General features: G+C 44.2%; 2 protein-coding genes and 1 non-coding gene across 7 annotated transcripts; 2 read left to right on the forward strand and 1 right to left on the reverse strand.

Moving 5' to 3' along the window:
* Positions 1-16,338: 16,338 nt before the first annotated feature.
* CEP55 (centrosomal protein 55) lies at positions 16,339-31,885 on the reverse strand. Its single transcript, XM_066355321.1, has 9 exons — positions 31,496-31,885; positions 30,544-30,713; positions 27,443-27,718; positions 24,916-24,984; positions 23,792-23,942; positions 22,179-22,492; positions 20,544-20,615; positions 19,027-19,152; positions 16,339-17,476 (listed from the first exon to the last, which is right to left on the reverse strand). The coding sequence occupies exons 2-9, from the start codon at positions 30,709-30,711 to the stop codon at positions 17,276-17,278; spliced, it is 1,377 nt and encodes a 458-aa protein (XP_066211418.1). The 5' UTR covers positions 30,712-30,713; positions 31,496-31,885; the 3' UTR covers positions 16,339-17,275.
* Positions 31,886-52,240: 20,355 nt separating this feature from the next.
* On the forward strand, positions 52,241-236,253 carry MYOF (myoferlin). 5 transcript variants are annotated; one of them, XM_066355315.1, is made up of 54 exons: positions 52,241-52,495; positions 73,594-73,649; positions 77,537-77,628; positions 96,692-96,800; positions 100,960-101,047; positions 116,080-116,246; positions 116,883-117,011; positions 120,030-120,092; positions 120,175-120,225; positions 121,627-121,657; positions 122,053-122,168; positions 122,814-122,940; positions 124,647-124,750; positions 127,237-127,305; positions 127,405-127,448; positions 130,302-130,384; positions 134,106-134,144; positions 136,426-136,550; positions 138,064-138,180; positions 144,970-145,147; positions 146,474-146,598; positions 151,127-151,233; positions 156,219-156,411; positions 158,891-159,046; positions 162,045-162,176; positions 166,628-166,791; positions 169,135-169,249; positions 177,339-177,444; positions 181,105-181,250; positions 184,586-184,759; positions 186,084-186,192; positions 187,904-187,981; positions 190,300-190,481; positions 190,576-190,734; positions 190,856-190,954; positions 192,664-192,825; positions 194,970-195,135; positions 198,430-198,506; positions 200,918-200,974; positions 204,226-204,324; positions 206,228-206,353; positions 208,917-209,072; positions 209,541-209,632; positions 214,720-214,890; positions 215,601-215,749; positions 217,859-217,998; positions 220,598-220,686; positions 220,776-220,871; positions 225,226-225,367; positions 227,944-228,043; positions 230,759-230,949; positions 233,088-233,197; positions 233,587-233,734; positions 235,477-236,253. In XM_066355315.1, the coding sequence occupies exons 1-54, from the start codon at positions 52,408-52,410 to the stop codon at positions 235,513-235,515; spliced, it is 6,231 nt and encodes a 2,076-aa protein (XP_066211412.1). In that variant the 5' UTR covers positions 52,241-52,407; the 3' UTR covers positions 235,516-236,253. The 5 variants fall into 5 exon arrangements, with proteins under 5 accessions (XP_066211412.1, XP_066211415.1, XP_066211416.1 ...); XM_066355318.1 differs by lacking the exon at positions 200,918-200,974 and adding an exon at positions 202,921-202,932; XM_066355319.1 differs by lacking the exon at positions 200,918-200,974.
* Positions 236,254-264,069: 27,816 nt separating this feature from the next.
* Positions 264,070-264,145, forward strand: TRNAI-GAU (transfer RNA isoleucine (anticodon GAU)). Its single transcript has one exon. It is a non-coding gene; the product is annotated as a tRNA-Ile (tRNA).
* The last annotated feature ends 24,213 nt before the right edge of the window (positions 264,146-288,358 follow it).

Consider the following 288,358-nt stretch of genomic DNA (forward strand, 5'->3'; position numbering starts at 1 on the left):
ATTTCTTCTTCTTGTCTGATTGCTGTGGCTAGTACTTCCAGGACTATGTTGAATAAGAGTGGTGAAAGGGGGCACCCCTGCCTTGTTCCTGATCTTAAGGGGATTGATTTTAATTTTTGCCCATTGAGTATGATGTTGGCTGTGGATTTCTCATAGATGGCTTTTATCATGTTGAGGTATGTTCTCTGTATTCCCACTTTGCTGAGAGTTTTGATCATAAATAGGTGCAGGATTTTATCAAATGCTTTTTCTGCATCTATTGAAATTATCATGTGGTTTTTCTCCTTCCTTTTGTTTATGTGATGAATCACATTGATTGATTTACAAATATTGTACCATCCTTGCCTCCCCAGAATAAATCCCACTTGATCATGATGTATGATTTTTTCCATGTATTGCTGGATCTGGTTTGCTAATATTTTGATGAGGATTTTAGCATCTAAATTCATCAGGAATATTGGCCTATAATTTTCTTTTTTGTGTGTTGTCTTTGCCTGGTTTTGGAATCAGAATTATGCTCGCCTCATAAAAGGAGCTTGGGAGTCTTTCTTCCCCTTGAATTTTTTGAAATAGCTTGAGAAGGATAGGAGTTAGTTCTTCTTTGAATATTTGGTAGAATTCACCAGTGAAGCCATCTGGCCCAGAGCTTTTGTTTGTTGGGAGGTTTTTGATAACTGTTTCGATCTCATTTGGTGTTATCGGTCTGTTTAGGTTTTCTGATTCTTCCAGATTGATTTTTGAAAGATTATGTTTCAAGGAATTTGTCCATTTCACCTAGGTTGTCTAATTTTTGGCATGCAGTTCCTAATAGTATTTTCTTACAATATTTTGTATTTCTGTTGTGTCAGTTGTTATTTCTCCACTCTCATTTCTAATTTTATTTATTTGAGTCCTCTCTCTTTTTTTTTTGGTGAGTCTGGTTAAAGGTTCATCGATCTTGTTTACCCTTTCAAAGAACCAGCTCTTAGTTTCATTGATCCTCTGTATTGTTTCTTTAGCTTCTATGTCATTTATTTCCACTCTGATCTTTATTATTTCCTTCCTTCTACTACCTCTGGGCTTTATTGCTATTCTTTTTCTAGTTCTTTTAGATGCAGGGTTAAGTTGTTTATTTGAGCTTTTTCTATCTTCTTAAGGTATGCCTGTAATGCTATGAACTTCCCTCTCAGTAGTGCTTTTGCTGTGTCCCATAAATTTTGAGTTGTTGTATACTCATTATCATTCATTTCTAGGAATTTTATTTCGTCTTTGATCTCATTGTTAACCCATTCACTATTTAATAACATGCTATTTAGTTTCCATGTGTTTGAGTATTTTTCAGTTTTTCTGTTGTGGTTGATTTCTAGTTTCATGCCATTGTGATCAGAGAAAATGCTTGATATGATTTCAATCTTTTTAAATTTGTTGAGACTGCTTTTGTGCCCAACATATGGTCTATCCTAGAGAATGTACCATGAGCACTTGAAAAGAATGTATATTCTGCTGCTTTAGGGCAAAAGGTTCTGAAGATATCTATTAAATCCAGTTGATCTAATGTGTCCTTTAAGTCTGTTGTTTCTTTATTAATTTTCTTTCTTGAGGATCTATCTAGTGATGTTAGTGGGGTATTGAAATTCCCTACTATTATAGTATTGCAGTTGATCTCACCCTTTATATCCAACAAAGTCTGCTTTATTTATTTAGGTGCTCCTATATTAGTTGTGTAGATATTTATAATGGTTATAACTTCCTGTTGGATTGCTCCCTTTATCATTATGTATTGACCTTCTTTATCCCTTACTATAGCCTTTGTTTTAAAGTTCATTTTGTCTGATATAAGTATTGCTATCCAAGCTTTTTTTTTTCATTTCCATTTGCATGAAATATATTTTCCATCCTTTTACCTTCAGTCTATGTGTATCTTTTGTTTTGAGGTGTGTCTCTTGTACACAGCATATGTATGGGTCTTGTTTTCTTATCCATGCAGCTACCCTATGTCTTTTAATTGGATCATTTAATCCATTTACATTTAAGGTTATTATTGATATGTAGTTGTTTATTGCCATTTTATTCTTAAAGCTGTATTCCTCTTTTGCAGGGGTCAGGAAACTTTTGGCTGAGAGAGCCATTAATGCCACATATTCTAAAATGTAATTCCATGAGAGCCATACAATATGTTTAACACTAAATACAAGTAAATGTGTGCATTTTATGTAAGACCAACACTTTTAAAGTACAATAAGTCTCTGAATTCTTTTTAATAATGTTGTTATGCTGTTGCTAACCAATGATGAATAAAGTACTTCTTACCATTAATGCGACTTTTGGTGCTGCATGGTTTTGCTGATGGCTTTGTAGTCTAGTTGATACATGGTGAGATTAAGCTTCATGCAGGTGTTGAGACTTCCATCTGTTAAACGTGATCGTAGGTTGGTCTTAATGTTCGTTAGATGTGAGAAAGACTGCTCACATGCATATGTAGAGCCAAACATTGTCAGTACAGCAATACTCACATGATGCAGTGTGTGGTATGTGATGGGAAGCATGTCCCAAGTTTCAACAATCAGCTGGTCCGCGGGTTGAAGTTTTTTCATTTCTCCCCACTTGTGTTTGCTTGCCAACTATGCTTGCTGTCGTGCAAGTCTTTCCAAATCTTCATTCAGTGACTTGAACTTATTCACCCACATGTCTGAGGCCTTCAGGTCAGCAACTTATAGCTCAAAATGTCTGACAGAGACACCAGGGATGTAACACAGGTCGGCGCCGTCCACTGCACACTCGTGTGTATGGGTGATGAACTTAAAAAGATGAGTGTACTCATAAAATTCTCTAAAGCACGCTTTGAATGACTGCAGGAGATTAGATATGAAGCCCGCTAGCTTCTGGAGATCAAGATGTTGAGCAGGGTCACTTGCTGTGCATGCGTCTCCAGTCTTTCAAAGTGTAGTAAATGACCTGTTTCAATGTCAGTGATGAAGAGTTCCAGCTTGTTTTGAAATGCAAACACTACTTTGTTAAAAGTATAAAACTGTATTTCCAACACCTTGCATTTTCACATTGAGCTGGTTCAGATGTTCAGTCATGTCCATGAGATAGTAGTGTTAGCTAACTCAGGATGCTCGACGTTTTTCATTTCAAGAAAAGTCTAGATTTCGCTCAGACAAGCCACGAAATGGCTGAGTACCTTCCCTCTTGACAACCAATGCACATTGCTGTGCAGAAGCAGACCAGGATAATTATTCCCAACTTCATCCAGCAGTGTTTTAAACTGGCAATCATTTAAAGCTCGGGCAACAATAAATTTGACCACCTGAATGACCAGCGACATCACCTCACCAAGGTGCTCACCACACATCTGAGCACAAAGTGCCTCCTGATGTAGGATGCAGTGGAAACAGGATGGGTCTCTTTCATGTTCACGAAGAAGCACTACAAATCCTCTGTTTTTCCCCACCATGCATGGAGCACCATCAGTACACACCAAAGTAAGTTTATCCATCGGTAGATATTTTTTCTTTAGCGAACTCAGTGAAAGACTTGAATAAATCCTTCCCTCTTGTTGTCTCTTTCATAGACAAAACAGCAAGACTTTCCTCATGTAGTGTGTCACGGACAGCATATCTTGCAATCACGCTGAACTGGGATAAATGGCTTACGTCTGTTTACTCATCCAAAGCGAGAGAAAAGAATGGTGCTGGATTTATGTCCTTCACTTGTGTTGCTTCAATTTGATTTGCCGTCATGATGGTACAATCATGAACAGTTCTTGCTGACAGAGGCATGTCTTTTATTCGTTTGATTATCTTGTCTTTATCCGAAAAGTCGTCAAAAAATTCATTGGCAACATCAAGCATGAATGTTTTGGCATACTCCCCATCTGTGAACTGGCTTTCCGTTTCTCACAATTGCTAAAGCACCAGCAAAGATAGCCGAATTCCAGTCACCTTGTTGGGTCCAAACACGGAGTTGCTGCTGACTAGCTTGCACCCTGCACAGTAGCTCTTGACATACTCTCTTCCTGCTGTCCCCCGCTGGATATTTTGATGCAAATGTAGTATGGCGTATGTTGAAGTACTACTGCTTTATATTTGACTGTTTCATCGATACAATTTTATCATTGCATATTAGACACACTGCAGAACCTACTCTCTCCACAAAGGCGAATTCCTCTGCTCATTCCTGGTGAAAAGTATGATACTCCTCATCTTTTTTTCTTTTAGCCATCTTCTTCATCAAAAGGGTTTCTGCAATTAGCTAGCTGACTACTTGATTAAAAGGAGGAAAATTTACTTCCTGACCTCACAATGACCCGTGTACGTTTTGCATTATCCAATAAAAAGTTGGTGTTGTCCAAGAGGACAGCTGTGATTGGCTCCAGCCACCCGCAACCATGAACATGAGTGGTAGGAAATGAATGGATTGTAATACATGAGAATATTTTATATATATATATATATATATATATATATATTTTTTTTTTTTTTTTTTTTTTTTTTTTTGCATTTTTCCGAAGCTGGAAATGGGGAGGCAGTCAGACAGACTCCCGCATGTGCCCGACCGAGATCCACCCGGCACGCCCACCAGGGGGAGATGCTCTGCCCCTCTAGGGCGTCACTCTGTTGAATCCAGAGCCATCCTAGTGCCTGAGGCAAAGGCCACACAGCCATCCTCAGTGTGTGGGCCATCTTTGCTCCAATGGAGCCTTGGCTGCGGGAGGGGAAGAGAGAGACAGAGAGGAAGGAGAGGGGGAGGGATGGAGAAGCAGATGGATGCTTCTCCTGTGTTCCCTGGCCGGGAATCAAACCCGGGACTCCTGCACGCCAGGCCGACACTTTACCACTGAGCCAACCAGCCAGGGCCTTGTTTTATATTTTTAATGATATTATTTTTTTATTAAAGATTTGTCTGCGAGCCAGATGCAGCCATCAAAAGAGCCACATCTGGCTTGTGAGCCATAGGTTCCCGACCCCTGCTCTTTTGCTATATTCTTTTCCCTTTTTGTTCTGTTTACAACAGGCCCCTTAACATTTCTTGCAGCATTGGTTTGGTTGTGATGAATTCCTTGAGCTTTTTTCTGTCTGAGAAGCTTTTCATTTCTTTTTCAATTTTGAATGACAGCCTTGCTGGATATAGAAGTCTTGGTTGTAGGCTCTTGTTCTGCATTACTTTGAATATTTCTTGGCATTCCCTTCTGGCGTCAAGTGTTTCTGTTGAGAAGTTGGATGTCATCTTTATGGGGGCTCCTTTGTAGGTGATAGCCTTTTTTTCTCTAGAAGCTTTTAATATTTTCTCTTTATCTCTTAGCTTTGGTATTTTAATTATGATGTGTCTTCATGTAGATTTCTTTGGGTTTCTCTTTAATGAAGTTCTCTGTACTTTTTTAACTTGTGTGACTTTTTTCTACATCAATTTAGGGAAGTTTTCAGCTATGAATTCATTCAACAGGGTCTCTATCCCTTGTTCTTTCTCTTCTTCTTCAGGAACCCCTATGATGTGGATGTTGTATCTCTCCATGTTGTCACAGAGCTCTCTGAGAGTTTCCTCAGATTTTTTCAGCCTCTTTTCTTTTTGCTGCTCTGCTTCCCTGTTTTTGTTTATCTTGTCTTCTAAATCGCTGATTCAATCCTCTGCTTTATCCAGCCTACTTTTAATTGCTTCTAGTGTAGTTTTCATTTCTGATATTGTATTTGTCATTTCTGACTGGTTTTTCTTTATTATTTCAATGTCCTTTTTTATGTTTGTTATCTCTTTATTTATGTGTTCATTGTGTCCATCCATTGTTGTTCTAAGATCTTTCAGCATTCTAATAATCATTATTTTAAACTCTGCATCCAGTAGTTTGCTTATTTCCATCTCACTCAGTTCATTTTCTGGAGGTTTCTCTTGTTGGTTCATTTGGATTGCATTTCTCTGTCTTCCCATTTTGTTTCTGTATACCCTCCTCATTTGGGTGTGTTGTTTGTAGAGCTGGCTAAGTCGACAGTTGGTGTTGTCTGCCTCCAATTTTCAGTTGTGTTATTTCTAGATCTTCTTGGTTTGGCATCAGCTGTTGTTTGTTCAGCAAATTCTTTTCTAACACTTTGAGCAGAATTTCCAAGGATAGTTCTCATTGGTTGGGTTGGGGTCACATGCCCATCCCTACAATCGGCACTGAGACTGAAGGAGGGCAGATCCTATGGAGAAAAGTCCGAGTGTGACATCCAAGATGGGGAAGTGATTCTGGGTTGGCTGAAACAATGAGGGTGAGGGAGGGAGGTGTCAGGGACTGTGGGCGGGGTCTACTACAGAGGATTAAACAACATAGAAGTGGATGCACCAATACAAAGCCAGGTGTGACTTCAACATCTGCTATAACTTCATCTGAGGTCCATGAATGACCCAGAAGATCTGGACTCTAGTTCTGGTTGTCACTAACTAGATGGTTTGACTTCACTGACTTAATCACTTAGAGCCTCACTTCTCTATTTGAAAAATAGAAATAATACTTGTCTTATCTCCCTTACTGAGCTGTAGAGATCAAATTAGACCTTGAATTACAAGTATGCCAAAGAGTCAAATATAAAGTATTATGTTATTTCTATGTATACCTTCCATTTGATTTGTTGAAATTAGCTTAAAACTCCATATATTTCTAATTCTTGTATTATTTTCATTTAAAAAAACTCATTATAAAAGTAATACATGCTATAAGAAAATTTAAAATATAGTGAAGAATAAAATACTTTTAAAAAAATAAAATTATTTAAAATGACCTATAATCCCAACCATCCCTATATAACTACTATTGCTATTTGATATCATTTCTTTCTTGTCTCTTTTTCTGTGTGCATGAACACATGCATGGTTTTAAAAATAAAAATGAAATATTACCATATTCTTTAAACCTGCTTTTTCCCATAAATAATGTTGCAAACATTTTATATGGCATTAAATATTTCTCTACAACATCTATTTAATGGCAAAATGGTCTTCCATTGTTTAACATAACCTTTTTTGCTAGACATTTGGATTGTTTCCAATTTTTCCCTATTAACAAAAATACTCCCATCTTACTAACTAAATATTTGTCCATTCTCATGACTTTCCTTAGAAGAATTTCTAGATATGGAACTTCTGGGTCAAAAATTTTGCAAAATTCTAAGGCTTTGGTATCTATTATATATCCAGAAAGTCTACACCAAATTACTATATTACCATGAGCAGTAGATATATGTCTGTTGCCGCATCATAGATACTATCTTGCTTTAAAATTCTTATAACTTTGATATCTTTTTTTTCTTTTTAAATTTATATCCATGATTGCTTCCCCTTGATTACTTTGTGGTGGTGGCACCCTTGTCCCCTTCCTACTTCAAAGCGCCAAAGAGTTCTAAGCCATGGCAGCTTGGGAAAACCTATAAAACATGCAGACCTAGGAACAAGAAGGCCAACTTTCATACCTCACTGCTACACTTGGAAGTTGTATGGCTTTTGTAAAGTCAGTTAATTTCACTGAACACCTATAATGACAGTGTTCATGTCAGTAAAATAGAGATTTAGTCCTGACCCTGGTCTGCCTGCCTGACAGGCTACAAGAGACCAAATCAGAAACAGATGTGAAGGTCCTTCTAAGAAAAAAGCCCTTGTACACACACCATGGATGCTTCTCAGTTGTTCACTTAACCGGTCTCCTGAATGGCCCCAAGGAAAGACGCTTCCTGGTAGTTATTTCCTTGTGGCAGTCCTCTCCCCTTGAATCGAGGCTGGTCCTTTTCCCTATTTTTGAGTAGCAGAGTGCAGTGGAAGTGACACTGTGTGACTTCTGAAGCTGAGCTGCAAGACTCCAACTGAGACAGTACAAAAGACTCCACGGGAGAACCACGTAGGCTGTGTCCATCACAAAACCATGAGAGGTAGTAACAAATATTTTGTTTTAAGCCACTGGGTTTTGAGCTGTGTTGTTGTTACACAGTAACGGATGAGTGAAAACACTGGCCAAATTTTCATCTAGCACCTTGAATCCGGAAGCAAGTTAAATCTTAATACTGTAGTTAAAAGTTGTCTTTGAAACAAGACAACCTGGTTCTCTTAACAACTACCTGATCTTGGGTAAATATTAATCTCTCTGAGCCATTCTATGCCAATCAGTATAATGAGCATAATAGCATATGCCCCATGGCCCTGGCTGGTTGGCTCGGTGGTGGAGCGTCGGTCTGGCGTGTGGGGGACCCGGGTTCGATTCCCGGCCAGGGCACATAGGAGAAGCGTCCATTTGCTTCTCCATCCGCCCTCTCCTTTCGCTCTGTCTCTCTCTTCCCCTCCCGCAGCCAAGGCTCCATTGGAGCAAAGATGGCCCGGGCGCTGGGGATGGCTCCTTGGCCTCTGCCCCAGGCGCTGGGGTGGCTCTGGTCGCGGCAGAGCAACGCCCCAGAGGGGCAGAGCATCGCTGCCTGGTGGGCAGAGCGTCGCCCCTGGTGGGCGCGCCGGGTGGATCTCGGTCGGGCGCATGCAGGAGTCTGTCTGACTGTCTTTCCCCGTTTCCAGCTTCAGAAGAAAAAAAAAATACAAAAAAAAAAAAAAAAGCATATGCCCCATGACAGTGTTGAGAGGATCAAGTTAGATAATGCATGTAAAGTCCTCAGCACAATATCTGTCATATGGTCCTCAATACATTTCAACTAACAATGGCGATAATCCCTGCTGATAAAGTGCCTCACATATTTGGCCTCCTTAATGAAATTTCTTACAGAGTATATATCAAAAACTACCTTATATTTTTTACCCCCTGCCTTAGCCACCATCACTCTGATGCCTTCTCTGGGTATGCAAGCGACTCTCAATGCTGCCAGTCTTGGAGAGGTTAAGGTCCTAAATGGTTCAAGTCCTAAAGCCAGACCGAAAGTATTCTAAGTGGGTTTCCAGATGCCAGTTTCCTTAGAGAAATGTTTTACACATGTTGAGGTCACTGACCAAATGTTTACTTAATTTATGGTCACATTCTTAAAGTCTGCTGTGTAGCCTCTTTGGCAACCATGTTTGTTCAAAGGTTGAATCATATTCCTTGTTCCTCAATGATTCTACTGCAAATTCTAAAGATAAGAACCAGGTATTTTTTAAAGATAATCAAATGGTTGAAATCATTGTTTCTAAAAGGCCCTCATTTACTTGCTTTAAAAATATGTATTGAGCACCTTCTACATGCCAGACCCCAGTCTAAGGATGACCGGTGGGAAGAGAAGACAAGCTCTGACCTAAACAAGCTTACCGTTGGTTGGGGGAGGAGTGGATGGTTGGGGGAGAGAGTGACAGGCAAGTGAAAAGTTACTAGAAAGCTGAGAAAAAAGGGCTGTGGAAGAGGGGGGTGTAAGAATCATAAAAACCCAAAGTAGAACATTTCCTGCTGCACCTTCAACCAGGCTTCCAGGACTGGTGAGACAGCAGGTGGACACGGAATGGAGTGGCAGACTCCCACCCAGCAGCCATTCCTAATTCCCTGCTTCTCTGACATCCGGGGTTGGCCATGAGTGGCACGCAATGCTACGTAAGTGTTCCTTACGCTGTTTCCTTTGCTGGGCAGATGGTCCTTCCCATCCACCTTGCAGGAAGTGGGGCCGGGAGAAGAGTGTGTCACTTCCGGTCTGTGCAGTTAAGAGCTTCTGCGGCGGTCGTCACCTCTCCTTCCCCACTGCGGAGACCTTGGCGGCCGCACCTTCTGGGTGGTGTAGCTACAGGATGAAGGAGGTCCACCAGCTCACAACAACCAGCAGGTGAGCAAGATATAAACCTATATTGTGTTAAGCCAGCAATGTTCAACCTTTTGCACCTCACGACGCACATAATTACTGAAATTCTGCAGCACACCAATATATATATATATTTAATTTTTATTTTTTGCTGATCTGACAAAAAATAAAAGGTATAATTTTGATTCATTCACCCCAGATGGCTATTGCTGTGTTGGCTGTTGTCACTTTTTTATTTGACAATCTAAGGGAAAAGAGGTCAATGCCCCGGCTAAATACCCAGGTGTTGCCTATTTAAAAAATTCTTGCCGCACACCGGTTGAAAATCACTGTGTTAGGTAATGGAGATTTCAGGGTTGGTTTGTTACTGGAGCCTAGCCCGGCTCGTCCCAATACACTGTGTCATCCAGATCTAGTCAATGAGATGTAAGGAAAGGGTACTGCGGATTTTGTGGGTGGATATTTACACTTGCAATAAACCTCCTTTTATTGGATAAATGGCAAAAGGCATTAAGGAGTGCTCATTCATTACCTTGGCTAGCTGTCTGCCTCTTGGTTTTGAAAAAAGGTCTCATTAGCTTGTGATGTTTGGCACTGCAGCATTCTTTTTCTTTTTCTTTTTCTTTGTTTTTTGTATTTTTCTGAAGTTGGAAATGGGGAGGCAGTCAGACAGACTCCCACATGCGCCCGACCAGGATCCACCTGGCATGCCCACCAGGGGGCGATGCTCTGCCCATCTAGGGCGTTGCTCTGTTGCAACCAGAGCCATTCTAGCGCCTGAGGCAGAGGCCACAGAGCCATCCTCAGCGCCTGGGCCAACTTTTGCTCCAATGGAGCCTTGGCTGCGGGAGGGGAAGAGAGAGAGAGGAAGGAGAGGGGGAGAGGTGGAGAAGCAGATGGGCGCCTCTCCTGTGTGCCCTGGCCGGGAATCAAACCCAGGACTCCTGCACACCAGGCCGACCACTGAGCCAACCGGCCAGGGCCACTGCAGCATTCTTAATGTGAGCGTGAGTAGGGGAGCAAGAGAATTATGGAGATGACAGCCTAGTACCTAAACATTGTGAAACTGTTCATCCAAACTGCGGTTATCTGATTCCAGATAGCCCTCTTTAAATAAACAATTAATGACCCCATAGAGTCAGCCTTTTCTGTTATTTGCATCTGAATGCTTCTGCACTGTCCTAGTTGCAGACGAGGACGAGGAGTGTGGCTCTAATGGATGAGTAAAATGAATGGAAGTTCTTAGAAATAGGTAATGTCACTCTTGTATGTTCTCTTCATCCCCACCCACACTATAATCATTGCTGAAAAATAAAAATATTGGACAGTATGTCCCACCTGCATTGCACTTTCATATACATCTTCTGGCTTTACAATAGAAAAACACAAAGTAAGGGCTAACAGCTTAGTTTCTAGAAGCAGACACACTTGGATTCCAATACTGGCTCTGCCACTCTCTCTGCTGTGTGACCTTGGACAAAGGACTTAAGCTTTCTAAACCACAGCTTCCTCATCTGTATAATGGAACCATTATGGAAACTCCCATGTAATGTTATTGCATGGATAAAATGACATGATACTTATGAAGTATTTAGCATATTAGTTGGTATACTAATAATACTAAATATGCAAGAGCTCCTAAATAAATTAGAAGGCCTGACCTGTGGTGGCACAGTAGATAAAGCATTGACCTGGAACGCTGAGGTCACCGGTTCAAAACCCTGCACTTGTCTGATCAAGGCACATATGGGAGTGGATACTTCCTGCTCCTCCCCCCTTTCTCTCTCTCTCTCTCTCTCTCTCCTCTCTAAAATGAATAAATATTTCTCTCTCTTCTTTCTAAAATGAATAAATAAATATTTTTTTAAAAGAAAGAAAAAAATTTTAAATAAATTGGATTCTTGTTTTCCTGACATCCTGGGAAGATAGCTGGGAAAGGCATTAGTATTCCTATTTGAGAGGTGAGGAAGCTGAGGCTTAGGGGTTAGTGACTTGCTCAAAGTCAGAAGCAGAATTTCAATTGGGGTCTGGTGGTTCCCATTTTAGGGCTCTTTCCACAGTAACATGCTCCCCTGAAATTGCCAAAGAAATAAAACAAATAAAATTTGAATTTTGAGATGCTTCCTTTTTGATCTCCAATAAACAATCATTTCATGAAGTTCACTCCACAAGAAGGGTGTTATTACTGTAGCATATGAGCAAATATGAGAGATTGTTAAATGTATCTCTTAATCCTCTAGTATTAGCCCTTCACCCACTTACCTCCACCTTATAAAAATCAAGAGAACATCAAACCGATGCAAGATGGCCTGGGTGCCATTCTGCAAAATCTGTGAATCAAACAGCAAAGCTGCCTTTATTCGAAGTCTTTTTCTTCTCCCTCTTTAAACCTTAGTTAATTATCTCCTCTGATATTTTAGCATTCAAATTTAGATACAGTTTGCTTTCTGTTTCTTTGTAGCTACGTGACTCTCAGCATCATTAACGGGATGTGAAGGAACGCCTTTCACTGTATTACAATGTGATCTGCCCTTGATACACTCATCCTTTTTCATCAGAGTGACCAGTACTATTCAGGCCATGTTTCTCCTTAAGTTCAGCTTAATGATTCACTTTCAATGTAAGTCTAAGAACAAACACTATTAAAACATGAATATTATTTGCTTTCTTCAACCTAGCTCAGTCATTGCCTGCTTCGGGAAGCCTCTCCCTTCTCAATTGTGGGGTGACGTCTAATGAGGCATACTTATGTCTCTGTGCGGTCATTGATCTGCACTGGTCTACCTTCCCTTAGCTCTGCTAAAGGCGGACTCTGCCGTACTCTTCTCTTCACCACTAGTGCCTTGTTTAGCACCTTGCCTGTTGCACATGAGCTACCTGTGCCCTGAATCAAGTAGTGTCAGTGCTTGGTACAACCCCTGGAAATGGGTGAGATTCCTTCAGGATGGTTACCTGTTGTACCTGTGGAAACAGTTGGTGGGAAGAGTACTTTTGCTGGAATCATGGCACACAAGCCAAAGTGTAGGGGTTTTCACAACCACTACCATTGGGAGTCGGAGCCTCCCTCATCTCCTACAAACCCACTAGGTGACCTTGGATAAGACCCTGCTCTCACCCGACCAGGCGGTGGCGCAGTGGATAGAGCGTCAGACTGGGATGCGGAAGGCCCAGGTTCGAGACCCTGAGGTCGCCAGCTTGAGCACGGGCTCATCTGGTTTGAGCAAAAATTCACCAGCTTGGACCCAAGGTCGCTGGCTCGAGCAAGGGGTTACTTGGTCTGCTGAAGGCCCACGGTCAGGGCGCATATGAGAAAGCAATCAATGAACAACTAAGGTGTCGAAATGCAGTGAAAAACTAATGATTGATGCTTCTCATCTCTCCGTTCCTGTCTGTCTGTCCCTGTCTGTCCCTCACTTTGACTCTCTTTCTGTCTCTGTAAAAAAATAAAATAAAAAAAATTTTAAAAAAATTTTAAAAAGACCCGCTCTCTCTGGAACTGTCGCATCAGGAAGTCAAGGTTGGACTAGTTCAGTGGGTCTCAGTTCAGTAAAACACCAGAGTGCCCTGGAGAGCTTAATAATTCATATTCATGCTTCCCACCCCCAGACATTCTGATTTACGACATCTGGTGGAGGCCAAAAATTTAATATTTTCAACATGCTCCAAAGGTGAGGCGGACTTCCTGGACCAAAAACACCAGATGACCTCCTAGTTCCCTTCCAGCTCTGACATTCCCTCAGTTGTGGGGTTCGGGGAGCAGAGGGTAGTGAGGAAATGCTAGCAGCCAGCCAGTTGTTTGGGAAGTGTAGCCAAGAAAGCCAGATGGCAGGTGGAAAGGTCAGAAAGGGTCATATGCACCGTGTCCTTTAGACAGGTGTGTTTGAACTGGAATTGAGACCTCAGTGCTGAGAGAGCAGGAGCCTGTCTCTGCTTCCGGCCTGTCTCAGGCTGAACTAGCCGCTCCTTTTGCCCCATTCAGATGCTCTGAACAGAGGTTATGAAGTGGACATGTGTTTGGTCTTCACGGGGATAATTTCCCCAACATTTAAAGTTGGGATAGTTCCCTTTTTTTTTTTTTTCTTTCTTTCTTTCTTTTTTTTTTTTTTCTTTTCTGAAGCTGGAAACGGGGAGAGACAGTCAGACAGACTCCCGCATGCGCCCCACCGGGATCCACCCGGCACGCCCACTAGGGGCAACGCTCTGCCCACCAGGGGGCGATGCTCTGCCCCTCCGGGGCGTCGCTCTGCTGCGACCAGAGCCACTCTAGCGCCTGGAGCAGAGGCCAAGGAGCCATCCCCAGCGCCCGGGCCATCTTTGCTCCAATGGAGCCTCGGCTGCGGGAGGGGAAGAGAGAGACAGAGAGGAAGGGGGGACGGGGGTGGAGAAGCAAATGGGCGCTTCTCCTATGTGCCCTGGCCGGGAATCGAACCCGGGTCCCCCGCACGCCGGGCCGACGCTCTACCGCTGAGCCAACCGGCCAGGGCGGGATAGTTCACTTTTAAAACTTCTAGATTTCTCTTGGAAAATCTAAAAGATCGGCCACACTGGAATCATTCGCATACATCAGCTGGTGCGCCCCCTTTGGTCGAAGGCAGGCATTTTCGTCTCCACAGTCCAGCCAGCTGGCTGACAGGAGCTTTTGAGTTGGCTCCTATCTCTAAAATTTGCTCTCGGGTAACAGCAGAGAGCTATGTATTGAGAGAGTATAGAATCGCCTGCACTTGAGTATCATGGACATGATTCTGCAATGACATTTTCCACCTACGACTAAGAACGTTAAGAAAGCAGAGTGGCCCTGGCCGGTTGGCTCAGTGGTAGAGCGTTGGCCTGGTTTGCGGAAGTCCCAGGTTCGATTCCAGGCCAGGGCACACAGGAGAAGCGCCCATCTGCTTCTCCACCCCTCCCCCTCTCCTTCCTCTCTGTCTCTCTCTTCCCCTCCCGCAGCCGAGGCTCCATTGGAGCAAAAAGATGGCCCGGGCGCTGGGGATGTCTCCTTGGTCTCTGCCCCAGGCGCTAGAATGGCTCTGGTTGCAACAGAGTAACACCCCAGATGGGCAGAGCATCGCCCCCTGGTGGGCGTGCCGGGTGGATCCCGGTCGGGCACATGCAGGAGTCTGACTGCCTCCCCATTTCCAGCTTCAGAAAAATACAAAAAAAAAAGAAAGAAAAGAAAGCAGAGAGGAACTCCCTGCTGTGTGGATCAGATTGTTGCTGAGGCTACGGATCTTTACATTACATGGTTCCTCCATGAAGGAAGGCACACTGGAGTGTCTCTTAGTCTCAGGATCTCAGTCTCAATCTATAGTACCAGGATCAGTAGAGTGGCTTTTCTCTCTGTTGAAGATCAGCTGTATTCACCAGTCATGTAAATGGTGCACAGGACTGTTTCTCTGTGCTGACATCCACAAAGCTCAGTGCCAAAATCAGGGCTTTCCTGTCAGGACTCCATGGTCTGCCTTGCAGCTATCCTTATGAGTGGCTCCATTTTACTTCCTAGTCTTGTTTTCCTACTTTTTTATTTATTTATTTATTTATTTATTTATTTTGTATTTTTCTGAAGCTGGGAACGGGGAGAGACAGTCAGACAGACTCCCGCATGCGCCCAACCGGGATCCACCCGGCACTCCCACCAGGGGCGACGCTCTGCCCCTCCGGGGCGTCGCTCTACCGCGACCAGAGCCACTCTAGTGCCTGGGGCAGAGGCCAAGGAGCCATCCCCAGCGCCCGGGCCATCTTTGCTCCAATGGAGCCTTGGCTGCGGGAGGGAAAGAGAGAAACAGAGAGGAGGGGGGGGTGGAGAAGCAAATGGGCGCTTCTCCTATGTGCCCTGGCCGGGAATCAAACCCGGGTCCCCCGCATGCCAGGCCGACGCTCTACCGCTGAGCCAACTGGCCAGGGCCACTTCTTTTTTATTTTATTTTAGCATGGTATAATATTTGTATCTTTGAAGTGTCAGATCTTCAATCTATGTTAGAATAAGGCAAGGTTTAAATAAACTCTTCTACCCTATATACAACTTCATTATAGCACTTCCTACAATGTATTATACTTATCAGTTTAGAGTTTGATCTCTTCTACTAGACTATTTTATTATCACTGTCACTAATACCTAACCTAGAGCCTTGCACACAGTTGGCATTTAATAAATGTTCAGAGTTGAAATTAAGATGCTAGAGAACTGGCAGAGCAGGGATCCATGGGACAGGTGGAGGAATCTAAAAAGGCAGTATAGTACTTCCGAAAGCAGAGAGATGGAGACCAGGTACAATGTTCTGCCATTTTTCTAACTCAAAAGAAATCCCATGACCCCAGTTATGACACTGCTTGAGTATACTGAGTTTGGAGACTTCATATGGCCTTCTGGCATGGTTTGGAAAAGTTGGGCATCGAAGTTGACTGGAGTTTGAAAGCCAAGGATGTGTTTTCTTTTGTTTTAATGATTGTGGGGATTTTGCTTAACTTCTGAACTTTATGTAGTTTTTGGTTCCAATATAGCCTGAACTACCTTATTTTACACTGTGCGTTAATCTAGAACTTTCTGGCATTCTTCTCAGGGTAGGAATCTCTGAATACCTATCTAGATACATACATGCTAGACATATTAAAACTTATTAAATAATTTTATTCTTTTCTCCTTTATATTAATAACAGTAGCCCAGTGTTAAGCATTTTAGAAAACCTGAAGAAAAAAAACTTTTTGGCTTACACACATATGTATAAAAATATATATTCAGATAAGCAAACATCTGCTTATTACATTGCTCAGTTTTAAGAGTGCCAAAAATAAGCAAATAAAATACCTGCAAATTAAAATGAGAGGGCTAGATGGTTTTGTTAAAATTCATTTTAACAATTTTACCTGACCAACATATGCTAGTGAAATTCAACTTAAAGTTAGAGCCAGATAACATGACAGGAAACGTGTGTGTGTGGCTGCTTAGAAGTAGTTCTTCCAACGTCACCCCCCACCCCAGAAATTCAATTTTTTAAAAAAGAAGTATTTCTTAAGCAGAATCTACTTTGTGCTTAGAACGTAGCTAGGTTTACAGTTTCAACAGTAAGCAGCAATCAAGATCAACAGAATCACCAACTTGTCTAATAACCAACTCTATAATAGCAAGGACAATAATGAAAGAAAGGATCACCATTTTAACAATGGACTCCATTATAAGTATACCAAGTGCTTAGATAAAAAGTGCTAAGACAATAAGATACTTGGTTACCTTCTATTTTTAAAAACCCACAAAACACAAAATATTTGCTTGTCTATATATAGATTTAATTCACAAACAATAACCTGAACTATCTTTTCTCCATCAAGTACCTTAACAGTGCAAAATGTCAGTCATCTTGGCATACAGTGAGGCCTGAATACGAACCATCTCAGGGAGGTCTCACTGCCAAGGAAAATGCAAAGCAGCCCAGAAAAAAACAGTGATTCACTTCTATGTCAGTTTCAAAGGTAGATAGGCAGTTTTTTTATATAAGAGGTGAAATGAAGAATTCAGAACGTTCCTTCACTAATGTAAGATACAGTATTAAATCCTGTGACAAAAAAAAGAATAATTATATTGCTACTTCGAACAGTATTCAACATGGACGAGTAGATCTCGATGTTCGGTGGCTGGATACTGGATGCTGCACTTGGGACATTCCACTAGGCTTTCGTTCAGGGCAGCGGTGGGGCTTTTTGGTGAGGCAACTTTTACTCTGTTTTCAGTTTCTCTTTGGAAAGTGGCTAATGGCTCTGTGGAGGCAAATTCAGGAAGCTGCTTCTGAAAAATAAATGTCAAATGAACACCATTTGTATATAAGTTGTAACTGCTCCATAGATGGTCCAGCTGCTCCAACCATGCTAACAGATTTTCTTTTGAATCTCTGCTCATCGTATTGTGGTGCTAACATAGGTGGGTATAAACTATGGGGTTGGGTGTTTGTGTGGCTAGGTTGTATTGAAGTGCTCAGAGCCGGACGTAAAGGTCAGCCTGGTGCAGGGCTGGTAAGATTTGCTAGTCTTGTACAAGAGGAGCACTTCAGCCAGCTGCATGGAGTAAGAGCAGCACGGAATTTTAGCAGATCAAACAAGTTGTACACAGAAGTGACTAATTGTATACTATCTTTGAGACTTTCCTTTTTCATGTTTTCTGAGGAACTTAGAATAGTCAGTAAAGCTTAAAATTGACATTTTGCAGCATCCTATGAAGATAATAGATAGCATGGACACAAAGAAAGTACAGGATAATTAAGAATTCTTTGATATATCCTCTGGCTTCCTATCCTTTGAAAAAGTCATTAATAGAAATGAATGACAAATTTCAATTCCAAATATTCTAAATGGTAAAAATCAGTAACATACTAAAGGACAGAGCCAAAAATATATTTCTGTCTTTTATTCAAAAAGAAGTTACAAGTGATTTTCTTCTCTTTTGAAAACTGAGGAATATTATTTGTAACATTTCACCATCTGCAGATACTCTGCTACACTAGGAGGAGCTATAAAATATGGGCTGTGAACCATACAAACACAGGCCCCAACAGGCTTGGTCCAAGTGCTTATTAGTGACATGAAAATAAGTAAGTCAAAAACCATTTTCTCATAGAACCAGTGTTATTTACAAGGTTTTTGTTGTCAAAGATAATGTGTTCCCAGACAAGAGTATGGTGACTACCAGAGGGAGAGGGGGTGGAGGGAGGTAAAAGAGAATATAGGGAGATAAATGTGATGGAAAGAGACTTAACTTGGCGTACTGAACACACAATACAATATACAAATATACTATAAAACTGTACACCTGAGACCTATATAACTTTAATGTCACACCAATAAATTCAATTTAAAAATAAAAAAAAATTATGCGTTCCAAAAAAATATGATTATGTGTTCAGGGTAATCCATAAAATGTGCATAATTCAATATGCTTAAAACCATGTATTAACAGTAATAGTCCATTATCCCTAAAAACAGCATTTCTTTCTTTTTAAATAGAAAAACATAATTCCCTCCCCTCCCCCGCCCCCCTCCCCCCCTCCCGGCCAGGCACTTTTTAGTGCCTCTAGAGCCACAGCCCAGAGTGGGCGGGGATAATCCGAGGCGCTGGTAATGTACTGATTACCAAGAGGCACAGTGTCCCTCTTTCTAGTGCTCTGAACTGATGCTCAAAGGGCAACTGCTTCAAATGAGGCAGAGGCTCTGCCTATTGACTTGAGAAACAGCCGTTCTTTAAGTGGTACCTTCCTGTTTGGGAACTGGTTTGATATAGAAATGGAAAGGTGGCAGAAAGAGAAAGAAGAAAAGAAGTTTTAAGTATAGTCATTCCAGACTCACCAAGGATTCCAGTTGTGTTATTTGACTTTTTGCTCTTCGAAGATCCTTAAGAATCACCTGCAACTGATGCTGCATGTTTTGACGGTCAAGTTTTTCATTTTCGAAGTCTAAAGTGCATGCCTGAATCTGAAGAAATGCCCGGGACGAGACAGTTACAGCGAGAATAAACTATCCAATTCTCTTGACTGGATATTTGTATTTTTCAATTAGTACAAGAAGCACACATTTGTTGTACCATCAGATCAAGAATTCAACTGAGCACAGCGAGATAATCGATAAATACGATCTCACTTATATGTAGAATCTAATCAACAAGGTAATTTAACAAACAAAATAGAAACAGAAGCATAGATACATAGAACAGAATGACAGCTGTCAGAGGGGAGGGGAGCTGGGGGCTGGGTGAGAAGGGTGACAGAATTAATATATATATATTAATACACACACAAATATATATATATGACACGGACAAGAGTATGCTGATAGCTGAGGGAAAGGGGGGGCGGAAGTGGGCAAAGGGGGGAAAACGGGGACAGAAAGAGACTGCATGGTGAGCACACGACACAGTACTCAGATGTTTTATTGAGTTGTACATTTGAAACCTGTATCGTTTTATTAACCTGTGTCACCCCAATAAATTCAATAAACAAATAAAAAGTTTATGGTTGAGGACCTGGTCGATCCCAGGAGCAGAGCAGTGCTTGCAGTATGGGAATCTCCCCCACCACTTTTTTTTTATTAAGTGAGAGGCGGGGAGGCAGAGAGACAGACTTCTGCATGCACCCCGACCAGGGTCCACCCGGCAAGCCCACTCCCAGGGCAATGTTCTGCCCATCTGGGGCTGCTGCTCTGTTGCTCAGCAACTGAGCTATTTTAGCACCTGAAGCAAGGCCATGGAGCCATTCTCAGCACCTGGGGCCAACTTTGCTTGAACCATTCGAGCCATGGCTGCCAAAGGGAAAGAAGAGAAAGAGAAAAGGGGGAGGGGTGGAGAAGCAGATGGGTGCTTCTCCTGTGTGCCCTGATGGAATCGAACCCGGGACTTCTACACACCAGGCCGACACTCTACTGCTGAGCAAACCAGCCAGGGCCTCCTCCACCATTTATTAGGTGGAATGGGGAGAAGGGGAACATGGCTGCTCCTTGGTTTGGACCGTACTAAAAATCTCTAGTCTACAGTCTGAGAATAGATGGTGTGTCTCTCTGAGTTCTGCTTGCAGTTATAAGGGAGTCCTATTAGGGAGATCCCATCAAGCTAGAGTAGGAATTACAGAAGCTGTCTAGGGAGGAATAAAATCTGCCAAGGTGAACATCTGCCCATCAGGAAAATTGCCACCTCACCTCTGAAAATCTGTTTTAGTTAACAGTAACAGGAATATGGGGGTAGCATAGATAAAGTTTTTAAAAAACCCATTTTCACAACTTTCAAAAGGTCCTTCACAGAATGGTGTAAACATGAGGAAGAAGTCCATTTTCTAGTGGGTTAAATTGAACTTAGAAGCAACCCCGGTGAGTACCTGTTGTTCCAACAGAGCTATCTTTGTTTGTTCCTCTTGTTGCTTTAACAGAGATGTGTAAAGAAACTGGACCTGCGGGGTGTAAATGGACAGTGTTGTCACATCCAACCACTGTATTGCTTGACCTGGATGCGTGAGCAGCTCACAGGTCTCACATCTCCAGCCAGAACACCACCTGCTAGTGTGGGTGAGTCACTCCAGCTGGTGGCTTGATGGCCATCTCCCCAGCAGCTGAGCATATCACCCCGGCCAGAGCTCCCAGGCACAGACTGAAAGCCGATCAACAGCACAGAACTCTGCAGTGGCCACGCCCACTTCCTCAGGAGGTTTTGACATCTAATCTGCCAATATTTCTGAATAGGATAATAGCTGGCCATGCCTTGCCAATTTGGCCAGAGTTGGAGCAAAATTCTCAATCATTTATGTGTAATCTTTCACAAATATCACTGCTTGCACCTACAGGCAAGTGTAAAGACTAAGAAGGCAAATATTACAGATTATCCCCCCCCTTCAATTTTTGGAAGATTTTAAAAATTAATATCTAATAGTAGCAATCATTAAACTGTCCCTTTAATTTAGAAAGTTCTTTTACATTCTCTCAATTGACCCTCACAAAAGCCCTATAAGGCAAGAAGAAACTATTATTATTAATTTGACACATGAGTAACCTGCAAATCACAGACGTTAGGTGATCTGCCTAAGGCCACACACATGCTGGACTAGAGACCAGATACATACCATGTTTCCCTATGTATAAGACACACCTTTTTTCAAAAAATTTGGGGTCTAAAAACTGGGTGTGTCTCATACAGTGGTTGTGGCATTCCAAATGTCACAGATGGAACTGAGGACAAGGCAATATATGTGATTCATCATCAGACACAGATGAGGACAAACTAATGGATGGGAGTTTTGACACTGATGAGGAGTTGTATAAATTTTATGAATAAACTTGAGTTCAGTAACTTTATGTAATACATTTATTTTTCAAATCTCAGGCCCCAAATTAAGGTGCGTCTTATACATGGGGAAACATGGTACTCAAATCCTGTCTTTCCATTATTTCATGCTGCTAAGCAAAGTCTAACTTAATGAGTTTCTGTCAAAGCAGTGTTCAATTCTAATAATCCAAACTCAGTAACTTCAACGTACTGGCATAAAGCTGGCAGTATAAGAACATGGGAGGTGCCACATGAATTAACCTGAGCACGGTATCACGGTCAAAGCCTAGGAATCAGCCTTGATTCCCACTTTAGTTCCTATCTTTTGGCCTCTCACACCTACTTCCTCCTTCTCTCTCAGCCTTTCAGACCTCTGTGGTCTCCTCGGGCGGAGAGAATTCCCGTAGTCCCTCACCATGCTGGTTCCTTCTGGTCATCAGGTCTTTGGCAAATACCATCACCTTTGTGAGGCCTCCACTGGCCCAATTTCTCCTTCTCATATTACCTGTTTTATTTTCTTTAGTTTACTTGTTTATGGTCTATTTGCATTCTAAATATAAATACCCACAAAGTGGATAGGAACTTATTTTGCTCCTTGCTGGTCCCCTAGCGGTTAACACAGGCCCTGACACTTAGTAAGTAAAAAGAACAATTTGAATCATGACTCATGGTAAACTACACTGGTTAGGCTCACCTGAGACAAGAGCTCTTCCGATCTCTTCTTCTCTTCCTCGAGTTTTCCCCTAGCAGCATCACTCTCCTCCTCGAGCCTTTGTATTTTCTCTGTTTTATGCCTGTCATCTTCCAGGTGTTGTATATCTGCCTTTCTTTGCGAACACAACAGTTTATTTAACTCTTGAACTTCCTTTTGGCTTTCTTCATATTTTATTTGAAATTCACTAAGTTCAAAATTCAACTGAGTTATGGTTTGTCGTTTCATCTCAAGATCTTTTTGTGCGCTTGCCAAGAGATGGGAGTAATGATTTTGCTTTTCTTCTTGAAGATAACCTGTGACAAACACAGCAAAACATAACTCACTTTATAAAATTTGTAATATTGCTGAAAAGATAAAGATAAACCTGCTTTCTATAAACAAGATCACATTATTTCCTCACCTTAGAAAAAACAGAGTCAAAAGATAGGGCTGATATTTAACGAAATAAAAACACAAGTTCAGGTACGCCATTTGAAATTACAATGCTAATAACTAAGCAATAATGTAATTATTCTATAGGGAGGGAGTCACTAATGTCTAAAAAAAATAAGTCAACAAATAGGGATATAAGCTCATTATTTATAGGTGAGACAATTACCAAAATTAAAAATCAGAAATGTTAACAGCAGCTGCCCTGACAGAAGGAAATAGATGAGGATGAGATGGGAAAGGGGGAGCAGGACCCTTCTGTACTATTAAATATTTCAGCAAACAGTTATTACTTTGATAACACACACACACACACACACACACACACACACACACACTCTCTCTCTACCAAAGAAGTAGATTAGACTTAGCCCATTAAAAAAAATCCTCCTTTCATGTGTAGTAACCTTGTGCTTATAAAGACATTACAGTAGTAACTTTGTCCCCTTAGGGATAAACAGCTTTGAATCCTTCCAGAGACATTCCTTTTATATTTTCTTTTTAGCATTAGCTTCATTTTAAATATTCAAATGTGGAGCTCCAAGACTATGAGCCTTGCTGTCCTTTCTTTAGCCTTCTCTGTGCATAATTCAAGGCCTCTGTCCAGTTAGGGCTCTCGTTCATTTAATGAGTGGTCTGCATGGGGTTTCTCTTCTGTCCCTATCTTGTCAACTGTAAAACAAGAGCAATGACCCTCTGCTCCACCTCTTAGGGTTCTTGTGAAACTCAATTAAGAGCAATGTTAGGGAAACTGTAGAGCACTAGGCAGAAAGACAGAATCATCATAAGAAACTCCATCTCAAGTCTATGGAGAGATGTAAATGATTGAAGTGTCACCTATAAAATGAAGTGATACGATCACTGGTGACAAGGCCAGCCCTGGGAGGAATAAAGCTGGAGACGGTCTGACGGAGGGGCGGACAGGCAAAGCAGAGGAAACGCACTGTGCCCTCGGAGCTGCCAGACATCCCTCTGGCCCTGTGCCTTATGCCTTTTTCAGAAAACAATGGGAAATAAGACAGACTGGTCAAAAGGCTATTTTAATAAGACTTGCTCTTGTTTTCTTTTCTAATATGTACCTATAAAAGTCTAAATTTGAGCAATCTCTCCTTTTGGAAAATGTCAGGCAGGCCTATCCCAAAAGAATGCATTTATACCAGTACCTTCTGATTCGGTCCTTTTTATTTGCTGTGGGAGCGAATGAGCAGCTGTTTCCAATTTCTGTTCCAACTCACAAATCTTTGCTAAAAGTCCTTTTACGTAGACCTCTCGCTGCTGGTCATACACGAGCCACTGCTGGTTTTTCTCTAGAGCCTCAATGTGAAAATGTACAAAAATCAGTAATAAACATTATAATGCTACTACTAATAATAAAAGAAGCAAAATCTTAAAATGGGGAAGGGAACCCAAGTGATGTAGGCTTTTCCAGCACATGAACATTCTTATGGCTCACAGAATAATTCCCTCATTAGTTCCAAATGTAGAAAAAGAACTGCAAAACTGTCCTTTGCCAAATATTTGAAATCTTGCTTCCTGGCATGGCGACATTTTGGCTCAAATAAACTCTTATAAAAATTCTCTACAGGTTTGGATGCTTCTTACATCAACAAACCCATTATAATAAAACGATCATAGCTATTTCTATAATCTTACAATTCTTAACATGTGCCCCTATGTTACACTTCTTCCCAGACCTGTTATAATTTATTGCTCTCAGTGGTGGAAGAGCAGCCAGGATGAGTCACTTCAGATCCTTCAGGGCTGCCAGAAAGAAATGGTGCAGACACAGAGTTCTTAACCAGAGTTGTATGGGGTAACTTCACTGAAGTAGAACATACATAGTGGAATATATTTTCCAAAGTGTTCAGTTCTTTCTGAATGGCCCCACCTTTGCTGAAGGTGTACTGCAAAAGGAAGGGCCCCCTTCCTCCACTAGCTGGCAGCTCACTCTACAGGGGTGAGATGGGATAAGCTGTAACAAACATACTGGAAGTTTATGGTTGTATATCAGGGTATCTTCTTTCAACTCATAGCATCTATGCTGTCGAATTTCATGAAATTTAAGAATAAGTGAGTTAGCCCTGGCCGGACAGCTCAGTTGGTTAGAGCATCATCCGGAAGAGCAGAGATTATGGTTCGATCCCAGTCAGGGCACATACAGGAACAGACTGATGTTCCTGTCTCTCTCTTTCTCCCCCCTTCTCCTCTCTCTAAAATCAATAAAATAAACATTAAAAAATTAATTAGTCCTCTTAGCCACAACTTAATAAAAGGAAACGAAACTTACATCTTTCAGCTGTATTTCTATTTCATGAATATTATTATTCATTGATGAGTTTAAGTTTGCAGTCGCAGTCTGTAAATAAACCAATATTAGTTAACATCATACACTTTACTAATAGAAGGTTATACTTCACAAGGGTATCGCAAAACCCACATCTTATACATGCTGGTGAACTTCATGCCAGGTGAAGGGGCCGGAGGACAACTGAGACCTTCTGGAAGTGTCCCAAGCGGACTGCAAATCTTGAGATTTCATAGAGAATTTGACTTCTGGGGTCCTCTGGACCCCAGGATCACCAGAACAGCAATCAGTGCATATGAGTAGCCCAGTGCTTTTAACCAAAAGGAGACAAAACAAAACTGGGCTATTTAAACGAAATCTGGAAAACAGCAAATTGTCAAACAAAAGATAAAAGTTGTTTTTTAGAATTATGTTTATATTAACAACAGTATTATTATTAGTTCATATAGATCACATGGAACTCAAAACATAACTTCTTTCTTTTCTTCATTTTCTAGCCCACAAAACTCATACAAAGATGTGTGAACACTGGCAAGGAAGCTCAAGATACTTTTGTTTCTCCAAAGGTGTTCTAGACACTCCCCCTAATATGTAGTCCTTTCTCCCTCTTAATTTAGTTCTCTAGGTAGAAACTAAGACATAGAAAGGTCACAAAATCCCTTTCCTTTTTTCCTGGGCACACTGTAAAAGTCATTTCCCAGTCTTCTCTGTGGTTAGTGAGGCCACGAGACTGAATTCTGTCCAGTGGAATGTGGACAAAAGTCATATACGACAATATGGCTGGCCCCAGACCCTCCCCAGTTCTCCACAGACTCTCTGGCTCACAGCTGTATAAAGAGGATCTGGTGGAAGACTCCACCATGAAGAATAGGAGGGGTAGGAAAGGAGAAGGAACCTGGATCTCTGAATGACTCTGTGGAGCAAAGCCTCCTCTACTCCAACCCGCACTAGACTGTGACATGAGGGAAAAATAAACATTTGTTGTAGAGACTGAGATTTGGACGTGGTTTGTTATAGCAACTAGACATGCTGACTAATATAAAAATTAATAGTGGATAGCCCACACAATTATAAGGATACGTTTTTAAAATTATCACTTCTACCAAGGTTTGCACTTCCATCTTCAAAAGTGGAGAAACAAATTCTTGAGCTTTAATTAAGGAAAGGTTTTATCACCCACTTTGGATCTGATTGTAATGCTTCATGAGTTTGAGCTCCGTGGAAATTCTTTAAAAAACTTAACCTCTTTGAACTCAGCTGTAGAAATACTCAGTTGCCCATCTATGAGAGTACACATAAATGTACAGGTCTGAGAAATGATTGCTCTAAAGGGGATATCAAGTAGAGTCCTTAACAACATTGAAATATTGTATCTGAAAGGTACAGATTTTCTTCTATAGGTGGTATAAATAGCTATAGTATTAGTATTATTCAAATGTCCAAACTTCTAAAACAATTGAAGGCCTGACCAGTAAGAAACCATTTATTAAGTACTTACTATACCAGGCATTATCCAATTTATATATATTATCACATTTAATCTCCAGTATTCTTATCCTGATTTTACTAATGTAAAAATTGAGGTTTAGAAGAGAGGTCTGGTGAATGCTAACATTGTCTCTAAGACTTGACAGAGGTTATGGAATTTGTTCATAGTCACACAGATAACCAGTAGCAGAACCAAGATCTGAACTCAGATTTGCCTACCTATAAATCCTTGCTCTTTCTGCTACACTAGTGACTCTAAAACAAAAGAAGGGAAGGAAAGGCAAATGTAGTTAAGAAAAGCATACTTGATATTATAACTTTATATCTCAAATACGAAAAATAAAACAACAACAAAAAAATAAAGCCTACTGTCGTCATGATACAAACTACAGGAAAAAGAGCGACAAAATTTTCTTGACTGTCTCACATAGTGGATTCTGTATTCTGAATATTCCCCTAGCAGAACAATGGTATGGGACATGGAAGGAGCTATAAAATACTGTATATATTTTGCTTATAGAAAGGGTTTTGGGGACACACACACACATACACACACACAGTAGCCTGTTAGCATACTCTACTGCAGGGGTCCCCAAACTATGGCCCGCGGGCCACATGCGGCCCCCTGAGGCCATTTATCCGGCCCCCACCGCACTTCTGGAAGGGGCACCTCTTTCATTGGTAGTCAGTGAGAGGAGCATAGTTCCCATTGAAATATTGGTCAGTTTGTTGATTTAAATTTACTTGTTCTTTATTTTAAATATTGTATTTGTTCCCGTTTTGTTTTTTTACTTTAAAATAAGATATGTGCAGTGTGCATAGGAATTTGTTCATAGTTTTTTTTATAGTCCGGCCCTCCAATGGTCTGAGAGACAGTGAACTGGCCCCCTGTGTAAAAAGTTTGGGGACCCCTGCTCTACTGTTTCATCATTTGACAAGCATGTTTTAACAAACTCTTTCTTCATATGAATTACCAATTGTGTCAGAAAAAAAAGTCTGGGCTTAAAGAAATAATTAGTACCTGCAATAAATGAAATGTACTGGCTTTGGTTTCAAGTTCAGCAATTCTTGCAGTTGTAGCAGACAACTGTTTTTTCAATATATCTGTCTCTTCAGACAAGGATTTGGACAGTTGTTCCCTCCTTTCACCTTCCTTTGTTTTCTGTTCCAGCTGTTCCAGCAATACATTCGTACTGTATTTGACTTTCAGCTGGTCTCTGAGTTGCTGTATTTCTTTGTCCTTCTCTTTGAGTTGATCAGCATTCTTCTCCCTCTCAGCTTCAAGGACTTGAATTTTCTAGACATAAACTGAGAGGAATCTTAGAGCAAAGCCAAGTCAATCATGAAAGTAAATGATATACTACAACAAACATTTATAAAGTTTTATTACATATCAAGTCAGCATTGTACTAGATACCAGGGCCAAAAGGAAGATGAAGCCAAGGTCTTATGCTCAGAGAGCTCAGAGAGGTAAGCCAACACAGTAATGCAAATTGGTAAGTGCTGTAGGTAAGATATATTTATAATACATGGAATATGAACACAGAAAGGAGAAACCGAAGTTGTCAAGAGTGGTAAGAGAAAGCTAAAGAAAAGCTGGCTCTCACATGCATATCTGATAATCATCCCTCATCATACTAGTTCCAATAATCTTAAAGGCTAAAAGTTAGTCAGTCATGCAAGACGTGCGCACTGATGAACTTGAAGAAACAGAACTTAAAAATTACAGAACATTTACACCTGGATAAAAATGCATTCATTAACTTGCTTTTTGTTAAAAAATGATTTGGTGCCCAATCTAAAAGCTATCTTTAAAGAGCGTTCAACATTTTCAAGGACTTGAAAGATAAAGAAAGCATGCTTGTTATACCGCTGCTGGCATAGGGAGAAAGCACAATAGAGATGATAGAAAAAATTAACAGAGGACTTTACAGGCTAACAAGGTATAAACATCATAAAATTAAAAACGTGCATTTTGCGGGGGTTTGGGGGAGAAACAACTGTTCAAATATAACATGAGGAAAACTGAGTTGGATAGCTGTGTGAAAATGATGAGGGATTTTAGTTAGTTACAAGCTTAAGATAAGGCAGTAACTCACTCCAGTTACAAAAAAGGCCAATGCACTTTTAGGTTTCCATGGAGGATGGCATCCAGATCAGTGGAAATACCAATACCATTTGAGGCTGTGTTTGCACTGTGTACAGTACTGGGTGTAGAATTCAGAAGGAAAATGAACATTCCACTAAGTGTTCAGGAAAGCGACCAGGATGGTAAGAAGCCAGAAAAGCCTAAGAATATGGAGTTGGTCTACAGAAAACTAAGAGGAAGCTAGATTTTCTTAACTATCTGAAAAGCTGTCATCTGGATTAACAACAGACTTTTTCTGTGTAGCTTTAACCCTTGGAGTAGTACGAATGTTCATGGATGTCCTCGTGCCTACTGACCATCCAGAGTACGATCGTACATGTGTACGGTAACATTAAAAAAGGGCAAATGTATGTTCTTCTTGTTTCCATAAACTGGTTATCAAACAAACATGATTTTAAGTTAATAAAACTGTGAATGGATATAATTGAATTTTTTTTTTTTTTTTTTTTGTATTTTTCTGAAGCTGGAAACAGGGAGAGACAGTCAGACAGACTCCCGCATGCGCCCGACCGGGATCCACCCGGCACGCCCACCAGGGGGCGATGCTCTGCCCCTCCGGGGCGTCGCTCTGTTGCGACCAGAGTCACTCTAGCACCTGGGGCAGAGGCCAAGGAGCCATCCCCAGCGCCCGGGCCATCTTTGCTCCAATGGAGCCTCGGCTGCGGGAGGGGAAGAGAGAGACAGAGAGGAAGGAGAGGGGGAGGGGTGGAGAAGCAGATGGGTGCTTCTCCTGTGTGCCCTGGCCAGGAATCGAACCCGGGACTTCTGCACGCCAGGCCGACGCTCTACCACTGAGCCAACCAGCCAGGGCCTATAATTTCATTTTTCGGAAGAAAAAATCACTCCCGGGGGTCTGCAAGCATGAAAAAAACTCACTACTCAAAAGGGTTAATGGGCACAGTTAGAACAGACAAGTAAAAGAAAATAAAACAAAACAGGAAAATCATTTTTAAAAAGAACAAATGGGTAGACGTTACAGGAAGTTTTGTTTCAATTGACTATAAAGGAACAGAGATTTGACAACAGGTGCTTATCAAAAGTGGAATGAACTGGAAAGAAATCTCTTAAGGATCCTGTCAGATTTCTTCACCAGATTGCAAAATAATCTTTATATCTAAGACCTGGTGATAGATCATTTTTCAGTGCTTAAGTATCTCAATATGTGTTGTTAAAAATAATAAATCAGCCTGACCAAGTGGTAGCGCAGTGGATAGAGCGTCAGACTGGGATGTGGAGGACCCAAGTTTGAGACCCCGAGGTCGCCGGCTTGAGCGCGGGCTCATCTGGTTTGAGCAAAAGCTCACTAGCTTGGACCCAAGGTCGCTGGCTCCAGCAAGGGGTTACTTGGTCTGCTGAAGACCCGCGGTCAAGGCACATATGAGAAAGCAATCAATGAACAACTAAGGTGTCACAACAAAAAACTAATGATTGATACTTTTCATCTCTCTCCGTTCCTGTCTGTCTGTCCCTGTCTATCCCTCTCTCTGACTCTCTCTCTGTCTCTGTAAAAAAAAAAAAAAAAATCATTTGGTTTTATGATGTGCCTATAAAATAGAATTTAAAGAAATCCAATGATACTATTTAATACAGGTCATTTATTTTCTAACTTTAAGAATAAAAATACTATTGTATTAGAAAATAAAATCAATTTAATAATTAAAATTTTAAATCTTCTAATAAATTCCCAACTGTTTTACTGACTACGCCTGAAAATTAGGGAACCTGCCAATAATGTAATGATTATATCTCAAAGGAACCTGAAAACAAAGATTATTTGGAAAGCAGCCAATATATACAATAAGATAGGTTTTTAAACTTTCATATTAAAATCTGAACTCCATTTCACATTTTGAAATGACTTTTTACATTTAGTAAACTAACAGGAAAGCTAGCTTATATCATTATTGGAAAAATACTTTCTCCTCTCCTACCATAAGCTTACTACAATAGAAAGCGGTTTTAAAGCCATTTACCTCCAGAAGTCTATATCTCTCTTTATCAGTCAGCCTTCCTCTTCCGCTTGTGATTTCATCCACTGATGTATTTCCCCTAAATTTTTCTAATGCAGTTTCTGATTTGGAAGCACTAGATTTGGATCCCCATTTACTTTTAATTAGATCTTTGGGACTTCTGGAAGACATCTCTAAAATTGTAAACATAAAAACACAATTATATTTCATAAGTCTAAGTTTAAAAGGATATTATCATCTCAGGTTAGAAACGGTCTAATAGCCTGTTTGCTAACTTAGAATAACCTTTTTATCCAGACAAAGTGATAATGGCCACACCACTAGGGTATGGGAGAGGAACCCAGGACTGAACCTCGAATTATTTTTGTCGCCCGCGGGCCACAGGCGGCCCCCTGAGGCCATTTATCCGGCCCCCGCTGCACTTCTGGAAGGGGCACCTCATTCATTGGTGGTCAATTAAAGGAACACATTGACCATCTCATTAGCCAAAAGCAGGCCCATAGTTCCCATTGAAATACTGGTCAGTTTCTTGATTTAAATTTACTTGTTTTTTATTTTAAATATTGTATTTGTTCCCGTTTTGTTTTTTTACTTTAAAATAAGATATGTGCAGTGTGCATAGGGATTTGTTCATAGTTTTTTTTATAGTCTGGCCCTCCAACGGTCTGAGGGACAGTGAACTGGCCCCCTGTGTAAAAAATTTGGGGACCTCTGGCCTGTGGGCTACGTCATCTACCAGTGGAGGCAAGTCTTACAAAACCCTCGCGGAGACATCTCATGGGGAGGCAGACAGGCCAAATAAAACTGCGCACAGAGGCGCTTGCCTTCTCTCTAAAGACGCTTGCAGAATAGACATGAAAGTGCTCGCTAGTCGGCAAAATGCTGAACTAAGGAAGGGCCTGTTCGAGTCACTTGGCCTCTCCACGCCCGTCTGTCAGGGGATGGTAATACCCACCGCAAAGCTGAAAGGAGGGATGGAAACCACAACGGCGCCAGGCACGGAGTAGGCTCCAGGAGAAGGGGGCTGCAATCTGGCGGGCAGAGATGGAGTCCAAGCGGACGGACGTGATCTCCTCACTCACTGACCCCGCCTGCCTCGCGGTCCGGCCCTGCCCCGGGGCTGGGGGACCTGGACGCCCCACACCAACCTCTGCGGTCCACTCACAGCAGCCTGCCAGCACCGGAGGCGAAAAACGGAGCTGACGCCCGCCAGTCACACCTCCGGTGCCAACGCCGCTTCCGGGAGTTTGAATCCCGCGGCTGCAGGGCGGGGCACGTCACTGCCGGCAGGGACGTGACCAGCAGGAAGAAGGGGCAGCGCGCCCGGTAGAATCACGGCTCTCCGATTGGCTCCGGCTTTAGAGGGGCGGGGCCTTGGACCTGAGGCTAAAAGAAGAATGGGGCGGGGTTGAGGGCGGGGTCTATGATGGGAACGCCTTCTCCCCCATGGCCGTCACCGTATTCGGGGGCTTTCTCTGAGCTTTTTTGAGGGTTCGGACCTTAAACTCGGTGTTTCTTTCAAAGAAGATGATTTGTGTTTATCCGCTATAGAAATGGAGCAAATTTCTATGCTTCCAGTGAGATAAACTCAGTATTTGAAGTGGAACTAACTCAATCTACGTCCTTGAGCATAATTCGCCCTTCTAAGTACCAGTTTTGCAGTGGATTCCAGAAAGGAATCCAGCCTTCCTGTCCTCTCCTTGGACTGAGCCTTCATCCTGACAAGAGTCAGGGGTGGAGCAATAAGAAGTGCAGCAGGTGAGGGAACTGAGAGGCACCTCCAGGAAGAAAACAGATTATGATCCCTGGAGGAAGCGAGTCAGGCATTTGCTTCAGATTGCTGCCCTCTGGCTTGAGATGTTGGTCAAGTCTGGACCATGGTTAGCATTTTTGAGAACTTTATTGCTAAAACGAAGAAGCACAGGAAGTATTTGGCCAGACCTTCCTTTCAGACCAGGCATAAACACAGCAGAGATTTAACACAAAGATGGAACAGTGGCAAAACATCCTCGGAAAGCAATGTGGCACATTGGTTAAATTCTAGATTAGGACTGAATTTAGCTTCTGACTGTCTCTAATTATCTATGTAATCTTGGATAGGTAGTTTAACCTTTCTGATCCTCAGTTTTCTAATCTGTAAAATGATGCAAATAAAAATGTCAACCTCATAGGGTGGTCATGAAAATTAAATGAGAAAATCCATGTAAAGTTCTTGGCATTTAGTGAATGCTCAATTGACACGAATCATTATTACACAAAAAGCAAGAAACTCCCATGTTACTAACTAGAATAGATGAGAAACTATGCAGAGATTTTTAAAGAATTTTAAAAATATATAACATAAGAAGATGAAGTTTGGTCCCTGCTTCCAAGAAGTCCACATTTCTGATGAAAATGTGAAAAGAACTGGGCTCCCTCATGTCTGTGGTGTAGATGTATTAGATAAGATTGGAGTGGGAGGAAGTCAGGGTAAAAAGTAAGTGAGGGCCTGACCAGATGGTGGCGCAGTGGATAGAGCGTCGGACTGGGATGCGGAAGGACCCAGGTTCGAGACCCCGAGGTTGCCAGATTGAGCGCGGGCTCATCTGGCTTGAGCAAAAAGCTCACCAGCTTGGACCCAAGGTCGCTCGCTCCAGCAAGGGGTTACTCAGTCTGCTGAAGGCCTGCGGTCAAGGCACATATGAGAAAGCAATCAATGAACAACTAAGAAGTCGCCAACGTGCAACGAAAAACTAATGATTGATGCTTCTCATCTCTCTCCGTTCCTGTCTGTCCCTGTCTATCTCTGCCTATGTAAAACAAACAAACAAACAAAAAGTAAGTGAGGGTGTGAATGTCATTCATTGCCCAGAGTTGAGAACAAGAACAAAATTACTTTCCAGAGAAATTTGCAGAGATTTTTTGAAAGACACATAGAGAGAGAGAGAGAAATCTCCCTGCTCAGCTTTGAGCCAAATGAGGAGTAAAGGAAAGTGGGAAAGGGATGGACTGTGTACATAGGGATGGCACCTGGCATCTGGGACCTGGTGCCTTGGCCAGCTGGGCCAGAAACCCCAATTCTGCATCTGCTCCCCAAGTGCCTCTGATCTGGAGGAACAAGGGACTAAAGTAAATCTGATAAATCCAGATTTAAATCTGATGAAGTAACCTCACAGGGTAATCTGATCATAAATTTATAATTGCTCAGGTCATGGTGGATAGTCACACCCCAAACGTAACTTCTTTCATAAGATTTATGTTTGCCTTAAGCAAGCCCTGTGCGTTGTTCTTGTGCGTCTAGTTGTTAACCATAAGCCCTGCATAAGTCGTAACCACCCTCAAGAGAGCAAAAATCTGAACTATTCTGTACCTTGCTTTCTCCCACCTTCATGTAATCTTCCTTATGTTCCCTCTTTAGTTCTAAATGTACAAAAGAATCTGAAAAACTATCATTCTCCAGAGCACTTGAGATTTTGCTTCCCAGCAATGTCATCAGTTGCCCCAGTACACTCTTATAAAAATTCTCTACAGATTTGAAAGTTTCTTCCCATTAATGCATGTATGTGACTGGGGACCCATGAGGGAGAGCTGTAAGCAGGAGGCTCATTGGCCTGGTAGCTTGTTTAGTTTTGTAATTGTCGCTGTTAAACCTGAAAAGCAATGTTTGCTCATTGTAGAGAGGGGCTGCCAGGCATGAATTGTGAGGAGGGGTCGTTTGCACAAGACCTCACAAGGTGATAATATTTTGATATTGAAAGTTCACTCCGAGGAATCCTAAGACAAAAATTTACAATTCATCTTTATTCATTTACAGAGAGAAATGTAACAGCCAATTATATTGGGTATTTCCTCTTGCTGACTTATATGGGAGAATTTTTATTAGCTAGTTGGTTAGTGATACTTCCTGACTTGGTTCCTGATTCAGGGTGCATTCTATTTTAAAAGGGTGGCTTTCTGGACACTGACTGCTCTGCCTGTTTTAGCTCCTTTTAAAATTTGATTTTAAGTCTGTGGGGTTATTACAATTGTCAAAATAAGAACATTCAAACCTCGGGAGAATTATCAGAGTTTATTTGAGTTAAACAGAGGACATGTCTGAAAGCAAGATCTCAATAGACTGAGAAAAGTATTTCCCAGAATGACAGTGTGTAGTTTTTTTTATACATTTGGAATTAAGAGAGATTCGAAAGCAAGGCAGGGAAATCTCTTTGGATTACAGGATAGTTAAGATTATGTGCTCTGTTGAGGGTGGTTCAGCTTCTGAGGGGGTCTGAAAAAGAGGCAATTTGGAGGTGCTTTAACCTAGGTGCACAAAAATGGTGAACAGTGTTTGTTTAAGGCAAAGATAACCTACTAGGGAAGTTCAAGGCTTATGTCATGACTACCACTACCATGACCTGCCCAGACAGGAATTTATAATTAGATCACTTTTGAGGTTACTTTTGCTTAGATTTAATACAGAGCCCCCTTTTCATCCACAGGTTGTTTTATTTGTATTCAGAGTATTGGTATACAATTCAATCATTTTGCTATCCTGCTGAAAAATACATCTCTAATAAGTACCCACTGCCAGTGAGGCATGGCATATGGAGTTAAGAGCATGGACTCTAGAACAGTGTTTTTTGTTTTTTTGTTTGTTTTTTTGTTGTTGTTGTTGTTTGTATTTTTCTGAAGCTGGAAATGGGGAGAGACAGTCAGACAGACTCCCGCATGCGCCCGACCGGGATCCACCCAGCACGCCCACCAGGGGCGACGCTCTGCCCACCAGGGGGCGATGCTCTGCCCCTCTGGGGCATCTCTCTGCCGCGACCAGAGCCACTCTAGCGCCTGGGGCAGAGGCCAAGGAGCCATCCCCAGCGCCCGGGCCATCTTTGCTCCAATGGAGCCTTGGCTGCGGGAGGGGAAGAGAGAGACAAAGAGGAAGGAGGGGGGGGGTGGAGAAGCAAATGGGTGCTTCTCCTATGTGCCCTGGCCGGGAATCGAACCCGGGTCCCCCACACGCCAGACCGACGCTCTACCGCTGAGCCAAGCGGCCAGGGCCTAGAACAGTGTTTTTTAACCATCAGTCCAGGGACCGATCCACCAGAACTTTCAAGCTGGTCTGGAAAGAGTTAACCACTCTGATGTTGTATGAAAATTATAGACCCAACAATTGTAGTCAAATTTGCTTGTGCTCAGAGTGATTTCTGCCTTAATGGTCCCCGACATAATTCTTCTATTTTCACTGGTCCCCAAGTGTAAAAATGTGGAAAACCACTGCTCAAGAAGAAAACTGCCTGTGTTCAGATCGTGGCTTCACTTCCTGTGAGAACTTGGGCAAACTGCTTGACTAAACTATGCCCTCTAGTTTTTTCGACTGTAATATGAGGAAGAAAAAAATAGGACTTACTTTATAGAATAAGGCAGTGGAAAATTAAATGAGACAGAATAAAATGCTGAGGATATCATCTTGCATGTAATGAGCACTCAGTAAATATTAGTTGTTAAGGTCTCTGGGCTAGTACCTGCCTGCCTACCTAGGCTCACTGATTGACTGTCTCACCTCACACATGATAGCCTACCAAAATCAAATGTCTTAAGATTCTCCATGATCACCATATGTTTTTGTTTAACTCTGTTTCAGATCACAAACAAACAACAGACACACATGTACACATCAATCTAACCATTCACACTCAGTCTAGCTGTCACCTCCTCCAGGATCCTACCCTGCTGGCCCATGCCTGCTCTGTCATCTTCGTCTTCTTCCGCAATTACACTCCCTTCATTGTGCTGTCACTGTCTGCGAGCTTCTTGCAGAGAGGAAATGTATCTTATTCATCTTCGCATACCATGTTTCCCTGCAAATAAGACAGCGTCTTATATTAATTTTTGCTCCTAAGACGCGCTAGGTCTGGCCTGACCTGTGGTGGCACAGTGGATAAAGCATCGACCTGGAAATGCTGAGGTCGCCGGTTCGAAACCCTGGGCTTGCCTGGTCAGGGCACTTATGGGAGTTGATGCTTCCTGCTCCTCCCCCTTCTCTCTCTCTGTCTCTCTCTCCTCTCCCTCTCTCTCTCCTTTCTAAAATGAATAAATTAAAAATAAAAATTTTAAAAAAAGTAAAGAAAGCCCTGGCCGGCTGGCTCAGTGGTAGAGCGTCGGCCTGGCGTGCAGAAGTCCTGGGTTCGATTCCCGGCCAGGGCACACAGGAGAAGCGCCCATCTGCTTCTCCACCCCTCCCCCTCTCCTTCCTCTCTGTCTCTCTCTTCCCCTCCCACAGCCGAGGCTCCATTGGAGCAAAGATGGCCCGGGCGCTGGGGATGGCTCCTTGGCCTCTGCCCCAGGCGCTAGAGTGGCTCTGGTCGCAATAGAGCGACACCCCGGAGGGGCAGAGCATCGCCCCCTGGTGGGCAGAGCGTCGCCCCCTGGTGGGCGTGCCGGGTGGATCCTGGTTGGGCGCGTGCGGGAGTCTGTCTGACTGTCTCTCCCTGTTTCCAGCTTCAGAAAAATTAAAAAACAAAACAAAACAAAAAAAAAAAAAAAAGAAAAGAAAAAAAAGTAAAGAAAAAATAAAAAGACGCGCTAGGTCTTATTTTCAGGGGATGTCTTATTTTTCCATGAACAAGAATTCACATTTATTGTTGAACAAAAAAATCAACATTTATTAATATACTGTAGTCATGTCATCACAAACATCAGCATAACCAGCCAAACTCTGAATTCCATCAAGAATCTCTTGTGACTCTATTTCCATGTACAACAATCTACCATTTCCCCCAAAATAAGACTGTTTTATATTAAAATTTGCTCCTAAAGACATGCTAGGTCTTAATTCAGGGAGGCCTTATATTTCTAAGCTTGAAATAAATTGCACTAGGTCTTATTTTCAGGGGATGTCTTCTTTTCGGGGAAACGGTAGCATTGAGCCTAGAACCAACTGGACTTTCAATAATCATTTGCTGAAGAACTGCATGTGTGCATGAATGAATGAAGACCCTTACATCTAGCAGACATTTTGATGAGGAATTTAATGTGAATAACAAGGCTTAACATGATTCTACTTTTTCCTGTTTCATTTTTCTAGCTTTATTTTAGAAAAAATATATATATATTTTTTGTATTTTTCTGAAGCTGGAAACGGGGAGAGACAGTCAGACAGACTCCCGCATGCGCCCGACCGGGATCCACCCGGCACGCCCACCAGGGGGCGACGCTCTGCCCACCAGGGGGCGATGCTCTGCCCCTCTGGGGCGTTGCTCTGCCACGACCAGAGCCACTCTAGCGCCTGGGGCAGAGGCCAAGGAGCCATCCCCAGCACCCGGGCCATCTTTGCTCCAATGGAGCCTTGGCTGCGGGAGGGGAAGAGAGAGACAGAGAGGAAGGAGGGGGGGGGAGGTGGAGAAGCAAATGTGTGCTTCTCCTATGTGCCCTGGCCGGGAATCGAACCCGGGTCCCCTGCACACCAGGCCGACGCTCTACCGCTGAGCCAACCGGCCAGGGCTTAGAAAATATTTAATACTGTACTGAACTTGGAGAAGGTCTGATTCATTCCTGTCTTATATTGCTCTTTCAGTTGCTTTGAATAATGAAAATATAATGGTGCCAAATATACAAGATACTTTATCTCTCCTACCCCCCATGTAGATTTAGTCACTGCCAGGCACTTTTTTAAAGGATGAAATTTAAGTATATTATATATTATTTCGAAACAGCATCTACTGCTATGCAACACCCTATAATTAAGCTAGTAAAAATAGTTTTTTAGCTCTAAAAAGCATTTTATTCTCAACCAGAATAATTCCTAAGAAGTATTTCAACAAATAGATGTTAACAATGAACCCTCTGTGTGTGCCAGTTTAAAATTGCTGTTAACTAATGCCTAAGATTCTGTGAAACTGGAATTGGAATAAGATATCATGAATCTATTTTCATTTCTCTTCTGTTAAATTCTCTGCTACTGGGATTACTTTGCTCCTCATGTCTAGATTTTTTGCCGTGCTTCTCCTCTCCCCTAAATATTCCTTTTCCTCTGTCCCTTTTGTCTCAATGCTCCAAGACAAGTCTAAGGTCACTTACCTATATATATATTTTTTATAAATAAATTTTTATTTTAATGGGGTGACATCAATAAATCAGGGTACATATATTCAAAGAAAACATTTCCAGGTTATCTTGTCATTCAGTTCTGCTGCATACCCATCACCAAAAGAGAGATCGTCCTCCATCACCCTCTATCCAGTTTTTTTTTGTACCCCTCCCCCTCCCCTTCTCCCACTCCCTCCTTCCCTCCCCCCACCCCCCGTAACCACCACACTCCTGTCCATGTCTCTTAGTCTCGCTTTTATGTCTCACCAATGTATGGAATCCTGCAGTTCTTGTTTTTTTCTGATTCGCTTATTTCACTCCACATAATGTTATCAAGATTCCACCATTCTGCTGTATCACTTACCTATATTAATGCACAAGTTTACTTAACAAAAAAGGTGAAGTATAATGAAACAGCAAAATACGAGATCCCCACTGAGATGAAGTTGGAAAGGGAGTAGGGCTCCAAAGACAGTGGGTTTGAATCCGTGGTGGGATTCAGCTGGTTCACACCGGGTAGGCAGGACCGATACCTAATTTTTGGTTGAGTTTGGTCAACTTGTTGTTAAAAATGGCACTTGTAATCAGGGTTCTCTCTAAAGTGGGTGCCTGGGCAGCTGCCCAATGTGAAAATCACAAATTTACATTTCTTACTCTTTTTTAACGTTCATCTGAAGAACAGTGTAGTCTAAGTGCCTGTAGTCATGCTCATTCCATCCATAGGTGAAAAAAATCTCAAGTGAGGACCCCAATCAAGAAGCAATATGGAAATATCTTTAACAGCTTTATTGTTTTTTGTCAGGTGTTATTTAATATTTTTTATTAATATTTTAATTTTTATTTTATTTATTCATTTTTTAGAGAGGAGAGAGAGGGAGAGAGAGAGACAGAGAGAGAGAGAGAAGAGAGAGAGAGAGGAGAGAGAGACGGGGGAGGAGCTGGAAGCATCAACTCCCATATGTGCCTTGACCAGGCAAGCCCAGGGTTTCGAACTGGCGACCTCAGCATTTCCAGGTCGGCGCTTTATCCACTGCGCCACCACAGGTCAGGCTATTTTTATTAATATTTTAAAACTCATAACATAATCTAGTTCTCTATACCTCTTTCACTGTTCTTTTTTTGTTTGTTTTAACTGAGAGGAGGGGAGATAAAGAGACTTCTACATGCACCCTGATTGGGATCCACTCAGCAACACAGCCTTGTCTGGGGCCAATGCTCTGCCCATCTGGGGCCATGCTTGCAACCAATTATTTTTAGAGCCTGAGGTGGAGGCTCCATGGAGCCATCCTCAGCACCCTGGGCCAATGCACTCAAACCAATTGAGCCATGGATGCAGGAAAAGAGAGAGAGAGAAGGGGGAGGAGGAGAGGTGGAGAAACAGATGGGTGCTTTTCCTGTGTGCCCTAACCGGGAATTGAACCTGGGACTTCCACACACTGGGTTGACACTCTATCACTGAGCCAACTGACCAGGGCTATTGTTCTTATTTAAGTATTAAATGCATGAAATAATAAACTACCTTTCGATATATTGTTTTTTTCACACTTAAAATGGTCATTAGGATAGAGAACTGGTTGTTAAATTATTTTAATCCCACCACTAGTTTAAATCCTGGCTCACGTTTTCAACTCTTTTGATCCTCCACTTCATCAGCCGGAAAGATAAACCCAGGAGTCCTAGCTCTTGGAATTGTTGAAAGCAGTGAATGGTAGACATGTGAGACCTGGCCTGTGGTCTTCACAAGCCGGGAAGTTCTACCAGGTCAGAACTTCGGCTTACTCTTTGCTAAAGCCCCAGCACCCAACACATGGTACTTGCAGACTCTCAAGTAGTTGTTGGACAAACATATCAGTGATGAATAAATGACTGATCACTGTGTTAATATACTGTTATCTCTAACTCTTACTCTTCTATGATTTTCCCAAAAGTCTATTTCTTACCGTGTTTGCTGGAATCTTATAGATTTACATGTAAAGTGGAAGTCCCGGGTTTGATTCCTGGACAGGGCACACAGGAGAGGCGCCCATCTGCTTCTCCACTCTTTCCCCTCTCCTATCTCTCTCTCTCTCCCCCTCCCGCAGCCAAGGCTCCATTGGAGCAAAGTAGGCCCGGGCGCTGAGGATGGCTCCATGGCCTCTGCCTCAGGTGCTAGAATGGCTCTGGCCACAACAGAGCAACACCCCAGATGGGCAGAGTGTTGCCCCCTGGTGGACATGCCGGGTGGATCTCGGTCAGGTGCATGCAGGAGTCTGTCTGTCTGCCTCCCCCTGCTTCTCACTTCGGAAAAATAAAAAAAAAAAAAAAAAGATTTACATGTAAAACCTGCCTGTGTTGGTAAATGGTGTGGTTTCCAGGCGTCTGCAGGACAGAGTCATCCGGTGGGTTTCCTGGTCTTACATAGTATATCCATTCTATCATGCCCACATTGGGGGCTTTTTAACCCCTACTTTCCTCTGTCAGTCAGAGCAATCTGGTATGTCTCCCATACTTTTTCCATGCTTCTAGGAGCCATCATAGCAGTGTGTCCATACTATTTCCAGAGGCCTTGTAGCTTGCAAAACCCAATATCCTGGGAGACTGCATTGTATTAATAAACTCTCTTTTATCCAAAATAATGTCCTGCACTGCCCCTTGGTCCTGCACCCTTAGTGTCTAGTCCCATGCATACTTTCTCATCCCCTGCCAGGACACAGTGGCTGTGCCTGTAGTTTATTCGGGGTGTGGTGACTTTCTATCTTCAGCAGGCCTAGCACACCCTCTGCACAATTACGTTGGGATTTAGTCCTGGAAACTGATCTAGTGGCCCGGAGCGGAGATGAAGACAGATCCTGAGGGGAGAATAAATTGTCCTGCTGTGAGAAGTCTCTGTGTCACCTCCAGGCCAAGTGGCAGGGTGCTTGTCCTTCATAAGGAGAAGCATGCTACTCCTGCAGGTTCAGAAGATTCAGGGGAATCTGGGGATTCAAGATTTTCAAGAGCATCAACCCAGACATTCCCAGCCCATATACCAGGGTCCCATTCTTTCCCAAGCATGGCCTTGACCTTGTCATAGGAAACCTGTCTTGGTTAGGAGTTCAATCTTTGGAGGTTGGCTTCTTTTGAGAGTAAGTCCTAGTCCCGATCCTGAGCTTTCTACACCCCTCTGCTGCAGGGGAGGAGGGCATCTGACTTTAATTCTTAACTTTTTATTACTGATTAACACTCTCAACTCTTTGTTACCCTATTCCAAAGTGTCAGTTGTGTTAGGGACCGAAAGCCAACAGGGTCTTTGCAGTTTGGGTTTTGGGGGGACAGAGGTGTGGGGAACTGGCAGTAAGCTGACAGTCTGCCCAACGCCCCCCCCACTTGTTCTGTGAAGTTGCTAAAGGCTATTCTGCTATGGTGCTGGATTGTTTATACTCATCCTGCCCCCCATGTCCCCTGGAAAGAAATCTCAGCATAATCAACCTGAACTGCCAGTTACAGCAGCTATTGGAATTTGAGAATGAATAGGAGACTTGGGTGTTAGGAAAGTTACAGCTTTTCCTATTATTGTCTGATTTTCTTTAATGTTTTAGTTACAATCCTCTGAACTATCATTTTGTTTCTTTCCTATTCTTTGCCTAGAAATTTGGACAGGGGACCCAAGGTAGATCTGTCTACAAATTTTTTTATGGCCGCCGAGATTTTTCTTGAAAAAGTTTTGATTAGTCTGATCCATCTTTATTCCCTCTCAAAAAATGCCCTGACTGGCCCTGGCTGGTTGGCTCAGTGGTAGAGCATTGGCCTAGCGTGCAGGAGTCCTGGGTTCAATTCCCGGCCAGGGCACAAAGGAGAAGCACCAATCTGCTTCTCCATCCCTCCCCCTCTCTTTCCTCTCTGTCTCTCTCTTCCCCTCCCACAGCCAAGGCTCCATTGGAGCAAAGTTGGCCTGGGCACTGAGGATGGCTCTGTGGCCTCTGCCTCAGGCGCTAGAATGGCTCTGGTTGCAACAGAGCAATGCCCCAGATGGGCGGAGCATCACCCCCTGGTGGGCATGCCGGGTGGATCCCGGTTGGGCGCATGCTGGAGTCTGTCTGACTGCCTCCCCATTTCCAACTTCAGAAAAATGCAAAAAAAAAAAAATTAAAAAATTAAAAAAAATATGCCCTGACTAAGATCAGGCAGGCATCTTTCTAATCTGGTTGTGCTCTGAAATCCTGGGTTCCTCTCTGGTTTGTCTGGTTCGTCTGATTCTTGTTTCTGTTTAGTCTTTATTTAATGTTATCTAAAAATGTGTCTGTTTTCAGGCCTGAATTAAGTTCTTACATGCAAAAATTGCAAATGCCAGTTCTAATATTGAAAAATAAAATGGTTTCATCCCTACTTTTTTTTTTAAAATTGGAACTTGTAAGGCATGATCACTTAAATTTAAATAGAATGAAATATGGATCCTAAAAACTTGCTAATTTGGTTGAGCTGATGCATCTGTTATTGCTAAGCAACAGTGGGTTTTATTTTTGTGTTTTTTTTTCTCTTGACTCATTCATGAAGCAGTCACTGCACTGTGAGGCTTGGGGCAGTGTGGATTTCCCTAACAAAAGTGTAAGTTTGTTTTTTTTTATAATAGAAAGATAATGAAGGTCATACTAAATTTTTTCAGCCTTATGTGCTCTCTAGATTGCCTGTTAATTAATAGAATAGAAATGTTTTTAAAAGTATGGGAGTGTTACTTAGAAAAGCATTTACTATATTTTGTCAGACTTTTGGAATTAACATGAGGACAGGTATTTCCTTACAAGCCTCAGGGTCAAAGCATTATAAAGCATGCCCAGCAAATGCTTAAAGATCAATTATAAAAAATAAAAAAGGGGTAGCATATCCTGGAACTTCTGCAAATCTTCTTCTTCTTTTTTTTTTCTTTTTTTTGCAAATCTTCTTTATCACACTTTTTACTTAAAAAATTTTTGGAATATTGATGTACAGGGCCATTCAGCAGCTTAGGGACTCTGGAATCCTACAAGGAAAGCCTTCCTGGAAGTGCAGTGGAGGGACCCGTTCACAGGAATCTGGCAAAGGCCAGACTCTGTTCTCCTATGGGGCCCGAGGATAAGTGTGTGTTCTTCCTAGATCTTCTGAGGCTCCTTGGTGGGTTCCTGAACGTTTGGTAGACACCATAAGCCAGGATGAGAGACTCACTTCACAAGACCAACTGTATAAGGCTTATTTCACTAACTTTCATCTCTTTCTCTGTCAAACCTGTTCCATCTATCAAATCCTCTTAGCACACTCCAAACCTCTTTCTCCTGCAAATTCCGACCTTCCTTCATTTGATCTAATTGATAATGCTGTCCTTCTGCCTTTTTCCAATCAGCTCCAGATATACATTAAAAAGTTTATATAGGCAGAAGAGGATCCTCAAACCCCTCAATGAAATCTTCTGAGCATGGCTTTTAAGGTCTATAATGACCAAGAGGAATAAGAAAAGGCAGACAGAGCCCAAAAAGATCAGGCAAAATACCAGCTCTTGTCATATGCTCTTAAAGGCTCCAACGCCCCTAAGGGGCCTATAAGACCCCATCAGGGCCCTGCTTCAAGTGTGGAAAGGAAGGTAATTGGACTAAAGCCTACCTGGCTTCTTGGCCCCCATGAGGGCCATGCCCTTGCTGGGGAAAAAAGAGACACTGGAAAGTAGGCTTCCCCCTCACTCCTCCAAGGGAGGGTTCAGTCTTTTCCGGCCCTACCCCAGCCACCTCTGACCTAACCTTGCCCAGCCTGCTTGGACTTGCCACTGAAAACCAAAGGTGCCCAGGGCTGTCAGCTCCATCTCACGTCACCATGGACAAGCCTCGGGTAATCATCCAAGTAGCAAGTAAGTCAATCTCATTTCTTATAGACACGGGGGCCACTTACTCTGCCTTGCCTGAATATTTGGGTTCTGCTCACACCTTGAAGATCTCTGTTGTGGGTGTTGATAGTTTTATTTTTCTCCTTGCTTTCCATGGATCCACTGCCTTCTTTAATACATAGTGTCTCTTTTACACACTCTTTTCTCCTCCTGTCTCAATGCCCCATGCCTATTTTAGGCTGGGACCTACTCTCCAAATTCAGAGCCCCCCCCCATCCTTTTTGCCCACTTCTGTTACGAATTTACTTCTATCACCCAGCATAGTGAATTCCAAGGTTCTCCACCCAAATGGCTGCAAAACTCCAAGGAAAGGCCCCATAGGTTCATCTCTCCAGGTTAAAGAAAACAGAAGCTCCATCTCCATACATGCTGCAATTGGCCCTTTCAGTCTACCCGAATCATTGCCAGAAATCCAGTATTGACATTAAGCTTGAGACAAAAGCTTAATGTGCTAAAAGCAGTGGTCATTGGGACTTTGGTGCTAGTTGCAGTTCCAGGGCCATGCAGACTTTTCCTGAATGTGTGTGACTCCTGCTCCTTCGGAGAGTTCTCAGACTGAAGTGGGGTTGGGTTGCATTTACAGATAATGTGGAGCAGTGATGGTGTCAACATGGACTTGGTGAAATTACATTAACATATTAAAGACATTCAAAACTGCCAAAATTCTATTTTAGATCCTGCTGTATTCACTAAGAATTTGCTTGATAATCTAAAGGCTTTAATCCTTTTATTGTATTAAGATACTTGTTTTGCATTGATACGTAAAGACACATGCAGTCCAATGTTCATTGCAGCATTGTTCACAGTGGCCAGGACATGGAAACAACCAAAAAGCCCGTCAATGGATGACTGGATAAAGAAGATGTGGCACATATGCACTATGGCAGGCGTCCCCAAACTACGGCCAGCAGGCCGCATGTGGCCACCTGAGGCCATTTATCTGGCCCCCCACCACACTCCCAGAAGGGGCACCTCTTTCATTGGTGGTCAGTGAGAGGAGCACTACTGTATGTGGCGGCCCTCCAACGGTCTGAGGGACAGTGAACTGGCCCCCTGTGTAAAAAGTTTGGGGACCTCTGCATGGAATACTACCCAGCCATAAGAAATGATGACTTCGGATCATTTACAGCAAAATGGTGGGATCTTGATAACATTATACGAAGTGAAATAAGTAAATCAGAAAAAACCAGGAACTGCATTATTCCATACGTAGGTGGGACTTAAAAGTGAAACTAAGAGACATTGATAAGAGTGTGGTGGTTATGGGGGGAGGGGGGAGAGGGAGAGGGAAAGGGGAGGGGGAGGGGCACAAAGAAAACTAGATAGAAGGTGACAGAAGACAACCTGACTTTGGGTAATGGGTATGCAACATAAGTGAACGACAAGATAACCTGGAGTTGTTATCTTTGAATATATGTATCCTGATTTATTGATGTCACCCCATTAAAAATAAAATTATTAAAAAAAAAAGATACTTGTTTTGGTATCTGTTAGCATTGGCTATTTTAATATTGTTTATTTTATATTTTTCCAGTTTGCCTCCAAATCGGAACATGGGAAATCAGATGAGTACGAATCACAGCACATGAATTGAAGTTAAAAAATAGAAAAGGGGGATATGTTGGGGACCAAAAGCCAACAGGGTCTTTGCAGTTTAGATTTTTGGGGGACAGAGGTGTGGGGAACTGGCAGTAAGCTGACAGTCTGCCCCCTATACACACACCTCACTTGTTCTGTGAAGTTGCTAAAGGCTATTTTGCTATGGTGCTGGATTGTTTATATCATCCTGCCCCTGATGTCCCCCAGAAAGACTGGAGGCAAGTTTCTTTTACCTTTTGTCTTGTGAAGTTAAGATGTTATGTATGGTAGAGGTTTTCTGCACTAGGTAAAATTCTTGGGTTGCCTTGGAAATGTGATCAGAGATCTCTTTGATTTGCTAATGGCCTTACTTTGCCCTATAAATAAAGCAGGAAGCAGGTGTTGAACACACTCTGTTCTTGCCATCAGCATTGCAGAGGCCTCCCAAGCCCATCCTTTTACTCTAAGCCTATTTTCTTAATTCCGTGCTGTTCCCACTCAGGACCTGGAATTACTAGCCGCACTGGTTCACGGCAAGTTGAGTTTAGCAATAGCCACCCAAATCCAAGTCCTTAGAGTTACTATTGTCTCCATGTAATTCCATGACAGCCATACAACGACCCATGAACATTACGCATTATCCACTAAAAATTTGGTGTTCTCCTGGAGGACAACTGTGATTGGCTCCAGCCACCTGCAACCATGAACATGAGCAGTAGGAAATGAATGGATTGTAATACTTGAGAATGTTTTATATTTTTAACATTATTATTTTTTTTATTAAAGATTTGTCTGTGAGCCAGATGCAGCCATCAAAAGAGCCACATCTGGCTTGCAAGCCATAGGTTCCTGATCCCTGAACTAATGCATTCACTTTCATTCATATACCAGCCCAGTTCACCATTGGTGATGTGGTAAGATACCAAAGAATGGTAAAACCAATATTAATATTTTAGGAGAGGAAAGAGGGAGTTTTTCTGGCTTGCAGAGTCATACTGTGTAAAAAAAAAAAACACCTTTTTACTAGGAAGCTTAAAAGGCAATTTATAGGCCTGACCTGTGGTGGCGCAGTGGATAAAGCATCGACCTGGAATGCTGAGGTTGCCGGTTCAAAACCCTGGGCTTGCCTGGTCAAGGCACATATGGGAGTTGATGCTTCCTGCTCCTCCCCCTGTTCTCTCTCTCTCTCTCTCCCTCTCTCTCTAATAAAAATGAATAAATAAAATCTAAAAAAAAAGGAAATAAAAGGCAGTTTATAATTTGGGCTAAGCATACAGAGAGATTTTGTAAATATGATTTTTATACTTGTGTGTGATTTGCACCAACTCAGGATAGACAACAACATTGTATTTTAAAGAGATTTTGTGCTGGGGAGACTTAGATTCCCCCTCCCCCACCTCTGTGAGAAACAGGGTAAACACCTAGCCAGGTGTGGGGAGGAGCAGGAGAGATTAAGCAAATCTTTTCCTCTCCTCTTTTTCTTTCTTTAATGGGCCATTCATGGACACTTAACCCCTGGTGCCATGTAGATTCCCCATCCCCTCTCCTGAAAACGTGTAATCAATGTATATACCTCTAGACAAAAGAATGGCAAATGAATCCTAGAAAATTTAGGAATATCTTTTTATATGTAGAACAACATTTTCCGCTATTGTATTACCTTGTAAGTTTTAATGTGTAGAAATATTTTTATAAATCTTATAGATGAATATTATAGACTTGCTAATAAATTGTGTCATCTCTCCCTCTCCTCCTTTTCTCATCAAAGGTATATAACCCACCTCAGGGCTGTGCTGATTTGGGTCAGCTATGCCCCGTGTTGGCCATATGTGGCCGGCATATTATTAAATCTCCTCCTTTTAATAAAACTTCTTAAAAATTCATTTGGACTTGGTGTCTCTATGTAAACCCGGCAGAACGTTACTTTACAACAGTGACACTTTACAATTGCATTGTGCCAGCAGCCCTCAGTGTTCCACTCACTACCAATGGTGGGATCCTTATAACTACCGGCCAGGTGATAAATGATTGAACCCCAAATCCCATCTTAGCCTCTGCTTTCTTGGACCACTTTTGACAGCAACTGTGACAGGTTGGATTCTCCAGGAAAAAAAATCATGAGATGGACATTAAGAGTGAAGGTCAATTCTTAGGAAGTATTCTTGAGTCTAACACTATAGTAGGAAGGAAAAAGAAGCAGGATTTTCAGTGATGCAGACCCAACACCAGCCTCAGCTGATGCCATGGGGAGCCCAGGAGCTGGGATGGCCCTGTAGATTATCACTACTTGGGACAAAGGAGCCAGGAGTTTATACTCCTGCATTGATCCATCATCAGAGGTAGGGCTCTTGAAAGGAAACATGACTTTGGACAAGGCAGTTTTCTTCAGTATGGGTAATCCCCAAAGTGGGTTAACAGTGGGGGACTTTTCTGTTAGCTCTTCCAGCAGCTGTGGGTATAAATTGTTTTTTCCTGGAGGGGGCTCTGGGTGGTGTATTGCAGCACACCCCACACTCTTACGTTCCACTAAAGCCAGTTCCATGACCACATCTGCCATTAATGGTGTGGGGTAGAACATACTTTTCATAGAAAAGCACTGCCAGTCACCCGGCAACATACTCTCCCAAATGAGGGGGTGCTTTGTGGGAAGCCAGAAGACTACAGAACATTACTTTTATGAGAGAAAATGCTTTAACTTGGAACTCTGTATTAACCAAACTGTCAATTCAAGATCATGGTAAAATTGGATGTGAGGGCGATCTGGCTGCAACATCTGTCACCCCATTGATCTCCAGGGTTGATTCGGTTGATCTGGCTGGCTAGGCGGGTGTCCCCTTCCTCCCTCGCCGCTCCATGTGCGTCCCTCCCAAGGCTGCGCGCTCTGTCGAAGAGGACGACCTTCCCCGCTAGAGGAGAGGACCGTTCTTCGGTCAAGGGTATACAAATAGCTGCGCTCCCCTGCTAGAACCTCCAAACAAGTCTCAAGATCATGGTAAAATAAAACCATTCAGAGAAGGAAAGTATATGCTCCATCTATATGAGAAAGTAAACCAAGAAAGAGGAGGTCATGGAGCCTCTAATAAGAGAGATGCAGAGGGAAAGGCGATAGGAAGGGAAGCCCCGGAGCAGCAGCCATGCAGTTGCTCTCCAACAAAATCATAGAAGATCAGAGCTGTGCAGAAGTCTCTGGAACAGGTTTCTTCAAGAAGATGAAGTTGAGCCTGACCAGGCAGTGAGTGGAGCAGTGGATAGAGTCAGTCTGGAATGCTGAGGACCCAGGTTCGAAAACCTGAGATTGCCAACTTGAGGGCAGGCTTAGCAGCTTGAGTGCAGGGTCACTGGCTTGAGCATGAGATCGTAGACATGACCCCATGGTCACTGGCTTGAGCCCAAAGGTTGCTGGCTTGAAGCTCAAATTTGCTGGCTTAAGCAAGGAGTCACTGGCTCGGCTGGAGTACCCCCTCTCCACTGGCCACGGACCATGAAGGCACATATGAGAAAGTAATCAATAAACAACTAGGGTGCTGCAACTATGAGTTGATGCTTCTCATCTCTTCCCTTCTGTCTGTCCCTGTCTGTCCCGCACCTCACACACACACACAAAAGATTAAGTTGATATAATACCTAATATGTTTGAACATTTTGAGAGATTTACACAATTTTTTTTAAGTGAGAGGTGGGTAGACAGACTCCTGCATGCACCCCATTGACCCCTGTCTGGGGCTGATGCTCAAGTACTGAGCTATTTTTAGCACCTGAGACTGATGCTCAGACCAACTGAGCTATCCTCAGTGCCTGGGCTATGCTCGAACCAACTGAGCCACTGGCTGCAGGAGGGGAAGAGGGAAAGAAGAGGGGCGGGGCAGGGAAGGAAGCAGATGATCCCTTCTCCTGTGTACCCTGACTGGGAATCAAATCCGAGGATGTCCATTCTCCTGTGTACCCTGACTGAGAATCAAATCCGAGGATGTCCATACACTGGGCCGACACTCTAGCCACTGAGCCAGCGCCAAGATTTACACAATTTGATGAGAGTTTAAAGTAAAAAAAGCAACCATGAGATATATTAACTCACACACAAAAAAGAAAGAAAAATAAAAATGTTGTATGAAGCACATCATAATATGCATTATGGCTCAGTTGTAAGTTGTGTTCATATAGTCACAATAATGCAACCATTTGGCCTAACAACTTTATGATATTACATGTACCTCCATTTTACAGATGAGATAACTGCAGAAATGGGAGGGGGTTTTAAGAAATCTGAGTATTCACATAGCTCAGAAGTGGTGAAGCAGAGACCCACACCCAGGTTGGCTGACTACTGACCCTGGGTTTTGTCCAGTGATCTTAATCACACTGCCTCACAGGCTCCCCAGATGACAAAGATTCTCTGCATGACTAAACTTGAACCAGACTCCTGAACCTTCTCCTAGTCCCATACATGCACTTCCTTGTAAAATTTAGTTTTTAGCAAGAACTCTACTATAAGTCACCTACTAAGTTCACCAGACACTCCCATGCCCACACATACACCCTCCACATCTGATCACCTTGCTATCTGATGGCATTTCTCATCTGCTATCATCCCCTAATTTCTGGTCACCTTGACCTGCCTGTATTCAGCAAGACTCCTGTTAGGTCTGTTTAGCTAGAATCCCCTTTCTCCCTGATATTTCTTTTGTGTGTGTGTGTGTGTGTGTATTTTTCTGAAGCTGGAAACGGGGAGAGACAGTCAGACAGACTCCCGCATGCGCCCGACCGGGATCCACCCGGCACGCCCACCAGGGGCGCCGCTCTGCCCACCAGGGGGCGATGCTCTGCCCACCAGGGGGCGATGCTCTGCCCCTCCGGGACGTCGCTTTGCCGAGACCAGAGCCACTCTAGCGCCTGGGGCAGAGGCCAAGGAGCCATCCCCAGCGCCCGGGCCATCTTTGCTCCAATGGAGCCTTGGCTGCGGGAGGGGAAGAGAGAGACAGAGAGGAAGGGGGGGGGTGGAGAAGCAAATGGGCGCTTCTCCTATGTGCCCTGGCCGGGAATCGAACCCGGGTCCCCTGCACGCCAGGCCGACGCTCTACCGCTGAGCCAACCGGCCAGGGCGATATTTCTTCCTAGTAATTTTCTATCCACTGACCCTCACCCTGCTTCTTGGCCATCAATCCCCACTTGCTCATGCTCTGTTTGGAGTTGAGCCCCACCTCTCCCCGCCACTGCAGAATTCCATCACGGTGGTCATTATGCCTATCTCAGTAGGCCCCCGCCCCTTAAATAAAGTCTTCCTTGCCTTTCTTTAACAAGTATCTTTGACTACAGATTTTTTTTTCTTTAACAAAGGAAGGGAAGACACTTCTCAGGTTTAGTTCCTGAAAGAGTAGAGAGCAGCTTTTCCATTTTAATTGGAGATTGTTAAGCAGCATTTGATGAATACCAGGAAAACTTAGGTGCCCAGCTCTCATCTACTAAGGATTTTTAAAGAAATATTATGGTAAGGCCTGACCTGTGGTGGCGCAGTGAATAAAGCGTCAACCTGGAAATGCTGAGGTCGCTGGTTCGAAACCCTGGGCTTGCCTGGTCAAGGCACATATGGGAGTTGATGCTTCCAGCTCCTCCTCCCTTCTCTCTCTCTCTGTCTCTCTCTCCTCTCTCTCTCTCTCTGTCTCTCTCTCTCCCTCTTTCTCTCCTCTCTAAAAATGAATAAATAAAAAAAGAAATATTATGGTAAATCTTTTTGAAAAAGCAAAGAATCAGCTCCCAATGCACTAATTTTGTAAAGCCATTATACATATTATTATTATTGCCTCCAAATTGGGTTCGCTTGAAATAAACTCAGTTGTTCCTCTGCCGTACAGTAGAGGGCACCCTTTAACAAATTAAAAAATTTTTTTTCTATAAGTGGTTGCTTAGTGGGTGTGTTCAAAAGCATGAGAAAAGAAACAGCAAAAGTAAAACTTTTGAAAAACGACGAAGTAAAGTTTTAAAACCCCAAAACCAATTAATTCGGTTTCACGAATTGAAACTAAAAGGCAGTAGCGTCTTAGTGGGCTGCTGATCTGCCCATGTTCATTCGCTCCAAATCCGTGTCAGTTGGATTTGTTACACGTAATTATTTTTAGTTGAGGTTTGGTGTTTTTCACTTCCACATTTCCCGAATTCATAAGTGAAGGTGCCTGTGGCACTGCGGAGACTGCGGGAGTTTGAGTATCAGTTTACACTAGCCTTCAGTAAATAACCCGTCAGAGATCCACCCATCGCCTTTCCCTTTTTCCTCCTCTCCGAAGTCCTCCAGCCTCCTCTCCGGGGCGGTGCTACCCAGAGCTCCAGCGTCTGTGTCTCCAAACTTCGTTTGCTGGAACCTGCTTTTCCCCCCATTCAGAGCCATGCTTCGTGTGATTGTGGAATCTGCCAGCAATATCCCTAAGACGAAATTTGGGAAACCGGATCCTATTGTTTCTGTTATTTTTAAGGGTAAGGAACAATTTCTTCTTTTTGTCAAGTCCTGTCTTAGAATGGTCCTTTTCTGGAGTCACGTTCTTTCAAAGTCTGCGTTTAGGTGACTGATAAAGCTAAATCTCTCTGGCTTTAGCTGGAGTTGGTTACTTGTGCAGGACAGGGAAGAGGACCGATTTTTGTGGAAGGCATTTAATTTTCCCCAGGGCTTTGAGATTCACTGAGTGATCTGTTATTTTAACTCTAATATAGTGATTTCTGTAATCCCTTGGAGGGAAAAAACGTATTTGTTAATAATCCTCAAATTCCAGGTATCAAAAAGGTCTGTGTTCGTTCAAAGTAAGAGTAACATGCATATTTTAATTGTGTGGGTCAGTGAGAAATGAGCAAAAGAGGAAAAACTGCGATTCAATCGTTCGAGGTACCATTACTCCATAAAACAGTCCTGCGGCAGCTTTTATTGCCACTGGCCTTCTGAGAGGTGGAGTGAAGTTAGTATTTTGGATTAGTTTGTTTTCCTGTTATTTTTGTGCCTCTTTGTAATTATTCATCTTTTCATGATGGGCTTTTTTTTTTTTTTTTTTTGTATGTTTAGTAGCTGTGAAATTGCTCATAGAGAAAAGAGCTATGATCAAAGCAAGGCTGCAGTTTGGTGATCTACTTGTAGTTTGGTCTCACTGAATGACCTTGGGCAAGGGACCTCATTTCTCTGGATGTCAGTTTTCTTTCTGCAGAATGAGTGTGGAGGTTTTAGACTAGATCGCGTGTCAGAGGCCCGTTGTAGTTCCAAAACATATTCTTCTGTGGCATTTAATTGCAGTGGAGGAGGCAGGCGCGGTTGACGTGTTGGCATTCTCCTAGGCCAGGGGTCCCCAAACTACGGCCCCCTGAGGCCATTTATTCAGCCCCCACCGCACTTCTGGAAGGGGCACCTCTTTCATTGGTGGTCAGTGAGAGGAGTACATTGACCATCTCATTAGCCAAAAGCACGCACATAGTTCCCATTGAAATACTGGTCAGTTTGTTGATTTAAATTCACTTGTTCTTTATTTTAAATATTGTATTTGTTCCTGTTTCATTTTTTTGCTTTAAAATAAGATATGTGCAGTGTGCATAGGGATTTGTTCATAGTTCTTTTTATAATCCGGCCCTCCAATGGTCTGAGGGACAGTGAACTGGCCCTCTGTGTAAAAAGTTTGAAGACCCCTGTCCTAGGCATTGTAAAATGGATTCCAGTTTTAGCTGGACTGATGTGTCTAAATCTGAGTTTAGGAGCTTTATCACTTCCCATTTGTCCAAGATCATTGATTGGTAAGAGCTCACTTCTTGGCAAAAGGGGTGAGTGGGAGAGAGGAGGGCAGAAAGAGCAGGAGCCTTGACCAGCCGGGTTTCCTGACCACGCCTCGGCGCATTTCTCTCTTCCTCCAGGAGCCTGACTACTACTTCTCCCTTCCAGTTTCTGGGTAATCTATGCCTTTCTCTTTTTCTGTTGTCTATTTTATGTCCCCATGTCTCTTCTTAAATCTCTTATGTGAAGATGAGCAAGAAAATACAAGAAATGAAACTCAAAGCTGCCAAATGGTTGTTTAGTTAAAGAAGTTTTTTGGAAGGTGAAAGTTAGACTCTTAGAGGACAGTGTGTTTTGGGAATCTGGCTAGTAAATATCATGTAGCTGTGTTATATCAGAGTTCATTGACATGTATTAGGTTAAAAAAATTTTTCCTTGAAGCTATTACATATTAGGGATATAACATAAAAAGTTAGTATCCTTTACCATTGACATATTGGGTTCAACCAGGTGATCTCATTATTTGAGGCATGTTATATATAGATCTAAACAAGGAATTAGAGTTTAACAGTATACTAAAATTTGACTTGTTATTTGTCTGGCATATCTATTGCATTGGTTAAAAATTTTAAACAACTAAATACATGTCTAAGGCTATAAATATTCAATTGAAAATAGAAAACTGGGCAAATACAGTCTCTCTATATTATTTACTACATTTTTTAACTCTAGTCTCTTTTCCAGTCTCCTTTTGTTGTACAAACCGAGTGGTAGTCATTCATTCATTCATCTGACAAGCCACCTGATAGAAGAAGCAACTGTGAACTCAGAGTAGGAACTCATAGTTTATATGGCTGATATAAACTAAATATCTGGGCCCTGGCCGGTTTCTCAGTGGATAGAGCATCAGCCCGGCATATGGATGGTTTGGGTTTGATTCCTGGTCAGGGCACACAGGAGAAACGACCATCTGCTTCCCCCTTCCCTCTCCCTCTTCCCTCCCTCTTCCCCTCTCACAGCCAGTGGCTCCATTGGTTCGAGTGTGACCCTGGGCACTGAGGATAGCTTGGTTGGATGGAGCACATCAGCCTCAGGTGCTGATAGGTACTGGAGCTCAGCCCCAGATCAGGTCACTGGGTGGAACTTGGTCGGGGTGCATGTGGGAGTCTGCCTCACTATCTTCCCTCTTCTCACCTAAAACATGCAAACAAACAAACAAACAAAAACTAAATATCTGATGACCTATTAAAACTTTTTTTTTTAATTTATTGATTTTAGAGACAGAGAGAAAGGGGTAGAAATAGAAACATCAACCTGTTGCTCCACCCATCCATGCATTTATTGGTTGATTGAGGCATGTGCCCCAGTCTGAGGCTGGAACTCACAACCTTGGCATATTTGGTTGATGCTCTAACCCAGTGGTCCCCAACCCCCGGGCCATTTGGTACTGGTCCGCAGAGTAAGAATAAATAACTTACATTATTTCCGTTTTATTTATATTTAAGTCTGAATGATGTTTTATTTTTAAAAAATGACCAGATTCCCTCTGTTACATCCGTCTAAGACTCACTCTTGACGCTTGTCTCGGTCACGTGATACTTTTATCCGTCCCACCCTAATGGCCGGTCCATGAAAATATTTTCTGACATTAAACCGGTCCATGGCCCAAAAAAGGTTGGGGACCACTGGATTATACGACAAAAAAGTGAAAATTCTTATCACCTATCCTTATTCTTTTTCTCTCTTAGTGTTTACTACTAAAAGGTTCGAACCACCCCTAACAGTTTGATTTGAATTGTTCCTGACTTTTTGTTGTAGATATGTAAGTTGTTCAAACAATGAACTGTTATCAACAATGCTGAAATGGACGACATCCTTATAGTACATACATACCCTTGTGAATCTTTCTGAAGTCAAGATTCCTTGGTCTTTTTGTGGTTTGTTTTTGTTTGTTTGTTTTTCTTGTCTTTTGTTTTAAAGATGGATTTGCCTAATATATCCATTGAGTTCCATTTTCCTTTTGCTCATCTCTTGCTTCTGTGTGGAATCTCTTGAAAAGATTGAAAGGAAATTTTCTTGCACATGTTTATAAGGTGGTTTTACAATGTGGCAACATTGCATTCATATGAAACATTAGACTCCTAGGGAGCAGGATGTTGCAACTCTAGCGATTTTCTCCTTCTATTCTTATGATATGGTCTATTCAACCAGCTAGAATTTTCTGTCACTTCTGGTCTTGTGCTAATCTTTGCCTCCAGGAATGGCTACTGCTGTTGTCTAGATGATCATCAAATAATTGTCATGTTATTACTAAACTTTCCAGATACATCTTATTTTATTTGGACATGTTTCTGGAGTGAAACCCTAGATATTTCTAGAATACCACCCTTCATCCCTGGAATGAGTTTATCAACTTTGTAATCTTGAGCAAATCACTTGACCCTTGAGAATATCTTATTTTTCTTCTTTTAAAAAATAAGACTATGATGGCTTATCTTTGTGGGGTCCAGGACGATTCACCCCAAGATGTGCCTTAGTAGTATGATTACTTTGAGCTTAAGGCAACTTTAGCCACAGGCTCAAGAGAAACTTTTGTCCTTCCTGTGACCAAGTCAAAAGTGCACCATGACTTTACGGACACACTGTATAACATCGTTTGGCTTTCTAGACTGAAAAAACCAACTGGTTAGAACATAAGAATGAAATACAAACCAGAATAGATATACCCAAACTTTTTTCAATATGTACAGTTGGCCTTTTGTACCTCATCCATGGATTCAGTCAATCCACTGAACAAACACAGTATTTTCACCCCAACTACCTAGAAGTATTTGAATTAGGGGCCTTGCCCATAATAAGCTATTATCAGAGATAACTTCTTTGGGTCTATGTGGTAGGTCAAGCTTCTTTTTACTAAAGGTCTGCTCTTATTATCATCCTGCATTGACCCTTTCAAGCCCCCCGCCCAAGGTGCATGCTTCATCCCGAACTCGGAGTGCCTTATACAACTCGATCCCCTTTTCTGTCTCTGAACTTCTGCCTGTGGGGTTTCTGATTCTCTCACGTATGCGGGGTTCTCATACATATATATCATATTAAATTTGATTATTTTCTCTCGCTAATCTGTCTTTTGTCTGTTCGATTATTATAGACCAGCCAGAAGAACGTTGGGAGTAAAGGAAATTTTGTTCCTCCCCCCACATCTGAAAGGGAATATATCTGTAGAGACCCCCAAAGGCTGTAATTTATGCAATGGAAACTTTTCTGACTATTCTTAGCATAATCCACTTTGCTATTTGAAAATATACAATTGAATTTTTTAAAAAGCAGATGTCTTTAAATAAGCAGAAAATCTATGAGATTCTATTTAAGAATGATGAAGTATTATGGAAGAAAGGTCCAGTGGGTCTCGTTCCCCTTCATCTATGAAGGTACCTCGGGAGTGTCTCGGGCACCTAAATTACCAAGGTGCACCATAGGGCTAGACAAGAAGATTCCCACTGGCTCAAATGGACACTCAACGCCATTTTGGTACTTTCATAGAATCACTGTATTGTACGGGCATCTCTCATTTTACTGTGCTTTGCTTTATTATGCTTTATAGATTTTGCTTTTTTTTTTCTTTACAAATTAAAGGCAGGACTCTTTGCCAGCAAAAAATATTATGGCTTGCTTTCTTATGATATTCTTTTTATTGTGGTAGTCTGGAACCAAACCAAATACATGAGATATGTGTGTATTTACAAAACGCTCCAGAAGGCAGAAATGTTTAATCTACTGAGTCATTCCCATCGCTTCCGGGAGAACAGCGCCTAGAGACTCAGCACCTGAGTAAGGAAAGTGGCCCCACCCTATTGAAGCATGGGAACACTCAAAAGTACATTTCTCAAAGGCATATTTTACAGGCTTTCAATCCTTTATAAAGCCACAACCACCTTTCAAAAATCAATCACTGTGGCTTGTTTGTCTTCCCCTCCTCCATGACATATCTTCTGTGCACACCCTCAAGACTAGTCCAGAGGCGCTGGTACTTGTCTGGTTTGGGTTTACTGGTGAGTTACTCCATCCCTGTGGGATTTGGCCCTGCCAAAGAGTATATAGGATTTTTATCAATATATTCTCTGCAACGCCTAGCACATCACTGATGTTAAATACACGTTCAATTTAAATTTAGTTTATTTTTGTTGTCAAGGTAACATTTGTTTATAACATTATGTAACTTTCAGGTGTACAACATTATAATTTGAGATCTGTAAATATTACATCATACTCACCACCAAAAGGCTAGTTTCCATCCATTGCAATTGTTGAACACACATTTTAAATGTTGACTGTGGAAGAAACAAGCTGGCAGGAGATCTGAGACATCTTAGAACAATGAAGTCACTAATTCTTGGTCTTGAAAGGGACCATCAGAAATCAGTGAATCTCCTTTGTGTGTGTGTGTGTGTGAGAGAGAGAGAGAGAGAGAGAGAGAGAGAGAGATGAGAAGCATCAACTCGAGTTGAGGCACCTTAGTTGTTCATCGACTGCTTTCTCATATGTGCCTTGACTGGGGCGGGGAGCTCCAGCCGAGCCAGTGACCCCTTGGTAAAGCCAGCGAGCGACCTTTGGGCTTAAGCCAGCAACCAAGGGGCCATGTCTATGATCCCATGCTTAAGCTGGCTTCCACACTTAAGCTGATGAGGCTGTGCTCAAGCTGGCAACCTCGGGGTTTGGAACTTGGGTCCTCAGCTTCCCAGGCTGATGCTCTATCCACTGTGCCACCACCTGGTCAGGCCAATCTCCTTCTTTCAGGAAAATTACACTTAATATTCTCTCAGGTGCTTTGTGGAACAGGTCTGGCAGAGGACTGCTTCACCCATTCCTGAACACCGAATGTAACAAATTTCTAGTACGTGCTACCCAGCAGCAAATCTCTGTCATAGAACTTTTTGCATTCTTGATCCTTGCAAGAAAGCTGCCAGTTTTTTTATGTTGACAGTTCATACATGAAACATTCAGTGGTCTATAATTACATGACGTGATGAAGCAATGGTTACCTTACCCACTGTGTAATAATTTCTGTTGAACAACTGTTTTGTTGAGCAGGTTGTGCTTTGAGTGGGTCTGAGCAGTTTTCACTCAGAAATAACTGCTTGGCCATATGGCACCTTATGCCTTATCAGCTGACTTGGCATTAAGCATGAAGGTGCAAAATCTATTAGGTGCTGTATTAAGGTGCAAAGGCCCCGGGCCTGGGAGCCAGGGGGCCTGAATGAGAAATGAATTACAACCTTCAGCCTCAGTGTTCTTAATACCACTTATTTTGTGGGGGTCATTTGGGGATTAAATGAATACACATGTAATATTGCACATGGAAATCCTGAAGTTTCCTTCCCTTTTTGATCATGTTTACTTTTATGGAGCCCCATAATGCACCAGACAGTATGTGAAGAATCAAGCCTAAAAAGATATACAGTGTGTCCGTAAAATCATGGTGCACTTTTGACCGGTCACAGGAAAGCAACAAAAGATGATAGAAATGTGCCTGACCAGGCGGTGGCGCAGTGGATAGAGCGTCGGACTGGAATGCGGAAGACCCAGGTTCGAGACCCCGAGGTCACCAGCTTGAGCACGGGCTCATCTGGTTTGAGCAAGAACCCACCAGCTTGAACCCAAGGTCGCTGGCTCCAGCAAGGGGTTACTCGGTCTGCTGAAGGCCCGCGGTCAAGGCACATATGAGAAAGCAATCAATGAACAACTAAGGTGTTGCACCGTGCAATGAAAAACTAATGATTGATGCTTCTCATCTCTCTCTGTTCCTGTCTGTCTGTCCCTGTCTATCCCTCTCTCTGACTCACTCTCTGTCTCTGTAAAAAATTAATTAATTAATTAATTAAATTTAAAAAAATTAAAAAAAAAAAGATGATAGAAATTTGAAATCTGCACCAAATAAAAGGAAAACCCTCCCAGTTTCTGTAGGATGATGTGGCAGCATGTACGCATGTGCAGTTGATGATGTAACACAATGTATACAGTGGAGCAGCCCACGGCCATGCCAGTTGAGATGTGGATGGTACAGAGGAAAGTTCAGTGTGTTCTGTGGCTCACTAAATTCGAATCCGTGACCAAAGTGCAATGTGAATATCGGCGTGTTTATAATGAAGCGCCACCACATAGGAATAACATTACTCGGTGGGATAAGCAGTTGAAGGAAACCGGCAGTTTGGTGGAGAAACCGCGTTCTGGTAGGCCATCAGTCAGTGACGAGTCTGTAGAGGCTCTGCGGGATAGCTACCTAAGGAGCCCTAAAAAAATCTGTGCATGAGCCCACATCGAACTGCACTGAATAGGTATGAAACTGGGAGAGTTTTCCTTTTATTTGGTGCAGATTTCACATTTCTGTGGTCTTTGTTGCTTTCCTGTGACCAGTCAAAAGTGCACCATGACTTTACGGACACACTGTATAACATCGTTTGGCTTTCTAGGCTAAGAAAACCAACTGGTTAGAACATAAGAATGAGATACAAACCAGAATAGACATACCCAAACTTTTTTCAATATGTACAGTTGGCCTTTTGTACCTCATCCATGGATTCAGTCAATCCACTGAACAAACACAGTATTTTCACATTCCCAACTACGGATTCCCAACCACTGATCAAAAAAAACTTTTGAAACTTCAGATGTGAAGGGCTGACTATACTTAAGTTTCGGGGAAACAAAGTTACAGGTGGATTTTCGAATGCGTCGGGTTGGTGCCTCTACCCTCACGTTGTTCAAGAACCACCTATGCCATTCAGGGAGAGGAATTAGAGGGTTTGTTGGTTGAGGCAATGCTTTTCAGGGCAGAGGGAACTCATTCCAGCACAAGAATCAAACTAATAGGAAAGATACCAAGGAAACAGCCGGATTGAATGAAATTAATAAGGAAAGAGCACTGGGGAGGCTACTTGTGCAATACTTCCTCACACCCGTCTGTGAATGGGGTGTCTGCCTTTCTCCCGGCCAGAGGCCAGAGTGTTCCCCCTGTGGGTACACAGCCTGGTGCATGGCTCTGCAAGGGGCCAGTGACAGGCAGTAGTTACTTGAGACTAGAGGGAGGGAGGCCACTAAGAGATAGAGGAAATTCATAGAAATAGAAAGGATTGTGAGCCTCGGCGGGGGAGCTCAGTTGGTTATATTGTGGGTTTGATCCCTGGTCAGGGCACATACAACAATCAACCAATGAATGTATAAATAAATGGAACAACAAATCGATATTTCTGTCTCTCTCCCCCTTACTCTCTAAAACTCAATCAATTAATAAAAACTTATTTTTAAAAAGTGATATGAAAGACAAGGATGCTGTTTTCCCAAAGGTCAGAAGTGGGCATTTCCTCAACCAGGCTGTGGTTCCTTCTCATATGGTCTTTCTCTTCCTACCCAGTCGCCCCACCTGGAGGGTAAGATGTCATGGTCAGGAATTGTGCAATTGCAAGGAGCACATACCCACTCGAGCTTGCTCAAGTGAAATGTGGGTTTCTTACTTTATCTTTTTCCTTCTTAAAGCTAAAGAGAAATTTCCGAGAACCTGAGTCATGAGCATCACAGGAGCGAGAATCGTGTCTGGCAATTAGATGCCCACAGTCTCTCCTCCAGGGACAGTGTGGCCTCATGTGTCTGCTCCTCCCTGCACTGGCATCCACCTCCTGCCGGCACAGGGACTGCCTTGCCGGCACCTCCCACTCCTGCTCCCCTGCTCTTGGCAGCTTGCATGGGGCTTTGGGTTACCACGGAGGTGACTCGGTCTTTTTTTTTTTTTTTTTTTTTTTTGTATTTTTCTGAAGCTGGAAACGGGGAGAGACAGTCAGACAGACTCCCGCATGCGCCCGACCGGGATCCACCCGGCACGCCCACCAGGGGAGACGCTCTGCCCACCAGGGGGCGATGCTCTGCCCCTCCGGGGCATCGCTCTGCCGCGACCAGAGCCACTCTAGCGCCTGGGGCAGAGGCCAAGGAGCCATCCCCAGCGCCCGGGCCATCTTTGCTCCAATGGAGCCTTGGCTGCGGGAGGGGAAGAGAGAGACAGAGAGGAAGGGGGGGTGGAGAAGCAAATGGGCGCTTCTCCTATGTGCCCTGGCCGGGAATCGAACCCGGGTCCCCCTCACACCAGGCCGACGCTCTACCGCTGAGCCAACCTGCCAGGGCTGACTTGGTCTTAACTCTATATCAGCTACTGCCTTAGTGTTTCCAATTGAGGAATTGGATTACGTACATAGTTTAACTTTAGTGAATTTAAATGGGCATACCCAAATGTGTATTGGAAAGCACAGACAGCCGGAGAACAGCCACAGTGGTTAAGAGTCCAGGACTTCTGGCCCTGGCCAGGTGGCTCAGTGGATAAAATGTCGTCCTTGCACACAGAGGTCGACCCCCTGGTCAGGGCATGTAGGGGAAGCAATCAGTGAGTGCACAACTAAGTGGAACAACAAATCGATGCCTCTCTTTCTCTCTCTCTCAAATCAATAGGAAAATTGAAAAAAAAAAGAAAGAAAAGAAAGAGCCCAGGACTTCCACTTACTCACTGTTGCCCAGCATCTCAGCATCTCTATAGCTCAGTTGTCTCATCTGCAAAATGGAGAGAATAATAGTCCCAAGATGAGTGTGAGTAAAAAGAAAGCAGGAAAAAGTGCTTTAAGTGTTCATAGCAACTTAGGTCTTCCGGCGACTCTGGCGGGGACAGTCAGCCTGAGTGACAACCTCTTACTGCATGCCAGCACCGCATTTATCAAATTCTTACACTATGCCCCCACCTGTGTGTATGAGCTTCTTTAAACCTCACATTATTGTTAGGAAGGTAGGTATTGTTATCATTTTTATTTTACCCATAGGGAAACTGAGGCAGAAACAGGTCAGGATTCAACTCAGGACTGTCTCACTCCAATCTCTGCGGATTCCCTGAGATATTAACCTGAGCCTAAAACAGCTAAGTCAAATTATGAATGCTTTCTCCCCACTCTGAATGGATTGAGTTGTTCAGTGGGTTAGGGTCATTTCCAGTTTAAAACAGGAAGAATGTGTACCAAGGACAAAAGGATTTAAAAAAAAAAGTAAAAGAAAGAAAAAGAACACCCAGCGCTCCTGGGTAAGTTTCCACAGGGCAGGGAAAGCCTTTTATGACATGCTGTGACTCAGAAACTGGGAGCTGACATCGCTGGGCAGTGAATCAGTTCCTCTGATAACCAAGGCGGAGCCATTTTATTAGTGGTCACTAAAACTCTACCTTATTACTGCTAATGTAAAGTATTAAAAATTTAATAATAGCCTGGCAGGGTGAATCTTTACCTCATCTCACCTCAGTTCTCTGATTTAGAACCATTATCACTTTTTATATTCTGATAGTACAGCATATAAAATTTTAAAAATCCTTTCTCTTCTCTCTCTTTCATTATTAAAAAAATTTTAAAATTTCCCTTTGCTTACCTCTCCTTAATGTGGGGACTTACTGCCTATACAGTCCCTTTCCTTCTCCCTGCTCTCTTTAGCTGCTGTTACTTTCTTTTTTTTTTTTTTTTTTTTTCTGAAGCTGGAAACGGGAAGAGACAGTCAGACTCCCGCATGCGCCCAACCAGGATCCACCCGGCATGCCCACCAGGGGGCGACGCTCTGCCCACCAGGGGGCGACGCTCTGCCCACCAGGGGGCAATGCTCTGCCCCTCCGGGGCGTCGCTCTGCCGACCAGAGCCACTCCAGCGCCTGGGGCAGAGGCCAAGGAGCCATCCCCAGCACCCGGGCCATCTTTGCTCCAATGGAGCCTTGGCTGCGGGAGGGGAAGAGAGAGACAGAGAGGAAGGGGGGGGGTGGAGAAGCAAATGGGCGCTTCTCCTATGTGCCCTGGCCGGGAATCGAACCCGGGTCCCCCGCACACCAGGCCGACGCTCTACCGCTGAGCCAACCGGCCAGGGCCTGCTGTTACTTTCTACTGCGTCTCTCAAACATAAATTCATTGAACAGATATTGAGCGAGGGCGCGCTCCGCCAGACTGTGTGCTCAGCACTGCAAATCAGGTGAGGGGCACTGGACTTGGCTCCTGGCAGCATGCAGCTCATGATCGATTAGCTGTAAATTCAGGTTCTGAGCCAACTCCTGGAGGCATTACCATTATCTGCAGGTTATATTGTTGATGGGAGCCTACTAGCTGTTAAACACTGCTCTGAGTACTTCACAAACATTTATTCATTTAATTTTCACCAAAAAACGAAGTTTGTTCTTTTACCGCTGAGGAGAACAAGTTTGGGGGAGGGTAGGTCGTCATGTTCAAGGTGACAGTGCAGGTTCCAGATGGAGCTGGGACCCACTGTCCACCCCGAGGCTGGAACATCCCCAGGTCTCTGCCCCGGGGTCTCGGCTGCATCTACTTTGAGCCGCACTGGGGTGATAATGTACCTGTGAAAAAAACAAAAAGAAAATGCACAGGTGCTCAGGGTTCAGATGCCCATGGCTGACCCCAGGCTCTCTGCTACCCCTGTATTTCCTTGTCCCAACTCAGCCCTGGGGGCATGTAGTCAGACCAGTGCCAGGGCCTGGGGCATTGGTTTGGCCCAGACACCTCTAGCCTCAGAGGCCTTATCTGGGGCTCTAAATGCCGTCTGTTTTTTCTCATGTGCTGGACATATTATGATGGCTTCCCCATGAGCGACATGGCTTGAGGAAGGGTCCTCATCCCAGGATATTTACAGTGTAGCCAGCTCTCTCCTGGGCTTCATTACATGTGTCCTCACAACCCTTGCAGGTGCCCAGGGCACTGAACCTCTTGGTCCTGCACACTTTGACCCTGCGGTGTGCGCGTCCGGCTTTCTCTGTGCTCGGCGTCTCCCTTGGTTCAGTCTACCCTCCACTCCCACCCGTCTAATGGGCAGCAAGCCACAAACACTCCTGACTTAAACCTGCCTTAAACCTGCTGCAACTGACCAGCTTAGCTCGCCAAGAAGCCCAGAGGTCAAAGCCATGCACAACCTGCCATGGCAAAAATCTCGTCCAAAAAGCTTATTAATTATGGGACCTGGGGGATCTAAGGCTTGAGCCTAACTCAGCTAGAAGTTTGTTGACCAGGAGGGATAGGCTCAAATAATCAAGATTTTGACTCAGTGTTTCGTGCTTATTTTCAAAGTTCTTTTCTGTGAGTACTTTATTTTCTCTTAATACTTGGGTCAGGGAAGGCAGAGGACCTGGATCCTCTTCACGCTGTCTGGTGGAAGCAGTTTATGATTCTGTCCAACACATAGGAGTGTCCTGTGCCCGGGGCAGTTTCACACTTTCTCATTTGATATTCAACCCAGTGGTGTGAGGTGGGCTTTTTATCCCCTTTTATAGGACACTCAGGCCTTGATTGGCCCCTTTGAAACTCTAGAACTCTCCATCTCTTTAGCTGGGTTTGAGGGGAATTTGCAGAATACCAACCTTCATGCTCTAGCAAACTATGTCTTAGAAATGTACCAGCAAGAGGCAAGAGAGGTTAAGAAGCATAGGAGCCAGACACCTACATTCAAGTTCTGGCTTTGTTTCTTACTAGCAGGAGACCCTATACAAGCTACTTAATTTTACTGTGCCTCAAAATAAGGATAATAATACTAACAAGTAACATATTCAAAGCCCTTAGAAAAGTACCTGGTATATTATGAGCCCTATATATGGTAACCGTTATTCCTGGGCATTAGGTACTAATATTTATTAATGAAGAAATTTAGCTACAAGAGGGTTGGAGTGGCCCAGAATCGCTCCGCTATAAGTGCTGTAATGTGGCAGGTCGCCTGGCACCCTCAGCTCACGGAAGTGGTGAAGAGCACGTGTTTGGAAATGAAACTGACTTGGGGCTGTAGCTCAGCTCTGTCATTTACTGGCTCCAGGGTCTTGGGCAACTCAGTTCACATCATGGAATCTCAGTTTCCTCATCTGTCAAATGGGGATTTCTAAAACTTCCCTTGCAAGGATTAGATCTGAATGTATTTAATATGCCCCACATACAGTGAATGCAAAATAAAGGAGCAAATGAAAAAGGCACATGATTCAGTTCTCCATCGAGGCAGCCAATCCAAGTGTTGGCAAAGCTGGAACATGACCACTCCTTGGGGTCAGCTTTTAGGAAGAAGATTCTCTATGGGTCGTTGAGATCCACTGGGCTTGATCGCACTTCCCTTGGAGGATTTGGTGGAGTTTTTTGTTTTTGGGGTTTTTGTTTTTGTTTTACAGAGACAGAGAGAGAGTCAGAGAGAGGGATAGATAGAGACAGACAGGAACACAGAGAGATGAGAAGCATCAATCATTAGTTCTTCGTTGGGACACTTTAGTTGTTCATTGACTGCTTTCTCATATGTGCCTTGACCGCGGGCCTTCAGCAGACCGAGTAACCCCTTGCTCGAGCCAGTGACCTTGGGTCCAAGCTGGTGAGCTTTTTTTTTCCCCTTCCTCAAACCAGATGAGCTCGTGCTCAAGCTGGCGACCTCGGGGTCTCGAACCTGGCTCCTCCGCATCCCAGTCTGATGCTCTATCCACTGCGCCACCGCCTGGTCAGGCGGATTTGGTTTCGATTCAAGAGCTTGCATGTCTGAAAGGGCATTTCCAGAGGCCAGAGGGGTGAGGAAAACGGAGCAGGGACCCTGCCTGCCTTTCTGTCCAGCGTGCCCGTTTACCAGCTGTAGCAGTGACTGCTTCAGAAATGGACAAAAACAATCTTGCTTTGTATGACAGCTGCCTTTGGGCCAAAATGCCTTTCCCCTAGAACCCGTTTGGCAACATCTCCTGGAGCAGTAGGGCAGCCAGGTTTGGGAAACAAAAAGTCAGAGATACTGCTTCAGCCAGCTTGACCTGGATAGGCCACACGTCTCTGAGCTCCCCTGGGTCCCTCTGAGTCCTGCGGACAGAAGACTCTCCTACTGGCCTTCCCAGAGCCTTCCTGGTTCTGGTGGAAATTCTCCCAGCTGCTGGTGGCTGCCCGGCTGAGGGCCAGGGAGAAGCAGTCCCGGCCCACACGCCAGCCGCCCCGGGGCGGGCCTCAGAGGTCTGGAACGGAGCCACGTGAGAGAATTGCTCCACCGGGGCTGTACCCAGTGCCACTGTGCACTTCCTCTGGGGCCCTGCCCTCCAGGAAGGGCTCCAAAGCCTGGGAAACCCCCTGGGGCCCACAAGGGGTGCTGCCCAGGTACTGGAATGAGAAATCATAGCTCTTGTTGGTTTTGAGCTTGCGGGGCCCTGTGCTGAGCACTTCATATTCATCCTCTCACTTAATCATTACAGCAACTCCAGTAATAATACTTACATGAGCTTACGAAGCCAGTTCGCTCAACCCACGGAGGAATTTCTATGTAGTAAGCACCTTGGGGAGGATAACGATATTAATAAAATACAGCTTTAGCCTTCAAGGAGCCACTATCTAGTCTTAACCTTCCAGCTTTGGAGACTGTGCTGTGTCTCTGTCTGCCAGAGTATGGATTCCAGCTCTACCACTTACTAGCTGTGTGACTTCTGATAAATTGCTTAACCTCTCTGTTTCTTCCTTTGTAACTGGGGATGGTCATAATAAAATTTGCCTCTTAGGGTTATTGTAAAGATTAAATGAGACCTGGCACCTTATTGTTCATTGATTGTTTTCTCATATGTGCCTTGACCAGGGGCAGGGGGGTGGGGGGGGCTACAGCAGAGCGAGTGACCCTTTGCTCAAACCAGATGAACTTGCGCTGAAGCTGGTAACCTCAGGATCTTGAACCTGGGTCCTCTACATCCCAGTCCGACACTCTATCCACTGTGCCACCGCCTGGTCAGGTTGTGTTACAGTCTTGAAGCAGAATTCTTTCTTCAGGAAACCTCAGTTTTTGCTCTTAAGTCCTTCAGCTATTTGGATGAGACCCACCCACATTATGGACAGTAATCTGCTTTATTTAAAGGCAATTGATTTTAAATATAATCACATCTATAAAATGCCTTCAAAGCAACATCTAGACTAGGGTTTGACCAAACAACTGGCATCACAGCTTAGCCAAGTTGAAATTAACATGAAATTAACCATCACAGCAGTCCTCTCAGCAATCCAGTCCTGGGAGCCAGGCTGTATCTCAAGCCTCTTCAGTGAGTCTCGCATACTGTCTAGTAGGTGACCAGCAAAGGAAATGGTTCCGTGCAAGAGTGCTTGTGCTGGCCTGCCGAAGGGTGCTTGTTCAGTTCTCAGGGAAATGTTATTCAGAAGTTGGCATGCCGGTTAATTACTGCAATGCTGACCTTCACAGAACTAAGTGCAAAGCAGGCGTAGCTAATCAGAAAACAGGAAATGTCCCAAAGAATGCCCTGAGTCCTGGTCTAGGGTGTATTTAAATACATTGGAATCAGTTGTTATGTTCTGGGTTAAAAGTACTTAATTCTTTTCCATAGAAAGAAACAGGCATCTTAATAAAATTAGAGTGGCAATGGAGAGCAGTGGAGAAGTGGAGAAGTGAAGTTTGCCATAATTTAATCCAATGTGTAGTGCCTGCAAGTTCGACCTTTTAAGAAAAATATGTGAAAAACAATGAAAAAGAGGTGACATTGAATAATATAAACATGTGATTCTAATAAGTAAGAAATTTGTCTCCTATTTTTAAAAAGAAATTTGTCTACTGTTTTGGGGGGGATTTTTTGGCTGACATGTTTATATGTGAGAATAGACTTTCAACAAACTGAAATGTACACACATTTTGATGAAAATCAAAGTTTCCTTGGAAAGGATTGTCGGAGGAAGAACTGGGCTTTTTTTTCCAGGAGGAGGGGAGTTAATGCCAGCAACTTAATCTTCCCCTATTAGCTGGGGAGAGAGAGGTGTAGGGGTTAAATATGTGGGGTCTAGCTAGAGTCAGACTAGCTCTGAGCTAGACCATTTTGTCTGTTTAAAAAATGAATTCAACTGGGTCAATTTGAATATATAATAATAGGCTTTATTGAGTGATTCAGGGATTGAGCAACATATCCGGTAACTACAATAGAAGGGATTGTACAAAGTGGGAAGTTTTATTATAGAAAGAAGTATGGGGCAAGGGAACTATTAAAAAACACAAAGAGGCCCTGGCCAGTTTGCTCAGTGGGTAGAGCGTCTCCTGGTGTGTAGACGTCCCGGTTTGATCCCCAGTCAGGGCACACTTGAGAAGTGACCCCCTGCTTCTCTCCTCCTCCCTCTCCCTCTTTTCTCTCTCTCTTACCCTCTTGCACCCAGTGGCTTGATTGGCTCAAGCGTTGCCCTGGGAGCTGAGGATAGCTCTATTGATTTTAGCATCCTCCCAGACTTGGGTTGCTAAGTGGGTCCCAGTTGGGATGTATGCGGGAATCTGCCTTTCTCTCTCCCCTCTGGTAGATTTGCAGAGAGAAATCTCCTGATGCTTGAGGGAGGTAAAACAATGAACTTTATTAGAACATCTGGGTGCAAATGGGCTGAGGCCAAAAAAGGCATCAGCCTCTATAGAAGGGAGTCTGGGAAATATATAGGGTTGGAAGGTTCCTGCTGACGTGTGTTGCTAGGAAACTGGTGAAGCAACTTTGTCTGCTTCTTGGAATTTAGGAGGGTTGGCCTGTGATCAGTCAGTACCAGGATCACCAGAAAGGTGTTGACAGCCTTTGGGTCTCTCAAGCATGTTCATTCTTCTTGGATTAGACTGTGGTCATTGTGATCTCTGCAAAGTCCTGATAAAGATGGAAGTTAAGAGGAGCAAAATGGACCTGCCTTTGATCTACCTAACACTCTCCTCTCACTGAAAGAAGAAAGAAAGAAGAAAGAAAAAAAAAGAAAGATAGAAAGAAAGAAAAGAAAAAAAGAAAAGGAAAGGAAAGAAAAAAGAAATGAAAAGAAAAGAAAGAAGGAAGGAAGAAAGAAGGAAAGAAAGAATTTTTTTTTTGGGGGGGGAGAAGAGACGTGGAATGGTTTTTAGCATGAAGACTGCCTCTTCTTTGGGGGTGGGGCAGAGCGAGGGATGGAAAGGGCCCATATGACAGATTACCTTACTGTTGCTTGACCAGTCATTCCAGACTTCTTGATTAAGGTTGTTTCTGGATTTGGTATCATGGGCTTTTAGCATGAGTGATGCCATTTTGGGCCTGTGGTTTTCTCCTAGTCTATGATATTGGACAATTTACCTAACCATATTGGGCTTGCTCAGCTCATCTGCAAATTGGGGATAATAACATGGCTTATCTCTTAGTCTTGTTAGGAGGATTGCATGAAATAAATGAAGTATTTTCTGCATGCCTGGCTGGGAGTGAGTGCCCCACAGAATGCCAAGCCCATCACACATAATATTTATGCATCTTCTTCTACTATGAGTTTATTGAGTTCTCGCTATGTGACAATTCACTCAATCATTCATTTATCAATAGTTTATTGAGAAACTATTTTATGCCAGGAGTCACCTTTTGTAATGAAGACAGAACTGTGATTTTAAAAAATATAATCCTTTACTAAGTTTATAGTACACAGTCATTAAGTAATCACAGTAAGGAATATTAAATTAGATAGTAAAATCAGTACTTTGAGTGAATTTTTCATTTTATTTGTCTTCTTTATCCAGTGTTTCTGGCAGCGTTCGGTGAGGCACTGTGCTATGATAGCAAACACACACTCAGGTTTGGAGACAAAAAGATATAGGTTCAGATTCTGGCTGTTTCTTTATTAGCTGAGTGACCTTAGGTTAACCAGCTTCTCTCAATTCCTTGTCTGTAAAATAGGGATAAGAATGTTTAACTTGCAGGCTCATCTTAAGGATTAGAGACATACAGGAGAATGCACCTGTCAATGGTTATTTAGAGGAAGCTGCTGGAATGTGGCGAGAAGCCTTTTTCTCCAGCTCCGTCAGTTCAAAAATCCTTTGCGTGGATCCTCTTTCTCTCAAGACCACTTCTTGTGCCGTAACCAGAGAAGAAAACTGAGAGGTTTCTGTCGGATGAGGGGAGGGACGAGTCGGCTCAAGATGGAAATGTGGGAGAGGAAGTCAGGACAGCTGCTACGTGACAGCTGATTCTATCAGAATCAGAGCCAGTGAGGGGCTGTAGAGGCCACATAGAAAACCACAGTCAGAGCTGACCTATATAGGTCCAGGCACAAGCCGATGAGTAGGATCGTGCTGCAGTTTAAAAAGGGAAGCCTGTGAGGCTATGGAGCCCACTCAAGTGGAAAAGTTAATGCTTAGCAGAGGGAAGGGGATGACTCACGGCTTTGCTATGCTGAGGTCCTAGAAGAATGAGGTTAGTACCACTGCTGGGCATGTGCTGGGAGCCTTAGTAATGTGACATTCAGCTGAACAAAACACACTACCACTACCTCCTATATTTCACATTAGTACAGGGGAAGCTTCAAAATGGTTCAAAGTGTGGCCACTCACGGGACACTGCCTGGATTCAAAACTTAGCTGTGCTACTTACCAACTGGGTGACTTTGAATACGTTACTCAGCTTCTTGGTTTCCTTAGCTGTGAAAGGTGGATGAAAATAAATGTTTTAGTTGATTGATTTTAAAGAGACGGAAGAAGGGGGACAGAGAAAGAGAGAGAGAATCATTCATTTGTTGTTACACTTAGTTGTATGTTCATAGCTGCTTTCTAAATGAGCCTTGACTGGGGATTGAACCCGCAATCTTGGTTGTTTCGGGATGACTCTCTAACCACCTGAGCTGAGCTGCCAGGGTGTGAAGACAATTATACATACTTTCTAGGGTTTTTAAGGAGAATAGATTGTGTGAGACAATAGAAAATAGGTATGTTAGTCTTGCCCTGCAACCCCATTTCTGGCACAGAGCTCCTAAAACCCTTGTAATTTCCGACCTGACCTGTGGTGGCTCAGTGGATAAAGTGTCGACCTGGAAATGCTGAGGTTGCCGGTTCGAAACCCTGGGCTTGCCTGGTCAAGGCACATATGGGAGTTGATGCTTCCAGCTCCTCCTCCTTTCTCTCTCTCTGTCTCTCTCTCCTCTATCTCCCTCTCTGTCTCTCTCTCTCCTCTCTAAAAATGAATATAAATAATAAATAAATAAATAAAACCCTTGTAATTTCCTAGGTGATAAAAGCACTAGAAGCATGTCTGGTTCTAAGAGTTGGTTTTTGACTCTGTTTCTGACAGAGAGCTCCTTAAACCCTTGTCAATTTCTAAATGATAAGAGCACTAAAGAGCATCTTGTTTTCTCATGAGGCAAGTCCGGGTGGACTCCTGGCTGAGGGCTGGCCACCAGAGAGAGGCCGAACCAGGATTAGAATCTTGGAATTTTTAGCACCACCCCCTACTCCTCCAGGTTGGAGAGAGGGACTGAAAATGGAGTTAATAATTGATCATGCCTACATGATGAAGCCTCCATAACATCTCAAAAGTATGGGGTTCAGGAAGCTTCCATGTACTGGGAGGGTGATGCACCCCAACTCTACGGGGACAGAAGCTCGGGATCCTTTCAGACTTCTCTGTGTATCTCATTTGGCTGTTCATCTGTATCCTTTAATAACACGATAAGCATAAGTGTTTCCCTGAGTTCTGTGAGATGCTCTAGCAAATTAATTGAACCTAACAAGGGGGTCATAGGAACCTCAGATTTATAGCTAAATTGTCAGAGCACAGGTGACAACCTGGACTTGCTTTTTGGGGTCTGAAGTGGGAGGGCCAGCAGTCTGTGGATTGAGCCCCTAACCTGTGAGCTCTGATGCTCTCTCCAGGCAGACAGTGTCAGAATGGAGTTAAACTATAAAACAGCCGTCTGGTATGCAGAAAATTGCTTGGTGGGGGGACGACGACCCACCTCCCACACATCTGGTGTCAGAAGTGTCAGGTTTTGTGTGATAATAAAAGAGACACACTGGAAGGAAAACTGTTTGGTTTTGTTTTCTGAAAACAGATGAGCTAGTACTTACAAAGCATTCTTGTACTCAAACATTAACTTTTATTTTGGTAAGTATCTGGAGACTTAGCGACCTAACAGAAGTCCCTACTCTTTAGACTTTCCCTCCAAGAAAACTTAAGCACCAGCTGGATTAACATTTACTCATCCAGATAGGTGTACTATCTAGTCTCTGACACAGAGAAAGACTGTGTCTTCGGAAAAGGTGGGCTAGGAGTAAAGGAAACCTCTTATTCTCTGTGGGTCCTAGAAAGTGTTTATTTAGGAATAACCTTGTGCCGAAGCTTGCAGAATGGAGTCCAGCTTAATCTTTTTTTATTTTTTTATTTTATTTACTGATTTGGGGAGGGGAGAGAGAGAAAGTGTGAGGGGGGAGGGAAGAATCAGGAAGCATCAACTTGTAGTAGTTGTTTCCTGTATGTGCCTTGACTAGGTAAGCCCAGGGTTTTGAACCTGCGACCTCAGCATTCCAGGTCAATGCTTTATCTCCTGTGTCACCAAAGGTCAGGCTCTAGCTTAATCTTTAGCCTGTGCTGGGGTCTTATCATACACAGGGCAGCATGGGCTGAAATTCCAGGGCACCACTGCCACATGGGAGCTCAGACACATTTCTTAACCCCTTTTGAGTTTCCGTGTCCTCATTTATAAAATGGTGATGCCTTCATGCCAAATATTAGCTTCGCTGGTTTTTTTTATGCAAAAAGCTGGAGCCACAGAGGCCCTGGGTAATCTCGGTCGGCAGGAGATCACGGTATTGCCATGATTCTGAGTCCCCCATCCTTAGATCTGGGGATGGGGAAACAAGCACTGCTTTTCAGTTTGGAAAATTGATTCAGACAGCCCCCAGCCTAGGCGGCTAAAAGGGAACACGCAGGCACACCGTTGCCCTCAGGGATGTGTTCTTTGAATGAACAAATGGATGGTACATGTTCTGTAAATGTTTCTAATTGATTGATATCTCTTATTTTTTATTTGCAGATGAGAAGAAGAAAACAAAGAAAGTTGATAATGAACTCAACCCTGTTTGGAACGAGGTGACTTCATTGTTTTTTCAACTTTGTTTTGATGGATAAGCTCCATTGGTTGTCCCATCTTTGGTCAGAGGTGAACTCTTCCCTTTGGTAGGAGAATCTTTGCATTTCACCCCAACCCCTTCCAGCTCCCTTTGCGACCACGCAGCTAGCAGAGCCATTCAAGGAGACGTAACACAGTGTACAGTAGAAGTGTGGTGAGCGGATGACCACCGTCAACCCTCCTCACTGGATGACAGTGAAGAGGGTTGGGCTCTAGCCTGGGGCAACCTTGAATTTGCTATGTAACTTTCATTCAATCGTGTTGCCAATGTGGACACATCTGTAGAGCAAGGGATGGTATTAGATCATCTCCAGAGTCCCAGAGGGAAAGCCCCAGAATTAAAAACATATCTACATGTGAACAATTGAGAGTGTATCACATGATACTTTGTGCATCTAGCTGAGTCAAGACATTTGCTGTTTGTTTGTTTGTTTGTTTGTATTTTTCTGAAGCTGGAAACGGGGAGAGACAGTCAGACAGACTCCCGCATGCTCCGACCGGGATCCACCCGGCACACCCACCAGGGGCGACGCTCTGCCCACCAGGGGGCGATGCTCTGCCCCTCCGGGGCATCGCTCTGTTGCGACCAGAGCCACTCTAGCGCCTGGGGCAGAGGCCAAGGAGCCATCCCCAGCGCCCGGGCCATCTTTGCTCCAATGGAGCCTTGGCTGCGGGAGGGGAAGAGAGAGACAGAGAGGAAGGAGGGGGGGGGTGGAGAAGCAAATGGGCACCTCTCCTATGTGCCCTGGCCAGGAATCGAACCCGGGACCTCTGCACGCCAGGCCGAAGCTCTACCACTGAGCCAACCGGCCAGGGCCGACATTTGCTGTTTTTATGTCGATGATATATATTTAATATAGCAATTTTGAAAAGTTCAGATCAATATAAAAATGACCTTTGGTCTTACTACTATCCAGAAGCAACTACTTGTTCTATCATGTTTATTGAGTAAATATATTTAATAAAATATTATGTCTTAAAATTAGCAAATTAGCCTTATAAAGTAAGTACAATTTCCTATCTTATTTTTAACTATTATATCTTGAGTATATACTTACATAATTTCATTCAAAAACATTTTTAATGACTATGTAATATTATACTGAAGAAATAGAATATAATTTATTCCCTCTCCTAGTGTTTAATATATTTATAGACATGTGAAAATTTTATTTTTTTCCGAGTAGGATTTTCCAATGCTGACTAATTTTTTTGTTGTTGTTGTTAAATGCAATACTGTATGTAAAGATACTGAGAACAGTATTTAGGCATCTGGCCCATCATAAGTCCTCCATTAAAAGTTATCATTATTACATTGCTTTTAAGACTATGCCCTAAAATAACTGAAGAAACAAAAGCATACCCTGGATATGCGGAATAAAAAGATTAAACAAACCACTGCGTGAAATGTTCCATACAGGTGTTCTCTGTGTACCTGGCTCGTAATAAGTGTTCAATAAATAGACATTATCATTATTACTACTATTTTATGGTGCCAATTATAATGACTGAAGGAATTTGTGTATGTTCCTTCTCATTTGCTCTGTTAAATCATAAACATTACAAAATGGTCCTCAGTACACCTCCCCCTCGCATCATTCTGGATTTGCCATATCCAGTTTCAGTGTCTTAAACAAAGCTTTACCTGTCATTTATCTGGGTAAGCAGAATTTGTCTTGCTATGTGCCTGTGTGCCCAGACTGCCAAGTTCTATTCTGGGGCCTTTTCCTGGCATGCTCTACTTCCCCCATTGGATGGTAGCATCTCAAGGGCGGGGCTACGTGCTCCCCACCTATCACCACCCCCCAGGACCTGACTCTTGGGCAAATGAGTTTGTAAAATATAATTTTTGAGTTGGCTCACTTTTAGTGTTAAGGGTGCTGCCCAAGTGAAACTGCTAATTGCCTTCCTATTTGTGAAGAGCTATTGTTATGCTAATGTGTGCTAGAGGAGGTGTCTTTGTGGGCCCAGGTAGTTTTTTTTTTTTTAATTAATTTTACTGGGGTGACATGAATAAATCAGGGTACATATGTTCAAAGAAAACATGTCCAGGTTATCTTGTCAATCAATTATGTTGCATACCCGTCACCCAAAGTCAGATTGTCCTCCGTTACCTTCTATCTAGTTTTCTTTGTGCCCCTCCCCCTCCCCTTCCCCCCTCCCCCCTCCCTCCCCGCTGACTAATTTTTAAAACATTGATCATCAAGACTATTATTTTTTTCCAAAAGCCAGTGACACCTGCCTGGATAAGTGGTAATGTCTGATATTTTCACAAAGTCAGGAGGCTGAGAAGCCTTCCCCTCCCAACTGGTTTCAATATCTCTATAGGATAAAGACTATCCCTTTTCACTGAATAAGGTAAAGACAAAAAGCTTCTTAATGCCTCTCTGAAAAGCCCTCACATGGCGCTCCAAGGATAAAATAGGTAAAAGTGCACGTATATGTGCGTTTAGAGCTGCAGGCTTTGAATAATCCTAGCATGCCTCTTTACGGCTGAGGTGAGCCCACGTGGTGGACGGCAGAGGTGCGTGATCACGTGAGCTGGCCTGTTCCTGGCAGGGCATCATCCATCTCACCCCATTTTGTTTCTGTCTCATCTTTGCCCTCATATTGCAGAAGTATTTATCAAATAAACTTTCTAATTGCAGTTTTAAAACTAAAACTTACCCCAAATGAAACACCAACAGCAAACACAGCATGATTAGTGGGTGTGTTCTAATTAATATGAGCTATGAGACAATTTTCCATCCATCCCAGACCCATTACAAGGAGCATTAAATCATCAGTAGGCATTCATTTATTTAATTCACTTATTACACATTCAATCAAGGGCACCAGTGGTGCTATGTTGATTTTTTTTTTTTACATTTGTCATTAGACAGCAATTTGTTGCATTAAGATACAAGTCTCATTTAACTATAGCACTGACCATTTGTAGGACTTAAAATGAAGGGTTGGAGCATTTTACAAAATGTTTTCTAGATTATTTATCTCTTGGATAATACATTTAGGAAGAGCAGGCAATTTAAAAATAATTATTGGGCCCTGGCCAGTTGGCTCAGCGGTAGAGCGTCGGCCTGGTGTGCGGGGGACCGGGGTTCGATTCCTGGCCAGGGCACATAGGAGAGGCGCCTATTTGCTTCTCCACCCCCCCTCCTTCCTCTCTGTCTCTCTCTTCCCCTCCGGCAGCCGAGGCTCCGTTGGAGCAGGGATGGCCCGGGCGCTGGGGATGGCTCCTTGGCCTCTGCCCCAGGCGCTGGAGTGGCTATGGTCGCGGCAGAGTGACCCCCCGGAGGGGCAGAGCATCGCCCCCTGGTGGGCAGAGCATCGCCCCTGGTGGGCGTGCTGGGTGGATCCTGGTCGGGCGCATGCGGGAGTCTGTCTGACTGTCTCTCCCCATTTCCAGCTTCAGAAAAATACAAAAAAAATAAAATAAAAATAAAAAAATAAAAAAAATAAAAAATAAAAATAATCATTGAAGAAAATATTTCCATTCATACATTTTGTTTTATTCTTGCAACAACTGTGGTAGGCATTAAAGCAGTTCTCTGACAATGAGATAGGGGTTGGTGACCTGTCCAAGGCCACAGAGCCTAGTAAATAAGAAGCCAGTAGTCAACTCCAGGTCCTCTGAGGCTGAGTCTGGTTTGATTTCCCACAAACTTCAAAGGCCTACAGGTTTAGAATTTAACTTATAATTTAATAATTTTCATTTAATTGTAGAATTGAGTAATTCGAAAGACTGTCATTGGTGAAGATAATGACCCAACGATTAGTGTTGGTACATTTAATTGTATTCCCTGATCCCTTTAACAGCCTTTTTGTTTCTATTACCCTCTGTGAACAGATGTTGGAGTTTGACTTGAGGGGTGTACCTTTGGACTTTTCATCTTCCCTTGAAATTGTTGTGAAAGATTTTGAGACAATTGGACAAAATAAGTAAGTTGACTTCAACTGTTTTTCTCATTTTACGTATTATCTTACTATTGTTTGTTTTGTTGAAGGAACAACAAACATGTTTAATAACATTTTATATTATTTCCAGTATAGTCGTACTGTAATTCCATATTATCCCCCTACTTCTGAGACAATATCAGATGTGGCTAATCAATCATAATGCTTTTACCTAAGCTTTTATATTCCTAAAAGGCAATGAACACTAAGTCACTACTAGTTTATCCAGCTTGGCATGTAGGGTGAAACCTACTTGTACTCCTGAAACTTCTTTCTAATTTGTGTACAGTCATTTCCTACTCTGGTGGTTTATCTATACTGTAGTTATATTGGACACAGGCAAACTAATTTCTTCTCCCAATTATGTGTGACCCATGCACATCTCATTCAGGTTACACTTCCAGCCCCATTTCTGTTTAGCGTCTCATTGGCCTTTTAAACCTAACAAAGCTAATCCAGTTTCCTTATCTTACTGCCTCTACCAATTTCCAATGGGCAAGGGTTATGATGGTCCCCATGTTGGCACTGAGGGTTGTCCCCTGGGTAAAGCTGGAGTTTTCTCAAATAGGTCCCTATGGGCAGTGGTGGGATTCAAATAATTTAACAACCGGTTCTCTGCCCTAATGACTGTTTTAGGTATAAAAAAATTTATATACTGAAAGGTAGTTTATTATTTCATGCATTTGATACTAAATAAGAACAATAAAAGAGGTACACAAAACTAGATTATGTTATAAGAGTTTTAAAATATTAATGAAAAAATATTAAGTAACATCTGAAAAAAAATAAGACTGTTATTTAAGATATTTCCATATTGCTTCTTGATTGGCGTCCTCACTTCCATTTTTTTTTCACCTATGGACGGAATGAACATTACTATGGGTGCTTAGAATATGCTGTTGCGCAGATGAACGTTAAAAAAGAGTGAGGAATATAAATATGTGATTTCAACATTGGGTGGCTGCCCAGGTGCCCACCTTAGAGAGAGCCCTAATTATAAGTGCCATTTTGACAACTAGTTTGCTGAACTCAACATAAAATTAGGTATCAGTTCGGCTGAACTAGTGTGAACCAGTTGAATCCCATTACTACCTATGGAACAGAATGACCTCAGTAAATTCACCCCAGTCCTTGATCTGGACTCGGGCCTTATGTAGACTCAGAACCCAGACTTAGGTAAACAATTCTAACCAACCCAGCTTACAAAAACCAGTACTTAAAACCAGGGTACTGACTTGTTATTTTCCAATGGAAACAAATGCCTGGGAGGAGGGCGTTCCTAGTCTCTGATCAGTATCACTGATCTCCCTTATGCCCTACCACGTGGGAAGCCAAATTTCTCTGTAGCTTTGATGGTAAGATGTCACTAACCATAAGATGTACTGTGAAATTCATAACCGGTTTGGGGGGAGAAGGGAGCCTGGTATGAAGTGCCCATATCAATTGTAAGAAGCATCCCAATTTTTAGTAATGTCAATACATTTAAAAATGTACATCTTCACTTCTGGCACACTTGATGTAATAGGAGGGCTGCAATGAGAGCAATGGTTGAGCTAGGGAGACCATATGCCCAGATTTTCTTGGGATTTATTGTTTGAGTCCTGGTTTGTTGTTTGAGCACAATGATTAATAATGCCCCCCTTGCTGTCAACAGAGGCTTGGCTTGGCCAGTAAATTAGCTAGATGGTCATTCTAATCACTTGGGTCTTTTGTTGAATGGCTTCAGACTAAGAAAGCCTGGACAGACATCTGCCCCTGGACAGTGCTTTGATAGGTACTGCTCATGTTCACCTTTGATGAGACCCTTTTTTCCATGTTTCATGTTGACCAATGCCCCTTGTAACTGACACTTTATTTATTTTTTACAGAGACAGAGAGAGGGATAGATAGGGACAGACAGACAGGAACAGAGAGAGATGAGAAGCATCAATCATCAGTTTATCATTGCGACACCTTAGTTGTTCACATTTTTTTCCCCTTAAGTTATTTAAATACATTATGGCAGGTTTTAGTCTCATTCTCTTGGACTGAAAAGCATTCTAGCCTTTTCGGATTATGTTGCATATCTCAGCTTCGAACCAATTGTATGATTATCTATTGCATACCCTGCCTCCCAGAGAACAGCTTTATTCCCCATATTTCTAAGTTCTGGGAAAGTGGGTGGTCCGCCTCTCTGGAGCCTCATGTATGTTACTATAATAGTCCTTTCTCATTGTTGCTCTCTTCTTCCTGCAGACAGTACCACTGTTTACATTCTAGACCAGCCTTCTCCAACAGAAATACAGTGCAGGATACATATGTAATTTAAAATTTTCTGGTTAAGAAACAAAAAGAAACCGGTAAAGTTAATTTTAATAATATATTTAACTTAGTATATCCAGGTTATCATTTCGGTATGTGATCAATATCAATGATCAACAATCATTGAGACCTTCTACATGCATTTTTTTTTCCATATTAAGCCTTTAAAATCTGGTGTGTATCTCACATGGACAGCACATTTCAAGGCAGTTAGCCACATTTTAAGAGCTCCTTAGCCACATGTAGCTGGTGGTCACCATATTGGATAGGACTATTCCAGACGACTGGGCTCAAAACCTCAGGTCTCTCTGGATCCCTCCCTTTTATATCTTATCCAGCCTGTTGCCAAATCTTACTTTTTCTTCCATGGTTCGTGTCGAGTGTTTCTTACTCATGGCCACAGCCACCAGCCTGGTTCAGGCCTTTATCACTTTGTGTTTCATCTAATACAGGGGTCCCCAAACTACGGCCCGCGGGCCACATGCGGCCCCCTGAGGCCATTTATCCGGCCCCCACCACACTTCTGGAAGGGGCACCTCTTTCATTGGTGGTCAGTGAGAGGAGCGTAGTTCCCACTGAAATACTGGTCAGTTTGTTGATTTAAATTTACTTGTTCTTTATTTTAAATGTTATATTTGTTCCCGTTTTGTTTTTTTACTTTAAAATAAGATATGTGCAGTGTGCATAGGGATTTGTTCATAGTTTTTTTTATAGTCCAGCCCTCCAATGGTCTGAGGGACAGTGAACTGGCCCCCTGTGTAAAAAGTTTGGGGACCCCTGATCTAATATAACATGATGACAAAGCCTGGCAGGCTGGCCTTGTACCTTTCATCTATGTTTTACACTTTCCTGAAGGTTACATAGTTAAGGGAGAGTCAGAAAACAAACAAGTATGTGGAAGAATTTATAATGGGTCAGGTACTAGGAAGTGTTGTAAACTAAGGAGGAAGCTGAGGAGAAAACTGAAGCAGAGCAAAAGGATAGAGAGAGTGGCTGGTGGTGTGTGTTGGGGGAAGATCCAGTTTCAGATGACATGGTGAGACGGTGACAATGGAGTCAAGACCCACATAAAGCGAAGGAATGGGCCATGTAGCTATCCAGGGGGAAATTATTCCAGGCAGAGAGTGTAGCAAACGCCCTGAAGCAGGAGGATACTTGGGGTGTTGGAGAAACACTGAAGAGGCCAGTCAGGCTGGAGCCCAGAGTGCAGAAGCTGGGGTGGGGGAAGGAGATGAGATCAGCAAAGCCACAACACCCATGGCTTTGGGAGCCACAACTCGAGCTTTGGATTTCATTCCTAGTACAGTAAGAATCCATTAGAGGGTTTTGAGTATGATTTGACCCACCTTTTAAAAGGATCTCTCAGACTTTCTATGTGAAGACTGGGTGTAGAAGCCAGTTAGGAAGCAGGGGAAACCATAGGAGGAGACTTATAGATTTATTTTATACCTGTTGAAAACACAGGAAGGCCCTTGGGTGACAGCAGTGACAGAAGAGGACAAAGCCTCACCCTCAGGCTCACCTTGGCACTTTGAGCATTTTGGTGTGCATTTCTGGAGATAGAGCTAATGTGCAGTCTGTCTGGTCCTGGACATTTTTCTTTGCAAGTTTGAACAATGAAAACTACAATGTGGCCCTGGCCGGTTGGCTCAGCGGTAGAGCGTCGGCCTGGCGTGCGGGGGACCCGGGTTCAATTCCTGGCCAGGGCACATAGGAGAAGCGCCCATTTGCTTCTCCACCACCCCCCTCCTTCCTCTCTGTCTCTCTCTTCCCCTCCCGCAGCCAGGGCTCCATTGGAGCAAGGATGGCCCGGGCGCTGGGGATGGCTCCTTGGCCTCTGCCCCAGGTACTAGAGTGGCTCTGGTGGCGGCAGAGCGACGCCCCGGAGGGGCAGAGCATCGCCCTCTGGTGGGCAGAGCGTCGCCCCTGGTGGGCGTGCCGGGTGGATCCCGGTTGGGCGCATGCGGGAGTCTGACTGTCTCTCCCCGTTTCCAGCTTCAGAAAAATACAAAAAAAAAAAAAAAACTACAATGAGGCCTGTTATTATAAGGGTTTTTATAAAGGTGAGGGCTCCATGCATCTGGCTGAGATATACTGCACCCAGTGTCATGGTTGTCTGCTGAGCAGAACAACCAAACGAGCAGCTGTTACTATGGTATTATTATTGACAGGGGAAGTTTTAGGCCTAACAGAAAAAGGTAGATTCTAGGCAAAACATGAATCTGGTCTTCACTACGCTTTCAGCCTTCCCCTCCCCTCCTTCTGCGAGGTCTTTCTCCCCCTGACCTCTCCCAAGTGCCCAGTGTCATTTATGTTCCTGGCTGCCCCCGGGCATGCCCTCCGGGCCACATGCACACCATCTGCCAGTTCTTCTCTCCAGCAAAACGTGTCTGTCCTGTGTCTCAGTCCTTCAAGGTCCTGCTGCTTGAAAGGAGCTTTCAAGAAACAGGCTTGGGCCCTGGCCGGTTGGCTCAGTGGTAGAGCGTCGGCCTGGCGTGCGGGAGTCCCGAGTTCAATTCCCGGCCAGGGCACATAGGAGAAGCGCCCATTTGCTTCTCCACCCCTCCCCCTCTCCTTCCTCTCTGTCTCTCTCTTCCCCTCCCGCAGCCGGGGCTCCATTGGAGCAAGGATGGCCCGGGCGCTGGGGATGGCTCCTTGGCCTCTGCCCCAGGCGCTAGAGTGGCTCTGGTCGCAACAGAGCGACGCCCCGGAGGGGCAGAGCATCGCCCCCTGGTGGGCAGAGCATCGCTCCCTGGTGGGCGTGCCGGGTGGATCATGGTCGGGCATATGCGGGAGTCTGTCTGACTGTCTCTCCCTGTTTCCAGCTTCAGAAAAATACAAAAAGAAAAAAAAAATAAAGAAAAAAAAATAAGAAACAGGCTTGAGTGATGATGTACTGGCCACTGAAGTTCACTGTGTTACCTTCCCAGGAACAATGATTTCGGACTGAGTGCACTGGTGATTTATCTGAAGGCGTGAATAATGGGAATTTGGGGCAGGATCATTGTGAGAGGCCTTTGGTCTTTTTAATTAGGAGGTTGGTTCTGTGTCCTGCAGATTTCCCCGCATAGTTAGTTGTCACTGCCTTCCAGTGAAAGGCCAGCTCCAGTCGGCCCTGGAGTGGACAGTGTGTGATGACAATGCCCCGCGTGGTCTGTCCTCTTAGGTCCTCAGCTACGTTCTCTCCTCCCATCAGTCAGGAATTATGACCTCTGGCCTTGTTTCCACCAATGAAACAATGCGTAGATCTTGGTTACATTATCTACAGGAAAAAAAATTAAACTCATAGCTGTATGATCGTTCAAACTATTTGTGTATTTTGGCCCCAGATTTTCTTCTTGGCTTTTCTGCTAAAGCTTTGGTCTTTGAAGATCTGCTCTCTGCTCAGCGCTGGAACGTTTTCCTCACTTGGAAGCACAGGGTGGGGGCAGAGGGCTTTTCTACCAGCTTAAGGAATGTCTTGCCTGTTGACTTTCCCGTTGCTGTGGAGACTGGCTGTGCAGATATGGCTCTCCCACCTGCTGCTCCGGACTCTCATATCTGCCGCTCCAGGGCCTGTAAGCAAACAGTGCCAGGCTGCCTGGGTTTGCCCGTGTGCCCGTGCCCCTGCCCACAGCGACTGTGCCGCCCAATCCGAGCAAGCCCAGCGCTGGTGCGTCAGCGGCATCGCTGCTCAGGCAGTGCGAGTGGGCAGGTCATTCTGCACGGTCTGTGTCCCTCCTCACTTCATAGTCATCCAACCAGCCGCCCAGACTGAACGACTCTTGAGAGAAAAGCCCAACGAGCCTCTTGGTCACATGATGAACACGAAGTAATACTTTTAGCTGAAATGTCAGAGTGGAGGGGTTTTCTCAGCAGCCAAAGAATGAGAGTTCCCTTTGCAGACAGGCGACATGGCTATCACCCAGTGAGGACTTAGGGGGTGCCAAGGGCTGTGCTGAGCCCTTTGGATGCATTATCCTGCTTAACCCTCACAGACACCCTGTGAGGCAGGTCCTGTTTTTCCTCTGAGAGGTTTAGTAATCTTCTCAAGATCATGCAGCAGCTGTGTGTCAGTCAGCGTTTATGTCCAGACCTGTACTCTGGACTTTTCTACTATGCTGAAAATGTTTGAGCACCCATAGGAATCAAAATGTAGGTGGAATGGTTGGTTATCTTTTGGCTATAATGGAAGCAGTTTTTCTAATTTTAATAAAAATAAAGGATACTCACTATCTATTGGTAACTCCTTGCTAGGTAAACATTTAAGCAGGAATTTTTGTGCTGCTGAATAGTAAATCACTTATGCTCATGTTCCACAACGGGCAAGATAAATTTGGGAAGTGTATCTCATCTTCACAATGACCTTAAGAAGTAGAGAGGAGACTTGAGGCACTGAGGGGTGAGGCTAGGACCCCCTTGGCAACCTGGTTCTGTTGAACCTCACTCGCATTTCTAAAGAAGAGTCATCTTCAGGAGGCTGGAAATGTAGGAGTGAAAGATATTTAAAAGTGTTCAGAGGCTTTATCTAGCTCAGCACTCCCCACCATCTGAAATTTTCTTAGCGATTTATTTACTTATTGGGCTCTCCCCTACTAGACAGGAAGGTCCATAGCTATTGTGTTCAACGCTTTAATACCAGCTCTTAGCCTGGCTCATAGTAGGCTCTCTAATGTTTGTTGAATGAATGAATGAACAAGTCAATTTATGATACAACCACATGAATGAAATCGAATATTTCTAAAGCACCTTGCATCTGACAAGTAGCTCACTTATTTTTTTTATTTTTTTTATTTTTTATTTTTTTGTATTTTTTTTCTGAAGCTGGAAACGGGGATAGACAGTCAGACAGACTCCCGTGTACGTCCGACTGGGATCCATCTGGCATGCCCACCAGGGGCGACGCTCTGCCCACCAGGGGGCGATGCTGTGCCCCTCCGGGGCATCGCTTTGCCGCGACCAGAGCCACTCTAGCACCTGGGGCAGAGGCCAAGGAACCATCCCCAGCGCCCGGGCCATCTTTGCTCCAATGGAGCCTTGGCTGCGGGAGGGGAAGAGAGAGACAGAGAGGAAGGAGGGGGGGGGGGTGTGGAGAAGCAAATGGGCGCTTCTCCTATGTGCCCTGGCCGGGAATCGAACCCAGGTCCCCTGCACGCCAGGCCGACGCTCTACCGCTGAGCCAACCGGCCAGGGCCGTAGTTCACTTATAATGGGTCATTTATGTGAATTCTGTCCAGCTCAGGTCTCTGAAAAAGCTTTCTCATTTCAACTTGGGTTAAAGCTGCAAAGAAGTCAGAACACAAAGGGGTTGGATAAAAAGAGAAACAAACACCATTCCAAAGCTCATGGCCTTTTGTAGGGAGATGTACAGACTCTCTCTGATGCAACCAAAAAACTAGATAAAATGTGTGTAACAATGGTTTCAGATATTGGAAACTGGCAGCATAGGACAATGGTCCCTGAGAGGGAGGTGGAATAATTGAGACGAACACTGTGAGTGCCCAACCTAATACCTAGAGAGCATTTCCAGGCTGTAGTGCAGGGAGAGGGACTTCAGCAGATCCATCCTGGTTGTCTCCCAGAGTCAAGGAGGTGCAGGTGGGAGTCTAGACACACACACACACACACGTGCGCACGCACACACACACACACACGTGCGCACGCACACACACACACACTCAGAGAGGGAGGTGCCTTGGAGAGATCAGCTATCCAATTTATTAAGCAGAAACATGACATCATGCATAAGAAACTAACAAATAGAATACAGTGTACAATTTTATTATTTAGTTTTGCAAAACTGATTAGATTGCTCTTGTCCTTCCTGAGACATAACACCACACCATCTGCTATTTGATTCCTGACTTGCAAAAAGCTCCAGCAGGGCCAAGCATTGCATCCTTGGACCTTCCTTGGACGTGACTGCCTTCGGTCATGTATGCTTGGTTTTGACCTTCACTTTCTCAGGATGGAAACAGAAAGTCACTCGGTGCTTTGGCTTTCCTCCAACAACAGATGTATTATTAATAGATATATTATTAGTAGGCAAGGACAATGAAACAAGTATTATAATTATATTCCATGGTTCAAGAAGATAGAAGAATGTTTGAGCATGTTAAATAGAGACACGAAAGGTTTAAAGAAGATCCCAATTGAAAAATCTAGAGATGCAAATTACAATGTCTGAGACGAAATGACCATAATTACCTCTCTAAGAGTTTGCATTGCTAGTACTCATATTTTCGCCTCCATATGTGGTTACTTGTGCATTCGGAACCACCATCACATGCACAGAGCAAAGTTAGAAACATCATCTGAGTATAAGTCACTGAGTGAGACATCTGCTTTGCTATAGTATGAGTAAGAGGCAGATGCCTAAGACCTAACAATATACCTAGGAGGCAAGTTAGCCCAGCTCTTGCATAAGAGGAGGTGTGGGCAAGTGGTCAGCTATATATGAGATTAGTTTGGATTTTGGCTCTTACTGATTGGGTGACCTTTGGCAAGTGTCTTTATCTTTATAAGGGGACTGTGATACTTCCTCAATAAATGGTAGACATAGGGCAAATTTAATGTAATTAAGGAAAAAATTACTTTGATTTTCTGAGGAACAACATAATAGCAAATATCTGTTGTGGGCTTCCCATGTGCCAGGCATTGTGTTAATGCTATTTCACATATAATTGCATTTATTTTTTTTTTAATTGAGAGGAAGGGAGATAGTGAGACAGACTCCTGCATGCACCAGACACAGATCCATCCTACAACTCCGTCTGTGGCCGATGCTCAAGTACCAAGCTATTCTAAATGCCAGAGGCTATCCTCAGTGCCTGGGGCCACAGTTGAACCAATCAAGCCATTGGTGTAGGAGGGGGAAGAGGGTGGAAAGCAAATAGTAGATTGTCCTGTGTTCCCTGACTGGGAATTGAACACAGGACGTCCATACACTGGGCTGATGCTCTATCCACTGAGCCATTGGCCTAGGCCTCCATTTATTTATTTATTTTTTTACAGAGAGAGAGAGAGAGAGAGAGAGAGTCAGAGAGAGGGATAGATAGGGACAGACCGGAACAGAGAGAGATGAGAAGCATCAATCATTAGTTTTTCATTGCGACACCTTAGCTGTTTATTGATTGTTTTCTCATATGTGCCTTGACTGTGGGCCTTCAGCAGACCCAGTAACCCCTTGCTTGAGCCAGCGACCTTAGGTTGAAGCTGGTGAGCTTTTGCTCAAACCAGATGAGCCCGTGCTAAAGCTGGCGACCTCGGGGTCTCGAACCTGGGTCTTCCGCATCCCAGTTCGATGCTCTATCCACTGTGCCACTGCCTGGTCAGGCTCCATTTAATTTTTATAATGACTCTGAAACAGATTTATCCCCAATTTATGAATGAGAAAAATGTGGCTCAGAGAGGTTCACCAAATTGCTGAAAGTCACCCAGCTCTTTAAGTGGAAGCACATGGATTTAACCTAGTTATGTTAAAATCCTTTTACATAGAGCTCTGATCTTCCAATATTTATTCTGCTTGTGTGTGTGTTTGGGATGAGGGCTAAGGAGGCAAGATGTGAAAGTGAGAGTGTTACATAACATGCACACACCCACAGATACACATATGGTGGTACTGGGGTAATAGAATTAGAAAAAGTAAAAAGACAAGTTTGGGTTGTGAAAATACTAACTCCCTGGGCAAAGATTTTATTTATTTATTTATTTATTTGAGAAAACAGAAAAGCTGATTTGTAATGAAATTAGTTTGGTGTGATACCACTTATGAGAAATTTTCATTTCCTGTTATTACACAGAAGACCTAGCTTTCAAGCATTTAATGCTTTCATCTGTCCTAGCAATGAGACTCACTTCTGACATTGTCATAGGTCAACAGTGTAGGCGGTCCCCACGAGCTTTCCTTCTGGTGGTTGGTGAGGAGGCCCGGACAGCGCGGTAGAGGCAGGTGTCTGACCGGAGCGGCTGCTCAGGCTGGGTGGAATCCGAACCAGAGCAGGTGCCACTATGGCACAGGGTGCTCGTGGCAAGTTCTTTTTAGTTCCACGCTTTCAATTGAGCAGCAAAGCTTTGAAAAAGTCAGAGCTGGTTTGCGCTGGCTGTCTTGGGTGCTGGAGAGGTTGAGTCTACTATTTGTGGAGGCCAATTAAGTAAGCCAATTAAGGCCAATTAAGCCAACAGATGCCTGTGGGCATCTGTTAACGTCTTTTAAGTAAAGGATGGCCCACAGCCCTGGGGAAAGACCCCCAGAGAGACCAAAAGAGAAAGGCATTTCATAATGACAAGAGCTATACCTAATTATTCTTCTCATTGTACTTGGAGGACCGACCACGTCTTAAAGAGGAAGCTTTATAACCTGTAAATCATTTATAAGGTCATTGGATGATCTTCAGTGATATATCAGATACTTTATTAGTTCAGCAAATATTTGCTAATATCTGCTGTGTGTCAGCTGCTGTTGTAGGCATTGGTGTACTAACTCCATGCCTTTCATGGGGCTCATGTGGGGCTTACAGCTGAGTGGAAGGAACACATAAAAAAACCCACTTATAGTAAGTATATCAGATGGTGATAAGTATGATGAAGAAAAAGAAAGCAGGGAAAACATGAGAAAATGACAGGATGAGGCATGTGTGTGTGTGTGTGTGTGTGTGTATATACACGCATGAGCGTGCACGCACTGGGTTAGATAGGGTTTTTGTTTTGGGGTCTGTTTTATAATAAAACATCTTATGGGATATATGGCTTTAAAAATTTCATTCAGGTTCCACTAAATTGGATTTTATTAAAATTTAGCTATAGATTGAAATTTACTTCTGGTCTAACCTTGAAAATAAAAAATTATTTCCAAACAGATTCATGTATGTGCGGCCTCGGGGGGGTGCTATTTGATGTATGTAAGAGGAAGGACGGGTTTGGAGAACTCTGCGGTGATGGAACCGAAATGGGTGTGTGTAGTTACGATAGGTTCTTACCTGTTCGCTCTTGCCCACCTACCCAGACCTGGCGTAGATAAACCTGCATCCTGGTGGTTCCGGCTGTGCATGTGTTCAGGTCAGTTTCCCTGCAAGTCCTAGCCTGGAGTCACATGCTTTTTTTAGGTCTCTTTTTCTAGAGCAGGGTCTGAAATGACAATAAACAGCTACTGTTAAGCACTTACCACATCATCTTTTTAACCCTTATGACTGTTGATGTAAGAAACATCTAAACCTGTAGAGCAGGGGTCCCCAAACTTTTTACACAGGGGGCCAGTTCACTGTCCCTCAGACCGTTGGAGGGCCGGACTATAAAAAACAACAACTATGAACAAATCCCTATGCACACTGCACATATCTTATTTTAAAGTAAAAAAAACAAAACGGGAACAAATACAATATTTAAAATAAAGAACAAGTAAATTTAAGTCAATAAACTGACCAGTATTTCAATGGGAACTATGGGCCTGCTTTTGGCTAATGAGATGGTCAAAGTGCTCCTCTCACTGACCACCAATGAAAGAGGTGCCCCTTCCGGAAGTGCGGCAGGGGCCGGATAAATGGCCTCAGGGGGCCGCATGTGGCCCGCGGGCCCATAGTTTGGGGACCCCTGCTGTAGAGAATATCTTTTTAGTTTATTTGAGTCAACCTGACTACAGTTGCTGGGAAGCTAAATCTCAATGGTTTGAGACAATGCTCTGAAGAATGGCAGTTTTGCAGCTTATTTTATGCATTAGAAAGAAAGTAGGAGATGTAAGGGGGTTACATGGAATTCTTTGGTGGTAGATGAAGGGGCAGGAGAAGGCTAAGCGGTGAAATCTTTGGGATTGGATAAAATGTAAAATGGAAACACACATGCTTTTACATTGGAGGGTACATGATCGTTAATAATGAACATTTACAGAACATGGAGATAGTATTGGGGAGAGAATGTAACAATGAGAGGTTCTGTGGTCTGTTCTCTGGTAAAGAGGTTGTGCCCTGAAGGTTCTATAAAAGATTACTCGGACATTTCAAAGGTATGCTATCCTAGATGCCAAAACAAACAAACGAACAAACAAACAAAAAAAAACCCCAAAGCAACAGACAGGCTCACATTAGGTAAAGATTGACCTTTGTCGAGAAAGGCCTAGGACGTGACTTCCTGCCATGACTCACTTTTAGTCAGGAATTTTTATGTTCGGATCATTTTATGTGGTTACTTTTGGTCCCCAAGTTTGTAAGGCCTGCCATGCAGGCCTCCCCTAAGCTTGTCAAGTTTAGTGTGTGACCCTCTTTTTATCCACTCAACAATACTACTAGGTAGGAGCTTTCATTATGCCCATTTTACAGCTGACGAAACTGAGGCTCGGAGAAGTTAACCTGTAGTACAAGGATGAGTACAACTAGCCAGCTCTGCCTAGCTCCAAGCTCTTAATCATTATGTTATGCTCTCCTTCTTACCTCATAAGGTGCAGGTGCTAGATGGGTGGATGAGTAAATGAGTGAATGAATGAATGAATGAATGAATGAATTAGACAGAGACAGAGCCTAGAAGCTCTGCTGAACCACCCAAGCAGCAATGTATGGACACAGATCTTTGAAGACTGAATGAACAGGAGAATTGGTCGGGCGCAAATAGCAAAACACAAAATTACAGTCACTTATTCAAGAAATAATTATTGAGCATCTCCTACAAGCCAGGCATTAGGCTCGTTAACCTGCCCCTTTGCAGACAGAAAGTAACTGACCCTGGCCTCAGTGGCTTATTCACCAGGAAGGCTTTGATGCAGAGACCTGAGTCTCCACTTAGTCCTTCCCTTGCTTACGTGACACCATTTGCAGCAGGGGTGGCAGAGTAAGAAAGGCCTGGCAAAAAGGGAGTTGTTGCTGGCCTTGCATTCTGCAAACTCTGCCACTGCCTGCAGGCTAGGTCAGTGTGATTCCAACACCTAAAAATGGAGCTTGTTAAAAGTGCAGGGTTCAGTCTTACCCCAGGATGCTTTACACACAGCCGGGATTGGGAACCACCGTGTGGACCAGCGTTTCTACATTTTCTTTTTTTTTTTTGTATTTTTCTGAAGCTGGAAACGGGGAGAGACAGTCAGACAGACGCCCGCATGCGCCCGACCGGGATCCACCCGGCACGCCCACCAGGGGGGCAACGCTCTGCCCACCAGGGGGCGATGCTCTGCCCCTCCGGGGCATCGCTCCATCACGACCAGAGCCACTCCAGCGCCTGGGGCAGAGGCCAAGGAGCCATCCCCAGCGCCCGGGCCATCCTTGCTCCAATGGAGCCTTGGCTGCGGGAGGGGAAGAGAGAGACAGAGAGGAAGGAGAGGGGGAGGGGTGGAGAAGCAGATGGGCGCCTCTCCTGTGTGCCCTGGCCGGAAATCGAACCCGGGTCCCCCTGCATGCCAGGCCGACGCTCTACCACTGAGCCAACCGGCCAGGGCCTCAATACCCATTTTTCAAATACGAACCTAGCTTATCACATTAAGTGTACTTTTAAAAAGCCATGCACACCCCATTCTCCCCAGGTTCAGCCTTACCAGCTGCCTTTCCACCCTCCAGGCCTCCACCCACCCTCCGACCTTCCCTGCCGCTCCAAGACCATTGTTTCCCAAACTTCCTGGGGAGATGAATTCGCTAAAGAAAAAGTCTGACTCGGGGTTCTGGGAATCTACAACCACCCCGCTGATCCTGCTACAGGGCAGCCTGGGGAACCACACTCTGAGGAATGATATAGGAATGAATCCAGAGAATGAAGATGGGCTGGCTGGAGACGCAGGAGGGTTTCCTTCTGGGGAAGGTGATGGGAGACCCAGGGAGTGCCCTTTGAGGGTGTTTTGCTTGGCTCTTCCACCTTCTGCCTTGGAGCCAGGGAGGAGTTTGCCAGACACTGGCCCAGGGGAGGGGCAAGTCTGGGGAAGGGCAACAGCCCCCCCCCACACACACACACACACACACGGTAGCCTGGCCAAAATGACAAGGCTCAGCTGGCCCAAAGCCCAGTACTTCAAAGAGTGAGTAGGTAATGGTCCAATCAGGTTTTCTACAAGGGACCCTAGAGCAGCTAGAAAAGTCGTTTTCACCAGCCTGGTTAAGGAGTTTTTAACCCTCAGAGGACGGGAAGTTCAGACATCGCTAGGGGCAGAAACAATGCAGCGACATGTGATGACTTTCCAGCCTCCACTGTAGTTCTCCTTTGTGCCACGAAGGCATTTCCAGTAAACCCTCCTCACGGCCCCCATGTGGGCTGCGCCCCTGCTGCACCGACAGCGCCGGATCCTTGCGCGGTCCTGGTTGAGAACTCAGCCAGGGAAGCCCTTAGTCACCACAGTGGCATGCGGCTGTTAACATTTGCGTTCATGCTAATGCTCTTCTTTAAACAGACTAGACTCTGTTTTAACAAGAGAGAAACAGTTACGGAAGTTTTTAACCAACACTTGCACGACTAGGTCGACTAGTTTACAACTAAACTCGTTTGTTCCCCTATATCATAACATCATTTTCAAGCAGTTACTCCCACTGCTTAGAACTGGTTTGCTGTGACATAGAGACCCAGCTCAGAACCGTAAGGACATTTCATGGAACAGGAGCAGGACTGGCTTTTTCTTTATGTCAGAATACATCTGCATTTTATTAATTCCACAAGCACAGCTGGAGAGCCAAAGGGCCTTGAATTCTTTCACTATAAAGTTTCCTTTTGAGATGTGGGCCATCTGTTTTAGTGGTGGGTGGAGCCCATGGGGAAGACTCTTATTTTTCCATGAAAATACAAGGCAAAGTCACCCGGTTACTGTCACATTTTAACATATTTGTGGTATTAGTAACGTGAAGGAAAGAGAATTCTTGGTTTAGTGTCATCTCCTTTAAAGGAAATTGACTTGGAGTTGGACTGAACTGTAGCTATCCCTTGTGTAAGAGGCCAAGTCATCATTTTCCAGGCTCACTGTATTTGGTCTCCAGGCAACATCACAGAAAATAGGCCAGGCTGGGCCGGGTGTGCCTTCGGGGTCCTGCAGAGCTCAGACTTACCCACAGGGGCTGTTTTCTTCAATTTATAGTGAAAGCGCTTAGACCTTATCACTGTTCGCATTTTTCTTCAGCTCAACCTAGCTGTTAAAAATATCTTCGGGATTTCATCTAAACATACTACCTTTACTTCAGAAAAAAAAGAAATTCAAGTTTTCTTTTATAGCCTGTACCCCCCCCCCTCCCCACAAGAGCATAATTTTATGATGAAAAAGTGAATCTTAAGAAATGGACTAATGGTTGCTGAAAGCAAGAATTGAGGTGAGACTTTATAATGGGCTTCATTTATTTTATTCCATCCTCGGTCGGAGAGCTGTTACCACCCTCTCACACTCTCTCCTGGGGAAAGGAGAGCAGCAGACAGTAGTTGAGTTAAAATGGAGTTGTAAAACAGGCAAGCCTGTGCCCTCCACTTAGCCAGAAGTCCCACCGCTCCCTATCGTCTTACCTATCACTCACAGTGTTTCCCATTTCTGTTATTGGCCTACCCTTTTCTCCTGACACCCTGTGTAAATTGAAGTTTGACTCACAACAGTATAGTCTAATACTTTGAAGGCAGAACCTTTGCCTTGTATTTTGGATTGTCCATTATGGATACATCTAGGATATTTTTTCCCTAAATCAATGAACAAGGACTTTAAGAGAAAAAAAAACATGAGATGATTTTCTAAATAGGTAAATGTAGATGACATCACATATATAAGTCCAGTGGCAGATTTTTAGAGCTGAAAAGGGTATGAGGAATTAACTATTTCAGTCACTTGTTTGTAGGTAGCAAAGCAGGCTCAGAGAGTTACATGATTCAGCCAAGGCCTCGAAGGAAGTTGGGCCACAGTGGTAAGGCTAGAACAGGAATCATCTAACCTTCTGGTTCTTGCCCTGGGGTGGTTTTGCTCACCAGGGGACACCTGGCAATGTCTAGTGATGCTAGTGGGCAGAGGTCAGGAATGCTGCTGAACATCTGGCAGGGCCTAGGACAGCCCCTAAAGCAGGGGTCCCCAAACTTTTTACACAGGGGGCCAGTTCACTGTCCCTCAGACCGTTGGAGGGCTGGACTATAAAAAAAAACTATGAACAAATCCCTATGCACACTGCACATATCTTATTTTTAAGTAAAAAAACAAAACGGGAACAAATACAGTATTTAAAATAAAGAACAAGTAAATTTAAATCAACAAACTGACCAGTATTTCAATGGGAACTATGGGTTTGCTTTTGGCTAATGAGATGGTCAATGTGCTCCTCTCAATGACCACCAATGAAAGAGGTGCCTCTTCCAGAAGTGCGGCGGGGACCGGATAAATGGCCTCAGGGGGCCGCATGCGGCCCTTGGGCCATAGTTTGGGGACCCCTGCCCTAAAGCAAAGAATCATCCAGTTCAAAATGTCAGTAGCGCCAAGGCTGATAAACGCTGGTCCAGCCCATGTTCACTCCAGCATTGTCTCAGCATGCTGTATTTTTTCTTTTGTTCCAAGAATTATCCCTGGTAGAGATTCAGGTCATCCTGACGTTAGCAAAAGCAGATCAGTACATGTTTAAGGATGCAGTGTCATTATTGAAATTGTCAAGCTAGGTTAGGAATCATGGAAGTGTGAGGAACAAAATCTAGTGTGTTTCCACGTCTTTCAAGGAGACTACCTCGTTTAGACATTAAATATGAATCAGACGCCATTTAAAGCTGCAGTTTTCATATTTTGTTCTTAAAAACTCAAATAAACAACGCTTTGGCTTATTGCCGTATTTTTTAAGCATGGTAAGAAATTCTCCTCAGGCGCACACATGGGGTGCTGAGGCGGACGTGGAGGACATCTTGCCAGGGGCTCTCATCTTGTGTGGGAGATTGACCTGTTTCATCCGGTGAAGAGGAGTCATGTGTAGACTCTTGTCCTCAGTATGTCAGGGAAATAAAAATACAAGGGAGGAGAAACCATGCTCATGTAAATAAATATGTTGAGTGAGAGTACACATCTGAGAAATTATTCTGTGAGGGTCCTATCAATTCTCAACATTGAGAGACCTAAGTTCTGTATTGACCTAAAAAGACTGAAAAGTTCACACTTATCCCTCTGGAAGCAGAGTTTTCTTTTCTTTTTCTGTAGACAATAACTGACTACAAGTGATGTTAGAAGAGGCTCAGAGTCCTCCATGGTTGTTGAGTGTTTTGTCAGGGGTTCTGTCCAAGAAGGTGTACTCTTCTATGAAACCATATGCAAATAGATGACGTCATTGGGTAATTTGGTGAAATGGTGCCAGAGCAACGTTATGGTCTTGTGTGATATAATATTAATGAATAGTATTAATATTACTGAGTCACACTGGATGTATGGGATTGGGTAACAGATCTACAATCTTCCTATTTCTGAGGTCTCGTGGGGGAGGAGAATATGGATATATGTCAGTTCCAAAACGATATGTCTGGGTTGACATCAACTTTCACTTTCTGATTTTTAAATAAAATGTACTATATTTTCAAATAAAATAAATATTTCTTCATCAGATGAACTTTTGTGATTTTTATTTTTGGTGGAAAGCCCAGAATTATGTGTTATACTCAATTATAATTTCTTTACTTTGAGCTTTTTAATATAAAGAATCTCTTCTATCACTTTGAGGACTTGGTGTATAGTGTTCTATTTTTATGCTGATGATATTCTATGTTATTATATCTGATATTTATTAGTCTAAGTCACTGCAAATGTAAGTGAGGCATAAATAAATAAAAAGCATTTTTAAATTCTTATTATTTCTCTTTTCCACTTTCAGTATTCATACTGAGAGCACACCATGGGCTGTCTTTGCTTTTTGGTTACATTTCACAACGGGAACTTTTTCAATTCACCCAGTCTCACACCATGTTGCATGTTATCCCCCCTGATTTACTGACTGTATTCTGTGGGTTACATTTTTAGATTGACTAACTCCCCAGGCATATGTGTTTTATAAATTTTTTGATCATGTGCCCTAACTACAAAAAATGCTTGGGGTCTTATTCTCAATATATGTAAACTTATTTAATTCTTTTTTTTTCATTCAAGTAATACCTATTAAGAAATATACTATATGGGGACAAAAGAAATAAATATACCATGTTCTAGGCACTGGGGTTAGTGGTGAACAGGCTGGGCAACAAGTCCTGCCATTAGGGAGCGTCACTCAGTGAGCAGGGGCACCTGTGTACTTCTGTACAGTGTCACATGCACTCAGGGGTAGATGGGTGCTAGAGGCTGAATATAATCCCCTGGTCCAGGAAGAAAGAGAAGCACACACATCTAACTTTTGAATGCTGCTAAGAGTGCACGAGGTAGCAGCAGGGTAAACTAGGAACCATCAGTAAACTAGGAACCTATTTACACTTCAACATTTACTTGGAGGGATGCTTTTACAGTGTGCAATGTCCTATAGGTCCTTTTAAGTTTTCATTACAGAGGAATGCTTGGATTTCATCTTTCTTTTCTCTCTTCCTGGATCCGGGGGCTGGAGGAGGGGTTTGTATTCAGTCTTTGCCTCTCATCCGTCCATCTCATCATGACTTGATATATCATAGGCACCATAGTTAAGCTCTTGAAATGACTGTTTGTTATGAAGAATTGATGGGTGATACATAATGTTGACAGCCAAAATACCCTACTAAGATGAGAACAAAATGACTCACATTACATTATGAGTGATTTTAATGGTAACAGATGGATAGGAAAGAAATTGGGAGGTCTAATGAACAAATCAAATGGAAAGATGTCTCTTACTTAGCTGACTGTTTCTCATTTCTTCTGCAGATTAATTGGCACAGCCTCTGTATCCCTGAAGGACCTGATTGGTGACCAGAGCAGATCACTGCCCTACAAACTGGTCTCGCTGCTGAACGAAAGGGGACAAGAGACTGGGGTGAGCATTTTCCCTCTTGGTGACTGGCTCAAAGTGAAGTGATTAAGCAAAAGTTTATTAAGAGAATAGTATGAAATTATAATTAGCTCATTACACACACACACACACACACACGCACGCACGCACACACACACCCTTACTGGTTTTGAGATAAACTAGTCCATTTCCAAATAATATGGCCTTATTATACACTCAATCACAGAACTAGCAAATTTGTAGATAAACTTGATTTTCTACAACAGAATGCTATAGAGCAAGTGGGACCCTCTCTTGATAGAGCTCTGTGCATGTTCACTTGGGTGTTAACATTTGTGTGGTGAGCATAGCTCTGTGTATCAGACACTCTATAGAAAGTAATTTATTAATACTACTCTGGAATATCAGGATGTTTATAGCATGATCTTCATTATTGAATCACAGCTGTGGGTTTTCTGATCACAGCCTTTCTTTTTCTTTTTTCTTTTTTTTTTTTTTTTTTGTATTTTTCTGAAGTTAGAAGCAGGGAGGCAGTCAGACTCCCCCACCAGAATCCACCCAGCATGCCCACCAGGGGGCGATGCTCTGCCCATCTGAGGTATTGTTTTGTTGCAGCCAGAGCCATTCTAATGCCTCAGGCGGAGGCCATGGAGCCATCCCCAGCGCCCAGGCCAACTTTGCTCCAATGGAGCCTCGGCTGCGGGAGGGGAAGAGAGAGACAGAGAGGAAGGAAAGGGGGAAGGGGGGAGAAGCAGATGGGCGCTTCTCCTATGTGCCCTGGCTGGGAATCAAACCCGGGACTTCCATACGCTGGGCCGACACTCTACCGCTGAGCCGACTGGCCAGGGCTGATCATAGCCTTTCTAAATAAATTCATATTGATATTGTCTGATATGAGAGAGACCAGAATTCTCTTCTTCAAGTGAACTTAAAAAATTAACTCAAACGTCACAGCTTTCAGATTTCATGATTGCTCACAAGCTTTCAGAAAGCTACCATTCTTATGTCATTAACCTCTAACATCTTCATTTTCCAATATATTTATTTTGCTTGGGAGTCTGGGCAAAGGGAGAAAATTTTATACTAAAAGAGGCCATTCCTATAGGTAAGAATACAAGTTAGGCTTCTCAACATCCACTAGGAATGTCCATTTTGCTGGTCTAGTCTTCAAAACTTCTAGGTTTCCTGTGAATCATCATTCTAACCATAAAACAAATTCAGAATGTTGGCTGTCATCTATCTACCCCAAACCTGACTGAGCAAAATGATACTTAGAAAATATAAGTCAACAATTTTTTTTTTGAAAGCACAGAAGAAAGCATATGAGAAACCTGAAATGGCAGAACTGTGGTCACTGAATAGCGTAAAGAAGAGCAAGGGCTCAAGTCCTGCCCCTCTCATAGCTTCTTATCCCTGGTAGAGGTCCCTGCAACACATCTGGGAATCCTGAGGTTATCAGGAAACCATTGAGCCAGAGGTTGAGCCATTGTGGTACTCTTCTAGGTTTTTTGTTTTTTGTGGGGGTTTTTTGTATTTTTCTGAAGTTGGAAACGGGGAGGCAGTCAGACAGACTCCCGCATGCGCCCAACCGGGATCCACCCGGCATGCCCACCAGGGGGCGATGCTCTGCCCCTCTGGGGCGTCGCTCTGTTGCAACCAGGGCCATTCTAGTGCCTGAGGCAGAGGCCATAGAGCCATCCTCAGTGCCCGGGCCAACTTTGTTCCAATGGAGCCTTGGCTGTGGGAGGGGAAGAGAGAGACAGAGAGGAAGGGGAGGGGGAGGGGTGGAGAAGCAGATGGGTGCTTCTCCTGTGTGCCCTGGCCAGGAATCGAACCCAGGACTCCTGCACGCCAGGCCGACGCTCCATCTTCTAGGTTTTGAAAGTTTGATTCTGCCCTGGCCGGATAGCTCAGTTGGTTAAAGCATCATTCCAAAGCTCAGAGGTTGTGCTCCATCCCCAGTCAGGGCACATGCAGGAACAGTGTAATGTTCCTGTCTCTCCCTTCCCCTCTCTCTCTCAAGTCAATAAACTTAAAAAAATAAATTAGAAGCCCTGGCCGGTTGGCTCAGCGGTAGAGCGTTGGCCTGGTGTGCAGAAGTCCCGGGTTTGATTCCCGGCCAGGGCACACAGGAGAGGCGCCCATTTGCTTCTCCATCCCTCCCTCTCTCCTTCCTCTCTGTCTCTCTCTTCCCCTCCCCGCAGTGAGGCTCCATTGGAGCAAAGATGACCGGGGCACTGGGGATGGCTCTGTGGCCTCTGCCTCAAGCACTAGAATGGCTCTGGACTCAGCAGAGTGACGCCCCAGAGGGGCAGGGCATCGCCCCCTGGTGGGCATGCTGGGTGGATCCCGGTTGGGCGCTTGCGGGAGTCTGTCTGACTGCCTCCCCGTTTCCAGCTTCGGAAAAAAAAAAAGAAAAAAAAATAAATTAGAAAAGAAAGTTTAATTCTTCAATTAAGTTTAACAATTGAGCCCCTCAGTGCTCTCTGCATTTGGTCTTCCTGTTGTGACCTCAGTCTTTATCATAAGGTGCTGCTTCTATGATTCTTTATTTGTCATGAAACTGTGGTAGAGGAATCACTTATTATCCTGTTCAGTGTCTCCCAGATCATAGTTCCGAAATTGGCCACAGAATGCGCTGATCAATGAGGGAATTAATATTCACTGGTGAGCAGAAATATGGAAAAAACAAGGGATGGACAGAGGGAGGGAGGGGCAGGAAGTAGGGAGGAAGGGAAAGAGACAGAGATAGATAGAACCAGATGTAGCAAAGTAGCAAATAAAAGCATAGGATGCCTACTTACATTTGAATTTCAGCTAAACAATGAATAATTTTTTAGTATAAATATATTTTAAGTATTTTGTCTGTGCTTTAACTGGTAATCTGGCATGTGTGCGTGTGTGTGTGTGTGTGTGCACACTCACCATTCTTGCAAAGTAATTCCTGTATTCTGAGGTTCACACTTCCTCATTTTTGCTGTTAAAATTCATTTCATTTTGGTTGACAATAGTCGTGGGAATCTGTTCACATCTCTATGGTTCACTCCCCCCTAGCAAACTTTTGAAATTTTGTAGGTTCATGAAGTATAGAAATATAAGAAACTCTTCCCTAAAATAATGCCCCATGTGAGAAATTTCTCTCAGATTTTAAAGTGGGAATAACTTTATCTCCTGTAAGAAATTAACATGTTTGTTTCTTTCTGGTAATGGAAGTTACAGAGCACTTTGAGTTCTCCAATCTTGCCTTAGCTGCTAACCATCTTGGGGTCATATTTTATGCAAAAGGCTATTATCTTAAACTTCGTTGATTTGCATTTGTTTCCTTCTTTAACTAAATTTGATTCCTTTTTTTTATTCTATTTTATGAATCGCAGTGTTATATAATCCTTTATTATTCACTTAAAATTCTCTCTAGCGAAAAGTGTAACAATACATTTTAGCAGTTAACAAAGAAGTCAATGGGCAAGTAAACAATATATTTAAACGGAGACTCTGTGACTGTAATTCTGTGGTTGGAAGCCATCTCCAGTCTAGGATGGAAGCTAATTACAAGTTCAGGCTCGCCTGTCACAACTTTCTTCCAGTTTATGAGGTTGCCTTTTAACAATGAGACACTTGACAACCTGTAACAGGTCATTCCTTTCCCAGGTCCTCCACCTGAGCTCACTTGTGAGAAGATGTAAGCAGTGGGCTGTGCATCCTCTGCCTTTCTGTTCTCACTTATCTATCCCCTTGCTCACCCCTCCTAGAACTTTTTTTTTTTAATTTTTTTAATTTTTACAGAGACAGAGAGAGAGTCAGAGGGATAGACAGGGACAGACAGACAAGAATGGAGACAGATGAGAAACATCAATCATTACTTTTTCATTGCGCGTTGCGACTTCTTAGTTGTTCATTGATTGCTTTCTCATATGTGCCTTGACTGCGGGCCTTCAGCAGACCGAGTAACCCCTTGCTGGAGTCAGCGACCCTGGGTCCAAGCTGGTGAGTTTTTGCTCAAACCAGTGACCTCGGGGTCTCGAACCTGGGTCCTTCAACATCCCAGTCCAATGCTCTATCCACTGCGCCACCGCCTGGTCAGGCTCTCCTAGAACTTTTACTCCTGCTGAATTTGTTTGCATTGGGTCCATGGCATTCCGATGCCCTACCTTGATTCTGTCTGAAATGCATTGTTTCTACCCAGGCCACCATTGACTTGGTGATCGGCTATGATCCACCTTCAACTCCACATCCAGATGACCCCAGTGGGACCAGCACGCCAGGCATGGGAGGTAAGCTGACCCTTCTGATGGCCCAGCCTACCCTGGAGGAGTCTACTGAAGTCACACGAGGAGTTGCCAAGAAAGCCTTCCTCATCGTTACACTGTCTGTAGCTCCTGCCCACGCAGACAGGGCCCTGTGCGGCTGGTGGAGCTGCCCTGAATTGGGACGCTAGGGCTGTTTGTGAAATGCCCTTCGTGGGAGAGGAGAGGGGTGGGACAGCCCTTTACCGACAAGCCTCACAGTGAGCTGACCCAGTACATACAGACTCCAGCAGAAGGCTCTAAGCAAGGCTTAAAGACAGATTTGCAGCCCTCACCCCCTACACTGTCCCCTGGGCGAGGCTCCAGATGTGGGCTCTGCTCTCCTCATGAGCCTCTTCGCCTCCAGGCATGCGGTCACCAGGCTGTGCTCCCAGCTGCCAGTCTCCCGGTCAGTCCCTTGTTTTGGAGCGTCTTTCTCTCCCTCCCTCACCCTTGACCCCTTCCTGGCCCCCAAGACAGCCCCTTGGTCCTTTAAGCATCTGAAATTTTGCGTAACCCACGTTATTCTTTTTGTTCTCTGATATGTTGGTCATTTGGGGCCATCAGGTACTGCTCTGGATGGGACAGGGACCGGGAGCCGGGGGCCGGGGGTCAAGGGAGGGCTTTGGGCCGAAGCTGGAAGGAAGTCTACAAGACGGTCAGACCTTTCACACGGCCGGCCAAGTGTGAAGTCCTCTTAGAGACTTCCAGGGGAATGTGATGCCAAAGTGCCTCTGTCCCTTCCTCTGTCCTGAGCTGCGTCAGCACACACCTCCCTGTTTCCCCAGCCGTGGCATGTGGCCCAGGAAGGAAGGGGCTTCTTGTCCCACACGGTCACCGCCACCTTGAATCCTCCTTTCTGGGAGGGCACCCTGGTTACTTTCCCTCACCAGGATTGGCCTCTCAGGTTCTGTTTTCTCTTCATTTCTGTTCGCTCTTCATTTCTCGCCGGAGTGGTCTGCTCAGCCTCTGCAGCGGCACCTCCCTTCCTGCCTTGCAGCATCCCTGACCCTTTCTGGCCTGACTTCTTGTGTCACTCAGCCCGACCCCAGCCACTGCCCCACTCACCCTCACCGCACAGATGGCCCAGTATTCAGGTTTTGACCCATTGACTGACCAAGTAGTTGCAAGTGTCCAGCACGGGGCAGCTGGCTCCTTCTTCCTGGGGACAGCTGGGACTGACAGAGCCCACCCAGCACATCAGCAACACGTTTTGCAGTCACCCTGTGCCCAGCAGCACTGTGGGCTGTTGCTGGGTCCTCGGACACTCTTGGTCCCACAAGAGCTCTGCAATGACTCCCTTTTGCTGCCGCAGCAGTGATGACAAATAAAACACAGAGGAAACATACTGGCCTTAACCAGCACACCATCAGCAGCGGACCCGAGTAGTTCCACCCATTTCCTCCTCACCTCCTTCACCGATCACTGTGTAGGCCTGGGACAGGCAGTAGGTGCCTTCTGGACCACACGGGGCAGCCCCAACTGGTGGGATATTTGGAGTGGCCTCTGAGTCAGGAGGGTCAGGGTACCTTTCCTCACATTGATGTTTTTCTTAAGCTGGACCCTGTGTATTAGTTTCTTAAGGCAGCTGTGATCAAGTACCACAAACTGGGTGGCTTCAGTAATAGAAATTTATTCTCTCACGTTTCTATAGACTATGAGTCTAAAATCAAGGTGACAACGGGGTTGGGTCCTTCTGAAAACTTTGAGGGGTAATCTGTGCCATGCCCCTCTCCTAGCTTCTGGTGGGTTCTGCAGTCCTTGGCATCCCAGTCTCAGTCTCTGCCATCACATAGTGTTCTCTTTTGTGTTTGTCCAAATTTCCCACCTGTTATAAGGACACCGGTCATTGGAATAGGCCCATCCTAATCCCGTATGACTTAACTTGAGTACATCTGCAAAGACCCTATTTCTAAATAAGGTCACATTCTGGGGTTTCCGATGGGTGTAACTTTTGGGAGGACACTATTCAACCCAGTATACTTATAGATAAAAAGGCAGTTTCATTATGTGTATTCCATTTCAAAAGCCAAAATGTTAAATGGGCCTTTTTGTGTCACCTCTTCAAGCCAGTTTTTAGGGAACAAGTAACACTAAGGTTCATTCAAATAAAAGGAGTAAACTTGTTCTTTAGAGTAAATTGGTGGTGCTATGCCATTTCTTAGTATTTATGGCATTAAAAAAACCAGTCACTGGGTTTCTAAACCCGCCGCTAGCTGCGGCAGTGCTGCGGGCGACAGATGCTTCAAGCACCTGCCCTCCAGGAACTTTCAGTCCGGGTTTGGATACAAGACTGTCATCCTGAAGGTGTATCATTATGGGTAAGACCAAGTGCTTTGGGGCCAGGCTGGCCCAGGTTGGTTTCTGTGCTTATGGTTAGTTAGCCATGTGACCTTGGGTAATTTACTTCACCTCTCTCAATCTCAGCTTTCTCCACTGTAATATGGGGCTATAATAGCAGCACTTACATGGTAACATTGTTGCAAGGATTAAATGAGATGAGTATGAAGTACCTAGTCCAGTGCCTGGCATACAGTAAGTGCTACCTTAATAGTGGCTGTTATTAGTATTATTACTACTATGAATACAAAAACAAGCCCAGGTGGCACCCTCTATATAAACATTCAAATGGCTTCTTCTGAAAAGCAGAGCTGTTTGAAAAGAATAGTCTGGTTCGGCTCAGTGTCATGTTGAAATGACTTAACGTTTTCTTTTAAAAAATCTCTTTTAAAAAATAAGAAAAGGGGCCCTGGCCGGTTGGCTCAGCGGTAGAGCGTTGGCCTGGCGTGCAGGGGACCCGGGTTCGGTTCCGGCCAGGGCACATAGGAGAAGCGCCCATTTGTTTCTCCACCCCTCCCCCTCCTTCGTCTCTGTCTCTCTCTTCCCCTCCCGCAGCCAAGGCTCCATTGGAGCAAAGATGGCCCGGGCGCTGGGGATGGCTCCTTGGCCTCTGCCCCAGGCGCTAGAGTGGCTCTGGTCGCGGCAGAGCGACGCCCCGGAGGGGCAGAGCATCGCCCCCTGGTGGGCAGAGCGTCGCCCCTGGTGGGCGTGCCGGGTGGATCCCGGTCGGGCGCATGCGGGAGTCTGTCTGACTGTCTCTCCCCGTTTCCACCTTCAGAAAAATACAAAAAAAAAAAAAAAAAAAGAAAAGAAAAGAAAAGAAAAGGTTGTACCCTAATGGACTCAAAAGATTTTAAGAATAAGCAATTTACGAAGCTGTAGAGAGTGCTCCTTCTCCTGAGACGGGCTGTGCAAGGCCTCGCTTAGAAAACATGCAGTTTCCCTGGAACAAAGGCTGCTTCCTTAGAAATGGGAAAAGTAGCAACTCTTGAACTTTTAAACCCACTGGGGAGAAAATTCTTGCCACGGAGGCTCCCTCTCCTGAGGCTCCTTCGCCTCACTTCCTGGACGGTCACCAAGGCGCCAGCAGTGCTCGGGGACTGAGAGTCACCCATCCTCTTAGGCAGCTGTCTCCCAGCAGGCTCCGTGAGGGCCCCTGGTCAAGCCCTTCCTTCTTCAGGATTCCCGATACTGCAGGGTGGACACAGGAAGTGCACCAGAACTTGGGTTACTTTTGTTTGGATTTCCAACAAATAATTTTACCAAGTGCTGGCCTCCAAATGAGCTTGTTTCTGAAAGGCAATTTGATTTTATTATTTTTTTAAGGGCAAGTTTATTTTTTTTAAGTGTGAGATGACAAAGTGAAATTTCTTTATTGAAGAAATGAACAGAATTGGCCCTGGCTGGGGAGCTCAGTTGATTGGAGTGTTGTCCTGATACACCGAAGTTGTGGGTTCACTCCCCAGTCAGGGCACATACAAGAATCAACCAAATGAATGTATTAATAAGTGGAACCACAAATCTGTATTTCTCCTTTCTTCTCTATCTCTAAATTCAAAAAATAAACAGGGTTCTTTGTTCTCTAAGATAAATATTCACCACGACTGAGTCAAGGGTGTCATTCTGAGTATTGACTTCATAATCTGGTTAAAAAAAAACAACTTTTCTTCAGCATTTACAAAATTCTTTCAATATCCTAGTTTATCTGAATATTTCAAGGGAAAACACTTTTTGTCTTAATGTGATAATCCAATTAAACTAATCAAAGTTATCTTTTTTTTTTAATTCTTTTTTTTTTTTTTTCTGAAGTTGGAAACAGGGAGGCAGTCAGACAGACTCCTGCATGTGCCCGACCGGGATCCACCCAGCATGCCCACCAGGGGGCGATGCTCTGCCCATCTGGGGTGTCGCTCTGTTGCAATCAAAGCCATTCTAGCGCCTGAGGCAGAGGCCACAGAGCCATCCTCAGCGCCCATGGGGCCAACTTTGCTCCAGTGGAGCCTTGGCTGCCGGAGGGGAAGAGAGAGACAGAGAGGAAGGAGAGGGGGAGGGGTGGAGAAGCAGATGGGCGCTTCTCCTGTGTGCACTGGCCGGGAATCGAACCCGGGACTCCTGCACGCCAGGCCGACGCTCTACCACTGAGCCAACCGGCCAGGGCCTCAAAGGTATCTTTGAGTGCTTACTACAATTCCATGTGGAAGACACACACACACACACACACACACACACACACACACAACAATTTATAGTCTTAGGAGACAGAGAAATAACAGCAAGACAGCCACATCTCTTGCTATTGTTACCTTGAGGATGTAAATGGGACATCTGACCCAGAATTTCCCCTCCTTCAGTTGACTCTTAAAAATAACAAACAAAAATACTTTTATCATCTTATATAAAAGTAATGAATATGCTTCTCCTGATTTATATAAGTCTTTTCAAATTAAAAAAAAAATGAACTTGATCTCTTTCTTTTGTACAAAAACAATACCTGTTTGTAAAAATATAGATCTCACAGAAATATAAGACACAAAAAGTTCAGATTACTCACAGTTCCATTGTTCTGAAATAATGACTGTTCACAACTACGAATATTGATTATAAAGGTTATCATCTACATTGTGGGTCCTGAAAGAAAAAATTTGAAAAATTAATGATAGAACACAGAAGTGAAGATTTCAGGAAAATCCACCCCTATAAGTTGAAGAAACTAATGTGACCATGGGTCTCAGGAATTGAATACCTGAGGGTTTCATGTGAGTCTTCTTTTACTTTTTTTTTTTTAGAGAAGTTTTAGATTTACCAGATACCTCCTGCTTTCATTCATAAATAACCTCCCCCATTATCAACACCACTCACCAGAGTGATGCATTTTTTTTTATGAAGGATGAACCCACTTTGACACATCGTAATCTCCATTGTTCTGTGGGTCTGGACACATAGATAATGACATGTATCCATCATTATATATAACAGAGTATTTTCAGTGCCCTAAAGATCCTTTGTGCTTCGCATATTCACCTCTGCACACCCCCAACCTTTGGTAAGCACTGATTGTTTTATTGTCTCCATAGTTTTTCTTTTTCAGAATGCCCTAGAATTGGAATCATGCAGTATATAGCCTTTTAAGGTTGACTTTTTTTACTTAGTAATATAAATTTAAGATTCCTCCATTCTTTTTCTGGTTTGCTAGTTTATTTTTTTCCCTGTTGATTTGAGAGAAAGAGGGAGAGAGACACAGAGAGAGAGAGAGAAAGGAGAGGGGCAGGTGGTCGCTTCTCCTGTATGCCCTGACCAGGCCTTGAACCTGGGACCTCCACATGTCAGGCTGACACTCTACCACTGAGCCAACCGGCCAGGGCCTCTGTATATTTTAAATAAGTCTTTTATCAGATGTATCTTTTCACAAATATTTTCTCTCAGTCTGTGACTTGTTATTGAATTCTTTTGACATTGTCTTTTGCAGAGCAGGAATTTTTTATTTTAATGAAGTCCAGCTCATTGATCTTTTTTTTTCACAAATCATGTCTCTGATGTTCTATCAAAGGGGTTCATTTCTAAAGAGTGCTTTCTTGAGGTATTCAAAACAACAAAGGCTATAGATGGCTGCGGCATTGGTGGCTTGGTTCAAAGTGTCCAGTGTTAAAGTTACCCTTTTCTTGGACCTACATTTGAGACTTTTCCCGTGACAGACAAGTGGACTGACCCAGACCATAAGCCTGAACTCCTGAACACCTGTTACTTTCTTAGCTTGATTTGCCAGATGTCTAGGATTTGACTGGAGCCCACATTCTGTGCTTGGAAGAAACTATTTTTAAAATCTTACATCTATTTTTAAAGAACCATCTGTTAAAATTGTGCTATGTCCAATGATAGAAATGCAAAAATTCATGCATAGCCAATTTGGTACTTCAAATTGATTTCATTCCACAAACACCAAAGTCGCTTTGCTTGAAACTGAATTCTATCCAGTTCAGAAAGCATTTATTGACACCCCTTTTGGGGGCATACACAGGTGAGAAAGGCATTGTTTGACACCAAAGATCTTGCATTTCACAAGTCAGGGAAGATATACATACATGAATAACTAAAAGTCAGACCTTAATATAATAAATTCCTCAAGAGAAGACTAAGCAAATTATTTATGGGAAATAATTTCTTAGAGAATGTACTTGTTTTATTTTTTAATTTTTCTGAAGTGAGAAGCAGGGAGGCAGAGAGACAGACTTCTGCATGCGCCCAACCGGGATCCACCCAGCATGCCCACCAGGGGGCAATGCTCTGCCCATCTGGGCTATTGCTTGTTGCAGTCGAAACCACTCTAGCGCCTGAGGTGGAGGCCATGGAGCCTCCCTGCTCTACCACTGAGCCAACTGGCCAGGGCATCATTGGTTGACTCTTGTATGTACCCTGACTGGGGATTGAACCCACAACATTGGTGTATTAGGATGATGTTCTAACCAACTGAGTTACTGAACAGAGCTCAACTGTGAATTCTTAGTGCCTAGTGCAGTACTTGGAAAGTCATAAGTGTTCAATAAATGCCCGTTTTGGGGGGTGAATGCATGAATGAGTGAATGGTGGAAGTGAAACAGATACATTTTAATTTTTTTTAAGAAAGTCATTTTGGGGAACACTAGTGAATAGACAAAAGTGACGGATTGATTCAGAGGTGTAATAAAAGGGATGCATGTGCTCGGCTGAGACACTTGACCTTGACAGACACTCTTGTTTGTTTTCTGAATAGGGACTGACATGGTCAGAGATAAACTGTAAAATGATCAGTGTGCTAGAAGATTGTTTTAGGCACTATTTCCAGGACTGGACCTCTAAATAATTTTGTCCAACAAACTGATTGTATTAAGTCAATTCTTTTCCAAGATAGTCAAGAAAACCAAAGTGATCATAATAGACAAATGGTTCTTAAATTTTAGACACAGTAAAATCATCAAGGGAGATCTTTAAATGTGCAGATTTCAGGCACCTACCTCCAGAAAGTATAATTTAGCTGGTCTGAAAGGGAACCTCTTCTTCCTGATCTGTATGGTTAACAAGAACTTCTGGGAGATCCTGATGGAGGTAGATTTTGGAGCTCAGTTTTAAAAGCCCTAGAGTTGAGTGTTTTACTTGATTAACAATATCTTGCCCAGACAAAGACAGAGCTTTGTGCAATATTTCCTAGACTAGCTTATAGCATGTGTTTGCATTGCTTTTTGGTAAGAGGCTCTTCATTGTACGGTTGTTCTGGTCTATGATTTGGAACCATTCCAGAAGATTTATAAGGCACACTTAATGCCATTTACCCAAGAATTAGATAGAAAGTAGTGAATTGATTATGGTTTTGTTTTTTTTCATGCTTAGAAACTTATTCTCTCTTATTCTGCTTTGCACTTTCTAACTTACACACCCTTTGTTCTGATTTTCCCACGGCCTTTGGCCCAAGGCAATTAAATTCTGCCTTAACCAGAACTACCACATATCAAGACTTCGTCATGAGAAGCAAAATTAGTATCATGGGTAGAGGTTGGCAATCTAGAACTCTAAAAATATGAATGAATGGGAGGAGTGTTTGGATAAAGGTGCCTGCTGGCCAGGGTGGGGTGGGACTTGGGAGGGAGTGTTCATATTCCTGGCGAGGAGGAAGCCAGGAGTGGCTGAAAAGTGTCCCTTTTCCTCAGCCATTCCTAGGAAGGTCTAATAGGACATTCTTCTGGTTAGTTGCGGGTATGGGAGTGGGGAAGGAATGGCCTGAAGATCTGGTGACATCTGAGTGATTAATAGTCCACTCTCTTTTGCATGATAAGGAGAAGAAATGCTAGATGAGGAGAGCGTGAGAGCCTGGAGAAAGGAGAGAGGTGACACCCGCTGGGGAAAGGCACTGTGGGGCACACCGAAGGCAAACTGGACTGTATCATAAGGCTGCCAAGTCTTTAGCACTGGGTGACAAACAGTAGCTATGTAAGGAAGTGTCATTGTCACCACTGACTGCACACAGGGACAGTTTGCAAGAATACTGCTGTTGAGCTTCTGGAAAGAGGCCAACAGTGCATCTCAGAAATTACGAAGACTTGTTATGTTGCTGGAGTTGTGATGGAGAGTCATCCCTAAGTGTTCATTAAAACATCACTTGTGAGCAAGTATGGGTCACATAGGGAGTTACTGACATTGAGAAAGAAGACAGGCCATGGCCAGTTAGCTCAATTGGTTGGAACGTCATCCCAATATGCCAAGATTGTGGGTTTGATCCCCAGTCAGAGCACATACAAGAATTAACCAATGAGTGCATAAGTTACTTTGTTTTTTATATTCTACCTAGAAGTGCAATCATGTGGTATTTGTCTTTCCCTGTCTGACTTATTTCGCTTAGCATAATACCCTTTAAGTCCATCCATGTTGTTGCAAGTGGCAAGATTTCATTTTATTTTATGGCTGAGTAATAATATTCTATTATATATATATATATTATATATATACCACAACTTCTCTATCCATTAGTCTATTGATGGACACATAGGTTGCTTTCATATCTTGGCTAGTGTAATAACGCTGCAATGAACATGGGGTACATAAGTCTTGTTGAATTAGTGGTTTGGATTTCTTCAGAAAAATACTTAGAAAGTGAGTTGCTAGGTCATATTGAAGTTCTACTTTTTAACTTCTTGGGGAACCTCCATACTGTATTCCATAGTGGCTGTACCAGCCGACAATTTCTGAGGGTTCCTTTTTTCCACATCCTCACCAACACCTGTTGTTTGTGGACTTAGTCATAACAGTCACTCTGAGAGATGTGAGATGACATCTCATTGTAGTTTTAATTTACCTGATGATTAGTGATGTTGAGCGTCTTTTCAAATGTCTATTGGCCATCTGCATGTCCTCTTTGGGGAAATGTCTATTTAGGTCCTCTGTCCATTTTTTAATATGTTTGGGTTTTAGGGGTGTTAGGTTGTATCAGTTCTTTAGGTATTTTGGATATGAACTCCTTGGAGAATATATTCTCCCATTCAGTAGGTTTCCATTTTGTTATGGTTTCCTTCACTGTACGGCATCTTTATATCTTGATGGAAATGCTCTAGTAGAGAGGAGGAAACCTAATGAGTAGATACAGAAGCAGAAATGGCAGAGGCAAAATCCTTGAGTAGCAAGAGAAGATAAAATCCCTGCGTAGGTGGAAGGGTTGCCCGCGGGTTGGGGAACATAGACAATTCAGGGGTTGTAGCAGCAGGGAAGGCAGACTACAGATGCAGGTGGGACAGTAGATTTGGAGTAGGGAGGATGTGGAAATTCTCTTCTGATTGCCTGTTTTCTCAGTGAAATAAGATGTAGGGTTATATTATTTGACAGTGAGAAGGGTAGTGAGGGTGTGGGGAGCTTTGAAGGTGGAAAATAGGTGGGATTTCAGAATGCTAAAGTGATTTGGCCATCTCAGACTAGGATCCAGGAAAACTTTAAAATAGATGATTTGCGCCCTGGCCAGTTGGCTCAGTGGTAGAGCGTTGGCCTGGTGTGCAGGAGTCCTGGGTTAGATTCCCGGCCAGGGCACACAGGAGAAGCGCCCATCTGCTTCTCCACCCCCCCTCCTCTCCTTCTTCTCTGTCTCTCTCTTCCCCTCCCGCAGCCAAGGCTCCATTAGAGCAAAGTTGGCCTGGGTGCTGAGGATGGCTCTGTGGCCTCTGCCTCAGGCGCTAGAATGGCTCTGGTTGCAACAGAGCGACGCCCCAGATGGGCAGAGCATCACCCCCTGGTGGGCATGCCAGGTGGATCCCAGTCAGGCGCATGCGGGAGTCTGTCTGACTGCCTCCCCGTTTCCAACTTCAGAAAAATACAAAAGGAAAAAAAATAAAGAAATAGATGATTTGCAAATGTGGTCTGATGGCTGGGCAGCTCTGTGAGTTCACTTAAGGTTTGTGATCATGAAATTAAAGTGAAACTAGTCAGTAAGGCATGTGTCTCAAATAAAGGGGTGGAGTAAGGGGACAGAGTGAATGAACCAGGTGAGTCCAAAAGAGTGAGAGAAGGAGTTCTTACAGGGCACATAGAGGAGCAATTTTGGTGTTAGATCACAGAATCTAACATAGGGTGGGAGAAAGGCAAGGAAGTAGGTGGCATGGAAGTGACGTGGTTCATTGACTGGGGCTGCCCGTGTGGCTGCAGACTTGGGGACAGTAGTAATGTATGGAACAAACTAGAAGACACAAAAAGATGTTCTCTGTAGGAGGCTGAATAGTGTCCCCCAAAATTCCTGTCTACATGGAACTTGGGAATGTAACTGTATTTGGAAATAGGGTCGTTATGGATGGAATTAGTTAGGATGAGGTCGTACTGGATTAAGGAGTGCCCTAAAACCGATGACTGGGTCCTTATGAGAAGAGGTGAGAACCCACAGACAGAAGCACAGGAAAGAAGGCCGTGTGACAGCAGAGACAGAGACTGGGGTGATGCACAGACAGCCAAAGGAACACAGCGTTCCCAGGAACCCCCAGCTAGTAAAAGTCAAGGAAAGATCTTTCCCTAGAGGCTTTCAAGAGAGCAGGGCCCTAGCCTGACCTGTGGTGGCGCAGTGGATAAAGCATAGACCTGGAAATGCTGAGGTCGCCGGTTCGAAGCCCTGGGCTTGCCTGGTCAAGGCACATATGGGAGTTGATGCTTCCAGCTCCTCTGTCTCTCCTCTCTCTCTCTCTCTCTCTCTCTCTCTCTCTCTCCCCCCCCTCCTCTCGAGAAAAAAAAAAAAAAGAGAGAGCAGGGCCCTGCCAGCACCTTGATTTTGGACTTCTAAAATTTGGACCTGTCAGAGATTAAATTTCTATTATTTAAGCCACCCAGTCTGGGGACTTTGTTACAACAGCCCTAGGAAGCAAATACAACCAACACCTTCTTAGTCAGTCAGGGGCTCCCGACTTAGTTGCCCACTGTGATCATGAAAGAGTCATTGTTTGTAGATCCATGTGGCTGCGGTTCAGATTCATGCCTGGGTCTCATTAACAGAGCGTGCCAGGGTCACCGCTAACATTCAGGTAACGAAACAGCTTATGCAGAAGGGCGTGCTCGGGAATGCCTTAAGCGCCCCCCTCACTCTCTGTGGAACACTTAGGGTAGCATTGTTTAAGCCTGTGCAGCTTCCTGCCACATCAAGGGGCGACTTCCTGCTCAAATATCCTTCCCCTGCTATGCAGAGATGCTGGTGGTTGCCATGACTGAGGCTCGTTTCCTCTGACCCATCCCTTCAGCCTAAAGTCTGAATAACAAAGGTGTTTCCAGAAGAAATTGGCTCTTCATTACCTGCAGTCTGTTTCTGGAGCATCCATCAGGAGTTTAATTAGGGCTTGTTCTGAGTTTAATTAGGGCTTGCCCTCCTCCTTCTGCTCTTGCTTGTTGCCATGAACAACCGCCAACCCCAAATGCAACAATCCACAGCGGGGAAGTCCCACCCGGGCCCAGGAAGTTAGTCTCAGTGGTTGGAAGAGCTTAAAGCGGTGCGTTACCCAGTCTGGAACAGGTTTGCAAAAGGCGCACCCAGCCCTCTGTGCTGCCCTGAGGCAGGAGCCCAGGTTGAGAGGAGCGCCCCCTGACATCTTTCCCGAGACCTGGGCAGGAGCTTTGCCAAATGGCTAGAGAACTTGAGAAGACACGAGCAGGGGTCAGGATGCCCGTGTTTATTACCCACGCCACGTTCTGTGAGCCCCTGCTGTATACTAGGATTTGTGTCAGGCACAGGGACAGATACAAAGAAGAAAAGACAAGCCTCCTGCCTCTGGGAGTGGATGGTAGTGGGGAAGCCTACAGGTTAACAATAGATGCAAATCTCTGTGGTGAGGATTGGGTGGAACGATGTGTGGAAGATAGGAGAAAGGGTGACTCGCTCTCTGTGGGAGAAGTGGGGAGGGCCTGTCCCAAGGCAATACATTTCATTGGAAAGCCATTCCTTTGAAGCCCCTTCAAGAATAGGGAAGAGTAAGAGACATTGATAAGAGTGTGGTGGTTACGGGGGGGAGGGAGGAGAGGAAGAGGGAAGGGGGAGGGGGAGGGGCACAGAGAGAACTAGATAGAGGGTGACAGGTCAATCTGACTTTGGGTGATGGGTATGCAACATAATTGAACTTTAAGATAACCTGGACATGTTGTCTTTGAATATATGTATCTTGATTTACTGATGTCACCCCATTAAAAAAAAAAAAAAAAAAAGAATAGGGAAGAGACTCAGGTTATCTTGCCAAAGGCAAAGGTAACTAGCTATTCCCTACCTTTGGCTTTTCTGGGGTTTCACAGTCCTGACACAGATGCTGAGGGGTTAGGACAGTACCTCCTTCCCCTGCAGCCCCGTTTTAGATCTACTCTTGCACCAGTGAGGTAGGCAAACCCTTGCTCCTAGTTTCAGCTCAGCTCCTAGTAACCCAACAAGTTGCTTCAGCATTTTGGACCTCAGTTTTTCTATCTGTAAAATGCGGTGAAGCAGGCTGGGCCGAGGGTCTCTAAGGTTCCTTCAAGTCTAACGTTGTGGGTCTGGGACTCCTTGAAGGACAATGAATTGTGGATCCAGAGTGTCGGGTGAAAGGAGCAGAGGGTTGAGGAACAGAGTGGGAGGCCATGACTGGTGAGTAGGAGACAGAAAGGAGGGCCCCCGGAAGTGCCTGGAAAGCTTTAGACCAGGGGTCCCCAAACTACGGCCCGCGGGCCGCATGCGGCCCCCTGAGGCCATTTATCCGGCCCCCGCTGCACTTCTGGAAGGGGCACCTCTTTCATTGATGGTCAGTGAGAGGAGCATAGTTCCCATTGAAATACTGGTCAGTTTGTTGATTTAAATTTACTTGTTCTTTATTTTAAATATTGTATTTGTTCCCATTTTGTTTTTTTACTTTAAAATAAGATATGTGCAGTGTTCGTAGGGATTTGTTCATAGTTTTTTTTATAGTCCGGCCCTCCAACGGTCTGAGGGACAGTGAACTGGCCCCCTGTGTAAAAAGTTTGGGGACCCCTGCTTTAGACAGAGCACCAGGAGGAGAGCTGCATGACTCAGAGAAGTATATGCGGGCCCCGTGCCCAGGGCCATGGAAGACAGAGCAGGAGGATTCAGGAAAGGTCCTGACTTAGCAAGACGAGGTCATGGCTGACTTTGTAGAACAGAAGCCAGGCTTCGGGGGCTGAGCGTGCACGGAAGGGTTGAGGAGGAGGGTGCACTCGGGGCTAATCTCTGAACAGTATGTCAGGGAGAGCTTTTACTTCCTTGTGGTGGCTCCTTCCGCACTCTTGTCCCCAACCCCCACCCACTGCGGTTCTCCAGGAGTGTTCCAGTGTTCTGTGCTGCTACCCAAACTGATTTCTCAATGAAACTTAGATAAATAAATAAATGAATAAATAAGATTAATTTATTGGGTGCTTGCTGCTCTGTGCCAGGCACTGTGTTAAAGGCTTTTTACATACAGATTAAATTTATCTTTACAAAACCCTGTGATGTCTCCCTTTTTACAAATGAGGAAACAAACAGAAAGGAAGGAACTTACTCAGACTCACATGACTCAAAAGTAGGATTTGAACCCAGGTAGCATGACTCCAGAGGCCAGCCTTTAAGAGCCATGCTGTATGACAAGCTGCTTGAACTAATTTATACTATGATGTGAGTGACTGACAGATGTCTCCATGTGGAAATCAAATCTCTTACATGATTTTTCATTATAAAGGTAGAGTTTGAGAATCCAAAAGCAGGGAGTGTTAATGCAGGTATTTTTACAGTCTCCCTTAAATTATATTGCACAGGGAGTTCAAATTTTTTTGTCTGTTAAGAAAAATGAAGTTTGTCACTGAGTTTCAGAGAATTTATAAATGAAAATAAAAGGAAGACATAAGAGGTAGGGTTGATTTTTTGTTTTGTTTTTTAAGGAGTGAAAGATATGTACATATTTGAAGACAAAGGAAAGGCCACCCCGGGAAAGGAGCCACTGCAAGTGAGAGAAAGAGAGAGATTTGGGGGTCCCCAAAGAATCAGAGGGAAGTAGGCTCATAGGCAGTGGAAAAGGGGTTCACTTTACCAAGCAAGAAAAGCTTTTTTACCCCTGAATGTGAAGGGAAGCCTGGGGAACACATGAGGAGACAGATGTGTGTGGAAGTGACAAACCAGGACAAAGGGACAGCATGATGACCGCCATGGTCTGTTTGACAAACAACCCGGAGAGGAGTTGCTCACCTGCCGCGAGGTGGAGAGGGCGTTCGTGAATCAGGAGGCTCAGGCAGAGAGGAGGCGGTACAGACCTCAGGAGCGCATCTTAAGAGGAAAGACCTGCAGAGGGAAGGGTGGAGCTGAAGCTTCCTCTGTAAGGCTCCCGTTTCCCACGGCACAGCCTTGTCCCTCGGTCCTCACTGCAGAAAGGCCCCTAACGTCAGGCAGGCTCCGCGATGAAAACCGGGTGATTGCTGGCTGGGTCTGACTGAGCCGGCTCACCCTCTCCTGTGGTCTCCGGCTGACTTTGTATCACTTCGCAGACAGCCGGAATGAGTGCCCTGATGCACCGTAAGCACACCTTCCTAAAAGAGTCTTTATCTGAGTCAAAGTAAGCCCACTTCAGTGTCATGAAAAGCATCTCTACCTGCTGCCTCAGGAACACTGGAAGCTCAGTGCCCAGGAAACCAGAGTTCAGACTTTCACAGGGGAGGGCCTTCTCTGACTGGATCCCTCTTGGGTGTTTCAGGAGAAGAGGAGGAAGATGGAGGTGAGGAAGACGGGTTGGACAGCGGGGCCCGGGGCCCTGGGCCCAAGGTGTCGGGTAGGACAGTGTCGGAAGCCCAGCTTGCCCGGAGAATCGCCAAAGGGAAGAGCACCCGGCGGATGCTGTCCAATAAGCCACAGGACTTCCAGGTAGGACGAGCTCGAATCCCCCCTCCCCCTCCTTGTCTTACTGCCAGCTTCTGGAAATTACAGTGATGTCAGGAAGGACCTGTTCCTATTGGAATTGGCTCAACTAATACAAAAAGGACATCAGGTCATAAACCCAATGAGTAGAACTCTCTGTCTTTCTTCTGTGTGCAGGAGTAGATGTAGTCAAGCTAGATGAGGTTCTTCAGAGAAATGAAACTGTCCCCTTCCTTCCCTTGGGTGGTGGGAAAGCTGATTAGAGAAAGAAGCACTGGCATGTGTTTTACAGCTCTGGGCACTGGCTTTGTCTCGGAGCTGCTGTGGAGTGCGTCAGTACATTCCAGGGCTCAGGAAGGCTGGATAAGAGGCTGGGCTTGACCAGCGGCCTCAGTCCTGCCTGCTCTTTCCCGGGCCAGCTCTGGACTCTTTCAACCCCACTACCGCTCTTGGTTTCTGCAGCCTCAGCCTTGGGGATGAGGACAGGTGGCTGGCCCAGTCCGTTAGCACTAGTACATAGCAAAGCTGCCCTGGCCCAGTTTCCGCCAACCTCACAGATGAACGAGCTGAGGAAACACCTGAGGGTTCTCTTACACCACGTGCTGGAAAGGATTCGTAACAACACCCCTCCTGTGCTTGCAGATCCGGGTCCGAGTGATCGAGGGCCGACAGTTAAGTGGCAACAACATAAGACCCGTGGTCAAAGTCTATATCTGTGGCCAGACACACCGAACAAGAATCAAGAGAGGGAACAATCCATTTTTTGATGAGGTAAACGGGCTCAGCGAGTCTGTTCCATTTATACGTACCTTCCTGCTTCCCACCTACCTCTCCCGTGTCCCTTGTGGAAGTCAATACAAAGTTCCGGTGTTAAATGGAAGAATCACTGGGCCTTGAAATCACGTGGCCTGCTTCGTCATTGCTTCTCAGAGCTGCTGGGGGTCTTGCTGGTATTTTTGCAACAACTTTCTGACGGAGCCCTTCCTAATGGGTCCTGGTAACCCCTGCGATGGAGCCCATGATGTCACCTATTTCTGCCTTTGCTCTTTTTAATTAGTAGGATGTCTCTGAGGGATGACTCCGTGTGACTAAGTAACGGTGTCAAAACTTATGTGGCTATAAAAATAATACGTGTTAAAGGAAAGCAGTTCTGAGCAAAAAGGTGTTTTATTCTTCCCTCCCTATATTGAGAATATAGTCTGGTTTTGCTGGCCTCTTCTGTAATCCTCCTCAAAAATACCGAATACATTGACAGTCCTCTCAAATGCCACATAACTCCACAAGCAGGGCCGTGAAGAGCAGTGGTAAGAGTCCAGACTTGCTCTCCTGAGGAGATGCATTTTGGGGATTCCTCCAGCCTGCCTCTTACGCTCTGTTCTCGCAGCCCAGGCCTCTCCTACCGCAGCTTCTCATCGCTGCAGTAGCAGTGATGTTCCCGAGTTCCCGGCAGCTCCTAATCCCAGCTCGGCTCTGTCTTTTTTCTTTTTTCTTACCTCTATTCACAGAAGAACAAGTTCCTTCTGTCTGGCATTCCTGTTTCTTTCCCTTTGTTCCCGCTGGCCCCCGGCTTCGCAGAACGCCCCCTTTCCTCTCGCCTCTAACTTCCCCCTGGGTGGATGGCAGACTCAGCATGCAGATGCGGAGTGTCAGCGTTAATTTAAGGGGTGGGCGGGTGCGCCCTGAGAGGGGGCGCTTGAAACGGACTTCGGAAAAGGCTGGGGAATTCACCTTGGAGGACATGACTGGGTTGCAGGGAGGACAGGATACTGGATGCCGAAGGAGTAAGACCCAACAATGCATCTATAATGAAGAATAAATATTTACTCAGCTACACTCTTAGGAGCCCAGCAAGAATTGCCACCTCAGAATTTTCCCATTTTAATGAAATTTTTTTTTAATATTAGCTCTCTGGGCAAAAGAGATGAATAAAAAAAACTGAGCCAATTTGCGAATCAAAAAAGGAATTTTACTAAACATCCCTAGTTTACATTCATCTTCTTAACCAAGAAATTAAATGTGATATTACCAATAATGGGACAAACTAGTGTGTGTCCTGGTATGATCTAAAGTAATCAACATCACTTGTATTATATATATCTTGTCTGATGGTCAATGTAACTCTCACAGTTAGGAAACATTCACTCAAATCCAGATTGTGGAATATTCTCTAAAACAACCAGTCAAGATAGAAAAAAAAGAGAGAGAGAGAGAGGGTCAGGAATAATATCCTGGATAAAAGGAGACTAAACAGACACAATAACCAAATGCAATCAATGTAAGATCCTTGAGTGGTTCCCAGATTTTAAAAAACCTTTTCCAGGCCCTGGAGGAATAGCTCAGTTGGTTAAAGCATCGCTTGTCCCGAAGCACAGAGGTTGCTGGTTCAATCCCCAGTCAGGGTACATACAGGAAAGATTAGTGTCCCTGTCTCTTTCTCTCTCTCTTCCCCTTCCTCTCTCACTAAAATCAATAAATAAAAAATTTAAAAAATTGTTTTCCGGGATAATAGTAGAAATCTGAAATTTGACTATAGGACAGATATGGTCTTTCTTGGGTGTGATAACAGTATTGTGACTGCCCACAAAGATGTCCTTGCTCGTAGGAGATGCATGAGGATCTGCTTTAAGGAGTGAAGTGTTATGGTATCTAGAAAAAAAATTCAGGTAAAAAATGGAGACATTTCACTAAACCTAAAATGGCCCAAAATGTTAACAATTGGTGAACATAGGTGAAAAATGGAGTTTATTTTAGAGTTTTTAAAATTTCTTTGTAGATTTGAAATATTTTTTAAGTAAAAAGTAGGATAAAAAGTTCTTTTTCTCTTAGGAGTAAAGTTTATTGGTACATAAAACTTGGGTTTTCTGATACAACCTCTATGTGCCCAATAGTCATCCCCCAAGAATCAACCTTCTTAAACTTAGCTGTTACAATGAGTTAAAATGTGGTCAATATTGACTCTACTGAGGGACCAACATTATCTAATGGTCAAGGCTGGCTTTGAAGGTATTTTGTTAGAAAGAAAAAATTAGAGTCACTACACACAAGTAATAGAGATAGCTAAAAAATGGCAGGATTAGACTCAACTTCGCAGGTCTCATAAACCCTAAGCATATGACGTCACCTTAAATCTTTACTTAATTAAGCTTGTAGATATTTGGTCCCAAAAGAACAATTTTTTTTTTTTTTAGTTAAATAAACACTATAGGCCTGACCAGGCGGTGCCGCAGTGGATAGAGCGTTGGACTGGGACGGAGAGGATCCAGGTTTGAGACCCCGAGGTCGCCAGCTTGAGTGCGAGCTCATCTGGTTTGAGCAAAAGCTTACCAGCTTGAGCCCAAGGTCACTGACTTGAGCAAGGGGTCACTCAGTCTGCTGTAGTCCCCCGGTCAAAGCACATATGAGAAATCAATCAATGGACAACTAAGGAACCGCAATAAAGAATTGATGTTTCTCATCTCTCTCCCTTCCTGTCTGTCTGTCTCTATCTGTCCCACTCTCTGGCTCTCTCTGTCTCTGCCACAAAAACAAAAACAAAAAACAAAAAAAAACCCACTATAGTTGTTACTTAATCTTTTTTTCTTTTTCAGCATGCAGAGGTGAGCTGTTCATGAAGGTCATGAAACTTAAAATTTGGGGTCTTTTCTAAGGTCCTGCAATATGTTCACATGGTTAAATATAATTTGGGGTTTGTATTTTGTATTTTGGGGGAGGGCCCTCAAAATTATATATCATATGCACCAAACATGAGTCCGCTCCTTTAAACATTCACTGTTCTCTTTGTTTTGACAGTTATTTTTCTACAATGTCCACATAACCCCTTCTGAATTGATGGATGAGCTCATCAGCATTCGGGTAAGGCGACCACAGAGTAGGAAGGTCATACCCACTCTCTGCCAGATAAAGCCAATAATCTTTTCGCTGCTCTTTCTTCCAGGTTTATAATTCCCATTCTTTGCGGGCAGATTGTCTGATGGGAGAATTTAAGGTGGGTGTCAACTGGCAGTTTCATTCAATTTATATCCAAGATGGGGGCACTTTCATTATGAGGAATTAGGTTCTTGGCCAGGTCTCAGGATGCCCATTTTGCTGACATCTTAAAGTTATGGGTAAGGGATTGGTGATTCTTGCTGAGAGCTGGAATACCAGCAGGACATGAGTGTCCTAGGGGCCAGAAACCAGCTGAATATCATCTGGGTCTAGTTGACTTGGAAAGTACAACACTTAGCAGCACCCTAAATAAAGCAAGATAACTTGAAACCACCCCATCAGGGCCCTTCCCAGTGTTCTATCTGTGGATGGAAGCCAAGACACTGCTAAGAAGAAAGGACGCTTTATGGCAAGAAGCCCATCACACAGTCCCAGAGTGCCACCTACAAAGACAATTGCTATAAATCTGGAGTATGAGATGCAATCCAAACCAGGGAGGAGAATCAGGGTGCTTTTCTAAGTAACGCACTTTGGAATTAAGGAGCATACTTGGTGCCTTCCCAGCTCTTCTACATGGAATGGGCTACTTCCCGAACGAAGGAGCTTGTAGTCATTCAAGTCCTAAAGGATGACCTGGGTCAAGCAGACCTGTGTTCATACCCATTCTGCCACTGATAAGCCATATGTCAACTGCTCTGATCCTTAGTTTCTTTCTCTGTAAAATGGGGTCATTGTGAAGACTAAATGAGATAGAATATATAAAGCATCTAGCATAGCACCTGGCACAATAAAGTGCCCAATCAATGATTATACTAATATTAGCATTAGTTAGAAAAGAAGAGTATTGAATAGTTAATTGGGTCAGGTGACTTCCTGTAGGGTAATCACCAGTCTAGATTTGGAACTGAGGGATTTCACTGAATGTGAAACTTTCTGGGCACCAGGAAAGTCTCAAGCAAACAAGGACACACTGGTCACCCTACTTCCATTATCCGTTCCAACTTAAGACTAGCTCCTTCATTCAAAATGATGACTGAAGGTTCTTCTGTATGCCACACATCAGGCAAAGCACTGGGGATACAGAGAAGTTAGTATGGAAATGTTGAGTCCCAAAGAAATTTAAGCTAGTCAGGAGTATATTTATTTATTTATTCTTAATTTTCCCATTGATTTGAGAAAGAGTGGGGGAGGGAAGGAGAAAGAGAGAGAGAGAGAGAAAGCATCACCTCATTGTTCCACTTAGTTGTGCCATTTAGTTGTGTGCTCATTGATTGCTTCTCTATTGTACCCTGACTGGGGATTGACCCTTCAACCTTGGTGCACCAGGACAATGCTTTACCCACTGAGACACCCAATTAGGGCAGGAGCATTATATTTAAATATAATAATTATGGTTTCTTTGAAGTGACTCAACTGATTTTTAAATCTATGTAAACTCCTTTAATTTTTTTTCCCCCAGATTGATGTTGGATTTGTTTATGATGAACCTGGTAAGTAATGTTCTCTCCATGAACCGGAAAATTTGAAGGATCAAGGAATCAAAATTATATATGTATTTTTTTTGGTTAAGGAGGGTGGAGGATACTTAGTGGGAATGAATAATAGTAGCTTAATATGGACTTTATTTTTAAAAATCTAATGGCAATTATCTTAACATTCACAAATAGATGATTTCTCTGTTTTGGAGGGAGATTTTGATCTTATTGAAATCAAAGTATAAAACCTGTTAATAGCGCTTAGAGGGTCTTGTTTGGTCACCCGAGGGCAGGACGGAGGTGGAGGCAGTGCAAAGCAGAGGACATTAATGCAAATACTCATCTGGGGAATTCAGAAGTGTTTGTTTATCTTAAAATGTCCTTGTCCTTTTACTCCTTTTTTATTTTAGGTCACGCTGTTATGAGAAAATGGCTTCTTCTCAATGACCCTGAAGATGCCAGCTCGGGTGCTAAAGGTTACATGAAAGTCAGCATGTTTGTCCTGGGAACCGGAGATGAGCCTCCTGTGAGCCCCTACATTTTCTACCACCTACATTTCATTTTATTAAAAAATAGGACCAGGAGTTAAGCAAGTGGGCACCAACACTTGATAAGAGGAGCACAGCTTCTAATTAATAACCTCAAACCTCCCATTCCTCCTATTTTTCAAAAGCTCTCCTCTTCATGGCAGAGTTATTTCCTGGCTCACCTAGTGGCCTTCCTGGTGTCTGTGAATGGGTTTTTCATTTGGTATAGATATGTGTATTTTCAAGATTTTGTTGCAGGGTTTTATTTGTAGAGCATGGCCCTGGCTCTGATTCACTTGCAGAATCAGACCTTGCTACCTAAAAGGACCATTGTCATTCTAGGAAATTGGGCAGCAAATCCAGAAATAGTGAGAGGTTAGAGAGAAATTGGAAGAATTTCAGAACCTCTCTCTCTTTTTACTATTTAATGCGTATAAAATTACAGAACACATTATTTTCTTGTGGTGTATTGGTTGAAGAAATATGCACATTGATTTTGTTGAATTGGTGGCTGAACTCTTAAGCCTGAAACAGGAAATCCTAATGGAAACGACTCTGGTTGGTGTGGTTTTATAAGCATCATCTTGGGTTCTTACAAGCACTGCTTTTCTGTGTGTGTAATTTGTCATTTGTGTCCCCAATAGCCTGAGAAACAAGACCGTGATAACGACAGCGATGATGTGGAGAGTAATCTGTTACTCCCTGCTGGCATCGCCCTCCGGTGGGTGACCTTCTTGCTGAAAATCTACCGAGCAGAGGACATCCCACAGAGTACGTAATGATGTCATCCTGCCCCAGCATTAGCAGTTATTTGCATGATTAGATGTGTTAAAATCATACTCTAAATAAGGATTGGTGCTCCCAATCATATATATATGAATGGCACATATGGGAGTTGATGGTCAAGGCACATATGGGAGTTGATGCTTCCTGCTCTTCCCCCCTTTTCTCTCTCTCTCTCTCTCTCTCATTCTAACTCTCTCTCCTCTCTAAAATGAATAAATAAAAGTAAAAAAAAATGTATATATATATGTGTGTGTATATATATATATACATATATATATATATGTATATATATATATACACATTTTTTTTTCCCTTAAAGGCTTTCATAAATGTATTTTCATTCATTTTGGCCCCTTTGCAAGCTACCTGAGCTATTTCATGAGGTAGCCAAGTGGTCACTGATACAAATATTTTGTTGAGACTTTTAGCCCATTCTGCTCCATCCCTTCTTTCTTCAATGTCCCCTGTCTTCTTACCTTTTTGTTGTTGTTGTTCTAGAGAATACTAGAGAGAGGTCAGCAGTCAGCACTCCCAACTTCTTTCATCCTGAATGAAAATGTGGAATTTTATAAACAAATAAGTGTGTTTGCTATCAGATTATTAAAAGTGGCTGAGCCGCCTGACCTGTGGTGGCGCAGTGGATAAAGCGTTGACCTGGAATGCCGAAGTCACTGGTTCGAAACCCTGGGCTTGCCTGGTCAAGGCACATATGGGAGTTGATGCTTCCTGCTCTTCCCCCCTTTCTCTCTCTCTCTCTCTCTCTCTCTCTCTCTCTTTCTCTCTCATTCTAACTCTCTCTCCTCTCTAAAATGAATAAATAAAAGTAAAAAAAAAAAATAAAAGTGGCTGAGCCAAGGGTGGTTAAGGGTCAATAACTAAAAGTCAGTCACTGTTGTATATGAGCTAAGTGTACTAAGAGATTGGATGCATTTAAGATGCACAGAGACAGGCTCAGTGATGTCCCTGGCACTGCCCAGCATCCTTGCTGCCTGGCCCGGCCTGTGTGCTTCCGGCTGCACCCTGGGACAAGGGACTGCTCTCTGAGTCCCCAGGGGGCAGCACTCACTGCTCAGGCCATGGATCTCGTCAGGATTGGCTGCTTTTCCTGGAACGCCTCCTCCCTTTTCAGAGACCCTGTGATGCCTCACCATACCATCTTTTCCTCAGAAATATCTTAAAAGAAGAAAATAAATTAAAGCTCACATCAATAGTCCTACCTGTTTAATTGATCTCTGATTTACTTTTGAGTTTGTTAAAACAGAGATCATAATTGATTAAATGTGTGATTTATGATTATGTCAAATTTCCTTAAATTTTTCTCTGAAAAAGTCAGATTCTATCATTTTGACCTAAAGCACCTTTTCCAGATTGAAACCAGGCCTGAGTTGGAGAATTGTCTCTTACCCTCTCTGAATGAACTTTTGTATTTCTACTTTTTCCTCAATAAATTATTGATTCTCAACACAGTCATTTATCAATTTAATTTTCAAGGTGCTCTTATTGATTTTAAAACTCTGGGGAGAAAACCTTTTCTCCTCAACTAAGACACAAAAGATTTCTGTAATGCCGTGCTACTTTTGGGAACAATTTTCATTGCAACTGTGTTGATGGATGAAAGAACATTTTTCATTTTGTTGAGCAATTTCTATGAAGAGCATTAGATTTACTTTCTGCCGTGTGACACTTTCCAGTGGATGACGCCTTCTCTCAGACGGTCAAGGAAATATTTGGAGGCAATGCAGATAAGAAGAACCTAGTAGATCCCTTTGTAGAAGTTTCTTTTGCTGGAAAAAAGGTTTGTATGTGCTATAAATGCAGATGCCTCTGGAAATAAATATAGAAACCACTGTGCTCTTGTGGGAGTGCATTCCTGCTAATTCTTTGTAAAAGCTGCTTCCCAGTGAGCTGGGCCCTCAGCAGGACCACAGATTAGCTGAGTCTGAACATGCCAGGCTCCGCCCCGAGTTTACTTTAGAGTGGAAAGTATGCAGGACCCCAAATGGGAAAATTCAAGCTTTTGAAAAATTAAAACAGTAAAAGCTACCACTAATTATTTCCCGGGTTCAAGTGTTATCTTAATCTTGGGCGAGCTCCTTAGCCAGTAGTTAAAATCCTTGGTAAATGCACTCGGGCCTAGCCCCTCAATGCCCAGCTGCCCACCTCTGTCACATTTCTCACCTCCCATGCCCAGTGACACTGGAGCGTCAGGCATGGGAACCCCATCCTGGTCCTCTGGGAGCAGGGGTCCCCAAACTTTTTACACAGAGGGCCAGTTCACTGTCCCTCAGACCGTTGGAGGGCCGCCACATACAGTGCTCCTCTCACTGACCACCAATGAAAGAGGTGGCCCTTCCGGAAGTGCGGTGGGGGGGCCAGATAAATGGCCTCAGGGGGCTGCATGCGGCCCGCGGGCCGTAGTTTGGGGATGCCTGGTAGGAGGTTCATAGTATAGGAATACCTGTAATCATCATTTTTACCTACAGAGATGGTCAAAGATTGGACAGTGGGATTTCACAGTAGAATAACACTGCACCATGAACAGTTATAAGCATGCAATACTAGTATCTTCTATGTAGTAGAACCATTTCTTTATGAAAGTGAGGTTTGGCCAATGACACACACATGGGCAGTCTATTATTTCCTAGGAGAGTCAGTGGAGAGCAGCAGAGAAGTCCTGAGTTCTGGAGTGAGATGAGGCCTGATTTAAATTCAGATTTCACCCCACTCCATAGGCAGTTAAGGCCAATACTTTAACCTTTGAACCTCAATTTTTCTGAAATACAAATGGGGATAAGAAGAATCTCATAGGAGTGTTGGGAGGGTTTATTAATTCAAGAAGTAACTATTGGGAACCTATTTAGTGTCAGATACTGTCCCATGTGCTGGGGTACAGAAGTGAGCTAGACAGTCATAGCTCTCATGGAGCTTACTTTGTAATAGAAGAGACAACAATAAACAAGTTAACAAGAAATTGAATAATTCGGGATAGTGCTAACTACTTACTACAAGTACAGACGATAAAGCAGGGAACAAGTGACTGGTGTTGAAGGGGCATTTTGCTAGGATGTCATGTGGACACCTTCAGGGAAGTGATGAAAGTAGAGGCCCAGATGATGCAGAGATCTGGGGGTGGGGTGGGGCGGCTCCCCAACAGACAAAATAGCAGATAAGAGAGACACATTTGCAGCCAAAGAATATCCAGGTGGCTGGAGGAAGTGAGTAAGGAGGAAGGGAAAGGATGAGGTCAGAGAGATCTGGGTGCTGGGGCAGTAGTGCTTTAGCAGCCAGAGGAAGGATGTGGACTTCATTCTAAGCATCACTGTGGAGCTCATGGAGGATGCTACTTAGAGTGACATGAAAGTGGGGAGGTAGAGGAGGAAGTGAAGACCCAGAGAGGAGGCAGCTGCAGGGACTGGAGGAGATAAAGATCTACATGAAGATAAGGTGTCAGGATTTACTAATGGACTGGATGAGGTATGTGATGGGGAGAGAGGTGGCTGACTTTGTTGGAAGCCTGAGTCACTTGGTGAATGATGCTGGAAAGGCTGAGACAGGAGCTAGTTTGCAGAGAAGAAAGAGAGGTTGGTGGGGCAGGATAAAAGACCTGTTTGGACATGTTAATGAAGAGATGTTTATTAGGCATTATATAATAAGTGCTCAATAAACATTAATTTTGCATCATTACGTAGCACAATATTAGAAATCTGGCAATTGAAAACAAAGTTTAGTATACAGAAGAAGCAAAGATAATTGTTAAACCCATGTCAGGCCCTGGCCAGTGGCTCAGTGGATAGAGTGTCAGCCCGGTATGTGGAGACTGGGATCTATTCCCAGCCAGAGCACACAGGAGAAGCAACCATCTGCTTCTTACCTCCTTCCTCTCCCCCTTCTCTCCCTCTTCCCCTCCCACAGCCAGTGAGTGGCTCAATTGGTTCAAGCATGGCCCTAGGTGCTGAAGATAGTTCCGCTGGAGTGCATCAGCCTCAGATGCTAAAAATAGTTCAGTACTCAAGCATCAGCCCCAGAAGGGGTTGCTGGGTGGATCCTGGTCAGGGCTCAAGCAGGAGTCTGCCTCACTATCTCCCCTCCTCTCCCCTAGACAAACAAACGAACAAATGAACACACAAATAAAAAACAAATCATTATAAAAAATACTTTAACCAGCTTACTAAATATATAACTTCTAAGTAAACTAGGCTCATAATTTAGTATACATATATTGTAAACTTTTAGAAAGTAGAAACTTGAATACCTACTGTTTTTGTTTTGATGATTTTGCAGGTGTGCACAAATATAATTGAGAAAAATGCAAACCCTGAGTGGAATCAAATCGTTAATCTGCAGATTAAGGTTTGACTTTCTTTTCTTTCACAAAGAGTCAGGATACTTATTTTAATAGTTTCTGAATAAGTTGAGAAATAACTACTTTTTTCTATTTCTTTTAAACAGTTTCCTTCAATGTGTGAAAAAATAAAACTAACAGTATATGACTGGTGAGTTAAAAAGTGAACCTGTGTTTAATTCAAAATTAAAGAATTAAACATTTGGATTTCAGTATATTTGCTTTTCTTTCAGAGGGGAGGAATAAACTATTCTTAGAATTGGTTGTTTCCTTTAAAAATAATAATAGTGCTATTACAGAAAAGTTTTGAATATCTTAGTTCAACTGCTCATAAACAAAGAAGGAAAAAGTGATCTGAAAATACCCTAAGATAAGGAATTAAATACCCTTAGGCTGGCCAAAATTGACCTCCAAAATGGAGTAAACCATGTCTTGGGAAGAATCACCAGAACACTTTGTTATTGTTATTATTACAAAGGAAAATGGACAGAGCTACCTACCTGAATGCTGGAAATTTATTGAAAGGTTCTGATGGACTTTTTACTAGACCAACCTCCTAGCAATGATTGGCCACAAGGAGACCATTTTCGGGAATGTTCTAGTTAGGTAGGGCATTCAATGAGCGACCTGTAGCTCTCTGAGAGTGGAAATGGCAATATCATCATCGTAATCTTTGTGATTATTATGATGTTAGTTAGCTACTGTTTTTTGAGCCCTGCTAAGTGCCAGGTGTTGTGCCTCATGCCTTATCTACATTATCCCATTTAGTCTGTAGAGCTACCCTATTGAATAGAGACTTTTAGTAGTTCATTTTACAGATAAAGACACTGGAGCTCAGAGAGGTAACTTGCTCACAGTCACCCTGTAGAATATTTGCACAGTACCTTGAGGGAAAGCTAAAGATTTTTAAAGGGTCTTTAGACCCTTCTGGATGGACAGAAAAGACACAAGCTCTCATACCAACTGTGTTTAGCTAGTCACTTTCTATAACCTAATATTATGTACTATGTAATATATCATATATATATATATAACATACAAAGTGGGTCAAAAATAAATTTACAGTTTTGAGTACATGAACAGAGTCTATTCTTATATTATTATTGTATCATTTTCCATATAAATAACTGTAAGTCTATTTTAGCCTGATGCTGTGTGTCATATATAATATTACTATAATATATGCTGTTATACCTATTATACCATAGTATAATCTTTTCTCAGAATAGTGAGCCTTTCCTCCCTTCCATGGGTCTTAAACTTCAGAGTGGGTGTGCCACCAGATGGAATAAAGAAGAGGAGGAATTAAACAGAGACGAGGTTATTAATGTAAACTTTATTTTTATACCTGTTATGTGCCCAACCAGAGACATTTCATGAGTTAGTCTCAGAGACTAAGATACCCACAAAAATATACACAAAGTTATATATACTTACAGCGGGCAAATTTATCCCAACCATATAGATAATAAGATTTAGATTCTAGGCGAGCAACTGTAGTCAGAAAACTAACATCTATCATGCAGTAGTGCTCCATAAGTATTTGAATTGTTGAAAAAGATTTTTCTTCCTATGAAGGACCCTTAGATATAGCCCATTGTACTTATTAAACCATCGTAGTAATTAATATGAACATGATAAAATTAGACATGTAGCCTGACCTGTGGTGGTGCAGTGGATAAAGCGTCGACCTGGAACGCTGAGGTCGCCAGTTCAAAACCCTGGGCTTGCCTGGTCAAGGCACATATGGGAGTTGATGCTTCCTGCTCCTCCCTCCTTCTCTCTCTCTCTCTCTCTCTCTCTCTCTCTCTCTCTCCTCTCTAAAAATTAATAAAAGAAAATTTTTTTTAAATTGTGAAGGACTAATGAAAAATCTTGTGTCTCTTCTACAATTTTAAAAAAAATTAGACATGTACTTATTCTATGTAATATGATTATTTTACACTCATTATGTCATGTGCTTATAACTGATTCATTCATTTCATGACAACAGTATTGAGTATGGCTGTAGGCAAATCTCATGACTTCTGTAAAAAATCTCAGTTTCCAGCCTGACCAGGTGGTGGCACAGTGGATAGAGCATCAACCTGGGATGCTGAGGTCCCAGGTTTGAAACTCTGAGGCTTAGGTGCGGGCTCATCTGGCTTCAGCTCAGGCTCACCAGCTTGAATGCAGCATCACTGGCTTAAGTGTTAGATCAGAGATATGATCCTGTGGTCATTGACTTGAGCAAGGGGTTACTGGATTAGGGGCAATCAATGAACAACTAAAGTGACTCAACTATGAGTTGATGCTTCTCAACTCTCTCTCTCAAAAAAAAAATCTCAGTTTCTATAACTGAAATGAGTTGTTCGATTAGATCAGAGTTTCTTAAAGAATGCTTGGAAGACCATCTACAACAGAATCAATTAGGAAATATACTTGTTGGAATCCATGGGAGTCCGAAAAGACCAGAGTAACAGGCTTTATTGAAAGGAAGAAAGGAACCCTGCCGGGCACTTCTCTGGGGAGAAGGGCACCAGTTACAGACTAGGGGCGAATTTTATAGCATGTGGGAGAGCCCGAGGGGGTACTGAGTCAAAAGTTCTGGTATGTTCCCTTTTACTGTTTTACGATTTCAGCTTTCTGGAATTTTTCTGCCTCAGGGGCGATTGTTCAGTAAGTTAGGGTGAGGTCAGGCAGCCCGGTGGAACAACAAAAGGGCAGTTGGAATTTCATGTATCTATCAATACTTGTTATAAATGCAGACTTGTTCTTCACCCCTGCTTTTAGTGAATCAAAAGCTTGAGTAAGAGATGAAGGTGAGGAGTTTCCAATCGATTTTTTTTTTAAAAGTGCAGTAAGACTTGAGACCCACTGAACAGGATGGTGTCTGAGGTTTAGGTTTTTTTCCAATTCTGTTTTATTATTATTTTTTATTTTTTATTTTATTTTTTTTGTTTTATTTTATCGAAATGAAATATACCCTCATAAGGGGAGGCCTTAACCAATTTTTTATACACAGGGACCGTCTTACCAAAAATGATGTAGTTGGAACAACATATCTACACCTTTCTAAAATTGCTGCCTCTGGTGGAGAAGTGGAAGGTAAGTCACACGGCAAAGCTGGAACAACACAGGCTGCAGGATCTCCAGAGAAGGAGTGAGCTGGGGCGGCCGCCTGGCAATGCAGTTGGTTCTTAAAAGCCAAATATGATAAACCTAGTGAAGTATTTCAGGGATGTTTGGTGATGACCAGCAAAACCACTAATTAGTAATTAATAATTAAAGGAACTAACAGTGTGAAGACTTTAGCTTTCTTGCTCCCATTCCCCAATTTTTTCCCAGTAGCTGTTTTATAATTTTTTTTTTTTTTCTATCTGAAGCTGGAAATGGGGAGAGACAGTCAGACAGACTCCCGCATGCGCCCGACCGGGATCCACCCGGCACGCCCACCAGGGGGCGACACTCTGCTCACCAGGGGGCGATGCTCTGCCCCTCCGGGGCATCGCTCTGTTGCGACCAGAGCCACTCTAGCACCTGGGGCAGAGGCCAAGGAGCCATCCCCAGTGCCCGGGCCATCTTTGCTCCAATGGAGCCTTGGCTGCGGGAGGGAAAGAGAGAGACAGAGAGGAAGGGGGAGGGGTGGAGAAGCAAATGGGCGCTTCTCCTATGTGCCCTGGCCGGGAATCGAACCCGGGTCCCCCGCACGCCAGGCGGACGCTCTACCGCTGAGCCAACTGGCCAGGGCCTGTTTTATAAATTTTTGAGTGTCAGTACAGAGTGCTGAGTACCTTATTTTTTAGAGTTGCATTGAAACAACTCCACCCAAATATAAAATAATATTCAGTTTCCTATCTGATTTCTTTGACAGGAACAAAGAGGTCAGGTGGCAATGAACCATGTAATCTCTGCTCCCTAAGACAATGTGTATTTTGTTTTTGTGCCTTTCATGCTAACAGGCATTGATAACCAACATGCTTTTCCTTCTGTTGTTTTCCCTGCTGAGAACTAGTTGCCTCTACCTGGCATTATGGTTTTTTGTACATACGTCAGAACTTGTACAAAATAGAGAATGAAGGAGAAAAATTAAAATAGTAAAAGAAAAAATTTAGCTTTATGCATTAATAATATCAACAGCTTATTTTTTATTGCCTAAATAAGAGTAACAAAAATTCTTATAATTGCCATTAGATTAAACAAATTGAGCAAAGTGAGAGAATTTGAGACAAGGTTTTGTCTTGGGAAACCTAAGGTATCTCTCATCCTCATCTTGTTCAAAAGAGGACTTTATAAGTATTTTTTTTTCTTTCTTTTTTTTTTTTTTTTCTTTTTGTATTTTTCTAAAGCTGGAAACGGGGAGAGACAGTCAGACAGACTCCCGCATGCGCCCGACCGGGATCCACCCGGCACGCCCACCAGGGGGCCACGCTCTGCCCCTCCGGGGCGTCGCTCTGTTGCGACCAGAGCCACTCTAGCGCCTGGGGCAGAGGCCAAGGAGCCATCCTCAGTGCCCGGGCCATCTTTGCTCCAATGGAGCCTTGGCTGCGGGAGGGGAAGAGAGAGACAGAGAGGAATGAGAGGGGGAGGGGTGGAGAAGCAGATGGGCGCTTCTCCTGTGTACCCTGGCCGAGAATCAAACCGGGACTTCTGCACGCCAGGCCAACGCTCTACCACTGAGCCAACCGGCCAGGGCCTATAAGTATTTTAAAAATACATTCTTGCCTGACTGGTGGTGGCGCAGTGGATCAAGCATCGACCTGGAACGCTGAGGTCGCTGGTTCAAAACCCTGGGCTTGCCTGGTCAAGGCACATATGGGAGTTGATGCTTCCTGCTCCTCCCCCTCTTCTCTCCTTTCTTTCTTTCTTTCTTTCTTTCTTTCTTTCTTTCTTTCTTTCTTTCTTTCTTTCTTTCTTTCTTTCTTTCTTTCTTTCTTTCATCTCTAAAATGAATAAATAAATAAAAATAATTAAAAACATATTCTTAATTTAATTAATAGATAGCATGAATAAAAATCTGGAAAATGATAGAGATATGGTGAAGCTATAGATTTTCTCTCTCAAGAAGAAAAAGAAATGCAATTAGAAATGCCAAGAAAAACAAAGATCTAAACAAAGAAGATGCAGTCCAAATAGAAGGCCATATGTACCATTATTATTTTTTTTTAATGGTACAAGTTAAGAAACAGATTTCATCTGAGCAATCTCTGCTGAGGGAACCATGCTGCTGGAAAGTGGGCACAAAGGAAATATAATTACAACTCTCCTTTTCTCTGCAGAAAACAATATTTATCTGGTTGTCATAACATAAGCAGTATTCATTGCTTTTGTGTTTTCTTTTTCTTCTTAGCCTGTAGTCAAATCTCTAAAACAGAATGTAAATTTCAGCACCCATTACAACAGGGGTCCCCAAACTACGGCCCGTGGGCCGCATGCGGCCCCCTGAGGCCATTTATCCAGCCCCTGCCGCACTTCCGGAAGGGGCACCTCTTTCATTGGTGGTCAGTGAGAGGAGCATAGTTCCCATTGAAATACTGGTCATTTTGTTGATTTAAATTTACTTGTTCTTTATTTTAAATATTGTATTTGTTCCCGTTTTGTTTTTTTTACTTTAAAATAAGATATGTGCAGTGTGCATAGGGATTTGTTCATAGTTGTTTTTTTTATAGTCTGGCCCTCCAACGGTCTGAGGGACAGTGAACTGGCCCCCTGTGTAAAAAGTTTGGGGACCCCTGCATTACAAGGTACAAGTGAAAGTACAGAGGATAGAGGTTAGAAGCGGAATGAGGAAGAGGCAGGTGGGCTACTAGCCTTTCTTTATCAAGGAGGAATCCAGATATAAAGACTGGATGAAATCATTGGTTAGATAAAGATTGGTTCAAGACTAGATTAAATCTATCAGTTAAAGGTAACCAAAGGAGTCATTAGAAATTATGCTATTACTCTATGGAGGGAGGGTAAAAATGATTAAATTCATTTATCATTATTGAGAAGTCATTAGATAATTACCAAAAGATTTATTCAAGAAATATTGAGGCCTGACCTGTGGTGGCACAGTGGATAAAGCGTCGACCTGGAAATGCTGAGGTCGCTGGTTCGAAACCCTGGGCTTGCCTGGTCAAGGCACATATGGGAGTTGATGCTTCCTGCTCCTCCCCCCTTCTCTCTCTCTCTCTCTCCTCTCTCTCTCTCCTTTCTAAAATGAATAAAAAATAAATTATATATAAAAAAAAAAGAAATATTGAGACAAACCTTTTTCTTAGTGATATGGTGGTAATAGCCATTCATCCATAAAAACAGAAATTATTAGTTTTAGCCCTGTCTCTGAGATCTTTTCTCATCACAGGCCCTGTGGACAGACTGTTACAGGGTCTCAAAATAAAAATGAGCAGCAGGTATTTCCCCAAAAGAAACAGCTCCAGGCCTTCACTTATACACTCTCAGAATACATTAACTTGGATTTTTTGGCCTTGGTGTCAACTAAACCAGACATAAAACAAGTAAATGTTTTATTAAAAACTCGAAGTATTTATAATGTCACCAGGCCTCCTCTAGTGATGAGAAGCTGATTCTTCTCAGATACCTGGTGGTCCTGGGCCTGGAGAGATTGGGTTATTTCATATCGTCACAAAGTATTGAGCTATTTTCATTTAACCAGTGAGATTTGTGTAAAATTACAAAAGCGTTATGTGGTTTGGGTCTGAATTTGGGAGTTTTTTGGTGTTGCTAAACCACTTACCCAGCACTGGATTTGGTTAACATTTTCAATGTGTCTTTTATAACGTTGTGTTTCTCTTGTTGTTTAACCAATTGTATTTTTACCATGTAGATTGCTCATCTTCGGGATCTGGGGCTGCATCGTATACAGGTTTATGCTTTGTAATATTGCTATCTTCTAGATCTTCTTATTCACTAATATCTTATTAAGACTTTATCACTAGATTGCCTTTAGAATGTGTTTGTCTTTTACATTTTTCTGTCTTAACAAATCACTTGCATTATTGCTGTATGGTTGTCCTGCCTGACTAAACTTAAAACACCTGTGCTAACCAGGCATTGCTACATGTATCATGTGCTCACCTAGATGCAAACCACCTTATTTGACTTCATTGTAAATAACTGCTTGTGAGATATAACACTTTTTTGTTATTGTTGTTTATGTTCAATACATAGAGATTTGGAGCACTAAATCAGTTGTTTGAAATGTATGAAATAACTTTTCTCCACTTTCAACATGGATCTCTAGGTTGGAAGATACTGTTTTCTACTTTGTACCTTGAAGGTCTTCATCTCCCAAATATGAGGGATCATACCTGTCCTTCGGTTTGCACAGCTCTGGCCATTCTTTGCAAGTTTGCTCAATGCTCTCACACTTGACCATCACAACTCTCCTAGGGCAGATGTTGTTCCTTTAATCCAGTGGTTCTCAAACTTTTTGAAGTCGGGGTACATTTAAAATCCTACAGATAATTGTGGGCAGACTATATACAAATTTCTGAGAAATATGTTATAATAATTAAGTCAAATATTAAAGAAAAAATATAAAGTCCAAGCATGCTTTTTTGGTAATTAAATGAAATAGATACAACAAAATTAAATTTATTCTGACGTTAAAAAACATTTTTTATATTATATTTTTTGAGTTATGCTTTTTAGAATTCCTAAAAAAGAGGGGTTAAAAAATAAAAAAACAACAAAAATGTTATCTTTTTATATATATAGATACATTCTTAGTAAGATTTAGTAAATTTGGCAGGTCCCAGTGCAAATGTGTTAAGTTTTTTTATTCTTGTATTTATGAGAAACAGGAGCCTGATGTGTCCTAGAGATTTCTTCAATGTTTGGGCATATATTTGAAAGGCAAACTCTCATTTCCTCATCAACACATTGAAGAATTCCTCTCTTTTTACTCTTAATTGTGTGAGAATAGAAAATCTTAATTTCCATAAATAGGATGTTGAAAATTTTAGTAAAATGTTCAAAGCTTTTTGAACATACAATTGCCACATATTCTTTTATAGAAATCCAAAAGGCTTCAAGAGACAATTCCTTATGTTTAATCATCAATCCAAAACCCCCACCATACATATCATCTTAACTTTACACCAAACAAAGGATAGAAGAAACTTGCCTCCAGTCTTTCCGGGGAACATGGAGGGTAGTGTAAACAATCCAGCACCACAGCTTAACAGCCTTTTGCGACCTAATCAGGCAAGTGAGGTGGAGGGTTGGGCAGACTGTCAGCTTACAGCCAATTCCCCACACCTCTGTCCCCCAAAAACCTAAACTCCAAAAACCCTGTTGGTTTTTTGGTCCCCAACAGGCACATATTTCTCTGGAATACATAGGGTGCATCTGGAAATCTTCTAGGGTGCACCAGTGCGCCCTGGCACACACTTTGAGAACCACTGCTTTAATAGATGAGCACACTGAGGTTTTGAGAGTTTTGTCATCTATCAAACCCCTGTAGGTCTTACATTTCCCAATATTCACCAACAATCTCACTTTGACTACTGCTGTGTCCTAACATTGCCCTCAAGTAACCCTCATTTGGGGAATACTCTTGCTAAGACCATGTAACAAAAATAAGAAGCATATAGGTTGTTCATTAGAGACAGAGAACAGTGAATGGGGGCTTCTTGTTGCTTATGAATATTATATGGTCTTATAACCATAGGCAGGCAGTTCATTGTTACATATGTAAATTTTAAATCTCTTATATACTTTAACTTGAGACTAAATGACATTTTTTGGAACAAAGTTAATCTGATACACATTGTTTAAATGACTTCCCAAAACAATATAATCTTTACCTCAGTTTCCAATGACATGTTTAACATGATATCAATTATAAACTTGCAAAAAATGTGAAGATCGTTTTGAAAGTCTTAATATTCTTTCATTTGAATAACATTATCTTTTTTAAGAATAATGTATTGACTTGAACTACCTCAAATGTTTTTATTTACTATTTTATAGCATTAAGAAAAGTGAAACATGGTGAATCTCACAAGTCTTTATAATTTCCACTAATACCACTAACTCACAAAATGGAGGAAAATGTCTCACTCAGCTAACTAATAACTAATAATTATTTCAACAGATTGAGTGTTAAAGGCTTAAAATCTAATGCTGATGTTATTTTTCAGCAAATACTGGAGAAACAGAGGTGGGCTTTATTCCAACATTTGGACCTTGTTATCTGAACCTTTATGGAAGCCCCAGGGAGTACACAGGATTCCCAGACCCCTATGATGAGCTAAATACTGGAAAGGTTAGTTTCTCAATTAAGATGTGTTATTAATGAGCACCGTTAATTAGATTCCTTCTTATATGGTTGTAATTAAGTCTTGTAGTTAGGAGACACCCCCCCCCCCATACACACATTGACCTATCACATAACTAATCAAGTGTTGAAGGACAGACGTCTCATGCTTCGCATGTCTCAGAATGCAAGGATCGAAAGGGATCTGTAGGTCATCTAATTGCAAGTGCATAGTGTGGCCATTCCCTACTCCTATACTTAGAACAGATGTCAATGATCAACGCTGGTTCTCTTTGCTAATAAGGAAATGTGCTGCCTCAGAATTCTGTTCAATGCCATGTTCTAGGAATTTACCAAATGATTAGAGGTGATATGCACACCTGATGAAACCCTTTGCTATCTCTGATCTTATCCAATCTCTTTATTTTGTAGGTGAAGACATGTAGGACAGAGATGGGAAATGATCTTTCTTTTATATTAGAATCCAAATTAGTATCTTTTAGTCAGCTCCCAAAACCCAGAAAGGGAATGGGGTGGAAAGAAAAAGCGCTAGAAAGAGGAGGGCGGAGGGCTGGCTGTGGAGGTAGAAGTCCTCCCTTCCTCGCCAGAAGAGTCTTTTTGCCAACACTGCTGGGTATGGTGGGGGGAGTATCTGATGTTCATCCTCACATTCAGCTGCACCCAGAACGTCTTCCTCTCTTACTTCCTGGCTGCTCTGAGATTTGCCCTGGTTGCCAACATGGCAGCCTTCCTATTCTGCAAAGACGAGAAAAGGAGCCTAGTTACTGTAGCTAAATGCAGAGATGCTCTGCTGAAGTGCAGTGCTGGATACCTTGGGCCCTTCCCCTGCCAACCCCAGCCTCCAGGAATCCCTCTGGATCCTTAAAAGCCTGTGACCTCCATCATGGCTAAGATTTCTTTCAGCCCTGGCTCTCCCCCAGCTCTGTGTGGGATGCTCCTGAAGTCGTTGGCTCTTCTTTTTTCAGATACCAAACACCTAAATCAGGGGTCCCCAAACTTTTTACACAGGGGGCCAGTTCACTGTCTCTCAGACCATTGGAGGGCCGGACTATAAAAAAAAACTATGAACAAATCCCTATGCACACTGCACATATCTTATTTTAAAGTAAAAAAACAAAACGGGAACAAATACAATATTTAAAATAAAAAACAAGTAAATTTAAATCAACAAACTGAGCAGTATTTCGATGGGAACTATGGGCCTGCTTTTGGCTCATGAGATGGTCAATGTGCTCCTTTCATTGACCACCAATGAGAGAGGTGCCCCTTCCGGAAGTGCAGCGGGGGCCGGATAAATGGCCTCAGGGGGCCACATGTGGCCTGCGGGCCGTAGTTTGGGGACCCCTGACCTAAATCCAGCTTGAGAGAGTTACTGACAGGCTCATTTGGAGTTTAATGATGTGGACAGAGAAACTTTTTGTAGCTGGATTAGCAGGAGTAGAGACCTTCTCTTTGCTGTTGTTCATGCCTAGGGGACTAACCCGGTGTTATTGCCTTCCAGGGAGAAGGAGTTGCCTACAGAGGCAGAGTCTTGGTTGAACTGAGCACTCTTCTTGAAAAGACGCCACCGGATAAAAAGCTTCAGCCCATTTCAACTGATGACCTGCTGGTTGTTGAGGTAAATGTTGGAGTGTGGGTGATGCTTAGCCCAGAAAAGGGTGTTTTAGAAGGTTGGTGGTGGGATGGCTAGATGCGGCCTACCTGAGCAAATGGGCCTGAAGGGAACATGCAGGGACTAGGGAGTGAGCTGTGACAGAGTTGGAGAGAGACCTGAGTCATCGCAGGTGCCTTTCAACACCCCACTGACCTATCTACAATAGCCCAATGGGAGCGATAAAACTTGTCTCATCACCAGTTGTCATCCACGTTTAGTACACAGACCAAAGATGGCTAGTTGTGCAATTTTATTTGACATAGTGTCCTTGATCCTTACTATTCTATGCCTTATTGGCTCATAGCCACCTTCAAGAGCTATTACCTGCCCTCCATCCTGCTTGACAAAAATCACCCCCTTCCCCAAACTCACTTCTAAAACTCTCTCCTATACCAACTCTACCTACAAAATGCAGTGCACTGGTCATTGATGATCAGGAGAGCCCCATGGCCCTAAAAAGGAAGGAACACCCATCTGTGTCCAATAATAGACCATTATTTACATGCTCTAACTTTCTTTGTTGTAGAAGTTTTGCCCCAAGGAAAGGAGGGCCCTAACAAAAGCTAAGGCTCCCGACTTCCCTAAATGGTGTTGACGATTCCTTTTACTTGCCACTCCTTGTGCCGGGAGGGCAGAGGGAGGTGGGAGCGGGCTGGGGGAAGGGTTGAGTTCTCAGGTGCACTACTCCAGCACAGCCTTGCTCTGGGGCAGGTGAGCAGGTGCTAGGGGTGTCCCTCTTAGAGTCTGGACCTGCAGAGTGGTCCAAGACGCTGCTCCATCTTGAGCCACTTGCTCACAGTGTGTAGCCGCTCTGTTGGGAGTTGTAGTGATGGCCAGAAGACTGAATTATTGCTCAGTCCAGAGCCTGCAGCATGAGGGTCCTGTCAGGGCTTCTGCAGGTGACTGCAAGTTATTCATGGGGAACTCCGGAGAGTGCTGATGGAATGAATCATGGCCCCTGGAGAGGTGCAGGCAGAGCTGGCCTCCCTGCTCCTGCATAGAACCTCCCTCCCCGCACCTGCTCCAATCCCGCAGCCCCTGCATGAACAGATGACTCCATTAACTGATCACTTTTTCCTTTGTCCTGACTCAGCCTCAAATTATGTTTTAGACTTTTGCTCCTTCCCTCTCTGATACCATTTAAATGGTTTACAAAAAAAGAAGTTATGTTATATAAGTTTTGACAAACACAAATAACTTTCTTTCTTTCTTTCTTTCTCTCTCTCTCTCTCTCTCTCTCTCTTTCTCTTTCGTTCTTTCTTTCTTTTTTTGTAACAGACATAGAAAGAGGGACAGATAGGGACAGACAGGAAAGGAGAGAGATGAGAAGCATCAATTCTTCATTGTGGCACCTTAGTTGTTCACTGATTGCTTTCTCGTATGTGCCTTGATGGTGGTCTACAGCAGAGCATGTGACCCTTTGCCAGCGACCTTGGGTTCAAGCTAGTGAGCTGTGCTCAAACCAGATGAGCCCACACTCAAGCCGGTGACCTTGGGCGTTTAAACCTGGGTCTTCTGTGTCCCAGTGCGATGCTCCATCCACTGCACCACCACCTGGTCAGACCACAAATAACTTTCTACTTTGTAATTTTCACACAACAATTCAAACCAAATCCAGAATTTCCACAGCATATCTGAACCATAGATGGTTTAGGGCAGGGATCCCCAAACTATGGCCCGCGGGCCACATGCGGCCCCCTGAGGCCATTTATCCGGCCCCCACCACACTTCTGGAAGGGGCACCTCTTTTATTGGTGGTCAGTGAGCAAAGCGCAGCATCGCTCACGTACAGTACTACTTCCAGTGACGCGGGACACACACATCACGGCTCCAGAAGCGCGTCATATCACTTGTTACGGCTAGCAGTGACAAATATGGAACCGGACATTGACCATCTCATTAGCCAAAAGCAGGCCCATAGTTCCCATTGAAATACTGGTCAGTTTCTTGATTTAAATTTACTTGTTCTTTATTTTAAATAGTGTATTTGTTCCCATTTTGTTTTTTTACTTTAAAATAAGATATGTGCAGTGTGCATAGGGATTTGTTCATAGTTTTTTTTTATAGTCTAGCCCTCCAACAGTCTCAGGGACAGTGAACTGGCCCCCTGTGTAAAAAGTTTGGGGACCCCTGGTTTAGGGGGGCTTAGTTATGGAATGTTAAGAGGACTCCAAACAAGTGACAAAATCCCCTCTCTACCAAAGTGACAGTGGACTAACGTAGGGACACTTTTAAATTCGCAATGCCCCAGCAGAATCTTGGGAAGTAAGGCCCAGATATAAGTATATTTTAAAGCTCTTGAGGTGATTCATTGTGAAGCTAAGGTTAAAAACCAATGTTTTAGACAGACTTTAAAAAAATACTGTGACTCAACAGGTTTCTGATGAAATCCGATTGGAGGTTTCAATTATTACTACACTGACATTTTCTTTACCAAAATGGAGATATTGTAACCATGGGACGTCCTGAAGTTCTTTAAGACAATAAGCTAAAGTCGCTGTCAGGCATTCTTCAAAGGTCCTCACGAAGTTAAAAGTAGAATTATCATATGATAACAGTCCACTGCTGTACAGATACCCAAAAGAATTGAAGCCAGGGACTCAAATAGGTATTTGTACACCCATGTTCATATTGGTGTTATTCACAATAGGCAAAAGGTGGAGAGCACCCATAAACCCATTGGTGGATGAGCGTGGTATATGCATACTGTTAAATGAATTAGACAGGGAGGCCACTAGACTGAGGTGGCTGCAGTGCCATAAGAGCCTATGTAAGCAAACCAAAATCTAAGCCTATAAATACCTCAAGGTTAAGACATAGAAACCAAAAGGCAACAAATCACAAATAGGCTTTCCCAAATAATGCAACCACTTAAGCTGTAACCAATCAAATAATTTTCTTGCCTACCTTCCACATCTGCCCTATAAAAGCCTTGCCCTGGCCGGTTGGCTCAGTGGTAGAGTGTCAGCCTGGCGTGCAGAAGTCCCGGGTTCGATTCCCGGCCAGGGCACACAGGAGAAGCGCCCATCTGCTTCTCCACCCTTCCCCCTTTCCTTCCTCTCTGTCTCTCTCTTCCCCTCCTGCAGCCAAGGCTCCATTGGAGCAAAGATGGCCCGGGCGCTGGGGATGGCTCTGTGGCCTCTGCCCCAGGTGCTAGAGTGGCTCTGGTCGCGGCATAGCGATGCCCCAGAGGGGCAGAGCATCGCCCCCTGGTGGGCAGAGCATCACCCCCTGGTGGGCAGAGCGTCACCCCCTGGTGGGCGTGCCAGGTGGATCCCAATCGGGCGCATGCAGGAGTCTGTCTGACTGTCTCTCCACGTTTCCAGCTTCAGAAAAATACAAAAAAAAAAAAGCCTTTGCTCATGCTCCTGTCATTGAGGCACCCCTACCCACTTCTGGTTTGTTGCTGCATGATTCTAATAGATGTTTGCTAAAATAAAATTTTAATATGCCTCAGTTTATTTTTTTTTAACAATGCAGTGAAGTATTCAGCCTTAAAAAGGAAGGAAATTCTGATACATGCTACAACATGGCTAAACCTGAGGCCATTATGCTGTCACAAAAGGACAAATATTGCTCGACTCACTTATATGAGGTACCCAGACTAGTCAAACTCATAGAAACTGCAAGTAGGTAGGAATGGGGAGTTAATATTTAATGGGTACAGAGTTTCAGTTTTGTTAAGTCCAAAAAAGTTCTGTGGAGGGATGGTGGTAATGGTAACACAAAAATGTGAAAGTACTTATGCCAGCAAATTATACACTTAAAAATGGTTAAGATGAGAACATTTTTATGTCATGTGTGTTTTACCACATGTAAAAAAAAAAAAAAAAAAATCCAAAATAGTTCTCTAAGTACTTCTGTAAATGAACGACCACATTCTTGCTTCAGATAAGCCAGAAGACCCAGCCGTGATTGTGATTCATTTCATAGCATAAAGGCCATGGTATGGATGAGTAAGCAAGGAAAGAAAATCAGTTAATAAATATCCTACAGGGATCAAGTAATTTTTATTAGCTTCCCACAGGTGAAAAGGTATCACTACCTTCCTGCTTGATTATGGTACACAAATTGGTAAGAAGGTAGCAATGGAAAAAAAATACAACACCAGAAAAGTCATTATATGTCCAAGTTTGATAGCCATGTGGCCTTCAAATCTCAAATTGAATGACTATAGAGCTGAGAGTTCTCAACTTTAGAAACTTTTGAACTAAACTTGCTGTGGTGAGTGATTTGTCATGCAATTTGAATATTGTAACTCATGGGTCTCACAAGTTCACCAGTGGAGTACATAGCCAGTATGGCTACATTGTAATCACCACTGGTGTCCTCACCCTCATGCTGGGCCAGTGCATACAGAGACTGGGTACCAACAGGAATCCAGAATAAACTCTCGATGTAGATAGTGTTAAATAGCAGAATCCCAAGAATATAATCAAGCACAGAAACTTAAACCATTGCATGGCTCTATTTGCCTGAAGGTTGCAAAGGTAGGTAGGGCTATGATCCATAAAGAAGAAGAGAAGCTGTCTGAGCGAGGATTTGAGACAGAATGTGGATTGAAGAGACTTTCTGTGTTCAAGTGAAAGAAAACCTCAAGGTTCCTGGTCATTCTTCTAGGCTGATAAATGTTTAGTGTGGTTATTTTTGACCCTATATTCAAATCTCACACACTCATACAACTCAGTAAACCAGTAATTTTAAAAATGTTTGATTTCTATTTCAGAAAAATAAGTTCACCTAATTTTACTTATTTTTAAATTTGACATTAAAAGTTTTTATTGGTTCTAATTAGAAAATTACTGATTAAATAATTCAGTTAAAAATGTAGAGCGTCGGCCTGGCGTGCAGGAGTCCCAGGTTCGATTCCCGGCCAGGGCACACAGGAGAAGCGCCCATCTGCTTCTCCACCCCTCTCCCTCTCCTTCCTCTCTGACTCTCTCTTCCCCTCCTGCAGCCAAGGCTCCACTGGAGCAGAGTTTGCCCGGGTGCTGAGGATGGCTCTGTGGCCTCTGCCTCAGGCGCTAGAATGGCTCTAATTGCGGCAGAGTGACACCCCAAGATGGGTGGAGCATCGGCCCCTGGTGGGCTTGCCAGGTGGATCCTGGTTGGGCGCATGCAGGAGTCTGTCTGACTGCCTCCCCATTTCCAACTTCAGGAAAAAAAAAAAAGTATGAGAGTAAAGTAAACCATAATCTCTCTATATTCTTCAACATAACTGTTAACGATTTGACATATTTTTTTAATTTTTAATTTTTTTTATTTTTCTACAGAGACAGAGAGAGAATCAGAGAGAGGGATAGATAGGGACAGACAGACAGGAACAAAGAGATGAGAAGCATCAATTATCAATTTTTCATTGTAATACCTTAGTTGTTCATTGATTGCTTTCTCAATATTTGCCTTGACTGTGGGCCTTCAGCAGACAGAGTAACCCCTTGCTCAAGCCAGCAACCTTGGGTCCAAGCTGGTGAGCTTTGTTCAAACCAGTTGAGCCCGCGCTCAAGCAGGTGACCTCGGGGTCTCGAACCTGGGTCCTTCCGCATCCCAGTCCGAGGCTCTATTCACTGCGCCACCACCTGGTCGGGCTTGACTTATATTATTTTAGATTTTCTTCATGCATATGCCCATATCAAAATATATTTTTATTTATTTTATTTTATTTTATTTTTTTACAGAGGCAGAGATAGACAGGGACAGACAGACAGGAATGGAGAGAGATGAGAAGCATCAATCATCAGTTTCTCATTGCGCGTTGCAACTTCTTAGTTGTTCATTGATTGCTTTCTCACATGTGCCTTGACCGTGGGCCTTCAGCAGACCGAGTAACCCCCTGCTGGAGCCAGCGACCTTGGGTCCAAGCTGGTGAGCTCTTTGCTCAAGCCAGATGAGCCCGCGCTCAAGCTGGCGACCCCGGGGTCTCGAACCTGGGTCCTTCCGCATCCCAGTTCGACGCTCTATCCACTGCGCCACCACCTGGTCAGGCTCAAAATATATTTTTAATGGGTTCATTTTTAAGTACCTTTTTTTCATGTTTGCACATATGGCCATACCTAAATATTTTATGAACTTTCAGTCCTTCTATGGATATAACCTGATTTGTTTAATGAGGGGCCTATTAATAGATGTTTGTATAGTTTTCATTTTTTCCTCTATTTCAATCAGTGCTGCAATGAGCATTCTTTCTTCGCCCACTTGTATGAGTGCAAGGGAAACTGCTAGATTCAAGAACATTCTTGGCCTGACCTGTGGTGGCGCAGTGGATAAAGTGTCGACCTGGAAATGCTGAGGTCCCCGGTTCAAAACCCTGGGCTTGCCTGGTCAAGGCACATATGGGAGTTGATGCTTCCAGCTCCTCCCCCCTGTCTCTCCTCTCTGTCTCTCTCTGTCTCTCTGTCTCTCCTCTCTAAAATGAATAAATAAAAATAAAAAATAAAAATAAATAAATAAATAAAAGAACATTCTTCACTGGCATTTAATTCAACACTCATTATTGGGCTTAGAATTATATTTGCTAAAAATCTACATGTAAATTAAAGCAAAAGGAGTTCTGGTCAGGTAGCAAAGTTGGTTAGAGCATTGTCCTGATATGCCAAGGTGGTAGGTTGGAACCCTGGTCAGAATCAACCAATGAATGCATAAATAAGTGGAACAACAAATTGATCTCTTTCTCATTCTCTCTCTCTTTCGCAAATAAAAAATATTCAAGCAAAAGGAGTTTCATTGAGCCTTATGTCTGCTTGTACTTTATAGAAATACCAGCGAAGGCGAAAGTACAGCCTGTCTGCTGTGTTCCATTCGGCCACCATGTTGCAGGATGTTGGCGAGGCCATTCAGTTTGAAGTCAGCATTGGGAACTATGGCAACAAGTTTGACTCAACCTGTAAGCCTTTGGCATCAACCACTCAATACAGCCGTGCCATATTTGATGGTAAGATTGACATTGTCTCCCATACACATTTAGAATGGGTGCACCGCAGGCCGGGAAGCATGCAGTGTATTCTCCCTATGGCAGCCATTATCTCCAGTGTCTGCTTAGTGGAAAGGAAAAGGTTGAATAGGGAAGAGAGATGGCTGGAGTCCAGGCACCTCAGAGAGACTTATCAAACCAAAGAAGCTGCAGGCCCTTTGCCAGGGGCTGAGCCCCCCATGAGGAAATTTACCACTGGCTCTGTTTTGTAATGTCACAAGATGGCAATTTGCTGACCACTGAGCTCTCTGGAAGCATCTACCTGTTCCCACCTCTGCCCTATGAGGTTCCAAATCACTCCATATTGAGTAGTTGAAGTGTATGGGACTCTGAATTCTAACCTTCACTTTCTCCATCTTCTTCAGAGTATCCATGAGGATTAAGTAACTGAATTTGAATAAAGGTGGATATAAAACAGTCCCTGCTTTTAGGAGCTTACATTCTAGTATATAAAATAAATCATAATAGAAGGCAGAGTATAAAACTGCCTTAATAAAGATATTGACAAATGATTTAAGAATATAGAGGAGGGAGGGAGAAATTCTTATCAAATGTTTCAGCAGTTTCATATAGTTTTTTACCTAATTTTTGTATAAGCAAAATATACAAAAGTGTTCAAATATAAAATGTGCCAGAGAATGTTGGCTAATAATTTTTAATCATTGTAAGGCTCTAAGTAATACCAAATCCCATGTATCCAGCTAAGGCTTTTATTTTTATGTATGTATGTATGTATGTGTGTATGTATGTATGTATTTTTAAGTATTGGAAGGTGCCCACATGTCTTGAACTGTCCTTGCAAGCAAGAATAGTTAGCAAGCAGGGTTGATTCAAAGGAACTGCTGAGCTAAAGCTCACTCTGGCTAAAGCTTTGAAAAAAACAAAAAATTCTTTTTCCTTGCCCCACTTCCAACAAAAAATATTCATTTAAAATAGCAGTTTTCAGGGACAAGCACATGTAATCTAATCCCCTATGCTTTCTGTGTTTTCTGTCACCGTGTTATATATTCATCAGTGATGTTCGGATACAGAACCCTGAGCCACTAGAACTCCTGAAGAGTGTTGTGTTTGGTTTACTAGACTATTTTAGAGTTTTTCAAAACAGGCTGAATGAGTGAGAACTTTCTATCTCTCAGTAGCTTAATTACACTAAGTTAAAGAACCCAACCACCCCAGACCATTTCCCAAGCACACAATTAAACAGAGGTCCAGTTTACACATCTCTTTACTAAACATGTTGTTTATTTCAAGTGTCCAGTGTTCACTGACCCTCCATGTTCTATCCAGGGAACTTCTATTATTACTTGCCTTGGGCCCACACAAAGCCAGTTGTTACCTTGACTTCATATTGGGAAGATATCAGTCATCGCCTGGATGCAGTAAACATTCTCTTAGTCATGGCAGAACGGCTGGTAAGTTGATCTTTTCTGCATTTCCTTTCACCAGACAGAGTAAATTATGTTATGTATTAGTTAAGATGCAGGCGAAGCACCCTAACCAACCTCAACACAAGACCTCATAATATAATGACGAGGAAGATAAAAGCAGTCTCTTCAGTTACAGTGGAGGGTAGATATCCAAGGAGGTTCGGGGGTGCAGGGGAGCCAGGCTCTGGCCCTCTTGTTGCTCTGCCGTCACTAGGAGTTGTCACTGTTTTCATGGGAGGAGCAGCCCACCACGACACCCACCCTCTAGACTGAGGAAGGGGAAATGAGGAGGAGAAGATGACACAGGTCTTTCCTTTGAAGGGAAAGACCCGAGAGTCACACACTGGATTTCTTCTACTCACTTCCCTTGGCCAGAATCCAGTGATAGCACCACATCTCACTATAAGGCAGTTGGGAGATGCAGTTTTATGTTTGGGCCAGAATATGACGAGATAAAACTTCTGTTATTATGAAATAGGGACGTTGGGTATTGAAGAGGAAGAAGAGAAACTCACTGTATCTGCCACAGATTGTATGTAACATGGTGTGGAGATTGGTGCTTTCTGATAGAAATATGCACCCCTTAGAGCAGGGGTCCCCAAACTTTTTACACAGGGGGCCAGTTCACTGTCCCTCAGACCGTTGGAGGGCCAGACTATAAAAAAAACTATGAACAAATCCCTATGCACACTGCACATATCTTATTTTAAAGTAAAAAAACAAAATGAGAACAAATACAATATTTAAAATAAAGAACAAGTAAATTTAAATCAACAAACTGACCAGTTTTTCAATGGGAACTATGCTCCTCTCACCAACCACCAATGAAAGAGGTGCCCCTTCCGGAAGTGCGGTGGGGGCCGGATAAATGGCCTCAGGGGGCCGCATGCAGCCCGCGGGCCGTAGTTTGGGGACCCCTGCCTTAGAGCTTTGCTGTTGAGGTAGTAAACCTCTCCACTGTGAGAAGAAGTGGGTTCAGAGGAACCAGGGCCTGACCTTTTCAACTCTTGCTGTGACTAGAGGACTGACTGCTTCCTGTTTGGAGGTTGGGGGTTCCCTGTGATAAAAGCTGCATAGATGTGATACCTGTAATTATCCATCTTGTTGACATGGATGAGGAGAAAGGGAACATGGTTGAGATAAAGATACTAAGTTATTTCTATCAGGTATCAATATACAATCTATCTGGTGCCCTGGCTGGTTGGCTCAGTGGTAGAGCATCGGCCTGGCATGCGGGAGTCCTGGGTTTGATTCCCGGCCAGGGCACACAGGAGAGGCGCCCATCTGCTTCTCCACCCCTCCCCCTCTCCTTCCTCTCTGTCTCTCTCTTCCCCTCCCGCAGCCAAGGCTCCATTGGAGCAAAGATGGCCCGGGCGCTGGGGATGGCTCTGTGGCCTCTGCCTCAGGCACTAGAATGGCTCTGGTTGCACAGAGCAACGCCCAGATGGGCAGAGCGTCGCCCCTGGTGGGCATGCCGGGTGGATCCCGGTCGGGCGCATGCAGGAGTCTGTCTGACTGCCTCCCCATTTCCAGCTTCAGAAAAATACAAAAAAAAAAAAAAAATCTATCTGGTATTAGTGTTTTGATTTTCAAATTCAATTTGTATTATTTTTTTCTAAGATCTAACCTCTGTCAGGGCTGGACCAAGACATGGTAGGGGGTTAGAGTGAGGGGGTCCCTGATCTAAGACTCCATGGAAAAATGGAAAAATATTGTTTTATGGTATAAAGATAGTATTGAAGAAGAACTTTAGAATTAAGTTAACTTAAGTAAATTGTTCACCTAATAAAACTGCAATGTATGCAGTGTAGTTGTGGTGTTAATTCCCTGTCCTTCATCTCAAAGGAATTGGTGGAGGATTGATCATACCTCGATTCTAATTATGTTTCGAGGATGAAGGAAAGCAAAGCTTGCCACCCCAAAATATGCCTCTTTGGGACATTGATTATTTTTGAGTTGGGATGTTGCAGGAATCAAAGGAGGACAAGAACGCCCAGACAACTTGATGAAGGAAGTAGGATTTATTTAGCCGGCGGAGCAGTGTTGTTATGGACCGAACGCCAGTAATTACTGACCAGAGCCCAAATTGATTATAAATTTAAAAGCCTTTATTAGTTGCCTGGCAACTGCTAGCTGAGAAACAGCTAACAGCCCCGAGCCTAGGGAGAGAGCAGTATTTAAGGGGATAAACCACAAAGTCATAGCTATTACAACAGGTATGCACAACATGCTTGACATTTTGGTAGAAAGCATTCTTTGTTCTAAAGCTGGTTACAATTCTTCCTGTAATTGCTGCAAGGCTAAAGCATAAAACTATCAATATATCCTGCTTCTTCTCTAGGCAAGATTTAAGTCAAGATATCTAACTAGTTGGGCTTGTAAAATTTTTTCACTCTAAGCTACTGCCACAGGCAAGCTTCATTTAATGCTTAACTTCCTTGTACAGACTATTGGGGATTTTCTACTCTAAGCAGCTACCAAAAGCAAGTTTAAAGATCCTCTTTATGTCCAACTCAATATACACAATACTGAGGTCCCATACATAACACCAGGCCCCTACCACAAGCGTGACCCCAAAAGAGGCAACAAAACATGACCTCTCCAAAGTTAGATTTCTTTTCTTTTTTTTTTTTTTTTTACAGGGACAGAGAGAGAGAGTCAGAGAGAGGGATAGATAGGGACAGACAGACAGGAACTGAGAGAGATGAGAAGCATCAATCATCAGTTTTTCGTTGTGACACCTTAGTTGTTCATTGATTGCTTTCTCATATGTGCCTTGACCACGGGCCTTCAGCAGACCGAGTAACCCCTTGCTTGAGCCAGCGATCTTGGGTCCATGCTGGTGAGCATTTTTCTTATTTTTTTTATTTTGCTCAAGCCAGATGAGCCTGCGCTCAAGCTGGCAACCTCGGGGTCTCGAACCTGGGTCCTTGGCATCCCTGTCCAACGCTCTATCCCAGCTCCACCGCCTGGTCAGGCCAAAGTTAGATTTCTTACATCTTATATACCTTTACAGCTTTAGTTTTCACGTGACAAATGCCTGATTTCTCTGACTTCTTTGTTTGCAGGCGTACCTGACTTTTCTGTTTTAGGGAGGGGAAGGGGAGAGGTAGCCGGAGGGTCTGTCCTTGATAATCCTATCACTTATTCTTCTTACTGGAGCTCAAGGAACTAATCACAAGCAAGGTCTACATCTGTGTTTTTGTTATTTTTAAAATTTTTCTGTCTGCCCATGTTCCCTCAGTCCTGAACACTGAGGTCAGTGGCTGGAGCCTAAAGACCCCAGACATTGCAGGCCCCTCTCCTCTTCATTCTTCTGGTTTCTCCTATTTCAGGGAGAGGCTCTGAAAACCAAGGAGAAGTTGCCCTTTGCGAAAGAACGGTTACATTTGTAAGAGAACCATCCACCTGCCAGGGTGCTTCCCTCTGCTGTACCTACCAGGCTTACCTTCACTACAGTGGAGAATGTCTGGGCTTAAATCTGCTTAACAATCTTACCCTTGTTTTCTGTGCCTTTCCTGAAAACCTGCCATAATTGACTCTCCACCCCCAACATCTTTGTCTTTAGCTAAAGGTGGTATTTAAGATGATGTCTTCCATCATTTTAGAGAGTTAATGTTCCTGAGACTTGTGTTCTGGTGGGAGGTTGTGCCCTGAGGCATCTGGGAAAGGGGATTACTCTGACATTCCAAAGGAATGTTATCATAGAGGCAAAAAGACAACAGACTGGCTCAGTTAAGGTGAAGACTGACCTTTGTCAGGGGAGATAATGGCCTAGGACAGGGGTCGGGAATCTTTTTGGCTGAGATAGCCATGAACGCCACATATTTTAAAGTGTAATTCCATGAGAGCCATACAACTGCCCATGTATGTTACGCATTATCCAATAAAAATTCGGTGTTGTCCCAGAATATAGCTGTGATTGGCTCCAGCCTCCCACAACCATGAACATGAGCGGTAGAAAATGAATGGATTGTAATACATGAGAATGTTTTATATTTTTAACGTTATTATTTTTTTATTAAAGATTTGTCTGCGAGCCAGAAGCAGCCATCAAAAGAGCCACATCTGGCTCGCGAGCCATAGGTTCCCGACGCCTGGCCTAGGACATGACTATCCCCCATGAACTGCTCTTAGGAAGTTTTCATTTCAGATCATCAGTGTGGTTCCTTTAGGTCTCTGAGTTTGTAAGGCTGCCATGTGGGCTTCCCCTGAGCTTGTCAGGTTGAGTATGTGGCCCCATTTTCATCCACAGTTTCAAAGGTCAAAGCTATATGCAAAGATCGTCCTATTACTTAAGTATGTGAATGTTGACTGCATTTTGAAGAAAAAGAAATTATGCTAAGCTATGGTGAGCTTTACTAAAAGTAAAGAAAAAACAAAAAACAAACAAAAAAAACCCCTGATTTTTCTGATAGGTGTTTTTTTTTTCTTGAAAATTAAAGTTAAACCTTTACTAGGTCTAATGGCATAACAAATTACCACCTCTTTCCTCTCTTTCCAAATTCTTCAGCAATCAAACATAGAAGCTCTAAAATCAGGGCTACAAGCTAAAATTCCTGCAAACCAGTTTGCTGAAATATGGTTGAAGCTGATCGATGAAGTTATAGAAGACACAAGGTACTGTTGTCAATACCGTACCTCACTTCTGCGGGTTTACCTAGAGACACCAAGTCCAGATGAGTTTTGAAGGGTTTTATTAAAAGGAGATTTATTAATATGCTGGCCACAGATGACTAACAAAGGGCATATCTGACCCAAATCCTGGAGCCTCGAGTATATCTCAGAGGCTGGTTATATACCTTTGATCACATACAGGTTGGGGGGAGCATGACATCGTGACACAATCATTAACAAGCTTATAACATTTGTCTAGGGGGTTTAAAAAAAAATTCAATAGTGATGTCATTCTACATATCAAAATACATTCATAAACCTTTTAGTGTCTATCTCTCCTCTTTTGCCTAGAGGTACACGTTAATCTCAGGATTCCAGGAAGGGAGAGACAGCTAAAATCAGTGGGGGGAGTGGGGGGGAGGTATGTAAATTTTGTCTCTTATTGAAAGGGAAAGGAAGTTCTTCAGATAACCTTAATCCTTTCAGAGAACTAAAACTAAATGACCCAGTTGTCCTTGTAAGTCAGGAGATTCCTATATCCTTTTTCCTCCATTTTCCAAAGAAAAGATGGGACAGAAAGCCTGACCTTTCCTCTTTAAAATGGCGTTGCCAATACTAAGTTTGCAGTTCTTTGGTACCTTACCACAGTTCACTGATTTATTTTGTGTATCTCAGCATTCCTTCAAACTGTAAGCCTAGAAGAGCCTCTAGAATTGTGTCTAGTGTTTGCCTGAAAAATAAAATGGAATTAGTCAAGCTTCTCAAAAGGTCACTGGGAGGAGTCCCTGACTCACCACCAGGAAAAGCTCCACTCTGGGATCTGGTGCCAGTTCCTGGGAGGCTGAGGCCTAACTCCAGGAAGCACAACCCAGGCAGCCTCGGGCAAGGGGCGGGGGAGGCGCGGAGGGAGCAGGCTGTGCCTCTGCCTCCCAGAATCTCCCAAAGAGGTGACTCCTGGGGTCTGGGGATAGAGCATCGCTTTTTACCATTCAGAACATCATTTATAATTCCAACACATTTAGAAACAACCTTTTTACTTGCTCTTTTACTGAATGCCTAGTGAACACTCTGGCCACACCTCCTTTAGGTAGAGCCAGTCGATTTAACGAGCCAGACAACCTTTCATAACTGTGACTTGGGGAAACAGCTCAGAACTCTGGGTATTTGGAAATCAAAGGGGAAAGTGATTCATTCCAAACTCACTTCCACTATTTGCTAATACAGCATGGGACAGGGAAGTTCCAAAAGAAAAGCATGATGAATACTTCTCACAAGTAGCAACTACCAGAGACGTTTTTCTCCCCTCTGGGTTGACGCCCTAAGTCTCCCTGTCTTTTTGTGCCTTCTAGTGGTGTAACCAGGTAATTGACAGTCATTTGATGCAAAGAACTTCAATCTCGGTCCAAAGAGGTCATCTCTTCCAGTATCCTTATTTTATAGATGAAAAGCAGAGGTCCAAGGAGGTGAAATGATGCATCTGAGTCTCAGAGTTGGGTTTCTCAGCACAACTCCTCTCTCCTCTTTCTGCTACATGTTTCACACCATTAACATCTGTTGGGCAGATAAAATGTATTATGCTCACTTTGTTAAAGATGGCGCCACTGCCCACGTGGAGGCCGTTGCCCAGGTGATATTAATGTGTGTCTCTGTGGATCGTTGCAGCCTGGGGCTTGATTTTGGGATTAAGCCTTTCCCACCCTTTTTGATGTGGGGTGGTACAATCCAATCATGCCTCAGAGAAGTGACTCTACTAGAGACTTCCCTATTTTGTATATTGGATTAGAGGTTGTGAAGCTACAATATAAAATGGGGGCAGAACAGAGTTTGGGCGCTTGGTTCCTGGGATGATTAGCATGAGAGAGTAGAGCCAGCAGCGGAAAGGCCACGTGGAGGAGGCCAGGAGAAGCAGCCAAGATGGTGGAGTGCTGAGTGAGATGCCAGTTTGTGTAGAGTTTGTATTTGGGATAAGGAAGGAGATGGGGAACAGAGGTGAATAAGTCTGGTGAGCTAGAAACCTTTGATTCTAGGAAACTCGGATAAGTCAGTGGCTTTGTGAGCACTGAATGTGACTGGGTTTTGGAGCCCAGTGTGTATTTTTACTTGCCCGCCGGGTGCAAGCTAGAATTAAAGACTATGGCCCATCAGTTTTTGGCTCCGTTGTTTCTTTACCGACTGTCCGACTCCAATGCGAACCTGCATGTGAATGGCCACGATGGTGGCTCCTGGCTTTACAACATCTATTTATTGAAGGTTTCATGTGTGACTTTCAAGCTAGCAGCTTCCACATGTATTTATGCCTCACAGAATTAATTATTCCAGCAACTTAACCCTACTAGTGTATTGCCATAATTACTAATGTAACCAAACATTACCTTTGTGTAAAGCCAGTTGCCACAGCCACTATAGCGGTTCGCTATGGATTCGGACAGATGGTAATGAAACAACGGAGCCAAGAACTGGTGGGCCATTAGCTTTAATCCTAGCTTGCACCCAGCGGGCAAGTAAAAACACATACTGGGCTCCAAAACCCACTCATTCAGTGCTCACAAAGCTACTGACTTATTCGAGTTTCCTAGAATCAAAGATTTCTAACCTCACCAGTCTCATTCACCTCTGTTCCTCATCTCCTTTCTGCACAAACTGGCTTCTCCTTCAACACTCCACCATATTGGCTGCTTCTCCTGGCCTCCTCCACATGGCCTTTCTCTGCTCTCCTCTGCTCTGCTCTCTAATGCTAATCTCAGGAACCAAGAGAGCAAGTTCCCGGTCTGCCCCACTTTATAGTGCAGAAATCAAAACCTTTAATCCAATATACAAAATAGGGAAGTCTCTAATACAAAGTCACTTATTTGAGGCATGATGGGATTGTACCACCCCACATCAAAAGGGGTGGGAAAGGCTTAGTCCTAAAACCAAGCCCCAGGCTACAAAGATCCTGCCTGCCCACAGCCTGCCCCCAACACACATTAATATCACCTGGGCGATGGGCTTCCATGTAGGCAGTGCCATCTTTAACAAAGTGAGCATAATATATTTTATCTGCCCAACACTTTGGTAATAACTATATGTGTCAAAGATGTGAATTTTAAGATTTGCTGAGCAAAATACAGAAATGTCTTCTTTTACTGTTCTTCAAGAGTCTGTTTTTGAAGAATCAAATTCATGTGAACTGTTTCTTAAAGAAGTAAATTGAAATCTTTTAAACTTTGTGTAACAGGAAATTTGTGTTTAAGGGAAGTCATGCTAGGTGTAAAGCCAGCGGCCAAGGCCAGGGCCACCATCACAGCAGCCTGGCCAGTGCAGGTTCGCATTGGATTCGAACAGTCGGTAAAGAAACAACGGAGCCAAAAACAGATGGGCTGTCATCTTAATTCTAGCTTGCACCCGGCGGGCAAGTAAAAACACTCACTGGGCTCCAAAACCCACTCACATTCAGTGCTCACAAAGCTACTGATTTATCCGAGTTCCCTAGAATCAAAGGTTTCTAGCTCACCAGCCTTATTCTCCTCAGTTCCCCATCTCCTTCCTTATCCCAGATACAAACTCTACACAAACTGGCATCTCACTCAGCACTCCGCCATCTTAGCTGCTTCTCCTGGCCTACTCCACGTTGCCTCCTTCTGCTCTCTGCTCTGTTCTCTCCTCTAATGATAATCTCAGCAACCAAGAGGGCAAGCTCTCGTTCCGTCCCCATTTTATAGTGTAAAAATCCAAACTCTTAATCCAATATACAAAACAGGGAAGTCTCTAATACAAAGTCACCCTCTGAGGCATGATAGGATTGTACCGCCTTACATCAAAAAGGGTGGGAAAGGCTTAATCCCAAAACCAAGCCCCAGGCTACAAGGATTCTCAACACACATTAATATTACCTGGGCGATGGCCTCACGTGGGCAACGTCATCTTTAACAAAGTGAGCATAATATATTTTATCTGCCCAACACTAGGATTTCCTTCACTTAAAAACCTGAATGAAATTCAAACCAATGGAAAGTCCAGGTAGAGACCGTGTGAGTAAAACTTCCTGAAATTAGAGCCAGCCTTACCCTGTGTGCCCTCCAGCTGCCGTGATAAGAGCGAAGCCCTGGCAGAAGAAGGCCATCGTGGCACCAGCTCAGCTGTTCTAAACTTCTCATTTTGAATGGCAGCTTGGCCTACACAGGTGGTTCTTCACCTCTTGGGAGCTCATGGGCCCCTTTGAATATCCAATGAGACAATGACAAGGATGATGACAACCATGAGATGATGATGATGGCAACATTATTTGGATTATTAGGCAGCAGGCATTGCTCTCAATGCACTTCATGTATTAATCCATTTACTTCTCACAACAACCCTAGACGGTAGATATTATTTTCCCACCTTGGAAGACAGGAGAAGAAAGGATCACAGAACTAGTAAAAGGTGGAGCCAGAGTTTGTACCCAGATAGTCGGCTCCAAAGCCTGAGTTCTTCATCATTATATCACACTGCATATCAACACAAACACACACATTTTTTTTTTTGTAAGTTCAGGGATTCACAGAACTCTTGAGGCCCACCCACAGATGACCTAGGGGTATGTAGTCACTAAGTTAAGAACCCTTTGGCCAAATGGTCTCTAATCTCCCCCTCCTTCATTTTGGGGGCCATATAATGATCCTAGGAGGCATAGGAAGGCTAGGCCGTTTCTCCCAGCTGCTGTCTCCGCCTTCTTTCTAGTGACTCCATGGGCCTTGGGCCAAACCCAAGGAACTGCTTTGAAATTTAAATCCCCCTGCATTCCTCATGGGGAGTGAGGAGAGTCTTAACTGGCACATTTGATCTACCAATGCCAGATAGAACCTACTTCAGCTTAAACCTGCTCATACTGTGGAGTCAGGAAATTGGTGTGGTTTGAAAGATGGAAACCGATTATAAATGACTTTGACAGTCCGAAACCTAAAAAGCTGTTCTACAAACTCTGTTTTATCTTTTGTTTGTTTGTTTGTTTTGTTTTGTTTTTTTAGATACACGTTGCCTCTCCCGGAAGGAAAATCGAATGTCACAATGCTAGATACTCAGATCCGAAAGCTGCGGTCTAGATCTCTCTCCCAGATTCACGAGGCAGCGGTGAAGATGAGGTCTGAGGCCACAGAGGTGACGTCCTCACTGGGAGAAATCGAAGACTGGCTGCACAAATTAATGCAACTGACTGAAGAGGTAGGACTTTTTTTTTTTTGTATTTTTCTGAAGCTGGAAACGGGGAGAGACAGTCAGACAGACTCCCGCATGCGTCCGACCGGGATCCACCCGGCACGCCCACCAGGGGCGATGCTCTGCCCACCAGGGGGCGATGCTCTGCCTCGACCAGAGCCACTCTAGCACCTGGGGCAGAGGCCAAGGAGCCATCCCCAGCGCCCGGGCCATCTTTGTTCCAATGGAGCTTTGGCTGCGGGAGGGGAAGAGAGAGACAGAGAGGAAGGAGGGGGGGGTGGAGAAGCAAATGGGCGCTTCTCCTGTGTACCCTGGCCGGGAATCGAACCCGGGTCCCCCACACGCCAGGCCGACGCTCTACCGCTGAGCCAACCGGCCAGGGCCGAGGTAGGACTTTTGAACTGCGGGAATGTCACCTATGGAGGAAGGATTCTGCGGAATAGCACAAGGATAGAGATGGTGATGGGAAAATCTAGTCCATTACCTTTGATATTGACCAGAGCTGATGGGCGATGAGATCAAGGAGTTACTGGGCTGGGATGCTCATGGGTAATAGGGGTGAACATCATGCTGTCAGGGGAGAAGAAGAATTTTGAGTTGGTGGTCCTGGAAAGGTCTTAGAGTGTGCAACTCGTTGTCATAATCATGACACAGTCAGAGAACGTTTCAAGTAGAATGATAAATCCAGATATGAATTAAATGCCACCTTTGGTTGGAATTGGGGAGACTTGACTTTGAATCTGGATCTAGCATGGGTGACATTGGGCAAAGTATTCAAACTCTATAAGTCTCGGTTTCCCCATATGTAAAATGGACTCACTACACAACATATTTCGGTAAAGATTAAGGAGGCTGATGAGTGTAAAGGGCTTAGCATAATGCAAGACACACAGTGAGTGCTTTATAAGTTTTGACTGACATTAACTTCTGTGGACTGGAAGAACAAGGGAATAGAGGGCCCTTCCTACTGACTTTCAGAGATGCAGTGGGGGCTAATATATTTGTAAATCAATATACATTGGAAAAAACACACATGATTACAGATAATTTTTATTTTCTCCTTTCTAAGCTTTGTTGCTTTCAAATTTTCTTTTCTTCTTTTATTCAGTGAGAGGAGGGGAGGCAGAGACAGACTCCCACATGCACTCCAACCAGGATCCACTTGGCTAGCCCAGTAGGGGGTGATGCTCTGCCCATCTGGGGCATTGTTCTGTTGCTCAGCAACTGAGCTCTTCTTAGCGCCTGAGGCAAAGGCCATGGAGCCATCCTCAGTGCCCAGGGCCAATTTGCTCCAATTGAGCCATGGCTATAAGAGCAGATGAGAGAGAAGTGAGAGAGGGAGGGTTGGAGGAGCAGATGGGCTCTTCTCCTGTGTGCACTGACTGCAAATCGAACCCAGGACACCCATATGCAGGGCTGATGCTCTACCACTGAGCCAACCAGCTAGGGCTCAAAGTTCCTATAGTGAATCTGTATCACCTTTATAATCAGAAAAAAAGGAGATATTTGAAAACTAAGTGAGTATTTCAGATTTGGCAAATACAGTGTGTCCGTAAAGTCATGGTGCACTTTTGACCGGTCACAGGAAAGCAACAAAAGACGATAGAAATGTGAAATCTGCACCAAATAAAAGGAAAACTCTCCTAGTTTCATACCTATTCAGTGCAGTTCCATGTGGGCTCACGCACAGATTTTTCAGGGCTCCTTAGGTAGCTATTCCGTATAGCCTCTACAGACTCGTCACTGACTGATGGCCTACCAGAACGGGGTTTCTCCACCAAACTGCCGGTTTCCTTCAACTGCTTATCCCATCAAGTAATGTTATTCCTATGTGGTGGCGCTTCGTTATAAACATGCCGATATTCACGTTGTACTTTGGTCACGGATTCGAATTTAGTGAGCCACAGAACACACTGAACTTTCCTCTATACCATCCACATCTTGACTGGCATGGCCGTGGGCTGCTCTGCTGTATACACGGTGTTACCTCATCATCTGCGCATGTGCACATGCTGCCACATCATCCTACAGAAACTGGGAGGGTTTTCCTTTTATTTGGTGCAGATTTCACATTTCTATCATCTTTTGTTGCTTTCCTGTGACCAGTCAAAGTGCACCATGACTTTACGGACACACTGTACATGACACCTGTAACCCTTTCAGTGCTGCCGATGGCTTCCTTCAAACAACGGGCCAGATAAGCGAGGGTATTTCCTAAAATACCTATCAGAGCCCACCGAGTTGGCAGGGCTTTTGGCAGGTGAAGCTGCCCCCCCCCCCATTTCCCTCTATGCCCTTTGGCCAGCCACAGCCTGCTCTCACCCCTGTGGGCTCACAGTGTGGTCCTAGAAGATGTGAGACTCAGGAATGTGAGACAAATAGCCCTAACCATAGTGTCTCTTTGCCAGAGTGGAACCCTGATGGGCCAGCCTGCACTTAGACTAACTCTAGCTTTGCTTCCTTTTCCATCATCCCACGTGACCAGCCGCAGAACAGCATGCCTGACATTATCATCTGGATGATACGGGGAGAGAAGAGACTGGCCTATGCGCGCATTCCCGCGCACCAGGTTTTATACTCCACCAGTGGGGAGAACGCATCTGGGAAATACTGTGGGAAAATCCAAACCATCTTTCTGAAGGTATGGCTTCATACCCTGTGATGTGAGGTACTCAGATGCAAAACCCAGATTCCTAAGAAGGGGCTCCTTTATTATTTACCAATCATTGAATGGCTAGGGCACTCGTGACCAATTCCAGCCCATTCTGGCCCCTTCTTCTGAGGTGGTAATTCCCAGACAGTGGTCTGAGGTTTGCTGGCATTCAATCAAGGACTCTTGGAGACGTCTTTGTGGCACTGATATTAACATGGCATTTGAATTTTCCACTGATTTCTAAAGTCTCATGCAAAGCAATATCTTTATTCCCTTCTCTTCTAGGGAGTGTTTGGAAGTGGGGGAAGAGAGAAGTTTATATAGATAGTCCATGGAATTGATTCTCTAACCAAATATGTTCTCAAATTGAAAAATTTTGAGAATTATTACTTTAGGGCAGGAGCTCTGGACATTTTTAGAGTCTTGGACTCCTTTGTGTTTTGCGTATGATTCAGGAATGTCAGAGAACCCGGAAGTCCATCCCAGGACCCCGGATGAAGAACTGCTCTGTGTGCACATGGAGAACCGAAGGAGACCCTGGGGCTGGACACAGATCAGAACAGTTCCCAGTTTTGCCGTTGGCATCCTTCTCCTTTGACCGACCCCAGCTGAGTTCTTGGGATTTGGAAAAGAGGAATAAAAAGCAAGAAGAGGAAACTACAGTCAGGGGAGAGTGTTCTTTTAAAACAAGGAGATATTTGCTAACTTTTAATAAATGTACTCATCGCTCTTTAATCAGGAGGGTGAAAATAGAACCCGAGTGATTACCTTCTTTCAAGTACCTCTTGGCACCATACATTTTACTTAAGATAGAACCACAATTATAATTGACCTCAGCAGTTGGTGAAAGCAAACTGATTAATAAATAAAATTTCACAGGGGGTGAGAGAGGAGGCAGAGTGGTTTTCTCTGTGTTAAACTTTAGAACTCAGTGGATAAACAGTAAAATGCTTTTAAGAGAATGTTTTCTATATTTTGATTTTGTTAATACTCATTATCCAGTTGAGGGAATTATTTAATTCAGTGAGATTCTTTTTTGGTCTTGGGATACCTTTCCACACACAAGAAAATAATTTTACAAAAATTGTTGAAGACCCCAGAGAGCTTTTGTTATGTGAGTTGTATCTATTAATATTTCCTGTAATAGAAGTTAAAGCTGAGACATTTAAACATATATTTATTAATTTATTTTAAAATAACAATAGTAGAGCCATTACATGTTAACATAAGTCCCATGTTTTTATAAAATATAACTGTACTTATTTTTTTAAATCAGAGAGCAAAGTGATACTACGTTTCATTGTTGCAAGCCTCTTTAATGTCTGGCTTCACAGAAATGTAGCTGAATTCCCATATCTGTTCTACATTCATTCTGATGGAGTAAGTTGTTTGGTTGAGCTTATAACGAGAATCTGAAATAGTATGTTGTTTGAAAAGGGAGGAAACCTTTTCAGATAATTGTGATTCTCGTCTCATATGCAACATCAAACTCCACCAGTGGTAGCTTTTGAAAAGTTAATTGCAATGTGGAGTCTGAAACCATATTAATGAACTTTATATTCTCTGCTACATTAAGATCCATTGGCCTATCTTGTACTGTAAATGGCTTTTTTATCCATGCTTGGTTTTGTAACATTAAACATTGACCATTTGGAAAATATTGGTTCACTGAGGTATGCAGATCTTCCTAATGTTGACACAAGTTATCATGCAATAGTAAAAAAATCACATTTATCAATATCACATGTAAGAAAAAGCTTTATGTACTTGGAAGCTATCAAGCTCACTGTGACAAATACAAGTTTTTTAAAATTCTTATTTTTACTTGAAAGCCTGAATTTTATCATTGGTTAACAAAACACAGTCAGTTGTTATCCTTGAAGGGAAAGGCTCATTATGGTAATGTTCAGGAAGACATCTGCCCCACACCCACGTTTGTTTGTCAATCACTGTTTCAAGTAAAAATGGTATTTTGTTTTTTTGAAAAGGCTCAACAATTGCATGAGCTTTTTCTTCAAGACATATATTTGTTAATATGCATCAGAAATACTTTGTGTGTACTTCCAATTCATCACACAAAATATTAAAAAGATGGACTCAAGGATCATGATTTAATAAGACTGGTCTTTTTACTGCTTTATCGAGGGAATTCTTTTTTTTTTTTTTTTTTTCTTTTTCATTTTTCTGAAGCTGGAAACAGGGAGAGACAGTCAGACAGACTCCCGCATGCGCCCGACCGGGATCCACCCGGCACACCCACCAGGGGCGGTGCTCTGCCCCCCAGGGGGCGATGCTCTGCCCATCCTGGGCGTCGCCATATTGCGACCAGAGCCACTCTAGCGCCTGAGGCAGAGGCCACAGAGCCATGCCCAGCGCCCGGGCCATCTTTGCTCCAATGGAGCCTTGGCTGCGGGAGGGGAAGAGAGAGACAGAGAGGAAAGCGCGGCGGAGGGGTGGAGAAGCAAATGGGCGCTTCTCCTATGTGCCCTGGCCGGGAATCGAACCCGGGTCCTCCGCACGCTAGGCCGACGCTCTACCACTGTATCAAGGGAATTCTTAAGTAACACTGGCATTTTATTTTCTTCATGGAGAGTGATGAAGGAAACAATTACTACCGAACAGTTTGGCACAACTGCCTTGATTCCTGCTACCGTGCCTGGAGTTTCATCCAGCACAATTTTTGCACCATCAGTGCAAATGCCAATTCAGTGAAGAAGACAAGTAACGTCTCAGCATTGTTAGGAAAATAGTTTTGACCCATGAACTGCCTGAAAATGTCTGAAGGACACACAGGGGACCATGGATCACACTTAGAGAATGACTTGCTGCTCTGTTATTTTCACTTCTGCCGTAGGCTAGTTGGAAATATTTTAACTGCGCAAACATAACGTTAGACTGGTGAGAGCAATGATTACATGTTTGGTCTGCTTTTGGCTTGAATTTAATATGTCCACCGAAATGTATCATGTTCTTGTGCGTTTCACAGTACCCACAGGAAAAAAACAATGGGCCGAAGGTGCCTGTGGAGCTGAGAGTGAACGTCTGGCTGGGCTTGAGTGCTGTTGAGAAGAAGTTCAATAGCTTCGCAGAAGGAACGTTCACTGTCTTTGCTGAAATGGTACATTTAATGTCATCACTCTCTTTTCCTTTTTGTGGGGGTATATTTACTTTTCATCCTTAGGGATAATGTTTCTGTATCTAAAACCAACAACAACCTCATTACTACTTGTCTAAAATCCCAGCCAAGGGACCTGAACCTGAGGGGACAGGAAAAGATTGACTTGAGATTTTATTGTCAACATTGGGACACAACCCGAGAATGAGGGCACTGGAGAGGTGCAGACCTTGAGGGGCTGGTGTGGGCTCGGGCGTCTTTAAGCCACAGGACTCATTTCTCAAGGAGAGAAAGCCTCAGGTGGGTCTGCCCACGGGCAAAGAAAATGCTGCCTGAATACTTAAAAAGCAATAGAGATAATTTGTAAAATGTTCACTGAGTTAAAATCCACTTAGTTATGAAAAGTCTCATTACAATTAAACCAATGAAAATAATTTTCACAAATTTTACAGCTAAAAGCAGAGTTCTTTGGAGTTGTTTTTTATATACTTTTTTTTTTTTTTTTTTACAGAAACAGAGAGAGTCAGAGAGAGGGATAGATAGGAACAGACAGACAGGAACGGAGAGATGAGAAGCATCAATCATTAGTTTTTTGTTGCAACACCTTAGTTGTTCATTGATTGCTTTCTCAATGGGGTTACAGCAGACCGAGTAACCCCTGGCTCAAGCCAGCAACCTCGAGTCCAAGCTGGTGAGCTTTGCTCAAACCAAATGAGCCTGCACTCAAGCTGGTGACCTCAGGGTCTCGAACCTGGGTCGTCCGCATCCCAGTCCGATGCTCTATCCACTGCACCACCGCCTGGTCAGGCTTTTATATACTATTTTTAACTTATAGTGCTTATATATATAAATTTATTAGATGTATTTAGTGGGTTTCTTCTGGTAATTTTCAGATGATCTCCATTCTTCTGCAGATGGGCTTTCATGCTCAAATAAACAGATTATCTTCTTTCTAGCTAATCTGCACACATTTTCTTTCTTTCTCTCTTTCTCTCTCTTCTTTCTTTATTCTTTTCTTCCTTCCTTCCTCCTTCCCTCCATTCCTCCCTCCCTCCTTCCCTCCCTTCCCTTCCTTCCTTCCTTCCTTCCTTCCTTCCTTCCTTCCTTCCTTCCTTCCTTCTTCCCTCCCTCCCTCCCTCCTTCCCTCCCTCCCTCCCTCCCTCCCTTCTTCCTTCCTTCCTTCCTTCTTTTCTTTCTTTCTTTTTTTTCTTTTTTTTTTTGTGAGAGAGACAGAGAGAGGGAGATAAGGACAGACAGGCAGAAAGGAAGAGAGATGAGAAGCACCAATTCTTTGTTGCAGCACCTTAGTTATTCAGTGATTGCTTTCTCATATGTGCCTTGACCAGGGGGCTCCAGCAAAGTGAGTGACCTCTTGCTTAAGCCAGCAACCTTGTGCTTCAAGCCAGTGACCATGAGTCATGTCTATGATTCCATGCTCAAGCTGGCAACCCCATGCTCAGCTAGATGAGCTCGAGCTTAAGCTGGCAAGCTCAGGGTTTTGAACCTGGGTCCTCTGTGTCCCAGGCCGATGCTCTGTTTACTGCACCACCACCTGGTCAGGCTCCACGTGTTTTCCTGCTGCCCAGTACTAAAACTGACGGTTAGTTCAGGGTGGGTTCTGATCTACTTGCTGGACAGAAACTCATGGCCACCTTCTGTTTTTAATTTTTATTTATTTAGCAGTACCTGGCACATAAATGCTTATTTTTTTAAATTTTTTTATTTATTCATTTTAGAGAGGAGAGGGAGAGAGAGAGAGAGAGGAGAGAGAGAGAGAGAGAGAGAGAGAGAGAGAGAGGAAAGGGGGGAGGAGCTGGAAGCATCAACTCCCATATGTGCCTTGACCAGGCAAGCCCAGGGTTTTGAACCGGCGACCTCAGCATTTCCAGGTCGACACTTTATCCACTGCGCCACCACAGGTCAGGCCCATAAATGCTTATTGAATGAATAAATAACTATTTGACATCCATCCATCCATCCCTCTATCCATCCATCCCCCCATCCATCCCTCCATCCATCCCTCCATCCATCCAAGCTTTAGGGACTGGTAGCTTTATTCCAGACATGGAGGTAGGTGCTGAAGGTGATGAAGAAGCCATGCCCTGTGCTCAAGGGTCACATCCTTTGTTGTAATGATTGTGAAACCGAGTGTCTTATTGAACATGCTCACTGCCAGAGCCTCTCCAGGATTCTCATTCTGTAGCTGAGCCAGGGGTTAGCACCAAAGGCGATCCCTATGTGGGCACAGAGGGGCATCGGTGGACCGCTCTGAGAAACAATGAAACACATAGGAGACACACAAAGTCCTTACAGCGCAGGCTTAGAAGTGCAATTGGAGATAAACAGAGGGTGTGCTGGAGGTTGCACAAGATGTCCTATGTGGTGGATATTGATGTCTAGTCAAATGGAGAATGTGATGTAGACGGCATCAGGGCACACACAGGAGAAGTTTGTTCCTGCATCCCTGAAACATTTCTTGGCATGCACCTAGCTTCTGACTCTGTGGCTGGAGATAAGCCTAGCCCTGCACAAGGACCAACCAGTCCAGGGCTCCGTTTCACCCTTTTGACATCATCTAGATCCTTCCCTGCAGAGAGTGAGCTGGAGTGTCAACTCGTGTAAAGAGATGACCCACCCATTTCATTTGTTCTGTGTGACTCTAGTTCCTCCAGATTCTAACAGCCTGTGAGTACCAGTAGGGGCATGTTAATAACAATCACAGAAGTTTCACTGGTTCTTACTGTCCTGTGCTAATAATGACCTCTACAAAAATCCCTCCGCAACCCAGATCTCTCTACAAAATCCCTCCCTGTGTTACAATTTCTTTTACGGTTTGGACTCGCAAGGAATAGGACACATCAGATGAAAATAAATAGGCAGAAGCGGAGTCAGCCCCGAGAAACTGCGCCACTGCATATTTATTGAGTTCCGAAAGCCACAGCTCAGCAGATAAAAATAAAAAGCTACAAAAGCCTTTTTTCCCAACTAAACCATCCTTAATCCTGCATGTCTACTGTTTCCTTCATGATCAAGGTCACGAGAAGAATCAGAGTCTCAGAGTTTATCAACCATAAAGGACATCTGGTTCTTGACGTCCTTCCTCCAAGAATCCCGCGTACTTGCATTGAAGTAACCCCAGGCCAGTCTCCTGTTAGGGTTAACACAGGAGATCTCCTCCTGTTCTCCAAGTCACCCCTGCTCTGAAGTTAACTATCGTTCATATTTGTGCAGGGTCTTTCCCTTCGTCCCTGCCCCCGATTTCTGGAAGTCTCTTGAGTTCACATGTGCTAACAGTCCTTCCCCAACCCTGCTGGGCAGAGGTCACAGCCTCAAGTACACGTGAGGCCCCCTTCTCCACTGTGGCTGGTGTCCTTCTATCTGTGCCAAACTCCTTATCTGGATTTTCCTAGAGCCATGCTGGCTTCCAAGCAGAAGTAGGAATGCCCTGCTCCTTCATTCCGTGTCCTTGTCACTGGGAACCGAAGTGTGCCTGTGCCCTCAAGTCTGGCAGCTCCTGTGACAACAGCTCCTTTAGCTGCTCACTCAAGCTCATCTCCTCTCGGAGCTCAGAGCCAATATCTGAGACCAACACTATTGTGTTCCTAAACCCAGTTTCCCCATCAGGGCCCTCCTCCTATCACCTACGCAAATCATCTTCTCCATGAGCTCATCCGCAGACAAACGGAGATTTTAGCTAGGACCCGAACAGGGACATTCACTCTGCAAATTTAAATCTTTTTGATAGATGACATGGTAAAAGGCAGATCACTGTAGATTTGAACATTCTAACTTAGAAAGTAGTACCCTGTAAACCAGAGCCTGCCATTGCCCCTAAACCTGCTTCCAGAAAGGTCTTGATCTACCCAGCAATGCGGAGGAAGGCTCAGAACCCTTGGGCTCCATAAAGGCTGGGTACTAAACAGCCTTCATGTTTCAGCGGAGTTCTTTGAGGACTGCCTGGGGAATGCAGTGTCAGTTATACGTTGTTCCTAGAGGAAATGTGCCCCAACTTCTAGGCAACAAGCTAACAAATAAACTTGGAAGCCTGCACATTCATAAACTGAGTACTTTTTGTAGGTATCTGAAGGACTAGGTTCAGAGGACAATGTGGAACCATATGAAATAATAATAGAAAACACCAACATGATACACCACTGTTTTCAAAGCACTTGAACGATCATCTGCACACGTGAACCTAGAACAACTTTATAAGAAAGATAGTATTGTATTAGCGCCAGTTTCCAGAGAACACAGAGTCTTAGAAAGCCGAAGGACTCAGCCTAAGTTACATCATCAGTAACAGCCCAGGTTTGGTCTGTACCTTCTGAGTAGAAAGCGTTTTTGCTTTTCTATTACTGTTTAGCCTAAATCCTGAGGGACTTGACATTTTATGGGCTGGTTCTTGGTTCTTGCTCTCTGATAGTGTTTCTTCGTTTTTATTATTTTTTTAATAGTATGAAAATCAAGCTCTCATGTTTGGAAAATGGGGCACTTCTGGATTAGTGGGTCGCCATAAATTTTCTGATGTCACAGGAAAAATAAAACTCAAGAAGGAATTCTTTCTACCTCCAAAAGGCTGGGAATGGGAAGCAAACTGGACAGTCGATCCTGAAAGAAGGTAAGTTTTCCATTTTCTTTAAAAAAAAAATGATACGGCAATGACATTTTTTTCCTAGAAATTCATAAATGAATCCTCTCCATTATTATTTTTGATAATATTTATGTAACACCCAATGGGCAGGAATAAGTCTATAGAAATTCATAAAAACTTCAAAGATGTCATCAGTGTTTCATTATAAGATAAACAAATACAAAAAAAAAGACCCTGGTACTAGCATTTATTGGCACACTTATTATGTGTGAATGTGTCGAGCCATGTGCTAAGCACTGACATCATCTAATTGAATCTAGCCTACAGCCTGACAAGATAAGTAGTGCCAAAAGTTATCAAAGATCTGAGAGATTTTGCCTTCCTGTAAGCTTAACAAGGTCACCTGCCATAGTTTCATAGACGCTAAGAGACACAAGACTCCTGATTCAGAGTCAGAGGAGTTTATTGCCCACAGCAAAAACAACACCAGAGAATTAACATTTACTTTATTTCTCTGAGCCCCAGTGCCTACAGGCCAACAAGAAGACAGTCAAATGACACTTGCACATGCAATGGATCATGTACCAGGAGGCAACCCTGAGTTTAGGGAACCCAGATATTTTATAATGCATAGTAAGCTTGCTGGCTCTTTGCTCCAGACACACTGTCTCTGTCTTCCAAAGTTGTTTCCCATGTAAACATCCTTGAAAAGATAGTCTATAACAAAAGTAAGGGGGCCTTTGTGCAGAAATGCAGGAGACAGACAGGCATATATCTCCCAACAAATAATAGTATTATCTCCACTTTAAAGATGAGGAGACTGATACCTAGAGAGATGAACTAACTCATCCAAATGCACACAGGTTGTAAGTGTCACAAGTCTGGTGACTAAAACCATCACTCAATTCTTATGCTGGATCCAACATCTATAAAGAACAGTAGAGGCAACACTTGATGTGGGTGACTTGTATGGTACATAAGTTATATCTCAAAAGCTATTATTAAAAAGGAAAAAAAAAGAAACAGTAGAGCGCAGCAAGCAGGTTTCCCCCGGAGTCTGGAGGAAACCAGAGCCTGGTTTCTGAGTGTTGCCAACAGCATCAGGGCCAGAAAGTGCCTCTACTCTCCACTTCGTGACAACATACTTGAGTTTGGAGGAAGCAAGCTTGTGAACTTGCATTTGAAGACGTCAATCTAGTTTGCAGTCTCTGTCCACATTTGTTTCCTGCAATCACACAGGCATTAGGGAAGGAGGGAAATGAACGTGCTGGGTCTGGTCTGTCAAGACCCAGTTTTTGCACAGGATTGCATTTAACCCACGGCAGTTTACTTTGGATTGAGTTGGGGTTGCCAGTAAGGAGAAAGGAAATGAGATCTCAATTGGACAGAGGGAGGAAGGTTAGTGAGGACGGGGAGAGGCAGGGGGCATTGTGATTGGAAATTGAGCAGAAAGGTCAAAGCATGTCAGGGCTGGATGGGACCTCGCGGGCAGCAGCCAGGTCTCCCGTTCCCTTCTCCGGGGCCCAGGAAAGTGATGGATGAGCCCAGTGTATACAAATGGCTGGGAATATTTGTTTTCTGATGTCTTTCCAGTGCTTGATTCTAGGGAAGAATACGGCAGGGAAAAGATGGGGGGAATGGAGGAAAAAGAAACCTCACTGGAGCGGATACCTGGCAAGAGATTTAAGTCAAAGTTGGAACCTCTGTACTTTCTTCTATGGGTTGTCAAAATAGTTCCATAGCCAAGAGGAAAATTGGCATGGCAGCGAGTCAGTATAGATTTCCCAAGTGCCCAGATGGAGTTTGGAGTCTTACATAACCTGGTTTGGCTGTCTACCGAGGAAATATCCAGAAAATGTAAACTCCTCCCTTCAGTATGTGTTACACAGACTGAGCAAGCCATGAGCAAAAATTTCCACGCTTGACCTCATGAGACCGTCTCTTCTCCACTTTTAAACATAAGGTGAATGAGGAAGGGCAACTGTCTAATCTTTTGAACTGCTGGCCAAGAGTTTTGCTGAGAAAAAGTTAAACAGCCCTAAAATGAAACAGATATATGGACTATGAGGTCCCTATAAGAAACTGCCCACAGTTTTTTTTTCCCAGTCCCCACCCTAATTGCTGAAAAGTAGCAGCCCTGTTAGTCTGAGGAGTTCTTTATAATTTAGGTCTCATTTTTCCAGCAGGCCCCTTTGTCAAAGGAATGTCAAAAGCTATTAGGACGAAAGGAGTTTGGAATAGAGAACCCACAGGGCTAGAGTGAGGAGGGAACTGGTGCCGCCCCCAGGCTGTAGATGGTTCCAGACCATTGGAAAAGGCTGAGGTGGTCGTCTATCATTTCTCCCTTGGTAACATGAGCCTTACGCGCAGCTTGCTGACGGAAGCAGATGCGGGCCACACGGAGTTCACAGATGAAGTATATCAGAATGAGAGTCGCTACCCTGGGGGTGAGTGGAAACCGGCGGAAGACACCTACACTGATGCGGTGAGTGGTGTGCTCCCAAGACAAAGCCTTACACGTTAGTTCTCTGGACCCACAGTCTGTGAATCCACTAACCACAAGGGCAATCCATTTCCCCTTCTCTTCTGCTTCATCTCAGGTTCTGAATAGCCATGCATTCATAACAAACCACACAAGTACGCCTATAATTATTTTCGGTATAAAAGACTTTGGGCTTATTTAACTAGATGTTGGTGCATGATAAAGGTTGGATTGTGCAATTTTTTTTTTTTTTTTGTCTGAAGTTGGGAAACGGGGAGAGACAGTCAGACAGACTCCCACATGTGCCCGACTGGGATCCACCCAGCACACCCACCAGGGGGCGATGCTCTGCCCCTCTGGGGCGTCACTCTGTTGCAACCAGAGCCATTCTAGCGCCTGAGGCAGAGGCCACAGAGCCATCCTCAGTGCCCGGGCCAACTTTGCTCCAATGGAGCCCTGGCTGCGGGAGGGGGAGAGAGAGACAGAGAGAAAGGAGAGGGGGAGGGGTAGAGAAGCAGATGAGCGCTTCTCCTGTGTGCCCTGGCTGGTAATCAAACCCGGGATTCCTGCACACCAGGCCAACGCTCTACCACTGAGCCAACTGGCCAGGGCTGGATTGTGCAATTTTTTATTGTAAATACTTATTTATTACTTACCTAGTTTTAAAAAGTCATTACAAATTGAAGGTTCATGTCATTAAAATATTCAAACAGTCGAGAAATTTAAGAAGACTGAAATTATATCAAGCATCTTTTCTGACCACAGTAGTATAAAACTAGAAATCAACTATAATAAGGGAAAAAAACCTGAAAAGCAATCAATAACATGTTATTAAATAACGAATTGATTTACATTGAGATCAAGGAATAAATCAAAAGTTATCTAGAAACAAATGAAAATGAACATACAACAACCCAAAATGCAATTCTGAGAAGGAAATTCATAGCCTTACAGTCATATGTCAAAAACAAGAAAGATCTCAAATAAATAATCTAACCATACATCCAGAAGGACTAGAAAAAGAATAGTAAACAAAGCCCAGAGTAAGTAGAAGGAAGGAAATGATAAAGATCAGAATGGAAATAAATGACATAGAGACTAAAAAAAAAAAATTTCAGCTGATTCTTTGAAAAGATAAACAAGATTGACAAACCTTTAAGACTCATCAAGAAAAAAAGAGAGAAGAACCAAATAAATAAAATTAGAAACGAAAGAGAAGTAACAACTGACACGAAAGAAATACAAAGGATTGTAAGAAAATACTATGAACAAATATATGCTAACAGATTGGACAACTTGGGTGAAATGGATAAATTCCTAGAAATATACAATCTTTCAAAACAATCAGGAAGAATCAGAATACCCTAATAGGCTGATTACAACTAATGAAATTGAGGCAGTAGTCAAAAACTCCCTACAAAGAAAAGCCTCAGACCAGACTACTTCACAGGTGTATTTTACCAAATACTCAAAGAAGTAACACCTATCCTTCTCAAACTATTTCAAAAATTCAAGAGGAAGGAACACTCTCAAACTCCTTTTATGAGACCAACATAATCCTAATCCCCAAACCAGACAAAGACACTATAAAGAAAGAAAACTCTAGGCCAATATCCCTGATGAACATAGATACTAAAATCCTCAACAAAATACTAGCAAACTGGATCCAACAATACATTAAAAAAGATCATAAACCATGATCAAGTGGAATTTATTCCAGGATGCAAGCTTGATACAATATTTACAAATCAATAAACATGATACATCACATAAGAAAAAAGAAGGATAAAAGTCACAAGATCGTATCAATAGATGCAAAAAAAGCATTGATAAAATCCAGCACCCATTTATGATTGAAACTCGCAGCAAAGTGAAAATGGAAGAATCATTCTATTATATCTCAATATAAGATTATATATGACAAACCCACAACCCATCATAATGGGCAAAAACTAACAGTGTTTTCTCCAAGGTCAGGAGCAAGACGGGAATATCCACTTTTAACACTCTTATTTAACGTAGTTCTAGCCACAGCTATCAAACAAGATGAACAAATAAAAGACACCTAAATTGGGAAAGAGGAAGTAAAACCATCATTATTCACAGATGACACGATATTGTTCATAGAGAACCCTAAAGACTCTACCAAAATACTACTAGATCTAATAAATGAATTTAGCAAAGTAGCAGGATACAAAATTACTATCCAGAAATTGGTGGCATTGTTATATACCATTAATGAATTATCAGAAAGAGAAATTAAGGAAACAATCCCATTTACTATTGCAACAACAACCAAAAATAAAGTACCTAGGAATAATTTAACTGAGGAGGTAAAAGTTCTATACTTGAAAAATTATAGGACATTGAAGAAACAAATTGAGGAAGATACAAATAATTGGAGGCATATATCATATTCATGGATTGGAAGATTAAAGTGTCCATACTATTCAAAGCAATCTACAGATTCAACTCAATGCCTATTAAAATACCAATGACATGTTTCACAGATATGGAACAAATATTCCAAAAATTTATATGGAACCAAGAAAGACTCTGTATAACAATCTTGAGAAAGAAGGACAAAGTTGGCCTGACCAGGCGGTGGCACAGTGGATAGAGTGTTGGACTGGGATGCGGAGGACCCAGGTTCAAGACTGCAAGGTCGCCAGCTTGAGCGCGGGCTCATCTGGCTTGAGCAAAAAGCTCACCAGCTTGGACCCAAGGTCGCTGGCTCCAGCAAGGGGTTACTCAGTCTGCTGAAGGCCGCGATCAAGGCACATATGAGAAAGCAATCAATGAACAACTAAGGTGTCGCAAAGAAACAGTTTGGTGCTGGCATAAGAAGAGACATATAGATCAATGGAACAGAACAAAGAGCCCAGAAATCAACCCACACCTTTATGCTCAATAAATATTTGACAAAGGAGGCAAGAACATACAATGGAATAAAGACAGTCTCTTCAATAAATAGTGTTGGGAAAATTGGAAAGGTACACGTGAAAAAATGAAATTAGACCGCCAAATCACACCATACACAAGAATAAACTCAAAATGGATAAAAGACTTAAATGTAAATCATGAAACCACAAAAAATCATAGAAGAAAACATAGGCAGTAAGCTCTCCAACATCTCTTGCAGCAATATATTTGCTGATTTATCTCCATGGGCAAGTGAAATAAAGGACAGGATGAACAAATGGGACTATATCAAACTAAAAAGCTTTTGTACAGCAAAAGAAACCATCAACAAAATAAAGAGGAAACCCACTGAATGGCTGAACATATTGGCCAATGATACATTTGAAAAGACGTTAACTTCCAAAATATATAAAGAACTTATACAAGTCAACACCAAGAAGACAAACAATCCAATTAAAAAATGGGCAGCCTGAATAGGCAGTGGCACAGTGCATAGAGCGTCGGACTGGAATGCAGAGGGCCCAGGTTCAAAACCCCAAGGTTGCTGGCTTGAAGTCGCTGGCTTGAGCACGGGCTCATCTGGCTTGAGTGCTGGCTCACCAGCTTGAGTGCGGGGTTGCTGTCTTGAAGCCCAAGGCCGCCACTGGCTTGAGCAAGGGGTCACTCGCTTTGCTGTAGCCCCTCCCCTGCCGTTAAGGCGCATATAGAAAGCAGTCAATGAACAAATAAAAAAGAGCCACAACGAAGAATTGATGCTTCTTATCTCTCTCCATTCCTGCCTGTCTGTCCCCTTCTGTCCCTCTCTGACTCTGTCTCACACAAACACACACACACACACACACACACACACACACACACACACACACAAAGGGCAAAGACCCTAAATAAGCACTTCTTCGAAGAGAACATACAGCTGGCCAATAGACATGTGAAAAAATGCTCAAGGTCACTAATCTTCAGAGAGAGGCTAATTAAAACTACAATTTGATGAATGGCTTTCATCAATAAATCAACAAACAAGTGTTGGCATGGATATGGAGAAAAGGGAACCCTTGTGCATTGTTTGTGGGAATACAGACTAGTGCAGACACTGTGGAAAACAGTAGAGTTTCCTTTAAAAAATTAAAAATGTAACTGCCTTTTGATTCAGTGATCCCACATCTGGGAATATATCCTAAGGATTCAAAAAGCTAATTCAAAAGAATATATGCATTCTTATGTTCGCTGCAGCATTATTTATAATAGCTAAGATCTGTAAACAGCCCAAGTGCTCATCAGTAGATGAATGGATAAAAAAGCTGTGGTACATTTACCATAAAAAAAGAAAGGGCCCTGGCTGGTTGGCTCAGCGGTAGAGCGTCGGCCTGGCGTGCGGGGGACCCGGGTTCGATTCCCGACCAGGGCACACAGGAGAAGCGCCCATCTGCTTCTCCACCCCTCCCCCTCTCCTTCCTCTCTGTCTCTCTCTTCCCCTCCCACAGCGAGGCTCCATTGGAGCAAAGATGGCCCGGGCGCTGGGGATGGCTCCTTGGCCTCTGCCTCAGGCACTAGAGTGGCTCTGGTCGAGGCAGAGCGTCGCCCCTGGTGGGCGTGCCAGGTGGATCCCGGTCGGGCGCATGCGGGAGTCTGTCTGACTGTCTCTCCCCGTTTCCAGCTTCAGAAAAATACAAAAGAAAGAAAGAAAGAAAGAAAGAAAGAAAGAAAGAAAGGAAGGAAGGAAGGAAGGAAGGAAGGAAGGAAGGAAGGAAGGAAGGAAGGAAGGAAGGAAGGAAGGAAGGAAGAAAGAAAGAAAGAAGAAAGAAATCTTACCTTTTGCGACAGTATAGATGGATCTGGAGACTATTATGCTAAGTGAAATAAGCCACTTAGAGAAAGACAAATATCATATGATCTCACTCATATATGGAATCTAATGAACAAATTAAACTGATGAGCAAAATAGAAACAGAGACATGAATACATGGAACAGACTGACAGCTGTCAGGGGGGAGGGGTTGGGGGAATGGATGATAAAAGGTGAAGGGAGGCCTGACCTGTGGTGGCGCAGTGGATAAAGCGTCAACCTGGAAATGCTGAGGTTGCCGGTTCAAAACCCTGGGCTTGCCTGGTCAAGGCACATATGGGAGTTGATGCTTCCTGCTCCTCCCCCACTTCTCTCTCTCTGTCTCTCCTCTCTCCTCTCTCCTCTCTAAAATGAATAAATAAAAAATAATAATAATAATAAAACCTTTTAAAAAAAGGAAAAAAAAGGTGAAGGGATTAAGCAAAACAAATAAAAAGCATATATACACAGACAACAGTGTAGTGATGGCCAGAGGAAAGAGGGTTCGGGTAGGTGCGGGTGGGCAAAGGGGGGGGGGGGCAGAGTCCTGGCTTGGTGTGATGAGCACATGCTACGGTGTGCAGATAATGTTTTATTGAGTTGCAACCTGTACCCCAATAAATTCAAATAAAAAATAAAATATTCTGCCTGACCGGGCAGTGGTGCAGTGGATAGAGCGTCGGACTGGGATGCGGAGGACCGAGGTTCGAGACCCTGAGGTTGCCAGCTTGAGCGCAGGCTCATCCGGTTTGAGCAAAGCTCACCAGCTTGGACCCAAGGTCGCTGGCTCGAACAAAAAGAGGTCACTCAGTCTGCTGTAGCCCCATGGTCAAGGCACATATGAGGAAGCAATCAATGAACAACTAAGGTGCCACAACGAAGAATTGATGCTTCTCATCTCTCTCCTTTTCTGTCTGTCCCTCTCTCTGTCTCTGTCACAAAATAAATAAATAAATAAATAAAGTTTAAAAAATAAAATATTCAAACAGCATAAAAGGAAATAAAAATTAATTCATCTCCATGATTCTTATTCAACCCCCCACAGGTCACCACTGATACACATTTTCCGTTCGTTTACGTGTATGTAACTCCCTCCCGCCTCAGACACACACCCAAATAAATTTGTATGCACAGTCCTACAACTTGTAATTTTCACATAACAATAAATCTTGGAATCTTTTGATATCGATACATATAGATCTTTTGTACCTTTTTTCTTTGCTAATGCTGTTATTATAAAGCTTTCTTTTTCTGTTGCTGTTCATATATATTAACTTTTATTAGAGAAAAGATAGTTGTAAAAGTAGCTCTGAAATATTTATGGACCCCAAGAAAGACATTTTTTCTTTAAAATCTACATTTACTTTTATCAGACTTTGAAGTCTTAATTTTGGCATTTTTAATAAATGTTTTATTACAAGTTAAAGAAATGGGTTATATTAGATCAGTGCAGTCCTACCAGTATTACCTTGCTCTAATGGAGCTTTTAAAATAAATACCTCCAGGCCTGACCTGTGGTGGCGCAGTGGATAAAGCGTCAACCTGGAGATGCTGAGGTCGCCGGTTCGAAACCCTGGGCTTGCCTGGTCAAGGCACATATGGGAGTTGATGCTTCCAGCTCCTACCCCCTTCTCTCTCCTTGTCTTTCTCTCCAGTCTCTCTCTCTTTCTCCTCTCTAAAAAAAATGAATAAATAAAAGAATAAAATAAAATAAATACCTCCAGCCTGATTAAGCGGTGGCTCAATGGATAGAGCATCGGACTGGGATGCCGAGGACCCAGGTTTGAGATCCCGAGTTCGCCAGCTTGAGCGCAGGCTCATCTGGTTTGAGCAAAGCTCACCAGCTTGGACCCGAGGTCTCTGGCTCAAGCAAGGGGTTACTCGGTCTGCTGAAGGCCCATGGTCAAGGCACATATGAGAAAGCAATCAACGAAAAACTGATAATTGAAGCTTCTCATTTCTCACTGTTCCTGTCTGTCTGTCCCAATCTATCCCTCTCTCTGACTCTCTCTCTGTCTCTGTAAAAAATATAAAAAATAAAACAAAATAAATGCCTCCAAGTGTTTTATTATGTACCTAGTATAATTTAACCGATCCTCTTTTTTTATGGACATATAGGATTTTTTTTTCAGTATTGGTTTTTATAAGTGATGTGACATACTACTTTTTACTCACTTGTGAAAGTTTCTCTGTAGGTGAGATCCCTAGATTGGCTTGATCAAGGTTTCTGTGCATATAAAGTTTTGATAAATGTTGCCAAGCTAATTTCAAAGAGATTGTATACATTTATATTTCCAGCAGCAGCATCTGAGAGGACTGTTTTCTAAACACTCACCATCTCACTTTTAAACGGTACCCTGTTGCTGTGTTCATTTTCACACTCTTAGTTTAAAGTGAGGCTGAATATTTCTCTACGTGTTTATGGACCACTGTTATTTCCCTTACTGGAAACTTTTGTTCATAACACTCCATCAGTTTTTTATGCAGAGCTGAAGTCAATATTTAACATAAACTTTCTTCAATCTTACATGATTGGATTCTTCAACCTCCTGCACTGTTACCCCATATTTGAAAACATGTGTTTTTCATGCTTTATCCATTTCTAATGGTTCTTTCCAATATAACCCGTCATAAAAAGAGTTGCACCAACCCTGGCTGGTTAGCTCAGTGGTAGAGCATTAGCCAGGAGAGGGGATATTTTCAGTTTGATTCCTGGTCAGGACACACAAGAGAAGCAACCATCTGCTTCTCCACTCCCTCCCCCCTTTCTTCTCTTCCTACAGCCATGGCTTAATTGGTTTGAGTGCATTGGCCCTGGGTGCTGAGGATGGCTCTGTGGAGCCTCTGTCTCAGGTGCTGAAAATAGCTCAGTTGTGAGCATGGCCCCAGACAGGGTTTCCAGGTGGATCCTGGTCGGGTGCATGCGGGAGTCTGTCTCTCTATCTCCCCTGCTCAGTCTTGGAAAAGAAAAAGGAAAAAAAAGTTGCACCATTTTATAATATTAAATTAAACCATATGAAACTGCTGATATTTTATCATTTTTGACCTATAAAAACAAATTCCCATGGTTCAGCATAACATATTCCCTAATCCTAATGGTAGAAACAGAAAGTATTCTAAAACAACAACAAACAAAACAACACCTAATTTTTGTATAGCAATTGTGCCTAAATAAAGATTAGAGATTTTTCTAAGATTGATGTCTAAGGGGATATCTCAGTTATCACGTGAATACCATAGTTAAGTGTGTGGAATCATCTCATGTGTGGAATCATATCTCATCTTTGCATCTTAGTTGACATTATAACCTAGTTGTAACTCTTCATTTTCTGTTTTTGTTTTTTAAAGAACGGTGATAAAGCGGCATCACCCAGTGAGCTCACGTGCCCTCCAGGTTGGAAATGGGAAGATGATGCATGGGTATATGACATAAATCGTGCGGTGGATGAGAAAGGTAACCTTTTCTTTTAGGTTAGTTTTAATTTTTTGAATTAGAGTTGACATTAGTTTCAGGTGTACAAGACAGTGGCGGGATTCAAATAATTTAACAACCGGTTCTCTGCCTAATGACCATCTTAAGTATAAAAAAAAATACACTGAAAGGTAGCTTATTATTGCATGCATTTAATACTTAAATAAAAACAATAAAAGAGGTACACAAAACTAGATTATAAGTATTAAAATACTAATGGAAAAATATTAAGTAATACCTGACAAAAAACAATAAAACTTAAATACGTTATTTCCGTATTGCTTCTTGATTGGCGTCCTCACTTGCAATTTTTTTCACCTATGTGTAGAATGAATATTACTATGAATGGTTCGAATATTCTGTTGCACAGATGAACATTAAAAAAGAGTAAAGAATGTAAATTTGTGATTTCCACTTTGGGCGGCTACCCAGGTGCCCGCCTTAGAGAAAACCTTGATTACAAGTGCCATTTTATTTTATTTTAAAATTTTATTTAGAAAATTAAATTTAACAGGGTGACATTGATCAATAAGAGTACATGGGTTTCAAGTAAACATTTCTATAGCATTTGAATTGTTGATTATGTTGTATACCCATCACCCAAAGTCAAATCATTTTCTGTCACCTTTTATTTGTCCCTCCTTACACCCTTCCCCCCCACCCCCTCCCCCAAACTCATCCCCTACACCCTCCTCTCCCACATCCCCCTCTCCCTGGTAACCACTGCACTTGTATCCATGTCCATGAGTCTCAGTTTTATAACCCACCTCTGTGACATCATACCGTTCTTGGCTTCCTTCGATTTACTTATTTCACTCAGTATAATGTTCTCAAGTTCCATCCATGTTGTCATAAATGGCACTATGTCATCATTTCTTAAGGTCGGCTAGTATTTCATTGTATATATGTACCATTTCTTTTTTATCCAATTCTCTATCAAGGGACACTTTGGTTGTTCCCATTTTTTGGCCACTATGAATAATGCCGCGATGAACATGGGGCTGCATGTGTCTTTACGTACTGATGTTTTCAAATTTTGAGGGTAGATATCCAGTAGAGGGATTGCTGGGTCATATGGTAGTTCTATTCTTAGTTTTTTGAGGAATTGCCATACTTTCTTCCATAGTGGTTGTACTCATTTGCATTCCTACCAACAGTGAATGAGGGTTCCTTTTTCTCCACAGCCTCTCCAACACTTGTTATTACCTTTCCTGCTGTCATTGTATAATATAGTTTTGATTTGCATTTCTCGAATAGCTAGTGAAGATGAGCATCATTTCATATATCTGTTGGCCATTTGTATGTCCTCTTGGGAGAAGTGTCTGTTCAGGTCATCTCCCCATATTTTAATTGAATTGCTTGCTTGTTTGTTGCTGAGCTTTGTGAGTTCTTTATATATTTTGGATATTAACTCCTTATCAGAGCTGTTGTTTGCAAATATCATCTCCCATTCAGTTGGCTGCCTATTTGTTTTATTGTCAGTTTCTTTTGCTGACAATGAGTCAGCAAGGTCCATGAGATTAGTACCTATGTTTTCTTCTATGTTTTATTATTTCAGCTCTTATATTTAGGCCTTTGATCCATTTTGAATTAATTTTTGTGCAGGAGGACAAACTATTCAAGTTTCATTCTTTTGTATGGTTGTTTCTAATGTTCCCAGCACCATTTATTGAAGAGGCTTTCTTTTCTCCATTGTGTGTTTTGGCTCCTTTGTCAAAGATTATTTGACCATATATATGTGGTTTTATTTCTGGGCTCTTGAGTCTATTCCATTGGTCTGTATGTCTGTTTTTCTGCCAATACCATGATGTTTTGATTATCGTGGCTCTATAGCATAATTTGAAGTCAGGTAGTGTGATACCTCCAGCTTCATTCTTTTTCCTCAAGATTGCTTTGGATATGTGGGGTTTTTTATGGTTCCATAGAAACCTGGTGGTTTTTTGTTATATATATATTTTAAAATGACATTGGGATTTAATGGGGATTGCATTTAATTTGTATATTGCTTTGGGTAATATGGCCATTTGAACTATGTTGATTCTTCCAATACATGAACATGAAATACTTTTCCATTTCATTGTGTCTTTTTCAATTTCTTTCAATAATGTTTTGTAGTTTTCAGTATACAGGTCCTTCACATCCTTTGTTAAGTTTATTCCTAGGTATTTTAATTTTTGTTGTTGTTGCAATTGTAAAAAGAAAAAAAAATTTTTTTTAGTCCATTTTCCAAAGTCTCATTGTTGGCATATAAGAAAGCAATAGACTTCTGTATATTGATTTTGTATCCTGCGACTTTACTGTATCGGTTTATTGTCTCTAATAGTTTTTTTGGTGGTACAAGTGCCATTTTAACAACTAGTTCACCAAACTCAACAAAAAATTAGGTATCGGTTCTGCCAAACCGGGGCAAACCAGCTGAATTCCACCACTGATTTATATACTTTATGAAATGATCACCCGATAAATCTAGTAGAGGAAGGTAACATTTCAGAACTATTACCGTTTAGGGGCTCTGTAGCACGCCCCTGGCTAACCAGCATAACGTTCCTTTGGGACAGAGGCATCTTACCCTTGTTGGTTGATCTATGACAGCCAGATCATGTGGCTTTACTTGTGGCGATTCAGATGCGAAATCTGAAGGACAAGCCAGTGCTTGGACAGGTATGGGGTGGAGGACTGTCAAGAGTAAGAAATGTGAAATAATGGGGCTAGGTGGCTGGACTTGGAGATGCCAGGGATTCGTGATAAGAATTTAGAAGGGAACCGGAGTGTAAATGTATTCTAATCATACCCCATACTCTTCCTGGAGACTATACCATACCTTCAAAGTCCTATTCAGCAATAATGCAGATGATTGGCATAGCTTCTGCTAATGGTGTTTATACTTTTCTCTGAACAGTAATCTAAAGCTTAAGTGAATTATAACATTTGGAATTATCAAAAGAGAAAATGTGATTGCTTTTTCATCTAAGACAGAAAGAGAAAATGTGATTGTTTTTCTTCTGGTATCTAAGACAGAAAAGCCTCGCATTGATAAAGAAGATTTGAAATAGAGTTCAAGTTCCTTGCTGATCCTGTCGCACACACCAGTGCTTGTACTAGCAGTTAACATCGAACATGAACCACGTGCTGGGCACGGCCCTAGTGCTCTACGTGCATTATTTTGATTGATTGTGCTTAAAAAGGTGTATTTTACAAATATGCTGGAGTAATGGGACCCTAGGCAGGTTTACTAACTTGCAAGAAATGTTTTTCGTACACAGCCAGCATGTGGGGATGCTGGGATTTGAACTCAAGCTGTGTGAGTACACAAGCCACATGCTCTAACCATCTTCCTCTGCCTCTTGGACTCTGCTTTATTCTTAGCTTCATTCAATGACCATGAATGACGGGGGGTAAAATAGTGGAGGGGACCACATGGCCACTAAGGAAGCTACGTGAAGGGGGGTGGGGGGGGAACAGTGCTGTGTTCAGTTTGACTAAATTGCAGCAAAGTGAGGGGAGCAGTAGCATCCAGTCGTGACAGTAGAGAATATTTGGAGGCAGAGAAAGTGACTAAACATTTCCTGGAAGGTTTTTTTTTTTTTTGGTGATCTGGCAAGTGTGTCTCCTCTGGATAACCATTCGCAAACTCTCTTCCAGGCTGGGAGTATGGAATTACAATTCCTCCTGATAATAAGCCCAAGTCATGGGTTGCAGCAGAGAAAATGTATCACACTCATAGACGGCGAAGGCTGGTCCGAAAACGGAAGAAAGATTTATCACAAACCACTGCAAGTACTGCAAAGGTAAGAGGGGCCGTGAATGGAGCTACGCTGGGGCCCTGCCCTCCAGACCACAGAGAATTCCACTTAACTGCTTCCACAGAAGCCATTTGCCATCGGGAGCCTAAAGCCTTGGTCCAGAGTTTCCCAAGTGTGCCCTTCCCCCGGATCGACAACATCAGCACCACCCGGGAATTTTAGAAATGCTCTACTGATTTAGGAACTCTTGGTGGTGGTGGTGGTGGGTGGGTGGGGGGTGGGGTTCTGGCAGAGCCACTCAAGAAGTAGTACCAGAAACAGAAATGATTTGGTAGCATAATAGAATAGTAGCAATAGCGCAGGACTTGGAATAAGATGCATAAGGATTCAAATACTGGCTTCGTTTTGTTTCTCATCTGCAAAATGGGTAAAATATTATGCTTCAAATTAGGGAATGGCAGTGTTAAAATAATAAATTAAGTGGAACAATAGTACTAATGACAGCAATAAGTGGCATGTTTTAGGTGTTTTTTATAATATTGGATACTGATATGATTTATCTGCAGTCCTCAAGGTCAACATTTTTTTTTTTTTTTTTTGTATTTTTCTGAAGCTGGAAATGGGGAGAGACAGTCAGACAGACTCTCGCATGCGCCCGACCGGGATCCACCCGGCACGCCCACCAGGGGGCGATGCTCTGCCCCTCCGGGGCATCACTCTGTCGCTACCAGAGCCACTCTAGCGCCTGGGGCAGAGGCCAAGGAGCCATCCCCAGCGCCCGGGCCATCTTTGCTCCAATGGAGCCTCGCTGCGGGAGGGGAAGAGAGAAACAGAGAGGAAGGAGAAGCAGATGGGCGCTTCTCCTGTGTGCCCTGGCCGGGAATCGAACCCGGGACCCCTGCACGCCAGGCCGACGCTCTACCACTGAGCCAATCGGCCAGGGCCAAGGTCAACATTTTATCTTCATTTCACAGAGATTACATAGACTTGCTCGAGGCCACATGTCTAGTAAGTGACAGAGCCGGTGTCTGAACGCAGGCTAAGCTAATTCCTAACAAGAACTCTTTCTATCCCACAAAGTTCCTAATTTACAGTTGGTATAATTAATGAAGTTACTTGTTATGACATAGTGGGCTTAGGAACAAAAATGGACCCATCGTCATCTCCATATCCTTCTTGCCAGCTCAGGAGATTGTTACTAATAAATAACGGAGTAGATTGAATGAACTGATCAATGAATATTTGTTATTTACTTCTCCTGTCCTAGAGGCCCTTGGCTCTCTCCTTCCACATGGGAGATCCAAGGTGGTGTGGAAAGAACACTGAAGCCTGACCTGTGGTGGCGCAGTGGATAAAGCGTCAACCTGGAAATGCTGAGGTCACCGGTTCAAAACCCTGGGCTTGCCTAGTCAAGGCACATATGGGAGTTGATGCTTCCAGCTCCTCCCCCCTTCTCTCTCTCTGTCTCTCCTCTCTCTCTCTCTCTCTCTCTCTCTCTCTCTCTCTGTCTCTCCTTCTCTAAAATGAATAAATAAATAAAAAAATTTTAAAAAATTAAAAAAAAAAAAAAAAGAAAGAAAGAACACTGAGCCACCAGGCAGAAGACTGGAAACCTGACCCAGTTCTACTGGAGTGGCGTTGAGACTTTGATCATGTTCCCTAACCTGCCTCGCTCCTGGCTACATGAACTATTTCAGTGCCACTATTAATACTAGCAGAGGGCCAATTATAACATTGTGCTTGACCTGGATATTCTGTTAATTCAAAGTTGAAAAACTAGCCCCTACAATGATAATAACTTATATGCAGCTTTTATTTCTACAGTCATAAATTTATTCAGTATTACTCTACGTCAGCGGTAGACCCACAGGTTGAGAACCGCTGCTCTACATATTAAATCTAGCCATACTTTAAAGATATCTACATAGAATTTCCCCCACTAGAATGTCAGTTACATGAAGATAAGAATCCTTTCTGCTTCTCACTCCACTGCTTCCTCAGCAATGATACAATCCTTGTCATATAAAATGCACTCATATTTGTTGAGTGAATTGAATAGAATATTGAAAACTGAAATCATTTATATATAAATAATTTTAAGATAAAAAGTACTATACTCAGTTATTAACCCTTTGAGTAGTATGAACATTCATGTACGTCCTCGTGCCTCCTGACCATCCAGAGTACAATCGATTTATTTTAAAAATGTGTAAGGCAACATTTAAAAAGGCAAATGTATGTTCTTCTTGTCTCCATAGATTGCTTAATCAAACAAACATGATTTTAAGTTAATAAAACTGTAACTGGTACTAATTTCATTTTTTGAAAAAAACAAAAAACACCTCACTCCCAGGGGTCAGGGAGCATGAAAAAAAACTCACTACTCAAAAGGTTAATTATTACAGAAGTAACATACTCTGATCTATCATGTAATGATTAGTTATGGCTGCTATTAGCTTAGACAAGGCATTTAAACCTGGGGAGGGTGGTATCACTTTTTCCTCCATATATAAAACGGAGATAATAACGGTTTTCAAACTATCTCACAATAGCAATGCTTTCTTATGAGCTAGTGAAGTGAGAACATAGAAAGGGACTTGAGAAAGAATCAGTTTGCTTTACCACCCCCACGCCACCCCCAGAGTCTATATATATATATATATATATTTTTTTTTTTTTTTTTTTTTTTTTTTTCTCATTTTTCTGAAGCTGGAAACAGGGAGAGACAGTCAGACAGACTCCCGCATGCGCCCGACCGGGATCCACCCGGCACGCCCACCAGGGGCGATGCTCTGCCCACCAGGGGGCGATGCTCTGCCCATCCTGGGCGTCGCCATATTGCGACCAGAGCCACACTAGCGCCTGAGGCAGAGGCCACAGAGCCATCCCCAGTGCCCGGGCCATCTTTGCTCCAATGGAGCCTTGGCTGCGGGAGGGGAAGAGAGAGACAGAGAGGAAAGCGCGGCGGAGGGGTGGAGAAGCAAATGGGCGCTTCTCCTATGTGCCCTGGCCGGGAATCGGACCCGGGTCCTCTGCTCGCTAGGCCGACGCTCTACCGCTGAGCCAACCGGCCAGGGCCCACCCCCAGAGTCTGAATAAGGCGCCTCTCCTGATAGTACAGCCACCAGCCTGGCAACATCTTATTCCACGTTAATAGTCTGGTTGTCTCTTATTCCCATGGCCTATCAGCTCTGCAAAGGCAGACAGCTTGCCTATCTTGATGTTTGTTGTGTCCCTGGCTCCTAGCACAGAGACAGTACTTGGCGCAGGGATGATTTTCAATGCACGTTTGTTGATTGACCAAATAATTTGCTTTATCAATATAAGGATGATGATCGTGATCATGATGATCATCATTAAAACTTTTACTCTTGTTTTAGGCCATGGAAGAATTTGAAGACCAGGAGGGCTGGGAATATGCTTCTTTAATTGGCTGGAAATTCCACTGGAAACAGCGTAGTTCAGATACCTTTCGACGCAGACGCTGGAGGAGAAAAATGGCTCCTTCAGAAACACATGGTGCAGCTGCCATCTTTAAACTTGAAGGTGCCCTTGTAAGTACTAAGTACCCAAACCTTAAGTAGTGTTGGTCTGAGGAGAATATATGAGTGTTGGATACATCGCCACTGATTTCACAGAGGTCCCTCCAGTACTGCAAGGCTGCGTAGAATTTGGGTGAAAGCTCCACATCCGATGTGCTCAGTCATTTTTACAGAATGAACACACCGTTAACACAGGAGGGTGCAAAGAGGTCCTGCTGCAGACACGCCTGTTTAACGTTGTTTCACCCAGCAATTTCCAAACATCAGTTTCAAACCCTTGCTGCAGCTCACATCTGTCAACATCCAAGGCACAGGTTCTTGGGTCACGGCTTCTAAACTACAACTGTTCAACAAACCAAGAAAGTGAAATATACAGCTGTGTGGGTGGATGGGGAGACAGAAGAACGGCTCACAGATTTAGAGAAGAGTTCATATGGAAGTACAATAAAGGAAGCAGCGAGGAAAAAGCAGGAAGGTGGAAGGAATGAGTGATAAAGTGATTGTGGTTGATCTAGACCAGTGGTAGTCAACCTGGTCCCTACCGCCCCCTAGTGGGCATTCCAGCTTTCATGGTGGGCGGTAGCGGAGCAACCAAAGAATAAATAAAAAGATAGATTTAACTATAGTAAGTTGTCTTATAAAGATTTATTCTGCCTGACCTGTGGTGGCGCAGTGGATAAAGTGTCGACCTGGAATGCTGAGGTTGCTGGTTCAAAACCCTGGGCTTGCCCGGTCAAGGCACATGTGGGAGTTGAGGCTTCCTGCTCCTCCCCCCTTCTCTCTCTCTCTCTCCTCTAAAATGAATAAATAATTAAAAATAAATTTAAAAAAAAGATTTATTCTGCCAAACTTAGCGAAAATCTGACATAAAGTACTTGGTAAGTAATTATTATTATATGCTTTAACTTGCTGTAACTCTGCTTTATAAGTTTTATAAAGTAAAGTTACTTCCCTACTTTATAAATCACCATTACTGTGGAACCAGTGGGCGGCAGTTATAAAAAGGTTGACTACCCCTGCTCTAAAACAATGTGGTGATCAGGAACAGCCTGTTCTTATATTTCTGCTTGCTGACCCAGCCGTGCCCTTCCGCTGCTCTTACTCTTCCTCCCCTCATCTTTTTAATCCCCTTATTTATCCTTCACACTTTTCCTTTTCTTCCCACTCTATCCCTTTCCAGCTAAGTGACAGCTCCTTACTCTCCTGGGCTGTGTTCATCTCTAAAAATGAAGCAATTGGAAGAGAAAAATCTCTTTCAATCGCCACCATTCCATTTGTTTGTAATTCTTGCCTCTTCGGTGGCAGGCATCGTTCGTTGATTTTTCTGCCTCCTTAGGGCGCAGACACTTCTGAGGACGGAGACGAGAAAAGCACGGAGAAGCATAAGTACAGTGCCACCACCGTGTTTGGAGCAAACACGCCCATCGTGTCCTGTAATTTCGACAGTAAGTCTTAAAGGTGTATTCATGCATTCTGGTGTTATGATTTTTATCTCAAGAAAACTCTTCAAATCACCAAGTATTAAAATGTACTTTTATTTTTATCATTTGAGGAAGAGGATTTTTTAAAAATACAGCTTTAAAAATCATATTTATTTAGGGTAGAAGGTGGTCAAATCATTAATTTTAACATACTCTGTTCAATATGTACTAGTTCTATCTATTAAGCCTCCCAAAAGATTATTTTAATGAGAAAAAAATATTCAAAAAGTTAAGTAGAGGTTGGTTTCCATGGTAACCTTTAGGAAATTTGGAATGAAACAGACCTACTCTGTAATAATAATAGTACATCGTTAAATAAGTCAGCACCATCCAGGCACTGAACATACATATACATATTAGCTTGTTTACAGAGGCCGGTTAAGGTCAGTTGAGGCCCCGGGCGCAGAAGAAAACATTGGGCCCCTTAAAAAAAAAAGAGGGAAAATAAAAATACATGTTAACCATATTTTTAAATAAATAAAAAATATTATGCACTATTAATGTTAAAATTGCACATATGAAACCAAACTTGGTGTCATTAGAAAAAAAGTGTAAAGTTGGGGCTTTGCGGGGCCCTTCAGAAGTCGGGACCCAGGGCGCCCACCGTTAAATCCGCCACTGCTCATTTAATCCTGGTAGCAATCTTAGAAGATGGTGCTATGATTGTCCCCATTTTCCAGGTGAGGAGCTAAATTGCAGAGATTAAATAACTTGACTTAAGGTCTTACAGCTTGTATGCACTAGAGACAAGATTTGAACTCATGTAGTCTGGCTCCCAGAATCTGTGCAAAAAAATCACAGTTCTCAGGGGGGCATGTGGAGTGGGGTGGGCATATATAGTATTAATGTAATAAGGGTAAGGAGTATAAACATTTTGAAAGATCAAAGAAATTGTTAGCAAATAACTGTTTCCCAGATCTGGTGCTGAACTAGTATAGAAAGCCCTGTTTCTTTTCTTTAACTCCTGGAGACCCGGTCTCCTTCTAAAAGTCAGTAATGACAAGCAGTGCCCTAAAGCATAGTAGTCAGCACCTGTAGTAATGATTTCCTGACTGACACACTTGCCCTGAGCTTACTCTAGTATTTTTTTTTTTTTTTGTATTTTTCTGAAGCTGGAAACGGGGAGAGACAGTCAGACAGACTCCCGCATGCGCCTGACCGGGATCCACCCGGCACGCCCACCAGGGGCGACGCTCTGCCCACCAGGGGGCGTGGCTCTGCCGCGACCAGAGCCACTCTAGCGCCTGGGGCAGAGGCCAAGGAGCCATCCTCCCCAGCGCTCAGGCCATCTTTGCTCCAATGGAGCCTTGGCTGCGGGAGGGGAAGAGAGAGACAGGGAGGAAGGAGGGGGGGTGGTGAAGAAGCAAATGGGCGCTTCTCCTATGTGCCCTGGCCGGGAATCGAACCCGGGTCCCCCGCACGCCAGGCCGATGCTCTACCGCTGAGCCAACCGGCCAGGGCCCTTACTCTAGTATTTTTAAAGTAAGTGTCATTTTACAGAAAACAACTACTTTGGGAGGACACATCATCATCATCATTATATGTGTTCTTTACTGTGGAGAAGTAGATCTGGGTGACCCATTTGTCTGAAACATGTATTATCTTCAGATGTTCCAGGGAATATAGTTTACAATAGTATACTTCTTGCAAGTAACCTCCATTCTGTTCTTTTTAGGAGTCTACATGTACCATCTGCGCTGCTATATCTACCAAGCCAGAAACCTCATGGCTTTAGACAAGGATAGCTTTTCAGGTAAAGGAAGAAAAGCTCTACATCACACCTTATTACATAGCAGGCTAGCTTAATTCTAGTTCTCATCAAGTGGATGCTTGCAGTTACTTCTAAAACAACAAAGAACATTTCCATATTGAGAGTCATTTGATAGTCATGAAGTAAACTACTCAGTCATTAGGGCAGTAAGCACTGAGTCCAATGCTGGGCACTCTTGCTGGGTGCTGGAGATACATAGATCATACGTGACCTTTTAATACTTATAATCATCAATTGACTAACTGATGAAAAGCAGTTCCTGATCTCTGTTTATACACATCGCTGTATATGTACACCCTGGACTCTCAGGTTGATTGTAAATTAAGAACATATATACACATACAAGATTATATATATTTGTAGTTCACTCAAGTTGACAAAAACGATCACAAATTCACCTATTTACCTACAGCCAAGGCTTGAAGCAGTTTGGAATCCATCTTGATGATCTTTGCTGTCTGCTTTCCAAGTTCCCAAACCCACAAAATCATGAGGCTTCATCACTCCTCACTCGAACAGCTCAGCGAGTTTGGTCCCCTTTGGACTGGTTCTAAGGAAAAGGCTATGTGCGCAGAGGGAGAAAGTCAGGGGACCTGCTGTCTGGGGATTTGTGCTGTTGAGTGTGGGATCATAAATATTTGGGGAGAATTCCACTTCAGGACCTGAAGGCCTGCAGAGCTTCCCTGGGCCTTCTAAGCGAACAGCCCTTAAAGCAGTTGCCTGATACTCCGGTCTGGTCACATCAGTGGGGAGGTGTCTTCCCAGCATATATGAATGAATTCCTTTTCTCACAAATTAGAGCACATTCAGTTAGCTCCCGATGCACATCTCCAAAATGGTTTTTAAAGACATTTTCAAAGATTCACCACCAGAGGGCACTCAGTCATTGAAAGTCACAATTAGAATCCCATCAAAATTCTCAACTACAGTTGCATAGAACTCAAAGCACATTCCTTGCAGTTTGAGATTTAAGATATATTATCGGAGCACAAGGAAAGCATCCCATTCATATGATGCTGCAACGCTAAAAACAAGGCACCCTTTTGGCTTATGTAAAACAGCGTTCGGTTAGAGATTAGGTTATTGCTCAGATAGGACGGCTCCAGACAACTGCAAAAAGTTTTGGTGAAATTATTTAGCATGGAGGAGAAATAGATTTTTCTCTTATCTTTTTTTCAGTTTTATTGAGATATAATTGAAAAAAAAGTGTACAATGTGATGATTTGATATACGTCTACATTGTGAAAGGATTCTCACACTTAATAATCCATCTCCTCACGTGTATCTTTTTTGTGTGTGAAAACACTTAAGTTCTACTCTCTTAACATAGGATAGGATAGTCCCATGTTATCCATGAGATCCTCAGACCTTATTCATCTCATAACTGAAATTTGTAACCTCTTTCTAACCTCTCCCATTTCCCCTCCATCCAGCCAGTAAAATGGCAACTGCCATTTTACTCTTTTTTTCCCCCATGAATTTGACTTATTGTGGGGATGGTACACATAAGTGATACCATGTAGCATTTCTCTTTCTCTTTCTGACTTATTTCACGTAGCTGTTGCCCTCAAGGCCCATCTGTGTTGTCACAAATGGATTTACAGTTTATTAAAGGCTAAATGATATTCCATTATGTGTCTGTGTCTCTGTATATGTAAATGCCCCACACTTTCTTTATCCCTTCAGCCATAAGTTGCCTTTTCATTTTGTTGATAGTTTCTTTTGCTGTGCAGAAACTTTTTTTTTTTTTTTTTTTGTATTTTTCTGAAGCTGGAAACGGGGAGAGACAGTCAGACAGACTCCCGCATGCGCCCGACCGGGAACCACTCGGCACGCCCACCAGGGGGCGATGCTCTGCCCCTCCGGGGCGTCACTCTGCCGCGACCAGAGCCACTTTAGCGCCTGGGGCAGAGGCCAAGGAGCCATCCCCAGCGCCCGAGCCATCTTTGCTCCAATGGAGCCTTGGCTCCGGGAGGGGAAGAGGGAGACAGAGAGGAAGGAGGGGGGGAAGTGGAGAAGCAAATGGGCGCTTCTCCTATGTGCCCTGGCTGGGAATCGAACCTGGGTCCCCCGCATGCCAGGCCGACGCTCTACCGCTGAGCCAACCGGCCAGGGCCGAAACTTTTTAGTTTGATGTAGTCCCACAGGTTTATTTTTGCTTTTGTTGCCTCTGCTTTAGTGTCAAATTAAAAAAAAAAAAATTATTACCAAGCCAATGTCAAGGATGTATGTTTTCTCCCAGGGGTTTTATGGTTTCAGGCGTTGGCCACGGCCCCACTGTTATTTCCTTTCGGTTTTAGACCCGTATGCTCATGTCTCCTTCCTCCATCGAAGCAAAACCACTGAGATCATCCACTGCACTCTGAATCCCACGTGGGACCAAACGATTATATTTGATGAAATTGAAATCTATGGGGAACCCCAAACAGTCCTCCAGAACCCACCTAAAGTTGTCATCGAACTTTTTGACAGTGACCAAGTGGTAGGTAACTTAGAATATCTGAGATAGTTTGGGAGATTGATGGGGATTTTAAGGAAGTTGTTTGGGGGAATTTAAGGATCGTTTGTTTCTCTAGGGCAAAGATGAATTTCTGGGACGAAGCATGTGCTCTCCTCTGGTGAAACTGAACTCAGAAATGGACATCACACCCAAACTCCTCTGGTATCCAGTAATGAACGGGGACAAGGCTTGCGGGGACGTTCTGGTGACTGCGGAGCTGATTCTGAGACACAGGGTACTTGCTGAGTCTTTGCTCACATGCTTTCAGAGTTGCCGCTGAAAACACTGTTGGTAACGCCAGGCACTGTTTACTTGAACTGAAGGGAGGCACTGATATTTGCATGTTTATTTCACAGGATGGCTCCAACCTTCCCATTCTCCCCTCACAGAGGGCACCAAATCTATACATGGTCCCCCAGGGGATCAGGCCTGTGGTTCAGCTCACTGCTATTGAGGTATGCTGCTCTCTGTGCTTTGTGATCCAATCAGAAGCATGTGACTGCAGAACCAGAATCTTGATCTACGACAGGGGTCGGGAACCTATGGCTCGCCAGCCAGATGTGGCTCTTTTGATGGCTGCATCTGGCTCACAGACAAATCTTTAATAAAAATAATAATAAGGCCCTGGCCGGTTGGCTCAGCGGTAGAGCGTCGGCCTGGCGTGCGGGGGATCCGGGTTCGATTCCCGGCCAGGGCACACAGGAGAAGCGCCCATTTGCTTCTCCACCCCTCCCCCCCCCCCACTTCCTCTCTGTCTCTCTCTTCCCCTCCCGCAGCCAAGGCTCCATTGGAGCAAAGATGGCCCGGGCGCTGGAGATGGCTCTGTGGCCTCTGCCCCAGGCACTAGAGTGGCTCTGGTCGCAACATGGCGACGCCCAGGATGGGCAGAGCATCGCCCCCTGGTGGGCAGAGCATCGCCCCCTGGTGGGCAGAGCCTCGCCCCTGGTGGGCGTGCCAGGTGGATCCCGGTCGGGCGCATGCGGGAGTCTGTCTGACTGTCTCTCCCCGTTTCCAGCTTCAGAAAAATACAAAAATAATAATAATAATAATAATGTTAAAAATATAAAACATTCTCATGTATTACAATCCATTCATTTCCTACCGTTCATGTTCATGGTTGCGGGTGGCTGGAGCCAATCACAGCTGTTCTCCGGGACACCACCAAATTCTTATTGGATAATGCATAACGTACATGCATAACGTACACGGGTCGTTGTATGGCTCTCACGGAATTACATTTTAAAACATGTGGCGTTCATGGCTCTCTCAGCCAAAAAGTTTCCAGACCCCTGATCTACGAGATAGGATCTTGCTGTCTCCAATTTATTATAGAAATAAATTACAGAACTAGAAGGCTTGTCAAAGCAACTGGAACAGGTCGGATCTAGCCTTAATGGGGGAATCTAGAGTTCGCATGTGCTGAGTGGGAGCCAGCAGTTTTCTGAGTTTCCCTGGTCAACTGGAGAACTGGGGGAGGGAAGACAGACTCAGAACAGCATGTCTGGGTGTGCAGAGAGAGAGGAGGGACCTGAGAGAGAGGCGGAGGTGAAGAGTGGAGAGAGTCATGGGAAATGGGGACATGTCACACAATGGAGCGGTTACAGGCTGGTGCAGCCCACGGGTTACTCGAGGGACAGTGTCTGCTTCACGGCCTCTCCCGTGTTCAGTGGCGCAGCTGTTCCCTTGGGACTTCTGTTCTCAGGCTGTCCTGCTAAGAGTTCTCAGATCCTGAGGCAGATGGCTTTAAGCAACTCCTATCGTTTTTAAATGCTTGCATGTCGAACACTGTTAAGCAGTTTACACTTGATCCTCAAAATAACCGTGTGAGAGAGAATCCGATCAGTCCTGTTTATAGACAGACATAGAGTGGGTAACTTGCTTGCCAGACTTCTCATGCTGCTCAGTGGCACAGCCAGGACTGGACTCCTGCATTCAGCGGACCTGCGATTCTAGCAGCTCAGGCAGGAGAAGGAAAGAGGCAAGCCTGCTTTCTTTGTATGACTTACAGGCTTTCTAGGACAGTGTTCTCAGAGATTTTAAGCAAATCTGCAAAAGTCACTCTTAAAGAATTTACTGGTTGTTAAGAAAGAACTTTTTTAACTTTTGAATATTAGTTTTAATATGCTAAAAATTTCCTTCCCTTCTCTTTACGTTGTTTTATTAGATTCTAGCTTGGGGCTTAAGAAATATGAAGAACTACCAGATGGCTGCGGTCACATCCCCCAGCCTCATTGTGGAGTGTGGAGGGGAAAGGGTGGAGTCGGTGGTCATCAAGAACCTTAAGAAGACTCCCAACTTCCCAGGTTCTGTTCTCTTCATGAAAGTGGTACAGTATCAAGACTCGATAATAGTGCATGTGTGTTGAGCAGCTGAATTTTATTTGAAATGTGAAATGTATTCACATCACTCACTTACACTTAGTTTATATATTTCCAAAGACTGACAATAAGTAGAAAAATTGCCTTGGATTCAGCTTGTCGGTGACTTCTCCCCCTTAGATTCTTACACTGTCAGGATGGCTTAAAGCAGGGGTCCCCAAACTATGGCCCGCGGGCCACATGCGGCCCCCTGAGGCCATTTATCTGGCCCCCGCCGCACTTCTGGAAGGGGCACCTCTTTCATTGGTGGTCAGTGAGAGGAGCATAGTTCCCATTGAAATACTGGTCAGTTTGTTGATTTAAATTTACTTGTTTGTTATTTTAAATATTGTATTTCTTCCCATTTTGTTTTTTTACTTTAAAATAAGATATGTGCAGTGTGCATAGAGATTTGTTCATAGTTTTTTTTTGTAGTCTGGCCCTCCAATGGTCTGAGGGATGGTGAACCGGCCCCCTGTGTAAAAAGTTTGGGGACCCCTGGCTTAAAGCTTCTCACAACCCCCCTGACACAGAAGTACCTATGAGCAACACTCGCGTATTTCTCCAGTAATCTTCCCATCTGTCTGACTATCTACCACGGGCCCTGAGGGCAGAATGTTAACCCTCCTTCATGGCCCTGCAGGTGTCCATGGACCAGAACCCTCCAGATAGGCACTGGTGACTGTGGAAGGGGCAGTCATGGAGGAACCCACGCGGGGTGATGGGGCCATGCCTGTGACTGTGCCCCACCTCCCAGTGCCCCTGCAGTGACATCTACTTTGTGGCTCTGAAGTTACCCTCTGGTTATTAGAAATGTGACAGCATCAGCTCCCGTTCATAGTCCTCCACCATAGACCTCAGACTCCTTTGGAAGAAGGGGTCCCCCACTGTTTCTCTGATCCTGAACTTTTTAAAAAGAAGACTCTTTCTGTTTTATTCTACTGTATATAATGAGATAAAAATAAAGACACTTGTCCAGTGTGAGGGAGTAGAAGGTCCAGAACCTTCCTGTTCTTTCTCTCAGCCCAGTCACTTGGTGTCTCAAACACACCTGCTCTTGAACTCCAGGGTCCTGTGGATTAACTTCTCCGTTTACAGATGAGGAAACTGAGGCTGAGAGGGGGGAAATGCCTTACGCAAGTCCCATAGCGTCCAGACGGCAGCAGCAGCAGCTACAGCTCCGCGCTAGCTGCCTTCACACTCCCTGGCTTTAGTCTTTCACCCGCGGAGGGAGCAGGTGTTTCTACTCTTCTCCCCGCTTTGGAGGAAACTGAGAGGTTAGGTGACTTACACAGCGAGCAAGTGGGTGGCCAGAGTTTGGACTTCGGTCCTTCCAACGGCAAAGCCCATGCTCTTGCCTACAGTGGTGTAGATGGAGGACCGCTTGGACGTGCTAAGCCAGGGTCCCAAAGGGGTCACTGCCAGGCCACTCCACCCATCCGTGCCCCACTCCCCAGCCCCCCAAGTCCTACTCTGGAATCTAGCCTTGCTTGGCAAAGGGAAAGAAAGCCACTCAGTTGACCTCAGCTTCTTCCGTTCTTATGCAAGTTCAGAGGTGAAAATTCACTTGAGACCAGCTCGTGATTCCCCAATCAGACGAGGTCACCAAGGCCACCAAATTCTACATGGAGGAACCAAGAGGTGTCAAGAAAAAATGAGCACCGCATTTTGGCACTGGACTTCCAGGGCTAAAAGACTCCCCAGCCACAGTCATTGCCCTTGAAGGTTCAGTTTTAGTGTGATCATTTCTAAATTCCAGCTGTCACAGAGAGAGCCAAGTATTCAGGGACTATTTCAAGCACTTGACATGTACTAACTCGACAACTCTACCGTCATTGAAGAGATCATTGGGCATAGAAAGTCCCCTGAGGTCATGCAGCCTCTGGTGGCAGAGCCAGGATGCCATCCTGGGTGGTCTGGCTCAGAGTGCGTTGCCTTCAAGCATTTGCTGCTGCTCTAGCGTGTAAGTTGCTGAATTACTTAACAGCGAGTCCGTGGGCTATGCCAAATGGGCATAAAGATCCTGGGTTGGTTTTTTAGGAGGTGTTTATTGGCAAAGCTGCTCTTGTCAGGTCTTGTACAGAGAAGTGACACTTACCTCTGTGACCCCCAGTTCCTGCCCAAAGAGGAATTGTACATGCCTCCGCTGGTGATCAAGGTCATTGACCACAGGCAGTTTGGACGGAAGCCTGTCGTGGGCCAGTGCACCATCGACCACCTGGATCGCTTCCGCTGTGACCCATATGCAGGAAAAGAAGACATCGTGCCACAGCTCAAAGGTAAGATGAGGTCTGTGAATAACACAAAGACTTTTCATGCATGGTCTGGCTTTATTTTTATAAGCCTCCTCAAGGTAAGTCTTCACTGTCCAGATTTTGCAGATGAGGAAACAGTTTGAGTTAGAGTGAGCTATGTAACTTTCCCAAAGTATAACTGTTAGCAAGTAGCAGAGCTAGACTTGAATCGTGGCCTTGTTTTCGAGGGACCCGATGCTCAGTCTATTACCTTCTATGGCATCCTTCTCCTGAATGAATGGAAGACTTCTTTCTCGGAAATGTGAATTGCTTCACGCACTTTCCACGTAGTCCAGCAGGGAAGACAGACAAGGAAATGGGTGACTGCAGTCTGGTGTGATCAATATTTTGATGGGGAAACACAGGGCCCACCCCCTTGCTTTCGATCTGTTTTTCCGCCTCATTAATTCATCACAGCATTGTGGAGATGTAATTTTGAAGGATGCTATTTCATTGTTATCCGTCAAGAAAAAATAACACCTGCTGAGTTTCAATGACTTACCTTAGGTCATGTAATTAATTAAGTAAGTAATAGAGCAGGCATTAGAGTTCCATAATAAATAGTTAATGATTAATGTTTTGCTATTGCCCATGTGCCAGGGACTATGTTGGGCTTGCAGACTGGGTTGCATCAGTGAACAAGATCCCAGGGCCCCTCGCCTAGTGAGACTAGACCCATGGAGAACCGGCACTCATTCAGCTGGCCATTGGTAGCCCTGAGACCAAAGCAGATGTCTTCTGTTTAAGTAGCTGTGCCGCTAACCAGTTCTATTTAATCCGCCGTAAGGTTTGGTATTAATTTTGCAGAGTCTCTGAAACTCATCTGCTACGTGGTCTTGAGCATCCTGGGTGCCCGATGCCGAAAGGAGGACAAAGTAAAAATCCACAATCACACTTAAGCAAAACCCTCTGTGTTTATCCATAAGTTTCCCAGGCAAAACATTTGGTGCTGAATTGAGGATGCCTAAAATAGAAACATTTTTATAACAACAAGGATTAATGTAACTGCAAGCATTGTTTTATCTGAGGTTACTAAATGGGGAGGAACCGTTTTTCCTAGCATTTTTCCAGCTGCTTTCAGGAGAGAAAGTTCTTTGATACAAATATGCAACTTTGTTAGGAACATACAAATGTTGCACACTTGTGCTCGCCCCAGAGTCACTTGTGTGGACCTGTTTGTATCTATTGCTCAGCTTTAGGCTGGGTGGAGGCAGAGGCCTACAGGTTAGTGACTGTGTATAATTAATATGGAGTGTGGTTAGGGCCTCAGAGAGCCCCCCCAAAGAGGAAAATCCTTAAGGAATAAGGGAATATTATGTACTCAAGACTGAAATCTATTAATTTAAATCAATCTGGTACTTTCTCAACACCAATAAATGGCAAGGTGAGAGGGTTGAGGAAGTACTTAGTTGGCCTAATGTTGGAAGCACATAGAATAACTTCCTCCCTGTCCCCAGGCTTGGTTTACTTGAGAACGGTGAAGCGGAGAACTGACATATGAGAAAGGAGTTGCGTACAGTTGTGTTCCCCCGTGCCTGCCCATCTGGCTGTCACACTCTGTGTTGTCTGTGGTTGTGGGGGAGCTATCTTGGAAGTGTAGCCGCTCATGACCTGGGGGTGCCAAATGGATACACAATGACCTAGCATAACAACTGGTGTATCACAGATGCTCAGTCAATGTCAGTCCGCCTGACCACCCCATGTCTCCCTGTTCAGTTCTCTGCTATTTATTGAATGTTTACTCTGCTCTGGGCTCTGGTATACTGATTGAAGCCCAAGCTTTTGGGTCAGACAAACCTAGATTATTTATTTCTACTTACCATTAATTGTTTAACTTGATTTGCTTTCTCTTAGCCTCAGTTTGTTTTTTAATCTTTATAAAGGGGAAAATGGTACATATTTTACAGTATTATTGAAGAATTAAATGAGATCACATATGGCCTGACAAGGTGGTGGCACAGTGGATAGAGTGTCAAACTGGGACACGGAGGACCCAGGTTCGAGACCCTGAAGTCACCAGCTTGAGCGTAGGGGCTTATCCAGCTTGAGTGTAGGCTCACCAGTTTGAGCGTGGGATTATAGACATGACCCCATGGTCGCTGGTTTGAGCCCAAAGGTCACTAGCTTGAAGCCCAAGGTTGCTGCCTTGAGCAAGGTGTCACTCGCTCTGCTGTAGCCCCCCCCCCCCCCCATCAAGGCACATATGAGAAAGCAATCAATGAATAACTAAGGAGCTACAATGAAGAATTGATGCTTCTCGTCTCTCTCCTTCACCCTTGCCCTAGACTGAGGCTTTGGCACCTCTTTAGCTGAACCAAACCTAGTGAGCCCAGGGGCTATTCCTGAGCCCTCGTTCTCATTCCAAAATCCACAAATATTCTGGAAATGAAAGTCAGGGTGTGTGCATTTTCCCTCTGCAAACACTATCACAACCAGGGCTGACGGAGCCCATGAAATGTGCAGCTAGTCACCTGCTTTGCTTTCTATGTCTTAGAGCAGGTGCTACAAAGAGGAGGCTCCTTTCAATGTCGGTTCCCCAACCCCCAGCCCCTCCTTCTGCCTCCTCTAAAGACTTGTATTGCCCTGGCCGGTTGGCTCAGCGGTGGAGCGTCGGCCTGGCGTGCAGAGGACCCGGGTTCGATTCCCGGCCAGGGCACACAGGAGAAGCGCCCATTTGCTTCTCCACCCCTCCGCTGCGCTTTCCTCTCAGTCTCTCTCTTCCCCTCCCGCAGCCAAGGCTCCATTGGAGCAAAGATGGCCCGGGCGCTGGGGATGGCTCTGTGGCCTCTGCCTCAGGCGCTAGAGTGGCTCTGGTCGCAACATGGCGACGCCCAGGATGGGCAGAGCATCGCCCCCTGGTGGGCAGAGCGTCGCCCCTGGTGGGCGTGCCAGGTGGATCCCGGTTGGGCGCATGCGGGAGTCTGTCTGACTGTCTCTCCCTGTTTCCAGCTTCAGAAAAATGAAAAAAAAAAAAAAAAGACTTGTATTGACATGTCTTTTTTGAGTACTTCCTATGTATAGGCACTGGGCTGTCCAAGGCGAAAGAAAAAAAGGATCATATATTCCCCTGAGAATGTCTAAAATCATATCATATTTTGGGGAAAGGGATGAATTATTGGGTTATTTTCTTTCTACATTCAGATGTGATGCTCTCCATTCAGTGGTCTCATCGCGGGTAAACCCTCTCATCCACTCCGTGGCTGTTAAACTTGCACTCGTAGTAGAGTATACACCACTGTATTTTTGTACGCATTTTTCAATTATGGAATTGTTTTGCAGCCTCCTTCATGTCTACCCCACCCCGCCGGGACGTTGTTATTGAAATAGAAGACACCAAGCCATTACTCGCTTCGAAGGTAGGCTTCAGAATTGATCATTGGATAATGTCCTTTTTACCTTTCAGGTGTCTAGGCATTGGGTGAATTTAGTCAAACACCATCATTCAATGTAATTAGAATAATAATAATCAAATCCAATTCCCGTGCTTAATTAGAATAATAATTATAATCAAATAATAATAATCAAATCCAAGGTAAAGAATCTGCATCTTGCACTCATCAAATGTTATGATGGCCCTGGCCGGTTGACTCAGTGGTAGAGCGTTGGCCTGGCGTGCAGAAGTCCCGGGTTCGATTCCCGGCCAGGGCACACAGGAGAAGCGCCCATCTGCTTCTCCACCCCTCCCCCTCTCCTTCCTCTCTGTCTCTCCCTTCCCCTCCCACAGCCGAGGCTCCATTGGAGCAAAGATGGCCCGGCTGCTGGGGATGGCTCCTTGGCCTCTGCCCCAGGCGCTAGAGTGGCTCTGGTCGCAACAGAGCGACGCCCCAGAGGGGCAGAGCATGGCCCCCTGGTGGGCAGAGCGTCGCCCCCTGGTGGGCGTGCCGGGTGGATCCCGGTCGGGCGCATGCGGTAGTCTGTCTGACTGTCTCTCCCCATTTCCAGCTTCAGAAAAATACAAAAAAAAAAAAAATGTTATGATGGCGCTGTGTGAACTAACTACCCTCAGTAACCTCAGATACTTAACTTAAAATAACCCCCAGGCCAGCCCCCACCCCTGAAAAGGAACGTAGATATCAGTATATTTTAAAATCTCCCCAAGTGACCCTAATTTGCAAGCAGGTATGAAAAACATTGGTGTGGGCAGTCTGAGTGATATCATTTGCTAGAAAAAAAAATTTTTCAAAAGCAAATTTATAGCATTACAACATTCAGAAGATGGATGCCTGTAGCACACCAGTATTTTCCCTACACGAAGCAGAAGGGTCATGGATTTTTAATGACCCTATTTGTCAGTGTATGGGATATCCCCAATTTTTATAGTCACTGTGGTTTTGAAGTAAAAAAAAAAATTGTTGGAAATGCTCATTCAGGACCCTATTTTAAAACCATTCGAGCCAATTTGTACAAGAAGGGAAGGGAGGGAGGGAGGGAGGGAGGGAGTCTCAGCCCAGAAAAAAGAAAACATCAAATATCTCTCTGTTTCTGTTGGCATTTATGATGGACTTTCACAACATGTTTTAATGTACAAACTGGCCAAAAACTGCACATGATTGCATTTTAATGTGTTCTGTCCATAAACAGTGCCTTTAAAAAGTCCACTTCCTTCCCACTGCGTTCACTCACCAACAATTGGGCCGTGTTAAGTGCGGTCTCCACAGCCATCTCTGTGTAACAGAGGTAGATTCTGTGCCCGGAGAATCCTCTGTGGTCACAAATGACAATATCAAATTTACAAAGCTATTGTGTTCAGTCTGTAAACTACCTGAAGTATTCCCCCTAAAACAGTAGTAGCGTAGGGAGAAGTATAATACACTTCGGATCCCTTGTGTACATTTTACAGCTCTCTGGGAAAAGGCAGTTTGAGATCCTGCTCTAGAACCTGCCTCCAGTTATTTTACCTTGCACCATCAATCAGTCCTTGTTCGTGCCCGCTGTGGACTCAGTAGCCCTAAGTATGGGGGTGGCAGGACATCAAGAATAAGAAGAAATTCAACCTGTGCCACTATTCTCATTCATTTCTTAAAAATAGTTAACAGATGACTAGGTTCCTATAGCAACACATTGTGACAGTTTGGTTTACACTATAGCATTTAAGTGGCAACGTAGCAGGCTTGGGGACGGTAGTAGCAGCCATCGGTGAATGGTGTCCCACTCTTATTATATGTGACTTTGATCAGCATGCTGTCCTAACACCCAGTTGAGGTATGCTGTGTTGATAAAAAAAAGACTGGTGGAATCGCCTCTTTAATATGAATATTAAATATTAATATTAATTTAATATTGCCTCCACTGGTTCATCAGGAAAGACAATGCATATCTTTGCGAAGTCAAATGATTTAAGTTGAGCTTTAGATGTGCCAATAACAAGCTTGCTGATATCCTACATGACATGTACATAGGGCCTTCTACATGCATACATGTAATATACATGTATGTATGACATGCATGTGTTACATGTACATGAGGTATGTGTGTCATGTACAGCTGCTACCACTAACTCAATTCAAGCTTTTTATATGGGGAAATCGAGGGAGTGGATCAAGACTAACTGTGTGCCATAGACGGGATCTGAAGGTCGTGGCTTTGGGTGACAGTCTCACCCTTGCAGAAACCCACACCCCGTGATGACTGTGGGAACTCTTAATGAGTGGGCTCAGCACTATCACAAGAAAAGTGAGAATAAGTATTTGGGGCGAATGGGTCAGTGCTAGCCAGATAACAGGGACATTTCTACATGGCCATTTCAACAAATGCCTTCCAATTCCAGTGCTTAAGCAGTATGTCAACAGCACTCGGCAAAATGGTTTCTGCAGCGACAGTGCATGTATGTATGATAAAAAGGTGCATGAGGCTGCTTGGCTCGCGGGAGCTCGGTCTACGACTTGAATTCTCCTTTGGATTCTTTCTCATAGCAGATTTTGGAGTGAGAGGCGATCTCTAAACAGATGGGATTGTTCTAAGCCGAAGAGCAGACTCTTCGGTGCCATTTGGGCGTGATAAAGCAAGTCACTGGCTCCAGTGACTTTCCTGTATAAACTGATGCGCAGGAGATGTAAACAAATTCTCCCCGTGTTGATCTCCGATTTTAAAATGATCAGTTTCCTTTGAAGAATGCATTTTCAACCATGAACTGTTCTCTTCTTTGAAATGGTTTTGATTAGCTGAAAGTAAATGTGAGGAAACAGTCTAAAAATCTGAATTCAGGAACCACTCAGAAAACGGAAGCATTTTTCGACATAAAATCCCTCTCTCCAAAATCTCAATTTGGCTGTGACAATTTAACCTTTAATCCAGCTTTGGTATGAATCTAATAGAAAGAAGTGTTGCATCTACTTATCAGACTTTCTGCCTCTCTTGGCAACTCTGTGTGCTGAACAAAGGTCAATCTGGAAAACGCCAAGGAGCCCTTAACAGAAGATGCCCTGGGACCCGGGGCCATCTGTGCAGCAGCTGTAGGGAGCACCTGCTGTGAGGGTTGTTCTCTCCTCAACTTCAAAATGACCTGAAGTTAGGGTTTCAGAGAGGGGACCTGCTTAGCAATCTTTCAAACTTCCCCCAAGGGTGAGTGAGCTTAGCTAATGTTCCCACAGGTGCTGAGATAAAACTCAAAGTTCCCCATTCCCTTATCTCCTGGGGATGTGTCCTGAGACCAGGGTTGGTTTCTTCATGCAGAAACTCAAGTGGAAGGAATTATTAGCCCATGAGAAACTTGACATCTTAGAGCGATTCTGATGGGTGGATCTGGATTTGGTGCCTGGGGAGAAACCAAAGAAAGGTACCCACAGGATGATATTGATGTCCTGCTAGACATGAAGACCTTGTGATGGGAGTTTCTGAAGGGATGAGAATAGGTCAAGTTGGGGATAGATTTTAGGGGCTGATTGGAATGAAAGGTTTGGGACAAGGACATGAGCAGCTTCAGGGCCAGTGGTGGGATTCAAATAATTTAATGCCGGTTCTCTGCCCTAATGACCATTTTAAGTATAAAGAAACAATATGCTGAAAGGTAATTTATTATGTCATGCATTTAATACTTGAATCAGAACAATAAAATAGGTACACAAAACTAGATTATGTTTATAAGAAAAAGTTTTAAAATACCAATGAAAAATATTCAGTAATACCTGACAAAAAGCAATAAAACTGCTAAGATCTTTCCATGTTGCTTCTTGACTGGCGTTCCTCACTTGCAATTTCTTTCACCCATGGACACAATGAACATTACTACGGGCGCTTAGAATACGCTGTTGCACAGATGTACGTTAAAAGAGTGAGGAATGTAAATTTGTGATTTCCACATTGGGCGGCTGCCCAGGCGCCCACCTTAGCGAGAATCCTGGTTACAAGTGCCATTTTAAAAACTAATTCACTAAACTTAACAAAAAATCAGGTATTGGTTCTACCGAACCGGTGCAAACTGGCTGAATCCCACCACTGGCCCTTCCTGCCTGACCACTGTGCTGGCAACAACGAGACCCTCTAACTCCATTAAAAACATGGCATGTGGGTGGCTCCCTCCAAGCCTTTTATTTAGCACTGTTTGTGACCCTTCTGCACATTTTCAGAAAAGAAACCAATAAGGTCTGTTTAATTATGAGATCATCTTGCATTGAATCATTTAAATGATGCATCAAAATGGTGGTATTATAAAGCATGCATGAGAAATAATTTCTCCTTCTCCCTTTCTCTTTAAACCTAATGCTCATGGGCTTTCCATCTGTGACCTGTTGCATGGTTTGCCCTCTTCCTGCCCATGCATGTGATGAGCAGCTGACAGAAAAGGTAACTGTTGAACACGTTTTATTAGATTTAAGATTCATATATTTTCTGCCTATGACTGATATATGAAGAAATTTTTTAAGTCCAGGGTTGGCTTATCCATAAAGGGGAAATATCCATAAAGGGGAAATATATACACACACACACACACACACACACACACACACACACACACACACACGCACTGTACACAAGTAAGAAATAGCTTTTCTTGAGTGTTTCTTCTTTCTTCCTCCTAGATTGAATAGGAAACTATATTATAGGTGACACTGTATATTTGACATCATCACTCTTCCCCAGGTAGATGAAAATAAGCAATTAGAGGGCCTGATGAGGATCTGTTATTATAAATCCGAGTCGGAATTAAGGCAGCCTTCTACAAACTATAGCCTTTGGCAATCTGCAGATGTTCCGCAAATGACTCTGATACGCTCCCTCTTTTGCCCAGAGAGGAACCACCCAGCTTAATCAGAGGTGCTCAGCTCTGGCTGCACATTGGAATTACCTGGGGACTTTGGGAAGCCTACTGGGTGCCTAGGTCTCACCTCAGGCGGAGTGAATTAGAATCTCCAAGAACAGGTTGAGAGCCACTGGTCTAAATGAAGCATAAAACCTCCCTACTTTTGTTTCACATTTAGTCATTTGCAAAGCTCTTTCTCCTAAGGACCTTATTTGATTTCCAAAACAAGCCTCTGAGCTGGATGGAAACAGGTAGTGTTACCTCATTGAGTGGATGAAGAAATTGATGCTCGGAGACATTAAATGACTTGCTTAAGCTGGTATAGCTTATAACATAAGGATATGGCTTATAATGTAAAGGATGGAACTTGACTTAGAACCAGTTTTTCCAACTCTTAGCTTAGTGAACTTTGTTATACAAAGCATAGCCAGCTAAGAGGGCTAAGGAAATGAAGTAGTAGGAAATGTATACTGGAGGTTTTATTTTAATCTATTATCTGTATTTTAACTATCAAGTCAAGAGAATAAAAACAGACAAATGAATTGATTGTGTCTATAGGATGTAAGAAAAATCATCATACTAGATGATGACCACTAGCTGTGGACATTAAAGCCAAACACATTTTATTGGCCAAGGATCATCTCACCTTCAGTTTGTAGGTAGGAGAATCGTGAATGCTTTATCCATTGTGTGTGTAAACAAAAGTCATATATTCTTGCCTGTTTCAGGTACAGAAGTACCTATTTCTCTTACCTATTACATATGGATTTTCCTGCAATGTTTGGAAATATAAGTTGTCACTAAAGATTTTTTCATCTTCACATGTCTTTCTTTAGGAGGAAGAAATCGTTGACTGGTGGAGTAAATTTTATGCTTCCACAGGGGAACATGAAAAGTGTGGACAATATATTCAGAAAGGCTATTCCAAACTCAAGGTACCTGAGCCTATGCTATTGTGGGTGGGGGGACAATATTCATAAAACTGGCCATAGGCAGAGCTAAGTGAAAGACTGAAAGGTCCAATGGCATGTGCTAATCGGAAGGAGCCAGGAGCACCTCTGGACTCCTTTTGGGCCCTCTTGCAATGGGTTTTGGCTTTACAAAGACTCCAGGGGCTTGAGGACCACCATTGATCTATGTTTATGTGCCTGCCACCTTGGGGCATCTGGCAGAAGGTTAGGAATGGCTTGGCACCACACTAATTAAGCCAACAATTGTCTATTTTGACCCTGGGAGACATAAAAGTCATAGTGCTCTTGCTGAACAGCTGGAAACATCAACATGCTTCATTGAGTCCTCCAAACAGTCATCAATTTCACTAGCTAAAAAGTTAATTCTATTACACGTATGCAGCATACAGATACACCCGTGGGCACATGTGTCCAGGAGGAAGACAAGCTCTTGAGTGAGGCAGGTCTGGCTCTCTCTGATCTTTCTGTAAATGTTTTGGGTTTTCTGATTCTTTATTCAGCTTTTCAGACTGGAATATACCCAAGTAGGAGCAAATGCTAAAGTTTTCAGAATAATGCATAGGAGAAAAAAACTTCAGAATGAGAAATAGCTAATCATTGAAATGTATTTTCCCATCAAAGTGGAAAAACCCACATTTTTTAATGTTATTGTTATAACATCTTAATGCAGCTTAAGAAACATAAGCATGTGCCTGACCAGGCAGTGGCACAGTGAATAGAGCGTCGGACTGGGATGAGGAGGACCCAGGTTTGAGACTCTGATGTCGCCAGCTTGAGCGCGGGCTCATCTGGTTTGAGCAAGGCTCACCAGCTTGAGCCCAAGGTCGCTGGCTTGAGCAAGGGGTTACTCAGTCTGCTGTAGCCCCCCGGTCAAGGCACATATGAGAAAGCAATCAATGAACAACTAAGGAGCCACAACGAAAACCTAATGATTGATGCTTCTCAACTCTCTATGTTCCTGTCTGTCTGTCCCTATCTATCCCTCTCTGACTCTCTCTCTGTCACTGTAAAAAAAAAAAAAAAAAAAAAAAAAAAAGAAAGAAAGAAAGAAAAAAAGAAAAAGAAACACCAGCATGTAAAGAACCACTAATTTAGAAAACTGATCAAACTAGTCTGGTGGGTCAGTCCCGGAGTCCATCCTTCCTCCCTCTCTCGTCTTTCTTTTCTCCTTCCCATCCTTTCTCCTCATCCTCTTCTTCTTCTAATATTTTTGTTGAGGTATAATTTACATACCTAAAGGAACCTATTCAATGAGGTTTGATCATTGTATACACTTATGTAAACCACCACAAAACAAGGCAAAGAACATTTCCATCACCGTGGAAAACCCCTTTGTACCCCTTTCTAGTCAGTTCCCCACAACCTTTCACCCCTTCCAGAGACAACTGATCTGATTTCACCACCATTAGTCTTGCCTGTTTTTGTACTTCATGTAAATGGACTCATCAGGACATACTTTGCGTGTGTCTGACTTCTTTAACTTTGGGACCCATCATATTGTCACATGTGCAATAGTTTGTCCCTTTTTTTCTTTGTATGGACATGTCACAATTTGTTTATCCATCCTCCTGATGATGAAGCTGCTGTCCACATTCTTGTACCAGGTGGACTCATTGTCATGTCTCTTGAATAATGGCCTAGGACTGCGATTTCTGCATCATGGAATAGGTGGCTATTTAACTCCGTAAGACACGGGCAGACATTGATTTCCCGCAGTGGCTGTGTTTTTCTCACTGCTGCCGGATTCACGAGACCTCCCAGGGCTCCTCCACATCCTCATGCCCATTTGGCATTAACAGCCTTTTTTGATTTTTTAGACTCCACCTATATTTTAATGAGAAATTAAGAATCTGTTGATGGTTTTCAGATATACGACTGTGAACTAGAGAATGTGGCAGAATTTGAGGGCCTGACAGACTTCTCAGATACTTTCAAACTGTATCGAGGCAAATCGGACGAGAATGAAGACCCTACTGTGGTAGGAGAGTTTAAGGTGCGTACCATGTGTGTTTGTCTGGTTTAAAATCCACCTTTATTTTCTTCAGAGGCGCAGGATAAAAGACAGCCAGCCTCTAGGGTAGAGCCATGCCCCCTGACAGCTCAAAGAGCCTAGAAGTTGCTATGTAGGAAAAGGGCAATGGGGTCGGCGGCAGAACCCTGGAAGCCATTCTCGGTATCTTCCTGCTCATGCCACGCAGCCTTGAATCCTCTACTGCAGGGGTCCCCAAACTTTTTACACAGGGGGCCAGTTCACTGTCCCTTAGACCGTTGGAGGGCCAGACTATAAAAAAACTATGAACAAATCCCTATGCACACTGCACAGATCTTATTTTAAAGTAAAAAAAAAAAAAAACGGAAACAAATACAATATTTAAAATAAAGAACAAGTAAATTTAAATCAACCAACTGACCAGTATTTCCATGGGAACTATGCTCCTCTCACTGACCACCAATGAAAGAGGTGCCCCTTCTGGAAGTGCGGCAGGGGCCGGATAAATGGCCTCAGGAGGCCGCATGTGGCCCGCGGGCTGTAGTTTGGGGACCCCTGCTCTACAGTCAGCCTCTCAAGATCTAGTGCGCCTCCCCATTTCCACTGCCTCTCCCAGGCTTTCAGCAGGACCCAAGTGGCAACTTCCCAACTGATTGTCCTTGTCACCATCTCGTTCCCCCAAATCTGACCAGGTTTGTGACCAAATCTGATTGTATTTCTTGACTGCTTAAAGACATCATTTGGTTTTCTACCAGATCAAGTCTCAACTCCTTCCTAAGGTGGAGCCAGCGTGTCACATAGCTACTTGTCTCCCCTGCAACCCGCCCCTCCTGTTCAGGAGGCTGTCTCCCAAGCCCCAAACACACCTGTCCTTTCACAACTCAGAGCCTTGGGACAGGATCTTCCTCCTTCCCTCTTTGTGGTCTGACAAACTCCTCCTCATTCTTTTAAGCCAGCTCAATTGTCACATTCTTTGTGAAGTGTTCCCTGATTGCTTCTGGCAGAGTGACTCACTCCTGCTCCAGGCTCCCACAGGTCTGGGTTCCTGTCCCTATGAAAGCATCTTTCACATTGTAAGTGTCTGCTTTTGTGACTGCTCCAAACACTGCTGGCAAACCTGCGCAGCCTCGGCCATGCTGTGCCTGCCAGTAGCAGACACTGCTAATCCATCAGAGCGTTCAGTTCTACAGGTGGTCTCAAAATCCTCCTGACTTGGCCCTGGCTGGTTGGCTCAGCGGTAGAGCGTCGGCCTGGCGTGCGGAAGTCCTGGGTTCGATTCCCGGCCAGGGCACACAGGAGAGGCGCCCATCTGCTTCTCCACCCCTCCCCCTTTCCTTCCTCTCTGTCTCTCTCTTCCCCTCCCGCAGCCGAGGCTCCATTGGAGCAAAAGATGGCCCGGGCGCTGGGGGTGGCTCTATGGCCTCTGCCTCAGGTACTAGAATGGCTCTGGTCGCGACAGAGCGACGCCCTGGATGGGTAGAGCATCGCCCCCTGGTGGGCGTGCGGGTGGATCCCGGTCGGGCTCATGCGGGAGTCTGTCTGACAGCCTCCCCGTTTCAGGCTTCAGAAAAATACAAACAAAAAATCCTCCTGACAGGTTCCCACCAAACAATCAAAGACGCGGCATGAGAGTCAAACCTATATATATAATATCCCTGTGCCAGACTGGGTTCCTTGAGTTTATTTTTGGGTCCCCAGGACGTGGCACATATTAGGTGCTTACTTCATGCTGCTTTGCTGAGTGAACATTGCCGGAACTAAGACCCACATGTTCTGAATCCAATTTTAATGTTTTCTTGTACTTAAGTCAGTTCCAGGATAAAATATACGGCCTCTCAAGCTGGCCTGATAGCTCACTCATTCAAAAAACTTTCTTTTTGGGGGGTTGCTACACAGCCAGCCCTGCGGGGTGTCCTGGAGGCCGAGTGATGAACAAGACATAATCTCCACCCCCAGGAAGCGCACAATCTTGTGAGGAATCTAGACAATAGATAGACAGTTACAACACAGAGGTCAGTGCTGAGACAGAGGTGAGCGCGGGGTTAAGGGAGTGCATGCAGGAGACACTCCCAACCCAGGGTAGTCAGGGAGGTTTCCTGGAAGAGGAGGCACCTTTTAGCTGAGACAGGAAGGATTTTTTTTTTTAGCTGAAACATGAAGGATTTTGCCTAAGAGGGGGAGAGGGTTTACCAGGTGATACAAGAAAAGGGAAATCACTCTACAACTTTATTGCATTTTTATAATAATCTCTTTATTCCTTTCTTCCAAATCTGTGCAGAATTTCACTCCTCACGACCGCATACTGGTCCAAGCCACCTCCATCTTCTGCCTGGTTTCCCTGCTTCTGAGCTGCCCTTTCTTCTCCCCTGTAAACTATGAATTACTTTATCATTATTTCACTTTCCCTCCTGGAAGTATCCCAAGTGTAATACACAGTGTTTTTTTCCACCCGAGCGCACAACGCCCGTGGCTGTCCGGGAGAGCCCTGCGAGAGGTGGGCACTGCCCAGGACTGTCTCCCCAGGGTGCCCGGGGCCCCGTGAGCACATGGTGTGTCTCTCTCCTAGGGCTCCTTCAGGGTCTACGCGCTGCCGGATGACCCCAGTGTGCCGACCCCTCCCAGGCAATTTCGAGAATTACCTGACAGCGTCCCACAGGAATGCACCGTTAGGATTTACATTGTGCGAGGCTTGGAGCTCCAGCCCCAGGACAACAATGGCCTGGTAAGAGTTTGGGTGTGGGGCTTTCTCTCCTTTAGGATAATTACAGTCATCAACCACAATAATTGTCATGTTCTTTCTTTGGGGGCATCTGTTATCTCATTAAAGGGAAAGACACTCTATCAAAACAATGTATTCAGGAGAGGATTGTCCCAACCGTCACTTATCTAAGAACTTGGAGGGGTTTGGGTGTTCTGGTCACCCTTCTTATTTTACAGCTGTGACCTTGGAGAGAGTTAGCTCTGTCCCTCCTCCCTGCCACTGCCTCTCCGTCCCACACCGCTCCTCTGAAGGCCGCTGGCTGTGTGCCACCCCAGGGGAGGCACGGCGCAGACCTCGTCTGAGGCACACGGGTGCCACGGCCGCCATCTTTCATCAGTTTGGGAGTGATACACCTGAGTCTGTCCCAGAAACTGACTTAAACTTGCACCCCAAGATGACATAACATACTATCTCTTTTTGTCCTCACAGTGTGACCCTTATATCAAAATAACACTGGGCAAAAAAGTCATTGAAGATCGAGACCACTACGTACCCAACACCCTCAACCCGGTTTTTGGCAGGTAAGGTACACCTCTTGACCTTTTCCTGTCCTTCCTTTCCTTATGGCCTACAGATGATGAATGTGTGATGTGCCGAGCTCTGGTCTAGGCTCTGGAACTGTGACCATGAACTAGACAAATACTCTAGTCATTAAGGCGGGTAATAAATATGAAAATTCACAAATAAAAGTATTTCATGGGTCTGACCACTGATGGCGCAGTGGATAGAGCATTGACCTGGAATGCTGAGGTTCCAGGTTCAAAACCCCAAGGTTGCTGGCTTGAGTGCAGGGTCGCTGGCTTGAGCCCAAGGTTGCTGGCTTGAGCAAGGGGTTACTGGCAAGGCTTGAGCCCACACTTGGTCAAGTCACTTATGAGAAGCAATGAATGAACAACTAAGGGGCCACAACTACGAGTTGATGCTTCTCATCTCTTTCTTTTCCTATCTCTCTCTCTCTCACTTAAAATAATAATAATAATAATAATAATAATTTTATGGAAGTGAGAAGTACCATGAAGGAAATATAGCAAGTCATGAGATGGACTCCTCCTAGAAAGTTGCTCTGAGTCCTGGGGGCGGGGGCAGAGGAGGCACACAGCCTCGGAGTCTGATATGTCTGTGGGTTCTAGACAGGAAGGCTGGGCAGGAGCAGGTGACTTACCTGTAGTGACAATGTGGTTCAGTTCTCCTTCCCTGAATCCAGTTTTGGCTCTGTTTTCTGGGATGTTTAAATCCCACCATTTTGATCCAGTAAATATACAGAAGTAGGCTTACAGGTGTGAGTATGTGAAACACAGTTTATTCTTGTGTTAGTTTATTATATTATTTATTTGTATTACAACTCTAACCCTTCCTTTTCCCACCCCTGTATTATTGACTGTTACCGAGACTAAGGACGGGGCAGAAAGTGATGGGATTAAAATGCCCTGTCCTCTCTGTCTTCTGTTCCCGAAGATTCTTGAAATAGCATTATTTTCTTTGTCCTTGCTACTTTAAACTTGTTTCTGAGCTGTCCCATTGATCTCATCAGAACCTTCTCAATGGTAAGACATCTAAGTGATCTCTAAATAGGACCGGCATTGTTCAGTTAGGAACTGCATCCGTGTTTAACAACAGCTATTATTACGTAAGCTTTTACTGTGTGCAGTTACTATGCTGAGCTGTTTATGTAAAATACGTCAAAGATCTCACAACTCTGAGGTACTATTTACCCCCATTTTACAACAGAGGAAACTGAGGCACAGTCAGTCAGGGCCTTCAGTGCCCAGCTGGTGAAAGGGGAGTCAGGCTTCCAACCTAGGCTGTGAGGCTCCAGCGAGTCCCTGGCTCCCACTCCTCTCTCCGTGGCTGCCACCGTCTGATGACATCTCCTGTCGGGTCCGGGATGAGCGGCCCACTTTACAGCCGAGGGAACAAACCCCCCCAGAGCTCTGCTGACAGACCTAGTACGTGGTGGGGCCAAGATTTAAGCAGAAATTCCTGACTCCAAACCACGGATTTTCCCGACACCCTTGGTAGTAATGCTTTATATACGCACGGCAAAGCCACCACTTGTAGAAAAATGTTCTTTGTACAAAACATTGGTGAACACAGTGCTCTTTTCCAAAGAGCCGTGCCAAGCGGGAGCGTACTTTGTTCCTGTCTGACGTGTGGCCTGTCTGCTCATTGCTGGCTTTCTTATCTCGTCCACCCTCTTCTTTTCTCCTCATGCTGGCTGGCTTGTGCCGTTTTGCATTCTCTCTCTCTCTCTCTCTCTCTCTCTCTCTCTCTCTCTCTCATGCCTGGGTATGTGCATGCATGCACATACACAAGAAAGTCTTTGTCACTCGTCAAGGTCTCGCAGGTTCGCACACATCATCGTCCCCTCGCTCACACCCCGTAACACACATGCACAAGGGACCTCATGCTCCCGGCTCCCGGGCGCACACGCGCCCGCCCTCTGCGCCCGCACACCCCAAGGCCACGTGCCGGGGCCGGGGAGGGGAAGTAATCCCCTGGCATGGCAATGTGATCGTTTCCCTTTTCTCCCGCTGATCCAGCCCCGAGGTCTAGACAGGAAGAGGCACGCAAGGCAGGAAGGAGGGCTCCGCGCGAGGGAGACGGGGAAGCAGAGGAAGCCAGCTTGTACGGGAGAAAGGCGGCCCTGTCTGAACGGCTCGTCTCAGAGGAGCCAAGCGCCAGCTTAATTAAGTGGCAGGAAAAGTCTTGCTCGGAGCCACCCAGCGAGGAAGGGATGCTGTCAGGCCCTGCTCGGCCGATTCCTGTCTGGCATGCGTGCAGACTTACCCCCATCCAGCCAGGTGGGGCTCTGCAACCCTGAGATGGCTGTGGTCCCTGGCTTCAGGCTTGGGGGCTGACTTTCTTCTAAGTGACACTCTCTGGGACAGGAATTCAACCATCGTTCAGCATATTCCTACCACATCCCTGCCAGCTCACACTCAATGGAATGTCAGTATCTTCCATAAAATGTTAATTGGTGTGTTTCTTCATCGAACCAAGATGCTTGGTGTAAGGCCAGTAGCCCCGGCCACCATCACAGCCGCCTGGCCCATGCAGGCTCGCATTAGATTCGGACAGACGGTAATGAAACAACGGAGCCAAGAACTGGTGGGTCATTACCTTTAATCCTAGTTTGCACCCAGCAGGCAAGTAAAAAACACACACTGGGCTCCAGAACCCATTCATTAGGTGCTCACAAAGCTACTGACTTATCCGAGTTTCCTAGAATCAAAAGTCTCCAGCTCATTAGCCTTATTCACCTCTGTTCCCCATCTCCTCTCTGCACAAACTGGCTTCTCCTTCAGCATTCTGCCATCTTAGCTGTTTCTCCTGGCCTCCTCCACATGGCCTTTCTCTGCTCTCTTAGAATGTAATCCCTCTAATGCTAATCTCAAGAACCAAGAGAGCAAACTCCTGGTCTGCCCCACTTTATAGTGTAGAAATCAAAACCTTTAATCCTATATACAAAATAGGGAAGTCTCTGATACAAAGTCACTTATCTGAGGCATAATGGGATTCCTCATGAGAGTGCACCACCCCACTGATAGATACGTGAATTCCAAACTGCCCTCTTGATGTTCCGCTTATCTGTCAGACCTCACCCTTACTGAGACAAAGGAATTCCAAAAAGTTGACAACCCGCCCCAAGGAGGGGCTCCGGACACACCAGGACTTTTGGTTCAACACCCACATGCTCGAAGCCCCCCAAGGAGGAGCATTCTGGACATACCAGGACTTTTGCCTCAGTATCCCCTCAGGCTCTCCCAAACACTATATAACTCGCCCCTAGTCTGTAACTGGTGCTCTTCTCCCCCAGGAGAAGTGCCCGGCAGGGTTTCTTTCTTCCTTTCAATAAAGCCTGTTACTCTAGTCTTTCGGACTCCCATGGATTCCAACACCCACATCATGCAATCAGTCAAGGGTGTGGGGAAAAGCTTAGTCTTAAAACTAAGCCTTAGGGCTATAACCACCCACTCTGCTTCCAGCCTCTCTCCCACACTCAATACAAACTATAAGCGAGCAAACATATGTATCATATTTACAAACTTATTTGACCAACACTTGGGTTGAAAAAGATTAACTGCAGCACTTGTCGGAGCCTAGAGTTTGCTCAGAGTAATGCCAAAAAGGTGGTTCTCAATCTTATTTGACCAAAGAATTCTTTTTCTCAAGGGACACAAATTACCTGTCCCTTAGACTCCAGTGTTGGTATTGTGGTGTCTGGGGACCATGTGGTGTCTGTGGTCTAGAGAAGTCGCTGAGATTTCCTGGGAAACACCCCGGAAGCTTCTTCCCAGAGCCCTGCAGACATATACCCTCCTGCTCACGTGGATTAACTCACATTCCTGGCTCTTCGGAAGGGAACCAGTTCACACACCAGAGCACGAGGAGAAGGGGAGGAGGAGCAGGGAGAGAGGAGCGATGGGAGAGGCCTCTCACAATTTTCTGCCAACAAAATTTGTTGAGCACCTGCTAGGGGACCCAGACCTCTGCGGATGGCGCAAATACAGAACCAAACCCGACCGTCTGGAGCAAGGCATCCCCAACTACGGCCCGCGGGCCGCATGCAGCCCCCTGAGGCCATTTATCCGGCCCCCCTACCGCACTTCCGGAAGGGGCACCTCTTTCATTGGTGGTCAGTGAGAGGAGCACTGTATGTGGCGGCCCTCCAATGGTCTGAGGGACAATGAACTGGCCCTCTGTGTAAAAAGTTTGGGGACCCCTGGCCCTGGAGCTTATGCCGCTCGTTGTATCGCCCCCTCAGAGCCTGCACCACATCCCCACCTGCCACAGGAAGTACCATGGGATTGCTTACCATGTTTGCATTTTACTATAGCTGCTGTAGAAAGGCCTTTAGAAACCAGTGTGGGTCAGAGGGTCTGGGAGGAGAGTGGGCGCCTTCTTGGCACCCTGCACATCATCACATCGTGTTGGTGAATTCCACTCTCACTCTCCCCACCTGCGGGCCCTTGTGGGGTGAGTCAGAATGTTCCACAGGGTGGTGGTCTCTGTTCGGGCAGCGGAGGGAACAGAGGGGCACAGATCAGGGGCTGTAAATAACGGTGCTTGTTCCTTACTGATCTCCCAGCTGGGCAGAGACACCTGGGTGCCCCAGTTAATAGGTGTGTGATACTGTTAATACTATTATTATTATAATTATAATTATTATTATTATTATTATAACCCTTGGGTTTTGAGCAAAGCACTCATGTCAAATGCTTTCTAAACATTTCTTCACTTGACCCTTATGGGAGGTGATAAATTATTATCACCAATTTACAGATGAGACAATTGAGCACAGAGAAGTTAAGTAATTGGCCTAGGGTCCCACAGCTAGTAAGCAGCAGAACTGGGATTTCAAGTTAGGTATTTAAAGCCCATGATTTTCTATGAGCAAGTGTATAATCTCTTGCTCTTACTAGGAATGCATAACACCTATCATGTACCCCAACCACCACCCCCCACCTGGTTATCCTCTTCACCTGAGTCAGGACATTCACCTCCCACGGGCATAGCCCTGCCTGGGGAGTCCTTGCACAGAGCCCTGGTGTCAGTGAGATGCCTGGCTGGGACCATGGAAAGGCTGACCTTGCATTTGTTTATTTAGAATGTATGAACTGAGCTGCTACTTACCTCAAGAAAAAGATCTGAAAATTTCTGTCTATGATTATGACACCTTTACCCGTGATGAAAAAGTTGGAGAAACGATCATTGATCTGGAAAACCGATTCCTTTCCCGGTTTGGGTCCCACTGTGGCATACCCGAGCAGTACTGTGTGTAAGTAGGTTTGGCCATCAATGTAGACAGTTTGCTCTATTTAGCATTAATACTGGGGAAGCTTCAGCTCTTGATCTCAATGCTTGTCTTTGTGGTATCACTGCCTCTCTGAGTCAGATACGTATGTTTTTCAGGGTATGATTATCTTCCGGAGAATCAGGGCCATAGTATTACTCAACTCCAGGGGGCGCTGGAGTCTGTGTAAAACACTGGCCCCTGTAGTAGAGCATTGCTCTGTGGGGATGGCAAATCAGAGAACTGGTCTCCTTGCTGCCTTCTTAACCTCTCTTCTTGATGCCAGAGACTGAGAGCAGGCAGTGTGTGATGGCAGGAATTTTCTGCCCTTTGGAAACAAGGATTCCCGATGCCCCCCCACCACCACCACTACCAGTTGATCAATGTTGTGTTGTCCCTCTTCACCTGAGTGCTTTTCCACAGTATCTAATGAGATCCTATTGTGAGTATGGTGATCTCAGTTAAACTCGTTTTTACAAAGGAGGAAATGGAAGGGGAAAGAGGATCAATTGGCTGAGCCCAAAATAATTGTGGATTTTAGGTCTTTGAAACAGATTTCTAGGCAAAGCTGAAGTGTAGAGCACATTCCTGGCTTCCTCGCTACCTGGGGCACCTATAAGTGTGTGAGTGTGTTGGTTGATTCCAAGAAGAATCTGTGTGCCCTGCAGTAACTCGGGTGCGCGTGTCATTCCCAGTTCTGGAGTAAATGCCTGGCGAGATCAACTGAGACCAACACAACTGCTTAAAAACGTAGCCAGATTCAAAGGCTTCCCACCACCCATCCTTTCCGAAGATGGGAGTAGAATCAGATATGGAGGACGAGACCACAGTTTGGATGAATTTGGTAAGCATGTTGCCATGGATTGCAAGCTGGTTATAAAGCTTTAACAATCCATTTCTATTGCTGTGTTTGCTTTGGGGAGGGTTTCCGGCAGAGCAGTACCCTAATTATACCACAGGGGACTCTACACACAACTATCTAACAAAAGCCCCATTATGTAGGGTTTTGCTGTCATGTCAAGTGTCAAAGTGGACACATTTTCTTGTCTGTCTTATGTTTCACTTGACCTTTTTAGGTCATAGCCATTCGAACTTTAAACACAAAGTTCTAGTGATTAACTAATTTCCATGTAATGCAAAGTGCTCAGATGGTAATGCAAGAAATTTCTCTTCCAAGTTTACTTCATCATTCTTCCAGCCCTTCTCCGAGAAGGCTCAGGGATGCATGGGGTTAGTCACGAGAATCTGCTAAGTTCACATCTGGCTCATGAGCAAGCTTTGGGTCTTATTCTTTCTCAAGCAGGAATTTATAATACAGTCTGCCCTGACACAAACAACTAGCTGCACTGTGACAAAGACTGAAATAAGCTTAATGAACTAGAACATAAGAGCTACAGTATGATCCAGTGTTGTGTAAGGAAGGAGGGCTTCCCAGAGGGGGTGGCAGTGGGATTTGCCTTGAGGGTTCACAGGATATCCAAAGAAAGCTGAGCAAAGACACATGGGAGTGAAAGTGCTCCTGGATCCCCATCCGTTTATTCTTGATGTTGTAAGAAATACATTTTGTCTTTCCTTTTGGAGAAGACTTAGTCAATATCCGGAATGATTAGATGTTTAAGAAATGTTGAGGCTGCTTTTAACATGAGAACTTGCAAAAGGGATTAGGAAAAAACAGGCAGGCAACATGGCCTCGTGGATGAGCGTTCCCCAAAAGAATCAAAAAAGTAATCCCCCAAAGCTGTATCAGCCATGAGAACTGTTCCAGTTTCCACTGTTATGTGACAAATTACCCTAAAACTTAGCAGCTGAAAACAACCATTTTGTTTTGCACCCAGTTTTGCGGGTCAGGATTTCAGGAAGGGTTCGGCGGTTCTCACTCGAGTGCTCCTGCAGCTGAGTGCTGTCAGATGTCAGCTGGGGCTGCAGCCATCCGAAGGGTTGACTGCGCTGGAAGTCCAGGGTGGCTCACTGGCATGGCTGGCCCTTGATGCTGGTCCTTGGCCAGGAGCTCAGCTGGGGCTCATGATCAGAGCACCTACTCAGGTTTTTTTAACAGGACAGTCTCTGGGTCCCCAGGCTTTTTTCACAGTGGACAGCATCCCCCAGCTCAAGCACCCCAGGAGGACCAGGCAGGAGCCACGTGGCTTGTTATGCCCAGCCTCGGAAGTCACACAGCATCCTTTCTTCAGTCTCCAGACTCGGAGAGAGGATAAAGACACCCCTGCCCCAATGGGAGGAGTGTCAGAAAATTTACGGCAATATGTTTTAAATGCCACAGTGATGCTAGCTGCTGTGACAGTTGAACTTATAAATTTCAATGGCTTAACACAATCAAAGTTTATTCTCATAAATTCAAAACAAGTATTCCTACAAGTCAGAGGTGAGTCCAGTTGGGGCAAAGCCCCTTGGTCAGGAGCTATTTCTTTCTTTTTTTTTTCTGAAGCTGGAAGCGGAGAGGCAGTCAGACAGACTCCCACATGTGCCTGACCGGGATCCACCTGGCACGCCCACCAGGGGGCGATGCTCTGCCCCTCCGGGGCGTCGCTCTGCCGTGACCAGAGCCACTGTAGCGCCTGAGGCAGAGGCCATTGAGCCATCCCCAGCGCCCGGGCCATCTTTGCTCCAATGGAGCCTTGGCTGTAGGAGGGGAAGAGAGAGACAGAGAGGAAAAAGAGGGGGAGGGAGGAGAAGCAGATGGGCGCTTCTCCTGTGTGCCCTGGCCGGGAATCGAACCCGGGACTCCTGCACGCCAGGCCGACGCCCTACCACTGAGCCAACCAGCTAGGGCCAGGAGCTATTTCTATCAATGACACCTTCATATATCGAAGTTTGGACACTGGCACTGCCTGATCACTTTGCAAAGTCTGGGATAAAGTGCTGAGGATCCCTCAGGCAACCTGGCCAAACTGTTCCTGGCTGCTCATCCCTGATTCAATGTCGCTTCCCATTCCAGAAGCCAACAAAGTCCTGCACCAGCACCTCGGCACCCCTGATGAGCGCCTCGCTCTGCACATCCTCAGGACCCAGGGGCTGGTCCCTGAGCACGTGGAAACAAGGACTTTGCACAGCACCTTCCAGCCCAACATCTCCCAGGTAAAGGGGCTCCCTGCCTCGGAAGATCCACCACCCAACCCCTCACGTAGAGGCGGTGCTGACACGACTCGTCTCTTTTCTCTCTTTTGGATACTTTTAGATATGCAAGTAGTAGAAATGAGACTCAGATTAGCTTCATCCCAAAGGGGTATTTATTGAAAGAATTTTCAGGTAACTCACTAAATCCAGCCAGGAGAGTGACGATGACTCAGAACAAACTCGGAGCAGGACCTCTCCCTGTTTCCCGTCTGTTTCTCTCTCTGAGTTTTCCTTAGTCTGCACTGTTCCTGTAGCACCTTCCCGTGTGTAAGAATAATGCCCACAGCCTCTGAGTTTGGGGGTTATAATGTAGTCCCGTCTACTTCCAGATGTGGAAAGGATAGGTTGCCCCACCTTGGCCCAGTTGTCCGCTATTGGATCACTTGGCTGTAGCCAGGAGGCAGGGCCTGGGAAAGCAACTGCGCTTGGCCTGGCGTGGGTGAGGCGGTGCCATCTGACCAAAGAGCCAGGGGAAAAGCCAGGCCACAGGGCGCAAGACGGCTCGTCACAGGGACACGTGGAGAGTGCTGAGGGGGGTCAGTATCCAGAACCTGGGTAGCAGTTTCCAGGGAAGCAAGGAGAGATATGGCAAACGACAAAATAATCCAAGACGATGCTTGCTGTAATGAAGATGCCCAGGCTGTGTCTGCAGAGACTCGGGGTCGATAGGGCCCGGCTGGGGCTGAGAGTCTGCATTTTAACAAGTACCCGGAGGGTTCTGATGCAGGTGGCTAGGAAATCCCGCTTTCAGAAATAATAATCTAATAGATGCAAATGTTACTGACTCAGAAGGCAGAATTGTGAGCAAGCTGATCTCTAAAAAGTGGGTTTACTACGTTATTTTGTAATTCACTTCTTGCTTTTATTCTGTTCCACATTTCATTTCTTCTCTTATTATTCTTCCTCCCCCAAAGAAACCATTCTTCCTCCTCTCTTCCCTCCCACCTTCAACTGAATAAAATCTCAAGAAATTACAAAGCAAGGAAGATTGCTCCTTGGGAATCCACCAGCACCAACCTTCTACACCTTCTCACCTTCCCTCCCCCGCCCCATCACCTCTACCTACCGAATTGGACAGGCTGTGGCTGAGTCTTAGGAGACACGTGGATGCCTAATGTTCTGCTGTGAGCTTGATGTATTGTAGAACCTCGAGCCCTAGAGAGTAATTGGAAGAGTCAGGATCACAGAAAGTATATCCTTTTTCAAGAGTTCCAGTTCATTCACTTTGCTCACAATGTATAGGAAGCCAATCTCGTGGTTTCCCTGGCAACCTTCTTAAAGACCAGTCTGTTTTTGTCATGAAGGCAGAGTCTACAGAACCTCCAAAAAGCAGTTTGGGGAATTTAAATTGGTTTGTATGGTTGATATAGTTTGTTAATGGCCTTCTTCGTCTGTCTGGAAGAACAGCCCAGTCAGATGGATGGGCCTGGTCTGTGGCTGTCAAAGACCTGAGGGGCCTCGCCAAGATGGCGGTCCCCGTGTCAGCCAGGCTCACCCTCCTGCCGCCTTCAGACTTCCTCCTCCGCTGTGGGCACTAATGAACCACTGTCCTCAATGCTGGGGAACAGGAATGTTCTTGTCATTGTTTGAGTCTCTGCTTTGGAAGTGCTATGTTGCAAGTCTTTCTTTTACAAAATTAAATACCATTTTACATTATTTTGATTTTCTGTCTTGAGATAAGTGAAAAAACCCTTGTGTGTCACGAACCCAAGGCTGATATCAAGTAGACAATGTGATGCTGAATAGAGTGACAGCTTGAGAACTGTTCTGAGAGTAAGGGACCCACCTTTATGTGGTTGTAAGAGGGGGTGTAGGCCCTGGCCGGTTGGCTCAGCGGTAGAGCGTCAGCCTGGCGTGCGGGGGACCCGGGTTCGATTCCCGGCCAGGGCACATAGGAGAAGCGCCCATTTGCTTCTCCACCCCCCCCTCCTTCCTCTCTGTCTCTCTCTTCCCCTCCCGCAGCCGAGGCTCCATTGGAGCAAAGATGGCCCGGGCACTGGGGATGGGGATGGCTCCTTGGCCTCTGCCCCAGGCGCTGGAGTGGCTCTGGTCGCGGCAGAGCGATGCCCCGGAGGGGCAGAGCATCGCCCCCTGGTGGGCAGAGCTTCGCCCCTGGTGGGCGTGCCGGGTGGATCCCAGTCGGGCGCATGCGGGAGTCTGTCTGACTTCCTCTCCCCGTTTCCAGCTTCAGAAAGAAAAAAAAAAAAAAGAGGGGTTGTATATGTGTGTATGTGACTGTTTGTGTGCAGGTGTGTGTGTGTTGGAGGTTGTGTGAGCAATGGGGAGGCCCTCATTTTATTAACCAGGGAGGCCTAACACACAGGTAGGGATGTGCAGCCAGCGGACTCCCGGGTGGGTAGGGAGTGGGTGGTCTAAATGACACTGAATATATAAGATTCACCTTGATTTGCTCTTGCACTTTTTTTTTTTTTTTTGGTCACCTACATGGACTAATAAATTAGCAGGCCCAAAGAAATAGTTTCACCTAGGAAATATGAATGAAAATTGTAGTCTCTACTACCTGTAACTTTATTTCTCTTTTCATTTTTGAATGGCTTAGGGAAAACTTCAGATGTGGGTGGATGTTTTCCCCAAGAGTTTGGGGCCACCAGGCCCTCCTTTCAACATCACACCCCGGAAAGCCAAGAAGTAAGTAACCTTGAGACCCTGCTACATTGGCCTGGGGTCTGGGTGCAGGATCAGAAGAAAAAGTATCTTCAAAATGTGCTCATTTTTAGATTCTACCTACGTGTAGTCATCTGGAATACCAAGGACGTTATCTTGGACGAGAAAAGCATCACAGGAGAGGAAATGAGTGACATCTATATCAAAGGGTAAGGTTAGCATGCAAGCACCTTTGACAAATTCAGGCAATGAAACATACTCGTTCCTTCGTTAGTTTTCATTGTTGAAGATGTTCACTGTAAGGTTCTTGATTACTTGAAGGTATTTTATCTCACTGATACAATCTACTTAGGAAGTTCCAGGGAAATAAAGGCAGAGAGAGCAGAAGGAAAGGGAAACCTGTATGAATCTTATTTACAAGCAGAAGCACCTATAGACTATAAGAACTGATGCATATCTTTTTTCAGAGAGAGAGACAGGAAGAAGGGGGGGGAGAGAGCGAGAAGCATCAACTCATAGGTGCATAACTTTAGCTGTTCGTTGATTGTTTCTTGTACATTCCTTGACTGGGGGCCCAAGCAGAGCTTGTGATCCCTTGCTCAAGCCAGTGAGCTTGGGTTCAAATCAGTAGCCTTTGGGCTCAAGCCAGTGATCATGGGGTCATGTCAATAATCCCCCGCTCAAGCTAGTGAGTCTGTGCTCAAGCCAGTGACCTCAGGGTTTCAAAATGGGACCTCAGGATCCCAGATCAACACTGTATCCACTGTGCCACCACCAGTCAGGTCTGATACATATTTCTTCATTTCTTTATAAAAAGTGGGTTTGTTGAGATGATTAAGCAGATTTATTATTTCTGAGACTTCTTAGTCATGCAGTTCATTTTTATTATTCTTGGTACCTTGAATAACCAGCTTTAGAAATATGAAAAATCTTCCAAGATTTCATCTAATCTCCATGGAAAAGAGAAAACCTTAGCAGAATTTTTTTAAAAATCATTGATTCTACTAACCTTTACTGAGTGTCTGCATCCAACCTATAAAGAGTCACAGTTGTTCATTATTCTGTTACTTGCATAATTCAGTTTCAAGTAGTTCATATAAATATTTAATGTTGTGCCTTGGTCATAGATGACAAGCACAGAATGGCATAGTGATTAAGAAGCCAGACTCTGGAGTTTAACTCACTAGGTTGAAACCCTGGTAGTCCCCCTACTAGCTGGACTCGCTGTAAGCTCACTGTTCCTCATCTGTAGAATGGAGATAATGTGAATATCTACTACTTGGGGATATTACTCAAAGCATTTAGAATAGTGCCTGGCAAATAATGCACAATATGTGTATTAGTTAGAGTTCTCCAGAGAAACAGAACAAAAGGGGAGAGAAAGAGGGGGGGGGAGAGAGAGAAGGAGGAATTGGCTGACATGATTATGGAGGCTGAGAGTCCCATAGTCTGCCACCTGCAGGTCAGGAGAAGAAAAAATGAGATATCTCAGTTCAATCAATAAGGCAGAAAAAGGGATGAATCCTCCTCTTTCTTCCTTACATTGCCCACCCACGCTGAGGAGGGAAATCTACTTCACTGAGTCCACTGATTCAAATTCTAATCTCATCCAGAAACACTCCAAAATAATGTTTCATCTGGGCACCCCATAGCTAGTCACACTGACACATAAAATTAACTGTTATGCTATGTGAGTGTTAGCTAGTATTATTAGTATTTCACATAGACTGCGTTAGCTTCTTTGGTCTGTAAAAAGATAAGACTTGTTGAACATATTTATAAAGTGAGAGCAAAGTTTCACTTTGATCCCAACTGGCCTTCAGTCAAAACTTCAACATTTAGGTTCTCTATAAACCTGGACTGTTTCATCAACTTCATTATTCTTTCTCATTTCAAGCTCATTACTATTCCCAATGGAAAACTTATCTCAGCGAATTATATATATGCAAATTAATTTGACTATCATAAACATTTTTTTTTTCAAATTAGGGAAACAAACACAGGTAATACTAGACTGAAAAGAAAGTCCCCTAATGAAAGAATAAAGCACAAACTAACATAGATAAGAGCGCAATGGTTACCAGGGGGAGGGGAAAGTGGGAGAGGGAGAGGGTGGTGGGAGGGGAGGGGCATAAAGAAAACCAAATGAAAGGTGACAGAGGACAATTTGACTTTGGGTGATGGGTATACAACATAATCAAATGTCAAAATGATCTGGAGATGTTTTCTCTAAATCTGTGTGCTCTAGTTGACCAATGTCCCCTCGTTAAAATTAATTGTCTAAATAAAACTATTTAAAAAAAAAGAAGCACAACGTAAAGCACTAGGTCATACTTGGAATTAAAATCTAAATACTGGCCTGACCGTGGTGGCGCAGTGGATAAAGCATTAACCTGGAAACACTGAGGTTGCCGGTTCAAAACCCTGGCTTGCCTGGTCAAGGCACATATGGGAGTTGATGCTTCCTGCTCCTCCCCCTTCTCTCTCTCTCTCTCTCTCTCTCTCTCTATCTCCCCCCTCCTCTCTAAAATGAATAAATTAAAAAAAATCTAAATACTGTATGTGAAAAGATAGATAATGCAGAAATAACATGCCTAAACTACCCACATATGGCATTATATACAAAGTCATATATATGTGTGCACAAATACATAAACGTAGGGTAGTTAACTTGTTTTAAAATTAAAATGTGAAATATTCATACATAAAGTTAAATGTGAAAAGATTCACTACAGGGGATGAATGTCAGAGGGAAGATGAGGATAACACTTGGGGCAAAGATGGGGCTGGGTCAAGATGTGAAGCCCCGCCTGACCAGGCGGTGGTGCAGTGGATAGAGCGTCAGACTGGGATGTGGAGGACCCAGGTTCGAGGCCCCAAGGTCGCCAGCTTGAGTGCGGGCTCTTCTGGTTTGAGCAAGGCTCACCAACTTGAGCCCAAGGTCACCGGCTTGAGCAAGGGGTCACTTGGTCTGCTGTAGCCCCCCACCTCCCCATCAAGGCACATTTGAGAAAGCAATCAATGAACAACTAAGGTGCCGCAATGAAGAATTGATGCTTCTCATCTCTCTCCCTTCCTGTCTCTCTGTCCCTGTCTGTCCCTCTCTCTGTCTCTGTCACACACACACAAAAAAAGATAATGAAGCCCCTGAGGTCCTAGCCAAGAGTGTGCACTCTCTTCAGTGAATTAGTTTAAAAGCTTAAAAGTTAACTGTGAAAAGGAATTTTTCACTAAGTTACCTAGTCCATTAACTGACCAGCAAAAAGTAAAACTACTGTAGTTAAGTGATGTTAATCCCACTACTAACAATAGATCTAATGTTAGCATTTTCTAGTCCCCGTGGTCCTTTGAGGCAGAGTAACAAGCCTGGACTTTGGAATCAGACAGACTGGAAGTTATACCTAATTCTGTCTGTTACTGGTTCTGTGAGCTTGTATAAGTTAGAGGGCCTCTCTGAACCTCAGTTTCCTCATCTGAGAAATGCAGCGAGACATACAGTTGGGAAGAATAAAATAAGGCATGCTAAGTCCCTGGTTCATAGCAGATAATTGTAAACTTGAGTTAAGGATTTCTTCCTTCCCATTCTGACCCTTCCAAGTTGCGATCTATCCTCATGCTGACCATGTGAAGGGAGCACATATCATTCGCCTCATTTTACCAATGGGAGGTGAAGCTCAGCGAGTCAGTGGCACACAGGCTCACAGCCAGCCTGTCTCCTACCAAGAATCTCTGTCTGTGGGGTCCAGGCATCAACGTTTTCAAAAGCTCCCCAGTTGATTCCAATGCATTTTTAATGCGCAGTCAGTGTTGAGAACCATGCACTCAACCACTTTACCAGCCTAAAATCCAGTGTTCCCCTTGCTTCCAAACCAGGAGTTTGCCAAGTAGCAGGCAAATGTGACAACAACTTCTTCCCAGGCATGTTCATTCATTTATTCCTTCAACAGGTATTTAATTAGTGTCTGCTATGTGCCAGGCACAAGTCAGGGAAACTTTTCAAATGGCAAAAGATGAAAAATAACAACTCATATCTCCCTCGCTAGTCTCATTAATATGATCAGAGTGAATCTCAGAATAATAATAATAAAAAGGAAGCTGTAAGATTGAGTCGTGCCTGTTTTGTTTGCTTATGTAAAATATGGAAAAGGAAATGCTAAAATTTAGAACTAACTCATATTTCTTGAGCCTATCAGCAGCGATGACAGACACTGATGAGTTATAGTTAGGAAGACTAAAAGCATGGCCAGCGAGCACCAGCATTCCCAAAATAGAAGCTAAGTTGTTGATATTTTCCAGAAAATTTCACCTTATCCCTGTTAACTGAAGTCTAAAGGGTTTCCTGCTTTGGTTTTAGAGGAATTATGTTTTATTTGGCTACCACCTGTGTTGGATGCAACAGAGCGCCTCCCCTTCATAAATCAGCCCCCAGCTCCATAGATAACTGGAAGCTACCCAAGAAAAGTGTATTAATTCTCCTGCCCTTCACTCTAATCACTGCACAATTTTGCGGCTAGATTACCTGTCAATCACACGAAGCTAAGTCTGTTTGCCTCTGCTTTTCAGCTGGATTCCTGGCAATGAAGAAAACAAACAGAAAACAGATGTCCATTACAGGTCCTTGGATGGCGAAGGGAATTTTAACTGGAGATTTGTTTTCCCATTTGACTACCTCCCAGCTGAACAACTCTGTATCGTTGCTAAAAAAGTAAGCTCTGAAATGTGCCAGTGGGAAGTGAATGTCATGGGTCTGCCTTAACCAGACACTCGAGAATGCTGGAGCCGCTCAGCACCCGGCAGTCATGAGTCCAGCTCCCCCTTGGTACAGACGGGCACTCTGAGATGCACAGAGGTGTAGATGCTTGCCCAGGGTCACACAGCTATGATCGCTGTTTGTGTAGTTAGAAGTACATGGAACACAACTTTTCTTGCTCTAACATGTTGGGGGGGGGGGGTGGATCTGGTAAAGGGTGGACATGGAGGTCCGTATCATTGTATTCCTCAACCCCAGTTGTATGTTCCTGTCACCAGAAAACCAGTTTCTTCCATGATAAGCAGAACTGTTCAACTAGTTAACCAAACAGGCAAAATATTCAAGTAGGTGAAATTCCCCCTCCTTCAGAAGCACTTTTATGAGGGTTCAGGGCCCTGGTGATCTTATTTTGTAAGGTTCTCAGTTACAAAACTCAACTCGAACTGGCTTATACCAAGAAAGTGATTTGTTGGTTCACGTTACTAAAAAATCCAGGGTTGGCTGGCTTCAGGAATGCCTGGGTCCCAGGTTGAAATAATGTCTTTAGAAATTGCTCTCACTTCTCCACCCCTCTGCTCGGCCTTCTTCCGTGGGCCTCCTTCCCTGGTGGAGGCCCGGCTCTCAACCTGCACCCTCAGCAACTCAGCAGAAAGAGAAGAGAGAAGAGCCTGACTGCGCCCACCAGACTTCTGGGATTGGGCCTCACTGTGTTTGCCGGTTTGGGGTCACGTGCTAGTTCCTGAACCAACCAGTGCTGCCTGGGGGCGTAGCTCCGATTGGCCAGGCTCTGCAGTAAAAGATGGAGTCAGTTCTTCCCAAATTGCACGGACTAGTGGAAGGGACTTTCCAAGAAAAATCTGAGTGCTTTCATCCCCAAATGGGACCTAAAACCTGGGCAGGCAATAATAACAGGCGCCTTTTATAGGTCCCCCTTCCCATTTCTGCACCCACATTCTATAAACTTCCCCTAAATCTTCCTGGTCACCTCTCCTCCCCACACTCACACCTGATTAAAATATACCTGCCTCTGTCCCTGCCCCCTGCGGGCCCTACTCAGTGTTGATGCTGAAGTGAGCCCCTTTCCGTGCCAGGTGAGACGAATGCTTTCCAAGGGCACTTTCTAGAGACACGGAGCTCAACCTGATGTCGAGGGAGGCACACTCTCAGATGGTGAAGCAGACCGGGGTGGGGAAGGTGAGGGCTTTGGGTCAGGTGAGCCTTTGGTTAAGTTACTTTTCCGAGTTACCCGCATCTGGAGCTAGATCCTCTCATCCCTGAGTGATACTTGGAGCATGAGCCCACACTGGACAGTCAGGTGGGGCCAGACGGCAACAGAGGGGCCCTGCAAAGGGGAACATTCCTGGAATGTCATCTGAAAAACAAGAAACAACCCAAGAATCTTCCTTCAAATCATGAAGCCTCGGGGACTTCCCTTTCTTCTGGGGCCAGAGGAACTTAGGTGCAATTAGGCGGTGCAGGTGTTGTTATTTTGTGGCTAATATCACAAGGACCAGTGGAGAGAACTTGGAGGACCCTACACGCTCCTCCTTCCTCCGTACCATAGAGTATGAGGGATCCGGGTCTTCGTTGGCCAAAGCATGTAAAACCCAGCAATATTTTTTTGTTGTTGTTCTGAAGCTGGAAACGGGGAGATACAGTCAGACAGACTCCCACATGCGCCCGACCGGGATCCACCCGGCACGCCCACCAGGGGCGACGCTCTGCCCACCAGGGGTGATGCTCTGCCCCTCCGGGGCGTCGCTCTGTTGCAACCAGAGCCACTCTAGCGCCTGGGGCAGAGGCCACAGAGCCATCCCCAGCGCCCGGGCCATCTTTGCTCCAATGGAGCCTTGGCTGCGGGAGGGGAAGAGAGAGACAGAGAGGAAGGAGAGGGGGAGGGGTGGAGAAGCAGATGGGCGCTTCTCCTATGTTTCCTGGCCAGGAATCGAACCCGGGTCCCCCGCACGCCAGGCCGACGCTCTACTGCTGAGCCAACCGGCCAGGGCCCCAGCAATATTTTTTTAAAAGCCAAAAATGCTAGGGCATTTTAAATCTGCAGTGCTCAAAGAGTGAGATCCGTGCCCCCATGCAAGGAGTGTGCTCAGGCAGCGTGTGGGCGGGCAGAAGAAACACCCAGCAGGTGGTACTGTGGGCTGGCCTAGAACATCCTGGCTCCGGGAGGGTAATCTAAACAGGTCAAAATGGTCTTCAAGGGGGAGATATAATCACTACCAAACTCCAGGGGCGGCAGCAGGAAGTCACACCGATAAGGGCCTGGCAGGAAACCTTCTGTTAGTAAACTGCCAGGAGCATCCTTTTTGTCACCCAGCTGGTGGCCTTGAGATGTCCTGGGGAGCCCAACCGTCCTCCATGGGCATGGGTGGAATGGTAGAGCCGAGGGGAGAGGGTTTTAGGTTGGGGTTGGAAGGAGGGAAAAATCCCCCTGCCTTGATACTGGCATTTCCAAGGGGAGGGTTTCAGGATACAATAACCAGTGTAATTTGGTTTGTCTGCTTCTCTTGTCATTTTAGGAGCATTTCTGGAGTATTGACCAGACTGAATTTCGGGTGCCACCCAGACTGATCGTTCAGATATGGGATAATGACAAGTTTTCTCTGGATGACTACTTGGGTAGGATTTATACTTGGAGACTTTTCTTTAGGAAATTGTACTTGAAATTAGTGAAATCAAAACTTGGAATGAATTATTTAAATCCTCGATACTGTGGGTAATTGGAGATGAGGGCACACTCATTGCCTGGCTGTCCTCTGGGCAGTGTGGCCTACCCATCTACTATCTCCGTTCCTCTGAATAGTGGGTACAGCGAATGTCATCCCTTTCTGTGGGCTCAAGGGCCCCTCTGGAGGCTCTTGAACCAGCTTCTGTCTTGCTGTTAAGATTCAAATCCTATTTTCACAGAAGGATGCCACGCCCTGCCTTTACTTCCAAACCATGCGTTCTCTCTCAGCTCCTCAGCACGGCTCCCCCTCCTCCACTCTACTCTCAACCATTACTGAGGCCCCTAACGCCCCCAGCCATTGTTATTTCCTCCAGGTTCATCCCTGTGGTTAAAGGCACTAGTTAAGTACCCCCCCCCCACACACACACACACACCCTGGGCTTTTCCATTTTTTGACCCGCGCCTCCCTCAACCCAGTTGCACAGTTGGGATTTTCTCTCCCAGGCCTTGGGTCTGTCTCATGGGCAGCTCTGTTTCTTCCTCCCACTCTTTTTCTTTTTCTTTTTTTTTTTACAGAGACAGAGAGAGAGTCAGAGAGAGGCATAGATAGGGACAGACAGACAGGAACGGAGAGAGATGAGAAGCATCAATCATTAGTTTTTTGTTGCGACACGTTAGTTATTCATTGATTGCTTTCTCATATGTGCCTTGACCACGGGCCTTCAGCAGACCGAGTAACCCCTTGCTCGAGCCAGAGACCTTGGGTCCAAGCTGGTGAACTTTTTTGCTCAAACCAGATGAGCCCACGCTCAAGCTGGTGACCTTGGGGTCTCGAACCTGGGTCTTCTGCATCCCAGTCCGATGCTCTATCCACTGCCCCACCGCCTGGTCAGGCTCCTCCCACTCTTTAAATACAGACTTTGCCTTCCCTGGGGTCTTGCGCTCTTCCCCAGGGCCCCTCCGCGATTTTCCCACAATCACCTCAGTTGAAGGTGTAGCTCTCAGCAAGGCAGGAGCCCTAAACCAGGCTGTGTAGCCTGACCACCCACAGTGCCTGATGTATAAGAAGCTGTTATGATGAATTGTATTGCAATATTATAAGCGTATCAAATCGAAACGCCATACTCCTTAACTTTAGGACAGTATTATATGTCAACTGTATTTTAAAAAATTCTATTATGCTGATTGTTTTTAATTCCCCACCAGAAAATTTTACCTTTAGGTTTGGCTGACCCCTCAAATTTATTATAACCTAAGTCAAACCGGCCTTCCTTCCTGACCTGATACCTGCTCTCCTCATGAAGTTCTGCTGTTCACAGCCTTCCACTGTCCCGGCCTCCCTGGAGAAAGCGCCCAGAGTCATCTGTGGCTCCTCCTGTTCCCCACGCCTCGCCCCACTCAGCGCTAACAAGTGGTCTGCTTTATCCTGCACGTGTATTTTCTTATTTCCATGGCCTCTGTCACTTGCCAGTTCAGACCTCATTTTCTCTTAACCAACTGTTACAACAGCCCCTAATTCATGCTTCTGCTTCCAGGGCATCTTTCCCGGACGGGGGAAAAGCCCGTGGTGGCCAGTGGCTGTGACTGTTAGTCCCTTCGCCCCTCAGAGCACAGCGAGCGGTGGCTTTGACATGGTGCTTAATAAGAGCTGAACAGACAAATGAGTGTGCAAGAATGCTAACTTACAAAGTGTCTGGGCAGTAAATTCCAGAATAATGAAGAGTTTTCTCTTGGAATTTAAACAAAATAGTCTGACAACAAATAAAGAGAATAAGTATATTTTAAAATGGCTAGTGGACAGATGACTGTCATTATCAGCCGAAGGCGAGCCGAGAAAAAAGCAGGGACATGCCCACAAGAGGCTGAGTTAATCCTGGACTGTGGCTCCGCTCGAGGAGGAAGGGCCGCTTCTCAGCCTGGTGGTCCAGCCTGGTGGTCAGCTGCTCTGCCAGTCTCCCTCCTGCTCCTTGCCGTCCCTCAGCTCTTGTCTCAGTAGTCTATAGGCTCGACCCCATAACATGTATACCATTTTCTTAAGGAAAAGGCTGGGGGTGGGGTGGGGTTTCAAGCCCAAAAGACAATTAAAATGCTACTGGAGCTTAATGCCTCACGTTCCAGAAGAGAAAATGTGCTCCTCCAAGCACCCTAATGTGGGCTTCCTAGTTCTGGTGAGAATTTTCTGTTGAGCTGTTACGTTCCTTCTCAAGCTCCTGTGTCTGAGGTTATGCTAGGAGACACTTGACCATGACTCTTCCATGGAATGTCCCATGTTCAAGGACCAAGTGTCTGTTCCCAAAGCCACATGACTGTGTTCAGGGCAACTCAGAACTAATATGAGCAAATTTCAAATCCAGGTCCAGTGGAAATTTTGTCTATAGATGTTTAGTTATTTTGAGCTTGTGGAAGAACTCTGCGGATGCTCCTGTCTTTGAGAAATAAGCCGTGTAGTCCTGCATGAGGTGTAGAGCGGTGGACAGGTATTTCTTGTCCCTCTATCCATCCTATCTGGAAAGAACTTTAAGTGTCCACCAGGGTCCCTTTCTCAAATAACTCATGAACTGTTCAGAATCACTGTCTGCCTCTCTTGTGTCAGGAGCACTCTGTTCTCTTGTAAACAACGGCTGATCCACTTGCAGCTTATTGGAATTTAATGTTTCCCTGGCTAGGTTTCCTGGAACTTGATTTGCATCACACCATCATTCCAGCGAAATCATCAGAGAAATGCAATTTGGACATGATTCCGGACCTCAAAGCCATGAACCCCCTTAAAGTGAAAACTGCCTCGCTCTTTGAACAGAAGTCCATGAAAGGATGGTGGCCGTGCTATGCGGACAAAGAGGGCTCCCGTGTGATGGCTGTATGATCATTTCCTGGCTAGGGCCCTTTAGGCCTTTGGTCACTTCGGTTTTGCTCTTTCTTTCTTTTTTTTTTTTTTGTATTTTTCTGAAGCTGGAAACGGGGAGGCAGTCAGACAGACTCCCTCATGCACCCAACCGGGATCCACCCGGCACGCCCACCAGGGGGCGATGCTCTGCCCATCTTGGGGCGTCGCTCTGCCGCAATCAGAGCCATTCTAGCACCTGAGGCAGAGGCCACAGAGCCATCCTCAGCGCCTGGGCCAACTTTGCTCCAGTGGAGCCTTGGCTGTGGGAGGGGAAGAGAGAGACAGAGAGGAAGGAGAGGGGGAGGGGTGGAGAAGCAGATGGGCGCTTCTCCTGTGTGCCCTGGCTGGGAATCGAACCCGGGACACCTGCACTCCAGGGCGACGCTCTACCACTGAGCCAACTGGCCAGGGCTGGTTTTGCTCTTTCTTAAGAGATGTACTCCAGATAAGATAAGGAAGTATAAAATTGGTGGGACTTGAGGCTATGGAAACGGTTTGTACCTGGGATCACAAGAGAAGTCCATGAGGATAGGTCTGGGATTGAGTGAAAGGTGGAGGCGTTGGAATGGTCAAAAAACTGGGAGCCAGAATAGTTTCATGGTATTTTTTTAGGACCTTCCTTCACCAAGAAGGCTGATGTATGCTGAGCTACTAGTACAGTTCAGTACAGAAAAGAGAACTTCAAATTAGAGCTGTTCTCATTTAAAAAAAAAAAATAGAAGAAGTGGGGCTAAAATTCATTGAGCAAGAAGGCCATGACTTACAAGCAAGTTTGAACAAGTCAAGATGCATTCTGATACAGAAGCAGGAGTGCAGGTCACCACGCCATGTCACAAAAGACTACCTAATCCGTTACATATTATTAATAATAGTTAACATTTTACATCACCAATTATGAACCAGACAACATGCTAAATGCCTTACATTCATAATCTTGTTTTTTAAAACAACTTTGAGGTATAATTTATATAAATGAACCGCATCCACTCTAAGTGTACCATTTGAGGAGTTTTGACACATGTATACACTCGTGAAACCACCATCATCAAGATCTAGAACATTCTCATGACCCCACAGTCTCCTTGTGCCCTTTGCCATTCATCACTCCCCCCAAGCTGGCCCAGGAAATCACTTAGCTGCTTTCTGCCACTATGGCCAAGTTCGCACATAATCTCATTTAGTTCTTCCGACAACCCCATCAAGTTGACATCAGCCCCTTTATACAGATTCAAAAACCAGGCTTGAGAGATGGAACGCCTCACCACGGTCCGGTCCAACACTGGCTTTGTCTGACTCGTCAACATTGGTGTCATCAGCGCCCCACCCCCCTAAGTGAATGTCAGGGTCAAGGTTCTTAAATTGTTGGTGATTTAGTCTGGCTTTTCAGGGTTCTAGAGGGACTGCTACAGCTTTAGTGAAGCCCGGCTGTACAAGCGGGCAGTTCTCTAGGCCTCTTTCAGCCTCAGTTTTCCTCATGTTGCGCTTGAGGATAATAGCCGGTCATGCTTTTTAGTGTTGCCGTGAGCAGTACGCGAGATTATCCATAAAGAAAGGTTAAGCAGGGCCCAGCGTGTCACTCAGAAACCCTAGAGAGGCACTATTTATTCATTCACTCGCTCGTTCACTTATTATTCAGCTAACGTGCATGGAGTGCCCACAAAGTGTCGGGCACGGCTCTGCCCGCGGGGTCCATGCTGAGCACGCAGCACGTAGGCTCTCTGGGAGCCTCTACAGTTAATGCTTACTAAGTATTAGATACCGCTCTAAGCAGTCCTCGGGTTCACCTGGGCCCGAGTGAAGTTACGAAGGAAGTCGCGTGAGAAGGCTAGAAGACGGATGTGAGAAAGTTAGAGTGACGGGGATACAGAGAGAGCACAAGCAAGGAGCAGGAAGGAGGGGAAGCAATTTGTCCTCTCGAGTTCCCACAAAGAGCCTGTTGAGAAGCACATGGAAGAGGAAATGTGGTGAAATCTCTGGAGGAAAATTTAAGGCAATCTCAGGATTGTTTTACAAGAATTAAAAATCATTGCTTAGGGAATACTCCTTGGGTTGAAGTGAAAATATTTATGAAACATGATGTCATGTGTTTAACCTGTTCTGCTTTACTGAAGGGGAAAGTGGAGATGACGTTGGAAATCCTTAATGAGAAGGAGGCCGACGAGAGGCCAGCCGGGAAGGGACGAGATGAACCCAACATGAACCCCAAGCTGGACCCACCAAAGTGAGAGCCCTCTTTGTTCTCGGTGTTGTCTCATCCCCAAACACCTGCAGTCTGAAAGCCCCCCCTTCAAATGGGCTTAATAGAGTGGATTAGCTGTTGTCTTTCTAATTTTGTACTTAATAGTAAAGGGGTGGGGGTGGAGAGGTTGGTGATCTGGCTTTATCTCCACCACTCTCCTTTCCCATGAAACCAAAGTCCAGTGTTCCTTCAACATCTTAGGAAGCTTTGAAAGGTGCAAGAACCTTTCTTCGTCAACTAAGGGGAATAATATGTTTTCTTGACTTTATATATATATATATTATTAATTATTCTTTAAATGGTGTTATGCCCTGAGGTACAATATCCACTCCTCCTGATTGGGTAGGTAAAACCATTTCTTTGCAATGCAGCCGGCCAGAAACCTCCTTCCTCTGGTTCACCAACCCGTGTAAGACGATGAAGTTCATCGTGTGGCGCCGATTCAAGTGGGTCATCATCGGCCTGCTCATCCTGCTGGTCCTACTGCTCTTCGTGGCCGTGCTCCTGTACTCCCTGCCGGTGCGGATCCTTGTCTTCGTGTGTGTGTGTGTGTGTGTGTGTGTGTGTGTGTGTGTGTGAGAGAGAGAGAGAGAGAGAGAGAGAGTGTTTGTGTGTGTGTGTGTGTGTGTGTGTGTGTGTGTGTGAAGAATGACTTACATTATGGTCTCACAACCCTTCAGCCTTTGGAAATTTTAAAGGAACGTGCCCTGTGGTTAGAGTTGCATTCTTAAGGTTTTTCTGAATTTCAGGCAAAACATTATGGTTAAAAAAACCTTTGGTGTCAGGTATTCTAGGAGAAATCTCTCAGGCCTTTATCAATGTATGTCTGGACTATAGCCAGCATTTTTAACTGATCTTCCTGCCTTCAGGCTACTCGTCCCAGCATTCCCAGATCCCCTAATCTGTGATCCTATCAGTCTATACACGCCCTGAACTCCACCCACACTAGATAGCTGCCTGCCCAACAGGTATTGCCCTTACCTGCCAGGATGCTTTGGTCAATGCTGTTCCTTTGCCTGTGTTTTGTCTTATCAACATCTTATTCATTCTTTAAGACCCACGTCACATAATTTCCCCCTTAAATTTCCCTTAATCATCCCAGTCATAAACAAAAACCCAAACAGGGATTGTGCCAGTGTGCTTAGAAGTAGTGCTTTCATCCCTTCATTCCAGAAACTTATTGAGCATCTACTAGAGCAGGGGTCCCCAAACTACGGCCCGCGGGCCGCATGTGGCCCCCTGAGGCCATTTATCCGGCCCCCGCCGCACTTCCGGAAGGGGCACCTCTTTCATTGGTGGTCAGTGAGAGGATCATAGTTCCCATTGAAATACTGGTCAGTTTTTTTATTTAAATTTACTTGTTCTTTATTTTAAATATTGTATTCGTTCCCATTTTGTTTTTTTACTTTAAAATAAGATATGTGCAATGTGCATAGTGATTTGTTCATAGTTTTTTTTTTTAGTCCGGCCCTCCAATGGTCTGAGGGACAGTGAACTGGCCCCCTGTGTAAAAAGTTTGGGGACCCCTGTACTATAGGCTAGGAACTGGGGTATACACACAACCAAGGCGCGATTTCTGCCCACAGCAGCTCATAGCCCAGGGACAAGCAACTCTATGGACGAGTAAACTACTATGAGAAGCGAGCTATTAAAAGATATAAGCAAATGACTATAAGAGCCAATGCCAAGGATGGTTTCAACAAGGAGGGGGCATTTAAGACCAGTTTGCCAAGTGGAGAAGGAATAATCCAGGCATTCAAATATTTTTACTTCAATTCATATTAATATAATAATATAAATTAGTTTGTATTGAGTAGCCTAGTCATGTAACACAACAGCAGAGACTTTTGTCTTTCTTTTCCCTAGTATAATAGTTTCAGTGTGTTAACTATAAGTATATGTACACTTATTTTCTAGTTATAATTAGTCCAGTCTGTCTTGACCATTTAAAAAATTCCTCATAGTTATTTCTTATTTCTTGATTTAGATTCTAATGATTTAAACTAGTGGTTGTCAACTAGGGGAGATTTTGTCCCCCAGAGAGCACTTGGCAATGTCTGGAGACATTCTGGTTGTCACAGCTGGGGTGTGCACTGGCATTAGTGGGTAAGGAAAAGGCCAGGGCCACTGCTGAGCACCCGCAATGCCCGGGACAGCCCCCAGTGAGAAAGATTCATCTGGTTCTAAATGTCAATAGTGTCAAGGCTGAGAAACCCTAAATTAAATATGTACAGTTTATACTGTTTTTGCTTCCTTTTCAGAACTATTTGTCAATGAAAATTGTGAGGCCAAACGCATAATAAAACTAAAAAGTCTTCCTTTCAAGAGTCATCAGCAAGGAGGGAATCCTGGCTGTGTTTATGGACCAAAACTCAAAGAGCGATTTTGTTTGTGTCTGAGACTACATTCCAGGGGTAGGTTCTACGACTCCGCCCGAGCCCAGCCGTTCCCAGAGGGTCCAGGTCCCGGAAAGTCGGGCCAACTCGCAACATTTTTATCTTGTTCTCTTTTGAAGTATTAAATTTTTTTTACCATGTTTTTCAGGATAATTTTCAAGTGGCTGGTTCCATTTAAAAAATCTTTTTCTTTTCGTATGTGCTCTTAGTTCTACAATTCAATTTTTGGAAATTGCTGAAATCGATTTTGAAAAATTCCTGTATCTTGACTTCATATTCTTCTTATTTGTCACCAACAAAAGGGACTATGCACCATAAAAAAAAACAGAATATCTAGTCATTCTATGTATGCCTACAGCCACTGTTATGATATTTTATATGGATATATGTCATGAGTATCTATTCAAACTCTGTGATAAACCCCGATAAAAATGTTGCACTTTTAACACGTAGCCACTTGGGACCGTGGGCTGAGTTGGGAAGGAGACTGGTTCAGTCCTCAGGGTCTCAGTGCACGAAATGCCACGGCATACCATTGGGCCATAAACACTTCATATGTGTGCTGACAAACCTTGGCCAGCGGGTCACACTGAGGCTAATGTAATAAATAATAAAAGCTAACACTTATTAAAAAATACTTATTCTATGCACAACATTGTTTTGAGTGCTGTATGTGTAACTCATTTAATCCTCAAGGTAACCCTATAAGGGTAGGTAACATTATTAACCCCTTTTTTACAATTGAAGAAATTAAGGAACAAAGAAGTTAAGTAACTCACCCAAGGCCACACAACCAATGAATGGGGAGAGCTGGAATTTGAACCTCGTCAGTCTGGGTTCTCCCCTTCTTAACTTCTTTTAACCACAATACCACCAGTGAGAAGGCTGTCTAGAGGAGCATAGAGCTGAGATGGTCACATAACGAATGACAGCAGCAACCTAGTGGACTCCATGCCCACACTAAAGACAGTCAGCATGTCTTTTAAAACACACGTGAGAACACTGTCCTGTTGATATATCAGACTGTGGTGAGATCAGCAAACACAGCCCTGACCAAGTAGTTCAGTTGGTTAGAGCATCATCCTGCTATATTAAGGTTGTAAGTTCAATCCTTGATCAGGGCACATACAAAAATCAACCAGTGAGTGAATGAATAAGTGGAAGAACAAATCGATGTGTTTGTTTTTTTTCTCTCTCTCTGTCAAATCAATAAATAGCCTAACTAGGCAGTGGCACAGTGGATAGAGCATTAGACTGGGATGCAGAGGACCCAGGTTCGAAACACCGAGGTCACTGGCTTGAACACAGGCTCATCTGGCTTGAGCGTGGGCTCACCAGCTTGAGATAGGGTCACTGGCTTGAGCATGGGATCATAGACATAACCCCAGGGTTGCTGGCTTGAGCCCAAAGGTTGCTGGCTTGAGCCCAAGGTCGCTGGCTTGAGCTAGGGGTCACTCACTCTGCTGGAGTCCCCCAGACAAGGCACATATGAGAAAGCAATCAATGAGCAACCAAGGAGCTGCAATAAAGAATTGATGCTTCTCATTTCACTCCCTTTCTGTCTGTCTGTCTGTCCTTATCTGTTTCTCTCTCTCTCTCTGTCTCTCTGTTTCTGTCACACACATAAAAAAAAATCAATAAATAAAATTTAAACATTAAAAGAAAAAAAAGAACAACACGGAACTAAAGGGAACAAGAAATGGTGTGAAAATAGCGATGTTTTTGAACATTTAGACAATGTTATGCCACAATGGTGACTGTCTTGGCATAATTGCTGATTCGTTTCATATTTTGATCATTTTTATTCTCTTCGAGGTTCTGCCAAAAATCTTAGCATTCACAGCATGCTCAATACATAAAGAGGCTGAGACACAGCACTAGCTAAATTGGGACCCTTGCTGCTTCCCCAGGCCCCTCGAAGTCTCCTCTCTAAGTCCGCGAGGTCATGTCCCACATAACCTTCCCACCCTTTCAAGTCACATTGTACTTCTACCCAAACTCCTACTTTCTAACAACATCACAGCATCTTGCTTATAATTAACAGAAGGTCTGCAGCTTTTATCTAATTTAGGGAGCACTCTAAATAATGAAAGAGAAACATTTTTATTTAAAATGATGTTTTCTTGGTTAAAAAGGGAGGCTCCACAATGAAGCAATGTTGTTCCATGCAAATTTGTTATTCGGGATGTTTAACAACCAGTATGGCATTGGCAGCCCTGTTCAGAGCAGCTGCTTCACCCCATCGCAATGGATAATGGCTATAAAAAATTAGAACAGCCATACCAGTATATGCAGTCTGAGTACTAGCCTTTCAGGGACCTGTGAGTACACTCTCCCATAGTGCCTCATTCAAGTTACAGTTGCTAAGTGGATAAATGAATGGCCGCGAGGAAAGACTTCTTTTTCTTCAGCATACCTACTGGAATCTGCGAGTGTAATTCCTTTGAAGAAATGACAGCCAAGCTCTATTAGGAATGAACTAATTCCCAGAGAGAGTCTTGAGCTAGGCTTTCCTCCCATCCCCCCAAGCCCCAGAAAAAGCTCCATCTTGTCAAAAGATAATGGTCCCTCATTTGAGGTTGTTAGCCGCCTGGTGACCTATAAATGATAGCTAAAAGCTGGAACTAATCACAGTCCAGTCAGATTATCGCTTCACTGCAAATTAAATGACACTTAGTCCTAACTGATTCTAGCAAGTGCCACCATTAACATTGGAGCCTTCATTAGGAAAATAAATCTCCATCAACGTCTTCAGGGTGACAGGAAACTGAAAATCCTGACAGCCTCACACTTGATTTTGTTTCGTTCCTCCTTTCTACTTGTAAAGCTAGAAGAAGAAAAAAAATGTCGCAATTAGACCTGCGTGTTGCTTTCAAGAGCTATTTAAAAGATGTGCCGAGTCCTGAAACCCATTTTGAAAAGGGAGCAGAGGGGTGCTGTGTAGACCGGCTCTCCAGGTGCTGGCCCAGTGGCAGCTCCTGCCCCTTCAAATTCACCCCGACTCGGGATTGTTTGTTCAAAGACTGAGGTTGACTTGTTTCATACTATTGAGCAGATGTTATTACAAACACAACTAGAAGGCGAGGGGGCTTTCCAGAAACATCTATGCAGTTCAGAGAAAGTCCAACTTGACTACCATATGGGGAACCGACATTGACAATGATTTCAAAGTTGAAAAAAAACCTCTACAGTTTAAATATTTCCTGCTAAATAGATTTCTTTGTAAGGTCAATACATTCAGTACTCTGGACCATGTGCACGCCACCTCCCAAGGCAGATGGGAATTCCATTCCGAAGAATGCTTTTCAAAGTCGGCTTGATGTGGAATTAGTTCATAATGGAGTTCGATGTTGTAAATAGATTAAGCACCCGCCATCTTTGCAGCTGAGTTTTGTGTTTGTTCAGCGTTGAATGGCAACTCCCTAATCTTTCTTAGGTTAAACATAATGGGGTCCCAAGGAAGATCAAAGGAAGCTGCTTTCCCCGTGGATATACATGCCCGAAATGAAATGCCAGAGTTCATGAAGTTCAAGAAAAACACAAGAGAAATGTGTAGCGCGGACTAAGAGCAAAACCTAACGAGTAAGGCAACATAATGAAAAACACAGGCCCGTCATCTGTATGGCCAAACTCGTAACTTCAGGAGTACAACTTTGTGGGACAGGCCGGCTCTAGATTTTTACTATTTAAATAAACTTAACAAGAAAGAAAAATCATATTTTTTTTTTGACTCCCACAGAGTAAACTGAATGCTTCTCAGGGCGACCTGATTTTGCCAAAATTTATCTCAACTCCTTAAAAAGGCCCATTCAGTCCTTGACTAATATTAATGTGCTACTTCCATGTGTTTGTACAAAATCCTAGAGCCAAACCCATAATCCTCTCCCCATCATATTTCAGCTGAGTCCTGCCCCAGCAATTATCAGGAGGAGGACCAGGAGTGTCCAGCTGGATCTCCATACAGCAGGGCAGCCTCTCGGATGAGGTTTCACCTGGGTCAACAGGATCAACAAAATGAATGAATGGAATCCTGTCTTAGAGGCAGCAAGAGCACGGGGCCAGGGTTTCCAGACGTCTGGAAGCCTGTGAGCTTACCCCAGCTCGGTCACCATGTAATGCTGTGTGACTTGGGCATCTCCTCTCGGGCTTCCTGCTTCTCCTCTGTGAAAGTAAGCTCTGAATTGAATGATCTTGTCCACTTTGTTTTACAATTCTGTTTGTCTGTAGCTCAGTGTCCTCATCTATTATAAAACTGGGACAATATACCCTTCATAGAATGATTGTGAAGGTAAAATGATTTCGAAGACACAAAAGCGTTTAGGACTGTGCTTGGGACTAAGTAAGCACTCAGCATACTCTATTTATCATCCTAGTCATTAGCCTAATCATCGTGTTGTCGTCACCATCAGCATAGGACAAGAACAACCAAAAAAGCCTGGCGCAGTGGATAGAGCGTCGGACTGGGATGCCGAGGACCCAGGTTCGAGACCCCGAGGTCACCAGCTTGAGTGCAGGCTCATCTGGTTTGAGCAAAAGCTCACCAGTTTGGACCCAAGGTCGCTGGCTCGAGCAATGGGTTACTCGGTCTGCTGAAGGCCCGCGGTCAAGTCACATATGAGAAAGCAATCAATGAACAACTAAGGTGTCGCAAGGAAAGACTAATGATTGATGCTTCTCATCTCTCCGTATCTGTCTGTCTGTCCCTGTCTATCCCTCTCTCTCTCTCTCTCTCTGTCTCTGTAAAAAAAAGATATGGGTCAGGAAGTGATATACTGCTCTTGAAATGTTTCCAGATAGAGTGTCACCCTGGGACGCTGAGGACCCAGGTTCAAAACCCCGAGATCACTGGCCTCAGCTTGGGCTCACCAGCTTAAGCACGGAGTTGCCAGCTTGAGCATAGGATCATAGACATGACCTCATGGTCGCTGGCTTGAGCTCAAAGATTGCTCACTGGCTTGAAGCCCAAGGTCATTGGCTTGAGCAAGGAGTCACTGGCTCAGCTGGAGCCCCCTTCCCTCCCTTCAAAGCACATACCTTCAAAGCACATATGAGAAAGCAATCAATGAACAACTAAGATGCTGCAACTACAAGCTTATGCTTCTCATCTCTCTCCTTCTTGTCTGTCTGTCTGTCTCTCTCTCTTACTCACGTAAAAAAAAAAAAGAACAAGGCCCTGGCCGGTTGGCTCAGCGGTAGAGCGTCGGCCTGGCGTGCGGGGGACCCGGGTTTGATTCCCGGCCAGGGCACATAGGAGAAGCGCCCATTTGCTTCTCCACCCCACACCCCTCCTTCCTCTCTGTCTCTCTCTTCCCCTCCCGCAGCCAAGGCTCCATTGGAGCAAAGATGGCCCGGGTGCTGGGGATGGCTCCTTGGCCTCTGCCTCAGGCGCTAGAGTGGCTCTGGTCGCAACACAGCGACGCCCCGGAGGGGCAGAGCATCGCCCCCTGGTGGGCAGAGCGTCGCCCCTGGTGGGCGTGCCGGGTGGATCCCGGTTGGGCGCATGTGGAAGTCTGTCTGACTGTCTCTCCCCGTTTCCAGCTTCAGAAAAGAAAGAAAAAAAAAGAAAAAAAAAAGAACAAAAGAAAGAAATTTTGTTCTTGAAAGTACATGTACCTGGCCAGATAGCTTGGTTGGTTAGCATCAGCCAGAACACAGAAGTTGCTGGTTCAATCCCTGGTCAGGGCACATATAGGAACAGACCAATGTTTCTGTCTCTCTTTCTCTCTCTCTCTTTTCCTCTGGCTAAAATCAATAAATTTCAAAAAATTAAAAAAAAATCTACTTGAATTGCTGCTATTTAAAATGTTGCAGATCCCCCCTCACCTCATCAAGTTCTAATTGCACGTTCCTAATTACAGTAGGCAGATAAAAATGCTGAAGCAGTTCCACAAAAATCAAGAATTACCATGTGGTCTAGCAATTCTACTTCTGGATACATACTCTAAAGCAGGGGTCGGGAGCCTTTTTGGCTGAGAGAGCCATGAGCACCACATATTTTAAAATGTAATTCCATACAATGACCCGTGTACGTTAAGCATTATCCAATAAAAACTTGGTGTTGTCCCAGAGGACAGCTGTGATTGGCTCCAGCCGCCCGCAATCATAAACATGAGTGGTAGGAAATGAATGATTATAATACATGAAAATGTTTTATATTTTTAACGTTATTATTTTTTTTATTAAAGATTTGTCTGCGAGCCCTGGCTGGTTGGCTCAGCGGTAGAGCGTCGGCCTGGCGTGCGGGGGACCTGGGTTCGATTCCCGGCCAGGGCACACAGGAGAAGCGCCCATTTGCTTCTCCATCCCCCTCCCCTCCTTCCTCTCTGTCTCTCTCTTCCCCTCCCGCAGCCGAGGCTCCATTGGAGCAAAGATGGCCCGGGCGCTGGGGATGGCTCCTTGGCCTCTGCCCCAGGCGCTAGAGTGGCTCTGGTCGCGGCAGAGCAACGCCCCAGAGGGGCAGAGCATAGCCCCCTGGTGGGTCGCCCCTGGTGGGCGTGCGGGGTGGATCCTGGTCGTGCGCATGCGGGAGTCTGTCTGACTGTCTCTCCCCATTTCCAGCTTCAGAAAAATACAAAAAAAAAAAAAAGATTTGTCTGCGAGCCAGATGCAGCCATCAAAAGAGCCACATCTGGCTCACGAGCCATAGGTTCCCAACCCCTGCTCTAAAGAACTGAAAGCAGGGACTCAAACAGATAATTATACACTGAAGCTCAGAGCAGCATTATAAACAATAGCTCAAAGGTTAAAGTCACGCAAGTATCCATCATCAGATGAATGGATACATAAAATATGGTACGTACATACAATGAAATATGATTCAGCCTTGAAAAGGAAAGAAATTCTGACACGCTACAAGATGAATGAGCCTTGAAGACATAATACCAAGTGGGGAAAACATGCTAAGAATGAAAGGTCTCCTCAAACAGACCCCTCCATGAAGTTGGAGACCTACTTTTTTCCTGTCTTCTATGGGTCAGGCCCTAGGAGGCAGGTCATATTTGCTGGCTGACTGAGGGGTGAATCCTGTCTTATGATCAAAACACAAGTCACAAAGGGGCATTCTGACGGCTAAACCCAGCACCTGTAGACATGGCATTTTGACGGCTAAACCCAGCACCTGTAGACAAGGCTGGTTTGGCCCAGGTTGCCTTTTTATAACTGCCGATGTTTAGAAGTTGAGGGGAAACCATCGTACCTTGAGCTCTTCATGACAAATTGCGATGTCTGTCACTACTTCACAGAACAAAACGTGGCTGGGCTCACACGCCTGCCAGTTCACTGCAGACCCAGACACCGGCCCACCTGCTTCTCCACTTCCTGTCCAACTCCTCTAGATGCTGAGCGCAGGGGCTCAGATACATTTTGGCATCAGAGTAAGGGTCCCTAATGAAGGCACAGAATCAACTGGAAGCCCCCGACTGAGTAGCTGTGGCAACAGTCTCCACCATGGCAGCTGTGGCCCACTCTAAACTTAGGTCAGCCCCTCTGCCTTCCTGGGCCTCCTCACCCTCCCCAGCTGCTCCAAGTCAGCCCTGGTCCTGAGGTGCAGGGAAATATAATTAGCTTCAAACAGGCTTCTCTTAGAAAATAAAATCTCTATGGCCAATATACAAAGAAACTCACTCTCAGCAAGAAGAAAAATACAAAGTAGAGCCACATTGAGATATCATTTCCCACTCTCCAGACTGGCAAAAAATTTAAAAGTCTAACATTAGGGAATCAAGAGGGATGTGAACATTTCCTTTTTTTTTTTTTTTTTTTTTTTTTTTGTATTTTTCTGAAGCTAGAAACGGGGAGAGACAGTCAGACAGACTCCTGCATGCGCCCGACCGGGATCCACCCGGCATGCCCACTAGGGGGCGACGCTCTGCCCACCAGGGGGCGATGCTCTGCCCTTCCGGGGCGTCGCTCTGCCGCGACCAGAGCCACTCTAGCGCCTGGGGCAGAGACCAAGGAGCCATCCCCAGTGCCCGGGCCATCTTTCCTCCAATGGAGCCTTGGCTGCGGGAGGGGAAGAGAGAGACAGAGAGGAAGGAGAGGGGGAGGGGTGGAGAAGCAGATGGGCGCTTCTCCTGTGTGCCCTGGCTGGGAATCGAACCCGGGACTTCTGCACGCCAGGCCGACGCTCTACCACTGAGCCAACCGGCCAGGGCTCTTTTTTTCCTTTTTTTTTTTTAAATACAGCTGGTGGGAATACAAATTGGCAATAAACCACTGCAGAAGATAACGTGGTATTATCTGGTGACAGTCCCTGCCCTCTGATCTAGCAATTCCACTACTCAGTTTGTACCCTAAAGAAACTTCAACCAACGTGTACCTGGAGACAGATTTTTATTTTTTATATATATATTTATATTTATATTTATTATTTTTTTAAGTGAGAGGAGGGGAGATAGTGAGACTCCTACATGTGCCCCTACTGAGATCCATTGGGCAACCCCCATCTGGGGCTAATGCTAGAATCAACTGAACTATTTTTAGTGCCTGGGGTCAATGCTTGAACCAACTGAGCCACTGGCTGCAGGAGATGAAGACGGAGAGAAGGAGGAAAGGGAGAGGGAGAGAAGCAGATGGTTGCTTCTCCTGTGTGTCCTGACTGGGGATCGAACCTGGGATGTCCATATTCCAGGCCAATGCTCTATCCACTGGGCCATCCAGCCAGGGCCAGGAGCCAGATTTTAAAATGTTTGAAATAGGCAAAAACTGGCAGAACCCCCTGTCCATTGATAGTAATTGGAAAATGCATTGAGGTGTAGATCTATAATAAAATACTATAAAGCAGTGAAAGTGAATGAAACTCAGCTTTACACGCAATATGAATAAACCCTGGAAACAGTGCTGAATGAAGGAACACATCAGGCAAGAATACCTGCAGTAGTATTTCTTTTAGATAAAGTTTAAAAACATGTACAACTAAACATATTGTTCACGAGGTAGAGATGTGGTAGATCAGTGGTCGGCAAACTCATTAGTCAACAGAGCCAAATATCAACAGTACAACAACTGAAATTTCTTTTGAGAGCCAAATTTTTTAAACTTAAACTACATAGGTAGGTACATTCCTTATGAAGGTAGCGCCCGCACATGGTATTTTGTGGAAGAGCCATGCTCAAGGGGCCAAAGAGCCACATGTGGCTCACGAGCCACAGTTTGCCAACCACTGTGGTAAATCTACAAAGATGAGCAAGGAGATGACAGACTCAGGAGATTAGACATCTTTGGGGCGGGAGGGGGAGATGGAGTCAGGGAGGGGCTCACAGAGGATCCAAAAATAATAGTACATTTTTTTTCTTAATGATGGATACAGGGGTGTCCGTTCATTGTATTATTCTTTATATCACATGTGTCTATCTTATAAAGATATTCTTTTGTATTCAATATATAATTTTTTTAATTTTATTTTTATTTATTCATTTTAGAGAGGAGAGAGACAGAGACAGAGAGGAGAGAGAGAGACAGGGGGGAGGAGCTGGAAGCATCAACTCCCATATGTGCCTTGACCAGGCAAGCCCAGGGTTTCGAACTGGCGACCTCAGCATTTCCAGGTCGATGCTTTATCCACTGCGCCACCACAGGTCAGGCCTTCAATATATAATTTTTTAAAAAATTATTTCATAGATATATATTTTTTATTTATTTTAGAGAGGAGAGGGAGAGAGAGAGAGGAGAGACAGAGAGAGAGAAGGGGGGAGGAGCTGGAAGCATCAACTCCCATATGTGCCTTGACCAGGCAAGCCCAGGGTTTCGAACCGGCGACCTCAGCATTTCCAGGTCGACGCTTTATCCACTGCGCCACCATAGGTCAGGCCTTCAATATATAATTTTTAAGAAAATTTAGAAGTTGCTTTGCCCTGGTGGGATGGCTCAGTTGATCAGAGCATCATGCCAAAGCACAGAGGTTGCTGGTTCAATCCCTAGTCAGGGCACATGCAGGAACAGATTGATGTTCCTATGTCTTTCTCTCTCTCTCATTCTCCATTCTTCTCTCACTAAAATCAATAAATAAAAATTTTTTAAATTATTTTTAAAAAGTTGCTTTCTCTCCCCACAATGATTGAGTCATTGGACATGAACATGAAGAACTTCTTTTTGATGTTATCAGACTCATTGCAAAGGCGATCTATGAACAAACACTGAGTCTTGTAAACATTGTTTATCATGATCATTCAAAACCTCAGGTAGAGCGAAGGTCAAAAGAGTGTCAGGGTCTAGTCAAGAAACCGAGTCCAGCCTGACCAGGCGGTGGCGCAGTGGATAGAGCGTTGGACTGGGACGCAGAGGACCCAGGTTCGAGACCCCGAGGTTGCCAGCTTGAGCGCAGGCTCAACTGGCTTGAGCAAAAAGCTCACCAGCTTGGACCCAAGGTCGCTGGCTCAAGCAAGGGGTTACTCGATCTGCTGTAGCCCCCCGGTCAAGGCACATATGAGAAAGCAATCAATGAACAACTAAGGTGCCGCAACAAAAAACTGTTGATTGATACTTTTCATCTCTCTCCGTTCCTGTCTGTCCCTATCTATGCCTCTCTCTGACTCTCTCTCTGTTTCTGTAAAAAAAAGAAAGAAAGAAACTGAGTCCACAGGACGGATTTCAGTAGAGGGAACTAATTACAGAGGTACGTTCCCTAAAAAGAGAGGGACAGCAGAGGGGGAGGTAGGCTGCCCTGTGAGAATAGGGACCTTAGAGGTAATGCAGGCTCTACTAGCAACATTGCCCAAATCAGAACAAGAGAGAGAAGAGCCCTGTTATTTCCTTCTTCTCACCCTCCATCAGGGCCTCCTACTGGCCAACCCAAGCCTGAGGAAGAATTTGCATACACTGGCCCCTTTCAATACAGAAGAGTGCAGTAGACCAGCAGGCAGGAAGGGATCTGAGCAAACTGGAAAACAATTCAGCTGAGTAAGTTATATGTTTTTCTTCTTTTACATGAGGAAAGCTCAGAGAGGTTAAGTAACTGGCCCAAGCTCACACAGCAATTTAGTGGCAGGGCTACCATTTAGAGATGAACAATCTAACTCCAGAGTCACTTTAATCTGCTGATCCCACTCCTTGAGATCCTACTAAATGACTTCCTTAGGTCAGATGAATTATTAACAACATCAAACAAGGGGACCAAACACTTAAAGATTAAATTAAGTTATTTAATGACTATCTCTCCCCAAAGGGCAATATTTTCATTGTCATTTTCATTCCATTACCTCGATCAATCCTGCATCACATTGGTTCCAGTGAGTGTGAAGAAAGCTTCCAAAATAAAACCAGTTGGCCCTCCAGGTCATGCAGATTCCATGTGTGTCCTGGAGTTGCCGCCCCCGGCTCCCCCTGGCTGAGGCGGCGAGTGTAGTGCAGACCCTGGATCCAGGTCACATCAGCCCTGAAGGGAGGTTTTAGAAGGAATGTGGCAGAGAGGAGGAATCTGAGAGATAGTTCCCCCCCTTTACATAACTATGGCACAGAAGGCCTGAACACACCTCTTACTAATTTTCCCTTTTTTTTTCTCATTATTGATTTTAAGATTTTAAAATTAATTTATCTTCATTAGAGGAACTTTGGAAAATGCAAAATAAATAAAAAAGGAAAGAAAAATATTTGGGGGGGGGGGTTTGTTGTTTTTTGTGACAGAGACAGAGAGAGGGATAGATAGGGACAGACAGACAGGAAGGGAGAGAGATGAGAAGCATCAGTTCTTTGTTGTAGCTTCTTAGCTGTTCATTGATTGCTTTCTCATATGTGCCTTGCCTGGGGGGCTACAGCAGACCGAGTGACCCCTTGCTCAAGCCAGAGACCTTGGGCTCAAGCTTGTGAGCCTTGCTCAAACCAGATGAGCCAGCGCTCCAGCTGGCGACCTCGGGGTCTCGAACCTGGGTCCTCTGCGTCCCAGTCCGACGCTCTATCCACTGCACCACCACCTGGTCAGGAGAAAAGAAAAATATTTATAATCTCACTATCGTGAGCTAACTACTGTTAATATTTTGCAGTACTTCCTTCTAGCCTTTTTTTTAAAAGATGTATAATTGGGATCCCACCCTCAAACCTCCCTTGACCTTGTCTTCACAACTCTCTAGTTTCATTGCTTGCTTTTCTTCTTCCTCTTAAAATTGTATTGCATAAACGTCTTTCTACATCATGAAAAAAACCTAATGTATTGAATATAATAGTCACTTAAATTCCCTCATATGCCCTGGCCAGATAGGTAGGTTGGTTAGAGTGACATCCTAATGGGCCAAGGGCATAGGTTTCATCCCCAATTGGGGCACACACAGGAATAGATCGATATGTTTCTCTCTCTGTCTCTCTCAAAGTCAATAAATAATTTTTTTTAAATTTAAATTCTAGCATATGTATCTACTATAACTGAACTAATCCCCTATCATTAAATGTATGTTGTTTGCAGTTTTTGGTTATTTTAAATAATGCTGCTTTATTTAAATATTCATGGACCAAGACCCTTACATTTGGGGGCCTCTAGATCTATTAAACTGCTAACATCATAAAGGCAGGACAATGTTGTTCACCCAGCCTAGTCTATGACACAGAGCAGCTGGCATTGAATGAATAAATAAATTTCCCTCTAGCTCTTTAAGTTAAATCTTTAGGAGAGAAATTTCTGAGTGAAAGGGCAGAAGTACATTTAAGGCCCTTGAGACAAATTGCCATTTGCTTTCCTGAAATGTAGTTCTAATTTACACCCCCCTCACCCAACAGAGTCTGAGAAGGTTCGAGCCAGAACGGCTGCCCATCCCTCCGCCACTCTCCTGCCCGATGGGGCGCCTTTCCCAAGCTCTAATCACTGCACCCCCCAGAGCCGTGCAAGGAGAAGCGGGGGCTGCCAGGACTTAATAATAAGGCTGCCACACGGCTGCCCTAAGGACCTCCCGTGGAGACAGTAGTCTCCCCTCTGTGACTGGAGAGGCAGAGAAAGCTTCCAACACCCTCAGAAAGAGCATCTACTTGGACTGTTTTCACTTAGAAAATATGAATTCTGCTGAAGAACTCTCAAAGTGCTTTAAATAACCTGAGCAAGAGTCCCCAACCAATAAACTAAGCTCTAAGTCCATCTTTAAACCTCACCAACTTTGAAATAGAATTTCTCCATATTCTTTTTAAAGAAGGGACTTTGAGTTAGCTCACAAAAAAAGAAAAGCAGGACCAAACAATTGAATACAATTTTTGCAAGATAAAAACAAAGGTAAGAGAAGAAAAACAAATATATTGATTCTAAGAGTCAATCTAGTTCCTCTTATTTAAGTTTAAAAAGTGACTTGGAATATCCAGGAAGCTAAAGTGAAGAGAGAAAATATCATATCATTTTGTTTTGTTTTTAAATGAGAGGAAGGGAGATAGAGAGACAGACTCCTGCATGCGCCCCAACTGGGATCTGCCCAGCAACCCCCATCTGGTGCCGATGTTCAAATCAAGCAAGCCATCCTCAGCACCTGAGGCCGACTTTCGAACCAATTGAGCCACTGGCTGCGGGAGGAGAAGAAAGAGAGAAGGGGAGAGGGAGCGGGTGAGAGGCAGATGGTTGCTTCTCGGAAATTGAAAACGGAACTTCCACAAGCTGGGCCAATGCTCTATTCACTAAACCGCCAGCCAGGGCTTCATATTGTTGTTTTTACCTGATTGGTAAAAACATGCCAGGTTCTCAGAAAAAGCAAAGTTAATTCTTACACCAAAAGGTGATAAAAAAAAGTTGTCACAGGATCCTTAACATTTGCTAAGTCCACAGTAAATGTTAGTGGGTGTTATTCTTATTTGTAAAGTGCAGAAATACCTCATATTACAACTTTTAATAAAAGTCAGAGCATGATACGATGAAAATTAATGAAGGGAAACCTCACTAAAAAGAGTCAAGAGGCCAGAAGAAGGAACTCTCACACTCTACCACTCATCTTTAATTACCCTAAACAGGAAGAGGCATACACCTTTCATCTTCAACAGGAAGATGTTTTCTATTTTACTACCCCAGCAGGAGGAAGGAAGATTTTTCTCCTTACCTGGCAACAGCTCACCACAGCTGGAGTGGTGATTGGTACAATAAAAAGCGACTTCACTTGAACTCCCAGTTTCCTCCAATGGACTCTGTTTGTAACAGCCCCTCCCAACTTTTCCCTCTCCTCTATAAAAGAATGCTTTTCTTCCTTGTTCTCCAGACTTGTCTATGATTTTGCCATAGCTTACCTGTCCTGAAATGCATTCTCTTGCTGTTTCAGAATAAAGCCATTTTTGGCTGGTTAAAAAAAAAACAACAAACAAAAAAACTGTTTTGGGGTTTTTGTTTTTTTTTTTGGTTTTTTAGGTCAACAATACAAAAGCACAGCCCTTTGAAGGACTATGTTGTGATGGCCGACATGCATAACCATTATGAAGAGTACAGCTTTTAAAATCTTTCCCAAGTATTTCCTTTCCCCCAGACTTTTGGTAACAAACTAGACGATGAAAGGATCATAGCCACTTTGTCTGGGAAGGTCTGGCCCCTGAGCTCCTTGCTGACTGGGGCCCTGCAGGGAGAGGAGATAGCATCCAGGAGTCACATGGATGGAAGCCACGCCACCTCTGCACAGAAGTAGGTCTGAGCCAGCACACCAGCCACGCGCTCTGCCAGTCTCTCAGTCTTACTCATTTCGGAGGGGTTTTTTCTCACTTGAGGTTGGCACCATTAATACTGACCTCTCACTTCAGACTTGAAGGCTGACACATGCAGACAACATGATGGTTTAATAATACTAATAATAGCGATCATACTTCCTTTGCAGCACTTGACCTCAGAACAAACATGCCAGTGCTGAGGACACATGGGAAGCTGGGAAGATGTCTTTGCAGTAACTGTGAAAGATGGTTGCTGCTAGGCATTTTAGTTTTGTTTAGTTTAGTTTTATTTTTTTTGCTGCCAGGCATTTTAGAAGGGCCCAGGGGAGGGTGGACATTTCAAGAGGGCCTCTGGGAATCATCTATATCACCTCCTCTAGAGCCTCTCTCTTCTCTTCGCCCCTCTCCTTCCCGTTCTAGTTCTCTTTGGGGCTCTCCTTTCCTCTCTGCACCTCCAGTCTCTCTGGGCATGTATTTAGCCTCTGCCGCTGTTACTGCACAGGATGCTGGGAAATAGAGCTGAGAAATCTGTCAGCTCCAACGAGAACAAAGACACTGTATTACTATCTTCATGTCCCTGAAGCACCTAGCCTTGTGCCTGGTCAACATGCGTGATCCTCACCCCATCTTTGAATAACAAAAAGTACGGTTGTGCTGAGTTCAGTCGCTCCATGTGACACTGCACCTGGATTAAGGAATGACACCTGGGTACTTTGTGAGCTTTTACCCCGAAGTACCCTAACACACCGGGAAATAGACTTTAAAGCCCGTGGGGTATACCTGCAAGTGTGAAGCTTTGTGAAAATCTAGCTTTAATTTATAAATTTATGCACTCCATCTCACAATCCTTCTCTTTAACGTTTTGACTCTGTCTGGCACTACATCAAATGAAAACTGCTTATAAATCATCAAACACAGAAGACATGTTGGGGCAGTCCAACTCAAAAATCTAGGCCACGTGGAGTATGTGATAGTCACCGTGGACCCCCTCCCAGAGGATCCCGGAGACCCTCAGAGAGAGAGGCTGCCGCTCTCCCTCCCTCTCTCCTCCGCAGCTCAGTGAACTGCCTCTCACACAGGCTACTCTATGTCAAGTGCTCCAGGGTAATGAGCAAAGAGAAGCAGGGATAAGTGGATCTCATAATGGCTAAGGTTTACCTGAGCGTTGCTGAGGAGGCCAGTTCATATAAAAGTAACTTTGTAAATAACTAGTTAAACTCCTAATCCCTCCACTCACCACCTCTGTCAATCTTCATTGAGAATGATATTCCAAGAACACGCTCCATGTCTTTCCTTGGCTTTGCACCCCCTGGCACATTTATACAAGGAATGCTTAAACCCCAGTGGAACAGATCTTTATATTGTCCTCATCCAGGCCATTCCTGATGCATAGCAGGTGCACAGAGATGCGGCAATCTTCATACTCATCAGCTCTGACCAACTCTCACAGTGCTCAGTGCCTTGTTGGGGGAAGCAAACACATGAACAAGTCACTAAGAGCCTGACCTGTGGTGGCGCAGTGGATAAAGCATCGACCTGGAAATGCTGAGGTCGCCGGTTCGAAACCCTGGGCTTGCCTGGTCAAGGCACATATGGGAGTTGATGCTTCCAGCTCCTCCCCCCTGTCTCTCTCTCCTCTCTCTGTCTTTCTCTCTCCCTCTCTCTCTCCTCTCTAAAATGAATAAATAATAAATAAATAAATAAATAAATAAATAAATAAAAAACAAGTCACTAAGACCTGATGTGACTACAACAGGTATTGGACACGCTGTCATACCAAAGGATTGGAAAGGGAAGAACTAAAAAAAAAGAATAGGAAAGAGAAAGAGTGTGGCATAATGGCCAACAGTCAACCCTGAGCCCGACTGGAGTCATATCCTGGTTCTCTCTTCCATTTTACTATGTACAAATCACGGGGCTGTTCTAAGCCTCAATTTCCTTTCTCCACAGTAGAGATGATAATAATAGCACTGGCATTAGAAAGTTTTTCAATATAAAGCTCAATGCCTAGAATTCAATAAATGTGAATTGTTATAATTATGATTTCAGCAGAAGAATATAAATAACTTAAGCGTGGATCTGTAAATATGGCCTAACACATTGCAAAGGAGAATATTCCTTCATAGAATCAGCTAAGATTTCTTTGGGAGAAGGAAAGGGTGTAAAAAAAGTCATTGCTGTCACATCTCATGTGTTTCAAATACTGTCCACGAGATGGCAGCAGCAGCCTCAAGTTCTCACTGAGCCTAAAAGGCATTCCTTGCAGCCTGCATTCCAGGGAACCCACCCCAGACAGGCATCTCAGAGACATAATTTAAGTGGAAGGTGACCGGCACCGCATCGAAAGGATGCTTTTTTGGGGGGAATGCTGTACAAGTCTATGACTAGACAGACAAAGACGCTCTGGCCTTGGGACACACTGGAAAACACCCATCCATCCATCCATTCATTCATTCATTTCACTCATTCATTCCTTCAACAAATACATACTGAGATCCTACTGCATCCCAGGCATCCTGCAAAAGAATCAAGCAAAAGAGGCTTTGCCTTCATGACCTCATGGCCAGTTGCACACAAATCAAACACTGGTAGATCATGGGAAGGAGTCCACCATCCAACAAAAAATTACAAGCCCATGGACTGTGGCGATACACGATTCAAGGTTAAGCAAACAAAAACATACGTGATAGGAAGTCCACAGTGACTCTGCTTTTTATGCTGACGAGGGTGGGAGGGAATTTGAAGTGACAGAAGCTGGTGGAATTGAATTATGATTGGGAGTTTTGCCCCCTCTGAAATTACTTAAGTTCTTTACCCCCTCCTTTAAGCGAGAAATCTGGGCTGGGCTAATGGAAGCTGTCACCTGGAATGTCTGGGGCAGCTGTGCAAGGTTACATTCCAGGCTCCAAGCAAAAAAAAATGCCAGCAATTTGCCTTTTGTCAACTGCAAATTAAAGTAATTTCCACACAGAGGGTTTCTCCTGCTGGCAGTGAGCACCCCAAAAAACCAGGGCTCTTTTCCGCAAGCCTGTACCGGCCGCCCCGCTAGGGGCACCTCAGGGTTGTGATTGGGGAGAGGATGGTTTGCTGGGCTCTCCTTTCACCAGAAGCACCAAATAAAGCTTTCACCAAAGCACCAAACCAAGTGGGCATTAAGGGGCTTGGAAGTGGGAAACCGATATACGTCTTCAGTCCCTCAAAGCGCTTTCTATAATGTGGAGCTCTCTGGCCCTGGCCGGTTGGCTCAGCAGTAGAGCGTTGGCCTGGCGTGCAGGGGACCCGGGTTCGATTCCCGGCCAGGGCACATAGGAGAAGCGCCCATTTGCTTCTCCACCCCCCGCCCCCTCCTTCCTCTCTGTCTCTCTCTTCCCCTCCCGCAGCCAAGGCTCCATTGGAGCAAAGATGGCCCGGGCGCTGGGGATGGCTCCTCGGCCTCTGCCCCAGGCGCTAGAGTGGCTCTGGTCGCGGCAGAGCGACGCCCCGGAGGGGCAGAGCATCGCCCCCTGGTGGGCAGAGCATCGCCCCTGGTGGGCGTGCCGAGTGTATCCCGGTCGGGCGCATGCGGGAGTCTGTCTGACTGTCTCTCCCTGTTTCCAGCTTCAGAAAAATACAAAAAAAAAAGAAAAGAAAAAAAAAGAGAGAGGCTCTCAACTTTAAACAAATGAAGAGCAGATGAATGTGGGTGCTGCCATACCCAGTGCTATGATAGTAAAAAATAGCCACTGTCACTGAGAGTGCTGGGCAGACAAGATGAAAGACATCCTAGCCATGGATCACCAAATCACCAGAGAAGGTGAAAGAAGTATTATTGTCTTCACTTTATAGATAAGGACTGAGGCTCTGTGAAGTTAAGCAGTTCGGAGAAAGTCACTGGTATTAAGTGATAAAGGTGGGCCTTGAACCCTCATTTGTCAAAATCTTGAACCAAGATCCTTCACTCCCCCAGTTCCACAGCTAACCAACAGTGCAAGTGGACAGAAAAACATGTTGCCATCAAAAACAAAAAAGGTATATATTCATTGATTTGGTATTTATAGAGCACTCACTCTGTGTCAGACAAAGGTAAGTGGTGTCAACAGCAAATTAATCTCCAGGCAGAGGACTTGCCACCATGATGGATCCAAGATTGGAGACAAGAGGTCTAAACAGACCTGGAATATTCTCTCACCAAATAGGGAGGCCAACACCCAGGGTTTAGATCGAGATTAAACAGACAAGGCACCTTCACCGGTAGACAACAAGCTCGCTTGGCTGATTAGAAGATGTCACACTTGCTTAGGAGGTGAGCTTTATGTCCCTGTGCCACTCAGCTCCCAGGAAAGAGTTTTGACCTGCACCACCACCAATGCCACCACTTCCCCAACACATACACAACTAACTGGCTGGTCCTCAAAGCCAGAGCCTGGCTGGGACCCTGCAGGTTCCAGAACTCACCCGTCCTCCCCTGCTACCATCATGAAGCTTCCGCCAGAGCTTGTCACGCCGTCATCTTCCCTAAGCTATGGTCTTGCTGGGCCCCCTTTTCCTCTTCCGTTGGATCAGACGACCTGAGGTCTCCGAGTTCAGACAGCTCTGACAGCTGCCAGTTACTGAGCCCCAGCTGTGTGCCAGGTGCTCTTCTGGACCCTTCACAATCATTGCCTTGTTTAATCCTCACACACATCCCATGTGTGGGTGTGGTTACCTCATTTTGTAGATGAGTTTTAAAACTCAGAGATATACCAGGTGACTTCTCCAGGGTCACACAACTAGTAAGTTGAGAGCCAAGATAAGAACCTAAGTTGGTCTTGACCCCAAAAGCCCCAATACTTCTCACCACCTCTTTAAAGAAGAGGTAAAGGTTTACTTTTGTCTCCCAGTTCATTAAGCACCCCCACTGCCCCAACTTTTCCCAGTGGAAACCCTCACGACCACTTACACAGTTCTCACCTCATTTCTGTCTCCTTCCTCATCTACCCTCCTTGGCATTATTCCTGGAAGACTTTGGTACCTGACATACCCTTTTCTGTCATCATTCATTCAATACTCACGGAGCAGTACCTTGTCCCCACTCTAGCACCCCACACACCTAGCCCAGACACCACTGATACCTACGGAAATATTCTGCTTCCTATATCATGAGGTCCAACGCCCGTCTCAGCCAACGACCTCCACCCCATTACTACCGTCACCCAGTTCCGCTGATTGCTGGTCCAACTTGACTTCTTCAATAGACAGTACATGTGTTGGCCGTGTCCCCTCCACCTAAGCCCTTTCAGCTCTCCTCCCCTGCTCCCAAAAGTATTTGTGAATGAACACCACACTTTCTTTTTTCTTTTTTTTTTTCTGAAGCTGGAAACGGGGAGAGACAGTCAGACAGACTCCCGCATGTGCCCGACCGGGATCCACCCGGCACGCCCACCAGGGGGCGACGCTCTGCCCACCAGGGGGCGATGTTCTGCCGTGACCAGAGCCACTGTAGCGCCTGGGGCAGAGGCCAAGGAGCCATCCCCAGCGCCCGGGCCATCCCTGCTCCAATGGAGCCTCGGCTGCGGGAGGGGAAGAGAGAGACAGAGAGGAAGGAGGGGGGTGGGGGTGGAGAAGCAAATGGGCGCCTCTCCTATGTGCCCTGGCCGGGAATCGAACCCGGGTCCCCCGCACGCCAGGCCGACGCTCTACCGCTGAGCCAACCGGCCAGGGCCCACACTTTTTAACTTCAAATGCCACAAATACTTTACACAATCTCTCCTTAATTTTTCTCAGGAAAGAATGAAAAAGAGGTTGTTAGCTCTACGGTCCCCAACCCCACCACCACAAGACTACCTCCTTTCTCAGCCATGTTACTCTTTGGGTCACCCCCTCCAGGAAGAACCTGTCTTTCTCAAACATTTCCTCCCCTCTGGCATCTTCAAAACCTCTGTCTTGCTGAGCTTCTCCTTCTGGCTTGGGATACTCCACCAGCTGGACAAAGAGTGATGCTTCTCCCCTTTGCTGTTTTTGGAACACTGACCCTTCAAGCCCCAGTCTCACGATATCTGATCTCCCACCTCACTGAAGGGTCACTCCTCAGGCTCCAACAACTTCTCATTTCTAGATTTAGATCTTCTCTTGCTTCTTATTCCCTTTTTTTTTTTTTTTTTTTTTGTATTTTTCTGAAGCTGGAAACGGGGAGAGACAGTCAGACAGACTCCCGCATGCGCCCGACCGGGATCCACCCGGCACGCCCACCAGGGGCGACGCTCTGCCCACCAGGGGGCGATGCTCTGCCCCTCCGGGGCGTCGCTCTGCCGTGACCAGAGCCACTCTAGCGCCTGGGGCAGAGGCCAAGGAGCCATCCCCAGCGCCCGGGCCATCTTTGCTCCAATGGAGCCTTGGCTGCGGGAGGGGAAGAGAGAGACAGAGAGGAAGGAGGGGAGGGGGTGGAGAAGCAAATGGGCGCTTCTCCTCCTATGTGCCCTGGCCGGGAATCGTACCCGGGTCCCCTGCACGCCAGGCCGATGCTCTACCGCTGAGCCAACCGGCTAGGGCCTCTTATTCCTTTTGACAGATACAAATGGAATCTGCTGCCAAGTTGGGCTATTAGGACTCTGTTGCCCATAAATTCTCCTTTACATTGTCTGTCAGCTCTAAATTCCAGACTTCTCTGAGCCCCAGTTTCCCCATCCATTAAAGGGGAATGCCAACATCATAGCGTTGTGAACATTGAATGGAATACTATTGAAGTGGCACCTAGGGAAGGGGTCGGGAACCTATGGCCCGCGAGCCAGACATGGCTCTTTTGATGGCTGCATCTGGCTCACAGACAAATCTTTAATAAAAAAATAATAATAACATTAAAAATATAAAACATTCTCATGTATTACAATCCATTAATTTCCTACCGCTCATGTTCATGGTTGCGGGTGGCTAGAGCCAATCACAGGCTATCCTCCGGGACAACACCAAATTTTTTTTTTAATTTATTCATTTTAGAGAGGAGAGGGAGAGACAGAGAGAGAAGGGGGGAGGAGCTGGAAGCATCAACTCCCATATGTGCCTTGACCAGGCAAGCCCAGGGTTTTGAACCGGCGACCTCAGCATTTCCAGGTCGACGCTTTATCCACTGCGCCACCACAGGTCAGGCAACACCAAATTTTTATTGGATAATACGTAACGTACATGGGTTGTTGTGAAGTCAGGAAGTAAACTTCCCTTCTTTTAATCAAGTAGTCAGCTAGCTAATTGCAGAAACCCTTTTGACAAAGAAGATGGCTAAAAGAAAAAAAGATGAGTATCATACTTTTCAGCAGGAATGGACAGAGGAATTCACCTTTGTGGAGAGAGCAGGTTCTGCAGTGTGTCTAATATGCAATGGTAAAATTGCATCGATGAAACGGTCAAATATAAAGCAGCACTTCGACACATGCCATACTACATTTGCATCGAAATATCCAGCGGGGACAGCAGGAAGAAAGCATGTCAAGAGCTACTGTGCAGAGTGCAAGCTAGTCAGCAGCAACTCCATGTTTGGACCCAACAAGGTGACTGGAATTCGGCTAGCTTTGCTGGTGCTTTAGCAATTGTGAGAAACAGAAAGCCATTCACAGATGGGAAGTATGCCAAAACATTCATGCTTGATGTTGCCAATGAATTTTTGACGACTTTTCAGATAAAGACAAAATAATCAAATGAATAAAAGACATGCTTCTGTTGGCAAGAACTGTTCACAATCGTACCATCTTGATGGCAAATCAAATTGAGGCAACACAAGTGAAGAACATAAATGCAGCACCATTCTTTTCTCTTGCTTTGGATGAGTCAACAGACATAAGCCATTTATCCCAGTTCAGTGTGATTGCAAGATATGCTATCAGTGATACACTATGTGAGGAAAGTCTTGCTGTTTTGCCTATGAAAGAGATAACAAGAGAGGAGGATTTATTCAAGTCTTTCACTGAATTTGCTAAAGAAAAAAATCTACTGATGGATAAACTTATTTCAGTGTGTACTGATGGTGCTCCGTGCATGGTGGGGAAAAACAGGATTCGTAGCGCTTCTTCGTGAACATGAAAAGAGACCCATCCTAAGTTTTCACTGCATCCTACATCAGGAGGCGCTTTGTGCTCAGATGTGTGGCGATCAGCTTGGTGAGATGATGTCACCGGTCATTCGGGTGATCAACTTTATTGTTGCCCAAGCTTTAAATGATCGCCAGTTTAAAACATTGCTGGATGAAGTTGGGAATAATTATCCTGGTCTGCTTCTGCACAGCAATGTGTGTTGGTTGTCAAGAGGGAAGGTGCTCAACCGTTTTGCAGCTTGTCTGAGCAAAATCCAGACTTTTCTTGAAATGAAAAATGTCGAGCATCCTGAGTAGCTAACACTGAGAGGCTCCTGAAGTTCTACTATCTTGTGGACATGACTGAACATCTGAACCAGCTCAATGTGAAAATGCAAGGCATTGAAAATACAGTCTTATCCCTTCAACAAGCAGTGTTTGCATTTGAAAACAAGCTGGAACTCTTCATCACGGACATTGAAACAGGTCGTTTACTACACTTTGAAAAACTGGGAGAGTTAAAGATGCATGCACAGCAAGTGACCCTGCTCAACATCTTGATCTCCAGCAGTTAGCAGGCTTCACATTTAATCTCCTGCAGTCTAATTCTCGAAGTGCTCTTTGGAGAATTTCGTGAGCGCACTCATCTTTTTAAGTTCATCACCCATCCACACGAGTGTGCAGTGGACGGCGCCGACCTGAGTTGACCTGAGTTACATCCCCAGTGTCTCCGTCAGAAATTTTGAGCTACAAACTACTGACCTGAAGGCCTCAGACATGGGGGTGAATAAGTTCAAGTCACTGAATGAAGATTTGAAAAGACTTGCACGACAGCAAGCAGAGTTGGCGAGCAAACACAAGTGGGAAGAAATGAAAAAACTTCAACTCGCAGACCAGCTGATTGTCAAAACTTGGAATGCGCTTCCCGTCACATACTACACACTGCAGCGTGTGAGTATTGCTGTACTGACAATGCTTGGCTCTACATATGCATGTGAGCAGTCTTTCTCACATCTAAAGAACGTTAAGACCAACCTACGATCACGTTTAACGGATAGAAGTCTCAACGTCTGCATGAAACTTAACCTCGCCACGTATCAACCAGACTACAAAGCCATCAGCAAAACCAAGCAGCACCAGAAGTCACATTAATAGTAAGAAGTACTTTATTCATCATTGGTTAGCAACAGCATAACAACATTATTGAAAAGAATTCAAAGACTTATTGTATTTTAAAAGTGTTGGTCTTACATAAAATGCACACATTTACTTGTACTTAGTGTTAAACATATTGTATGGCTCTCAAGGAATTACATTTTAAAATATGTGGCGTTCCCGACCCCTGCCCTAGGTGGTTGCCACTATTAGTGTTGCTTTTCTCTTACGTTGAGAGAATGAATCTCTTTGGATGGACCAACCTCTAATCCCCACTTCAACAGTAAACACCATAAATCTCCCACAGGGAGAGATCCTTATGACCCTACGGAAACCCAGGAATTTGCAGTTCGCACAGTAGGTACAGAATTAGTTCACTGCTGGCCGTGATGACTGCCTTATAACTTCCAGCTACTTCCCTCGTCTTTTCATTTCATTCAACCTCAAATGCTTTCTCCACCACAGACTTGGCTGTTTAATGGTTTCAGTCCTTTGAAAAGGAAAATGACTCCCTTATTTTTCACTTACTTGCTGTGTGTTAAGACTCCCTTTGATGTTCCAAATGCCTTTCAAGAAAGCCTCCTTAGAAATAGGAGCTTGGCTTTTGCCACAGGGAAGTGAACTTGAACCCCGAAGGTTGAGCCGGGACCCGGAGTCCCAGGCAGCCGTTCTCCTCGAAGGCTCCAGGCCTGACCTCTCAGCCCAGAGCTTGGGAGAAAATGCTATTTGCAAACTCTTCATCCTTCTCAAAGCTGTCATTTTCGTCAGCCCCACTGGGCATTTTGACAAATGCCTTTGCTAATTACTTAATTATTTTGGCCTGCACAAGTGTGGGGGCTGTTTCCTTAAAGAAAAGAGGGCTTAGCCAGGCTATTCTTATCCTTGCAAGGCCTGAAAGTAGCCTCCTTCAATCCTATTAAAAGTGTTTGGCTAATTTAGCACCCCCACCAGTCAAATTAACTCAGATATATTATGATGCTAGAACACAGGCCTTAAGCCCTCCCTCCTCCAAGCCAGGCTAAAGCTAGCATTTGTTTTGGGGTATTTTTATGCCATGGGCTTGTTTCTTCTATTCCAAGCGTCTTTTGCATGGGAAAGAACCCTGTGCTTATCTGCTGACTTTCAATTAAAGAAACAATTAGGCAAACCGATAAATGCCTCAGCAGGTCCCTCCTGGAATTAGCGGGGAGTGTGAGTCTGTCACCCACAGTCAACACAGCGGGAGGCACGGGCAGCAGGAAAGTGTGGAAGAGATTCCACCCTGAGGGAGCTTGAACCAGCCCTCCGGCCCTCCGGGGCTGGCCAGGCCTGACGCTTAGTCTTAGAATCATCGTCCCTCTGAGAAACGCTGTCTCTCTGAGCATCCTCTGCCTATCTTTCTACCAATAATGCCTTTCCCAACACGACCTGCCGTGTCTCTCTCACACCCTGGAGAAAAGGCCCTTGACTAGTTCATCTGTTCAGCATCCACGAAGGCCAAAACGAACTCAGAATCAACCCCGAAATTCACATTGCACTCGGAGGCATGAATTATCTAAAGCGGATGCCCTCCCTGATCAGATAAGCATCCAAGAACCCCATTCAGAAACTGGCATGGTGCCTGGCACATGGTAGATGCCCAGTCAAGTGTGGCTGGTTGTGAATAAAGCTACTGGGGTATCCAATCCAGCCTGCAGGCAAAGTGGAATGGGTCACAATGGACTCTTGGCAAATCACTGGTTAGAGCAGAGGATGAACAGAGGCTTTAATTAGGGTTGACCCAGGTATGTTTGCACAGCTGGGGCGGGGAAACTTAGCTGACCCTGGGTCTTTCTCATGAAAATGCAATGAAGACAACGTTGTCCTTCAAAATACCAGTATCTTGCATATAGTTAAGGACTACACAAACTCCTCAGTGAGCATTAGGCGAAACATCTTAGGGGCCCATTCCTAGAAGGAAATCGAGGCCCAGACAGAGAGTGTGATTTGCCTAGAGTCAGAACACAGCCTATTGAAAATAAGAGAACTACATATTTCATCTGCTTCAGTGGCTGAAAAGATAAAACTTATAAGGATAAATTTATGAAGACTGTGTAGGATCTATAAGAAGAAAACTTTAAAGTTGGAATGAGGTTCATAAAGAAAACAAGTAAATGGGAAGACAAGCTCCTTTTTTGGGGGGGATATTATTCTCCATAATTAGCATATATGCTCAATGCCAATTAAAATACCAAGAGGATGGGGAGGGTTTAATAAAATGATATTAAAATTTCTCTGAAAAAATAAACATGTGAAATAGTTAGAAAAGGTCCAAAGAAGAATAATGAGGTGGCACTACCCCCACTTGTTATTAAAACATATCATGAAACAACAGTAACTAGCAATGTAAAGTGGAGAAAAAAACAGTGTAACAGAACAGGAGGGCACCAAGAATAGAGTGAAATAATGTGGAAATTTAGTTATGATAAAAGTGGCATTTTAATGTAGTGAGGAAAGGCATCATTCCGTAAATTATTTGCAGACTATTGCTAATCAGTTGGGGGAAAAAAATCATGAAGTTGGCACCCTACCTCAATCCTTAACACCAAAATAAATTTTAGTTGGGTCAAAGACTTAAAACTTTTTAAAGAAAACCATAAAACGTCTCAAAGGAAACACGTAAAGTGTACAATCTGAGTGGAAGAGATCTTTCAAAGCAGACCAGGAAACCCTGAAGCCTACCAACTGATACATTTGACTACATAACAACGTACAATTTCTGTATGGCGAAAAGAAATGCCATACACTAAATAAGATAACACTGGGAGAAATTGTTTGCAGTTGATGACTGGTCAAAGGTCAGTTTCCTGTTCTACAAAGAGCGCCGCCCAACCAGCAGGATGGGCAGGTGTGACTGAGGAGAAGAGGCAGAGGAGGTGAGCAGGTAGTGCACGAATGGAAGATGCAGAAGAACCCGGCAGAACTCTCAGGGGCATCACTCCAGCTCACTGGACGGTCTTTTCTCTGATTTCTCTTCATCAGAAAACCCTTCAGAGGAATCTTTTTTTTTTTTTTTTCATTTTTTTTAGAGAGGAGAGGGAGAGAGAGAGAGAGAGAGAGGAGAGACAAGAGAGAGAGAAGGGGGGAGGAGCTAGAAACATCAACTCCCATATATACTTTGACCAGGCAAACCCAGGGTTTCGAACCGGTGACCTCAGCAGTTCCAGGTCGACGCTTTATCCACTGCGTCACCACAGGTCCAGAGGAATCTTTAGTTGTGTATTTGCTTAGGATTATCATTGTTCCCTGAACCAGCTCTTCAATGGGAAGAGTCTCCGCACAGCCCTGGAAGTTAGGAGGACACAAGGGGCCACCTCCCCTGCCTGCTAGTCCTCAAAATAAGTGCCAACCTTACTGCTGGCAGCCAAGTTTCCATGCTGGGATGGGGAAGGAGGAGACCACTGGGCAGATGCCTCACTGGCCTCCTGCACTTAGGAAGGAGACCAAACTCACAGTATTCTAAAGTCGCCAAACACTCATTTATGCCACCTCCTGCAATGCCTCCTGTAACATCCACCGGGTACAAGAACAAACGTCGGAGACTTTCAGGAGTATAGATGTAACTTTATTGGCCAGTTTTATCTGCGCAGGGGCAAATTCCCGAGGTGTCCAGAGACACCGTGCTCACAAGGAGCTGCAGATGGGAATCGCACCTAGCGCTCACAGCTAAATCTTTTTATAAGCTAAGCAAGCAAGCCTAATACAGAAGCAGATGTGGTGGTAACCTATTTGCTAAGGGGGCTGCACATAGCATAGCAACAGGGGCTGGGGTCTAGCTCATTGGCGAATTCCAAACCTAAACTTCTGATAAGGGTCTTTTAACCAATAGAATGCAAACGTTTGTCTCTTTTTCTTTTTCTTTTTTTTTTTTTCTCTCTCAGCCTCCCAGAGTCCCTATCTGTCTCTGCTTCTTGAACGACCTTGGGCATGTTATTCCTAACAGAACAGGAGCAGGACCTGCCTGTAACCCTTAAGTTCCCTGTTCCATTAGTGCCCTGCTTATTTTCTGATCTTCTCTTGGTCCTTACACCTCCCTCGACCGCTCTTGCCTTCCGTGATAGCCAGAGATGGAGAACTGACTGTGAACACTCACCACGGTGTGGGTTTCCTGTGACTCCAACGACCTAGAAAGCAGAGAACCCAGAACATAGGCAAAGATGCCTCTTAAAGAGTTGTCGCTCTTGACTCCATAGGGTCGACTCTCCCTTGGCCCTGGTCAGTTCTGACTGTATGCACAATCCCATCGATACTGCTTATCCACTGGTTTCTCTGAGTGCAGCATTAAAAACTGCAGACTAGGAGGCAGGTCATAGCAAACCGACTGTCGGCAGAAAGGCTGGTCAAAGGCACAAAAAGCTGAGGGCAGCACTGAGGTGATGACTCGGGGACGGATGAAAAGGCCAAATGAGGGTTACCCAGGCTGTGTTGAAGGAGGCAAGACAGTGTGTCACCCACTGAGAAATGAAATGATACTTTTTACTCTAGGAAGACTTGGCTTCCACCAATGCCTTAAAATCACATACTGTGAAATTTTCATACGTGAGGTATTCGTGAGGCTCTGTCAGTACTTCCTGGATTTACTGAGTTTTGTTTTAAGCATAGACTGTGCTGCCGGACCAGCGTGACAACGAAGGAGCCACACTCAGAGGACAGTGTGGCATCGAATAAAACTTACAGCACTGGCCCTGGCCAGTTGGCTCAGTGGTAGAGCGTCGGCCTGATGTGCAGAAGTCCCGGGTTCGATTCCCGGCCAGGGCACACAGGAGAGGCGCCCATTTGCTTCTCCACCCCCACCCCCCTCCTTCCTCTCTGTCTCTCTCTTCCCCTCCCGCAGCCAAGGCTCCATTGGAGCAAAGATGGCCCGGGCGCTGGGGATGGCTCCTTGGCCTCTGCCCCAGGCGCTAGAGTGGCTCTGGTTGTGACAGAGCAACGCCCCGGAGGGGCAGAGCATTGCCCCCTAGTGGGTGTGCCAGGTGGATCCAGGTGGGGCGCATGCGGGAGTCTGTCTGACTGTCTATCCCAGTTTCCAGCTTCAGAAAAATACAAAAAAAAAATAAATTACAGCATTGATCTGCACATAAACATGGCTATCACACCGCATGGGCGGCACAGACAGGGCATTCAGAGGACCGAGCTTATACTTGCAACAGATTTATCAAAGTCTCAGTTTCCTCATTCTGTACACTGGAAATAATAATGCCTGTCCAACAAGGTTTTGTTGCAGGCCTTCAATAAGACAGGTCAGGGGCCTGAATAGCACTTGACACACAATAAATAAAAACTGTTCTATTGTTGTTGTATTTTCATCATGTTCATTTCCCAGTTTCCAAAATCAGAATCTCAGAATCAATCGTTACTTTTTTCTTATAATATTAAATTTTCATTCTCTCTCTTTCTCTCTCAACACACACACACACACACACACACACACACACACCTTACACACCTTAGTTTTTCATTAGTTTTCAATGCCAACAACAACAGTAACAGTTCCCACTAATATAATGTTCTCTGTGTGCTGGGCACTGGTCTAATGACTTTGTATGAAATAATTCATTTAATCTTCACAATAGCCCACAAGTTAAACATTTTTATTGTCCCCCATGTTACAGATGAGATCGAGCACAAGAAAATGAATCACATTAACTGGGCTCACAGCAGGTAGTGGGCCTGAAAGTACTGCTTTATGAAAGAAAGCCCGATGAACGAGAGTGTTCTATATAGACTGCGGTTGGACGTACGGTAAATACACACAGAGAGACAGACAGACATAGAGAGAGAGGGACTTAGCAGATAGGGGTAGGGGGACTCTTGCTTTTCAAAAACTCCTGAACCTTTGAATTTATTTATTTATTTATTTATTTATTTTGTATTTTTCTGAAGCTGGAAACGGGGAGAGACAGTCAGACAGACTCCCGCATGCGCCCGGCCGGGATCCACCCCGCACGCCCACCAGGGGGCGACGCTCTGCCCACCAGGGGGCGATGCTCTGCCCCTCCGGGGCGTCGCTCTGTTGCGACCAGAGCCACTCTAGCGCCTGGGGCAGAGGCCAAGGAGCCATCCCCAGCGCCTGGGCCATCTTTGCTCCAATGGAGCCTTGGCTGCGGGAGGGGAAGAGAGAGACAGAGAGGAAGGAGGGGGGGGGGGGGGTGGAGAAGCAAATGGGCGCTTCTCCTATGTGCCCTGGCCGGGAATCGAACCCGGGTCCCCCGCACGCCAGGCCGACGCTCTACCGCTGAGCCAACCGGCCAGGGCCCCTTTGAAATTTTTTATGAATGTTCTATCCATTCAAAAAGTTGATCAATAATTTAAAAGTTCTTCCAACTCCCGCTGCTCACTCCTCTCTGGAGTACTCCGCCTCTTGTTGCAGGTTCAGACCTATTTCCGGTTCCCAAACACCAGGGCACACAGGCCAGCTGTCCTGAGGGCGGGGCGCCAGGCTGGGCTGCAGACCTGGGACTGGGCTTCAGGGCTCATTTCCAGAAACCTGTGGAGAGCGGGAGGATACCAGCTGTCCTCGTGGAACTCGCCCACGCAGGTTCTTCGTCTGCACCAGGCTCAGAGGCAGAATGTTTGGGAGGCCCAACAAAGAGGACCCCCTCCTTGCTTCCCCTAATCCCCACTGCCCGCTCTTCCTTCCAGAGCAGATAAAGCCTTGCAGTCCACAATTAGCGACAGAGGTTGAAAATGCAAATTCACAGAGGAGTTCACAACCTTGGGTGAAAGAGTTTTCCACTTAGGTGTTAATTATCCCCACCTCCTTCCTGGGCTGGGCATAAGCAGGGCGGGGGAGGGGGAGGCGACACCGCATGACACGACACACCTCCCCTGTCCCTCCTTCTCCTGCCCCCCCCTTCCTGGGGCAGGACAAGCCAGAGGTGCCTTACAGCCCACTCCCCTGTCACCATCTCCATCACAAGCACTTCCTCAGGCCAAGAAACCTGGGCGGAGAGCCTCTGAGGACCCGAAGAATCACCACAGGTCTCCTTCTCGGGAACCCCGACCACACCTGGAGGGGGAAGCATTCCCTCGTCCCTGGAGGGATGATCCAAGGAGCCCAATCTGAAGAGTCGTCCGCCTGGGTGGGGTGGGCACAGACAGGAGCGAGTTAAGGGTCTTGCTCCCTGTTTCCCACACACTACGACAACCGCGTGGGAGCCACCAGGAGTGAGAAGAAATGCACTAGTACCGGATCCAGAGCTGATGAACCCAATAAATGACAACTAACATCTATGCATTTTTTTGTGTGCCTAAACAATGGCAAGAATAACACACTTATTGTAAACATTCAAACATTATAGAACAATATAAAAGTAAAACTCCCCCTCTCACATCAGAGATTAGTGTAGGTTTTACATGTGTAGATAATCAAATACATACATACATAGAGCTTTTCACAATGAGACAGTGTCATATGTTTTATCCTGTAGGTTGTTGGCTGGCTCTTTTTCTCCACTCAGTACTATATTGTAGATCTCTTTATCAGTCTTATTTGATACCTATGGTTCATAACAGTAGTTTAGAGAAATATTTCATAAAAAGTTGTTTTAATTATTTTTTTTCCGATTCTAAAAGCAATGCATATTTAAGGTAAAAAGTGGCGCAGTGGATAAAGCGTCGACCTGGAAATGCTGAGGTCGCCGGTTCAAAACCCTGGGCTTGCCTGGTCAAGGCACATGTGGGAGTTGATGCTTCCAGCTCCTCCCCCCTTCTCTCTCTCTCTGTCTCTCTCTCTCCTCTAAAAATGAATAAATAAAAAATTAAATATATATATATATTAAAAAAAACTTGGAAAGCATGTACAAATATAAAAAAAAACCCAGAAGGACCAACAATCCCAGCACCCTGAAATACCATGATCCCAGTTCAGTCTCCTTCCTGGAGGAATCGCTGCCTAGCCGAGCCCTGAGAGGCAGGGGTCCCCCAGGGGCCCCCCGTGGCAGCAGTGAGGTGGCAGCTGTGCAGTGAGTGCCCAGCGGGAGCTCGGGGCAGCTCAGATGTGTCCTCAGTCTGGATGCAGCTTGGCAATCAGGCGGGCACTGGAACACAGGGGCAGGGCCAGCGGGGTTCATGCATCCCTGACCCTACACGGCAGATGGTGTCCACTTTCTGCAGGAGAGGTCGCTGCTCTTACTTCTCTGCCAACCCCTTTGCTGCTTTCTTCTTTTTCCCCAGGAATCTATCAACATTTCCTTAATAGTTAACTGCTGCTAGCTGCCCCATTCCCCCCCGTCCCCTCCCCAGCCCACTAGCCAGGGGTCCCCAAACATTTTACACAGGGGGCCAGTTCACTGTCCCTCAGACTGTTGGAGGGCCGGACTATAAAAAAAAACTATGAACAAATCCCTATGCACACTGCACATATCTTATTTTAAAGTAAAAAAACAAAACGGGAACAAATACAATATTTAAAATAAAGAACAAGTAAATTTAAATCAACAAACTGACCAGTATTTCAATGGGAACTATGCTCCTCTCACTGACCACCAATGAAAGAGGTGCCCCTTCCAGAAGTGCAGCGGGGGCCGGATAAATGGCCTCAGGGGGCCGCATGCGGCCTGCGGGCCGTAGTTTGGGGACCCCTGCACTAGACTCTAAGCTCCAGGAGATCAGGGACAATGTTCAGTTTGCCCGAACACATGTGCTCAACACACGACCCACTCTCGTAAATGCTTGTTGAATAAAGCCACAGCTAAGCCACCTCCTGGGCTTTGCCTATAACATTTCCCCTGCCTAAAGCACCTTCTCCTTCCTTACACAGTGCTTTAAATCTCATCTCCTCCAAGCCTTTCCTGGCAGACTCACCTCCCTTTACTCAAACCAGCCCTCATTTCCTCACATTTTGATGGTTGCCAATCATTCACCAGACGGACCACGCTATTTTTTTCTTTTGGAAAGCTGAGCCAAGGGAGACTGCTTTGGTTAGCTTATTGCGTTGGCCTCAGGTAGAGGTTAGGCTTTGTGTCTGCCACTCTTTCTCTTTCAAAGGCTTAGCATTCTCTTTTGTGAGTGAAGGGATTGTCCTACACTAATTCTGTGGTTTATCCCAACTGCCAAGTTTTATGATTTTGGGCTTGGATATATATTTCCATTCATTTCATATGACTTTACATTTTGATAAGAAGACTCACTTCCTGAAAAGATTTCATAAAACCTGGATTCTTGGCTTCAATTTTAAGACAATGCAATTGGAAAACACAAATGGCTTATTAAATCAGAGATGATTTTTCAAGAATAATTTCTGAGTTTGCTGATTATTGGTTTTTGCCCTGTGTCATAGTTGGAATTTATGATGGACAGGCAGCACCCTACTTCTAAAGGACTTGGAAAGAGCTGGTGATTCCTCCTTGACCCATCCTTTTTCTGTTTTTTTCCAAAGAATTTCTGGTTTCTGCAGCCTGGGGATCTGGCCCTGAGGATGATGTTATGGTTGTCAAAGAAGTCAACACTTTCGAGATTCCTGGAGCTCTGAAAAGTCCAGTTGCTAGAGCTCTTTTATATTCCCCTTCCCTTCTATCCGTAGCTCTAATCACACCAAGCTTAGTGTTCCTTTCCTTGGAAGTCCTTGCCTCACACTTTCTTCTAGCTAGAGTGGTCCCCAAATTTCTCTATGAAATGATGTGGTGTGTTTTTTTTTAATTTTATTTATTGTTGTTGTTTTTTTTGTTTTGTTTTGTTTTGTTTTTTGTATTTTTCTGAAGCTGGATACGGGGAGAGATAGTCAGACAGACTCCCGCATGCGCCCGACCGGGATCCACCCGGCACGCCCACCAGGGGCGACGCTCTGCCCCTCCGGGGCGTCGCTCTGCCGCGACCAGAGCCACTCTAGCGCCTGGGGCAGAGGCCAAGGAGCCATCCCCAGCGCCCGGGCCATCCCAGGCCATCTTTGCTCCAATGGAGCCTTGGCTGCGGGAGGGGAAGAGAGAGACAGAGAGGAAGGAGGGGGGGGTGGAGAAGCAAATGGGCGCTTCTCCTGTGTGCCCTGGCCGGGAATCAAACCCGGGTCCCCCGCACGCCAGGCCGACGCTCTACCACTGAGCCAACCAGCCAGGGCCTATTTATTGGTTTTTAAAGAGAGGAGAGAGAGAGAGAGAGAGAAAGTGGGGGGGGGATGGCAAGCATCAACTCATAGTCGTTGCTTCCCATACGTGTCTTGACTGGGCAAGCCCAGGGTTTCAAACCAGTGACCTCAGCATTCTAGGTTAATGCTTTATCCACTGCACCACCACAGGTCAGGTGATGGTGTATTTTTAATTCAAGTTCCTATATGTTCTATTTCCGGAAGTTCTGTTTGCTTCTTTCTCATATCTACTATATGTTTAGAGGTTATTATTCCCTAAATATGTTCAAGTTTATCATTTACATAATAAGCCAACTTGTTTTACTGTATCTGACACTTCCACTCCTGAAAGCAGGGACAGGCTTGTTTCTGCTCTCTGTTGTTTCTCTTGACTTGTACTGCTCTTGCATTCCTGTTGCTAGTCACAGCTGAAGGGATAAAAACGCTCTAAATGATACAAAGAAACAAAATTCCGCAATCATTTTTTTTTTCTTTTTTTTTTCAGGGAGAGGGATAGACAGGGACAGACAGACAGGAATGGAGAGAGATGAGAAGCATCAATCATTAGTTTTTCATTGCGTGTTGCAACACCTTAGTTGTTTACTGATTGCTTTCTCATATGTGCCTTGACTGTGGGCCTTCAGCAGACCGGGTACCCCCCTGCTGAAGCCAGCGACCTTGGGTTCAAGCTGATGGGCTTTTGCTCAAACCAGATGAGCCCGCGCTTATGCTGGCGACCTCTGGGTCTCGAACCTGGGTCCTCTGCATCCCAGTTCGACACTCTATCCACTGCGCCACAGCCTGGTCAGGCCCCAATCATTCTTAAACCAAGTAATTCAAAATCATCTGGATGTGGGAAACAAGGATAGGTGATGGAAATATATGGGTAAGCCCAGGGTCATCTGTCAAGGGCTCAGTTTACTGAACTCTTGATCTCATCTCTTTGTAGAGCTGACTTCCTGTGACCTTTCTTTCTCAACCTTAGCTATAAGTCACCCACTGCCCTCAGGCTTACATGATAAATGTATGCAGTGTTTGCAGATGTTGTCACATCTATTACCACTGTGATTCTCCCTTCAGTCCTTTGAGATAGGAAGAACTGGATATGTTCATCTCCATTTTCCTGGCTTCAATTTTAAGACAGTGCAATTGGAAAACACAAATGGCCTATTAAATCAGAGATGATTTTCAAGAATAATTTCTGAGTTTGCTGATTATTGGTTCTTGTCCTGTGTCATAGCTGAAATTTATGATGTACAGACGGTGCCCTACTTCGGAAGGACAAGGAAACAGCTTTGGTGAGGTCAAACGTTTTGCTTGAAGTCAAAAGGGCCAAGAATGGAAGGGAGATAACAGTCGCTGGTGCGGTCTGCCCCCACGGATCATCTCTGAATTGGTGGTCCCACCATTACAGGCAGCTGACTTCCCAAACTGCTTTATTTTTTGCCCACGGAGACATTATGGAAATGAACCCTACCTTCCCTGGTCAGCTGAACCAGCTGAAAGATTACAGCTCCTCCAGCAGGGCCCTCAATTTTTTTCAGTGAGGCCAGGGTTCTCACATCCAGGCAACCCAGAAACCCCTATGATTTCTCTCATGACCCCTGAGTGAGAGGAAGAGCAGTCATCCAGGAGAGATGGAAGGAAGGAGGAGGGACAGACCTCATTAACAGGAGCTGGGAAACTAGGCCTTGTGGGCTCAGACTTATTGGGTCTGAAAGCCCCTAGAGAAATGTTGCACCTACTTGTAGAAATGTTTACAGCAGGAAGAGGGAGCGATAGACTACTGAGTCCTAGAAAATGCCTGCAATAATCTGAAAGTGGGCATTTCTGAGTGGCTGGAACTCTCCCTTGGGGTGTGACAGGTAGGGAACGGTAAACATCATTTTCAAAGCTCTCTTGGCCTGTCAAGTGATGACTGCTGGAATGTGTGGACTGAGAGATAAAGTGGGCCAGGAATTTATTCAATGAAGAAATCTGGTAGGGATATCAGAGAGAGGAACCCCTTTTAGAGCTGCGCGGACCCTTGGACCCCACGTCAGGGTTTGTGATGTCAGAGTCAGACAGACCTGGTTCACACGCCAGGGACTGGCGGGGTGACCTTGGGCAGACTATGTAAGTTCTTTGAGCTTCAGTATCTTCATCAACAAAAACAGGATAGTAGCAATGATAGCAACCATGTTGTAGGACGGTTTAGAGCGAATGAAATGACCTAAAGCCTATTACAGGGGTCCCCAAACTTTTTACACAGGGGGCCAGTTCACTGTCCCTCAGACCAGTGGAGGGCCAGACTATAAAAAAAACTATGAACAAATCCCTATGCACATATCTTATTTTAAAGTAAAAGAACAAAACAGGAACAAATACAATATTTAAAGTAAAGAACAAGTAAATTTAAATCAATAAACTGACCAGTATTTCAATGGGAGCTACGGGCCTGCTTTTGGCTAATGAGATGGTCAATGTCCGGTTCCATATTTGTCACTGCTAGCCGTAGCAAGTGATATGATGTGCTTCCGGAGCCATGAGGCGTGCATCCCACATCACTGGAAGTAGTACTGTATGTGAGCGATGCCATGCTTTGCGTCTCTCACTGACCACCAATGAAAGAGGTACCCCTTCCGGAAGTGCGGTGGGGGCCGGATAAATGGCCTCAGGGGGCCGCATGTGGCCCGCGGGCCGTAGTTTGGGGACCCCTGGCCTATTACTTTCATGGCACTCAGCTGGTAGTGTTCCCCTTCGTTTTACAGATGAAGTCACTGAGGTCCAGAGAGGTAATTGCTCAAGATCATCTAGAAAGGACTGTTTTTGATGAGTGCTCATTACAGTTAAGCACTTACCGGTACTTAAGATTTTTTTAAAACAAATTTCAAGGACTCAGTTTCCTCCTTTGTAAAATGAGAATGTTACATATCTCGATACCTTATCTGAAACCCTTGGAGCCATGTATTTAAACCTTAGATAGCTCAGCGTGAATACCAGTCTCCAGCAGGATCTGGGGCAGAACCTGGTAATCAAACATATTAGTACTTCTGCAGCAAGCCCTAAGAGTATTTACACTAACTGGGGGAAATAAAGACTATATATAGCTTCGCATTGGTATAGGTTAGACTTTGCTAACTTGCTAACCTTAGATTTTTCTAAAGAAGACTTTTCTGGTTTCAGAGCTTTGAGATTTCAGATTATGAACCTGTGATACCTACTTGAAATGGTTTGGAAGATTCTACAAGTTGGCCCACATCAGTGACTGACACCTGCAGGAGCTCTATATTACAGTTAACTATTATTATCCCCTAGTCCAGTGCTCAACCACAGTGCTACAGCTGTTAAGTCATGGAGAATATCTGGGCAGGGTGTGACATCTCAGAGACCCTCAGGAAGATGTCCTACCCCAGGGGTCTCAAACTCGCGGCCCGCCGAACAATTTTGTGCGGCCCACAGACTAATCCATGAAGTTCAAAATATTTTGGATAAAATTAAGTAAGCCTAGGGGCCTACTTGTATTTTTCATTTCTCTAGCATCCTAGCTAGATATTAGCTTAGTTAACAGCAGTTGTGATGCGAACTACAGTTTCTGGTCGTTTTGTGACACTGAGTAAACTGCATGTACGATTGTGCTTGTTGTACTGATTTTTTTTTGTTTTCAACTGCAGTGAGAAAAGTGTTGCGTAACAGTTGCCTTTTGTAGACCTAGTGCGGCCCGCCAAACAGCTGTGATCTTGCTCTGCGGCCCACATGCTGAGTTGAGTTTGAGACCCTTGTCCTACCCTAACACACAGCCTGAGAATGTCATGCCCTTTCTGCAGAGCTGAAGAAGAGAGAGGAAAGGAGGTAATGTTCCAGAAAAACCTCCCATGAGCCCCTATGAGCTCCCCTAAAGCACCACTGGGGTTCCATTGGGTGGAAACCTGGGTTCTGAGGCCTCTGGAAACTGTGCTGAAGGTTATTTTAATTCGGGAATAAGGGAATTATGTTCTTAACTAGAGATTGAAGCCTTAAGGGCCAGGCAGGGAATGAAAAGGAACAAAGGGGCCTGGGTGTGCCTCTGGGAAGGGGGACAATACCTGCCCATCCCAAAGGGAAGATGCCACCCACTCAGAGCTATTGGCTGCCGTGTGGAAAACTAAGCCTTGTGCTGCCTGACCTTTTGATCTTTCAAGAGAAGTTAGAATGTGAAATATGTGAAATGTCCTCACTTTTACCTATTGGCCACTAATATTTTAACACTGTGCAAACCTAACAAAATATAGCTGTGGACCCCTGATCTAAATAATAAAAATAAATATAGTTAATTGAGAGCTTACTCTGTGTTAGGCGGTGCCCGAGTACTACATGCCTTATATTTAACCCTACAGCAACCTATAAAGGAAAAACTGCTATTAGTGACCTACAGAGCAGGAGAATTGAGGCTCAGGTTATAACAGCAGATAAAAATGGTTAATGTCCTACAAGTCAATAAAACCACAACCTTTGGGGTTCTTACTTCTACAAACAGAAATCATTTATGTCCCTCTGAAAAAACAATTTGTCAATTTTCTACAAGTTAATATCCAAAGTTACAGAGTCTGGACTTTAAGCAACGGCTACCTTAGTCAGTTCAGGCTGCCACAGTGAAATACCACAGACTGGGTGACTTCAACAACAGTGATTTTTTTTTTTTTTTTTTTTTTTTGCAGTTCTGAAGCCTAGAAGTCTAAGACCAAGGTTCTGGCCTCTTCAGTTTCTGGGGAGGGCTCTCTTCCAGGCCTGTAGGTGATCATCTTCAAGCTGTGTTCTCATATGTCCTATTCTTGATGTGTGCACCTAGGAAGTAGGGGTGGGTGTGGGAAGAAAGAGAGCTCCTTGGTGTCTCTTCTTTTTAAAAAAACATTTATTTATTTGTTTGTTTTTGGTGTCTTTTCCTTTTTTTTTCTGCAGAGGGTGGCGGAGACAGACAGACAAGAAGGGAGAGAGATGAGGAACGTCAACTCATAGTTGCGGCACCTTAATTGCTCATTGACTGCTTTCTTATATGTGCCTTGACCTTGGGGCTCCAGCAGAGCTAGTGACCCATTACTCAAGCCAGTGACCTTAGGCTTCAAGCCAGTAACCTTTGGGCTTAAACCAGCAACCATGGGGTCATATCTATGATCCCACGCTCAAGCTGGCGACCCTGTGCTCACGCTGGTGATCCTATGCTCAAGCCAGAGACCTTGGGGTTTTGAACCAGGGTCCTCAGCATCCCAGCCAATGTTCATCTTCTGTGCCACTGCCTGGTCAGGCAGTGTCTACTCTTATAAGGACACTAATCCTATCAGAGCAGAGCCTCACTCGCACTTAACTTGAATCACTTCCTTAGAGACCACATCTTGAAAGACAGCTACAGTGGGGATTAGGACTTCAACATATGAATTTGGTTGTGGAGATAATAGCAAATCAAACAAAATGATAATTTCTGAGAGCAACAGATGTTTCTTGAGTTTGTTAGACAATTTTCTAGTAAGACATTGAAACAAGATCACTCAATAACTTCTTTGTTTTATTTCCAAATTTTGAATAATTTTTTCTTAACAAGAAGTTTGAAAACAGATTTTAATGAAACATCACTTGATAACTCAGGAAAGCTGTTTCATTCACATAAAAATAAACTTAGCACTGAAAATTGCCAAAGAAATGCTAGCAAAATTTTATGCTAGCAAAATTTTATCCACTGATTCCCCTTATAAAACGGTCTTTGTATCCATCACCAAATGTTTCTGCTATTATAACACTTCCTTAGGACAAGCTGGAATTTTCATGATATTAGCTCTTCTTTCACTGGTTACATTCTTAATCGGTGCTCCCTTTTTAAAGTCACTGTAGTCCTCTTGTTAAGATTTATGCAGTCCTCTAATTCTATTCAATGGACTCCACATTTATTTAGCATATATCACTGTGCAAGAAGTGGTACATGGGCTTTTTGAATATGCTGTTCCATTTAATCCTCCCAGTAGCTCTGTGAGCTAAATGCTATTGACCCCATTTTAAAGCTATGAGAACTGATACATAACAGCTTGCAAGTAGAAATGCCAGAAATCAAATTCAGGCTTTCTTTACTCCATGTCTGATCTACTTTCTATTGTTTAGCAGTTTCAGTGCTACAAAATTTTTTGGGAAGACTGCAACAGTGGTAGTTGTTAATTAAACAAATATTTATTGAGCACCAAACATCATATACAGTAGTTAGATACCGGAGATAAAGAGATAAAACAATGAATACAATCAATAGAGCCCCTGTCTTCATTTTTCTTTCTTTCAATTTCAGATAGTCACATTTTATGAACATATCTCAGGATCATAGACAATGGGTTCCTTAGTCCCTGAAACACAGGCAATTTTGCCAGGAAAGAGCAAGGGCAGGGCATGGCTAGAGTCCTCTGGACACCTAAGAGTGCAGGTTCCCAATGACTTGGTGTCAAATGCCTCTAGTATTTAATTAAGCCAGATCATGAATATGTGAGAAAGAGATTTCCAAGCATATTTCTTTTTATTTATTTATTTATTCATTTTAGAGAGGAGAGGGAGAGACAGAGAGAGAGAGAGAGAGAGAGAGAGAGGAGAGACAGAGAGAGAGAAGGGGGGAGGAGCTGGAAGCATCAACTCCCATATGTGCCTTGACCAGGCAAGCCCAGGGTTTCGAACCGGCGACCTCAGTATTTCCAGGTCGACGCTTTATCCACTGCGCCACCACAGGTCAGGCCCAAGCAAATTTCTTAAACAAGAACTGTCTTCCTGGAGCAGTCCACACCATTGGAATTCTTGCTGCCTCACGAAGGGCTCATTGGTAAATGTTCCTCCTTGGGTTTCCAAATAAATGGCTTTTTTCAAGATGTGGTACAAGAAAACTAGGATTCCCTTCTTTTTATGTTTCATTTCTTTAATTCTATTACTTAGGATGACAAAGAAAAGAGCAGCCACAACCATATAAATTCCATAGGGACAAAAGCCTCAGAGAATTGGCTGTTCCTCTTTATGAACAAGGAACAAACAGTCAGGACATTGTAAAGCCAAAAGTCAGGACTTGGCTGTTATTTCCAACCAGGAAGCTATTTCCAACTTCACTAATTGAATCTTCACACGATGCGAGCTCAAGACATGTGTGATAGGCAGGATGGATGGATAATTAACTGAACTAATGCTTAGGGAATCTCCTGACTCGGTTTCCTTCTGCTGCAGGGACAAAGTGGGAGAATTTTCTAGTTTGGGAATTTGGGTTCAATACCCAGGAGATATCTAGGGTCTTACTAGCCTCCTTCAAAGATAGAAGGAAATTTAGCTTGTTGGGGCTGATCATATTACTGGGCTGAACACATATGAGTATGCCCTGACTCATATCCATGAATTGTGTCCTTTGAGCTATTTTTATTCTTTATTTTGTATTCATAGCATTATTATTATTATTATTTCTTCAACCCTGAATAACTGGGCTTACTTAATTATATTTAGTATGTCTTCTCCGGAGGTTCTATTGCCATATTATTGTGCTCATTGGTCTGTTTATTCCATAGAATAAAAACAATACATTCTGAAAAGGACAGTGTGTTTTTTGCATGAAGGAAAGAAAGGGTCATAATTGGTTTTGATTGTTAAACATTGAGAATAGGCCCCGTCATCTCTATTTAAGCTCAGTGAAATGAGAAAACAATGTTCCAACTCAGAATGAATAATCCATACTGCCCAAGTAGAGTAATTGCAAAGGGATAAGTGGAGGAAAATGGAAGAAAAAATAAAGGCCATGATGCAGCACAACTGGGAAGCGAGAGCTCTGGTCCCCGCAGTGCTGTTAACCAGCTCCATGTCTTGGAGCAAGTCAGCTACCCCTCCCGCCCTTGTTTCTTCATCTACAAAAGGAAGGGGATAAATCCCAACAGTCTCTTCCTACCTCAAAGGCTTGCTTTTCCTACCAGAATCTTGCCATTAACTAGCACTATGGATTTTTCAAAGGAAAACTCTTAAAGATCCTTTTTCAGGTGGAAACTGGCTGTACTTTCCCTCTTTCTTTGACTTGACCATACCTTTATTTCAGCCCCGAGCCACCTGTTCTATATTTCAGTTCCTTCAATGTTGTTTTTCTGGCTGCCCTTGACTTTGTTCTCCCTTCCTCCCCATTCCAGGGGCTTACGGCAATGTCAGTCTCAGAGAAAACCGGGTCACAAGAATTGTGGATGCTTATATTAAGTCAAAACAGGTAAATAACATGTCTATGGAAAAGGTGCCTGAGGTATTTGCCTCTGAGGTAACTGTCATCAGCCTAGGTTTCACGTGAGCACTTTTTAACATCTGAGTTTTAAAAATGGAGCCTTTATGAGAATGTTTTTGACCCGGCAATTCCCCTCTAGGAATGCACCTGCACAGAACTGCAAGGCTATACGCTCTACGGCTTCACACTTGGAAGAGCCACATTGGGAACAACCTACGTGCTCTGCAGAATGGGTAGTACATGTTAGTATTAACTATTAACATCGAGCTAGACTGGGAATTCTTACTGCCAACGTGATTATTAATAGCTTACATTTGTATATCATCTCATTATTCATGATAAGCCTTTTCACACATTATTATATTTGACTTTCAAAATGACCCTGTGCTGAGACCACGCTGCCCCACAGATGAAAAAGCCCGAGGGCCAGCATTCTATTGAAGATGTTGTGGCTGTCAGGTGGAACCCTGGTCTTTTTAGAGTTATGACCTAATCAGGAAATCAACGAACATGAATTTATGATCACCACATTGACGTAACTGTTTCTAAAACTTCTTTAAAATCTTCAAGGTTCTCAGAAATGGATCAAGGGATACATACTTGGCTATGTAGCAAAGCAGAAAGTGAATCAGGATACCTAATACTGAGTTTCAGAGACCCAAGTAACATACCCTTGTCTAGATGACTCAGGGAACCCCGATGATCCAGGCACGTACTAGGTCACAATCACGAATAGTCTCAGTTCACAGGCTCACCCTTCATGTCTTCTTGTCACAGGCACTGAAGGAGGTCTTTAGAGCCATGTTTTCTTCCTGCTTCTCAGCTGTGTTCTGCAGAGGTGAGGTTGTCTGTGGAGCCCCAAGATGGGGGAGAGATTACTGTACTGAAAATTGAGGAAATAGGCCCTGGCCGGTTGGCTCAGTGGTAGAGCGTTGGCCTGGTGTGCAGGAGTCCCGGGTTCGATTCCCAGCCAGGGCACACAGGAGAAGCACCCATCTGCTTCTCCACCCTTCCCCCTCTCCTTCCTCTCTGTCTCTCTCTTCCCCTCCCGCACCCAAGACTCCATTGGAGCAAAGTTGGCCCAGGCGCTGAGGATGGCTCTGTGGCCTCTGCCTCAGGTGCTAGAATGGCCCTGGTTGCAACAGAGCAACACCCCAGATGAGTAGAGCATTGCCCCCTGGTGGGCATGCCAGGTGGATCCCGGTCGGGTACATGTGGGAATCTGTCTGACTGCCTCCTCGTTTCCAACTTCAGAAAAAAAAAATTGAGGAAATAGGTTGCTGAGAAAGAAAGCATGTGGAAATATGTTTACCGTTTTCTATTTTTAAATTTCCTCCTTTCTGTTTTATTTTTAATTGTGGTAAAATAAATATAACATAAAATTCACCACTTTAACCATTTTAAAAGTGTACAATTCCATGATATTTAGTATATTCATGATGTTGAATAGTTGAATAGCCATCTCTGCTATGGAATTCTAGGACATTTTTATCACCCCAAAGAAACTCTGCACTCATTACCAATCACCCCTCCTCCCCACTGCCAGCTACTGGCAACCACTAATATGCTTTTTGTCTCTATGGATTTGCTTATTTTTGACATTACATATATTTGGAATCCTATAATGTATGGTCTTTTGTGACTGACTAATTTAACATCATGTTTTCAAGGTTCATCCATGTTGAGCATGGATCAATAGTTCATTACTTTTCATAACCAAGTAATTTTCTATTATTGGAATATACCCTATACTGTTTATTTATCAGTTTGTGGATATTTGGGTGGTTTTCACATTTTGACTACTATAAACAATGTTGCTATGAATATTCATGTACAAGTATTTGTTTGATCAATCATCATTTATTCGTTGGAGTACATGGCTAAGTGGAATTGTTAGGGCATATGATAGTTCTATTGAATTTCTTCTTTTTTTTTTTTTTACAGAGACAGAGAGAGAATCAGAGAGAGGGACAGACAGGCAGGAACAAAGAGAAATGAGAAGCATCAATCATCAGTTTTTTGTTGCGACACCTTAGTTGTTCATTGATTGCTTTCTCATATGTGCCTTGACCACGGGCCTTCAGCAGACCGAGTAACCCCTTGCTCGAGCCAGCGACCTTGGGTCCAAGCTGGTGAGCTTTTTTTTTTTTTTTTTTTTTTCTCTCAAGCAACCTCAGGGTCTCACACCTGGGTCCTTCCGCATCCCAGTCCGACGCTTTATCCACTGCGCCACCACCTGGTCAGGCTGGCCTGTTGAATTTATTAAAAATGTTTTCTTTTTATCAAAGATAAATCTTGGCCTGACCAGGCTATGGCACAGTGGATAGAGCATTGGCCTGGAACTCTGAGGACCCAGGTTCGAAACCCCAAGGTCACCAGCTTGAGCACAGGCTCACCAGCTTGAGCATGGGGTCACTTTCTTGAGCATGGGATCATAGACATGACCCTATGGTCGCTGGTTTGAGCCCAAAGGTCACTGGCTTGAAGCCCAAGGTCACTGGCTTAAGCAAGGTGTCACTGGCTTGGCTGGGGCCCCCGTCAAGGCACTTATGAGAAAGCAATCAATGAACAACTGAAGAGCCACAACTACAAGCTGATGCTTCTCATCCCTCTCCCTTTCTATCTGTCTGTCCCTCCCTCTCACTCTCTCTCTCTCTCTCTCAAAAAAAACAACAAATAGATCTTGTCAGAAAGTTATCTTGGAATAAAAAGTATAAACTTTGGGACCAGAGAATCCCGACTGAATACCCGCTCTTTGATAAGCAGCTGGTTAACCCTGTTAACTTTCTCGCCTACCCAGTTCATGGAAGAGCAATGGTTTGGCCATGCCAGCATTACTAGTAAGCAATTATGTTGTGATGCTTTACTATGTCCCAGACTCAGAAAAACAAGAGGAATTTCTGTTGCTTTTTTTAAATAGGCTAAGGTTTTACTTGTTATATCCCAGACTCAGAGTAGAAGTGGTGCCAACAAGGTAATGTTGAGTTCATAGTTGAGCAAGCTACCTCCTAACTCCATGTGCTCATCACATCTCCCCGGGACCCCCAACACTTATTTTCCAGAATTCCCAGGGGAGTCTGGTCTCCAGGTCACAACAGTGAGTCTGCTCCGGGTCTGCTGCCTCTGCCTGGCCTTACGCCTTGTCCCCACCACGCTACTGCCTTCCACGGGGACTGCTGTAACTCCCCTGGGCTTGCAGTGCTGCCCAGAAGTCTCGCAAAATGGGAGGGGTGTGGGGGACACTAGCCCTCTCCCCGCTCAGTGTGACATTGTGTCCCTTGAGTTCCGAACCGACAGTACTTGGCAGAGTCTCAAAAAGTCTCTTACAAGCACAGTTACTTTCCCCTGCAGAGGCCCAGCCTTTGCAACACAGAGACAGAAATTGTGGTCACTTCTCCCATTCTTCCTCCCTTCCCAGGCACTCCTAAGGGGGTGGGGGGCAAGAAAAAACAAAACCTTCACCCCCCTCCCTCATCCAAGAACCAAACCACTGTGCACGTCAACTCACGCAAACAGGACCCACATCCCCACCCTCTGCGGCACGTCAGCCTCGACAGCAGCTTCCACAAACATTATCTCCATCAGTCTGCAATCTCGTGAACCGGCCAGCGTCATCCCATTTCCTAGATAGTCGAAAAGTATGATAGGAAGAGATGTTATTATTAAAACAGAACAAACCACGCCCATCCAGCAAGCAGCAGATTCGGCGAATCCCATCCGTCATCCTGGCCCGGGGATTTGGTTATCTTAAGGTGCATTGCTGGAATGCCTGGACACCTGCCTATCAACCTCCCTTTGTGGCTTCTTTTCTCAAGCTAATTGTTCAAGAATATCCCTGCTGATCCCCTATCTTTGCTGGCTATGGTCTTTTATGGCCCCTGATAGGATCCCAGACCACCCCCTGGTATGTAAAAGTTTTAGACAACTTAAGGTCTGTAAAAACAGATGCCAATCTTGGCTCCCAAGAGGCTAGGATGGTTGGAAAAGGCAGGGTCTGGCTTACTTGTGTTGTTTACCCTGGACGGCAGGAAGAAAATGAGGTTCTGGAAAGCATGGGAGTAAAAGCCTGCCATCCTGCTATTCATTATGCATGGAGGGGGAATTTTGAGGTTTAGATAAACCTGAGCCTGGTTCATTCCTTTTTAAAGGAATCTCAAGAGGGATAGGAAACCCAACTTTTGAGAGATGTATATTGGTCCAGCCACCTGTGGGGAAACGGGGGCTCAGAGAGGCTATGTACCAGCCCAAGTTCACACAGCTGGAAAAGATCACCCCCAGCCAAAAAGTTAGAAGTTGGAGCCCTCACCTCAGGCCAGGGTGGTTAAAGAACCTTTCCTCAAACCCCTGAAGAAGCCGTGCTCTCATCACAGCCCAAGCTGCTCTAACTCCCCAGGGCTGGTAAGGGAGATTCCAGGTGCCCTGAATTTGTGTGGGGAAGAATTACATCTCTTTTCGTGAGTCTCTAAACTAAAATATACCATTTCTTTTTTTTTTTTTTTCATTTTCTGTTGCATGAGGTTTTAGAACTGTTTCTATATATTTCTGCATTGCTGATTCCAAATCTAAAATCGTTTTTTAGTGCATGCTCTAGCTTTTATGTAATTTTAATTTCTTTTTGTTACAGTTAATGGCATGCATTAGGTTTTTTTTTTTAAAAAAATTTTTTTAATTCATTTTTAGAGAGGACAGAGAGAGGGAGAGAGAGAGAGACAGAGAAGGGGGGAGGAGCTGGAAGCATCAACTCCCATATGTGCCTTGACCAGGCAAGCCCAGGGTTTTGAACCGGCGACCTCAGCATTTCCAGGTCAACGCTTTATCCACTGCACCACCACAGGTCAGGCTGCATTGGTTTTTAAATTGGAGTTAAAGGGCAATGACTCTTGGATTGAACATAACCACAAGGCAATTAATGTTTTAAAAACACCACTTTTACATAATTGTAGTTATTTTTAAATGTAAAAATTATTATCTGATGAAAACACCCTCTTATTTTGTTTTAAGATTGAATCATGGCTTCATCGAGTAGGCATAAATGTAAGAATAGTCCTGACACCTTCTGTTATATATGTGGCTGTTACACACTTCAATGTCAAAAGCGCAATATTTCATCATTTGTGACATGTGCATATATTGCCTATTTTCAAGTTCCCCTTGGCGATCAAGACAAGAATTGGGCTCTTCATATTGTGTGTCATAATTGTGAGGAAATGCTTCGTGACTGGACAAAAGGAAAACGCAAAGGAATGCCTTTTGGTATTCCCACGGTTTGGCGTGAACCTAAGGACCACAGCAGTGACTGTTATTTCTGTCTGATCCATACAAAGGGCATTGGCAAGAAAAAACAGCATATGATCGCATATCTTAATATTCCTTCAGCAATACAACCTATCCCACACTCTGAGACACTCCCGGTTCTAGTTTTCAATGGTTTTATTTCTTCTAAGGACGAAGAAAGTGAACATGGTGATCAAGTGTATTTTGATAAGATGCACGAGGAAATGGTTGTAGAATCTGAAGGGTCTTCTTCTGATGCCAAGCAGTCATTAACCCCTCAGCAGTTTAGCCAACCCGAATTGAATGACTTAGTAAGAATGACATAAAAATTGTCCTCAATTTTCTGAAGTATAAGGAGCATAACTGGATCATTTGTGTGGATCTTAAAATGGTAAATTTCCTGCTAGGACAACAGAGAAGTTTCACGAAGTATCCTTGCTTTCTGTGTTTGTGGGACAGCCGAGCTCGGGAGAAACACTGGACACAGAAGGAGTGGCTGAAACGTGAAGCTCTGGAAGTAGGGATGCAAAATATTGTGAATGAACCTGTAGTTAATCGAGACAGGATCATTTTTCTCCCACTTCACAAGAAACTTGGCTTAATGAAGCAGTTTGTTCAGGCTTTGAATAGAGAAAGTGAACACTTTTAACATATTATTTCTGCTTTTCCTGCCTTGTCTTTCGAGAAGGTAAAAGCAGGTGTATTCGATGGACCTCAAATTCAAACCCTCATATGTGATGACGAATTTTCCAGGAAGGTGAATAAGGAGGAGAAAGCAGCATGGCAGTACTTTGTGGCAGTTACAAAGAACTTCCTTGGCAACAAAAAAGCAGAAAACTATGAATTTCTGGTTCAAAGGATGCTGTTGGCTTTCTGCAACATTGGATGGAACATGAGCATTAAGATTCACTTCCTGAACAGTCACCTTGATAAATTTCCCGAAAATCTTGGAGCTGTTAGTGATGAGCAGACTACTGCTGGAGCATCAAACGAGATTGTCCTCAACAAGTACACAAACGCAAGAGCTACAAACACAAATTTTTGCCTGAATAGAATTTAAATAAGTTTTGTGCAAATTTTATGATTAAAATAAGTGTTTTAATATGTTCTATTTCAAAATTGTAGACAAATTCTGATGCAATCATATCTTTTAGTGTATTAGTGTATTTACTGCATTATATAAATTATTATATTTTCACAAAGATGATGCCCAAGAAGACATTCTACTTCATTATGTGAAACTAAATGTTGAAAATTTTACAATAAGATGAAAACCTAAAATCTTGAATTGCAAAAAAACTGTAGCTTACAGAGAAAAACTAATGTCAGATTTGAGATCAGCACACACGAGTTAGGTAAGAACAAGTGTTTTTGTGGATGCAACAAAAATTTTGTTCCCCAGTGTTATCTGTGTAAACTACAGGAATGTTGGCAGAACCTGGGACTTGGTTGCTGAGTAGTGAATATCTTCACATCATATTCTAGTTACTCGACATGCCTCAAGATATCATTCTCGCGGACCACTGTTCTGAAGAATTCAGGCAGTCATTAGGCCTGCTCCTGGATCTTGTTACCTCCATTAGTCAACGAGCTACATACATTTTTTTTTCTAGATACTATTTTTTTAATTTTTTTTTAATTTTATTTATTCATTTTTAGAGAAAAGAGAGAGACAGAGAGGGAGAGAGAGGAGAGAGAGACAGAAAGAGAGAAGGGGGAGGAGCTGGAAGCATCAACTCCCATATGTGCCTTGACCAGGCAAGCCAGGGTTTCGAACCAGTGACCTCAGCATTCCAGGTCGACGCTTTATCCACTGCGCCACCACATGTCAGGCCGAGCTACATACATTTTTATGTAGCAATTTGTTTTCAAAATATATATTGGTAACTTTATCAATATAATTGTTTTCCTTTGTAATCACCTTACATCTAATCTATATACACACATTTATATGCATCACACACATACATTATACCTAGATATAATTTTATGCATTTTTAAACATTATTTGGCACATTATTTGCAATAGCCAAAAGGTAGAAGCAACTGAAGTGTCTGTTGATCGATGAAGAACGGAAGTGTGGCCCAGCCCCTCCTCCCTTGTGGGGCCGTGCAGAGGAGGCTGTGGCATCTGTGACTGTCCTCACTGTCCACCGTGTACTCGCCCTTCCTCCTGACCCTTCTCTGGTGCCTGAAGTGCTGCCCTTCCCCACAGCCAGGCATCCTCCTGCATCCGCCCCTCCACACAGACTTCTCTGACCACTCTGGCTGATGGGATGGCTCCAAACCCACCTTCAATTACTGGGTGATCTTTCACAGGTACAAATCCTCTCCTCGCCCCTCAGCCTCTGACCGGTAATTAAAAGCAACAGGGCTTTGGCCCTGGCCGGTTGGCTCAGTGGTAGAGTGTCGGCCTGGCATGCAGAAGTCCCGGGTTCGATTCCCGGCCAGGGCACACAGGAGAAGCGCCCATCTGCTTCTCCACCCCTCCCCCTCTCCTTCCTCTCTGTCTCTCTCTTCCCTTCCCGCAGCCGAGGCTCCATTGGAGCAAAGATGGCCCGGGCACTGGGGATGGCTCCTTGGCCTCTGCCCCAGGCGCTAGAGTGGCTCTGGTTGTGGCAGAGCAACGCCCAGGAGGGGCAGAGCATCGCCCCCTGGTGGGCATGCCGGGTGGATCCCGGTCGGGTGCATGCCAGAGTCTGACTGTCTCTCCCCGTTTCTAGCTTCAGAAAAATACAAAAAAAAAAAAGCAACAGGGCTTTGCAGTTAGAGTCTGGCACGGCTTTGGCACTGCCCTACCCCTGTGTGTCTCAGATGGAGAGAAAGCTACCCAACCTCCCTGAGCCTCAGTTTCTTCATCTATAAAATGGGCTGATAATAGCCACTTCACTACAATGGTTATTACAACTCAGTGAGATAAACATAAACATATGTACACCTGATACTTGTAAATAGTAAATAAGTGATAGTACTTTTGTTCTTATTATAGCTATTACTCTTTAGCATGGATGAAAACTATGTATCCCCCACAGAATCCTGGACATAGTAATAATAATTTACCAAGCTCACAGGTTCATAACAAATACTGGATATGTGAATGAGGACAGAGAAATATAGTTTACAAAGAATTTGTCCAAAATTATGATTGGTGGGCCTCATAGCACCCTGCAAGGCGAGCTAAGCAGGTGTTAGGATTCTGCTATCTTGGCGGCAGAGCCTGGCTTCTAAATGCCTGCTCCGGACTCAGCCTCTCTGAGCTCACACTTGGGTAAATGACTTAATTTTTTTTTTTTTTTTTTTTGTATTTTTTCGAAGCTGGAAACGGGGAGGCAGTCAGACAGACTCCCGCATGCGCCCGACCGGGATCCACCCGGCACTCCCACCAAGGGGCGTTGCTCTGCCGCAATCAGAGCCATTCTAGCGCCTGAGGCAGAGGCCACAGAGCCATCCTCAGCGCCCGGGCAAACTTTGCTCCAATGGAGCCTTGGCGGTGGGAGGGGAAGAGAGAGACAGAGAGGAAGGAGAGGGGGAGGGGTGGAGAAGCAGATGGGCACCTCTCCTGTGTGCCCTGGCTGGGAATCGAACCCGGGACTCCTGCACACCAGGCCAACGCTCTACCACTGAACCAACCAGCCAGGGCATAACTTAATTTTTTAACTCTTGACTTGCCAGCTGGAAAATGAGAACCAAACATGAGTTTCATTTGCTGCTCTCCACCCCGCCCCCCCCCCCCCTTTTCTCACCAGCAGAACCTCCTCCATATTCCTGACCTGGTCTAATCTCTAATCACAACCTTCAGGATCTCTCTCTTCCATCCATTCCTGGGTTTCCTTCCCAGGGTACCTGGGCCAGGGTACACTGTCCTCTGGCTGGTGCCAGGGCTGGGACATCCACAGCCAGTCAAAGACCTGCCAGGTTGGGCAGGGTCAGAAATATGTGCTCTTTAATCATACCCCACTACCACCCACCCAGCGGCTCACAGCACAGCTGGGAGGTAATGAGCAGCCACCATAATTGTGCTAACCTGGCTCTGATGCCAGAGCCCCTCAGGGGAGGGGCAGGTCCTCAGGAGGCCAGCCACAAAATAGGCCATTGGGTAAGTGGGCTGAGGCGCTACCTTAGCAATTCTGTGACCTATCCCTATCTCCCATCCAATCAACCCTGCCTTTGGTCCATGCATGTATTCTTTTTTTTTTTTTTTATAATTTTATTTTTAATGGGGTGACATCAATAAATCAGGATACATATATTCAAAGATAACAAGTCCAGGTTATCTTGTCGTTCACTTATGTTGCATACCCATCACCCAAAGTCAGATTGTCCTCTGTCACCTTCTATCTAGTTTTCTTTGTGCCCCTCCCCCTCCCCCTTTCCCTCTCCCTCTCCCCCCTCCCCCCGTAACCACTACACTCTTATCAATGTCTCTTAGTTTCACTTTTATGTCCCACCTACGTATGGAATAATGCAGTTCCTGGTTTTTTCTGATTTACTTATTTCACTTCGTATCATGTTATCAAGATCCCACCATTTTGCTGTAAATGATCCAATGTCATCATTTCTTATGGCTGAGTAGTATTCCATAGTGTATATGTGCCACATCTTCTTTATCCAGTCATCTATTGACGGGCTTTTTGGTTGTTTCCATGTCCTGGCCACTGTGAACAACATGCATGTATTCTTCATGCAGTCATTCAGCCACATTTGTTCATTTCATCAGCATGCATTTATACCCCATTTGAAGGCAGTTTGTAAAGATAATGATGATGGTGGTGGTGGTGGTACTGATAGTAATTAGCTATTATTAGCTGAGGCATTTATACTGTACTGGGCCTTGTGTAAGCATCTTATTGCCTCTTGTTATTTATCTTCAAAATTCAAAGAGGTATGTATTATATTAACATTATTCTTGCCTCCGCACTCCCCCCGCCCCAGTAAGGACTAGAACACAACTAATCAGCAGCAGAATCCTAGACAATCTGTCCTCAGAGCCCAGTTGTTAACATCTCTACTATCCTGCTTCCTAACCGGACATAAAACGCAGCTACAGTAAATGGGTCAGAGTTAGAGAAGCCATTACAGCCACAGAAAATGGAAAACACAAATCCCTCTCCCTGCCTCACACATGTTAGCTCTATGTACACAATCTTGGACAAGCCACCCAATTCTCAGCCTCATTTTTTCCACTTTTAACCACGATAATGTTGTCTACTCTGTAGGGTTATTGTTGGGAGTAAATGCAATAAAAATGCAAAACACTGGGTAGGTAGTAGGTTCCTAATAAATTACAGTCCCCTCCCTCAATTGTAAATTGGGACCCCTCGGCTTTGGGAATCTTGGGAACAGATTTTGTTTCAGAGTGAACACCACCGATTTTTGTGTGATGGAACACCCGTATTATCAGCAGATAACTGGAGGCAGA

Source organism: Saccopteryx leptura, chromosome 13 (assembly GCF_036850995.1).
Source record: "Saccopteryx leptura isolate mSacLep1 chromosome 13, mSacLep1_pri_phased_curated, whole genome shotgun sequence".
Lineage (NCBI taxonomy): Eukaryota > Metazoa > Chordata > Mammalia > Chiroptera > Emballonuridae > Saccopteryx > Saccopteryx leptura.

Excerpts from the sequence above, each read along its gene's own strand:
- CEP55 (XM_066355321.1), bottom strand. The coding sequence starts at position 30,711 with ATGTCTTCCAGAAGTCCCAAAGATCTAATTAAAAGTAAATGGGGATCC. Across the intron at positions 27,719-30,543 it reads AGAGATATAGACTTCTGGAG|AAAATTCAAGTCCTTGAAGC; the intron begins GTAAATGGCTTT and ends GTTTATGTCTAG. Across the intron at positions 19,153-20,543 it reads TAGCTCTGTTGGAACAACAG|ATTCAGGCATGCACTTTAGA; the intron begins GTACTCACCGGG and ends GCATTTCTTCAG.
- MYOF (XM_066355315.1), top strand. The coding sequence starts at position 52,408 with ATGCTTCGTGTGATTGTGGAATCTGCCAGCAATATCCCTAAGACGAAA. Across the intron at positions 120,226-121,626 it reads GTCTGATGGGAGAATTTAAG|ATTGATGTTGGATTTGTTTA; the intron begins GTGGGTGTCAAC and ends TTTTTCCCCCAG. Across the intron at positions 225,368-227,943 it reads TCTGTATCGTTGCTAAAAAA|GAGCATTTCTGGAGTATTGA; the intron begins GTAAGCTCTGAA and ends TTGTCATTTTAG.